Source organism: Piliocolobus tephrosceles, chromosome 5 (genome assembly GCF_002776525.5).
Source record: "Piliocolobus tephrosceles isolate RC106 chromosome 5, ASM277652v3, whole genome shotgun sequence".
Taxonomy (NCBI): Eukaryota; Metazoa; Chordata; class Mammalia; order Primates; family Cercopithecidae; genus Piliocolobus; species Piliocolobus tephrosceles.
Window position 1 is genome coordinate 62,961,697 of NC_045438.1, and position 286,621 is coordinate 63,248,317.

A 286,621-nucleotide genomic window follows, 5' to 3' on the forward strand; every position below is an offset into this window, starting at 1 on the left:
TATTGGTTGTAAAACTGTCTGAAGCACCCACAGAGCAAATTTCTTTCCTAATCATAAGACTCATGCTTGGTTAGATTTTACCCAGAGGTAGAATAATGAGGTCATTTTGTTATGGGATTCATATTGAATGTATTTATTTGCCCACATTAAAAAAGCAATATTTCTCTAATGTAAGTTGGCTAGTGTTTGAAACTTGAATTATATAGACCAGGAAATGCAAATAGTATTGATTAAAATGAGACTTGTTATCTGTAAAACACATGAAACAGATATTTCTGGGATAAACAATAGATTGGCACATCCATAAGAGGGGACTTGGGAGTATTCCTATTTTAAATTGGCTATTCCACTTTTCTCCACATCCTTCAAATTCATTCTCCCTGAATACTTATTAAGAGCCAACTTTTTCTTCCCACCAAAAAATTTAGGGCTACATTAAAAATAACAACCCAGTACTCACAAAGTTTCACAAAACATTAGCTACCTTAATTTTGTGTGATGCACTCTGACCTTTTTTTTTTTTGCTGATGGGAGTCTCACGCTGTCGCCCAGGCTGGAGTGCAGTGGCACGATCTCAGCTCACTGCAACCTCCGCCTCCATGGTTCAAGCAATCCTCCGGCCTCAGCCTCCCAAGTACCCGGGATTATAGGCACATACCACCATGCCAGGCTAATTTTTGTATTTTTAGTAGAGACAGGATTTCACCATGTTGCCCAGGGTGGTCTTGAACTCCTGAGCTCAGGCAATCTGCCTGCCTCAGCCCCCTAAAGTGTCAGGATTTTACAGGTGTGAGCCATCGCACCTGGCCACATTCTGGTATTTTCAATGCTATTTTATATCATTTTAAAAATGCTGGTGGCCAGGCGTGGTGGCTCATGCCTATAATCCCAGAACTTTGGGAGACTGAGGTGGGCAGATTGCCTGAGTTCAGGAGTTCATGACCAGCCTGGGCAACACGGTGAAACCCCATCTCTAATAATTAAATACAAAACATTAGCTGGGCATGGTGGTGCACGCCTGTAATCCCAGCTACTTGGGAGGCTGAGGCAGGAGAATTGCTTGAATCTGGGAGGCGGAGGTTGCAGTGAGATGAGATTGCACCACTGCACTCCAGCCTGGGCAAAGGAGCGAGACTCCAATTTCAAAAAAGAAACAACAAAACAAAACAAAAAAAAAATGGTAGTGACCCACTAAATTGATTTGACAATCCACCAGTAGGATATGACTGTATATAGTATGAAAAACACTGACTGGATCCAACCAATGAGGAGGCTGAAATATGTAGAAATTGAGGGGCTTAAGTTCATAAGGAAAGTGAATGGCAATCCTTTGCATAATTCTGTGCAAGTCAATAGTTGGCCTCTAGAATATAACCTTTCTGTATAATTCTTATTGTTCTGTTTTAGTCTAAGTCATTATTGCTTGATTTTCCCCCACTTCTCCATTTACCTCATTGTTTCATACCCACTTTTTCCACTCATGCCTTTGAATTTGATTACAGACTGGCTATGGCCAGCATATGTTTGAAATTACTAAAGGAACTGGTATTTTCAATCAAGAAGCTTAATAAAGAGTGAAAATCCTAGACCAATACTGCTACCAAGCAAAAAATTTAAAAAGGTGAAGGTATATAAATCAAGATAGTTAGAAAATGAAGAAATTACAAACAGGCCAACTTCTAAAGCACTTTATCAGTAGACGAGAACAAACATTTAGTAGGCAAATAAATATTTATTGAGCATCCGCTATGTGGTAGTCATTATGCCTTTCATGTCACTTACTGTTTTCTTCCTTTTAAATATATATGTCTTATCTCTCCTCAAGACTATAAGCAACTTGAAAATGAAATTCCATAGTAGCTAGTACAGTATTCTGAGATCAATAATTAGAGATAAATATGTACTGATGAACAAGTTTTATTTATTGGATACCAACATCCAAATAAAGGACTCTTGGCTCTCAAACCTTTTCCCCTTAGCATAGTATCAAAGCAAGCACCATTCTGGTGCCCACTGTTGGTGGAACCACACCCTGCCCCTCCCCAAACAAACAATACTGGGCTATTCCTTTTTTTTTTTTTTTTTTTGCTTTGAGGCAGAGTCTCACTCTGTTTCCCATGCTGGAGTACAGTGGCACAATCTCGGCTCACTGCAACCTCCGCCTCCCAGGTTCAAGCAATTATTCTGCCTCAGCCTCCCGAGTAGCTGGACTGCATGCCACCACGCCCAGCTAATTTTTTTTGTATTTTCAGTAGAGACAGGGTTTCACTACGTTGGCCAGGCTGGTGTTGAACTCCTGACCTCAGATGATCCGCCTGCCTCAGCCTCTCAAAGTGCTGGGATTACAGGCACAAGCCACAGAGCTCGGCCCCAAATGGGAACTGGATCCATCTATATCAATAAGGAGAACACTTTCAATAAACCTACCAGGAAAAAAAAAAAAATTCACCTAATTCCTTAAGAAAACAATCTACAGCAAAAGTAACAACAAACTCTGGCCCAGCCATTATTTTAAGGCTTAAATTTATAATTTTTCTATGTCTAATTCTCGTTACATGAAAAAAAACAAAAAACGAATTGAAAGAGAAAGTTACATGAAAACAAGTAGATGGAATATGAAGAAAAAGGCTGAGGCATTGATAAAGTCTATTTAATTACCAATAACTAAATTTATTTTCAGATGAGTGACAGTCAATATTACTTTTATTTATCCTCATCTCACTTTAATTAAAAGGTGCAATAGCACTAAAGAGTTTTTTAAAAATCTCAGTTGCTATTATGCCTTAGTGAGGATTGCCTTGTCATATGTCTGAGAGTCGGCTTGTACTTCTCTAAACATCACCTACAATTAAATGTTCTCAGTAGGTAAAGCTTTAGTTACAGCTGAATAGAGTTCCAGGAAACCCCATTAGGAGTTTCACTATTTACTCTACACCAATAATGGCAGCTGTTGCATTTCTGTCTGTAATGCACACTCTTTCCATTGTGCATAACCAAATGGCCTCTTCCCCCCTTAGATTGATTTCTCACATTACAAGTAAAATTTTAATTTAATTTTTGATGTCTTATCATGGATTAAGAATACATATTTAGGCTGGGTGTGGTGGCTCATGCCTGTAATCCCAGCACTTTGGGAGGCTGAGGCGGACAGATCACCTGAGGTCAGGAGATCGAGACCATCCTGGCTAACACGGTGAAACCCCGTCTCTACTAAAAACACAAAAATTAGTTGGGTGTAGTGGCAGGTGCCTGTAATCCCAGCTACTTGGGAGGTTGAGGCAGGAGAATCGCTTGAACCTGGGAGGTGGAGGTTGCAGTGAGCTGAAATCGTGTCACTACACTGCAGCCTGGGCGACAGAGCGAGACTCCATCCCCATCAAAAAAAAAAAAAAAAAAAGAAAGAAAGAAAGAAAAAAAGAATACACATTTATAGTTAAAATTACACTTTTAAAGTAAGACAGCTCTCACATCTACCTGCAGGTATAGAAAAAAAAAAAAAAGAAAAACGAATAAAGTAAGAAAGCTACCAAAAAAACTACATTGTCTACATTATCTCAGCCAGTTAGCTTACATGTACTAAGAATCTCCCACTTTAATCTTACATTGTTGAAAACTGAACATTTCCCTCTGACCCTCCTGTCTTTATCTACAACCTAATAAAAATAGCTGGGTTGCCAATGATCCACCCAAGTACAGCTAATTCAGGATTCCAACTCCCATTTCCAGTATCAGAATATAGTCACAATACCTGCTGCGTCAAACACTAGAACTTTCTGGCTTCAGTTTCATCAAAATTGAGACCTGCCTTGGCTAGAAAATTCCAATTCCATTATTTCAATTTCTAATTACATAAAAACCAAACAACTCTATTTTTTACTTAAGTGAACAAAATCTGTGAAATCATACCAAGTTTCTGCTAGACAGAGCACAGCTGTGAGGTTGCTATAGCAACTCTTATACACTGACCACAGACAGACTGCTCCACCCAGGAAAGAAATCTTTTGCTCCACCCGGAGGAGTCAAATGCTCTGGCAAGCAGGCAGTCTGTGAGTTCAGTAGATATGATGAAGCAACAAGACACCATTCTTCATTGCCTCTCAATAATCAATTTCACCTCAACAACCACACCATACTCCAAACCAATTTGCTGTGTGTGGTTATATATTTCAGCACCATGATAGGACTGTGTTCTTTACCCCCTCCCATTAGAAACCTGGGCTAGGAAAGATGCCAAAGCCATTTCCCTTCAGGCACACAGAAAGAGACAAAAACCAAAATAATGAGACTATTCCCACATTTACCAACAATATATTTAGGTGTTTGCTTTTAGGCTTCAACCCATGCAAACATGTATTCTACATTTTTTTTTTTTTTGCCACTCAGATTCAAAAAATATTTATTGAATTTTTAATAAGTGCCAACTCTTCTGCTGGGTGCTTTCCCATGTTATTTCATTAACTCCTCACAACAAATTAGTATAGTCCTGTGAGGGAGATAATAGTATAATCCTCACTTTATAGATGAGAAACTGAGGCTCCAGAAAGTTATTTGACTTGTCCAAGCTATTAAATGTTGGAGTCCCAGAATTTGAAACCAAGTTTCCCAGCTCTGAAGTTGTGGTTTTTTCCTACTACACTGGACTAATTTTTAAGAAAATTGTCAATTGAAATATTCCATGTTCCTAAAATGTTTTTGTTTTGTTTTGTTTTGTTTTCTCAGATGGAGTCTTGCTCTGTCACCAGGCTGGAGTACAGTTGTGAGATCTCAGCTCACTGCAACCTCCACCTCCCGGGTTCAAGCGATTCTCCTGCCTCAGCCTCCCAAGTAGCTGGGATTACAGGCGTGTGCCACCACACTTGGCTAATTTTTGTATTTTAGTAGAGATGGGGTTTCACATGTTGGTCCAGATGGTCTCGATCTCCTGACCTTGTGATCTGCCTGCCTCAGCCTCCCAGAGTACTGGGATTATAGGTGTCAGCCACCGTGCCCGGCCGGTTTTTAAATTTTTAGTGATAATTTTTAAAGCAATACATATCTTCACAGGTAATGACTTTATTAATAACTAAATATATTCAGCCACCTTCCTAAATGTATAGAAAACAAAGGCACAGAACTATAGGTCTGCATTATGGTCCTGGTGGATAGCAGAAAGCTAAGAAGTTTAGCACAAAGCCAAGCTTAAACTATAAAACTCATATCCTCAAGGAGGAAAGGCAAAGTAGAAAAACAGGTAAGGTGATACAACCTAGTTTAGATCAAACACCCCATGGAACATCTCCAGGGCTGAGGAGCTAAGGATGTGAATGAGGAGGGTGAAAGTTGGCAAAGAGCACATGCACTATTTATACCAGGAGGAAATTTTGATCTCTGCCATTAACTGCTTTCAAGGACAATTCCAAGTATCAACGTGCCCATCTTCAGTCACCTCCCCACTTCCAGGTGTGGAAGGTCTTCTAACATGGTATCTCTTCTCACCATTAGAATGAATTATAGTTCTCTTCCTCCCCAAAAGATCCATAATTACCAACTTCTTCCTACACAAGTTTCTTGGGAATTACCTAGGAAAACAGAAAAACTGTCTTGTAAAAATTGCTCTCCTTAGCTTCCCAAGAACCTGACCTAAAAATTCTTTCACATCCATAGCTTGAACACTCCATCAGCTGTGGATTCAAAGAATTCAGTAAATACGTACTTCCAACTCTGTCCCTTAGGAATCACCATCTCTTAAACTGCTACCCTATATTTGAGCTCCTCCATTCCATTACACCTTTTCTGTCTGTCCTCTATTTCTACTTCAGTTCACGACTCCAGTCCCACAGCTGCTTCAGAGGATTTGAGTGAGAAACCAAGAGTTCAGGAGAGTCATACTAGCTCCCCTAGGCACCCAGAAAAACGATCAAGTGCAAATTTATTACAAAGCATGCATACACAATGACATTTTTTGACATTATTGATTTTAAAATATAAAAAATTAAAATATACCATACTACTCTGAATTTCTGCTGGATGAGGTAATTTAATGTCCAGCTTCCTCTTCCTCCATACTCTCTTGTAAAAAAAAATACCACTTTTGTGGGTCCTAGAAATTCAGTCTCAATTTATACTGATGGACATTACATACAATGCAAAGAACAGAAGTCAGCAAAAGTTATAAAGTAGTAAGATAAAATGGATCATTATTTTTTTTAAAAAAACTAGTTTTGTAAAAGAGAATGGGAATAGCAGAGGAAAACTTCTGCAACTGAATTGCTGTCTCCTAAAAATTAAGTAGCTATGGGTTCCTATTGTCTCATAAAACTTGGATTAAAGGCTTCTTCATAAAACTGTCTAATTGTTAAGCTTTTCCTTTTCCAAAAGAGAAAAACATTTCACAGCTCTAAAACAAAATAGAAAGAAGGCACCAGGAAAGCTAAATGATCTTTCTGAACTCTGTTCATTTAACATTGGTTTTTAAGGTTACAAACCTATGAAAAGTGGAATGAATGGTACTTGTAGCTCAGATTTAACTCAATTTTGAATATTGTCAATCTAGTACAATTTCTTAAATTTAGTTTAAGATATCTGCAAAGCAAACAATGTTTCTAAGACAAGATGAGGTTATGGGCTTCAATCAATAAGAAAAACAAAAAAGCAATTAATTTATTATTTGGAACCCAGTAGGTCATTAGGCATTAATTTAAAAATACTGCAACTTCATGTCTTATAGAAGCTAGAAACATGATTCAAAATGTCACAAAGTTATATTAAATTAAAACCACTTTAGACAATTCAAGGTCTCATTGACAAAGTTCATTAAGGTGACAGTTTTGCTATTTTGTTACTGTTCCCACATGATATCATCTCTTCTCAATTTCATTTGAAGATTATGAACTCGTATTGGATGAAAGCTGCTGTTTTTCTGAAAAAGGTTAGTGTCAGTCAAACATTTTCTGGGGCTATGTTTTATGTTCTTTGATCCTTTAGGGTTGCTGTCTTCTTGCTGAATACCTGAAGCTTCACTCATCTTTGAGTTTTGAACTTTTTGCTGCAGTTTACAGACCTGGAGAGAAAAAAAATCTAACATTTTAGTCAAAAATATACTAAAAATATATTCCAAAATAGGTTGAATTGATGGTTTAAAGTTAAAAAGTTAAAATTGAACATTAAAAAGTTCAATTTGGTAAGTTTTTAATTTATTGAACATCTATTACATGTCTAACACTATGCTTATCAGGTAGAATTATAATGAAGAAAAAAGTTCTTACTTTCAAGGAGCTTACTGCTCCTATTAGTGAAAAAAAGCATATATGTGACAACTAGAGAATACAATGAACCAGGATAACTTTGAATAAGACAAAAAGTGTATATATAAGAAGGCCAAAGTAAGATAAGGTCAACATGGGCTGCAGAGATTGGGGGGAAAGGTTGTATGTAAGATAACTGGTAAAAACCAGAGAACAGAGAGCAGAGAGAAGAACCTTTCTGGTAACATTAACAGCAAATCTAATAATTGGTTCTAGGAATGAGTATCAAGTTTTGAAAATTATACATACACACACGTGTGTGTATGTATGTGTATATATATATGTATGGGTATAAATATGTGTGTTTTTTTTAACTGCCATTCAGGAGTACTTTAAATTCAGGAATACCTTTGTGTACAAATACTTTTGTATATTCCTGAATTTAAAGTACTCCTGAATGGCAGTTTAAAAAAAAGTCAAGGGAATAACTTTATCACCTTGAGTAGTATATGGTAATAGTGAAGGCAGACAGAATTAAACAAAAACAATACGTATCAACTTGCCAAAACCCATTTCTTCAAAGTCTAACCCATTACTTAATCTGTTTCACTTGAGCATAGGTCTAATTTGTAGAGCTGATCCAGACTTTGGGTGAGTACCTAGTTCTCTATTTGGTTAACAATCAATTTTTATTACAGATATTACATTTATCATAATAAAATGCTTAAAATTTATACTGGTATAGCTATTATGGAATATAAGCCATGTTTTTCAAAATACAGTATATATATACTAGCTGAGTTTTAAAAATGATCATTCTTCTATTCCTTTCAAGTTTCTCCTATGCAATTTGAAGAAAGTGTACAAGTTGTAAAATCTTCACTCCAAAACATACAGAAATTTTTATTTATTATAGCCTTAAAAGCCAGTAAAATAAAAATAAAAATATTTGTTTTAAAAATTTCACTTCTTTCTTTCTTCCTTTCTTTCTCACAATAAGAATAAAAGTAATAATATTCTGCATCTTTTATTACTTTCCTATAAAAGGCAGGGAGGCTTATTTGTGACATTCATATCTCGTTAACTTATATGAATGATGATTTTGTCCACAGGCAGATGGCTACATGAGGTGACTTGAGGGTTCCTGGGAAAGGCTCCCTCTGCCTTCTGCTCCAGCAGTGTAATAGTGCTGCAAGTTCAACCTACGGAGTCACTGTCTTGTAATTAAATATTATATTCCATGATTCTTCTGTTAAAATAATAAAACTGTTAGCTATTCTTAGTTATTACATCTTAACAGAAGTATAGAGTTTTCCTCACCATCCCTGTCCTACTCACTATAGCTAGCTGAGTACAGGTCCCCAGGGAATGGAACACAACACAGCCTGTTTTGGGAAAGGGGAAATCATGCTTTAAGGACTGGGGCACTGCTTGGGAGCCAAGTTTATGTCTGGTAGTGAATAAGAGACCTGCTGACATAAGGGGTATCATTAACGCATTAGAGGAGAGAAGGAAGAGGAAAAAGAATGCTAAAAGGGTAATTGGAGGGCTGCTAAGGCAAGTTTGGTTTACCTCACAATTTCCCCAAAGCAATTTCTGAATACATAACTGAACCTATTTGCTCACTTAAAAAATTTTAACTTGGAGAGTTAGATGGCTCTATTCTGTCATAGGCCTAAGTGACTACCATCCATCTTTTCACTAAATCCCATACACAGATCTCAAATTTGGAAAGTTGTACAGAGATACAACACTGAATCCACATGTTTTATCTTTTTATTAAAATCTCTTACTAAAGCCTTCTTACACTCTCTTGATGCTTCTTCAGTTTGGAGATTTGTTCTCCTTTAATTTCCATTTTCTTGACTAAACACTCTAGTTCACATTCTATGTCGTCACAGACTGAATGGCTTTCAGTTTCCTTCATTTGTTTCAGTAGTTCTTGGTGCTCCCTATGAAAGAATAGCAAATATTAAGCACTACTATAGTTTATTGCATATATGTCTTTGCCATAATTAAGCAATTTTCTGTTCAATCATAAATTTTAGTCAGACTTAAATATTAACCTTTAAAAACAGCCTCTTTCTTTAGGGTTGTTTAATTAAATCTATGGTAACTATAACCAGGCTCCTGTGATTTGAAATTAAATACCTTTAGAAATATCTTAAGACTGCTAGGCAAATTTAAAAAACATGTGAATTCCTGATACTCATAGCTCAATGTAGTGAAATGTGTGATGTCTTTAACAGAGGTATTAAAGGGCTTTCTTCCTCATTATTGATATAGGATCTTTGGAAGAATTCCAGCTGTGGAAGTATTTGCCTGAAAAATTTCTGGATTTGGAGTTAGCCTACTGAAATGCTGTTAACAGAAAGAGTTGTATCTTCTACAGATGTCTTAGGTCAACTAGCTGGTCAGCGAAATCCCATAGTTCTGGAATTTCTACTGAATATATATTTAAGCAAGTGGGCACAATATAATGTATCCCATATGGAAATCTTCCTTACTATAGATGCTTCAAAATTTGTAATGCAGACCAGCCAGAGTCTAAAACAAGGAATTACATTCCTACTTGCCTAATGAAATAATTCATTCAGCTAAAAGATTCTAAAACACAAAAGGAGAGCTTTTCTTATAAATGCTTTTGTGAGTTTTAATCTAAGGTCATCAGATCCTATATGTCAGAATGACAGTAGTAGCTATCAGTCCAGATCTTGGGAATACAGAAATACCTTAGAATGAAAAAGTAGTAGTTATAAAGAACTGAAATTTTAAATAGTAACAAATACAATGAAAAATAGTGACAACAGATCTGTCCAAATGGCTAAGTAAGGCCTTTAAGAATTTATAAGTGGTATTGTTCTTAAGACTAAGAGGAAAAAGTGATATGGTACTTCTCCTGATAAAGAATAAAAATTGCTGGCCAGGCACAGTGGCTCATGCTTGTAATCCCAGCACTTTGGGAGGCTGAGGCAGGAGGACTGCCTGAAACCATGAGTTCAAGACTAGCCTGGGCAACATAGCGAGACACTGTCTCTTAAAAAAAAAATAATATAAATACTTACATGCTCATTTGGTCCAGTTCATCTTGCATTGCCATCAAAAGTTCAGATAAATTGTCACAAATGGAAATGGACTTTTCTGAGTCAGGAGGAATAGCCTTACACCAGGAAGTTGTTCTAGAAGGCCTGGGGAGACATCTAGTCTCAGCCACGTTAAAAGGTTTCTGAAGGATAGGTGGGCCACGATGTTGCCTCCTCTGCAAAAGGTTTTGCATACTTGCATTCACAGAACAGTTTGCACTGGTGGACTTATGGGAAAAGAAACAACTGAGAATAATTTTAAATGACTGAAGATATTTTAATAGCACTTACAATGAAACAGGAGTTTTTTTGAACAACTATCTTCATTTTATCCCCTCTCACCTTTTCAGCCACAAAAGGCAGTGCTCCAAACTTTGAACAAATTTGCCAAGGTGGTCCTCTCTTTATACATTTAGTTTTCTAGAGATTGACAAGAAAAAAACATAAATAAGAAATTATTTTGGGCGAGGTGGCGGACGCCTGTAGTCCCAGCTACTCGGGAGGCTGAGGCAGGAGAATGGCGTGCACCTGGGAGGCGGAGCTTGCAGTGAACTGAGATCCAGCCACTGCACTGCAGCCTGGGCGACAGAGCGAGACTCTGTCTCAAAAAACAAAAAAGAAATTATTTTAAAAGTTATTTATGATATGAAGAACTCTCTCAAAACTCAACAGAAAACAATGCAACTGGAAAATGGGCAAAAAAACATAAACAGAAATTTCACTGACAAAGACATACGTATGGCAAACATATGAAAAGATATTCAACATCATTAATTATGGAAATGAAAGTTAAAATTACAGTGAAATATCACTGCACATCCATCAGAATGGCCAAAATAAAAAATAGTGACAATACCAAATGTTGGCAAGCATGCAGAGAAAATAAAACCACTCACATATTGTTGGTGGGAATACAAAATGGCACAGCCATTTTGGAAGACAGTTTGGCAGTTTCTTATAAAACTAAAAATGTCCTTATTACATGACCCAACAATTACTCTCTTAGGCATTTATCCTAGAAAAATGAAAACTTACATTCACATAAAAACATGTATACAAATGTTCACATCAGCTTTATCTGTAATAGCTAAAAAATTGGAAACAATCGAAATATTTTTTTTTTTTTGAGACAGGGTCTCATTCTGTCACCCATACTGGAGTGCAATGGTATGATCTTGGCTCCCCGCAACCTCTGTCTCCCAGGCTCAAGCGATTATCCTGCCTTAGTCTCCCAAGTAGCTGGGATTACAGGTGTGTGCCACTACTGCCCGGCAAATTTTTGTATTTTTAGTAGAGACGAGGTTTCACCATATTGCCCAGGCTGGTCTTGAACTCCTGACCTCAAATGATGCACTCGCCTTGGCCTCCCAAACTGTTGGGATTACAGGCATAAGCCACCATGCCGGACTCCAGATATCCTTTAACAGATGAATGGTTAAATTGTGGTACATCTGTAATGCGGAATATCACGCAGAAATAAAAAGGATGTATTGATACACACAACAACTTGGATGGACCTCAAGGGAAAAAAGCCAATCTCAAAAAGTTACATACTGTATAATTCCATTTATATAATAATCTTGAAAGAATAAAATATACAGATGGTGAACAGATTAGAGGTTGCCAATGTTCAGGGAAGGGGATGTGTAGCTATAGAGGGATTGCATGAAGGAGTCTTTAAGTGGTGGAAGAGTTCTGTATCTTGATTGTTGTGATGGTGACATGAATCTACGCATATGATTCTCATAAAATCTACACATGTGATTTCTCTCTATGTAAAACTCTCCTACTGCTGTGAGTTACCATCTAAAATTACAACTCTAATCATGTCCCTGCTTTTCTCAGAAGCCTTCAGTAGTTCCTGTGTGTAGAATAAAACTTTAAACTCTTAACATGGCATTCAAGATCAGCCATTAGCTCACCCCAAGCTGTATTTTCCATTTTAACTTCCTCTATGATTTCATCTCACCCCCACTACTGGACTATTACTTATAGGTCCCTGGAAAAACCAACAATTCCTTCAGACTGTAATATATTTTTCCTTATCTCAGTCTGTCAATATTTAATTCTTCAAGGCTTCAATATTGCTTTCTGCATTACCTTTCACATATTCCTTTGTCTACATAGCACCACAACACTTTGTTTAAACCTCTATTAATCTTCTATTATACTGTTTCATACTTATATATTTATCTGTTTCTCACAAATTCCTGTCTTATTTTTTTATCACCTAGAGATACCAGTCTATGTACATCAAAATGTAAGAGTTGAATGAACTATGTCCAGGACATGGAGAAACAGTGTGATAGGAAGCAGGTCTCTCACAGAGGCTTCCTGAAATCTGATCCTACTTTCAGCAACTTTAGCACTCCCTCCATCTTTAAAAAGAGACACCACTATTTGCATATCCTGTGAACTTGGGATTTGAACTAAGTACTTCCATGAAATGATTCTGCTGTTAATTACTGTCTTCTCTTCCAGGAGTTACCTTTTCTTTCCTTCATTTCTTTTATCTTCTTCCTGTACCTTCACTATTTTTATAATAAATAGGTAAACTGAAAAAAAGTTCCATTAACTCATCAGAGAAAGGATGCCATAAAACATACATATTGGGCAGTATGTGTTCCACTGGCAAATTACTTACAGTGATTTTTCTATTTGGCTTTGTAGCTGTGAATCTCATTGCACAAACAAGACACAAAACAAATATTTAGGAAAGGAAACAGGCAAAATAAGTCATATTGGGAAAATATTGTTCGTTATTATAGTTTGAAAATTCTTTAAAATGAAAAAATTATGAAAAATACAGCCCAAGTATTGAACATTAATTTTTACTTATGTAATAAAAGAGTAGCCAAAGTTAAGTATAATGTTCTCTCCATTATTTTATCCACAAGCTAAGCATATGGCAGTGCCCAGAATTCCCAAATAGCATCTCCTGTCTCCCACAGCAAATGATACAGAGCAACACTCACTCCATTCACATCTGAATAAATAGTAATAATGGCCATCAAAACCATAATTCTAGAATCATAAGATTAAAAGGGATTAAAAACTTTTTTCATACCATTATATATAATTAAGAAGGGTTACTTGAATAGAACACATTCAAAACATCAATTCATCTAAACAAAATACTGGTCTATAAAGTACTAACTCTCCAATCCTTACTTTTAGGCAAATTCACAAGAAATAAGCATAGAAATTACATATAACAATAAATTCCCTATATAAATGACTTTACAGACTTAACAGGTGTGTAAGAAAAACCCTTATTTTTTTATTGTGTACATATTACATAAAACTGCTTTCAGGATCTATTATTTTTTCAATATCTACTGTGTTGTTTAGTGCCTCTTTTATAAAGTATCACAAAATATATTTCTCCAGAAGTTTAGAAAAATATTAATCTTTCTAGAAAAACTGGAGTGCTTCCTGTTATTTCACAAAGATAGCGATACTGTCCATTATATGTTCCTTTTTGGTTTGGTTGTCAAGCAAACTCAGAGCTAAATTTTGTACATGACTGCTGCTACTTTTTAAAATCTGAATATTATGAAATTTTCTGTCCTTATATCCCAAACCATCATCCATTACTTGGCACGCACTATTGCATGTCTTTTATTATATATCTTCAAATCCTTTTGGGAAAGGGGTAGGTATAAGCATTAAGAGGGTGTATAAATAAGTATTAGCAAATAAAAGTATAGTTTGGGAGAAAGTTTTATATGCACACCTTTGAAGATGTCTTCTTTTCCTTGGAGTGCTTTAGATTTGAAACTGAAGACATTATAATTTTACTGATTTCAAGTCCAGTTTGAAGCTGTAATTTTTTTAAAAAAAGTTATAACATTGATTTGTAACATGCAAAAACATTGTAATGAGCTATCAGGTCTAAGCTTATAAATATAAAAATGCTTTTTGAAGAAGAAAAGAAGAAAAGAAAATTCAAGATACTGTTTTTGTACGTGTGAAGGTCACTAAGTCTATTGGTAATTACAATACTTTTCTGTTTATAAAAGAATAAATTATTTAATATACATATAGAGATCAAACTGAAAACAATCTCTCCTAGGAGTTGCTTCAACTGAGAATATGTGTATTTGTCAGAATTTCAAAAGATTAAAAGACCTCTTGGTAATACATCCACGTATCATACTGGCTGACTGAGAATTTCATTATTATAATGAAAAGACAATTTAGGAAGCAGAAATTAGAATCTAGAACATAGGTTTCAGTTAATGAAAATAAAAATATAATAAAACATATATGGTTTACTGTGATAGATTATATAGTGCCATATTTACCTCAGAAGCTTTGTCTTGAAACAGCTTACGCTGATGTTCTTCTTCCTTCAGTTTTTCTTCTAAATGTTTAATCTTGTCCTGCAAAAGAGTAAAAACTAAGATTGTTATATAAAAACTAGAGCCAAATATCCTTTGTTTCTTTTCCAAATAGAGTGCTAGGGGGTCCTGATTCTTAAGAGTTTGGCAAATTAAGGCAGAAAATAAGAAAAAGGAATGGCACAAGATGTTAAGATTTTTCTTGGCTTTCTTCCCACTTCTTTCTTTGTTCCTTTACCTTCTATTACACACAAGGAGAAGACAAAGGGAAAGCAAAGAATATACACACACATAGGCTTTATTAACTTCCAGCAACAAAATCATTATGATGAAACTTTTAAGGGTACTAATGGTGTAGAAGGTCAAACCATTATAGTCTTGGGTCTCAATGTTTCATTCAAAACATAAAAAAAATAAGTTTCTACTATTTGCATATATATGATAAGAGTGTAATTTGGGGAGAAGAGTGAAAATACATAATAGAAATATACAATGTGGTCCTTGTTACTTAAGAGCTTATACAGATTGAGGATCCTTTATCTTAAGTGTTTGGAACCAGAGATACTTTGGATTTTGGAATATTTTCATTACTAGTTCGGTATCCCTAATCCAAAAATTCAAAATCCTATATGCTCCAGTGAACATTTCCTCTTAACATTATATTACTGTTCAGAAAGTTTTGGACTTTGGAGTACATCAGATTTTGGATTTTTGGATTAGGGACACCCAACCTGTATTGTATGAAAAGAAAAAAAGAGTAATATTCACGGAACAATAAAACAACAAAGCAAGGAAATAACTTGACAAGGACTATATATATGTAACTTTATATACGTAAGTATTATATCTTTTATCTGTGGTGTGGTTCAGAATAGGAGGACAGTACTATTTCAAAGTGAGAACTTCCTGAGTGTTGGAGAGTTCAAGGAGGACTTCCTAGAGGAAGTACAACTCTGAGAAAACCCTATAAAATGGAAAGGATTTGGAGGGAAAAAGGATGAAGAGGGGAACTGGTATAGGCTTAAGTTGACTACAAGTGGTGAAAGACAATTTTTTAATACTCTTTAGGTAAAGTATCTGACAAATAAAAATATCCTGCCGTATTAGAAGTCAAAATTACAATTTCACATCAAAAGACAGCTAGCTCATTCATACTGTGACAGAACACATTAACTTTTCATGCTATAGGTGAGAATTCATATCTGGATTATAAAAAGCTGTAAATGAAGTTTTATAAATCTGAGAGTTACTCTACATTCACATAAAATATCAATTATGCTTAACACTAAAGATTTATTCCTGTTGTCATCACTTCAAAGAAAATTTACCTCAGCAGTTTTCTGAGTTGTTGTAAGTCTAAAACACTCTTTTTCTAAGACATCAAGCTTTTCAAGTTTTGCATACAGCTTCATCTGATCTTGTTCTTTTTCCCTCTGAAGCTGGGCCTAGAAAGGATACAAATAAAATAACAACCCTGAATTTGGCAAGTAATGCCAATGGAACAAGAATAATACAATTTCTGAGAATTCAAAACACAATGTAAATATCATAAGAAACATGTACATAAATGCACATACTTTAGGTGCTTACAAGCAAAAAACAAGAATATCAAACATGTTTTGTTATTTATTGTTTTCAATCTTAAAGTCATAATTTTTTAAATTTAAATTTAAATTTTTTTTTTTCTGAAAATCAAACACTTTTAAGGAGCAAATATAACATGAAAAAAGGCCAGGCGTGGTGGCTCATATTTGTAATTCAAGCACTTTGGGAGGCTGAAGTGGGAGGATTGCTTGAACCCTGGAGTTTGAGACCAGCCTAGGCAACATAGTGGGACTCCTCCTCTACAAAAAACTTAAAAATCAGCCGGACATGGTGGTGCATGCACACCTGTAGTCTCAGCTGCTTGGGCTGCTGAGATGAGAAGATTGCTTGAGCCTGGGAAGTCAAGGTTATGGTAAGCAGTGACTGTGCCACTGTACTCCAGTCTGGGCAACAGAGTGAGACCTTGTCTCAAAAAAAAAAAAAAAAAAAAAAAAAAAAAGTGCAGATTAGATGTATTATATTAGCATCAGTGAAACAAACTTGTTTATGCATCTTTATATAGAATATAAATTAATTCTACTACGGAAAACTTTTCTTTTTTTGAGAGAGTCTTGCTGTTGCCCAGGCCAGAGTACAGCAGCACGATCTTGGCTCACTGCAACCTCTGTCTCCTGGGTTCAAGCGATTCTCCCTCCTCAGCCTCCCAAGTAGCTGGGATTACAGGCCCCTGCCACCACGCCCTACACCAGGTTTTGTATTTTTAGTAGAGATGTGGTTTCATCATGTTGCTTAGGTTGGTCTTGAACTCCTGACCTCAAGTCAACCACCCTCCTTGGCCTCCCAAAGTGCTGGGATTACAGGTATGACCTACCAATTCTGGCCTAAGAAAACCATTATTAACAAAACCTGTATTAAATAGTGCTATTTACAAGGTGACCAAACATCCTCATTAACTTACCCTCTCTCTAACAAAGAAAAGCAGCTATCAGAGGAATAAAACATAAAAATAACATGGAGAAAAGGAAAGTTATATATATATATACATACACACACACACATGCACATCTATATGCTATTTTGTAATGGCATTTATAACCATACTAATGTAAGGTATTAGTAATAGGGGCAACTGTGAGGGAGCAAGAACTCTTTCTATACTATCTACTCAATTTTCTATAAATCTAAAATGGCTGTAAAAGATAAAGTCTAGGCCGGGCACAGTGGCTCATGCCTGTAATCCCAGCACTTTGGGAGGCCGAGGTGGGTGGATCACCTCAGGTCAGGAGTTTGAGACCAGCCTGCCCAACATGGTGAAACCCTGTCTCTACTAAAAATACCAAAAGTCAGCTGGGTGTGGTGGCGGGTGCCTGTAATCCCAGCTACTTGGGAGGCTGAGGCAGGAGAATCATTTGAACCAGGGAGGCGGAGGTTGCAGTGAGCCAAGATTGCGCCACTGCACTCCAGCCTGTGAGACAACACTGAAACTCTGACTCCAAAAAATAAAAATAAAAAAGATAAAGTCTATTAATTAAAACAAAATCAAAAACAATACCAATAAACAGAGTCTTGGTAACCTGTGGTTTAATAACATTTAGGTGAAGTCCCAGAGAAGAAGAGAGAGAGGTGGGACAGAATAATTATTTGAAGGATAATGGTTGAAAATGTTCTAATTTAATGAAAAATACTGACAGATTCAAGAATCTCAAAAGGTTCAAGCATTAAAAAACCACTTAGCAACATATTGTTGAAAACCAGTGATAAATGGGAAAATCTTAACAGCAGTCTGAGAAATGATAACACATTCTGCATAGAGGAATAAAGAGAACTCTGATTAGTAACTATGAGATCCAGAAGGCAACAGAAATATAATCTTCAATGTGCTGAAAGAAGAAAAGATGCCACCTAGAATTCCATATCCAGCCAAAATATCTTTCACAAATGACAAAGAAATAGACTTTTCCAGATAAATAAATGATAAGAATTGTCAATTCTTAGCATTTCTGATATTTTCCTTCAGATGGAAGGAAAATGATATCAAATGGAAAACAAAATCTACACAAAAATAAAAAGCACAGAAAATGGCAAAAAATACATATTCTTGTTTCCTAATTTTCCTGAAAGGATAATTGACCATTTGAAGCAAAAATAATAATGTATTGTGGGTTGTATGACATAATGCAGAAATAAAATGTATGAAAACTATAGCACAAAGGGGAATCAGAGGACGCATACTGAAAGAGGATCCTACATTATATGTGAAATATTTTAATACAGATTTATGGCAGACTGTGGTTAGTTAAGAATACGTATTTCAGTTCACAGAGCAGCTATTAAAAAGGATCATCATTTGTTTCAATATCAACTAGAGAAAGACCCTCATCTTATTCTTCTTCAGAATAGTTTGGCTGTTCTTGGACCTTGGCGTTTCCATATAAATGTTAGAATTAAATTCCCTGGTTCCTTAAAAATCTGTTATGTATTTGACCCATCAAAATCCAGTATTGATTGGTACTTTTACCCTTCTGCCAAGAAAATGCAAGGATATTAGAACACTTTAAACTACTTTACTTCTTCCTAATATATAAGCCATTGTTCTGATGAATTTTAATTCTTTATATTTAAACCATATAAATCTTAATTATTGTTGCCTTATATAATATTCATTTAGATTTATCCACATATTTACCATCTTCATTACTCTTCATTCCTTCATGCATCTCTGACCTTCCACCAAAGGTCATTTTCCTTCTGTCTGATGTCCTTTAGTGTTCTCTTTAGAGTGGACCTACTAGTAACAAACTATCTCAGTCTTTTTAGTCTTAAAATGTCTTTATTTCTGAAGGATACTTCCCCCAAGCATAGAATTCTAGACCAGTATTTATTTTCTTTTAACACCTTAACTCTATCAGTCCCTTGTCTTCTGGGTTCAGTACTTTCAGTTGAGAAGTCAGCTATCACTTTAATTGTCGTCTCTTTGAATGTAATATTTTTTTTTCTGGATGCTTTTAAGATTTTACTTTTTTTTTTTTTTTTTGAGACAGAGTCTTGCTCTGTTGTCCAGGCTGAACTGCAATGGCACGATCTCAGCTCACTGCAACCTCCGCCTCCTGGGTTCAAGCGATTCTCCTGCCTCAGCCTCCTGAGTAGCTAGGATTACAGGTGCCTGCCACCAAGCCTGGCTAATTTTTGTATTTTTAGTAGAGATGGGGTTTCACCATGTTGGCCAGGTTAGTAATTTTACTTTTTAATACATGTTGTAACATTCTTAGCCATTATCTCTTCAAATACTGCTTTTCCTCTATTTTCCTATTCCTTTCGAAACTCCAATGACACATAAGTTAGACCTCATTCTAACATTATGCCTCTTTTGCCCTTGAATTTTCCCATGACATTAAAATATTCTTCAAAAAGATACAAAATTATATTATCATTCCTTATAGAAAATATGCTCACCTGTTGTTCTAGGATCATGTTCTTTTCTCGCTCTACATTGAGAACCATTCTCTTTGTATATTCTAGTTGCTTCTCTAGAAGAGTACAACGGGACTGGGCTGAGCTTAACTGTATACTTATATCTACGAAAAAGACAAAATAATAACCAGTCAATTACTTGATTATCACATAGATCAGAGATTTGGTTATCACAAGAAATGTATTATGTGAATTCAATCAAGAGCTAAAAGTTCAGGGTCTCTTTTATCTCTGAGTATTGACTCTCCCAGAGTTATGAAAATACATTTGTAAATAGCTCATTAATTACATAGAACTGGTTTAATATTGTCTCCTCCTAAAAATCCAGAGGGCACACTTCTGAAAGAGGAGGATGTCAGTAACTTGTGGGGTGATAAATATCCTGGTTGTTAATGAAAATAACATCATCTGGAAAAACAGAGGCTGATAGCTTCTTACCTATCAATATATTTCTTCTCTTTCAGGAAACGCAAGTATATGCATCTACCACTCTCATTTTCCCCTGTTCTTGACTGCTGGCAGAACAGCTAATTCCACAGCAGAAAGCAACCTAGTTCTAATCCTTTAACTCTTTACTTTCCTTACCCCTTTCTTCTACTTTTGTCCAATTACCTCAGAAATATTTTTCTCCCCATTTCTTCATTCTACTTCTAAGTTGAACAAAAACTTGAGCCTTGTTTATAAGGATGAGTGTAGTGTAAAAATGAAAAAGAAAGTCTTAAGTTTTGAAGTGAAATTATGTAAAAGACTTATGTTCTAAATTTCTAAAATTTTTCCTAATTTCCACAGAAGCTCCCCCATTTGCCTATGTCTTCTAATTAACTTTGCTTTCCTCTCAAGTTAAATAAAATTCTTTTGTATTCATTTTTATTGGTTTTTATATTGTTTAATTGCTAGTGTTGTTCTGTATTTCAAATTCTAAAGTTTAGTGTTAACTGCAAATACAAATAAATAAAAAATAAATATTCAATTACGGGTTAAATTGGATTTTGTTGGTTATTCTGAAAATATTCTAATTTTTAAACACAACTTGTCTAAAATCTTAATTTTTCCTTTAATTTCTAGAATTTATGAATTATGCTAAGTTAGATATGATAGAGGTAAGTTCAAAACTGTATCTTTTTCTCACAAATATCAAAAGGTCTGAGAACAAAGTCATAAAGTTTGAATATATATAAGAACAAAGATATCTGAGTACATTGGCTTAGACTAGGTTTATTATTTTTGAACTGTAAACTCTGGTAACTCCTGGTTTCTGAGAACTACTGCATTTCTTACCTTTTTTCTGCTTTATCAGCTCCTGGTGTGCCAGATTTCTCTCATTTGTTTCATTCTCTAAGGCCTTCTTATACTGCGCTGCTTCTCTGGAAAGAATGTTCAGGTTATCTTCAGCCTGTGTTCTCTCCAGTTCTAAACGATGAATTTTTTCCTGAAGAGTTTTTAAGGCTAAAATAAGAGCTGTTGAAAAAAAAATTTTGTTGATATTTTTCAGTGAAAGTTTCTGAACACTTACAATCAAAGTAACATGAGAAAAATAAGCAGCATATTTTTGTTAGTGAGCCAGAAAAATGTACAAGTAATGCATATTCTTCCAAAAATAAAAAATAATGAATAACACTTTAAAGAGGGGCACATTTTCTCTAATATATCTTGTAAACAATATATCTATGATTGTATTTAGTTATTTCTAAGACTGAGAAAGGTAATAACCATGATTTTAATTTAATAAAATAAATATTTTCAAATGAAAGGACTTAAAGAAGACAATGTAGTCTAGGGAGCATAAGAGTCTGCATATGGATAAGGAACATTAAAATATAATTTCTACTAATTAACGTGGCAATTTAGGTTTAAAGTTAAAGGTTTTTTCCTCAGTTCTTGATGTATTCCATTTTAGTCAAATCACACATATTTATTGTTTCTTTGTCCATGATGCAGTATTAAGAAACAGGATAATTATAACCTAATGGTTTACCTGATGTCAGACCTGAAAGATAATAGTACACTATACCACTGTGACTTGTATTCAACTATATTAATATCTTCATGATTCAGATAAGTTCAGAGTTTTAACTGTCATATACTTTATATCAAATTAGAAAGATGCTTGCTAGAGATTACCATTTGATTTTTATAAATGAGATAAATAAATTATATTTATTCCTCTTTACATGGTATCTGTAGCTGGCACATTGATTTGCATTATTATTTCCTATAGTTTATTCCACAAAACTAGTTTATTTATTAACAGCAACCATTATTATAGAATATTTTAAAAGTAGGTGATAACAGAATCTTAGAAAGCAATCTGCACAGCTTAAAATATGCCTGGAGTAATAAAATGTTTTCCTAATTCAACTTTAAGATCCTCCTACATTTCTATTTTAAACATTAAAATACTAGTATTTTGTATTTACTCTGATATACTGGCTTCCTAAAATATTTTCAAGAATAATTTTGGATGTATGCAATTTCTGAATCTAATTCTTGAATAAGATGTAATTCCATTTAATTCACTAACATTCTAATCATCTGGTTTAGAAGGATTCCAAATCTGACCTTTTATTCTTCAAAGAGTATTTTCCTGTTTTCAAATGATGTTTTTATGATAACCCTGTGACATGTGTCCAGCTGGTTATATTAATCTTCATTTTATGGCTGTAGAAGCCAAAATAAAAAATGTCAAGTAATTTGTCTAAGTTCATAGAAACTTTTAGCAACAGAATCAAAATTAGGAGTTTTGTTAAGATTAAATATACAATCATATTGTATTCCACATAAATACAAAAGGTTTTTTATAGCAAGCTTTTTACCATTCTTCAAATTCTATATCAGCATTACCTTGGCTATTTGGGCTATGAAGTATCTTAGGAGAGGTAACCTCTAAGTTCGCAGGATGGCAATTCTGAGATGGTTCATTCTGGGTGAATGAGGGAACAAATACTCTTTCTGGAGGTTTATGATAACTTCCCACTATACTATGCATTAACTCAGAATCCATTATCTGTAGAGAATAAAGGAATGATATAATATAGTATCATTCTTTCTTATTTTAAGGGTGAACGCATCATATAAAAATTCAGGTGAAACTTTAACATAACAACATAATCATATACTGTGGAGTTGTATCTTTATGAACTTAATTATAAATTCAACTCTAATAAGCCTGGCAATAAAAGAAAGAAAAATTACTATTTCTTGTGTAAGTAGTATCGACAATTCTGCCTGACTTTCAATAATCATATACCCTGGAGTAAGCATGACATGAGTGCCGTGAATTTACTGGTTTCTCAGTTACTCACAAATCCCATATATCTATCATAGTCTGAGCATTGCTCTACAAGCAGTGTGACTCTAGGATTTAAAGAGAAAGTACATATTCTAAAAGACAACAGAGCTTTTAAAAACAAGCCAATAATATATACTGATTCTCTAATACTGATTATTGAATTCTAATGTATGGCTTCCTAAAGGATTTTCAAGGGTGATTTTGGATATATAAAATATTGGAATCTAACCTTTGAATAAGACACATCTCTGCTTAGTGTATTAGCATTTTAGTCATCTAGATTAGAAAGTTCCCAAATCTGAAGAATCGAGACTACTTAGTTTTGTTAGTCTGGTTTTTATTTTGTTGTTGTTTTTGTTTTGGTAAGAGAGCCCTTTTAACCATTTTAGCAGGTAATTTTTGGTCTAAAATTTCCAAATCATTTTATTATCCTTTCTGCAATTTAAATATTTTAGAAATGTATTCTATTTTTTAATAGATTCTAGTCAATGTTAATTAAATTAATTCATAATCACATAAGGTGATAACTGCTCACAAAAAAATAACTCACTGGCAGAATTTTAAGAAAGCTTGCTTCAAAATGTAAATCCAAGAATTACACTATAACATTAGCTTATTTTGATTTTTGAGAGTTGTACATTTTCCATGATCTCACCACCGCCTCAATTCACAAGGCAAGAAAGGCAGGCACTTCTCAGGATTATATTTTCTGGAAGAGCAGAAGGCACACTTCACTTCCTAGAATATTCTACTTTAGCCATTGCCATGATTGGCTATCTCCTAGAAAATTAGAGGCTGTAAAGCCTAAAGTTTGCTAAGATACTTGATGTTTTTGTTCTTGCAAGGCAACCATATTTTGCTATTGTTATTAGTACCAGCTATCTCAGACGCTGTCTGCTCCCCATGGGATACCGCATCTGTCTAAGTTGTTCCCTCAAAAAACAAGAGATCAACATTAGTCACAGCTGGCTCACTATAAAGGGGAGGTAAGGCCCTAAAGTACGTAAGTCCTGAAGATGGTTGTACGTCTTCAGAGAGAGGTAAGTGGTTAAAGCTATCCCAAGAACACTGGAGCTACTCAAGATATCTGACTCAGTTTTCAGCTCCAGGTGGGTTTCTCCAATGATAGAAAGAATGAAATTTTGCTATTCGTCACTACACACTGAAGTTCTTGGGAGAACTCTGCTTCCTCTCACCTAAGTACAATATTATTTCACAAACTGGATTTTGTACCAATTAAAAAACTGGTCCAAATTTGAGGTTTTTAATGTATATGAAATAATGACTAGTTAGAAGGTTGCCAGCAAGTTAAAAATTAAACTACAGTTTATTTAAATTAAATGTGTAGACACATATTAAAGTGGGCACAAGCAGAATAACCCACTGATAGGATAAAAACAAGATGAAGAAAAAGAAAACAGTAAAGAAACGAGAGGACAAGTGATGTTGTGACACAGAGTTCAGAGATTCTCATTGTAATGGGATCTCAGCTTAACCCTTATAATCTGGTCCTGCGTTGTAAATAAGTGCATAAGCCTACTAGAAGCTTATTTATATAAAGCACTGAACCATCCTGGGAGACAAATTCACTCTGAAAGAAGGTGAAATAACTACAAAAGGCCTTACATGGCTAAGGAGAGGAGGAGTGATTCTGAGTAGACTATGGTGGTGGTCATTCTAATTTATCTCTGACCTAGTGCCATGGACCCAAATGTGGGTTCTAAAAAGAAAGAGAGTTTAAATAAAAACTGAGAAATGTTTCATCAATATCTCTATGAAATATCAAGGCATTAGCTTCCCTGCTTTGTGTAAGATGTTATACGACAATGGAGGGGGAGTCAGATTGTTAGCAGATTTGGCCCCTTTCTGGTGCATCGGTTAGTAGTATTCAGCAAAAGAGAGAGAGAGCGAGAGAGACAGTGAACAAGAGTGAGAAAGCAAGAGAGCAAGAGAGAAACAGAGAGAGAGCACAGATGGAAGGGACACATTCATGGGCGTGTATGAGAAATATTTCTAGGGAAAAATTTCTGAAAATACAGAGAAGTACTTAAATCCCAATCTCTAGAATTCTGGTATTTCTGATACCAGACTTAGCTAGCTGTTGGTAACTGAAAAGACCTCAGGAATTCTTATGGAACATTTTATTGGTGTCTGAAAGTAAGGGCAAAAGGCTATAAAATGTGAACCTCATTTGTATCAAGTCTGGGAAACTCAGGTTGTACCTGGAACCATTCTTTTTTTTTGGTTAAAATTTTTATTTACTTTTTATTTAGTCTAAACACAAACAAACAAAAAAACGGAATACATGTGCAGAATGTGCAGGTTTGTTACATAGGTATACATGTGCCATAGTAGTTTGCTGCACCTACTGACTCACCCTCTAAGTTCCCTTCCCTTACCACCCACAGGCCCTGGTGTGTGTTGTTCCTCTCTCTGTATCCAGGTGTTCTCAATGTTCAACTCCCACTTACGAGTGAGAACATGCAGTGTTTGGTTTTCTGTTCTTATGTTAGGCTGCCAAGGATGATGGCTTCCAGTTTCATCCATGTCTCTGCAAAGGACATGAGCTTATTCCTTTTTATGGCTGCATAGTATTCCATGGTATATATGTACCACATTTTCTTTATCTAGTCTATCATTGATGGGCATTTGGGTTGGTTCACCTGAAACCACTCTTGACAGCTTGTGAACAACCAGGGAAATTACTCCCTGTCTTTATGGTCCATAAAATAAAGATACCCTAATTGGCCGCCACTAAGATCCCATTGCATAAAAAAACTATCCCCCTAAAAAGAATGCTCTAGACACACACACTTTACTGCAAAGTATTTTTACTTTTTATAGAGGAAAACACTTATTCCACAGGACTACTAGGGAGATGACATTCCTTTATTTCAAAAGTCTTCTATAGTATCTCTGACCATTCACCCAGAATGAACCATCTCAAGAAGCTGAGGCAGGAGAATCACTTGAACCTGGGAGGTAGAGGCTGCAGTGAGCTGAGATTGCACCACTGCACTCCAGCCTGGGCGACAGAGTGAAAGACTCTCTCTCTCAAAAAAAATAAATAAATAAAATAAAATAAAATAAAATAAAATAAAATAAAAGTTTCAGAGCAGACTTCTTTGGTTCAAACTGAAGCACTGCTGTGTGACCTTGATCAAATGTTTCATTTCTCTGTGCCTCAAATTCCTCGTTTGCAAAATAAAGATTAAAATGGTATCTTAACCCAGGGGTTCCCAACCTCTGGCCTGCAGACTAGTATCCATTCTTGGCCTGTTAGGAACCAGGCTGCCCAGCTGGAGGTGAGTGAAGGTGAGCAAGCATTACCACCCAAGCTCCGCTTCCTGTCAGATCAGGGCAGCATTAGATTCTCATAGGAGCGCGAACCCTATTGTGAACTGTGCATATCAGGGATCTAGGCTGCACACTCCTAATGAGAATCAAACTAATGTCTGATGATCTGGAATGATCTGGGGTGAAACTGTTTCATCCCCAAACCATCCCCCTACCCCTGCCGCATCTGTGGAAAAATTGTCTTCCACAAAAGCGGTCCCTCCTGCCTTAACATATAAGACTGCTTTAAGGATTAAATGAGACAACATAAGTAAGGTACTCAGAAAGATGTCTGATACATAGTAAATGTTGATTCATGTTAGCAATGATTTTCTTTAAGGGATAAAGGAGAAGAACAATTCAAAGATAATTCTCAGATGATCTAACTTGGCTACTGTGTAGATATTAATTTAATTAATTTACCAAGGACTAGTACTCAAAGTATCTGAAGAACTATAAATCAGAAAGAAACACAAAACCCAATAGAAAAAATAAGCATAAGGGACACTTCAAAAAGAGGAAACATAAGTGGTTTATAAATACAGGAAAAGATGCTCAACCTCAGTAGTAGTCACGGAAATGCAACTTAAAACCACAAATTAGCATTTCATATCCAACAGTTAGGCAAAATGTAAAACTGATAATATAAAATTTTAGAAATGATGTAGAACTATGAGAACAGTAGTAAGTGTTGGCACATAAACTGGTACCAATTTTCAAACAATTTAGTATTATGAAATAAAATTGAATATATATTTCTTTACATATACATATATGCATACTGATAGATATTACAATCTAGTGAATAAATCTTAGAGAAACTTTTACATATCATCACCAGGAAAGACATTATTAAGAATATTTGTAGCAGCACTATCTGTAATAGCAAAAACTAGAAACAGCCGAAATGGATAAACAGATAAACTGTGGTATATTTATACAAAATGTCCTAACAAAGACAATGAATAATGTGTGGTAAAGATTTCAATAAGGATGAATCTTAGAAAACTGTTGGGTGAAAAATGCAAGTTACTGAAGAAGAGTATCATAAAATTTTTTGTTATTGTTGCTGCTGTTTTGTGTTTTTTAGAGATGGTGGTCTCACCATGTTGCCCAGGCTGGTCTTATTCATACATTTAGAGTTCTAATTTTAAACTCACATTTCTTAGATCTGTAACTGTAGGAATTCTTCGAAGTCAATGTTTAAAGCACCTTTCTTCAGAGAAAACTTCTATTTTTCTGCTAGGATCCTGAGGCACCCCAAACCAAAAGCATCATTAAACTAAACCTTTAGATTCAGATTATTTTTGCAAGGCTAATTTCAACTTCAGACTCACATGAGCATACGATTGTGATGAGGAATTCTCAGGAAAGATTCTTTTTGTGTATTCCAATCAAAACCAAGGATGAGATAGGCAGTGTCATTCTAAAGAGCAGGCTATTTTCCTTAAATTATCCACAGGGGATGATTCACACTTTGGGGATCTCAGCTTTATGTTGCAGTGTCCAAACTTATAACTCACAATGCCTAGGCTCAGATTTCCTCTGTCCCATGCAAGCAGGAGTATCTCCTTAAAGCCCAGGTTCTGGGCCATAAGGTATCAGAAGGCAATTTTAGAGGTAAAGAGTTTCTATGGCTCACTTATCTCCATGGAATTTGGCCTTCTCATTATTTACAGCCTTGTATTTTCACCTTACTTCGCTACCAACTCAAGCAGACTTAAAAAAATTTTTTTAAGTATTTTATCCAGCATTTAAAAATGTGTTCTTTATCAGAAATTTCTCTAAACATCTAGTCTGCCATATTGCTTGAAATAAAATACTGCAATAGCTTTAGACATACTTTAGAGATACTAACTGCTTTAGACAAACCAGTTTTCGTTGCATACACAGAATGATACTTAGGCTTCAAAAAAGGAAAAGGAGTTTATATCTTTTGATTCCAGCTACAATTCTCAAAAGTATTCCATACTGTAAAGTTTGTTCTTCTTCAGTTATAGCAAAGTGAATATTATCTGGTTAGTTATTAACTAAATAGAGAGTTCACTAGCAGGATTCAGATAACAGAACAAATAGTAAACAATCTATAGGCTGAGAATAAGAAAAAGTATCAGAACCTAATTCACGTCTTAGGCACACTATATATTCAACATTAAAAATATGCAATGACTTTATAGGAATACTATAGTAACCATCAAATTCCAGAAATTTACAAGCACTTTAAGTATTATTACACTTCAATGACATTCATGTATAATATATTTACAGTAGCAGCAAATCTTACATTTAATATACTGATCTTTTGACATTCGAATTGATCTACTTAATGTAATTTATAATTAACAAGAAAATCCCTCGATAGATATGAAAAAATCATTATTTTGTAACCATCACAATAAAGGCTGATTGAGGCAAGAAGCATCAATAACTGCTAAATCAAGGGGATACATTTTAATGAGGAGCAGGATATTTGCATGGTCCTAAAGTGTATTTCCCATAGAATGCTTATAAAATGCAAGAAAAAACTAGTAACTGAATAGTAGAAAGACAAACAACACTCTGATAGGATGATTAAAATTAACATCACCTATGAGAGGTAGAAGGCCATTGTGTGCCTTGGATATGAAACCCGGAAAAGGACACAACATCACTTATGCAGTACTCTGTCCAGAACGCATAACCTGAATCTCAACGTAAGCAAATACCACATAAACAACAAATGAAAAACATTCTATTTTTCTTTTTTCTTTTTTTTTGTAAAAAAAAGCCAGCAGAGAGGTGGTTGTTTTCTTAAAAAATGTCAGTTTCATAAAAGACAACCACACTTCTGTATATGTATGCAGAAGAACTGAAAGCAGGGTCTCAAAGAGGTATTTGTATACCTATGTTCATAGCAGCACAATTCACAATAACCAAAAGGCAGAAGCAAACCAAATGCCCATTGATAGGTAAACAAAATGTGATATATACAAGCAATGGAATATTAATCAGCCTTAAAAAGGAAGGAAACTCTGACAGAGGCTTCAATTTTGATGAACCTTGAAGATATGATGCTAAGTGAAATAAACCAATCAGAGAAAGTTTGTCATATATGTGTTTCCACTTATATAGAAGTATCTAAAGTAGATGAACTTACAGAAACAGAAGGTAGAATGGTGGTTGCTGGGGAGGAGTGAAATGAGTTATAGAGTTTCAGTTTTGCCAGATGAAAAAGTTTTAGAGATTGGTTGCATAACAATGCGTGGTAGAGGAGACAAATATGATAAAAACAATCTTTGATTCAATGGGCTTGGTTCCATAACAAAAGCATATGCAGAAAGCCATGGGAACACAAAGGAGAGGTTAACACTCTCTGACTGATGGAGAGATAACTAACACCAGAAATAATCTGAAATTATGAAGAGTTTTGAAAGAGAAGTTTAGGTTAATATGGCAGAGTGAACATATATACTTACTTTTGCTTCCACTTGGAAACTCACTAAAATAATATTTAAAAAAAAGAAAGATATAAACCTGCAAAGAGAAGGATCAGTAGAGGTGACAACAAAACTTTGGAAAATGGAAAACAGATGTATGAGTAGTAACAGGCTTAGTTAATGCAAAAAGGCAGACTCCAAATCCAAGTAAGAAATGTGACTTTTTAAATTTTACCCAGCAGGATCCTGGAATGGCTCAGGAATTAGCCACACCTCTGTAAGCAGTAGGTAAGATAGAGCTGGAAACTAGAGAACAGGTTGAAAGTTTAATGTAGAAGTAAATTATATGCCCAAATACCCTCTGCCTTTCCATGCAGCCATAAGAGTATTCTACCTTCATCTGGGAAGATCAGAATGTTGTTTTGTTTCTTTCTGAAGAGGAAATTATAGAATATCTCTGGACTGGGGGACACTCAGAACAACTGAGGGAGGGGCACCAGACTGGAAGCTGGAAGACTAATCAGTTCCCAGAATGTCGGCAGTCTATATCATTATATCCAAGTGAAGAACTGAGGATCCATTTTCTAGGAAATACGAATAGCTTAAGTTAATAAAGACACTAAAGACAATAAAATGAATGGATTGGATAGATTTGGAGTTTCCAATTAGTTTTTTTGCTTTTTGTTTTGAGACGGAGTCTCCCTCTGTTGTCCAGGCTGGAGTGCAGTGGTGCGATATCGGCTCACTGCAACCTCTGCCTCGCAGGTTCAAGCGATTCTCCTGCCTCAGCCTCCCGAGTAGCTGGGATTACAGGCGCCCACCACCACACCCAGCTAATTTTTTGTATTTTTAGTAGAGACGGAGTTTCACCATGTTGGCCAGGCTGGTCTCAAACTCCTGACCTCAGGTGATCCACCTGCCTTGGCCTCCCAAAGTGCTGGGATTACAGGCACGAGCCACTGTGCCCGGCCTTCAGTTAGTTTTTCAGTGCTCCAATCTTACATATAAGCTATCTAACCAAGGCTTATCAAACATTAGGAAAGACAGAGACCAAAGCAAACAAACAATAAGAGGTTTAGCAGGAACACAAAAACTGGCAATATACCATTAGTGAAGATAGAATGTATAATCATTGAGGACAATGATAGATCCTAGTGAATTTGTTTGGAGTACAGTGAATAAATGTTGGCAGTAAAAAACAGGCTAAAAACATATAAGGGCCAAGCCATAAAGGATTTTGTATATCACATCAAGGAGTTTGATTAGACCATAGGGAAGTAATTAAGGACATAAAAGGGAATAACATGACCAGGTTTGCATTTTGACAAGTTCATTCAGATGGTCTTAAGGTGAACAGACAAAAGAAGGAAGAAATTATAGGCAGATGGACAAATTAAGAGGTTACTAAAGTAATTCAAACAAGAAAAATATAGGTCTAAAATAGGACCAGAGTAGATGAGATAAATATGAAAGATGCTGAGAAGATATAATCAGAAGGACTTAGGAATCTGCTACAAATATGTAATAGGAGAGAGGAAAGACTCAGAAATACTCCTCAAAATTTTTGGTTGGGCAAATGGATAGATAGTGGTGAATTAATGGAAATATGCAATAATATAAAAGGGGCTACAAGTCTTAGGGAAATAATGAATTCTGTTTCAGACATGTGGAATTTGAAGTGCTTACAGACACAGAACTGCCCAGCAAGCAGACTGAAATATGAATCTGGAGGTTAGTGAGCATTTAGGCTGGATCTAGAGATAGAGATTTGGTTATCAATTAGATCACCCAAGGACAGTATAAAGAACAGCAATTTTCAGTGTGTGCATGACAAAAGAGGTAGCTGAGACTCACTGCCTTTGCCCATTAGGGAACCACTGTGGGTCCTCCTCAGATGTGTTGAGACAAAATTTTATAAAAGGTTAAGAATCACAGATTTGGCTGGGCGCAGTGGCTCATGCCTATAATCCCAGCACTTTGAGAGGCCGAGGCGGGCAAATCATGAGGTCAGGAGATCAAGACCATCCTGGCCAACGTGGTGAAGCCTCATCTCTACTAAAAATTCAAAAAAAAAAAAAAAAAATTAGCCCAGCATAGTGGCACGCGCCTGTAATCCCAGCTACTCAGGAGGCTGAGGCAGGAGAATCAGTTGAACCTGATTCTCCAGGGAGGCAGAGGTTGCAGTGAGCCGAGATTGTGCCATTGCACTCCAGCCTGGGTGACAGAGGAGACTTGGTCTCCAAAAAACAAAACCAACCAAACAAAAAAAGATTAAGAATCACAGATTTGGGAGACAAGTGAAGGGAAAAAAAAAACTCTCAAAGGAGATTTAAAAAAAAAAAGCAATAAGAGAAGTAGGGAAAAGCAGGAGAAAGTGATAACAAAGGAGTAAAAGTGAGAACAAGTACTTACTATTTATATCTAATACACTATGCCTCCCTGAAATAAAAAGAACACAGGACATGGCTTCTGCTATCTGACTGAGTCTGCAATTACACTGTTGAAAAAAGACTGACACAAGACAATGAGAGTGAGAAAAAAGAAAAAGGGAGGGGGTAGTCAACAGTGTATCAAGTAAAATTGGTTTGTTTATTTCATAACTACTAATAAATTTTACTGAGCAGCCTCCAAACTCATTAAATAGTCTGAATATAAGAAAGACATTATTACATGAGTAGAACAGCCAGTTTTTGTGTTTTTTGTTTTGTTTTGTTTTGTTTTGAGATGGAGTCTAGCTCTTTTGCCAGGCTGGAGTGCAGTGGCGCGATCTCGGCTCACTGCAAGCTCTGCCTCCCGAGTTCATGTCATTCTCCTGCCTCAGACTCTGGAGTAGCTGGGACTACAGGGGCCCGCCACCACGCCCGGCTGATTTTTTGTATTTTTAGTAGAGATGGCGTTTCACCACGTTGGCCAGGATAGGCTCGATCTCTTGACCTCGTGATTCGCCCGCCTCGGCCTCCCAAAGTGCTGGGATTACAGGCGTGAGGCACCGTGCCTGGCCAATAGCCAGTTTTTTAAGAGTACAAAGTAATGCCAATCTTTTACAAATATTTTATAAATTATAATATAGCATCTAATTGTTCATGTGCAGTTAATTCAACTCAATACATGCAATAAGAGCTATCTAATTTTCAAGTAAACTCATCAAGTGCTGAATTTAAAATAATCAGGCTTATGAATATTCTATCTAATAATTAGATTTCTCCTTATTGAACGTGTATCCATTTAGTTTAGAACATATAATGTCTAAGGTCACCATGATTAGACTCCCCATCATCTTTACCAAGATTTAGTTTATCTTGACTATTCAGTTCAAGAGAAAATGTTCCTAATTTAATACAAAGTAAATGAGGAACAATATAAAACTGTATAATTATAGCCTATTTTTAAAGGACAAAGATAGATACAAAAAACAGATTTAAGTAATTAAATGTTAATAGACGGACAACAGATTTTCATGTTCTTACTTCCACCTTCTAAAACATTCTCCACAATGAACACATATTACTTTTATAATGAGAAACAGAAATCTAATAAAATATTTTCTCAATTAGATTTCCAAAGAGGTAGAAAGCAGCTGGAGATTTAGAGTATCAATTATTTATATGAATGTCTGTTGGAAGCACTTACATATTTTCATTTGTAAGGGTCTCATGTCTCTTATCTCAACATAAACTCAGAAAGCGCAATTATGTTTATTTTTTCTGTAAGTCTCCACAATCCAAATTCCTACACTCTGCAAAGGGGCATTGTATCTTCAGGGCCTAATCCAAAAAATTTTGTAAAAATAAATCCTCTGAAACTAATTTGTTAGGTCAACAACTTTTTCCTACCTCCCTATGCTAATGTTTATTATGGTTGAACCCAGCAAATCAGTAAATACTGTCCTCACTTAAAACACACACACACACACACACACACACACACATATTGTGCTTTGATATGTACTTTTACATACAGGTTTTAATTTAATGTCATTTTATTTAAGTAAACCATAATTCTTAGGATTTGAAAATATTACTGGTAATATTTCTTCAAAAAGTTCTAAGTTAAAAAATAAGTGATTTTGAAAGGGTTTCAACATTCTTACAATGTTTATTGTATTTGTAAGGATAAAAGTATACTATAGTTATTTTCGTTGAACTTTAACCATTTCTATCCATCTGTCTATCAATCAATCAATCAATCAATCAGTCAAGACAGGTTCTCACCATGTTGCCTAGACTAGCTTCAAACTCCTGGGTTCATGCAATCCTCCCACCTCAGCCTTCCGAGTAGCAGGTGTGTGCCACCACACCCTTTTCTCTTTAGAATGCTTGATGGTAAACTTAGTAAACACAAGAGTTCAGAAACTGGGTAATGGGCACTCAGATTAGTTGCTACAAATCCACTTTCTAGGCCTTTACATTTTTTTTCCCCCACAAGTTGAGCAGACTTCATAGTCAGAATTAATTGTGGGACTTCGCTGATTAGTCAGGCTGCCCAAGGAAGAATGAGCTATTGGACAACGATAAATAACTAAAGCTTGCCTAGTTCAGTACCAAAATTTATTTCGACTAGTTTTAAAAGAAAGATTTCTAAAGTGTTTAAACTGCTTTCCTTCCTTTTAGACAGAGTATATTCAACACAATTTAACCTTTATGATGACTTAAGGATAGCATCATAGCATTTTAATTATGCACAATGATACTTAGGGACCCAGTGTGATACTTGTATTGTTTACCCCTTCACTGGAAAGTTCCAGACCATCCTAGACTCTGTTTTCTGGTTTTTCATCTCTTGCTACCTTTTCCCTTGCTGTCTACCTACTTGTTTCTAGCAGAAGACTCCTTTCTAATTGGTTTCCCAACCTATAGCAAATAAACAACAAAGCAATCAAGTTTCATTCATTAAACATTCAGAGATGAAAAATACAATCCCAGGCAGTCCCTGAAACATTCACAACTTAATTATGCTACATAGGATGCTATGGGAATCCAGAGGAGAAGCATCTGACCCAGAGTCTGAGTTCTTAAACTGAGAATGAAGGATGAATGAATAGCATTTCACAAGCAAAAGAAAGTGAGAGAATGGGCAGAAGAAAAGATCAAGTGCACAGACAGAAAATAAAAATAATGATATCTCACATTTATTAAAAACTTCTGTGAATTAACTTACTAAATCCACATACCAATGCTATGAAGCACAATTATTCCTATTTTACAGATGAGGAAACTGTGGCACAGAAAAAACTGTTTCATCCAAGGTCCATACCTAGTTAAGTGGCAAAGTCAAGATTTGGCAGTCTGGCTCTAAAGCTCACACTCTAAATCACCACACTATATAGCTTATCTATGCAAAATTATGAAAGCAAGAGAGAATCCAGTGTTTTGAACAATCTATTATGAGTGATTTACTAAAGCTGGAAGGCTGTATAGTGCCTAAATATTGCAGAAGATGAGGCAGAAACCAGACCTGAGGAGCCTTGTATGCCAGGTACAGGTATTTAGATTTTATCCTGTAGGTAGTAAAAGCCATCCAGCAGAGGAGTAGCAAGACCACATTGCCTTTGATAAAGTTTTTTATGAAGAATGGATAGAAACAACCAAAGGCTCAAAGTACAGGTAGGAGACTATTCCAGAGCTCTATGCGAGATGATAAAGACCTGAATCAAAGCAATAGAAGTGGTTCCTTTTTTTTTTTTTTTTTTTGAGACGGAGTCTCACTCTGTTACCTGGGCTGGGCTGGAGTGCAACAGAGTGATCTCAGTTCACTGCAATGTCCGCTTTCTGGGTTCAAGCGATTCTCCTGCCTCAGCCTCCCGAGTAGCTGGGATTACAGGTGCATGCCACCACGCCTGGCTAATTTTTGTATTTTTTTAGTAAAGATGGGGTTTCGCCATGTTGGCTAGGCTGGTCTCAAACTCCTGTCACCAGGTGATCCGCCCGCCTTTGCTTCCCAAAGTACTGAGATTATAGGCATGAGCCTGGCCATAGAAGTGGTTCTATTTAGGTACTTCCTGCTACTAATCCTATGGAAAGGAAGAGAAAAACTAGAGAAAATCAGGATGTCAAATTCGTAAAACTTATGACCAGAACAAGGAAAACTCATGATAGGGAAAAATGAAATAAAGTTGTAACCAAGGTAGAAAACAGATTTTGAAAGCAGTGGAGGTGGTATAAAAGATTTATTTTAGACATAATTGAGGGGCTTGTGAAATAACATTTTTAAAAAAACAGCTAAAATTTATATTGAGCTTGCTACATGTGAGGCACTGGTCAAAGAAGTTTACATGCATTGATCCACTGAATCATGAAGGCAACACTATGACATATTAACTTCTTTTTACATGAGGCATCTGAGAAGTTAAGTAACTTGCCCAGGGTCATGCAGCTATTAAGGGGCTGAGCTGGGATCTGAACCCAGGTATCCTGATTTGGAGTGTATTCTGTCTTTAATAGAGACATGCCAATTTTATAGATGAGTTTGACATTCAAGAATTGTTTAAAGTAAGGATTTGGCCCCAGCTAGCTCAGCTGGTAGGTAATAATAATAATAATAATAAAAACAAAGATAAGGGTTTGGAAGTCATCAATATACATAGACAGCAGTTGAAGCCATGAGTATTGAGTTAGATATAGAGTATGCCGTCTAAGTGTGGTCCTTCAACAACTTAGGTAAGAATACCCTGAGGATTTTTATTTTTAATAAACATGCAGATTCCTGGGCCTTACCAAAGTCCATGGAAACAAAAACTCTAGGGATAAGACCCATAAATATATCGTTTTGATAACTACCCAACTGATCCTTATATAAAGTTTGAAGATCACTAAAGGAATGAGCAAAGAAATGTGTAACAATGACATTGAGTTTACTAGAAGTGTGTCTACAATAAGAGTAAGCAAAGTCTGAAGAAGGATGTTAGTAGGGGCCTGGGCAAGTGTCTGATGAGTCTTTTTTTTTTTTGAGACAAAGTCTCACCCTGCAAGCAACCTACGCCTCCCGGGTTGGGTTCAAGCGATTCTCCTGCCTTAGCCTCCCAAGTAGCTGAGATTACAGGCACACACAACCATGCCTGGCTAATTTTTTGTATCTTTAATAGAGATGGGGTTTCACTATTTTGGCCAGGCTGGTCTTGAACCCCTGACCTCGTAATCCTCCTGCCTTGACCTCCCAAAGTACTGGGATTGCAGCCATGAGCCACAGAGCCTGGCCCTCTGATGAGTCTTTGATCAAATCTAAACCACAATAAATTATAAGATGTATTATTCTTTCATGCACCACCACCACCAAAACAACAACATACCCCAAATAAGAGACCTCCCATGTAAAGCTAGAACAACAAAAGGGGTACAAATGCAATATAAACAAATGAAAAATAAACCCAGCATTCAGAATGAGACAGCAAGGAAACCTGAAAGTCTCTATCTGTACACAAGATAGAAGCAATTTTATCTAAAAGCCAGTACTCACCTAGCTTTGCAGTCTGAATTCATATTACCAGTGGGGTCAAAAACAAAACACAGCAAAACCAACAAAGACAAAACAAAACAAAAAAAAATCTTTCAGGCAGAGAATTTAACTTAAAGTGGTCTCAGATTGGTAGTAGTGCAAATAACTGGAAGAGTGAAATGCAAATCCTTTCTGAAGTAATCTGACTTCGATTGAGGCCAATAGTGATTATAAGACATTTCCTTACCTTAGACTTTTTTTAATTTCTAAAATTTCTAAAAATATGTGTCTTAAAGCCACTGAAATACATTAGATGGAAAGCATACAAAGCTATATTCTGAACGCTCAGAATCTTTGACGGTGGGGTTATTTTTGGGTTCTCAGATGTACTTTATAATTTCATAGAGGTGTTGATTTGTTTTTAAAATAACTATAAAACAAAGACACTATTAACAATTATAAAATTGTTTCCCTTTCCATCACATTTAACCATATTTATAATTCCTCTAAATATAAAAAGTCTCATCCATTTTAAAACAAGAACCCCAAAGAGTGAGATCAGACCACTAATACCTGTACCCTAGAGTCTAATGCTCCCACACTCTGGGATTTTGATAATGAAATTGCAAAATGCACCACAGGCCCTGGTAACTGTCCAGACATAACAAGACAAACAGCAAACTTGGTTCCTGCCAAGGATGATGATTTACAGTCCTAGTGTGACATTTGGTATTCCCTCTTTTGCTCACAGGCCACAAACACTAACTATTTTCATTATATTCAGAGTATCCTGGCTCTTTTTAAGAAAAATTAATCCCTTCTCAACAATGCCACAGTGAAAAAAAATTCTTTTAGAACTTCTGTAAATTTCCAGAAAAGCAGTCTTTTCCTAATTCAAACATACATTTCCCATCTATTCCAAGAGTAGTACAAACACTGCACAAATTACACACTGTAGTTGCTCTGGGGTCTTTTAAAACTGCAAATTTCATTGTACAGCAAGCACATCATCCAAATGAGTTGCTAGATGACTAAATTGCTTTAGAATGAAAATAAACACCAACTGATCACTGTGGGGAGTATCATAATCCAAAAGTGTGACTTACAAATAAACCAGTTATACAACCAACCACTGCTAACTTCCCTGTTTTTAGTGGGTGAAGGTCCTCAGAGTCCTTCTCACAACACAGTCCTGTCTAGGGCAATTGATATAAAAATTCTAATCTGACTCTCATCCTTTCCACACCCCACTAGAGCACCTCTTTCACTCAGGAAAACTATTCTACCCCCAGAGCAAATGTTTGCCTATGAGTGAGTGACTGAGTGAGAGTGTGTGTATGTGTGTGTCTGTCTGTCTGTGTAAGTATAGGAATTTTCTAAGACTGTAGAAAGTGAAGTAACAGTTTCCACATCCACATCTATAATTGAAAATTCACTTTCCCATAGAAAAAAGGGAATAATGGTTTCATAGTGACACTACATTTCTAATCATTTTATAACAACATTGTTTCTATGTGGAACTGTGTAAAATCCACTGAATATGAATGTCAACCTACTTAGTAATTCTTCAGATGATATGTTAGTATAATTTGTGTGCTATAAATATTTAAAACATTTTAAGAGTAGCCCATAATCCCATTATACAGAACCCCCATTAACACATTTTTTAATATCCAGAGGTAACAAAACTTAAACAGTACAGAAAATCACAAAATGAAAACTCAAAATTTTTCTAATCCCGGACTGCTGATTCCCAACTACACCCACTACTTTCCCCTCCCTGGAGATAATCACCATCAATGGTTCTTGAGAACAGAAAGAAAACAATTATTTATAGACCTAAGCACTTTTCTTTTGGAAAAGAATATCATACGCATCAATTGGCGGGCAATGCAGAAAAAGGTTCATCAGATTCTAGTATATGGCAATCTTGTTAATGTCTAGAAATGCTACCTTCATATGAATTTTTGTTTGAATAATGCATTATCATGTTTTCATGTACCTGTAACCTAGATTATTTGATAATGAAGTATAGCATAGTGGTTAAGAGGTAGCCTCTGCAGCAAAACTCATTGGGGATAAATCCTGTGTGATCTGCAGTAGGTTTCTTAAACGTTCCTCCTATCTATAAAATGGGAATAATATGACTATCTATTTAAGATAATTATACGTAATGAATCAACATGAAGTACTAGAATAGAGCTTAGTGTGCAGTAAGCACTCAATAAATGCTGGCTATTATTGATATCCAGAAATCTTTATATGTTGGATATTTCATCCAAATTTTTGTCAGTAAAATCACTGATGTGCATAATGATACTGAGAAACAACAAAATCAAAAAATCTCTTTTGAACTATCAAAACCTACATTATATCCAGTGTTTCTTAACATCATACTATAATCCTAATGTCTCCAATAGGTAATCTATAAACAGTATATGACTTTTCAAGTGAAAAATCAGTATATCACTTTTCCAGTGAAATGCTTGATTCCCCACATAACCTACTTATAACTTTATACTGGTCCTGCACAAATCTAATTTTTACACGTAATGCCTTCTGTAGGCCCAGCCCTTCTTTTTTTTTTTTTCCCCCAAACATGGCAGGTTTTTTTTTTTTTTTTTCCAAACATGGCAGTTATTATTATTTTTTTTTTTAATTATACTTTAAGTTCTAGGGTACATGTGCACAATGTGCAGGTTTGTTACATATGTATACATGTGCCATGTTGGTGTGCTGCACCCATTAACTTGTCATTTACATTAGGTATATCTCCTAATGCTATCCCTCCCCCCTCCCCCCTTCCCACAATAGGACCCAGTGTGTGATGTTCCCCTTCCTGTGTCCAAGTGATCTCATTGTTCAATTCGCACCTATGAGTTAGAACATGCAGTATTTGGTTTTCTGTTCTTGGGATACTTTGCTCAGAATGATGGTTTCCAGCTGCATCCATGTCCCTACAAAGGACACGAACTCATCCTTTTTTATGGCTGCATAGTATTCCATGGTGTATATGTGCCACATTTTCTTAATTCAGTCTATCACTGATGGACATTTGGGTTGATTCCAAGTCTTTGCTATTGTGAATAGTGCTGCAATAAACATACGTGTGCATGTGTTTTTATAGCAGCATGACTTACAATCCCTTGGGTATATCCTCAGTAATGCGATGGCTGGGTCAAAAGGTATTTCTAGTTCTAGATCCTTGAGGAATTGCCACACTGTTTTACACAATGACTGAACTAGTTTACAGTCCCACCAACAGTGTAAAAGTGTTCCTATTTCTCCACATCCTCTCCAACATCTGTTGTTTCCTGATTTTTTAATGAGTGCCATTCTAACTGGTGTGAGATGGTATCTCATAGTGGTTTTGATTTGCATTTCTCTGATGGCCAGTGATGATGAGCATTTTTTCATGTGTCTGTTGGCTGTATGAATGTCTTCTTTTGAGAAATGTCTGTTCATATCCTTCACCCACTTTTTGATGGGGTTGTTTGTTTTTTTCTTGCAAATTTGATTGAGTTCTTTATAGGTTCTGGATATTAGCCCTTTGTCAGATGAGTAGATTGCAAAAATTTTCTCCCATTCTGTAGGTTGCCTGTTCACTCTGATGGTAGTTTCTTTTGCTGTGCAGAAGCTCTTTAGTTTAATTAGATCCCATTGGTCAATTTTGGCTTTTGTTGCCGTTGCTTTTGGAGTTTTAGACATGAAGTCCTTGCCCATGCCTATGTCCTGAATGGTATTACCTAGGTTTTCTTCTAGGGTTTTTATGGTTTTAGGTCTAACATTTAAGTCTCTAATCCATCTTGAATCAATTTTTGTATAAGGAGTAAGGAAAGGATCCAGTTTCAGCTTTCTACTTATGGCTAGTCAATTTTCCCAGCACCATTTATTAAATAGGGAATCCTTTCCCCATTTGTTGTTTTTGTCAGGTTTGTCAAAGATCAGATGGCTGTAGATGTGTGGTATTATTTCTGAGGGCTCTGTTCTGTTCCATTGGTCTATATCTCTGTTTTGGTACCAGTACCATGCTGTTTTGGTTACTGTAGCCTTGTAGTATAGTTTGAAGTCAGGTAGCATGATGCCTCCAGCTTTGTTCTTTTGGCTTAGGATTGTTTTGGCAATGCGGGGTCTTTTTTGGTTCCATATGAACTTTAAAGCAGTTTTTTCCAATTCTGTGAAGAAAGTCATTGGTAGATTAATGGGGATGGCATTGAATCTATAAATTACCTTGGGCAGTATGGCCATTTTCACAATATTGATTCTTCCTATCCATGAGCATGGTATCTTCTTCCATTTGTTTGTGTCCTCTTTTATTTCACTGAGCAGTGGTTTGTAGCTCTCCTTGAAGAGGTCCTTTACATCCCTTGTAAGTTGGATTCCTAGGTATTTTGTTCTGTTTGAAGCTATTGTGAATGGGAGTTCATTCATGGTTTAGCTCTCTCTTTGTCTGTTACTGGTGTATAAGAATGCTTGTGATTTTTGCACATTGATTTTGTATCCTGAGACTTTGCTGAAGTTGCTTATCAGCTTAAGGAGATTTTGGGCTGAGATGATGGGGTTTTCTAAATATACAATCATGTCCTCTGCAAACAGGGACAATTTGACTTCTTGTTTTCCTAACTGAATACCCTTTCTTTCTTTCTCTTGCCTGATTGCCCTAGCCAGAACTTCCAACACTATGTTGAATAAGAGTGGTGAGAGAGGGCATCCTTGTCTCGTGCCAGTTTTCAAAGGGAATGCTTCCAGTTTTTGCCCATTCAGTATGATATTGGCTGTGGGTTTGTCATAAATAGCTCTTATTATTTTGAGATACATTCCATCAATACCGAATTTATTGAGAGTTTTTAGCATGAAGAGCTGTTGAATTTTGTCAAAGGCCTTTTCTGCATCTACTGAGATAATCACGTGGTTTTTTGGGGGTTCTGTTTATATGCTGGATTATGTTTATTGATTTGTGTATGTTGAACCAGCCTTGCATCCCAGGGATGAAGCCCACTTGATCATGGTGGATAAGTTTTTTGATGTGCTGCTGGATTCGGTTTGCCAGTATTTTATTGAGGATTTTTGCATCAATGTTCATCAAGGATATTGGTCTAAAATTCTCTTTTTTTGTTGTATCTCAGTCAGGCTTTGGTATCAGGATGATGTTGGCCTTGTAAAATGAGTTAGGGAGGATTCCCTCTTTTTCTATCGATTGGAATAATTTCAGAAGGAATGGTACCAACTCCTCCTTGTTCCTCTGGTAGAATTCGGCTGTGAATCTGTCTGGTCCTGGGCTTTTTTTGGTTGCTACGTTATTAATTATTGCCTCAATTTCAGAGCCTGCTATTGGTCTATTCAGGGATTCAACTTCTTCCTGGTTTCGTCTTGGGAGAGTGTAAGTGTCCAGGAAATTATGCATTTCTTCTAGGTTTTCTAGTTTATTTGCGTAGAGGTGTTTATAGTATTCTCTGATGGTAGTTTGTATTTCTGTGGGGTCGGTGGTGATATCCCCTTTATCATTTTTCATTGTGTCCATTTGATTCTTCTCTCTTTTCTTCTTTATTAGTCTTGCTAGCGGTCTATCAATTTTGTTGATCTTTTCAAAACACCAGCTCCTGGATTCATTGATTTCTTGAAGGCTTTTTTGTGTCTCTATCTCCTTCAGTTCTGCTTTGATCTTAGTTATTCCTTGCCTTCTGCTAGCTTTTGAATTTGTTTGCTTTTGCTGCTCTAGTTCTTTTAAATTGTGATGTTAGGGTGTCAATTTTAGATCTTTCCTGCTTTCTCTTGTGGGCATTTAGTGCTATAAATTTCCCTCTACACACGGCTTTAAATGTGTCCCAGAGATTCTGGTATGTTGTATCTTTGTTCTTATTGGTTTCAAAGAACATCTTTATTTCTGCCTTCATTTCGTTACGTACCCAGTAGTCATTCAGGAGCAGGTTGTTCAGTTTCCATGTAGTTGAGCGGTTTTGATTGAGTTTCTTAGTCCTGAGTTCTAGTTTGATTGCACTGTGGTCTGAGAGACAGTTTGTTACAATTTCTGTTCTTTTACATTTGCTGAGCAGCGCTTTACTTCCAACTATGTGGTCAATTTTGGAATAAGTGCGATGTGGTGCTGAGAAGAATGTATATTCTGTTGATTTGGGGTGGAGAGTTCTATAGATGTCTATTAGGTCCGCTTGGTGCAGAGTTTAGTTCAATTCCTGGATATCCTTGTTAACTTTCTGTCTCGTTGATCTGTCTAAGGTTGACAGAGGGGTGTTAAAGTCTCCTGTTATTATTCTATGGGAGTCTAAGTCTCTTTGTAAGTCTCTAAGGACTTGCTTTATGAATCTGGGTGCTCCTGTATTGGGAGCATATATATTTAGGATAGTTAGCTCTTCCTGATGAATTGAGAATTGATCCCTTCACCATTATGTTAGGGCCTTCTTTGTCTCTTGATCTTTGATGGTTTAATGTCCGTTTTATCAGAGAGATTGCTACCCCTGCTTTTTTTTTTTTTTTTTTCCATTTGCTTGGTAGATCTTCCTCCATCCCTTTATTTTGAGCCTATGTGTGTCTCTGCATGTGAGATGGGTCTCCTGAATACAGCAAACTGATGGGTCTTGACTCTTTATCCAATTTTCCAGTCTGTGTCTTTTAATTGGACCATTTAGTCCATTTACATTTAAGGTTAATATTGTTATGTGTGAACTTGATGCTGTCATTATGATATTAGCTGGTTATTTTGCTCGCTAGTTGATGCAGTTTCTTCCTAGCATCCATGTAGAGCATCGGACTTTACATTTTGACATGTTTTTGCAATGGCTGGTACCTGTTGTTCCTTTCCGTGTTTAGTGCTTCCTTCAGGATCTCTTGTAGGGCAGGCCTGGTGGTGACAAAATCTCTAAGCATTTGCTTATCTGTAAAGGATTTTATTTCTCCTTCACTTATGAAATTTAGTTTGGCTGGATATGAAATTCTGGGTTGAAAATTCTTTTCTTTAAGAATGCTGAATATTGGCCCCCACCATCTTCTGGCTCGGAGAGTTTCTGCCAAGAGATCTGCTGTTAGTCTGATGGGCTTCCCTTTGTGTGTAACCTGACCTTTCTCTCTGTCTGCCCTTAACATTTCTTCCTTCCTTTCAACTTTGGTTGAATCTGACAATTATGTATCTTGGAGGTGCTCTTCTCGAGGAGTATCTTTGTGGCGTTCTCTGTATTTCCTGAATTTGAATGTTGGCCTGCCTTACTAGGTTGGGGAAGTTCTCCTGGATGATATCCTGCAGAGTGCTTTCCAACTTGGTTCCATTTTCCCCGTCACTTTCAGGCACACCAATCAGACGTAGATTTGGTCTTTTCACATAATCCCACATTTCTTGGAGGCTTTGTTCATTTCTTTTTACTCTTTTTTCTCTACACTTCTCTTCTCGCTTCATTTCATTCATTTGATCTTCAATCGCTGATACTGTTTCTTCCAGTTGATCAAGTTGGTTACTGAAGCTTGTGCATTTGTCACGTAGTTCTCATGTCACGGTTTTCATCTCAGTTCTTTTAAGGTCTTCTCTGCATTGATTATTCTAGTTATCCATTCATCCATTGTTTTTTCAAGGTTTTTAGTTTCTTTGCGCTGGTTATGTAGTTCCTCCTTTAGCTCTGAGAAGTTTGATAGACTGAAGCCTTCTTCTCTCAACTCATGAAAGTCATTCTCCGTCCAGCTTTGTTCTGTTGCTGGCGATGAGCTGTGTTCCTTTGGGGGGAGAGATGCGCTCTCATTTTTTGAATTTCCAGCTTTTCTGCACTGCTTTTTCCCCATCTTTGTGGTTTTATCTGCCTTTGGTCTTTGATGTTGGTGACATACTGATGGGGTTTTGGTGTGGGTGTCCTTTCTGTTTGTTAGTTTTCCTTCTAACAGTCAGGACCCTCAGCTGTAGGTCTGCTGGAGTTTGCTTGAGGTCCACTCCAGACCCTGTTTGCTGGGTATCAGCAGTGGAGGCTGCAGAAGATAGAATCTTGCTGAACAGCGAGTGTTGCTGTCTGATTCTTGCTCTGGAAGCTTCGTCTCGGGGTGTACCCCGCCGTGTGAGGTGTGAGGTGTCAGTCACCTAGTGGGGGATGTCTCCCAGTTAGGCTACTCAGGGGTCAGGGACCCACTTGAGCAGGCAGTCTGTCCATTCTCAGATCTCAACCTCCGTGCTGGGAGATCCACTGCTCTCTTCAAAGCTGTCAGACAGTGGCATTTACCTCTGCCGAGGTTTCTGCTCCTTTTGTTTAGCTATGCCCTGTCCCCAGAGGAGCGGCCCAGCCCTTCTTAAGAGACGATATCACTTTGGAGTTTGTACTCATTTATTTGTTCTTTACTTCTGCCTAAGATAATAATTTTTTATCAAGTACAGACTACCATTTCTCTGCATTTTAACAGAGTTCATGTCTACTTGAATGTCCTAAAGGCACCTGAAATGTATATCCAAAACTTAAAACACTATCTTTGCCTCAAAACAGTTTTTCTTCCTATATTTGTAATTTCACTTTAACAGGATCATCCTCCTACTCCCCATTCTCAAGTCCTGAGGGGGTCAACACATAAAACACTTCTTGACTCACCTATCCTCTCCCATCCTTACCACCAGTGATTAGGTGTCCTAGCCTAGGCCCTCATCATTTATTGCAAAGGAAGACATCTATGCCATTCACATTAGAGAGAGTGCTAGCTACTGATTGTAGTGTCTGAGTTACTCTGTGACCAAGCAACACAAACACGGGTTTGTCATAACATTGGTTTCCTTGGTATTGAGAGCTCCAAAGTCATAATTCCAATTTTTATTCCTATTAGCAAGCTTCAGTATGTTAACTACAGTGACTTTTGACCCACATATCTGAGGTGAACAACTGTTTTGAAAGGCTGAAGTAATCTACTGACGCACAAAGATGTTGATAGGCTGCAGAGAGACACCATTAAGCCCTTACTTTTTTTTTCAGAACAGACTTGTTGGCACAGTTGTTAAGGTATTAACATGAGGAACACCATATGTTGTCAAATAGCCCAGAGGGCAAAAGGAGAAAATCTGATTTTCCTGGCTAGACAAGGTGGGAGTTTAATTGATAAAAATATATTTTACTGGCCGGGCGCAGTTGCTCATGCCTGTAATCCCAGTTCTTCGGGAGGCCAAGGCAGGTGTATTACCTGAGATCAGGAGTTTGAGACCAGCCTAGCCAATATGGTGAAATCCTATCTCTACTAAATATACAAAAATTAGCTGAACTTGGTGGTGGGCACCTATAATTCCAGCTACTAAGGAGGCTGAGGCAGGAGAATCGCTTGAACTCAGGAGGCAGACGTTGCAGTGAGCTGGGACCGTGCCACTGCACTACAGCCTGGGCGACAGAGTGAGACTCCGTCTCAAAAACAACAACAACTCTCTTTCTCTCTCTCTCTGTGTGTGTGTGTGTGTGTATAACTTAAAATGCACCTACAAAAATGTGTATTACTTTCCTCTTAAATGTTGCAATTTTTCTTCAGTTTCCAATGTGCTTACTTAACTTACAGCTCACTATGCCAAATGCTGAAAGTGCTGAGGGCCTTCCAATTACCACCAGCAGCCAAAATAGAGGAGCACAGAGAACAGACTATGATGTCGAAACATAAGAGATCATTATTGCTCCTATTGAACTTCCCTTGTATCCATATAGACATTGCCTATGACTATATCTGCATAATTCACTTCACTTAATATTGCAATGTCTATTTAGTAAAATTAATGTTGAGAATCTGCATAATTTTCCAATTCCTTTCCATTTCAATTCCAATACTGTTTGCTAAGCGTCTATCATGAGCCAAACTTTGTGCTTAGAGCTGGAAATGGAAAGAGGAAGAGGTCACAGTCTCAGGGGAAAATAAATGCAATGCCTCACCAACTCAGGACTTTGAACTTGCTCTAAACTAGTACAGATTTGGTGCCCACAAAGAGGGGGGTTAACCCTCCAATGTTGCTTTCATAATAGTAGTTGGTCCAGTTTCAGTCCAGCCCAGACAAGACCTGGCTAAGACAGCCCCAGCTTCCTTCAATATGATCACCTTTCATCCTTCAATTAAAAACTTCCTATCAGCTGCACATTACAGACCATCAAAAGATAGAGGAGGTTTGTAGAGCAGCAAAGCCAAAAGGCATAGCCAAAGGCATTCACAATCAGTTCAATCATAAGTAATATTCTCTTGTACACCTGAATATTGCCTACAACTTTTTATGCTTATGTTATATATAAATCCATGATCTCTTACCATAATAGCTGAGACTAGAATAACAGTGTTTGGAAAGAAGTTTGATACAAACTTACTATATATATATTTCTGATTATAAAAGTAATACATGCTCCTTATACAAAATTTTGAAATTATAGAAGAAAATAAAAATCACGGGAATTTTATCAATCTCAGATTATTAAAATATTGTTAACACACTCGGTATATATTCAATCAGTCTTTTATTATTTTAACCAAAGTTAGGACTCTACCATGTCTGTATAAATTATCTTTCTACTTAATATGTGATAAACGTTTTCTTGAATCATTTTTTTTGTATATCATTCTTCAGAAGTATGTTTTTTCTTAATGGCAGTACATAAATGTTTTTGTAAATTACCAATTTTTTCATTAAGAAAGTCTATAAATTGTATTGTTAGGTCAAAGACAGTTTTAAATGCTTCTGGTACATATTATCAAATTGTCTGGGCCTGTTTTGAATTAAGGCATTACTGGAGTTTTTTAGAACTTAGAAAAAATTCCTAAAGTTCACAGTTCTCACCATATCTTGAAATTATTTCTCTAGTCAGTAATACTATACTTTAGACAAAATTTCTCTTGGATAACCTCGTATCAAAAGCTTTATGACAATGAGAACCCAGAAAAAGATTGAAACTGTACCTATATAAATAGAGTAACATATATATCAATTAGCCTACTCTACAGTGAATAAAAGTATCTCTAAGGCCGGGCGGGGTGGCTCAAGCCTGTAATCCCAGCACTTTGGGAGGCCGAGACGGGCGGATCACGAGGTCAGGAGATCGAGACCATCCTGGCTAACCCGGTGAAACCCCGTCTCTACTAAAAAATACAAAAAAACTAGCCGGGCGAGGTGGCAGGCGCCTGTAGTCCCAGCTACTCGGGAGGCTGAGGCAGGAGAATGGCGTAAACCCGGGAGGCGGAGCTTGCAGTGAGCAGAGATCCCGCCACTGCACTCCAGCCTGGGTGACAAAGCAAGACTCTGTCTCAAAAATAAATAAATAAATAAATAAATAAAAGTATCTCTAAAATGCTTACGGGGGCTGGGCACGGTGGCTCACTCCTTTAATCCCAGCACTTTGAGAGGCCGAGTTGGGCATATCACCTGAGGTAAGGAGTTTGCGACCAGCCTGAACAACATGGAGAAACCACCTCTCTACTAAAAATACAAAATTAGGCAGGCGTGGTGGCATATGCCTGTAATCCCAGCTACACAGGAGGCTGAGGCAGGAAAATCGCTTGAAGTTGGGAGGTAGAGGTTGCAGTGAGCCAAGATTGTGCCATTGCACTCCAGCCTGGCCAACAAGAGTGAAACCTTATCTCAATAAAACATAAAATAAAATAAAATAAAATAAAATAAAATAAAATAAAAGCTTAATAGGGAGGAAATAGAATTCCAGGCAACACCTAAAACAAATTTACTTTCCCTTTTTTGACCAAAACTCATACAAATACAGATAAAACTGTTGAACTCAATTCTATAAAATGTATGTAGTCATACTTACATAGTATATTCTTCATATCTGTACTAAAAGGCAAAATCTAAAAATATCATCTCAACATTTGAAAAGTATTATTACTTACAAGCCTTTACATGCCATATTTAGTCTTAACAACCTTAAAGAATGTTATTACTATTATTACAGTCATTTTTTAACACATTAGGAAACAGATGAAAAGATTAGGTGACTTGGCTAATTGAATATGTATAATAAATGAATAGCAAAGCCAGAATTCAAACCTAGGTCTCTGGACTCTAAATGTGGATCCTTTTTGTTTCTGTACTGTTTTCTATAAATCATAAATAATCAAATTTTTCTTTATACTTGGCTTCAGGTTTTTTTTTTTTTTTTAAATAACAGATTTATTTCTTAATGTTTAAATAATTTATTTAAGCCAAAATTAAAATAAGTTTGCATTCCCTGAGTGCACACATTGATAGTGGGGGGGCCAACTAATAAAACTACTGATAGCACACAGATGCCAGCTTAAAGTTAACATTTTTCCATTGTATAAATCCACAAACAGAGAAACATGTTTGGCTGAGCATAATCTAATTTGTAAATTTCCCAAAGAAAACAAACATTACAACTACTAGAATTGTTTTCCCTATAAATAGAGTAGTGTGGAGATCACAACTGAGAACAACACGAAATTCCTTTAAAATGATATGCTGAAGGAAGCCCTATTCTCCCCTTTAAAGAAAAAATACATATATACTCATAAATAAATATTTCCTTCCATTTCTCCCTTTTATCCACTACCACCCTAACTTTTTCTAACAATGAAAGAATAAAAAATTAACAACAGAAGATTTTTGAAATTAATTTATAACTTTTACAAAATCATCAACTATCATTAATTTAGCAATATTTTAATGTATTTATTAATCATGGTTTATCTGATTTAATTTAGTTGCTTTAACAAATATAGCTTTACATTTTGTATTTTTATTAGTTTTATTTTAATCAGCAAATAGTAACTGTATATATTTATGGGGTATAAGGTGATATTTCAATACATGTGTACTTTGTGGAATTATCCTATCAGAGTAATTAGTATATCCATCACCTCAAACATTTACCATCTCTTTGTAGTGAGACATTTAAAATTATGTTTTAGCTATTTTGAAATATAATAACTATAGTCACCTTGCAGTGTAACAGAACACCAGAACTTATTTCTAGTAACTTAACTTTGTACCCTGTTGATCGGCATCTTCCCTTTCCCTGTCCACTCCCTACAACTCTCCTACCCCTCTTCCCATCCCCTGCCACTTGCCTCTGGAACCACTATTCTACTCTCTACTTCTATGATTTTGACTTTTCTAGATTCCAAATATAAGTGAGATTACACATTATTTGTTTCTCTGTGCCTGGCTTATTTCCCTTAATATGATGTCCTCTAGGTTCATCCATGTTGTTGAAAATGAAGAAATTTCCTGTTTGTTTTTTTTTAAAGCTTAAATAGTATTCTGTTGTTTCTACATACATGAGGGGCTAACACCCAAAATAAACAAAAAACTCAAACTATGAAATAACAAGAAAACAACCCTATTAAAAAATGGGCAAAGGACTTAAATAGACTTTCCTCAAAAGAAGGCATATAAATGGCCAACAGATATATACTTTAAAATGTTCAACATCTCTAATCATCAAAGAAATGAAAATTAAAACCACAACGAGATATCAGCTCATACCTGTCAGATTGGCTACTATTAAAAAGATGAATGACAACACAAGTTGGCAAGGATGTAGAGAAAAAGAAACCCTTATACACTGTAGGTGGTATTGTAAATTGACACAGTTATTTTGGAAAACAGTATGGAGGTTCCTCAGAAAACTAAAAATAGCATTACCATATAATCCAGCAATCCCACTGCTGGGTATATATCCAAAGCAAAAAAAATAAGTACGGAAAGGGGTGTCTGCACTCCCATGTTCACTGCAGCATTATTCACAATAGCCAAGAAATATATACAAATAACCTAAGTGTCCATTACAGATGAATGGATTTTAAAAATATGGCAAACGTAGCTTTATTCTAGCAATGTCTGTACCCATTTGCCTTCCTTTATACTTCCTTAAGAGCAGGGACAATATCTTATTCATTATTCTATTACATTGGACTTTTTAACATGGCAGTCATTTAATAAGCATTTGGTACACTAAATTCAATTAATGTAACAAATACGTAAAAAAATACATCTAATATTTAATAAACATTTACTACTGTATGTTAATACATGTATTTTTCACATTTAATACCTCCAAAATCAAGTTTCACATTTAAACTATATTTGACAGCATTTTTTTCTTTGTGATACATAAAATAATACTGTGACTTATAATCTTTGGCATTTTAGATTTAATGAAAGAAGTCTTTACAAAAATATATATTGAGAGCATTTTTCTCATGCTATTAAATAGGTAAATGCAAAGTCATGATGAGTAAAGATGTGAGGGGGTATCCTGTATAGGTGACTTCCCTTCCCCATCAAATCAGTGTATTAGATCTTCAAGAGAGAGAACTGTATTTTATTCATCCTGTATTTCTCAGATGTGTTCACAGGGGCTCAATAAAGATGAGGTAAATGAGTAAATGAATACAAAAGTTTTGATCTGAGGAGGACATGGGCTTTTCTCCGGAAGAGGGGAAAAGTTAGGGGAAGGGGACAATCCATGTTACAAAAAAAATTATGAAGATAAATTGGCTTAAAGAAATAAAAACACCTAAATATATATGCCCCCAATACAGGAGCACCCAGATTCATAAAGCAAGTTCTTAGAGACCTACAAAGAGACTGACTCCCACACAATAACAGTGGGAGACTTTAACACCCCACTGTCAATATTAGATCAATGAGGTAGAAAATTAACAAGGATATTCAGGACTTGAACTCAGCTCTGGACCAAGCGGACCTAATAGACATCTACAGAACTCTCCACTCCACATCAACAGAATATATATTCTTCTCAGCACCACATTGCACTTATTCTAAAATTGACCACATAATTGGAAGTAAAACACCCCTCAGCAAATGCAAAAGAATGGAAATCATAACAAACAGTCTCTCAGACCACAGTGCAATCAAATCAGAACTCAGGATTAAGAAACTCACTCAGAACTGCACAACTACATGGAAACTGAACAACGTACTCCTGAATGACTACTGGATAAAAAAATATTTCTGCCAGAAATAAAGATGTTCTTTGAAACCAATGAGAACAAAGACACAACGTACCAGAATCTCTGAGACATATTTAAAGCAGCGTGTAGGGGGAAATGTACAGCACTAAATACCCACAAGAGAAAGCAGGAAAGATCAAAATTCGACATCTAACATCACAATTAAAAGAACTAGAGAAGCCACAGCAAACAAACTCAAAAGCTAGTAGAAGACAAGAAATAATCAGAGCAGAACTGAAGGAGATAGAGACACGAAAAACCCTTCAAAAAAAAAAAAAAAAAAAAATCAATGAATCGAGGAGCTGCTTTTTTGAAAAGATCAACAAAACAGACCACTAGCCAGACTAATAAAAGAGAAAACAGACAAGAATCAAACAGACACAATAAAAAATGATAAAGGGGATATCACCACCAATCCCATAGAAATACAAACTACCATCAGAGAATACTATAAACACCTCTATGCAAATAAACTAGAAAATCTAGAAGAAATGGATAAATTCCTGGACACATACACCCTCCCAAGACTAAACCAGGAAGAAGTCGAATCCCAGAATAGACCAATAACAAGTTCTGAAATTGAGGCAGCAATTAATAGCCTTCCAACCAAAAAAGCCCAGGACCAGACGGATTCACAGTCGAATTCTACCAGAGGTACAAAGAGGAACTGGTACCATTCCTTTTGAAACTATTCCAAACAATAGAAAAAAAGGGACTCCTCCTTAACTCATTTTATGAGGCCAGCATCATCCTGATACCAAAACCTGGCAGAGACACAACAACAACAACAACAACAAAAAAAAAAAAAAAAAAGAAAATTTCAGGCCAATATCCCTGATGAACATCAATGCGAAAATCCTCAATAAAATACTGGCAAGCCAAATCCAGCAGCACATCAAAAAGCTTATCCACCATGATCAAGTTGGCTTCATCCCTGGGATGCAAGGCTGGTTCAACCTATATAAATCAATAAACGTAATCCATCACATAAACAGAACCAATGACAAAAAAAAAACACATGATTATCTCAATAGATGCAGAAAAGGCCTTTGACAAAATTCAACAGCCCTTCATGATAAAAACTCTCAATAAAGCAGGTATTGATGGAACGCATCTCAAAATAATAAGAGCTATTTATGACAAACCCACAGCCAATATCATACTGAATGGGCAAAAACTGGAAGCATTCCCTTTGAAAACTGGCACGAGACAAGGATGCCCTCTCTCACCACTCTTATTCAACATAGTGTTGGAAGTTCTGGCTAGGGCAATCAGGCAAGAGAAAGAAAGAAAGGGTATTCAGTTAGGAAAACAAGAAGTCAAATTGTCCCTGTTTGCAGAGGACATGATTGTATATTTAGAAAACCCCATCATCTCAGCCCAAAATCTCCTTAAGCTGATAAGCAACTTCAGCAAAGTCTCAGGATACAAAATCAATGTGCAAAAATCACAAGTATTCTTACAAACCAGTAACAGACAGAGAGTCAAATTGTGAGTGAACTCCCATTTACAATTGCTACAAAGTGAAAAAAAGTACCTAGGAATCCAACTTACAAGGGATGTAAAGGACTTCTTCAAGAAGAACTACAAACCACTGCTCAAGGAAATAAGAGAGGACACAAACAAATGGAAAAACATTTCATGCTCATAGATAGGAAGAATCAGTATCGTCAAAATGGCCATACTGCCCAAAGTAATTTATAGATTTAATGCTATCCTGATCAAGCTACCATTGACTTTCTTCATGGAACTGGAAAAAACTACTTTAAATTTCATATTGAACCAAAAACGAGCCTGCATAGCCAAGACAATCCTAAGCAAAAAGAACAAAGCTGGTGGTATCATGCTACCTGACTTCAAACTATACTACAAGGCTACAGTAACCAAAACAGCATGGTACTGGTACCAAAACAGATATATAGACCAATGGAACAGAACAGAGGCCTCAGAAATAACGCCACACACCTACAACTGTCTGATCTTTGACAAAGCTGACAAAAACAAGCAATAGGGAAAGGATTCCCTATTTCATAAATGGTGTTGGGAAAACTGGCTAGCCATATGCAGAAAGCTGAAACTGGATTCTTCCCTTACGCCTTATACAAAAATTAACTCAAGATGGATTAAAGACTTAAACATAAGACCTAAAATCATAAAAACCTTAGAAGAAAACCTAGGCGATACCACTCAGGACATTGGCATGGGCAAAGACTTCATGACTAAAACACCAAAAGCAATGGCAACGTAAGCCAAAATTGACGAAATGGATCTGATTAAACTAAAGAGCTTCTGCACAGCAAAAGAAACTATCATCCGAGTGAACAGGCAACCTACAAAATGGGAGTAAATTTTTGCAGTCTATCCATCTGACAAAGGGCTAATATCCAAAATCTACAAAGAACTTACACAGATTTACAGGCAACCTACAAAATGGGAGTAAATTTTTGCAGTCTATCCATCTGACAAAGGGCTAATATCCAGAATCTACAAAGAACTTAAACAGATTTACAAGAAAAAAATCAAACAACCCCATTAAAAAGTGGGTGAAGGATATGGACACTTCTCAAAAGAAGACATTTATGCAGCCAACAAACATATGAAAAACAGCTCATCATCACTGGTCATTAGAGAAATGCAAATCAAAACCACAATGAGATACCACCTCATGCCAGTTAGAATGGTGATCATTAAAAAGTCAGGAAACAACAGATGCTGGAGAGGATGTGGAGAAATAGAAATGTTTTTACTCTGTTGGTGGGAGTGTAAATTAATTCAACCATTGTAGAAGACAGTGTGGTGATTCCTCAAGGATCTAGAACTAGAAATACCATTTGACCCAGCGATCCCATTACTGGGTATATACCCAAAGGATTATAAATCATTCTACTATAAAGACACATGCACATGTATGTTTATTGTGGCACTCTTCACAATAGCAAAGACTTGGAACCAACCCAAATGTCCATCAATGACAGACTGGATTAAGAAAATGTGGCACATACACACCATGGAACACTATGCAGCCATAAAAAAAAAATGAGTTCATGTCCTTTACAGGGACATGGATGATGCTGGAAACCATCATTCTCAGCAAACTATCTCAAGAACAGAAAACCAAACACCGTATGTTCTCACTCATAAGTGGGAGCTGAACAATTAGAATGCATGGCCACAGGAAGGGGAATATTACTCAGGGGCTGGGGTGCTAGGGGAGGGATAGCATTAGGAGAAATACCTAACATAAATGATGAGTTGATGGGTGCAGCAAACCACCATGGCACATGTATACCTATGTAACAAACCTGCACGTTCTGCACATGTATCCCAGAACTTAAAGTATAATAAAAAAAAAAATATATATATATATACTTTTCATCCTAATATTTAAATGTTATAGATCACTAAAGGTTCATACTTTTCACCAAGACTTGCTCTAGGGAACACTGATTTCACAGGATGTTAATTGAAGTTACTCCCTAAATTAAATGTATTTCCTGGCAAATAACTTTCAGGAAATTGGTAAAACAAAATTAACTTTCTTTGCCTGCAAGTCTTATCAGTGTCTTTAATATGCTACTATCATATTAAACAAAGATGAAGCATGCATTTCCCAAATTTATGTACAACAGAAACCTTTTTGGTGAATACTCTTTAAAAGATTAGCATTCCACAGAACAGAACTTGAGGTAAGTTCTATAATGTTTATATACAGAATCATCAAAGGAGCTCTACACAGAAGACTACTATCGAGATATTATGAGATATGTAATTGACAACAAGAAATAACAACTGATAATAGAAATAACAAAGAGCAAATTGTCTACAACATCCTTGTTAGAAATTTGTATTTCTACTGTAGGAGAGTAAAGGAAGAGAAAGAGATTCTCCTATTAAAAACGAGTTACAAATTCTAGCGTTTGTGTATTTAAGCTCACTTGATTTAGTAAATAATCAGTCTGGTATATCTGATGGAATGGCACATAAAAATTGCTAAGTTAATGTACCTTCAAAAGTACTTAACAGAATCATTATATAGCCAAATCATTCAGTAGATGCTATAACATCTTCTTGTTAATATAATCCATGAAACAATGCTCTGGTTTCTCTTCAGAGCATATAAATCTTTCACCTTTTTAAATTCAAGAAATAAGGAGGGCTCATAAATGAGATGGGAAAATTGAGTAACAGAATTCAAACAATTTGCATGAATTTATTTTGGAACAAGAAATAGAATTTGTCTCTCGTATTTTCTAAATTAATAAAGGCCAAAAAAATCACAGCACAAGGTCTCACAGGTATCATCTACCCCGTTTTGAACAAAGGAATGTAGGAAAATGCAATTAAGTCAAACAAAATAAGAAAAATGGGGCTGGCTGTGGTGTCTCACGCCTGTAATCCCAGCACTTTGGGAGGCCGAGGTAGGTGGATCACTGGAGTTCAGGAGTTTGAGACCAGCCTGGCCAAAATAGTGAAACCCTGTCTCTATTAAAGATACAAAATTAGCAGGGCATGGTGGCAGGTGAGACAGGAGAATCACTTGAACCCTGGAGGCAGAGGTTGCAGTGAGCTGAGATCACGCCACTGTACTCCAGCCTGGGTGATGAGAGTGAAACTCTGCCTCAAAAAAAAATAAAAAATAAAAAAGAGAGAAATGTAGAACATAAATTGTAGTCTTCATAAGCTTTGGTGTCAGAGACTCCTCCAAAGCACTACTGCTTACTGGTGGGGCATTACATTTAGATTTACTGGTGTGGACAACACTAGTTTCTAACTAGTTTTGGGATCTTGTCCTAATTAGTAGCTTAACTTCTCCATAACTTTATATATTTATGAATTAAATAAAATGAATAACTTAATCTTGAAGTTTCCATCCATTTCTAAAATTCTATTAAAAGAGAGTTGTACTTACAAATATGAACTTATCTTTTTTTTTTTTTTTGATACAGAGTCTCTCTGTGTAGCCCAAGCTAGAGTGCAGTGGCGTGATCTTGTCTCACTGCAACCTCCGTCTCCCAGGTTCAAGTGATTCTCCTGCCCCAGCCTCCCAAGTAGCTGGGATTACAGGCATGTGCCACCATGCCAAGCTAATTTTTGGATTTTTATTAGAGACGGGGTTTCACCATGTTGGCCAAGCTGGTCTCGAACTCCTGACCTCAGGTGATCCACCCGCCTTGACCTCCCAAAGTGCTGGGATTACAGGTGTAAGTCACTGTGTCCAGCCACAAATATGAACTTTTACTGAAGCTTTTGCCAAATTCCTTAGTTCTAAACCTGGGGTAACAATTAAGTTTTGTCTTCATTGTGAATTCCCTTATGAATACCTTAATGCTCTTATCTAGACAACCATTAAGTCTAGATTTTTAAAAATAAAAAGAATCCATAATTTGCATTAACAGGCATTTGAAACACGTGTTTTTAAGGCTTTAGAATGACTTTTAAGCAACTTATAAAATTATATGTAATAAAAGAAGGAAAATATAAAAAGTTCTGATTAATATGAAAGAAAAAACTCTCCTCTAACCTATACATAAAAATATTAGATGATATATAACTTTAAAATTATATATAGCCAAGCTCAAAAGAAAAAGGGGAAATGCCCAGATGCTAAAAACAAAGAGAAAATTCAAGCCAGAACTGGTGAATCATGGCTGGATTTTTTAAAATGTTTAAAATGATTATGAAAATCAGATTTATTAAAAAATATAATTCTAATTTATTAGGTTCACAAAAGTTGCTTACTTAGGAAGATACTGCTTATTAGAATTGAAGGTCTGTTTTGATAATAGCTTAAGTATTTGATAAAATGATAGGCTAAATTGAAAATTGTAGTTTGAAACATAAGAAATTTGTTTGTAAATACTATTATATATTTAAAGAAAATTTTATCTTTTATACTTACAGGTTAACCAAACATTAATTTTATTTTGTTAGTTTTTTGAGATAGAGTCTCACTCTGTCACCTAAGCTGGAGTGAAGTGGTGCAATTTCAGCTCACTGCAACCTTTATCTCCTGAGTTCAAGCAATTTTCCTGCCTCAAGGGAGCTGAGATTACAGGTGTGAGCCACCATGCCATGCTAATTTTCTTTTTTTGTATTTTTAGTAGAGACTGGTGGTGGTGGTGGTGGGGGGGGGGGTTGTTTCACTATGTTGGACAGGCTGGTCTTGAACTCCTGACCTCAAGTGATCCGCCAGCCTCAGCTTCCCAAAGTGCTGGGATTACAGACATGAGCTATCATGCCCGGTCTTGAACATTCATTTTAAAAAAGCCAAAATCCTTATTTCCTTGCAAAAACTACTATACTTAAAAATAGATGTAGTACAACTTATAAGTTAAATTCAAAGTCTTAGTGAAAATTACATATAAAAAATAAAAAAATTACAACTTTAATAAATTGCATACTAATTAAAATAAATGAAATGTATTGAGTTTCAAGAAAAAAAGTCCACCTCTGACAATAAAAACACTGACAACAAGGATACCCACTATCAGTAGTATTGTTTAATAATAAATTGGAGATCGTGACAAAGGGACAAAACAGAAAAAGAAAATATGATGTATAAGAGTATAAAAATTGTTATCTGCAGGAAATATGATTTTCTATATAGAACCCACAATAATCTAGATCAGTGGTCCCCAATCTTTTTGGTACCAGGGACCGGTTTCATGGAAGACACTTTTTCCATGGACCTGGGTTAGGCGTGGGGATGGGATGGTTTCAGGATGATTCAAGCTCATTGCATTTATTGTAAACTTTATTTCTATTATTATTACATTGTAACACATAACAAAATAATTATACAACTCACCATAAAGTAGAATCAGTAGGAGCCCTGAGCTTATTTTTGCAACCAGACAGTCCCATCTGGGGGTAATGAGAGACAGTGACAAATCATTAGGCTTTAGAGTCTCATAAGGAGCGTGCAACCTAGATCTCTCACATCCGCAGTTCCGAGAGCATTTGTGCTCCTGTAAGAATGCTACTGCTGATCTGACAGGAGGCGGAGATCTGGGGTAATGCAAGCAATGGGGAGCAGCTGTAGATACAGATGAAGCTTCGTTTGTTCACCTGTTGCTCAGTCCCTGTTGTGTGGTCTGGTTTGTAACAGGCCACGAACTGGTACCAGTCTGTGGCCCGAGGGTTGGGGATCCCCAATCTAGATAACCTATCTAGAAAATGTAATTTCAAAACATACATTTGCACAATAGCATCAGAAACTATATATGAATCATAGGGATAATGGCAAATAAAATTTTGTAATGGCATTGTGAAAAAGAACAAAAAGATAGGACTGTTTTTCTAGTTATTAAGATTGATTACGGCACTTTAGTCATTAAAATAGTAGTATAAGACTGAGGTGAGACAAAAGGGATACAAAAGAAAAGAGAGTAAATAAACTTTTACTTAGGTGGGAATTTGGTATATGAAAAAGAGGGCATTTCCATGGAGAAAGGATTGGCTATTCAATATTCACTATGCCAATATTCACTATACAGTGCTAGCCACACTGTAAAATATAGACATATAATCTCTACTCCATGCCAAACACAAAAATAAATTCCAGCTAGACTGAATATCTATATGTGAACAACAAACCTTTGTTTTAGAAGAAAATACAGAGTATGTTTCAGACTTTGGGTAAGAAGAGATTTCTTAAAACAAGAAAATTTATAAATAAAAAAAGAAAAAATGATAAAACTATATTAAAATTAAGATTTCTGTACAACAAAAAACATCATTGATGATATCTTTAAAAAAGCAACATATATAACATAAAAGATTAGTATCTGAAATACAGAAAAAAGTTCTATAAATCATTTAGAAAAACACAAAGCTCAATTAACAAAGGAAAAAAAGGTACAGTGGAAGTTAAAAGACAAGAAAACATGAATAGCCAAAAGGACAAAAACATTCTACTTCATTGATCAGGAAATGCAAAATCAAACAATACAGAAATTATTTTACACCCATTAGCTTGACAAAAATTTTAAAAGAAGCCTATCAGGACCCAATGCAGTGGCTCATGTCTGTAATCTTAGCACTTAGGGAGGCTGAGGTTGGAGGATTGCTTGAGCCCAGGTGTTCAAGATCAGCCTGGGCAATACTGTGAGACCCCATTTCTACAAAGAAAAATTTTTTAATTAGCTGAGTGTGGTGGCACACACATGTATTCCCAGCTACTTGTAGGGCAGAGGTGGGAAGATTGCTTGAGCCTGGGAGGTTGAGGCGTGCCACTGCACTCTGGTCTGGGCAACAGAGTGGGATTCTGTCTCACAAAACAAAACAAACAAACAAAAAAACCACACCTATCAATATTAAGTTTTGTCAAGGACGTGGGGAAATGAAAATTCCCATGAACTGCCAGTGGGAGTGTAAACTGGTAAAATACAACATTTTAGAGAACAACTTGAAAAATGTGATCCTGTGTATATCCTATGACTCAGCAATTCCACTTCTCTGAATTTATGAGTGAACCCTAAAGAAAATGGCACATATCTGGAGATACATATAATGATGCTCACTGTTGCACTGCTTGCCAACAAAAAAAAAAAATTAAAAAAATACATAAATATACGTTGACAGGGACTGGATAAATAAGTTGTATCATATTCATACAATGAAACACTATACACCAGCTAAAATTTAAAACAAGATCTACATTTAGCAACATAGATAAGCTCTGAAAATATATTGAATAAAATAGAAAGCAAGTTACAGATAGTAAGATATCTTCAATGTAACATTTTTTTAAAAGGCAAAGACAAGATATGACTGTGGCAAGAACATTTTCACAACCTATGTGATATTTTATTTCATTGAAAAAGAAAAAAACTAAAGCAAATTAGGTAAAATGTTAACATTTGTTCATTCCAAGGGGTAGTTAAAAAGGGTATTTATTTTGTTACTCTTATTTTTTGTTTGAAATTTGTAATGTTTTTTAAAATGACACGTAATTTTAATATCTTACCCCATATATGTATATATTCATGTAAAATATGGATAAGGAAAATAAGTAGAAAAATAAGAATAAAGTCAGTAGTGAGACCAGTTTATAAAATTCATATTGTATATTGCGTATATTTGCTAGAGTTGGCTCACAAATCTTTCAAGAAGAGCAAAATGAATATAGATTCAGCAATTATTGGTTTTTAAAAATCTATCTATTAATATATGTCAGAAATACTAGAGATTTAGTCATTCAAAGCATACTACAGTAAATTTGGAGACACCAAAAACAGAAAAACTGGAGAAAATACTGAAGAGTAAACTTGATTTAAGTGGTTTACTCATTTATTCCTGAAAGATGGAAGCAATAACATAGAAAAAAGGGTGATGGTATTTTGAGAATAGTATGTATGACAGTGTTTCAGAAAATACGTTTTTGAAAGGTTGAAAAGAGTATCATTCAAATCAATCTTGTTAAGGAATTCAAATGACCTTGTTAAGGAAAGCTTAAAAATAAAACATACAGATTCAAATTTAAGAGCTTTCATGATTCATATGGGCAATACACATACACCACACACATAAAAGTACACACATATAGTACTTGGTTGACAAGACATTTTTCAACAAGCCAAAAGAAAAACTAAGGAAGCATTTAGAGGTAAAACTGCTTATGTTACTATGTAGTAAATAATTAGTATAATTTCCTTTAAAAACTTAAGTTGAAGTCAGTTATCACAGAAAGAGATATTTTAAGTTTCCATGGCTTCAGTGTTTCGTTGTAGAGAAGGGTCAAACTATTGTGGAAAAATCACAGGTAGATTTTTGCAACCTTGTAAGACTAGGCAAAAAAGTAGCAAAAAACAAAAACAAACAGAAAAAACAGAAAACCAGCAATGTAGACAAATAACAAGGTAATTCAATTGGAGAATAATATTCTTAATTGTAGGAAGTCTTCCTAACAGTTTGCACTTACAGCACTCAGCCAATTGCACATGCTGACAACAGATAACTAAAATGGAACTGTTAGTCCGGTTTCCTGATACGTTCCAGATAAAAGTTCTCCCTGGCCTCATCTTTAGGCTGACTTCAGGTCTCTCTCAAGGAACAGTTTTGAAGAATGGTACCAATATAGTTGTACGGATTCAGTACAATGGTCTTTAAAAAAAAGTTTTTTACCTTTTAATATTATTGATCAAAATAATTTCAGATCCAGCAGAAACTTTATTAATAAAAATATAAATGTAAGCACAGACCTTTTACAAAAAAATGACTAAAAAATGGATCATAAACCTATACACAAAACACAAAGCTATAAAAGCTCTGGAAGACAGGAGAAAATCTAAATGACCTTGGGTATGGCAATGACTTTTTAGCTGCAACACGAAAAGCATGATACATGAAAGCTGGACTTCACTAAAATTAAAATTTTCTGCTTTGCAAAAGACACTATTAAGAGAATGAAAAGACAAGCCACAGACTTGCAGAAAATATTTGCAAAATGCAGATCTGATATAGGACTTGTGTGTCCAAAATATACAAAGCGCTCTTAAAACTCAACAGTAAGCTGGGCATGGAGGTGCATGCCTGTAGTTCCAGCTACTTTGGAGGCTGAGGCAGGACTGCTTGAGCCAAGGGGTTTGAGGTTACAGTGAGCTATGATATCACCACTGCTCTCCAACCTGGGTGACACAGCGAGACCCTGCCTCTATAAAACAAAAACACTCAACAGTAATAATAATTTTTAAATGGACAAAAAATCTGAACAGACACCTCACCAGACATGATATACAGGCAGCAAATAGGCACATGAAAAGATGCTCAACATATGTCATTGGGGAATCACCAATTAAAACAATAATGAGATACCATTACATACCTATCAGAGCAGCTAAAATCCAAAATACTAACACCACCAAATCCTGGCAAAGATGGGGCACAACAGGAACTCTCATTCATTGGTGGGAAATAGAAAATGGTACTGCTGCTTTGAAAAACAGCTGTGAGTTTCTTACAAAGCTAAACATAGGGTTACCAGCAATCATATTCCTAGATGAGTTAAAAACTTATGCCCAGAAAAAGCCTGCACATAAATTTTTAGGACACTTTATTCATAATTGATGAAAACTGGAAGCAACTAAGATGTCCTTCAAAAGGTGAATAAGCAAACTGTAATACAATGGATTATTTTTCAGTGATAAAAACAAATGAGTTCTCAAGCCATACATATAAAGACATAAAATAACTATAAATGCACATTGCTAAGTAAAGGCGCCAGTCTAAAAGGCAACATACTGCATGATTCCATGGTCCATGGCCAAAGTTAGCAAAACCTCTCAATATCTGTTTCCTAATTAATTACTGTTCTAAAATGTAACTTGAATATTTACTGATCTAAAGAAGTTCTTCTAAATTCCATAACATCTATTTATACATTGCAGCCAAAAAAGGCAGACTTTCTTTTTTTTTTTTTTTTCCTGAGACAGAGTCATACTCTGTCGCCCAGTCTGCAGTGCAGTGGTGCGATCTTGGCTCACTGCAACCTCCTGCCCCTCCGCCTCCCAGGCTCAGGCGATTCTCCTGCCTCAGCATCCCGAGTAGTTGGGATTACAGGCATGCGCCATCATGCCCGGCTAATTTTTGTACTTTTAGTAGAGACGGAGTTTCACCTTTACTCCACCAAAAGTTTCTTATCAAGATCCCAATGACCTCCATGTTGCTAAATGTAGTGGTCAATTATGAATCCTCATCTCATTAGACCTACAGCAACATTTAACATAACTTATTTTTCCTTCCTCCTTAATCACTTTCTTCATTTCGCTTCTAGGACACCTACTGAACAGTGGGTTTTCCTCTGTTCACTGGCTGCTCCTTCACAGTCACCTTTGCATAGAACTCCAAATCCACCCAAACTCCATGGAATATCTCTTTTGGTGATATCAACAACTGCTATCAAACCGCTACTATAAAACCCAAAATTATATCTATTGCCAGCTCTTTCTCCTCACTTCTGGACTCATTTATTCAACTGCCTCCTCCACCTCCACATCTCAATGTGAATTTCTTAGAGGCATCTCAAACTTAACATGGCCAAGCTAAAATACCAACCTTTCCTCTCTCTCCCATTCATAAATCTGCAGACTTTCCCGTAACAGTAAATGGCACTTCCTCCGTTCTAGTTGCTCAGGTTAGAAACTTTGAAGTCATTTTTGACTCTTACTGTCACACAATCTGTCAGCAAAATCTGTTGGTTATACTATCAAAACGTATCCAGATTCTCTCACCTGGATTATTACTTTAGTTTCCAACCAGCCTCTCTGTTTCTACTCTTGCTTCCCCATGGTCTATGCTCAACACAATTTAAAAGAAATATTCATTTCAGGCCAGTTGCAGTGGTGTCTGCCTCTAACCCCAGCACTTTGGGAGGCAGAGGCAGGAGGATCGCTTGAGGCAATCACTTGAGGAGTTCAAGACCAGCCTGGGCAACACAGTGAGACCCCGTCTCTATAAAAAGACAAAAATTATCTCCACTTTTATGTAATTTCAGTTAAAAAAAAAAAAAAAACAGGAAAAAATACAAAATTAGCTGGGCATGTTGGTACATGCCTATAGTCCCAACTACCTGGGCGACTGAGTTGGGAGGATTACTTGAGCCCAGGAGTTCAAGGAGGAAGTGAGCTATGACTTCACTCCAGCCTGGGTGACACAGTGAGACTCTGCCTCAGGCAAAAAGAAAGAGGCCAGGCACGGTGGCTCATGTCTGTAATCCAGCACTTTGCAAGGCTGAGGTGGGTGGATCACTTGAGGTCAGGAATTCGAGACCAGCCTGACCAACATGGTGAAACTCTGTCTCTACTAAAAATACAGAATTAGCCAGGTATGGTGGTGCATGCCTGTAATCCCAGCTACTTGGGAGGCCGAGGATGAAGAATTGCTTAAACTTGGGAGGTGGAGGTTGCAGTGAGCCAAGATTGTGCCATTGCACTCCAGCCTGGGCAACAAGAGCAAAACTCCATCAAAGAGAGAGAGAGAAAGAGAGAGAGAGAAAGAAAAGTAGTCATTTTTAAAAAGTCACATCATGCCCTCATCTGCACAAAACTCTCCAATGCTTTCCCAACTCAATTAAAAATGTTAATCCTTTCAGTCACGTACATGTTCTCCCACCATTACTTCCTTTCTCTGTGACCTCATGTTATTCTCTTTGTACTCATTGTGCTCCAGCCACACTACCCTTCTTGCTATTTCTCAAATGTGCACTCAGGCTCCTGCCCAAGGCCTTTGCACTAACTCTCTTCATTAGAATGCTATTTGCCCAGGCATCTATATGGTTTATTCCCTCCCCTACTTCATATCTCCTCAATTGTCCCTTTCTGGATTAGGTCTTTTCTGACCACCTTATTTAAAAGTAAACCTAGCCCCTCACATCCTGACACTCCCCATTCCCCTTCCCAGTTGTTTTATTCTCCACTGCGTCTTCATTTCATTTACTAAATGTTTTACATATTTATTTACTATCTCTTCTCAGTAGAATGCAAGCTCTATGACAGTAGGAATTTTTATATATTGTGGTCAGTGCTGTATCCTGAATGCCCTGTTATATAAAAGGGACTCAACAGAGATTTGTTGAGTAAATGCGTGGGTGAAATGGAATATGAGAACCAATGACTGAAAAATGGTCTGTATGGTTGATCTGGAGAGCAGTATATGAAGTGAGTCTGAAAGAGTACCAGATGATGTCAGGCTTTATAAAGGAGTTTTGCCTTTATTTTAACAGTAGCAGGACACCATTGAATAGTTTTAACCAAGAGAAAATCTGATCAGATCTGCAGTTTCAAAAAAATCATTCTGGTAGCTATAATGGAGAACTAATGGAGGAGGGTCATTGTGAATAATTGCTACTGTAGTGGTCTTGAGAGATTACCGCAGTTTGAAGACAGGTGGAGAGAAAAATATATTTGAAGGATATTTTGGGAGATAAGATTGGCAGAACTTGGTAATAATTTAGCCATAGAAGTATGAAGGGCAAGAAGAAATAAAGAATAATGTTCAGCTTTCAAATTTTCACAAGTAGATGGATGGTAGTGTCCTTTGCTGAAATAAGGAACACTGAAAAAGAATCAGATTCGTAAGAGATAACTATGCATTTGATTTTAGGAATGTTGAGTTTGAGATGCTTTTGAGATATCCAAGAAGAAATATCCAAGAGATAGATATGTGAAAGCTGAGAAGTGAAGCTGAATGGAGCTATTCATTTGAAAGTCATAAGTATTGGTGAAGCCATGGGTACACATGAGATCATATTTAACTACGGCATAAAAAGGCACCCAGCCTTAAGAAACTACCCTACCCTTTCTGGGCTGGATAGAGGATGATCATCCCAAAAAGGAGATAAAAACGGAATGGTTTTATTTTGTTTTCTCAATCACACTCATAAGTTATTCCCTTTTTAAAATTCTGATTCAAACTAGAAGTGTTAGAATGTAACAGGCTTTTGAAATTCGACCAATTCATCAGAACTATGCATCTATTCAAAAATAGTTCACTTACAGAAACAATGTAAAGAATTCACAGTATCTGTCTCTTTGTAGCTTCAAAGTACATCAATACACAAAAAGCACCCTTCCCTTCCCACCCCACACCGCCAAGTATGTATGATTTGGCTTACTGACGTTTCCTATCTCTCCCTCTGGGCCTTAGCATATGCTGTTCTTTTGATCTTCATTTCCCCTGGGATGAAGATTTCCCTGGCTTTCCAAGACTGGGCTAAGAGATCTCCTTCTAGGCATCCCAGTGATATCATATAGTATTGTAACTGTATGTCTAACAACTGGTTCCTCTTAACTGGATAAGACTGTCTTTCTCATTGTTGTATATTCAGTGCCTAGCAAGATGAAATTTTTAGAATTTAATGTAATGCAATTCTGCAACATAAAGAATTAAAATCTACACCGATTATCAGTCCACTGATGGCCGTTCAAACCTCGACTTTTATCAAATAATGACTTTTTAAAAGCAAATAAAGCCCAGAACATCCCTAAGCAAAGGCAAACAAAGGTGCAAAAGCGCAGAGATCCCAAATCCACCCTGCGCCTGTCCACAGAAAAGGGTGGAAGCAGAAGCAGCAGCCCGAAGCTCCAGTTTCCACAGTATCCTTCCTTCTTGGCCTTAGGCCGCTCCCTGCGATCCTCGGGATCAGGATCCCTAAATCCTCGCCTCACCCACCACACCCCGCGCTTGGGCAGCTGGACTAGTCCTTCCCACGCAAGTCACTGGAAAAATCCTTGGACTAAGGGAGGCCACCCTAGATGGCTTCGTCTCCAAAATCCCAGAGGAAATGGAGGAAGAAAAAACCCTGTCAAGGAAAGGTGACAACCCAGCCTACAGTGCTTACCAAGCAGACGCTCTCAGTCAGCCCCTGCCACCGCTAACCGTTGGTTCGCGGGCAGCCACAGGCGACGTCGCGGTGGCCTCTGGGGATTGTAGTTTCTGTCGCAAACAAAACGCGCCGGCAGCATCAAAACTACATTCCCCACAAGTCAACGCGAAGACGTCCCACCGACTTAAATCTGGGGTTTGGAGTAATAAAGAGGCCGTCACTACTTTTACGGTGATCTTAAATGTAGACTCAATTTCGTCCAGAAGTCCCTTCGCGCCCTTTTTCTTTGTCGTGCTTGTTTTGTGTGTGACGAAGTCTCAGTGTACTTCTACGCCTTACTTTTTCTTTCCCCTTCACTCCAAACATCCGGGAACAGAAACCGCCCCAGGGCGCAAGCTTAGAGCCTCCGGAGGCGCTTGTGCCTTGTTCTAAGTCACGCATGCGTAGCAGCCGGCAGCGCTTGGCAGCCGCGCGCGGCGCACTGGGGGTCCGGAGGTAGCCTGCCAGAGGGCGGGGCTTTTTCCAATGGCTTTGCCTCGGCGGGTCGCGTCTGCCTGGGCGGGGAAGAAGGCGCTGGGGCCGGGGTGGCTCCCGGTTTGTGCCGGGCGGAGAAAAGGGAGGGGCTGGGGGTGAGGACCCCGTCTCCCCTCCCTGCTCCCGCCCTCTGGGCTGATCCCCACCGATGGGGCTGGGCGAAGGGCGGGCTTTGCGCCTTGGGCCCCGCCAGCTCCGCGGCCCAGCCCTGCGCTCGAGGATTGCCAGGGCTGCCCTATGCCCTCTGGCTCGGTGGTGGTGGGCGAGGGTGCAGGGATCGGAGAAGTAGCGTCTTCCCGGGGATCCGGAATTGGCGGGGGGACGCCTTTTTTCACCGCCGCCCGCCGGGACAGCGGCTGCCCGAGACTGCCGCCCTCCAGCAGCGCCCAAGCCTCCGGCCGCTGCGGCCAGTGGGCCAGGGTTCGGCGAGCCTTCCCTGCCGGCGCCCGGCCGGCTGCTGAGGCGCTGGGAGGAGCTGCGGAGGGCGGGGACTGGTGTCGGAGGAGGGGCGGGGTGGGATAGCTCGAGAGAACCCGGTGGCTGCACAGACAAAAAAGCCCCGAATGGCTGGAGGGCGTTCAACTGTTACCAGCCTTTTGGGGCAGAGCACGGATTTGACAGCTCCACAACGTGAGGATATCCGCTGACCCTGCGAGACGGAGGAGAACGCTTCCCCGAAATTCTCTGTCCACCAAAGCCAGCGCTGCAAGGTTGCAACTTTCCAACTTTGTTTTCCAGAAAGAAGACTGCCCTTTAGTGTACAAGGAGAGGGTGAGAGGGTGATCTAGCTTGTAGATCGGCTGAAGACACCAGTGGTTCCAAATGTTACCCATATGTGTGTTTTCATGACGATTTGATTTCTCTGATTTTATTTTTACATTTTTCATTTTAAAAACACAGAGTGATTTTGGGGGGCATGCTGAAAGGTAACTGAAGACCGCAAAGGAAAAACTATTGTCATGGCTGAAGGAGAGAATGAAGTGAGATGGGATGGACTGTGCAGTAGAGATTCAACTACTAGAGAGACAGCACTGGAAAACATTAGGCAAACCATTTTGAGGAAAAGCGAGTGTCTTCGTTCGGTGAAAGAAACACCTCATCATCCATCAGACGGGCTTTCAAATACCGAGTCTTCGGATGGGTTGAATAAGCTACTTGCTCATCTACTTATGCTTTCTAAGAGGTGTCCCTTCAAAGATGTGAGAGAGAAAAGTGAGTTTATTCTGAAGAGCATCCAGGTAAGGAAGAGCATTTTAAATACAACTGTCTCCCTAGTACAGTGAAATTTTATTTGCAATTATTCACGTTGTGTTTGTTTCTATTAGGTGATTATGTAAACTTTGATTATGAGTTTACATCTTTAAATTAGAGTGTTCCGTAAGTAAACAAGTAGCGTTTTTCTAGAGTTTTAGGCAGAAACTGCTTTGCTCCTGGAAGAATATATGAAAACTACAGTTAATTCCAAGTAAATACTTGTTTTTCCTTATATTTCTTTTTACATGTTGTTGGGAAATGTAGCCAGTGTGTTTTTTCACATTGTCACAGTGTTCTGAGTGGAAAGGCTCACATTTAAAAGCCTCTAAAATGATAAAAGATATTAAATGTTTCCTAGTCAGCCTGTTCAATATAATTGGTGGAACAATTTTCTCTTATTTTTAAAAACAAAACAAACCAGGATGTGTTCTCTAAATGCAACCTCTCTTTTTTCAAGAAGAGAATTATATAAATAATAAAAAGCTCTCTTAAAAAAGCTAACATCTTCATGTTGAAAAGGTGGACCCAGATGGGGTATTTGATAGAAACACTTTTATGGCAAATTGCTCAACCAGCTTTCTCTGTGTTTGCCTGAATTGTTTCTTTTTCACATGTGTAGCTATTTAAGATATGAGTGCCACAGGTTAAAAATATTATAGTTTTTCCTCCATTTTGTTCATAATTTATCCTGTTTTATTACAAGGTGTGTTAGAAGACTTTTTTTAAAAGAAGTTTTTAGATATTGAGAATATTCAGTAACACCTTATATATGCTTGTCAATCTTTACATTTCTCAATGCACGTGTGTTGTCCAAAGTCATGTATGAGAGGTTTTTAAAATTTAAAAGGTACTTGGGTAACTATGTAAGTTAAAATTGACAGGTTTTATATACTGGCTTGAATTTAGTTTAAAGCAACAGAAAAATAATATCCACAAAATGAAGACTGTTTAAGATCTTGGGATATTCCTTCTCACTAACACTTTGGAAACAATTGTTATAATTCAGAGTTACCAGAGAGGAATTAATATACTAGGTAACTGAAGTTTACCCTTTGAAACACAAAAAGTTATTTCTCTGTCTTCTAGACTGTAGTGGCTATAACAACCATTTTTGTCCATAATGGGGTCATCATTAAGCATATCAAGTATTGTTGTGCAGCAAAGGGTGGAGGACTGACTATATGATCCATTGGTTTTTATATTTTTTGTGTGTAATTTTTATAGTTTTTCTCTTGTGTCCTTTGCCATCAGGATACTTGACTTTGGTCTCTTCCTGATCTTTCATTTTGCTGCTTAATTTATATTAGAATGGGAAACCAGATAACCGATTTTGTTAAGAGTTATATTGAAAATAAAAGTGAGCAGGCTCTGGGGAGTATAGTATCAAAGGATTTCAATATGATGATAAATAAATGGATACTGGAGTCAGAGTTGGGCTCAAATTCCGCTCCTTTACTAATGTCCTTGCCTGTAACCTTGGGCAAATTCCTTGACCTTTCTTAGCTTGAATTTCCACGTCTGTAAAATGGGAATAACAACACAGAGCTCTTGTGAGAATCAAATGAGACGTAAAGTGCTCTGGTATATATAGTAGATGCTCCTCTGCTTTTCATAAGTGAAATACATAGACTATACGATATATATTTCAAGACTCATTCATCCTGCAAAAGGACTCAAGAATTTCCTTTCCTGGGAAGGTTCCCTATAGACATACTCTTTTTTTGCATCTCTGCATCTATTGTATAATTATAACAGGCACTTTACTTATATTGTGTTATAAGCACATGCTTATGTGTCTGTCTCCCATAGGAAGGCTGTGAGTTCTTAAGAGTATTGGCTGGGACCTGGAAGCTACTAAATAAATATCCAGTGGATGAACAAATTTATACTTTCCTTCTTTCTGTTTTTCATCAGTAGTCTGAATAGCTGAAGTTTTCAGTTTAGGGAGTTTCCACCCAGCATCATTCATTTATGCATGCAGTTATGCAACAAATGTTTATTGAACCCCTGCTGAATGTCATTCTGAGAACTGAGGACCAGTGGTAACAATTTTGACATTATACCAAAGGTAAACAGACCATAAAGAAGTAAACAAATAAAAAATTTAATTTTAGATGGTAAGGGAAAGCTTTCCTGAGGCAATGACATTTAAGCAAAGACATAATGAATGAATAAATATTATCCATGTAAAGGTGAGATTTGTGAGGGGACATTCCAGACATAGGGAACAGTATGTATGGAGGCCTCATGACAAGGAGAGCAAATGAGTTCTAGGAGCTGAAAGTAATGCAATATGGCTGAGGCGGACAGTTTGAGGGTGGCATGAATAGCTTAAGAGGACATACTCTGGAGTTTGGCAGAACTGGCTCCGATACTGTCATGTGTCACTTAATGATGTTGATACACTGAGAAATGCATCATTAGGTGGTATCATATTTGTGTGACTATTGTAGGGTGAAATAACACAAACCTAGATGGTATAGCCTACTACACACCTAGGCTATGTGGTATATAGCCTGTTGTTTCTAGGCTCAAACCTGTACAGCATGTCACTGAACTGAATACACTTTAGCAATTATAATACAATGGTAAGTATTTGTGTATCTAAACATAGAAAAGATAGAGTAATAATATAACATTACAATTGACCCTTGAACAGCATAGGTTTGAATTGCATGAGTACACTTATAGGAAGATTGTTTTTTCAATAGAAGTTATACTAAGTTGGGTGGGGTGGCTCACACCTGTAATCCCAGCACTTTGGAAGGCTGAGGTAGAAAGATCTCCTGAGGTTAGGAGTTGGAGACCAGCTTTAACAACATAGCAAGACCCATCTCTACAAAAAGTTAAGAAAAAAAAATTAGCTGGGTGCAGTGGAGCACACCTGTAGTACCAGCTACTCAGGAGGCTGAGGCAGGAGGATCTCTTGAGCCCAAGAGTTCAAGGTTGCAGTGAGCTATGATTGTGTCATTGCCCTCCAGCCCTCTGGTGACAGAGCAAAACCCTGTTTCAAATAAACAAACAAAAGTTACACTTGAGTGTGCCTGCCTTTTCTGCCTCTCCTTCTGCCTATTCCACCTCTATCACACGTGAGATAACATGACCAACCCCTCCTCTTGATCCTCCTCAGCAGTGTACTCACACTGAAGACTGTAAGAATGAAGATCTTTATGATTATCTATGTCCACTTAATGAATGGTAAATATGTGATCTCTTCATTATGATTTTCTTCATAACATTTTCTTTTCTCTAGCTTATTGTATTGTAAGAATACAGTATATAATATGTATAACATACAAAATATGTGTTAATGGACTATTTATATTATCAGTAAGGTTTCCAGTCAACAGTAGGCTATTGTTGGCTAAGTTTGGAGGTAGTCAAAAGTTATACACAGATTTTCAACTGTGGGGAGGGTTGGTCCCCTAACCCCCTTGATGTTTAAGGGTCAAGTGTGTAATCTTATGAGACCACTGTTGTATATGGGGGGTCCGTCATCAGCTGAAATGTTACGCAGTGTGGGACTGCTTTATTAGCTCTACAACTTTGCACAAGTTACATAATCTCTCCTTGATTCAGTTTCCTCATCTGCAAAATGAGCATGATGCGTATGATTCCTGCCTCACAATGTTGCTGTGAGAATAAAATAAATGATGTTTGCAAACCATAGCACAGTGCCTAGCATATAAGGAATGCTCAGTTAATGTTAGGTATGCCTACTATTACTAGGCAGAAACCAGACCCCAGAGGGGCTTGTAGGCTATGTTAAGGGTTGTGGACTTTATCATAGAAATAATGGAAGCCACTGGGGGATTTTGAGCAAGGTAGTGTAGTGATTGATAGTGTGTCAGAAGGATCACTCTAGAGAATGGATTTCCGTGGTCAAAAGTGGATGTGTGACATCATTTGGGAGGTTGTCCTAGTAGCCTATGACAAAAGTGATAGCCGACTAGGATATGAGGTAGGGCAGGAGGGAGTGGAAAAAATTAAAATGGGTCTGGTAGATATCAAGGAGTTAGAAACCACAGGATATAGTATTTAGTTGGATTTAGAAGATGAGGAAAATAACAAAATTAAGCATGGCTCTAAAGTTTCTGGCTTGAGGTACTTGGTGAATTGTGCAATTGTTTTCTGAGACAAAAGAGGGGCAGGGGGTCAGTTTAGGGGAAAAATGAATGCTCTTTTAGACATGTTGAGTTTAAGTTGTCTATGAGACATCCAAGTAGAAATAGCTCCTAAATGAATTTCTGCCCCCGATACCACTCTTCTAGTTCTGTCATTGCTATCTCTCACTTCTCCAGATTAAACTCACCCTCCACTTTTATATCTCTCCTCCACATAGCTGTAGAGCCATTTATCTAAAATGAAAATCTATGTAACTTTACTGGCAAAAGCCCTTTAGAATAGAATTGAATTTAAACTTCTTAATGTCACATAGTACCCAGCATTATCTGGCTTTCACTTACCTCTCCAGCTTCACTGCCTACCATTTTAGCTTCAGCCTCTCATGAGAACGCAAATATAATTCAAATGTAGCACTCCATAATGCTTTCTGTTATTCATTAGTAAAGCAGCAAAAGCTGCGGTGCATATGCAATTTCTGCAGCTGCTCCTCAAGGCCCTGAATTGCTGTGGGTCAGCTCGGAGGGCTATAGTTGGCAGGTGAGAAATGGTGACAAGGTGGTAGAATGGATTCAATTCCAAGGAGCTAAATCTATTTAAAAAAAAAAAAAAAAAGTTGGGAGATAGCATCTTTTGTTTATACCCCAGTTCTCGATTTATTGATTCCACATCAACATGTTTAAATATATTGACATTTTTGAGAAATATTCTGGGCCAGACAGGCACTGTTCTTGGGACTTGAAGATCAGTAAGTGTTGTTTCCTGCTTTTGAAGAAGGTTTTCTATTCTCATCCAAGGCTTTATTTATATTGGGTTTTTAAAGAAACTTAAGAAGAATTACACCTTTTGATACCCTGGATTCTCTAAATAAGGGAATGGTAGTATTAATACTGGCCCACTTTACTAATAGAGTCTACTGGTGAACTATAGTCTTGATGATACATGTAATTAAGGAGAAAAATGTGAGAGCACATATGTATCAAAAGATTTTGAGGCGTATCCAGAATAGCCAAGTACTTTTCCAAGAATGGTCATTTGATCATATTTTCATAAGTTTGCCAGCAATCAATACTGTCTGAAAGTAAATTGGCTTAAGATAGAAAATTTAGAATAAGCAACAAAATACTTATCTTTGGTAAGTTGGGTAGAGGAGGCTTTCATTTAGTAAAGTGATTATTACACCCCCCACCTCCAGGAGAAATGAAACTTTCATTGTTGGGTATGAGGCACATTTGTAGCTGTTAGAGCTACAGTTGGAGTTGCAGTATCTAGTTGGTATCCAATTGAGTAATAAATAGATTGAAGATCTAACAATAAGTTTATTATTTCACATAATAAATCTGGAGGTTGGCAGTCCCAAGCTTGATTGATTCATTGGCTCAACTACATTACTTGTCTGCTTTCTTTTTTTCTTCTCCTTTCCTCAGCATAGCAAGTGATGTCTCCATTCCTACAGCATGCTATTCCAGGCAGCATGTGCAGACATGACTATCTGCAGCTAGGAAAAGAGTTTCTTCCCAGTGTCTCTCTCTCAGGAAAGAAAAGCTTTCCCAGAAGCCCTCTAGCAGACTTCCTCTCAGTTTCTATTGACTGGGATTGGGTCACATGCCCTTTTTTAAGCCAGTCATTGATGAGTAAATTGGGCATTTCTATTTTTGGTTTGGACTAATCAGCATTCAGCCCCTAAGGACCAGGAGACCACCACCCCCACCCCCAACCCCATCACTTGAACAGAAAATTTCTCGATGAGTAGAAGCAGAATAGAAGGCAGTCACGCCTAATTACAGGCTTCCATTAAAACTGCATGTGTATCTAACTAGATAATATATCACTTGGTCTATTTATAATTTGGATCTGATTAGATTAGAAGCATACTTAATTCATTTATAGTGGGGCTATAAAATATAACAGATTGGAGACATTCTAGAAGCAGATTTGGTCTTTTTAAATGATTGTTTTGTTTTGATTTTTTTTTTAAACTGCCATTTAGTGAGAGCCAAAAGTCTAAGGTAGTGCTTGTCAAACATTCACTGCTGACTCTTAGATATCACAGCAAATATGAGAGTCCTCTTTCAATATTTACACTAAGCTTCTCTCTCCCATACCACTATTTTCTGGCCTTTCTTATTTTATTGATACATTGAGAACTCGGTCCCTTTCCCTCAGAAAGCCTTGTGGCTTACTTCTCAGTGCCTCCTCTCATTCCTGTCTTTGACCGCTTTCCTTCCTTGCTTTTGAGGCTCAGAGAATATTCTTTATTCTCAGGTTTTTTGTCCTTCTTTGGATAAAGAATGTGAAGAAATTGAAGGCAAATCTTTAACTTTTTTTTTCTAAATTGTTTAAAGACAGAGCCAATCTTTCTTAACTTTCTGACTTACAGTAGGAATCATATCTGTACTATCTATACTCAGTGTCTTCTTTATAATATATAAATACATCTTGTCCTATGTTTTGACTCTTCAGAAAGATCAAAATTAACAACAATACTCTTATGTTTTCAGATTTCATCTATTTTATTTTATTTTATTTTTTGAGATGCATTCTCAGTCTGTTGCCCATGTAGTGCAGTGGCGCGATCTTGGCTCACTGCAACCTCTGCCTCCGGGGTTCAAGCGATTCTCCTGCCTCAGCCTCCTGAGTAGCTGGGATTACAGGTGGGCACCACCACACCTGGCTAGTTTTTAGTAGAGATGGGGTTACACCATGTTGGACAGGCTGGTCTTGGACTCCTGACCTTGCGATCCACCCACCTCCGCCTCTGAAAGTACTAGGATTACGGGCATGAACCACTGTGTCCGGCCCAATTTTATCTATTTTATTCCTGTTGCAGTGCCCCCAGTGACCTCTAACATGAAAAAAACTGATTCATTTAAAAAATATTTTTCTAACATAGTTATTTTGTTTACAAATGAGATATAGTATTTTGTACAAAGATGTTAAACACTTGCATAGTAAATTTTACTTTAAGGTCATGGGTTGTTCATGACATCATGAAGGATCCTCTAAAACAATGGCTTAATTAGAATTTTTTTCTCATTTTCAACACTTTGTGTCCTTAAAGTGCTGTATATGCAGACCATTCATGAAGTAAAAGAATTAGAAAATAGGTGTGCTGTTGTCTTTGTTTAGAGTTACATTTATTTTTATTTTGATAAGCCATTAGAAATTTGCAAAATATCTTTTTACCATTTGAATAGGTAATAAATAAGTAATTCAAACTGCTAACTTAAGGATTGTTGAAACTTTGGTCTGACAGAAAGTAGCTGTGGAATCGTGGGTATAATAAAAGATTTTTTTTTTTTTTTGAAATGGAGTCTTACTGTGTTGCCCGCGCTGGAGTGCAGTGGCATTATCTTGGCTCACTGCAACTTCCACCTCCCAGGTTCAAGCAATTCTCCCTGCCTCAGCCTCCCGAGGAGCTGGGATTACAGGCATGTAATTACACTAAAAACTACACTAAAATTACACTAAAAATTACACTAAAAACCACTAAATTACAAAAAATGTAGACTAAATTACACTAAGTTACAAAAAAATTTAAAAATTACACTAAAAACTACACTAAAACTAAAAATTACACTGAAAACTAGCCACACCCGGCTAGTTTTTAGTAGAGATGGGGTTTCACCGTGTTGGCAAGGCTGGTCTTGAACTCCTGACCTTAAGTGATCTGCCTGCCTCGGCTTCCTAAAGTGCTGGGATTACAGGTGTGAGCCGTCGCGCCCAGCCTAATACAGGATTCTTAATCACTTAAAATTTTAATAAAATGGGCACTACTTCAGGTTATGTGTTAATCATGAAGAATTTTCTAATTTAAAAATAGGCAGTGTTTATATTGTAGCAAATTAGCATCGACTGGAAGGAACCATAGACATGAGAAAAATCTTAGAATTTGTGGAAGAACAGAGTTGATGCTGGTCAGGGAGGGCAGCATGCTTAAAATGCTTAGAAGGATGAAAGTGCTGCTGGAAGTACATTAGTACCAAGCAAGCTTTGCCACCAATTCTAATGTCTACTTTGTCAGAATCTCTCAAATCAGTTTATTTTTTCACACCATGGTAAAATATCTAAAATTTTAAATAGAAGTTAGCGGAAAATAGGGTTTACTTTGACACATTGTTTCCAGCTCACATTTACTACATTAAGGGAGAAAGATTTCAAATGACCTTAAGGAATTACCTAGTACTTTAACTAGGCTGGCACAGTATACTCAGGAAATCAGATTTCAAGGATTCTTCAGAATAGTTGGTGATTGCATTTCTGTGTGTGTGTGTGTGTGTGTGTGTGTGTCTGCGTGTGTGTGTGTGTGACGGAGTCTCGCTCTGTCTCCCAGGCTGGAGTGCAGTGGCGCGATCTCGGCTCACTGGAAGCTCCGCCTCCCGGGTTCACGCCATTCTCCTGCCTCAGCCTCCTGAGTAGCTGGGATTACAGGCGCCCGCCACCTCGCCCGGTTAATTTTTTGTATTTTTAATAGAGACGGGGTTTCACCACGATAGCCAGGATCGTCTGGATCTCCTCACCTTGTGATCCACCTGCCTCGGCCTCCCAAAGTTCTGGGATTACAGGCATGAGCCACCGCAACCGGCCGGTGATTGTGTTTCTAGGGGCATTGACAGACTAGAAATTTAGGTATGAAAACCTTCGCTAGATAGTCACACTTTGGGAACATTATTTTTATGCTTGTTTTTTTTTTCCTGTTGGTTGCTACACCAAGTTAAGCCAGTGTCAATAAACATACATGTACCATAAAGTTAGTGTGTGGAAGAAAAAAAAAAAAAAAACTTTAAAAGATGCATGTTTTTCTAAAAGTACGTTTTTCACTGGAGATACTTTGAGAGTTTCTGTAGAATGACTATTAGGAGCATTTATTAGATTTTCCCAGTTGGTATTATTAAAATCTGTCTATTACGAGTAGACTCACAGTTTGTGGCACACTTTTCAAATAAATAGATTAAAAACAACCTTGAGTTTGTAACAAAAAAAATTCATGTTAAATTTGGCAACACAATAATTATCTGCCTTCTCATGTAAAGAAGATTGTAATGAAATAGGGAATTACCTTGGAAAAACTAGATAATTTTAGCTTTATATTTTACATAAATATTACTTTATTTTTAATTTTAAAAGTTAGAGAAGGTCTTCCTTCCTAGAATTATAAATTCTTTTATTTATTATAAAATCACCTTAGGACAATTCCTAAGCTTTTATTTATTTTTTATTTGTGTGTTTTATTTTCTTTTTTTGTTTTGTTTTTTTGAGACTTTTGCTCTTGTTGCCCAGGCTGGATTGCAGTGGCGTGATTTCAGCTCACTGCAGCCTCCACCTCAAGGTTCAAGTGATTCTCCTGCCTCAGCCTCCCAAGTGGCTGGGATTACAGGCGCCTGCCACGACGCCCGGCTATATTTTTAGTAGAGATGGGATTTCACCATGTTGGCCAGGCTGGTTTCCAACCCCTGACCTCAAGTGACCCACCTGTCTCGGCCTCCCAAAGTGCTAGGATTACAGGCATGAGCCACCGTGCCCGGCCTAATTCCTAAGCTTTTAAACAATACTAAAGGGAAAAAAAATTTATGACGTGAGCTTTGTGGTTTATATTACCCAAATAAACTTTAATATGTATATGTAATCATTTATTGAATGTACATTGGTGAATATACATTAGTGAATTGAATATTCATTTAGTGAACAGTATTCATTTGGTATTTTAACTTAAAAGTTGTTTAAATTGACAAGCTGACAAATATATATGCCTTAAAATATTAACCATATGGCTAGAGTAATTTATGTGTAATATTTAGTAAAGTCTAACTAGAATCTTAGTTTACCTTACTAAAAGTGAGCATTTACTGTTTTGATACCTCTGTGTTTGACAAGCACTGCACACTTGTCTTTAAATTCTACATGATTTCATTTTCTAGCTAGTTGGCAGGTGTTAGCGGTCTATAATTATAACTGAGTAATTTTTCAAATGCTATTCATAGCCTAAACACAGCAAGAAATTCTTCCAATCATATGATAAAGACTGAGCCTTGCAAAATAGTGGTAGAGTGATACGTTCAATGGTACTGAAGGACATATTTAAGAAAAGCCTTTCAAAAGTAAAAAGTGATTTAAATGTTAGGGAGACAGGTTTTCTCACACTGTAAGATCTCTCAAAGTCATTGATAGTGATTATACCTCAAATTAAGATGTATCTACTTTCTCATTTAACAAATTAATGTATACATTGACTGACTTAAATTATAACATGTGACCTTTGTTGATGACAGACATTCTGAGTATGAAAAATTGAAATTTTATTGAGACAATGTAAATTTTACTATTGAACCTAATGAATCATTTCTTCTCATTTCATTCATTAGATTTGTATATGTGTGTTTATCTACTATCTGCCAAACTCTATGCTTATCTATTTTTTGACATGGGAAAGAAAAGGCTATATATACTTCACTTGAGTTTAATAAAGGTCATACTTTAAAAAACAAAAGAAACTTTTTATTTCTGGTTTACTTTATTTCCTGACCATCTATTCTAAATATCCAGAGTCTCACTTTGAGTAGAGTTCTTACTTCAGAATGGTATAAAGATCGTGTTGAATTTTCTTACCAGCCATGTGCTCATGAATAAATTAACGTCTACAGTCTCAGGTTCCTCATCTAGTAATTGACATTTTATTATCTCCCTTGTGGTATGGTTCTAAAAATTAAGAGATGACATTGGTAAAGCATTTTGTAAACTTTAGTATACTGTACAAATTTAACTATGAATAAACTCTTTGAACCTTTGTTTACTTATCTGTAAAATGAGAATAATAATACTTCATACAGTAGGTTTGAGAATTATTTGAACATGTAAAGCATGTGGAAGTAAGCCTAACACATAGTAAATGCACAACAAATATTGATGATGGTGATGATGATGGTGATGATGATGATGATAATGATGAATTTGATCTAGGTCTTCCATCTAATGAGTCAAACTTGAAACTGCCATTAGTTTAGAAATGGACTTGATTTTTATATAATTGACTTTCATACATCCCGCACTTTGTATCCACATGTATTGAAAATCCCTAATTGCCTTTTGTACATTAAATTCTATTTTAATACATTGTGTCATAGAGTACCACTGCCCCAGTGTAAGCGTTAGTAGTTGCCCAAAGTGACAGCAGATCTGGAGCAACCAGCCCTTCATTGGAGGCCAGCATCATTCTGGTATGCCAGCATGGCACCAGCTGGGAGAGGTTGCAGGGAGGCAGCTGCATGGGTCATCCGGGTAATCAAGTACAAATGGAGAGGCCCACAGCCAAAGCTTGTGCTTCAGTACCTGGACAGCATTGGAGGATAATGGTCAAGACCATGGGCTGTGAAGTTAGTCAGACTGGGTTTAAGTCCTGCTCTGCCAAACTGTGTGACTAGGCAAGTTACATAACCTCCTTAAGCCTCAGTTCCCTTACAGAGTTATGAGCAATGCTTACTGGAACCCAGTAAGCGCTCAGTGAATGTGAGTACTTAGTATTCTATTCTGCCTCCTTCCTCTAGGGGAGGAGATAGGAAGTTGAGCCCTCTAGCACTATATGCCCTTAGAGTCCCCCAAGTCTCTAGGCAACTGAGAAAGTTTTAAGCTACTTTGAAGGTTCATTGGTCCTAGGGGAAATAATGCCTCTAGGAACTATAAGGATTTTATAAATATTGTTTTAGCTCTCTGGGAACTGGATTTCCCTTACACTGTGTTAGTCTCTTATTCCACTTATAAACATTTAACTTTCAACATGTCTTCAGGGGCACATAATATAGAAAAGTAAGTGATTGTTTGTATGCCGGCGTTGCCAGTAAGCAACCGAATACTCTGCTCCTGGTTGATTCATGTCTAGTACTCCAAGCAAGTTATCTACTACAGAAGTTTCTTTCCTTGAGGGTCTAATGAGGACATTAGAGATGCCCTATCAGTGTTTCTACTGTGCTTCCCCCAATGGGAGCTTGACATATTAAGCAGAAAGTCTTCAAAACAGTGCTTTCTCTATCAGACAGTTTGATATAATTTAGAAGAAAGTAACTAAACAAGAGTTGAATTTGCTTGGTAATATGTGGCAGGTGTCTTTGGGGCTCCTTCTGAGCTCCCGTGCCTGCCTCTTTTATCTTCTGTGAGTTGGGGTGGATGGGAGGAGAGGGGCAGAGGTGGCACCAGACTTTCCTGTCTGCTTTAAAATGTGCCATGGGATTGGAATCAAGTTGTCTTAAAACGCCATTAGCAGTCTGTATGCTTTTGAAAATAAGAAGAAAAGGCATTCTGTATGCCACACCTAACCCTTAGCTCTTTTCATGTAATAATTCATTCAACCTTCACAACATTGTATGGGTAGATATTTTTATTTCCATTTTATCTGTCAAGAAAAAACAAGGCCCAGATGGGTTAAAAACTTGCCCAAGTTATCATAGCTAATACAAGTTGAATATGTCTTATCCAAAATGCTTAAGACCAGACTGGGCATCACGGCTCACACTTGTGTTCCCAGGAGTTTGGTGGATTGCTTGAGCCCAGCATTCAACACCTGCTTGGGCAACATAGTGAGACCTAATCTCTACAAAAAATATAAACATTAGCTGGGCATTGTGGTGCATGCCTGTGGTCCCAGCTACTTGGGAGGCTAAGGTGGGAGTATTGCTTGAGCCCAAGAGGTCAAGGCTGCAGTAAGTCAAGATTGCACCACTGCACTCCAGCCTGGGCAACAGAGGGAGGCCCTGTTTCAAAACAAAACAAAACAAAATGCTTGGGACCAGAAGTGTTTCACATTTCTAATTTTTTTTGTTTTGTTTTGGAATATTTGCTTATGTATAATGAGATATCTTGGGGATGTAACCCAAATCTAAACACAAAATGTATCTGTTTCATATATACCTTATCACATAATCTGAAGGTAATTTTTATGCAATATTTTGAATAATTTTGTGCATGAAATAGTTTGTATTAAGTACTTGTATGTGGAATTTTTCTACTTGGGGTGTCGTGTCAGTTCTCAAAATGTTTCAGACTTTGGAACATTTGGGATTTGGGATTTTTGGATTAGGGATGCTCAATCTGTAAGAGGAGGAGTCAGGTTTAAAACCCAGGCTGTGAGACTCAAGAGTCTGTGCTTTCCAACATTATACCTGATTATCTGAATTAAAAATTTAATGTTAAGATTCCTAACAGTGAAAATATATTACTTTCTTTCCCAAATTATTTTCCTTCAAGGTAAAACTTAAAAGTTTGTTGTTTCTGGGGGAAATCACATTCTCAGATGTTACTAAGTTGCATATCAAATCCTTATTTAAACCTTGACCCGTGTTTAAATTGCATTTGAGCCCTACTGAATCTTCATGTTTCACTGTGGTGTATACTTTTCATTATGTTGTCATTATAAAAGTTGCCTGATCACAAGGAGTCTGTGGACTCTGATCCTGGAAATATGGTGTATAAAAGGCTTATTTTTATATTAAGTGATTCCTAGTAAGATGATTTCTTTAATGCACTACCTAAAAGAAAATTTGGTATATTTCCATGAGCAATAGACTCAAGATTAGCTTTGAATGTTAAAAGAGCATTCTCCTAGCTAGTTCATTGTTGCCATGACAGTGCTGGCAGTGCAAGTGTTGTAGTGACTCCTTGCAATGATCTTATTTTAGACCCTAACGTTTGCAGTGCTGAACGTCCCCTTCCCCACCCCACAAGTAACTCTAGTGGAAAAGTACTGGTTTTATAACTGGCTTCTGGCTTTATAGCTGAAAGACTGCACTATTGTGGGCTTAAAAAAATAGTGTAGGCGTGTTGAGTATTTTTCCTGTGGATTATAAATGTTTGAAATCTCCCAAAATACAGTTTTGCATTACTTGTCATACAGCAAGTTGTTTATAGCTAAAAAGAAAAGGGGCCGCAATTGTCTAGAAATCAAGCCTAGGTTGTATAATTACATTGTGCTTATACAGAAATCATTCTCCCATTTGTATGCCCATACATACTTCATATTCAACTTATTCTTTTATTCAGTTGTTATGGAAAATTATTAGAATCATAAAGGATTGTGTTTAAACAATGTAGAAAACTACATTTTTGCATCCCTTTCATAATTCAGCATTTATCTACTTAAATTGTAACATTTTAATCTTGATTTCTTAAAAAGCGAACTTACCTAAGTTATATAATGTTCAGCAATTACTCAATTTGAACTGGGTACCTGAACCAACATAATTGTTGAGGCATTTTTAACTTTGTTGCTTATATGTTTTAAATTAGATTTTAAAATACTTCATTGATACTTTCTAATTGTAAGTCCTATTATAACAGTACCATTAAGCATAAAATATTTGCAAATTCATCAGAGTAAATGCCATTTTTATCCTTTTGCATACCATTTGTTAGGTCAGATTTTGATATGTGCACTAAAAATCTATTATAATATGATGAAACAAAATGATTTTGGCAACTGGCCTTGTCAAGGAAGATGTAAAGTCTAAATATACCTCATTAGTGACAACTACTTTTTTCTTAAATACTACATTAAAGCTTAGTTCATCTTCCCTAGGTGTTAAAGATTTAAACGTATCTTGCATGATTGGGCCTGTATTGAATATTAAAGTATGAATATCAGACAATCCCTTTTGTTTCTTTTTGTTCAGTTTAACACAGAAAAATAACTTTATAAGCAAAAGTTTGTCCCCAGGCTAGAACTGCGTTTGGCCTTTCCACCAGGCAATGAGAATTTATCAGAAGTGTGTTTATTTTTATTCTCTTAGTGGTAATTATTCAGATAAAGAAGTATCTAATTCCAGTCTATGGTGGTCTTTGATGGCTCCCTCTTTGAATTTGGAAGTAGATGTACAGTAGTAATATATGAAGATTCAAACCTTGAGATAAATATTCTTTCATTACATACAACATATTCATATTATTATTTTAATTGGTCAGAATGAGACTAAATTATGATTAGTTCCTTTCTCTTGTTAAAATACAGAATTACAGGGCTGTTTTTTTTTTCCTGAACCCCACAGCACCTCTATAGCAGACCTCCCTCTCCATCTAAGACTGAAATAAATGTGCTTTTCAAAGATAAGGTTAGAATTCATTTAAAATATTTCTTTATGTCTGACACCGTTTTGGCATTGTGGGGGATATAAAAACAAAATAAAACAACTACTGCCCTTAAGAATTTTGTAGTGAAAACTGAAGAACAAATTAAGACTGCTAAAAATGTAAAATTTTATGGTACTATGTTGACAACAGTGCAGCTGTTGGTGGGAGAGTGCATCATACAGCCAGACTTTCTAGAGAGCAGTTTGAATATTAGTCCAAACCTTAGAAGTGTGTATATGTTAATATATTTATGATATAAATGTATTATCTATATGTCTTTTATATACAAGTGGGTAATTAAATATCAAACAAGTGGTATTATAAAGGATTATTATTCTTATTTATATTTTATTTTGAGACCATGTCTCACTCCATCACCCAGGCCAGAGCACAGTGATGTGACTTGCTCACTGCAGCTTCAATCTCCTGGGTTCAAGTAATCCTCCCACCTCAGCCTCTTGAGTAGCTGGGACTACAGGTGCACACCACTGCACCCAGCCAATTTTTAAGTTTTTTGTAGAGACAGGGTCTCATTATGTTGCCTAGACTGGTCACAAACTTATTATAATTATTGAAAATTGTTTTAAAATGCATGTATAGGAAAAGACATATACAAATTTAAATGGAAAGGACAGCTTTAAGATAGTATGTAAAATATATATTTTTATGGAGAAGAGGGAAAAGTCAGGAAACTCTCATGTACCAAAATATTAACCATAGTTCTCTTTTAGAAATAGTTATTGGTGATTTAAATTTTTCTTTGAATAATGGTAATCATTAGTAATTAATTTTTGATATGACTTATTTAATGAATTTAAAAAATTAAAATTACTGAAATTTATTGAGTGCTTACTATATGGCATTGTGGTAAGCATTTTACATGTAACATTTGCAGTGTTTCCATGGGTTACAGGTTTTGAGAAAGAGATCTTTCCCAAACAAAAGAAGTACACAAATATGCATGAACCCACTCACTATAATATTAGATTAAGTTTCTGATTTATTTAGTCAAGGAAACAGGAACCTTCTAGGCATTCTCATTGAGAAGTACTTGCAAGGCCGGGCGCGGTGGCTCAAGCCCATAATCCCAGCACTTTGGGAGGCCGAGACGGGCGGATCACGAGGTCAGGAGATCGAGACCATCCTGGCTAACAAGGTGAAACCCCGTCTCTACTAAAAAATACAAAAAACTAGCCAGGCGAGGTGGTGGGCGCCTGTAGTCCCAGCTACTTGGGAGGCTGAGGCAGGAGAATGGCGTAAACCCGGGAGGCGGAGCTTGCAGTGAGCTGAGATCCGGCCACTGCACTCCAGCCTGGGCGACAGAGTGAGACTCCGTCTCAAAAAAAAAGAGAAGTACTTGCAGCCACCTTAGTGCTCTTTCCTTGGACCCCAGGGTTCCCAAAGGTGGGGTGCAGTTGCTGGTGACACTGTCTGATCATGTGGGTCACACCAGATCTTCAAAACTCAATTCATGCCATACTATTGCCTTGTTATATTTGGGGTTTACATTCATATTCTGGATGAGTTTACACAACTATCTGTGCACTTTCTCTGAAGTATCATTTCCCTGCAGTCTCCAATTTTATACCTACAATTCTGGGAGGTGAGTTTTAGGTTTTATAGATGAGGAAACAGGCTCAAAAAGATGAACTGAAATAGTGAGTACTGGAGTCAAGAGAAGGCATGTCTGATTTCTAAGTCTCTGTTCTTAATCACTAGTCTATTTTCCTATAGTTTTTTTGTTTTTTTTTGTTTTTGCTGTTTATGGTGAGCATGTATTATTTTTACATTGGAAAGCAAAATCAATGGGAAAAAAAGTATGTGAAATATAGAGTGGTACAGTACAGTCATGTGTCACATAATGACATTTCAGTGAACAACAGACTGCATATACAATAGTGGTCCCATAAGATTATAATATATTTTTACTATACTTTTTCTATGTTTAGATATGTTTAGATACACAAATACTTATCGTGGTGTTAGAACTGCCTACAGTATTCAGTCCAGCGACATGCTGTAGAAGTTCGTAGCCTAGGAGCAATAGACTAACATAAAGCCTAGGTGTTAGTCTGAGTTTTTCTCTAGGTTTGTGTAAACACACACTGTGATTTTCACACAAAGATTAGATCACATAACAACACATTTCTCAGAATATATTTGTGTCATTAAGCGAAGCATGACTGTAATTCAGAGCAAGGAAAGATCAGGATGAGTTGGGATAATAAAGACAGCTTAATAGAGCAAATACATTTTACTGTAATAATTAACTTTTTTTCTCAATTTGTCGTTTACACAAGTATACACTGCCTCTATCCCCAACATGCGTAAACCAAATCTCGGATGACTGGCTGGAAGTAATTAATGCTCTGTTGTTGTTTCCTGCAGACTAAGTTTTGGCCTCATTTTTGTTTCCTTTTTGTGGCCCCCTTTTATCTTCCTTGTGCCATCTGTCAGTGCCTATATGAACATGTAACTATAACTTGTGTCAAAGCTCCTCACTACATTGATGGGCATTATAAATAAAACAATTCCAATAAAACAAGTTTCCATAAAGTAATACCCTCATAATTTAAAGACTGAGATGGCCAAAAGAAGTTGTAAAAGTTACGTTAAATAATTGAAATTTCCCTAGAATGTTACTATGCTTGACATTCAAACTCATACACTTATACTGTATTGAAAACTTATTGAAAGAAAGTAGAACTAAGATCTTGATTCTTGTCAAGCAAATTAAACTTACAGCATAAACTAGGACTGATATTCAGCCAGTATGCATTGGCACAGCATACTTGTTAAAATACTGAACTATTTTCATACTAGTTGGTAAATAGTAAATAGAAGCTGCAAACCACAGTACAATTAATGATACATAATAGAGATGGATGATTTCTCTTAGAAACCACACATACACTTAGATTCCAAGCTGGTCTGGTCACTGAAGCATGGAACTAGGAAATTTGCTTAAACATCGTATTATTTATTTCAGATGTTGGGGAAAGTGCAGAAGCCCTTGGATGACAGAGAAGACTATGCAGTGGACTGTAGAGGACCTAATCTGTAAAAGTGTCAGTCATGCCAAAGGGAGGAGCAGGGTCCAGGCTTAGGTGGTGACTGCAGAGGCTGCCACAAGCCAAGGATAAAGACCCTCAGAGTCATTCCCTCTGGGGGTGGGGAGGGAGTGTTGAGGAGCTTTCCTTTTTTTAACAACTGAATTACTTTTTTATAGCCTCGTTACAAATTTGGTGGTTTAAAACAACAAAGAAGTATTATTTCACAATTTCTGTGAATTAGGAATCTGCTTACACCTTACCTGGGATCTCTGTTTCAGGGTCTCCCATAAAGCTGCAATTACAGTATCTACCAGGGCCATGGTCTCATCTGAAGGCTCAAAGTAGGAAGGGTTTTCATCCAAGTTCATTCAGATGATGTAAGATTCAGTTCCTTGCAGGCTAGTGGATTGAGGGCCTCAAGTTCTTGGTGATGTTAGCTGGAGGCCACCCTCAGTTCTTTGCCACATGGGCCTTTCCATTTGCTTCTTCAAAGGAAACGTGAGGAGCTAGAGAGAGTACTAGCCTGAGAAAGAGTGCCAGCAAGACAGAAATCACAGTCTTTTATAACCTAATCTTGGAAGAAACATCCCATCACTTTTACCTTCATCACTTCATTAGAAACCAGCCAACTAGGTTTAGTCCATACTCAAGAGGAACAGATGACAGAAAAGAGTGAATACCAGGAGGATCATTAGGAACCATTTTAAAAGCCATTGGGAACCATTACCCTAACAACCTATCTCCTGAAGCTAGGAGTTAGGAAAAGAGTCCTTCCTGCATACTATGAAGAGAGCTGTGATTTAGGGTATATGCTTAGGAACCTGCTTAATGTCAGAATAGAGTGTGCTTCAGCTAGTGATAGTATGAGCCCAATCTTGACTTCTTCCTACCTTTGCAGCCATTCTCCAGATAAAGGAGCCTCACACCAGCCTGAACAATAGATGCCCTACCCCAGTGTCTGCCCCCTCACTAGGTGGGGTCCACCAAGCCTCAGTGGGAGAGGCCTGCCTGACTCTAGCAGTTTCTTCATCTTCCTCGTTCTTCTTCCTTTCCTTCATGACTCTTGTCCCCCATTATTCCTATGCAACCTTAGGAAATGTTTTACTTCCCATTCTTGGTACTAAAAGCAAAACAGCATTTGTCCAAAAGGTAGGAAATGGCAGTCAGCTTTCTTTTCATCATTTGATAATTCTCTAGAGAGCTGTGAGTCAAATCTCTTCTGTGTCTATGATTTGGGGGTAAAGGGAATTAAAAGCAAATCCCAAAACTTTAATGAGCATTCTCAAATGAATAAGGAGTGAGATTAAATATTAAGCAACCCAAATTTTATTCAGATCACCCAAACTCAAGTTGGTGTGCTTTACTATCCACTTTGTGTTATCTATAAGGAACAGATGAAATAATTTTATCTTTTTTCACTTTATAAACCATAATTCTTACGTATTTTGGCTATTGTAGAGCTACCCACAAATGATGACGTAATTTATAGCAATTTATTTAAAAAATTTAACCCACTGAATACAATGTTGAGACGAGAGCTTTCCAATGACAGAGAAAGCTCTTGATTTTAGTAAAGAATTATCAATATTTATAATTTTCTTATTTCATTTTTAGCATCTTGGCCAAATGTTTTATTAAAATTAAACTATTTTTAATGTATATTTTAAATCTAGAAGGGGTATATACATACATATATACACACATATATACAGTTATGTGTTGCTTAACAACAGAGATATATTCTGAGAAATGCATTGTTAGGCAATTACGTAGTTGTGCAAACATCATAGAATGTACTTACACAAACATAGATGGTGTATAGCCTACTACACATTGAGGCTATTGCTCTTAGGCTACAAACCTCAATAACATGTTACTGTACTGAATAGGCAATTGTAACACAATGGTGTTTGTGTTATCTAAACATAGAAAAGGCACAGTAAAAATGTGGTATGATAATTTTATGGTCCATTGTTGACCAAAATGTTATGTGACACATGACTGTATGTCCCAATACTAATAGCGGTTATCTCTCTTGGCAGTGGTTTATGCGTCTCTTAATTTTTCCAAAATTTCTATAATTGGTTAATCTATTATAATGAGACCAAACACATGTCATTAAAAAGAAAATAAGTCAAAACACCACTTTCTATTCATAGAAGAATGGCTTTTAAGGTAAGTAGAACTTCAGTAAACTATACTCTCTGAAATGTCTCTTCTAATATGGTATATACCAACTTTTAAAGCTGAGATTCTTTTATTTAGAAGTAACATTCTTTCAAACATCTTGGCTGTTAATGAAGAATATTTTTTCCTAATGAGTTTTGCATTTGTGGGTTTTTTCCCCTTTGTGTTTACAATGAATAAAAATTTACTCCTAATTCTCAGCTTGCAGCTTTTATGAGCACTAGATGGCACTCTTGCTCAACTAAAATCTGGTTTATCGCCCATGTTTTGGTGCTGTGGGTCTTAGAAGACGGGTTTGCAATGTCACAACACTTATGTTTTTAAAGGGGGGGTTGGAGAAAAGAGAGCAAAGTTTCCAAGTTTAAATAGCTGAGCTTAACTGATTTAGTTTTTCCGTCTATCGCGCAAATAACCGTATAATAACAATGATATCAGTCATTCATTTCACAAATATTTTCTGAGCACCTACTATCTTTAGTACTGTTCTAGGTACTCATATGCACTAATGGGAAAAATAGATAAAAATCACTACCCTCATAGAGCTTACATTCTAATGTTTGGATTTTTTTTTTTTTGCAGGTGCCACTTTAAACTCTGTACATGCATTCACCCATGTAACTCACCCACTTAATAAGAGGAGGCTGAGACACAAAGAGGTTATATAATTTGCTCCTGTTCACCTAGCTAGTGCAGATGGCAACACAAGGATTCAAACTCAGACATTTGGTTGCTCCTGTTCACCTAGCTAGTGCAGATGGCAACACAAGGATTCAAACTCAGACATTTGGTCTCCAGAGTTTATTTTGTTTAATTTCAATACTATATGGCCTCTTGAAACTTTAAAAAAAAAAACAAACTTTATTTTTTATTCTATTGAATGCAAATAATAAAAGTTTACCTATTTATAATTTTTTCTAAATCTGCTTAATTCAAATATCCTTGCCATTTTATTTTTAAAAAATTGACTAGATAAAATGTCTGTATTTTTTGGTGATTCTGTAGTCAACTATCATGTTGCCTTAGCTCTCTTTCAAGTCACAAACACAGCTGGCCTTAAGTATATATTTAAGCATCTTTATATTCCTATTTACTTTGAACTCCTTGAATTAGCCATGCAGTAATTTGGATATGTTGTATTAAGAGCTCTACCACATTGTGATTCAGTCATTGTATAATTAAACATGGGGCATCAAGTATGAAAAGTTACTGTTTTATTTGCCTGCTCTCTCCATTGTGTCATTTTACATTTTAGTAGTACTATATTTTGTTTATTAAAAAATTTAAAGTCAACAATATACTATGAAGCTGAAAAATGATACAGAAGCCTAAATCATTTCTTAGTCTAGAGATGCATTTCATGATTTTTAAAGGGCAGAAGGAACAAATTTACCTTTCTCTAAAAACATGTGACTTAGGGAAATTATAGTTGTGTTTCTCAAGGACCAGAGTTGCATTCAACAACATACTTGTTGTAAACTACTGACTATAGAAGGGAAATCACCCACTATACAATAAAAATATTTATGGCTAATTCACACATAGATAACCTATAATTGAAACTTGCCTTTCAGGAAGCTGAAATAACTAATTCTTAACAGCTAGCTAGGTCCTTTTTCTTTTTTGCTGAACTGTGTTAGAGGACAAAGCTATGTTTTTGAAATGCTAATAATTAGAGTTAACTATGTCTTAATTAAATTAAGTAATTAGTAAAAGAGGATCACTCCCTTCACCAGGGAGAAGAAAGTTTTCAGAGCAGAGATTTATTTTGGAAGATGCTACAATGTAAGCATTCTCAAATTGAGGATTATTGCTATTTTAGGTGTCTGAGCCCCTTAAGTTGCATGCAAAACTGTGTACTCACTTGCATTTTTCCTGGGAGAGAGCCCGTGTTTTATCAGATTTTCAAAGGGATTGTAATCTTAAAAGGTTAAGAACCATTGCTAAAACTAGAGTGTCCTGTTGCATGTTAAACTTGTTTTCCTTAGAGAAAAATTGAAGTGCCTGAAATTGGGGAGTTTTAAACCAACAAAGGGAAAATTTTGTTGACTAAATGTTAGCTCATCCCTCTGAGTCTGCTGAGTGAGTGCAAGACACACTCTTGCAGTGTGTCTGGTGAATCTGGTGAATATTTGAGCTTGAGTTTCTTGTGATGCTGGTCTTAAACTGGCAGGCCCACACCTGGCAGTTTACAGGTTAAAAGTTTAAGTCTGGCTTCCAGAATATGAAAACACAGGGAGCTCAGCTGAGCACAGCAGAGCTGCAGCCCTCGTGTAACATGAATAAGAAATACATATTAACACAGAAATTGACCCTAGACTGCCAGGGTCCATATCCTGATTCTGCCTGTCTAACCTCAAGGAGGTTACTTAACATCTCTGAGCTTCGGTTTTCAGCAAAATGAAGTAAAAGGACCTTCATCTCTTTAAGATACTTAGCACTGTGCCTGTCAGAGAACTTAGTATGGTAAAAAACAAACAAACAAACAAAAACTATCTTTGTATACGCCTTAGTTATCTAAAATAGCACCTCTTCTTACCCTCTAGATCCTTATCTTGATTTATTTTTCTTCTTTGCCCCAAACACGACCTGAACTTGTTATTTATTTATATATTCATTCTGTCTGCCCTAGTAGGTTATACGCTTCAGGAAGATTGAGACTTTTTCTTGTTCATTGCTGGATCCTCTAGGCCAATGCTATCACATACATTGTCCAATAAATGTTTGTTGAATGAATGAATAATGTTAACTATTATTATTACTTGGCAATTTCTACCCACCCTCCCTCCCATCTGCCTGGACTGGCTATAGCTTTTTCTCTTTAAATGAGATGGGTAAACCAGGAGGAAAGCCTCCTTCCCTACCTGGGTAGCTGAAATCATAGCTTCAAAAGGAATATTAATTTCTTATATGCTCTTACTACTCAAGGTGTGGTCTGTGGGTCAGCAGCATCTGTATCACTTAGGAAAGATATTGAAAATGCAGAATCTCAAGCCTCACCCCAGTTCTACTGGAACAGACTTGAATCCTCAAATGATTCTAATGAATGTTATATAGTTCGAAAAGTGGTATGTTGACCACTTTAAGAATGTTGGATTTTATCTTAATATTAATAAGAGAACCACTAAAATACTTTAGGTTGGAGATTACATTTTCAGGTTTTTGAAGTGATTAATTTGTGTTAGAAACAGTAATTGTCTTTGGAAAAGGTAGTCATTGGCTGGGGACAGGAATGGGTCCAGGACTTTTCACTGTATAAGCCTATTTTCATAAGCCTATTTCAACGTGGTGGCATAGCAGGTGGCCTGTCTATGCTGTTCTCCCACCCAGATCCCATGCTCCGTCCTACACTATGAAGGATAGACACCCTGCTCTCACATCAGCTGCTGCACACCCCACATACAGCTGCTGCCTGTCCACTTTCTGAGCCTAAGGTTGTGCACATGGGCCTTGTGTTCAGCCATAGGGAGGACAACCCATGTGTAGGCCCAGAGAGCAGGCTCAGCCCATTTGAGAAGAGATTCGTAGGGTTCCAGGTACCTGAAGCAGAATCTGGGGGGGCACATGCCCTAGTCCTGTGGGCTTCATCTCTCAGAGGGGTACAGCTGGAGGAGGTCCACAGCAGGCCCTCTAAAGTGTAGGGTCCCCGCTGTCTGGGTCTCAGGGACTTAACACTCTTTTGCACTTCCTATATTCAATCATGTGAAAGTATTTTGTTCAATGTAACTCTGTTACCTACATTTAAAAAAATAAAATGGAACATTAAAATGGTGGTTCTTGTGTGGGGCATGGATAGGTAAAACAAAGGAAGCATGAAGACCAATTAAAAGGCTGTTGTAGTGTTTCAGCAGTAGGTGATATAATGTTTGGACTAGCGTGATAATAATGAAGATATGGTTTCATCACATTTTTAAAGTAATTCATTGCTATGTTATTTAAGTTTCATAGGCTCAGTATTAATTTTCTTAAGAGTTTGTGGAGGCTGGGTGCAATGGCTCACACCTGTAATGCCAGCACTTTAGAAGGCTGAAGCAGGAGGATTTCTTGAGGCCAGGAGTTTGAGACCAGCCTGGGAAACATAGTGAGACCCCCATCTCAACAAAAAAAAATAAAAAGTAAAAATTAGCTGTGTGTCGTGGTGCACAGCTGTGGTCCTAGCTACTTGGGATGCTGAGGTGGGAGGATCATTTGAACCCAGGAGTCCCAGGTAACAGTGAGCTGTGACTGCATCACTGCACTCCAGTCTGGGTGACAGAGCAAGACCCTGTCTTAAAAAAAAAATTAATTAAAGTTTGTGGGAATTAAGCTTTCTGGCCCATGAAAATTGGAACATGTTTTTACTTTTACCTCAGATTTTGTTACAGTTGATTCAAATATTAGGTTAAAATCATTTTCTCTCATAACTGTGAAGGCATGGTTCCATTATTTTCTACCATCTGGTATTTATTATGAGAAGTCTTATGCCAGCCTCATTCTTATTCTTTTAGTATGGAACTTGTTTTTTGTTTGTTTGTTTTATTTTACCCCTCTCTAGGAGGCTTATTTTTCTTTTTTCCCAGCTTTTTTTTAAACCTATCAAATAGTTTAAAAAAATAGTATGGAAAATACCATATAACCTTCACCTAGGATCACGTATTATTAACTTTTTGCCGCGATGACCTTCTCTGTTTTTTTCTCTCCTTTTGCTCGACCTCTTGAAAGTTACAAACACTTCACCCCAAAGTACTTTACCATGTTTTTCCTAAGAAGAAGGACATTCTGGAAACGTAAGATGCTCTTATTTATCTTTAGAGTTTGAAATTTCAGCTGGGCATGGCGGCTCACACCTGTAATCCCAGCACTTTGGGAGGCTGAGGCAGGTGGATCACCTGAGGTCAGGAGTTCCAGACCAGCCTGGCCAACATGATGAAACCCCATCTGTACTAAAAATACAAAAAATTAGCTAGGCATGGTTGCTGGAGCCTGTAATCATCCCAGCTACTCGGGAGGTGGAGGCAGGAGAACTGCTTGAACCCAGGAGGTGGAGGTTGCAGTGAGCCAGGATCGCACCACTGCACTTCAGCCTGGGCAACAAGAGTGAAGCTCTGCCTCAAAAAAAAAAAAAAGAAAGAAAAGAAAGAAATTTCACGGTGTATGTCAGAATATGTTTCTCTCCCCTATACTTGGGTCTTTTCAACATAAAGATTGAATCTCAAATTACTCTTCTATCATTTCTTTTGTTACTTCTTCCCTATTATCTCTTATGTCTGTCCTTTTTTTGACCGGTAGTTAAGTGTTAGGCCTTCATCTTAACCTTTTTTCATATACCCTTTCTTTTTTGGTCTTTTTACTTTATATCTTGGAGAGTTCCCTGAACTTATCTTCCAAATAACAAATTTGCCCTTCAGCCCAGTTCTGTTATTCAGTTCTTCTATTGACATGTTTGTTTAGCAGCCATGTTTTTAACTTTCAATAACCCTTTTGTATTCTCAGATTGTTACTTTATCTGAGCAACCGGTTCTTACATTATGAGTATTTTATTCTCTGAGGATGTCAATTAAATTTTTAATTAGTTTATTTTCCTCCCTTCTGAATCAGCCATGATCCTAGCAGAAAACGGATGGCACACTCAGATGGGGTGACTAAAGACAAAAAGGACTGTCTACAAAGGTGCATGCAGGATTAAGAGAAACCAATAAGGGATGATGGGCATTCTGAACTAGTGATGTCTGGAAGTCACTGTCCCCCCCAAACTTCAGGGGCAAGGGTTGAGTGTAGCTACTGGAACTCAATGAGGTCTGCAGCTGTAAGAGAAGCTTGCCTGCCTAACAGGAACTGTGGCCTTCATTAGAGGAATATACGCACTTCTGCCTTCAGAATATTTGTTAGTGCCTCTCTATCATAAACCAAACAGTAAGGGAACCGTAATGATACAGTCCGTAATGGTGAGCATTTGAAACACTAAACAGTGTAGAGTAGGGCAGGTACATAATTTGCAAGGGCAAGTAGAGCATATCCAGCATACCTGTATTGTGTCTGTTTCATGCTGTTTAGGAAGACATCTTGATGAGTGGATTGAGACTGTGAAAAGAATAGTACTTGGGGCTGATCTGGTAGGATAAGGCAGCAGCAAAAATAAACTGCTGTCGTGAATAGTCAAGGTGAGTGCAGTTGAGAGTCCTGAGGAAGTATGTATAGGATTTGAGTACTCAAAACTAAGAGATGGAAGAGGAAAGACCGGAGAGAAGGAGAGGTAATAACACAAAGCTATAGCCATAGAAACGAGGCTCTGCCAATGAAATGGCTCCCTTTGAAGAGCTTACGTTCCTTTTTTGTTTTCTTTGAATGTAGAGGACAGTCATCATATTTAGCATTCAGTTTTGGGGAATTTTCTCTCCTATTTTTACTATCTTTTACCTCCAAAATGTCCATAAAAGACGTCTACCCTTGATGACTGCACATTAGTGATGCTCTGTGGAGTGACAGCAGGGTGGGCACTGTGCAGGAGGGTGCTATGGGAGCTCAGGGAAATTGGTCATGGTGTGGAGGAGCTGCAGTGACAGTGATACAATCCCTTTGTGCCCAAATAGACTGGAGACCTGCAGATGGGGAGGGGAAGTTGTGGTGCGTGAGGGGGCATTGGGATTCAAGCTGTTTTTTTGAACAGCAAGGGCTGGAGGATGGTGGGACATCCAGACTACAGGCTCTTGGAGTTATATACTCTTTCCCTCTTCAGAAAAGCAACCAGATTAAATTGTATTAGAATGGGCCAGGCACGGTGGCTCATGACTGTAATCCCCAGCACTTTGGGAGGCCAAGGCAGGTGGATCACGAGATCAGGAGATCAAGGCCATCCTGGCTAACATGCTGAAACCCCATCTCTACTAAAAATACAAAAAATTAGCTGGGTGTGGTGGCGGGCACCTGTAGTCCCAGGTACTTGGGAGACTGAGGCAGGAGAATGGCGTGAACCCAGGGGGCAAAGCTTGCAGTGAGCCAACATCATGCCACTGCACTCCAGCCTGGGCGACACAGCAAGACTCCGTCTCAAACAAACAAACAAAAAATTGTATTAGAATGAAAGGTGAATAGTATACATTTTGAAAGTAGGCCTGTCTGAGGAAACATAAGTGGTTTTGCGAATATTGCACCAGAAGAACCAGGGCCAAGGAGATAATAAGATGATGATGGCTTTCTGCTTTTTTCTGCCAGATCTGAGAGTTTCTTTTGTATTCTGGCATCTGTTTGCTACTTCAAGTGTGACTTACATTTGCTCTACTGTAAGTCTTCATTGACACTTGACCCAGGCAAATCCATTTTTCTCTACATAGTCTCTCTGAAACTTTTAAGCTTAGCACTGTCTTTCACTATTGGGGCATGTTTCTTTTTGGAATGGTCATTATTTCTTCTCTTTTAAAAATAATATCCATTTATATCTGTTGGTTATTCAAGTGGTATGGGTGTGTCCTCCATTTGAGGTATCTTCATGAGCCTCTTTTTTCTGCTTCATATCACACATACCTGAAAACAGAAGACTATAGTTGACTTGTTTAGTTTCATCTTATTTTTATTAAAATTTAAATGCCATCACATGATCTCAGTGCTATGATACATGTCTGGATCTTCGTTACTTGAATTGGTCAATATTTCCTAAGGGAAATAGAGTAGACCCACATATAATTCCCATCTACTTTCGTTTTCATTTTATCCCAGAGGGATCCACATTCCTTCCTTACCCTAACTCACTGCAGGGAGACAGAGAGAAATAATAGCCCTCTTCCCCTACTGCTCCAATAAAAATCACAACAAATCATAGTGACTTAAAAAAAAAAAAAAAAAAAAAAGAAACAGCAAACCTTCGTGATTTAAAAATAAGCAAGCTTATGTTTTGCTTCTTCCCCTGTGAGGAAGCTACAACAAAGGCTCTAGGGAGAGAGAGTTTGGTAGAAATCACAAGTGTGTGTATTTTTGTTTTAGTTTAGGGACATATTATTAAGCCAGAAATCAAGATACAGGATCTAACAAAGGCTTTGTATTACCTGTCAATATATGTGTTAGTTGGAAATAATTAATTTGAATGTAGAACCAGGAACTATTGTATTAGTTTCATAATTTTACCTTTCACTGAGTATGGATAGTAGTGATTCTTTTATTCCTCTTAAATTTGCCTCTTTTAAGATTTAAGGGGTGATCTTACTCTTAGTTTAGGTTCCTACATTAGACAAAAAGGAGTTCTAAATTTGTAAAATACCTTCAGTGTATTGGTTTTAGATTCTAATTATAGATAGTATCTTCTATTATAGAGAAAAGGTACAGTAATAATTTCAATATTTTAAAGTAATATCAAAGTAATTAATATTTTAAAGAAATTTTTTTTTGTATTTTAATAAGAGGTCAATATTTTAAGACACCAAGAATATTACAATCACATATGTCAGAAAGACGAATGTGTGATCCAGAGTCTTTTCTACACCTGAACACACATTTATTTTATTTTTTGGCCTGCAACCTTCTCCTTATTACAGTGGCCCAATATCTTGCTTTTCTTTGTTTTTTAGTCCTCTAGTCATCTTGTTATACATTTGAAGCTATTTAAGAAAGAAAAATGACTCTGCTTCAGAGTTTCCTCCCTATGTCTTCATGATCAAATAGAAAGGAATGTGTGAGAGGGACAATTGGGTGATTTTTAAAAACCAAGTGATTTTATATTTTAGTTATTTCAATCACAGTGAATTGTTACTTCTTTCAAAATTGGAAAAATAAAAAGAAATCTCTGAAAATTGAATGAGTAAATGGAAATAGGAAAAGAAGAAACTAAATAACAATAGTTATTCTTAATCTGAGAAGCATCATAATAAATAATAGTATTAGGGGAAAATAATATTTTTTATAAACCTGTAAGAACACTGATAGTGATAATGATTCTCAAGTATGCCTATAGTTAAGGAAAATATATGCTTATAAAGGTTATGAAAATAGATGTAAAAATGGGAAATAATAGGAATAGAGAACTGAAAAAGAGTTAATGGGCTATTCAGTTTGGGAACTTAGAGAGGGATTGAAAATAAGTGCAAAATTTTGCAATTCAAATGGCACAATTTCTTATGTGACAGGTAACCTATGTTACAAACTTGATGAAACAAGAGGACACAGTACTATTCTTGATAACTATTTTTAAATTGTCACAGTATGTAATATGAAGACATGCAGGCAACTAGAGAGTGTAGAAAGTAAAACAGAGGACTGGTTATTGTTGCTGTTGTTGCTGTTTTGCCTGTTACATATGTAGAGATTGCTAAATTGTTACTAGTTTATCACCACACAGATTTTGCCAACATGAAAGTATACTGTTAGCCATATAGACTTGTTTATACTTCATATACTCGATGCTTGCTATTCCTTCCTTCCTTCCTTCCTTTCTTCTTTTCCCTCTCTCTCTCCCTCCCGTCTCTCTCTGCCTCTCTCTCCCTCGCTCCATCTTTCTCTCTCCCTCACCTCACCTCTCTCTTCTCTTCTCTTCTTTCAGTTGATATTTTTTTATGTCCCATGTTTTGATTTGGTGATGGATGATGAACTGTGGCTTTCAGATTTTCCTTTTGTTCTAAAGTACATACTGTCCTAAATCATTTTCTATTTTGGTGTTAATTAGTACATCATTGGGCAGAGTATTGTCTAGGTAGCTAAATCCGTGATGCTTTGGGGCTAAATACACTATTTTCCATTATAGCCTGATATGTGGACTAGGTCACCTTTAGGTTTATTGACTCTGAGCTAACTCTGGAGTCATCTATAAACTTTTATTTATCGTCTTGGCATATAATCAAGAACATAAGGGTATAGCTGTTTGAGGATTTGAATGATCATAGCCTGCAGGAAAATAGGGGGCCGTGGGGGAAACTCTAGAAGTTGACAGGTATCAGTCAAGCCAGTTTAGTGACAAGGCTAAATACTAGTTCACTAAGATTCTAAGACTATTTCATGATGATTTTACCATTCATTGTTAATTTCCATGTCATGAATTTCAGTTCTTTAGATCCAAAATCTATACATGGCTTAATTTTATTTTTTCTATTTAATTCAGCATCGATATGGGTAAAGTAAAAGGCTACAAGTTGGGGTAAAATAAATGAAAATCTAATTTTTTTAGTTTTTTTGGCTTTTTTCTTCTTTTTTAAAAGGATAACTATTTTCAGACATTTTTGGGTGCCAGACAACTTGTAGAAGGTATTTTTCTTCTTTTGAAATGCATTAACTTCACAATATATAATGAACAGCTTTGTATGTAAGTGGTTAAAACTCCCCTGGTGAGGAATTTATAGATTGAGTAGAAAGACAATCAAATTAAAAGATGGTAACACAAGACATCATCAAAAGTTTAAAAGCAAAAGGATCAGCAAGGGTACATAGGAAAATGCAAAGGGGAAACAGCAGTAATCACAGCAGTAATCTCAGAGAAGACCTCAGGATTCAAGGATTAGGCAAAACTCATCATCACTGGCAAGATAGTGAGTTCTCAGTCGGGATGAGCAGACAGTTCCCCAGCTGTGGTTCCCTAAATTTTGATTGCTGTGTCTCCATGAACATTTCCATATCATCTGTATCCCCTCTGGTCCCATCACTGTAATTGAGTTGCCTATTGGGTATGGCTCATGGAAAATTTGGGGCAAGTCGTTGGTCTTTGCAGCCTGCTGGCCTTCCCGCTAACCCCCTGCCCAAGGGCAGACTTCCTCTCTTTTCTCGTGTGCTCCCTCCCACCACCCCACCCTCCTACTTATTTCTCTTCAAACATTTATTCGTGAGCCTATCTTGGCAGTTTCCTTCTCCTCTTCTCTCTAATATAGAGGTATGTCTCTACCCTGGCTGACAGACATATTCATGCTCCCCTCTCAGGCCAGAAGCCTGCCCGACCTCTGCAAGGTGATTTTCTAGGACTCAGACAGGGAGGGCAGTGACCAAGGGCTGTTTCTCTCTGCAGGAAGGCTTTATTACCCATTCATTTGGTATAATGTCAGACATCTTGTTCTCCCTGAGACCAACTATGAAGTGTGTTTCAAACTTTGCAGATGAAGTTGTATATTTACCTTCATACAGCAGTCCCACCTTATCTGTGATTTCACTTTCCTCGCTTTCGCTTACCAGCAGTACAGTATAATAAGGTATTTTGAGAGAGAGAGAGAGACCACATTCACATAATCTTTATTACAGTATATTCCTATAATTATTCTATTTTATTGTTACTTAATGTTTTTAATTTCTTACTGGGCCTAATTTCTAAATTAAGCTTTATCATAGCCATATATGTATAAGAGAAAACATAGTACATAGGGGGTTCAGTACTACCTGTGGTTTCACACATTTATGGGGGTCTTGGAATGTGTACCCCACAGATACCAGGGGACTACTGTGTATTAATTCATGTTGTAATACACCTTTTTCTCTGTCGCTCTCACACGCACACACCACCTTAAAATTTTTATATATGACTTCTCATAGTGTTTTGGTTAAAGATAAGTGTGTTTACATGGCCTCACATAATTTATCATCCAAACTGGGACACTGTGAGAGAAGGGATTACGCCAAGTCAACAGGGGTAAGCCAAGATGAATAGTCAGCCTCCCTGCAGGGCCCTCCGTGGTCTGGCTGCTGACCTCAGCAGCCTCGTCTTGCGATGTGCTCTTCCTCGCTCTGTGCGCCCCAGACTTACAGGCCCTCTTTGTTTGCTGCTTACGTTTGCTCAAAAGCCTTTGACATGCTTTTTCCTCTACCTGGACAGAGCTTCACCTCTGCTCTCTTATTCATCTAATAAACTCCCCCTGTTCATTTTTCAGATTTCTTTCAATGCTAACTTCCTCAAGAATGCCTTCTAGGCTGGGCGTGGTGGCTCATGGCTGTAGTCCCAGCTACCTGGGAGGCTGAGGCAGGAGGATCGCTTGAGAGTAGGAGTTCAAGGCTGCAGTGAGCCGTGACTACCCCGCTGCACTCCAGTCTGGGTGACAGGGTAAGACCCTGTCTCTTAAAAAGAAAGCCTTCTAGAGCTTCCCTAACTTGATCGTTCTCTCTCATTATTTCTCAGAGCACCATATTTTATCATGCTTACATAATTCTTGGATTAATTGAATGGACTTTTTAGTTTTATTGAAATCTTACATGAACAAGAAATTGGAAATACAATCACATCAAAGAACAAATTGTCACGGCTTTTGACGTTTAAGCCAAACAAATTTTGTAGGGCAGATTTCAAAAAGGTGTGAAGTTATAACAATTTAAAAACACAGTTAACCTACTTCTAGGAATGCAAAACATACAATCATAGGTTATTTTCAATACAAGAAAACTTACATTTGTTTGCTTTAATTTCTTAAAACTACTAAGACAAAGCACTAGCTTGTATTTTTATTTACAGCATACTCCATACTCCTATGTAATCTATCCCAAATCCAAAAAAATGAAACTGTCCAAAACCAAAGGTTCTGCAAAATCATGATTTAACAGTGTGCCCAGCTTGTTTTGAAGCTAAAATGAAGCCTGAAACGATAAAAGCATTGTAATCCCCAGAATAAGGGAACTCTGCAAGCCCAATAATGTCCAAGAGCATTTATGAAAAGAGGAAAAATAAAAAGACTTGAGTATATACACAATAGTGATTTCTTCAGCCCAATACAAATGGCAGCAAAATGCTACTTAAAGATGAAACAGTTAAGCCAATTTTTTTTTTTTTGAAGAATGTAGATCTAGAGCCAATCGTATCTTGCCAGTATCATTTTCAAGCCCTTACTTGTCTACTTCCACTGTTGCCCATAAGTATCCTGATAAAATTCCTGGTTGTCATTATTGTAACCATAGTTACCAGAATAGTCACCACCTTGCTGAAGCGGCTGCTGAGCGATGGGTTGGGAACCCCAGTTCTGTTGGTTGTTGGACTGACGACGCTTGGAATCAGGTTGGTTGTACCCATCTGCCTTTCTCTTGCCTCCTACATTGCCCCCACAATTGCCCCGAGATCCACGGGAACCACGGCCTCTCTGCTGTTGAGCAGGACCCCCTCTGCCACCCCTAGAGCCTTTTGGTGGTCCCAAAGGTGCCCCCCTCTGTGAATAGCCAGCTCTACCTCTTGGAGGTGGTGCTCCCCTCCCCCTTGGTGGTGGTGGAGCACCTCGCCCTCCCCTTCCTCCTCCTCTTCCTCTTACTGCATAGCCATCATCATAGCCGTAGTAGGGATCTTCATAGCCTCCACGATAGTCGTGATAATCATAACCATAGTAATCATCATAGTAATCTTCATAGCCATAGTAATCTGGAGGGTAGCCATATCCACCTCTCCCCCCCACCAGGACCCCGACCTCTAATTGGAGGTGGCATGCGAGGAGAAGGGTGGTAGTAATAATCTTCTGGAGGCCTGTCTAGCAGCTTGGCGCTCTTTTCCTTTTCTTGTCTGGTGGCTTGGCTAAGACTATTTCAATTTCTTCCCCTTCTATTTCTTTGCCATTCATTTCACCCATAGCCTTAACAGCTGCTCCTCTGTCTTCAAAATGAACAAATGCATAATCTTTCAACTTCTTTACTTTTTCGAGTTTTCCAAATTCAGAAAATGACTTTTCCAATATTTCTTCTGTCACTGTAGTAGCCAAGTTTCTCACAAACAAAACTTTTACCTTAGCCATGACTTCTGGATCTGGTTCTTCCACAGGGTCAGCCCATTTAACTGTAACTACATTTTCCCACACTTTTACTTTTCCACTCATCAGCCGGCGTCTGGCTTGTGCTGCTGACTTGTGATCCTCATATTCAAGGAAGCAGAACCCCCGATTCTTCTTTTTGTCATCGGGTTGATGATAGAGAATAACGTCCACCAAACCCTCTGTGACTTTACTGAATTCTTCCAAAATGTTTTCTTTAGTCTTATTCTTCGGAATGGATCCAACAAAAAGTCTGTTGTTTGCCACAGAAATGCACACTCCAAGGTGTTTACCAGGGCGAATTTCATAGCTGTCACACAGTTTCACGGCTTCCTGTGCAGCTTCCTTTCCACAGAAGGTGATAAATGCATACCCTCTATTCTGACCAGACAGTGGATCCATCATAAGACGTAGATCCCAAATGGGTCCGGCCTTCTCAAAAAGGGGCACCAACTCATCCTCATATAAATCTCTTGGTATTTTGCCTACAAACACCTCCGTTCCAATTCCAGGTTGCACGCCAGAGTACACACTGTCTGGTGGAGGACCACCATACTTCCTCTGTCCTGTGGTTACATCCAGAGTATAACCAGTTCTCTCAAGCAAGGCCTTGATCTTTGCTTCATCAGGTCCCTTTGTGGACTCTTGCACCTTGCTCCCCTGTTTCTCTCTCTGCCTGTAGGTCTTCATAACTCCACATAAAAATGCACTTTTGTTCTGAACATGTGATAAGTCACTTTCCTTGAACTGCTGTAGTACAGACAGAGCTCCTTCTTCATTAAATTCCCTGAGAGCATCAATTGCTCTTTCATCAAGATCGACATAAGCTCCCAATCCAGGGCAGAGCGGGGGCCGGCGGCCGGGCCCGTGAGAATCAGCGCGAGGCGCTTTGAAAACGACTAGAAATGGCGCGCGCCATCATTTATTTTTTCATCACTCATTAGGCACATAGTAAAAACAAATATTTGTTAGATTAATTAATTTTTTTTTTGAGACAGGATCTTGCTCTGTTGCCCAGGCTGGAGTGCAGTGGTGCATTCTCAGCTCACTGCAACCTCTGCCTCCTGGGCTCAAGCCATCTTCCCACCTCAGCCTCCCGAAGAGCTAGGACTACAGGTGTATGCCACTATGCATGGCTAATTTTTGTATTTTTAGTAGAGATGAGGTTTCACCATGTTGCCCAGGCTGGTCGCGAACTCCTGACCTCAAGCAATCTACCTGCTACCATATCCCAGAGTGCTGGGATTACAGGTGTGAGCCACCTCACCCAGCAGGTTAATTAATTTAAAAGAGGAAGATGAATATCAAGTTTGCTGCATATCCCGAAATATTCAGGTAGAATTAATTCTGATGCATCCCCTTTAATTTTTGCTTAAAATACATAGTACATTTTTCGTTTATAACAAAGTGTTCAAAGCTTAACATTTTTATTTTACATGTTATACACAAATATAAAATTTCTACACATTAAATTCGTTGAAAAAAGTTTTTGGTCAAGGCTGTTTTTTTCTTAGATAGCATGCCTGTCTATTATTTAGGTTTAATACATGGAATCAGATGTGGTTTCACAGGTATCTATATTAGTACATTGTTCTTTTTTCCTAAGGGAAATGTAAAATTAGGAATAACTTATTGTTGCTTTAATTTCAGATTATGTACATTTTAAAGTCAGATATACAACCGAGTTATGAATAAAATGTGTGAGATATTTCAAAAAGTAAAATGCATTTTTAAAGAAATTGTTAACTTTCTGAGTAGCAGTTTAATCACAAATTAAATCAGGGTTTATATACATGTATTGATTTAACCATTTAAATGTATTTGACTTGAAATTGGTCTGTCCTGATGCAAGGACTGGGAGGGGAGGATAGAAAGAGCAGTGGATACTTTTCCTGGAGACATTGAAAGTTGCCTGGCATAAATTTAACACAGAGAGAAGGAAGATTATGTCATTATTCCTGATTCCCTTGGTCATTCATCTTGTGGAGGACAATTGCTACATTCCAGTAACAAGTTTTCTGAAGCTTACTAATAGCTGCATGACACATTAAGTACTGATCTCATTTAATTATAATTTAAGTGAGATTAAATTATTCTATGTAGTTAAAGTAGAATTGAGCATCCTACAGATGCTGCACTAATTATAGTTATTGATGGCCTACTTTTTGTGACCTAAAAAGGTAAATGAGGGAGGGAATTGTCTTTGCCTTTGAGGAATTTTCCCTCTAAAATAGATTAGTTCACTGTCATTGCTGTTTATTTTCACCTAACACTTTTCTAGACTCTTCATAAAACACAGTACTGAACTAATCAATAGAAAAGGCAGATGAATATTCTCCCAAAGGAAAAAAGACTTGGCAGGTCAAATCAAGCATGTCAGATCTCTCTTCCTACTCCAATTAGAAATTGTAAAGTTTGGCCGGGCGCGGTGGCTCAAGCCTGTAATCCCAGCACTTTGGGAGGCCGAGACGGGCGGATCACGAGGTCAGGAGATCAAGACCATCCTGGCTAACACGGTGAAACCCCGTCTCTACTAAAAAATACAAAAAAAACTACCTGGGCGAGGTGGCAGGCGCCTGTAGTCCTGGCTACTTGGGAGGCTGAGGCAGGAGAATGGCGTAAACCCAGGAGACAGAGCTTGCAGTGAGCTGAGATCTGGCCACTGCATCCAGCCTGGGCGACACAGTGAGACTCTGTCTCAAAAAAAAAAAAAAAAAAAAGAAATTGTAAAGTTTTATAAACAGGTGCTTCAAGCAAAAGATGGGATCTATGGATCAGGATACATATACAAGACACTAATTTTAAAAGCTATTACATTTCTTAAAATATTGCTCTAAAAATTCTCCTTTTAAATTTTTTAGAATCTATTCTAGAAAAAAAATTGTCCTTTGTTAATGTTTTATTTAGTGGTGTGGCTTTTCCCACAGATTAGATTGTTTACTCCTTAATCTAAAGTGTGTGTGTGTGTGTGTGTACACGTATGTGTATTTCTCTTTTTTGTTGTTTGTTATTGTTTGTTAATCTGTGATTAACAGAGGCCTAGCTTTGGTGCTTTCAGGCTGAGAACTAAAGGGATGATTTGTAGAAAACCAAAGTAGGTCAAAGAGTACCATGGTGTAGCAAAGGGGAAGTCCCTGAGTTTAGTCACATTGTCTTGCCTCTGGTGGAGTTCACTTTCATTGTTACAGTCTAGGCCTGTCTTCCTGTGAGTGGAAGAAATCGTCAAATTGCAGAAAAGTCTCGGGAATATTATCATAAGTAACTTTTTAAAACAATATGTTATTGTAAGTTATTTGAAGAGACAGTAGGAGCAGCAAAGGAAAAATAAAAAAGTAGAACTGAATTTATCCCTAAATTAATTTCATAGATCAAAAGCAAAAATATGCATGAATATGACAGCTTCTCTAAGTATGATATAAGGAGTACTGTGTGGGTCTCTGCTGGATGGGCACTAGCATTTCAAATTTTGCCCACCTTGTGCTTGCTTCAGCAGCACATATGCCAAAGTTGGAATGATACAGAGAAAATTAACATGCCCCTGCACAAGAATGACATGCAAATGTGTAAGCATTCCATATTTTAAAAATAAAAATACAAACAAAATTTTGCCCTCTTATTCTGCTTTTTTATATATAGCCGTTATGGAAGTGACCATGTTTTGAAATCAAGGAGCTGTTCCAGGCTTTAACAATCCATGTCAGGTTCTGAATATATGCAACTGAATAAACATTAAAAGCAAACCTACTGATCATTGCAGTAGCAACTATCACACTTTTATGAAACACCATTTTGTGTCTGCTTGGCTATGATTAAGCAGTACTATTAGAATCCAGGAATGTACTCTGGCTAGCTTCAAAGATCTTAGACTGTTTTTTAAATCTCAAAGTTAAAATAAATTTATCTTAAAATTAAATTTTAAGAAATAGCTTCCTTAGGTTGGTTAAATGTTAAGAAGTTATTATCTGTAAATTATATGTGTGTGTGTGTGTGTGTATATATGAAGTGATATATATGGAGTTACATAAATTTTGAAAAACTTCGTTTTAAATTTGGTGTTTCCTCAAATATAGTATACTTGATATTTTGGATTATGTTATCTCTTACAGCAGAAGGTTTATTCTCTGACTAAATTTCCTTTCTTTAGGTACCCTCCCACCCACCCACCCTTTATAAGGGCAAGACACCCATGAGAATATTAAGCCTTTTAGCTCAGAGTTTTACTGAAGTTATTTTCTACTCTTGTATTTGCCAAGAATTGCTGACAACTTAAAAAACTGTCATACAAGTGAACACCAGTTGCCTAGATTGTTTGATGATTTTGGTCAAGTGTGGGTCGGGATTTCCTGTCATTTTTCTTCCTCTTCTGGGGATGCATTGCTTCTATCTCTGAGCAATTGTTCACTTGGAAAGAAAAAACAAAGCAAGGTCACTAGATCCAAATTACTTTTACTTCTGTGCCAAATGAAACTTTTCTTCTGTTATGTGTTACAATGTTTGGCATCTAGAAAGAGATAAGCAGTTAGGAGGAGAATGTGGGATTATTTAAGAGAGATTTTTCTAAGCTGAATTCTCACTCTTTCTGTACAGTCACACATCTCCTAATGATGGACATACGTTCTAAGAAATGTCATTAGGCAATTTTGTCATTGGGCAAACATCACAGAGTGTACTTACACAAACCTAGATGGTATAGCCTACTGCACACCTAGGCTATGTGGTGTAACCTAGTGTTCCCAGGCTACAAACCTGTATAGCATGTTACTGTACTGAATACACACTGGCAGTTGTAACACAATGGTAATTATTTGTGTATCTAAATATATCTAAGCCTGGGCAACATGGTGAAACCCCATCTCTACAAAAATACAAAAATTAGTCCTGTGTGGTGGTGTGTGTCTGTAGTTCCAGCTACTTGGGAGGCTGAGGTGGGAGGATCACTTGAACTCAGGAGGTCAAGGCTGCAGTGAGCTGTGATCATGCTATTACGCTCCAGCCTAGACAACAGAGCGAGGCCCTGCCTCAAAAAATTAATTAATTAATATATCTAAACATAGGAAAGGTATAGTTATAAAAAAAGGTACCGTATAATATTAGGGGACCCTGTTGCATATGCAGTACATCATTGACTGAAACATCATGTGTTACATGATTGAACCTCATCTGGAGACAGCCAGTTCCTTCTCTTGGGCTGAAACATGTTCCTGGAATTCATATGATATAGCAGATTATCATCAAAAGAAACTCATTTTCCTACGGATTATATGATCTAGCCAGCTTGGAATACATTTCTGAACTCTTTGTGTTTCGGGGTGTAGCTGAATGAAGTTTTTAGTATGTCAAAGGGAGACATGTTTTAAGAAGTAGGCATTCTACTAAAAGTATTGTAATTGCTTGCTGAATGAAGGGGATAATCCTTGCCACTGCCTTTAAATACTAGGAGTTCCTGCAGGACAGCCTGAATATTTTTTCTGGATCATGAAATGAACAACTGCATTCCAGAAGATAAGAGAAGTATGAACTTCTGAGCAGAGGCAGATCCTTCAATAAAAGGAACCTTTCTTTAGAAACAGTAATTGAGTTTTGGGAATTGTTGATGTCAGTCTGGAATGTGTTTGGCTGCAAATAACAAAAAGCCCTACTATGTAGTAGAAACAGATAGGGGTCTGCCTCCACAAGAAGTCTTAATTAGGCAGTCCAGAGCTGATGTGATATTCAACTACATTAATAAAAGCCCACTGCCATCCTTAGAATGTGATTTGTATCAAGGTTGTAAAAAGGCTGTTGTACCTTCAGGCATCACTGTATTTCTGGCATCTATTGTTGTGTAACAAAATTTCCCTAAAACATATCAGATTAAAACAATAAATATTAATTATCTCACATAGTTTCTGAGGGTTGAAAATTCAGGAATGGCTTAGCTGGGAGGTTCTGGCTCAGGGTCCCTTATGACGTTGCAGTCAAGATACCAGCTGGGGCTGCAGTCCTCTGAAGGCTTGTTTGAGCTGGAGATCTGCTTTCTAAACTAACTCACATGACTGTCAGCAGGAGGATTCAGTTCCTTACCATAGGGATCTCTCTACAGGGTTCAAGGCATGGCAGTGGGCTTCTCTCAGAGCAAATGATCTGAGAGAGCGGGGAGGGTCTAGAGTGTGTGTGTCAGGGGAGGGAGAGGACAGATGGAGATAAGAACAAGATGGAAGTTGCAATGTCTTTTATAACCTAATCTTGGAAGTGAGCTATCACTCCGGCCATATTCTTTTTTCACAGAACCCTGATACAGTATGGGAAGGGACTATACGAGGAAGTAGTCCCTTCAGTAGGCAGGCATCATTGGGAGCCATCTTGGAAGCTGCCTCCTACACATCACAAATATGTGCTACACAGTGAGAAGGAAAGGAGTGCTAGCAGACTTCTGTTTGTATCTCATTGGTGATAACTGTGTAACATAGCTTCTCAAGGGAGGCTGGGAAGTCAGGTGTTTAACTTTCATAGCCTCTGTAGTAGAGACAGACAGAAGGAAGCTGGAAATGGAACTTGGGTTAGCCTACTGTCCATTTTCTGCCACTACCAGGGCATTTGATGACAGTGACTACTTTTAATTTGCCTGTATTGCCTGTTAGAGTTAATGATGCATCTTGTAGGAGATTAGAAGTAGCCCAGAAAATTGCTTTTTGTTGTTGTTGTCTTTCCAATACAAGGTCTTGCTCTGTCACCCAGGCTGGAGTGCAGCAGCACGATCATGGCTCACAGCAGCCTCAACCTCCTGGGCACAGGTTATCCTCCTGTCTCAGCCTTTCCAAGTAGCTGGGAAAGATGTAGGCTGCCATGCCTCACTAATTTTTAAATTACTTGTAAAGATGAGGTCTCCCTGTGTTGCTCAGGCTGGTCTCAAACTCCTGAGTTCAAGCAGTCTTCCTGCCTGGGCCTCCCAAAGTGTTGGGATTACAGGCATGAACCACTGCACCCAGTGAAAATTACCTTTTTAAAAGTGTGGTGGTTTCTCTAGTTGTTTTAGAAATAAAGTTCTCACTGGCACCTACCTAACAGAAATAACTAAAGGTTACTAAATTGTGAATCATAAGTAGTTTGTTGTGAGGAAATTGTAGGTTACTTTCTCCTTTGTATTCTTCTACATTTGTTGGCATAAAATATTTTGGCAGTAAAAATTCTGAAATCTAAAACTATACCCAATGCCTGTGTTTTCAGATCTAAAAAGAAAAATTCTTCCCAACCACAAACATATTGAGTACCTACCATATATCATGGACAATTAGTATAGATCTTACACAATTTTTGGAAATTTAAAAATAATCTCTGTTAGGCACTATCTTACTTAGTGATAATTTTTTTGTAATGGTTATTAGACTTTTGTGAACCATATTGTTGATTGAAATAACCATTCTGGTTTCCTTTCTTTCTGTTTTTTTTTTTTTTTTTGAGATGGAGTCTCACTCTGTTGCCCCCAGGCTGGAGTGCAGTGGCGTGATCTAGGCTCACTGCAGCCTCCACCTCCCGCCCCCAGGCTGGAGTGCAGTGGCGTGATCTAGGCTCACTGCAACCTCCACCTCCCAGGTTCAAGCAGTTCTCTGCCTCAGCCTCCCGAGTAGCTGGGATTACAGGTGTCTGCCACCACACCTGGCTGATTTATTTGTATTTTTAGTAGAGACAAGGTTTCACCATCTTGGCCGGGCTGGTCTTGAACTCCTGGCCTCGTGATCCACCTGCCTTAGCCCCCCAAAGTGCTGGGATTACAGACATGAGCCACTGCGCCCGGCTACCATTATGTTTATTATATATTCTTTCATTAGTTAATATCAAATTACATTTCTGAAAAATACCACACAACTTGAAAACAAGAAAGTAGAGTCTGAAAAACTAGGGACCCAAGAAGGATTGGAGAGGAAAGTGAAGAGAGTTAGATGCAAAAAATAAATTGAAGGGAGATGAGGACCAGGATTATCCTACTCTCCCTTTCCTCTTTTCACCCAGGGACCAGGTAGAAAGAGGATTCTCTCTTCAGGAAGGAGAAGCATGTGGCTATTAGCAGGTAGAGGTGAGGATTAGAACCTTGTGTGGGTAGATGTCATGCCTTGAAAACGTATCCATATGTTCTGGACAAAAGGCTGGTTCCATAGATATACTGGAACAACTGTCACCTTCTTGAAGAAAAATACGAAGTTTGGACCTACCTCATACTAACAAATAGAACTGCTATTTAATTTGACCTTCAGTTAGGGAAGGTCTTTTAAAGCATAAAAACAAGGGAAGAAAGCTTTAATGGAAAAGATAGTTTTGATTGCATAAAAATTAAGTACATCAAAAAGTACCTTAAATTTAAAATATAAACCACAAGTTGGAAAAATTAGTTGTATCATGTATGAAAAAGGTTAATATTCTTAATGTATAAAGAAGCTTATAAAATCAATAAGAAAAAGCAAAAAACAAAAATAGAAAAATGGATGTTATAAATAAAAATTTTGAACAAGTGTGCCAAAAAGCTCAGCTTCACAATGACAGAAGAAATGTTTTGAGGGACTATTATTTCTTTTGTGCCTACTATCTTAGTAGATTGTCTTTCAGGAGATAATCCTCATGTAGGTCAGGATGTTATAAAACAAGCTTTCTTATACACTGTTTATAGACACGTAAATTGGTATAACATAATTTTATCTTTTTATCAGTAATTCCACTTAGGGCAAAAATAATACTTCTTCACAATAGAGCTCTAAAGGAATTCTTTACTGTATTTTTTAAGGATTATAAAAAATGAGGTATAAAAATATCTTTTGAAACTGTGTGTTTCACCTTTAGACGGTATCACTCTCTTCTGTTAAACTGAGAAAATTAATGAACTTGTTTTTTCCTTCCTCTTACCTCCTATTTTTGTTAGGTTATTATTTTAATATTCTTAAGATTTATGACGTTTAAGTTCTATTCCATCATCCTAACTTCCAGAGTTAGTCTTAGTTTCTATATTTAAGTAAATTTGTTGTTCATCATTGGTATGAATAATCAGCAGAAAATTAAATTGACAATTACTTAGATCTGTATTCAGGGAATTTTTCCCAGATTCCCCCCAAAAAAATTAAGAAAAAAGGAAAGGAAATGTCTTGCCAATAATATTAAAAATATAAAAAAAATTGACAAAGGTAAAACTGGGACAAGAAGTAATTCCAAAATAAAGATGAAAACTACTAAAATTGCACAAAGTAAATGTAATTACCCAGACCCAGAAGGAAAACCCAAACCTCTGTTAAATTTGTATACATTTGGTTTATTTTAAAGGGTATTTAAAAGCTACCACTTTTTAAATTCCTGAAGTATGCATATTTATTAGTACAGATATGATAGGTCCTAGAAAATATTTTCAAAACTGAGCGAGTATTCGTCCTTCTAGTTCTTGATTCATGAAATCCACCCTTTATTAATTTTCTTTCCCTTGAGTGTTTGAATTTCAAACAAAAGCAGTGAAAGCATCTAAGGCCTTCTCATTGCATTTAGGAATGCCTTCATGTGGCCCATGAGGGCTCTCACTGGCCCAGCCTCATCTTCCAGTCTCGTCTCCGTATTTCCCATTGCTCTCTGTGTTCTTACTTAGTTCACTGGCTTTGTTACTGCTGTTGTTCCCACTTTAATTTATAGCAGTCTCTCCTATCTTGGGGCTTTCTCATGTTTCTCAGTCTGCATAGAATGTTCTGTCTTCCCCTCCCCCACACCATGCTTTATTAACACCAGCTTATCCTTTATATCTTAGTATAATTGTCAGTTACGCAGGGAAGTGGGATATGTGGCATAGGACTTAAGCGCTCTGCTGTCTTATTGTCTGGGTTTGCATCCCAGTTCATTATTTAGTGGCTGTATAATCTTAAGTAAGTTATTTGACTTATCTCTGAGTCCGAATTTCTTTTTTTTTGAGACGGAGTCTTGCTCTGTCGCCCGGGCTGGAGTGCAGTGGCGCGATCTCCGCTCACTGCAAGCTCCGCCTCCCGGGTTTACGTCATTCTCCTGCCTCAGCCTCCCGAGTAGCTGGGACTACAGGCACCCGCCACCTCGCCCGGCTAGTTTTTTTTGTATTTTTTAGTAGAGACGGGGTTTCACCGTGTTAGCCAGGATGGTCTCGATCTCCTGACCTCGTGATCCGCCCGTCTCGGCCCCCCAAAGTGCTGGGATTACAGGCTTGAGCCACCGCGCCCGGCCCCGAATTTCTTTATCTGTAAGGTGAGGGAAGATAATTCTTACTCATAAGATACTGTGACTATTAAATAAGAAAATGAGAGAAGCCATATGTTTCCAATACAAGGCCTGACTAACACTGAATGAAGTACTTGTTGAATGTTAGACAAAATTGTTTCCAACCTACCTCCTACCCCCAATTCCCTGCTGTGCGCACACACACAACACACCCACACCCACACACACACACCCCAGTCCAGAACAACTCCTTTTATTGAATAGTGACGTATATGACCATATACCTCTTATTCCTAACATTTACAACTTTCAATTAATTTATTGATTGTTTGATTAATGTCTGTCTCCCTTGACTAGATTACGAACTCTGTGGGGTAGTAGCTGTGTAGTTTTGCTCATCGTATTCTCAGTACTTAGTCTGGATTAAGTCAACAATAAATATTTGTCAAGTGTAGAGACAAATGAATGAACTGAAGAAATATTCTCTCTCTTCTCAAAACTGCATACTTAATGGTTGAAATGTTTCCTGTAGTATAGTTTTGTCTTTAATCACAAATTAAATATCAATGACTAGAGAGTAATCTACTGCCAGTAACTTATATAAAACCTGTTTGTTGATAAAAATTGTTTTCAGGTCTTTTGGAATGTTTAAATACAACATTTAAAAAGTATATAATGAATACCCTCATTTTCAATAACATTGGGAAAGGATTACATTAAAACTTTAAGTGAACATTGAAGTCTAGATAAACTATTTTAAGTAATGTTTGATCTCAGCTGTCTAAAAATATACATAAGAAAGAGAACTGAAAGTAAATATACCAGTATGTTATAATAGTAGTGGCCTTCTCTGAGTAGTAGGACTATGATCAATTTTAATTATTTTGTATTTATGCTCATATATTTATATCAGTATAGTTTATACTTTCTTACAGTAAAACATCACTTTACATTAACAAAAATTATCTTTAAAATTTTCTCAAATATTTCTGGAATTTATAGAGGGAAACTTCATTCATTCATTTATCTAACAATTATTTACTGAGCAACTACAAAGTGCCAAGCACTGTTTTAGGCTAAGAGGATGAGATTATAATAAAGTAAGCAACAATTCCTGTCTTTGTTGAATTTTCATTTTGATGTATTTGCAGCTACCTGTCTGACTTTGGTTTGAAACTTATCTTCTACATCTGCCCTATTAAAAGTAATGGCAAAAACCACAATTACTTTTGCACCAACCTAATAAAAAGCTATTGATGTCTGCTGTGGTTTGAATGTGTCCCTACAAAATTTAGGTGTTGTCAATGTGATAGTATTAAGAGGTGAAAGAGGTGGGGTCTTTAAGAGGTGAGTAGGCCAGAGGACTGCTCCTTCATTAATGGAATTAAGGTCCTTATAAAACAGGCTTCACCCAGGGTTTGGCTAACTTGCCTTTGTTCTTCTGTCTTCTGCCATGTAAGGAGATAGCAAGAAGACCCTTATCAGACCAAATGCCAGCATCTTGACCCTGGACTTTCCAGCCTCCAGAACTGTAATAGAAAACAAAACAAAACAAAAGATTTTTTAAATAAATTGCCCAGTCTCAGGTATTCTGTTACAGTGGCACAAAATGGAGTAAGACAATGTCACATTAATGTTTTATCATTTTTATCTTGTATTCAATTACAGAAAAAAAGAAAACCAGTGACCACAATTTCCAAACTCTTTGTAGGGATTCTACAAGCTTTTAAATGTTTTTCATGCTTTAGAACCCCATCTTTGACCTCTAATGGTAAGCAAAAATGTAATAAGAGGACCCTATTTAAACATTCCTTGAACGGTTACATTTTCTCCTTCAAAGAGTCCATTCATGTAGTATTACTTACTAGTATATAGTGTTGCAGTTTGTTCAACTCCTTTTATGTTAAAAATACACAACTGATGTGTTACATTTTTCACCGAAGTAGCACCATTATTGTCTGACTCAGTTTCAATGTTTGGTAAATAAACAATTTTTTAAAAATCTTTATAATATTCTGATCCTCAGTGAAATTTCATGGCACCCTGCTGTTTTATAAAACCAATTTTAAAGCTACTGATCCAAAAGAAGTTTTAAACTGTCGTGAAACTGATTTCTGAAATGAGTTGTTTTTTTCGTTTTTTTGTTTTTTGTTTTAAGAGATTTCCTGTTTGCTTCTGAAGTTGGTTTGCATATGAGTTGTTTAGGACTCAGGCTATATTTCTGTGTCTAAGCAGTATTAATACTTGGTGATTAGCTTAAGGAATCAGTTCAAAAAAGGTATTCAGCCCTTCTTACTTGAAGTCAGGCTAATTGAACAACTTGAACCATACATAACAAACTTCCACTTACAATATTATTTCTATGGAGGTGTGGCTGGGGACCACATTTCCCCTATCTAAGCAGTAGAAGCTGTGTTTGTTCCTTCTCGCCTTCCCTTCCTAGGCTGGAACCTGGAGACCAGAAAGTAAGAATGGAAAGGAAGTGATGCTAGTGGTAGATGAGTGTGATTGTCGGCAGCAGTATTTTTTTAATTCCTTTTGATTACTAAAAGAAGATAGTTCTCTTGGAGGGTTGTTCTTCCTATGGTCAGACTGGAAATCAGCTTTTGCCTTTAGGCTGAGAGACCTTAGTTAAGGATTGTGTTTAAGTCTGTATTGTGATTTGGGAATGGGAGGGAACTTCTGCTGCCTGCCCATTTGTATAGATAGGTTATTTCAAAGTTGGAGACTGCTTTGATGTTTGCCTGCCTCCCTTAGGAAGCTAATTTCATCAGTCTTTCAGACCAGTCTAACTAATTTTTCCTCCTTCAATCAGTTTTATATATTTAAAGTCTATTTTTAATATTTAAAGACTTGCCATACTGTCTCCTTAGCAAGATGGAAAGTCTATGATTCACTATAAAAGACATTAAAATGACTTTTTTTTTTAAACAAAATTTAAAAAACAGCATTCTGTGTGTCTTTTTCTAGGCTGGAGATGTGTTTTCTGCTTCTAACCCCTGAACGTTTTGACTGCTACTTAATGGCGCTGTTGCAGACAGACGCCACCTTCAGCTGTTGTAGCACAGTTGGTCAGTCTTTGAACAGCTCTGAGTTGGGCCCGTTATTGCTGTTTGGATGTGTTTAGATTTGAAGTTTCTCCCTTCCATTGTGAGTAGAGAAATGTTGTCTCATACCATAAACCTGTTGAAAAGTGAAAAAGTAGTTAAATCAGATGCCTATTCACCAGTTTGGCTTTTTCACCAAATTGACCAATATTTTTACTTCATATACAGAGTTTTAAAAATCAGTTGTTGTTCCTTCACTTGCAGGCTTTCCTTTGTTGTGTTTTACATTGTTTTATAAATCTTCATTTTAAAATTTCTTTTAAAGCTGTTGCCTATGTTTCAAGCCAAAGTCAGACATGTATAATTATTTACTTCCTCTTCTCTGGGTATTTGTTTTGACATTTAATTCTCATGATGCAACTTTCTTGAGAATTTTTTAAAGAGGGTTTTTTTGGTAAATTAATTTCCTTTCAGTTCTATGTTATTAAAAAATACATGTAAATATATATGTAATGATTTCAACATAATATATATTATACGTCAATATTAGTAGATAATATATTAATATAAATATATGTCCCCTCTCCTCCTTTTTATTTTTTATTTTTTAACTGACACATAATAATTGTACATAATTATGGGGCACATAGTAGTGTTTCAGTTACAATGTGCAGTGATCAGATCAGGATAATTAGCAAATCCGTCATCTCAAACAGTTATTTCTTTGTGTTGGAAACATTCAGTTTCCTCTCTTCTAGCTATTTGACAATATATGATATTGTTAACTATAATTTTACTACAGTGCTATGGAACGCTAGAACTTATTCTGCCTATCCAGCTATAATTTTGTATACTTTAGCAGATCTCTTCATATTCCCCCCTTTCTCCCTACTCTTCTCAGCCTTTAGTAACCTCTCTCCTAACTTTTACTTCTATGAGATCAGCTTTTTTTTTAGCTGCCACATATGAGTGAGAACATACGATTTTTAACCTTCTGTTCCTGGCTTATTTTACTTATCATAAATTCAGTTCCATCCATGTTGCTGTAAATGACAGGATTCCTTCTTTTTTATGGCTGGATAGTATTCCATTGTGTGTATATAACACATTTTAAAACTCCATTCATCCTCTTTTTTTTGATACAAACTTTTCCTACTCTTATGTGCCAAGATGTTCTCAAAGCCTTGTGGAAATCATAGCTGTCATTCATTCATACATAGGTTCTACAGGTGTTTGTTGAAAGCTAGGTCTGTGCAAAGAAGCGTGCTAAGCAAAAAGGACAAAGACACTAAGTCCTGGAGAGACTTGCTGTTTAGTGGAGGAAACAGAGAAGGAAGCCATTGTTATGTTTTCAGTATTCATCCCGTCACTTTTTATAGCTCTGAACTTCACACATTGGAGTATGATTACAGCCTGCGATATATGGCCATATCCCAGGGTATGCAGGAACACATAGAATAAATTGTGACATATCTTCCTGGAATTTAGAATCAGGGAAATGGGAGGCAGGGATGAGGAGGACATAGGTAATTTAGCTGGTAAGTAATGAAAAGCATTATTTTAGGTTAAAAATAAGCATAGCTCTATTAGGGAATAAGATTTTTAAATTTGACATAAAAAGTTCTCCTACTTGTGGCCATCTAGTCACAGGCTCGTCATCATATTATCCCCTATGGAAGAAGTTCACTCCTCTCAGGTTAGAGGTCCTCTGGGAAAGATTTTGTAGCAGCCCTTCTATCTGTTCTAATAAACCTGGTTGTGTGAGAAGGTGCCTGCCTTTTCAGAGCACAGCCTTGGTATTTCCTATGCAGTCACTACATTTTAACAGTAATCCTTTAAAAATACTTTCACTACTTTTGTTAACTAAACCCACCGTGCAATACTGTGGTGCAGATCTCAAGACAAGTAAACAAGGGAGGTGGAGGAATGAATGTCTCAGGAAGGTGGCTCAGATTATTCACCTGTGGTAAACTGCCTGCACCACATACAAGCAGGGTCAGTTGAAGGTAGCTGAATGTTTATTGAGGCCTTTGTGATCTTGGAACACAAAAGATTAAGGGAGGGCATTTGTGAAGGTCATTCTTGTCACTGTTTCAGTGAATGTTGACAGCAAAAATATTGCGTTAGATTTTTTTAAGCTTGTAAATGTAATATTTTTACTTATGTTCCAAAGTATATGAATTATTGAAGGTTGAGGCATTGGTTTTTCCTTTAGAGCAAAAGACAGAATATACTTTTTTCAGTCCATACAGGTTCAAAATCAAATTCTTATTTTCAATTAGAGTTCTTCCATATCGTGCCTTAGATTTATTTATTTCAGAAACATGTATTATCTACTCTCTGTAACATTCCATGCCAGACACTGGAGAAACAGATAAGGCAATGATCTCATTCTCAAGGAGCTTGCAGACAGGTGGGCAAGATAAACAAGCAGTTACGGTATATACTGATAAGTGCCATGCAAGAGAATGCTACAAAAGCTTTGGATGGTTGGGGATGAGGGGACACAGAAAGGGAGTAGTCGGGGTAGGCTCTGTAGAAGAGTAATGCCTCAGCTGGCTCCTGAAACCTGACTAAGGAGAGGCCAGTTGAAGAAGTGAGAGATAAGGTGCTCTGGTCAGAGAGATTAGCATGTGCAAAAGTACAGAATCATGAGATTTACTGTGTTTGAAGAACTGTAAGTAAGTTGAACTCACTATCATTGGAGACATAGATAGAGATGAAATCTGAAATGGCATTATATGCCATGTGAAGAATCTGGATTTTATTTTGAAAGTTAGGGGAACCTATCAAGGATTATATCATCATCAGATCTGCATTTTGGAAAGACTGCTCCAGTGTAGAGAATAGGCTAGAAGGTGGCAAAGGCATTGAGACAGAAACGAGGCTATTGTTCTAATCCGGGAGAGACATGGTGAGGGGCTGTTTTGATGGGGTTGGGAGTGAGGTTGAAGATAGGGGATAAATTTGACAGTTTCTAGGATGTAGAATATTAAGAACTTGACAAGAGGTTAGTAAGGGTGTCAGAGGAACCTAGCTAGGCACAGACTTGCAGGTGTCTGCACTGGACAACTGGAGATATAATAAGGCCTTTGTGGAGATAGGGAATATAAAAGGTGGTAGCGTAGTGCAGTAGGTTTGGGGAAGGTGATGAGTTCAGCCTTTTTTTTTTTTTTTTTTTTTTTGAGATGGAGTCTCACTCTTGTTGCCCAGGCTGGAGTGCAATGGCGCAATCTCGGCTCACTGCAACCTCTGCCTCCCAAGTTCAACCGATTCTCCTGCCTCAGCTGCCCGAGTAGCTGAGATTACAGGCATGCACCACCACGCTCAGCTAATTTTGTATTTTTAGTAGAGACTGGGTTTCTTCATGTTGGTCAGGCTTGTCTCAAACTCCTGACCTCAGGTGATCTACCCGCCTCAGGCGCCCAAAGTGCTGGGATTACAGATGTGAGCCACTGTGCCTGGTTGAGTTCAGCTTTTTAGTTTTTATTTTTTGATTCGAGATGTCTGTGTGACATCAAGATTAAATATTTTAAGCAGATAGAGAAATAGGCCTCAGATTCAGGAGAAAGGACTGAGATGTAATTACAGGTTTGGTCAGTGATGAAAGAATGAGATCATTCAGAGTGATCTAGATCTAGATACTCTCTTATGTTTTCTTCTAGATGTTTTTTAGTCTTGTATGTTAAATTTAGGTCTGTGATCCATTTTGAGTTACTTTTTGTTAAGGGTATGAGGTTTGTGTCTGGAGTCATTTTGTTTTCTTTCTTTTTTTTGCATATGGATGTCCTATTAGTTCATCATCACTTGGTGGAAAGACTATCCTTTCTCCATTGAATTGCCTGTGCTCCCCCCCTTTTTTTTTTAGGCAGGTTCTCACTCTGTCACCCAGGCTGAAGTGTGGTGGTGTAATCACGGCTCAGTGCCAGTATCCTTGGCTCAGACAGCCCTCCTGTCTTAGCCTCTCAAGTAGCTGGGATCACTGGCATGTGCCACTATGCCTGGATAATTTTTTTTTTTTTTTTTTTTTTTTTTTGTAGGAATGGAGTCTCCCTGTGTTGCTTGGGCTGGTCTTGAACTCCTGGGCTCAAGCAATCCTCTTGCCTTGGCCTCCCAGAGTGCTGGGATTACAGGTGTGAGCCACCATGCCTGGCCACTTCTTTGTTAACAATATGTTCACCATATTTTTATCAGTCTATTTCTAGGCTCTCTATTCTGTTCCATTGATATGTGTATCTGTCCTTTCACCAATATCATGCTGTATTGATTATGATAGCTTTATAGTAAGTCATGAAAACAGTATGACTGTTCTAGGTCTTTTGCCTTTCCATATAAAATTTTGAATCAGCTTGTTGATACTTACAAAATAGCTTTCCAGGATTCTAATTGGAATGTTGAACTTAACAGATGGGAAAAATTAATACCTTACTAGTGTTGAGTCTTCCAATCTATGAGCATTGAGTATTTCTCCAGTTATTTGGATCTTTGATTTCTTTGATCAGAGTTTTGTAGTTTTTGGTGTATAGAGTCTGTACATATTTTGTTGGATTTATACCTATTTTATTTTTTATTGTAATTTTTTAAATTTCAAATTCCAATTGTTCATTGATGGTCTATAGGAAAGCAATTCACTCTTGTATATTAACTTTGTATCCTGCAACCTGCTCAACTCTCTTATTAGTTCTAGGAGTTCATTGCTTTTTATAAATTCCTTGGGATTTTCTATGTACATCATTGTGTCATCTGTAAGTTTGGACAGTTGTATTTATTCCGTTTTTGTTTTTGTTTTTGTTTTAAATCTGTATGGCTTTTACTTTTCTTGCCTTATTGTCCTGACTAGAACTTCCAGGACTATGTTGAGTAAGAGTGATGAGAGTAAATATTCTTTCCTTCTTCCCAATCTTAAGAGGAAAGCATTCCATCTTTCACCATTAAGTATAAAAACAGCTGTAGGTTTTTGTAGAAGTTTTTCATTAAGCTGAGGTAACTCCCACTCTGTTCTTTTTTTTCTGAAAGTTTTTAAAAATCATAAATCAGTGTTAAATTTACTGATATGTTTTTCTGCATTAATTAATATGAACGTATGGTTTTTCTTCTTTAGCCTGTTAAAATGGTAGATTACATTGATTGATTTTCAGATGTTGAACCAGCCATGCATTCCTGGAATAAATCCCCCTAAATCATGATATATAATGCTTTTTATACATTATAGAATTCTGTTTGCTAATATTTTGCTTAGGATTTTTGCCTCCATTATCATGAGGACTGCATTTTTCTTTTTTTGTACTGTCTTTGGTTTTGGTATTAGGCTAATACTAGCTTCACAAAAATAATAGAAAAATTTTCCCTCCTTTCTTATTTTCTGGAAAATACTACGTAAAATTGGAATTAATTCTTTAGATGTTTGGTGGAGTTATCCAGTGAAAGAAACTGGATTTGGAAATTTATTTTGGGGGAGTTTTTAAAAATCACAAATTCAGTTTTCTTAATAGTAATAGGACTATTCAAGTGATATATTTCATAGTAGGTGAGTTATGGAGTTATGGTGGGAATTGACCCATTTTGTCTAACTTGTCAAATGTATGAGTATAGAATGTTCACAGTATTCCATTATTATCTTTTGGTCGTTGCAGGGTTTTTTTTTTGCAATAATCCTCTGTTTCATTCCTAAAAAATATTGGTAATTTATGTCTTCTCTTATTTTCCATGTCAGTCTTGATAGAGGTTTTTCCATTTTTTTTCTTTTCAAAGAACAAGCACTTTGTTTCACTGATTTTCTTTTACTCTTTTGTTTTTCTGTTTTCAAATTCATTGATGTTCGTTCTTTATTATTTTCTTCCCTCTGCTTGATTCTCAGTTTATACTGCTCTTCTTTCCCTAGGCTCTTGAAGTAGAATTTTGGATCATTTATTTGAATTTTTTATTTTTTAATGTATGCATGCAGTGTTATAAATTTCCCTCTCAGCACTGCTTCAGCTGTGTTCCACAAATTTTGATATGTTGTATTTTCATTTTCATCCTATTCAATGTATTTTTTAAATCTCCCCGATACCTCCTCTTTTACTCATGAATTATTTCTGAGCGTGGTGTTTAGTTTGCAAATGTGTCCATACTTCCATTTTCCTATTATCTTTCTATTATTTATTTTTAGTGTGATTTTATTTTGATCAGAGAACACATACTTTGCATGATTTTTGTTCTTTTAAATATATTCAGATTTATTTTATGGCCATGATGTATTCTGTTTTGGTATATATTCCCTGAGCATGCTAAAAGGATATGTATTTTCTTATTAGGTGGAGTATTTTATAAATGTTGATTACATCCTGATGGTTTGTAATATTGTTGAGTTCCTCTACATCTTTGCTGATTTTCTGTCTAGTTGTTGTAGCAATTGTTGAGAGAGGAATGTTGAAGTCTCTTACTATAATTATGAATTTGTTTGTTTCTTCTTTCAATACTATCAGGTTTTCCTTCATATATTTTACAGCTCTGTTTGGTGGATGTGCATTTGGGATTGCTATATCTTGTTGGTGGTTTTAACTTTTTATCATGATATATAATGTCCCTCCTTGTCTCTGGTAATTTTCTTTGCTGTGACGTCTACTTTATTTGATATTAATGTAACAATTCCTGCTATTTCAAAAAATGTAGTAAAACAACAATTATGGTAAATAACTTCTACCACTTTTTCATTGTCCTCAAAATCCCTCCTTTGGCTTAATAGTTACTTGTTAGTGGCGTAAGTACTTCTACAAGTAGGTTTGGTAGATTTGCTGAGTTGTTGTTGGAGACGAGAAATAGCAAAAAGTCATCTGCTATTTTTATGTTGCAATTTTTTAAAAAATTATTATTTCTTTAGTTTTTGAGACAGGATCTCACTCTGCCACCCAGACTGGTACAATCACAACTCACTGCAGCCTTCTGTGCTCAAACAATCCTCCTGCCTAAGCCTCCCAAGTAGCTGGGACTATAGGTGCATGCCACCATGCCTGGCTAGTTTTTTTGTTTTTGTTTTTGTTTTTTTTAATAGAAACAAGGTCCCACTATGTTGCCCAGGCTAATCTCAAACTCCTGGGCTCACGCTAATCTCCTTCCTCAGCTTCCCAAAGTGCTGGGAGCATAGGCAGGAGCCACCATGCCCAGCCTGCAATTTGAAATGATGCACACTCTGTAAATTGAGGATATGTTATTTTAAAAATGTATGCTAGTTTGGGCTGAGTGCGGTGGCTCACGCCTGTAATCCCAGCACTTTGGGAGGCTAAGGTAGGCAGATCACGAGATCAGGAGATCAAGACCATCCTGGCTAACCCGGTGAAACCCTGTCTCTATTAAAAATACAAAAAATTAGCTGGACATGGTCACGGGCGCCTGTAGTCCCAGCTGCTCAGGAGACTGAGGCAGGAGAATCGCTTGAACCCGGGAGGCGGAGCTTGCAGTGAGCCGAGATTGCGCCACTGCACTCCAGCCTGGGCAACAGAGGGAGACTCCATCTTAAAAAAAAAAAAATCATGCTAGTTTGTCACATATATGGTTAACAGTTCATTTGTTTTTAAGTTAAAATCAAGGAAACGACACCAAGAATTCCTGTTTTAATTTAATCATTGTGGTGAAACACCTGATGTAATTTGCTGGCATTATCCCAAGAGTCCTTGGACAAGTATGTACACAAAGAATGAGAATGGCACAACTAAAATGATACATTCATAGTAACTTTCCCATATTTAACAACTAAATTGACAGAGAAATCAAAAGTCCAAACAATAAATGAAACCTTTTAATCCTTCCTCAACCCCAGTAATTTATTATTACTCCCCCTAAAAAATCCTCAGTCCTAATACTTTTCTGCCTAATTTATTCAAAAACGTGTATTTAAATATAAGAAAAAGGAATGTCATATAAAGGAGAAGAGACTTGCCAAACTAGATTATTTCTCTTGTGAAAGAAGGGAGAGTTGGGGGTTGTGGTGGGGGTCATTGTTGCTTAACATTTATTAGTGCTGTAGTTGAAGACTAGCAATTCAAATAATAATCTCTAATCTCATGATTGAAGTTTTCACGCTAAAGATAATACTGTACTTGATATCAGTAGGTCATCTCTTTCCAGGTAGTTGTTTTCCCAGTCGTGGTTCCTAAGTGAGCTCAGCCATCTACATTCTGTCACAGTCCTTCATTTGTCTGATGGTACATACACATTTGCGAAATCCCAGCCACAGCTGTGATGCAGTCTGTGGCCAGGAAATAATCCCCCTCAACTGTGCTTTCTCCTGTCTCCCATCCTGCTTCCTTTTCAGAGTTGAAGCCACAATAATTCACTTAACTTATTTTCTATGTCAACAAGACTCTAGTTAGGAAAACAGAAAAATCAACAAGGTAAAAAACTGAAGTGGTAGCTAAAAGAACTCTTACTAGAAAATTTGTAGTTTATGAAAATACTGGTTCTCATTTCTAGTAACTCATTTCGCTATTTGGGTTAGCAAGTTTAGAATCTACAAATGTTTAAGTCATTTTTATATATTTTGGTGACTTAGGGATTTTAATCCCAGTGATGGAACTATGACCCCTCCCCTTGAGATGTTTTAGCAGTGCTTATCAAGATAAAGATAGCCAGTACTTGCTGGCAGTACTCAGTAAGAAAAGACACTAGACAGGTCTGTGATTTGCAGATTTGATGTTCTTGCTTCCAAACTATCTTAAATTGGACCTTATCTTGAACTGAAAATCATGAAATACAATGATGACACTTGGACATTAATAGTTACTATTTGTAAAAGTAAAGGGAAATTACAGAAAATTCTCAGGTAATCATGTTTGAGAATGTAAGATGGTATGGTTAATAAGCTATTATGACTTAAATGTTTTATGCAGCATATACAATTTATATTCCAGACAAATTTGTGAAGTAGGCAAAATTTATCTTTGGTCATGGTCTTCCCTACCCTCTGTAGTATCTTTTCCTTGCCCTCAGGCACAGAGCCTCTTCTTTCTTCTGTCTTCTGTCTTCTTTCTTCTTCTTCTTCTTTCTTCTCCTCCTTCCTTCTCCTTCTCCTCCCTCCTTCTTCTTCCTCCTCTGTCTTCTTCTTTTTATTCTTATTTTCTTTCTCTTCTTCTTCTTCTTCTCCTTCTTCTCCTCATCTTCCTCCTCCTCCTCCTCCTTCTTCCTTCTTCGTCTCCTTCTTTCTTCTTTCTTCTTCCTCCTCCTCCTCCTTCTTCTTACCCACTTCTTTTCTTCTTCTCTTCTTCTTGTCCTCCTCCCCCTTCCTTCTTCTTTTCCTCTTCATTCTTCTTCTTCCTCCTCCTCTTGCTCTTCTTCTTCCTTTCTTTCTGCCCCAGTTGGCCATCAAAATCTGTTCTTAGGGAAGTAGCTGATCCCTACAATGGAGTTACCTCGTTCATACACTTATGCAAATTTAACTATTCTTGCTTATCAAAAATTTCTTAATATAGGGCAGAAAATATTTTAAATATAAATTGCATAGGCAATTCTGTCCCACATCCCACTTAGAAAGCATATGCCCCTAAGTGAGTGTGAAATGAGAAACAGAAATGTGTTGTATTCCCTTTGGCCTTGAATTCCTGCTTGCTTCTCTTAGAGTCAACATCTCATTGTGCTGTGGGTAATTCAAGTGCTAAAGACTTGTGTTTGTTGTTGTTGTTGTTTTGGTTTGTTTTTTGGTTTTTGGGTTTTTTTGAGACGAGTCTTGCTTTGTCTCGCCCAGGCTGGAGTGCAGTGGCACAATCTCAGCTCAGCTCACTGCAGCCTCCGACAACCGGGTTCAAGCAGTTCTCCTGCCTCAGCCTCCCAAGTATCTAGGACTATAGGTGTGTGCCACCACACCTGGCTAATTTTTTTTTGTTTTGTTTTGTTTGTTTGTTTGTTTTTGAGGTGGAGTCTCGCTCTGTCGCCAAGCTGGAGTGTAGTGGCACAATCTCGGCTCACTGCAACCTCTGCCTCCCAGGTTCAAGTGATTCTCCTGCCTCAGCTTCCCGAGTAGCTGGGACTACAGGCACATGCCACCATGCCCAGCTAATTTTTGTATTTTTTAGTAGAGATGGGGTTTCACCATGTTGGCCAGGATGGTCTCGATCTCTTGACCTTGTGATCCACCCACCTTGGCCTCCCAAAGTGCTGGGATTACAGGTGTGAGCCACCACGCCCGGCCACAGTTTTGTATTTTTAATAGAGACAAGGTTTCACTATTTTGGCCAAGCTGGTCTTGAACTCCTGACCTCAAGTGATCTGCCCGCCGCAGCCTCTTAAAGTGTTGGTATTATAGGCATTGAACCCGGGAGGCGGAGCTTGCAGTGAGCCGAGATTGCACCACTGCACTCCAGCCTGGGCAACAGAGGGAGACTCCATCTTAAAAAAAAAAATCATGCTAGTTTGTCACATATATATATGGTTAACAGTTCATTTGTTTTTAAGTTAAAATCAAGGAAGCGACACCAAGAATTCCTTGGCGCACACCTGTAATGCCCAGCTGACTTGTGCTTTTTTATACAAAGCCCCTAAATACAAACCAGTGACTCCAACTAGTGCTAGAAAATAAAGTCATCTATTCTAATGCTGCAGGACAAAATGTCTACTTTGGCCTTACTTAAGAAGTGGACTGTCAGTTCTAGCATGGAGCCATCCAGAAGAGATTTTCAAGAATACTCATATAGACATGATTTTGACCTTAAATGCCTACCTAAGGTTTGAATCTGTTATATTGCTTAATGATTTTTCTCTTTTTCAGGGTACTTGCATTTTAACAAAAGATAATGGAATTAGTCAGCTTATAGAATTATGGGCATCATTGAACATCAACTAAATATGTAAATGGAAGATGACTAGGGATCATTTTACTATTTTTATCTCAGGAAGAATTTGGGTGACAAGTTTCTATGCCTTTTTTTTTTTTTTTTATAATAGCGCTTCTGAAACCAAGCAAGCAGCCATATACTCTAGCAAATAAGGCCAGCCCTGATTTTATTGACGATTGTCCAAGTTTCTAAAAACTATCATATGATAAATATCTCAACATTAAAACCATATATTTTGCTTCTGGTTCTCTATTTCTTCATCTATAGAATGAAAGTATCAATACTTAGATGCTCCAAGTCTATTCTAGCTTCACCCAACTTATAGTTGTTTTAGCTCTGAAATTCTGTAATTATTACATCACATTGGACTAGACACAGAATATATTAATAATTGCATTGTTTAATGGAGGGAATTTTAACATCTTGGTATATTTCAGAATCATCCCCGTGAATTAAGGTTGCTTTAATTATTGCTATACAAAGATACTAATTAGTGGAGTATTATGGTTTCTATGGCCTGGTAATGTTTCCTAGGTGAAATAAAAACATACTTCTTTTCTGTGCCCTAAATTCCAATTTAAAAGGATAAGAGAAAAAACAAGATTTTTATAACCTTGATGGACATTTTAGCTAAGATTTTGATTTGAAAAGTACATTTTAATAGAAAATAGTAGTGCAATATTGTTGCATCACAGAGTCTTAAATAGCATGGTTCATAAGTGAGGTAACTTGTTTTTCTGGACTTATGGCCCATTGGAGAGGGAAAGATTGTCTTTACTACTTAGAATGTTTTCATGCCTTTTTACGCTGTATCAGGAATATAACAGCTATATTTTGGCAGCACATTATTGGCACAGGCCCTGTAGAAAAAGACAAGGGACCTTGATCGGTAAGTTTCCTAACTGAGGTGCTGAACCAAAGCCAAAGAAAGTTTTTAAGCATCTGTAAACCTTTTTGTTAGTACTGATGGGGCACTATGCCTATTTTTCTCTCTCAGATTTATGACTTTTATTATTTTACTGTAATTATTTTAAGAGCATTTTTTACTAGGCTAGAAAGAGAGCTGTAAGTGAACATATGATACTTTACTAATGGGGAACAGGTGAGAATAACAGCTCAACTGGAAACAAGAAAGCTAAAATTGTGGTAGCACTTCCTCCAGGTATTTAGCTTAGGCTTAAGCAGAGTTGTCTGAAAGTTAACAGGAAAAGAAACTACTGTGAAGTGTTAAAAACCACAACCTAAGAAAAAAAATTTTATCATATCATATTATAGTGTATTAAGAACTACCTGTCACAGTTAATCTGGTTTAGTAGTATTTGATAAATACACTTTCCCTCAAACCTCAGATAAAAACAAAAAGCACTAGATCCCAGCATCAGAAACTGGTTTGTTTCTTTTTCATTCTCCTGGAGCCAAGTGTGTAACAATAGTAGTGCCATGCCATCTTTCTATTCGGCAAAGAATGATGGTTAAGCTTTCCATTCCTCACAAAAGGACTACAGTCTAAAGTTAAAATTCATATTAATTATTTGAAACTCTGAACTTACTTTCTCACTCAGACAAATCCTAAAGCCAACCTACAAATGCTGATTTTAACTGCATAGGTTTGCTGAACTATAAAGCTGGAAGCAGAAATGACATTTAGATTCTACTTTAGCAATGTTTCTATGAAAAAAACTAAATTTTAACTGAGAATTCCAACAATACTCCCTCCCTCCCCATTCTGATGACTCCTCTCTTCCCTAAGTGTACAGTGGTAGGGAAAGGTCCTAATAAGAGGCTGGAAGAGGGTGGAAATTCTGAATGGGGCCTAGAATTGGAAAAGAATGGTGGGGAGTCTTGAGGGTTTCTGAAAGTCTTTGATTTTAACAATGCAAAGGGCAGATACGATAAGGAGGGCAATCACTATGCTCTAGAAGTTACAGAAGTTTAGTAATAAGCTTGTCCCTATTAATTATTAATATGTTACAGAGGGCCAGGTGCAGTGGTTCACTGTTCACGCCTGTAATCCCAGCACTTCAGGAGGCTGAGGCAGGAGGATCACTTGAGGCCAGGAGTTTGAGGCAGCAGTGCACCATGATTGAGCCTGGGCAACACAGTGAAACCCCTTTTCAAAAAAAATGACAGAAGTTCTAAGACTATATGAAGCCCAGTAAGAGTCAATGAATGTGTTCTTTTCCTTTTCCTTTTTTTCCCTCTGCTGAGTAGTCACATCTTTGCCTTTGTCCCCAAGAGTCCTCAACACCTTATTTCCTATATTTCTAGTACTAAGGTTCTTCCTACCACTCCATATGTCAGCTTTCTCCCAACCTTTTATACTCAGTCTTTTACTTCAATCCTGTAAGAAAATTTGGGACCACACAGGTGTAGTGTACAAATTAACAGAGGAAAATTTAATGTACATTTCTTAAAATGCCTGACTTAGCTCTCTGAAGTTAGGGGTCTGTTTTATTCAGCATCTAACACACACTAGATGCTCAGCAGGCATTTGTTGAGTGAGAAATGAACAAATGAATGCTGTTTTGGGGTCAGTTCTTTTTTGGAGTTGAACTTCTAGGATGAAGAGCAAAATGGACCCTAGAATGGGTGGGGGTAAAAGGTTAGGAATATGATGTGAACTCTAGCAGTGGTGGGGCAGCTGAATGAATCCTCTTGCCCCCTTTCTCACCATAAGTTGAGGAAAAAACCTATTAAGAAAATAAGTGAAATTGAAATTCAGATTTCATTTTCTCTGTATTATTTAGGATGAGATTAGGCTGCCAGTGACAGAAACCCTGATATAAAAGTTCTTAAATAGGAAAGTTTATTTTTCTTCCTTGTAAATAAAGGCCATGCAGGACTGGTTTAGCAGCTCCATAATCATCAGGAACTCAAATCCCTTCTCTGTTGTTCCAACAGCATCAAGATGTGGCTTCTGTCTCTAAGACAGCTCCAGCTCTGGCCATCACATCCACATTTCAGACAGAGGAAGAATTTACTGGGAGAATAAGCATATGCTTTCTCACTTTAGTGACATTCACTGTGCACACTCCCATTTCCTTTTATATCTCACTGGTCAGAACTTAGTAACTTAGTAACTCACACCCAGCTTCAAGGAAAGCTGGATAATATGGTCTTCATTCTGAGTGGTAATGTGCCCATCTAAAGATTTGAGCTGTTATTAACCATGGAAGAAGGAGAGAATAGATGCTAAGGACAACTACACATTTCTATGATGTTGATCAGTAAATTTTCTTGAAAATGTATCAATAATGAAAGATACTCAGAATTGATAAATAAGAGATAATATTCAATATTGTATTTAAAATGCAGATTCTATAATATGTAAAATCAGTGAGGGTAGATTGTACTTAATACTAAATTATTTACAGATACTTAGTAAATGTTTTACTATTTAGTAAAATTTTGGTATTTGTAATGGTATAATCACTTAAATAATTTAGTAAATACTAAATTATTTACAGATACTTAGTAAATGTTATAATTGAGAGAAGTAATTATACCATTACAAATGCCAAATTTTGGAAAATACATAAATACCTAATAATTTTTATCTTAAATACATATTATTCAAGTCCAAAACACAAAGAGGAGGAGTAAAATCAGGGGTGTTTCAAAAATGCTGTGCTAAATAATGAATTTATATTCCAAGTAAGACAGGACAGTTGGTTCAATGTACTGTAGCTCTTACTAGGTATGTCCCGCAACTAATATTTACTGACCACTTACTATTAACCACTCGCTGTGTTGGTTTCATGTAATCCTGTGGCTCTCTAAGACTGCTGTGTTATCATGCCCATTGTATGGGTGAGGACATCGAGGCCAAGAGAGATTTAATTTATCCTTGTAACCCAGGTTGTTAGGCTCTAATGCTGATGCTTTGAGCCTTGCCTCCGCTTCTTTACAAATGCTTAAGTCCATCTGATTGTCATCTTATCACTAATAGAAACATGGCTGGAATCAGTTATGAGAGGCACTGTTAACTAAAAGCTTGTTCTTAATTTATTATAAATATTTCTCCTGTCCAGATGGCAACCGGAATCCAGCATTTTGGCACTGTCATACAGTAACTTGCCTGTTTCTAGCAGTTTTCATATTATCAAATTTTGTTCTTAGAACTATCCTATGAAGTAGGGCCCCTCCCATTTTACAAATGAAAATCTAAGGCATGAGGAGATAAAATAATGTGCCGGCGTTGCAATCTAGATCTCAGTTTTACAAAGTTCAGATTCTTTCTACTTAATTGTGCTGCCTTAAGCGCTGAAGATAATTGCAGAGGGACATTATGGAATAAAAACAAGCATCCTGTCTAGAAGTGAACAGGTTTTAGATAAAAATAACCTTATCATCCTATTGATAAGCATCTCCATCAAAACCACCTCTGACAGTGCCACCTTTGCTTCTGTTTGGGTATAAAGTTAGAAGCAAGAGTCTTCTTGGGAAATAAATTTTTTTCTTCTAATTAATAATCAGTTTTTAACAGTCTGCCTTCTTACATTTACTTAAATTTACTTTATTTCATTTCCACCGGCATCACTGGTTTATATCCTTGTGCCTTCTTAACCAGACCACTGCACTTTCTTTGGCTTTAAGTCTGTCTTTAGCTTCTCCCTACAACTCAGACTATCCTAGAGGTTTCTCTTCATCTTCCAAAATCACAGCTCAGTCACCTCATGTCTCTGCTTGGAACAGTTTTAATAATCCCTTGACTTTTTCCCCTACTCTGAATCCATAGCATTGCCTGTACCTTTAACATAATTTTACCTCATGGGTTTTTTTAAAATTGGATTATAAGGTTCCTTAGGGCTGGAATTACGATTCATCTTTGTATACAATGAAATACCTGTGTGGGTTCTTGCAAAGCACTGTGCTCTCAAATGACAGTTGTTGAATTATTTGTTCCCTTTTAGCAGAAGAAAAGATTGTTTTTTAAAAAACTATAGCCTATTGTCCTCAAGTGAAGGTTATAAAAGGTATATCTTCCTATCTTAGCCCTGACCCTGATCCAGTCCTCCCCTTCATTAAGGGGCTTGGGTAGACAAAAGAAAAGAAGGCTTGGAATATCTCCATCACTGGGACAAGAGGTCATCGTCCAATTTATATTCTTCCATATTTTAGCATGGTTATATATGTATCTGTCTTCTTACCTTTTCTTCCCCCCCTGTCCCCGAGATGAAGTCTTGCTCTGTCACCCAGGCTGGAGTGCAGTGGCCCAATCTCGCTGGAGTGCAGTGGCCCAATCTCGGCTCACTGCAACCTCCGCCTCCTGGGTTCAAGCAATTCTCCTGCCTCAGCCTCCCCAGTAGCTGGGATTACAGGCATGCACCACCATACCCGGCTAATTTGTTGTGTTTTTAGTAGAGACAGGGTTTCACCATGTTGGCCAGGCTGGTCTTGAACTCCTGACCTTCTGATTTGCCTGCCTCAGCCTCCCAAAGTGCTGGGATTACAGGCGTGAGCCACTGCACCCAGCCTTACCTTTTCATATACAGGGTGAGCACCCCTAATCTGAAATGCTCCAAACTCTGAGACTTTCTTTTTTTTTTTTTTTTGAGGTGGAGTTTTGCTCTTGTTGCCCAGGCTGGGGTGCAATGGCATGATCTCGGCTCACCGCAACCTCCGCCTTCCAGGTTCTAGTGATTTTCCTGCCTCAGCCTCCTGAGTAGCTGGGATTACAGGCATGCACCACCACATCTGGCTAATTTTTTTGTATTTTTAGTAGAGATGAGGTTTCTCCATGTTGGTCAGGCTGGTCTCCAACTCCCGACCTCAGGTGATCCGTGGGAAATTCCACACATAAGTACTTAACACAAACTTTTATTTATGCACAAAATTATTTACAATATTGTATAAAATTAGCTTCAGGAGGCCGGGCACGGTGGCTCAAGCCTGTAATCCCAGCACTTTGGGAGGCCGAGACGAGCGGATCACGAGGTCAGGAGATCGAGACCATCCTGGCTAACCCAGTGAAACCCCGTCTCTACTAAAAAATACAAAAAACTAGCCAGGTGAGGTGGCGGGCACCTGTAGTCCCAGCTACTCGGAAGGCTGAGGCAGGAGAATGGCGTGAACCCGGGAGGCGGAGCTTGCAGTGAGCTGAGATCCAGCCACTGCACTCCAGCCTGGGCGACAGAGCGAGACTGCGTCTCAAAAAAAAAAAAAAAAAAATTACCTTCAGGATATGTGTATAAGGTGTATATGAAACATAAATGAATTTCATGTTTGGACTTGGGTTCCATCCATAATTTCATTATATATATGCAAATATTTCAAAACCTGAAATACTTCTGGTCCCAAGCATTTGGTATAGGGGATACTCAGCCTGTAATCTTAGGGGAAGTTAATCCCTAAATCTGTTTCCTGACTATGTACTTCTTTTTGCTTCCTCTGAATCACCCATTATGTACCAAGGGATTTCAATGCTGGAAAAAGATGGGCCATTTTCTACCCTGGGAGCTTTCATCCTAATAAGAGAGACTGGCTAGCTCACTTATCAGAGATAAGTGCTGCCACAGAGGAAATTTTCAAAGGAGGAGATCTAACTCAGACCAGGAGGGGTCAGGGAAGGGTTCTCCAAGGCAGTGACTTCTAACTTCAGGCCGAAGATGAGGGGTGGGCCATGATTAGAGGGAAAAGACTTGAACTCAGAGGGAAGAGCACATACACAAGTCTAGGAGTGATTCCAGCAGGTGGACTTTTGGTGGTGGTGTGAGGCTGGAGAGGAGGTGGAATGGTAACACTACCTCTTCCACTGAAGTGCACATATTTAATTTGCCTTGAGCTCCTCATGCACAGTCACTGCTTTCACTCCTTTATACCACTGCTGAGAAATCTTTTAGGGCTCCTTTATTACCCCTTGCAGTATCTAATCACTTCTACTGATTTTATAGACTACCTAAAACTGACTGTTTCCCACTACTAACTCACTTATCTCCTGCCAGAGCCAGGGAAATCTCTTAACTGTCTCATGAGTTCATCCAGTTTATTCTCTCCTCTATGTCATTCCCCTTTACCCATCTTTTAAGCCTTTGCTGACTCCCTACTTCTGGATATTTGCAGTTGGTGGTGTATAATTTAATACAAAATTACACGTTGCCTAGAAGTGTTCTCTAATTGTTTCTGAGTATTTTATGATCAACTGGATTGTAAGTGCCCTAAGAGTGGCTCTGAAGCTGCATTTTAAACTGTTGAGTGGTGGAAAGGAAAGGGCACTGGACCTGAAGTCAGAGCAGACCTGCATTTGACTTGTAGCTCTGCCACTTGTCAGTTGTATGACGTTTCTTCTTGGGTAATACAGGAATAATGAGATACATCTTACAAGGTTGTTGTAAGAAATTGTACAAGTCATTCTATGGGAAATTAATTTGTAGACCATAAAACCCTACATACATCTTACGTTTTATTCTATAGTCCCTATGTAGAACCATAATCATTTCTTAATGTGAGATTTTTATGGTTCCTTTCCAGACCTTAGAATCTTGAAGATTCCAGACTTATTTTTTTCCTTTGTGACATATTTTTCTCTAAGCCACATCCCAGCTATTTTTATTCTTCCTCTTCTTCGCCTATTCCCAGTGCATCCTTAAACTTATGGATAAAGTAACTTTAGGCAGCTGAGAATAGAATATTTTGAGACATGAGAAGTTCAGGGGCCTCATCTATTGATACACTGGAGAAATCTTCTACTGTCTTTTCCCCTTGGTATACTCTGCATGCATAGGAAGAAACTTACTACTAGCAATCTACACCTTTACATAAATGCTCTGGACATAGAGCCTTGATCATGCTTTTGTGGGCATTCACAGTCCTAAGAAATTTATTTGATATTCTTGCTTTTCCAGAACCATTCTTTTTTTTTTTTTTTTTGAGACGGAGTTTTACCGTGTTAGCCAGGATGGTCTCGATCTCCTGACCTCGTGATCCGCCCGTCTCGGCCTCCCAAAGTGCTGGGATTACAGGCTTGAGCCACCGCGCCCGGCCCCAGAACCATTCTTTTTATTCTTGATTGTCATATCTCTCCTTAGACCAGATTCTTAGATCAGGAGGATCCTAGCAATGGCTTTCTTGTTAGGTACAAAAGTGCTAATTCTGAGGGTTCAGAGCCAGGGATCTTGCTTATACTAATGCAGGACTAGAGAGGAGAGAATCAGAGGAAACAGACACATGTGTCTAAGACCCAAGTGTCTCCAAAAGCTATGGCCAAGTTAAAAGGCTGTTTTATTTTTACCTGCCACTTACATTGGGTGCAGAGATACTTAACATTTTGAGGGTTAGGTATCGTAATATCTCTGACCTTATGTTATCTGTCATTTTAATAATGTCTAAGAACCTTACTGAGGAGTTCTAAGAGCTTGAAGGAGCTCAGCAATTTTAATGTAATTAGATACAAACTTACATAGAAAAATAACTTGAACATGTCCTTCCTCACTAGGAAAAACAGCAGCTGGGTGTGATGGCTTATGCCTATAATCCCAGCACTTTGGGAGGCCAAAGTGGGAAGATCATCTGAGGCAAGGAGATAAAGTTATACCAGCTTGAGCGACATAGCAAGACTCTGTCGCTACAAAAATAAAAATAAAAAAAATAGCCGAGTGTGGTGGCATGCACCTGTAAAAGCCTACTTGGGAGGCTAAGACAGGAGGATCGCTTGAGCCCCAAGTTCAAAACTGCAGTGAGATATGACTGTGCCACTGCACTCCAGCCTAGGTGACAGAGCAAGAACCCATCTTAAAGAAAATAAAAGAGAAACAGAATAGACAAATCTGCTTGTTATTGGAGGAAAGGAGTGGATTGAGAAGGGAGAGGTCGTAGGAAGTGAGTGGCAACATTTAAAATTCAGTATTCACAGCATCTTAAGCAATAATTTACACTCAAGAAAAAGATTTAATAAAGCAAAATCATTCCTGCTTCTCATAAGAATTGTTCTGAATAGTACAATTGCCATAAATCAAGTGCGTTTAGTCTGAAGACCAACTTTTTGGTTCAATTACTGTGTTTTAACCCGTGGTTTCTATTGTTCCTAATAGTGTCCTTAGTCATCAGTGGCTGGGAAGAGTCTTTCTGGGACACAGAGCTCTATTATGCTTAGAAATTGTAGGTCTTTGAAATTCTTTGTAAAATTTAGGACCATTCCTCCTCTTTTAGTCTTTCATTTACTGCTTACTTTATTGCAGATCCTCCATAGTAAATAATTTCCTTAAGAAGAGAAGGTAGAAAAGTATCCTAAAACCATCTTCAAACACTAAATCTGTTTCAGAGTAGGCATGAAGCTATAAGAATTTTTTACTTATGAAGTGAACAATTTAGACCAAATCTCTATGAGACAGTTAATATACATAAAGGTAAATTTCAATCCCAATTCAGAGATACCCTCTCTCATGTCACCATATGCACCACTGTGCAATCCTATACCATTTTTTCATTTCTTCAGCTGCAGATTTATTGGAAAGTTTGGGGGGTTGTTCTTTTCTGATACTAGGAGGCTCTCTAAAATAGTCTCTTTTTCCAGTGCACTGCTTTCATGACCCAGTCTTTGTTCTGTGCCAGTTCTGAGATAGGGGCAATTATTTTTAAGTAGTAGATTCTCTTTGCTTCTGTGGTCTGTGTTGCCCAGTCTTCCATGTGGCATCAACTAATACTATTTTTAAGAGATGCTTTTTTATGACTCAAGGGTACTAAAAGTAGAACCATCTTGTTTAACCCTATCTTACCCCCCAGTATTGCCTGGAAGAAAGGCACTGGTCTCTGGAAGAAAGACCACTTTACTTTTTTGCTGCATGGAGTTAATGTAGTAGAAACTCATCAGACAGTACTTAATTTAACATACATACATGCAAATGTACCAGAAGACTTTAAGGTCAAATTTGGTCCCTGTGATAACAACAACAACAAATTAGCCCCATTAGATATAAACTTCTCATTCCCATTCTTCCCTTACTCTAAAAAGTTATTTGTACTATAGAATGTTTAATAATTATTGTCAGATACAACAGATGTATTTAAAAAGTGAATGCCATTCACCCATAATCCCATTCCCTGAAGAGAAACTTCAGCAGTTTTATTTTCAAATATCATAAAATTTATATGACCTATTAAATTAAAACCTAAAGTTATAAAACGCTCAGAGGAAAACAGATGGGAAAAAAAGTGTGTAACCTGGGGGGTAGGCAAAGGTTTCTTATCTAGAATACAAGCATGAGACATTAAAGAAAATATTGACAAATTGGATCATATCAAAATTAAAACATGATCTTCAAAAGACACCATTAGGAAAATGAAAGGCAAGCCACAGACTGAAATAAAATTTGTAACATGTATATCAAAGTACTTGTATTCAAAATATATAAAGAATACTTACAGCACAAGAAAATAACCAACCCAATAAAAAATGGACAAAAGGTTTGAACTGATACTTCACAAAAATATCTGTATGTATATAAATGACCAATAAGCACATTAAAACATGTTCAGTATCAAAAGTTATCAAGGAAATGCAAATTAAAATCACAATAAGATATTGCTACATTAGGCATCTTGGGCCAGATAATGCTTGGTTGTGGGAGGGGGAGCTGTCCTGTGCATTGTAGGATATTTAGCAGCCTCCTTAGTCTCTACCTGCTACATAGCAGTAACAACCTTCTCCTCACCAGTTGTGAAAATTGAAAGTATACGCAGAAATTTTCAGATGTCCCATGGGAGAAAAAAATCACTTGTTAAGAGCAACTGCACTACACCCATTAGATTGACTAAAATGTTTTAGATTGACAATGCTGAGCATTGGTAAAGATGTCTCTTTTTTTTTCGAAACAGAGTCTCCCTCTGTCGCCCAGGCTGGAGTGCAATGGCGTGATCTCAGCTCACTGAAGCCTCTACCTCCCTAGTTCAAGCAATATTCCTGCCCAGCCTCCTGAATAGCTAGGATTACAGACGCATGCCACCAAGCCTGGCTAATTTTTTTGTACTTCTAGTAGAGACGGGGTTTCACTGTGTTGGCCAGACTGGTCTCGAGCTCCTGACCTCGGGCAGTCCGCCCGCCTCAGCCACCCAAAGTGCTGGGATTATAGGCGTGAGCCACCGCACCCGGCCAAGATGTCTTTTATTGTTTTTTAGACGAAGTCTTTCTCTGTCACCCAGACTGGAGTGCAGTTGTGCAATCTCAGCCCACTGCAACCTGCACCTCCTGGATTCAAGCGATTCTCATGCCTCAGCCTCCTGAGTAGTTGGGATTACAGGTATGTGCCACCATGCCCAGCTAACTTTTGTATTTTTAGTAGAGACAGCGTTTCACTGTGTTGGCCAGGCTGGTCTTGACCTTTTGGCCTCAAGTGATCCACCCGCCTTGGGCTCCTGAAATGCTGGGATTACAGGTGTGAGCCACCATACCTGGCAGAAGATGTCTTATACACTGATGAGTGAGAATATAAAATGGTACAACTACTTTGGAAAACAGTTTGGCAGTTACTTAAAAAGTTAAACCTGGCTAGGCACAGTGGCTCACGCCTGTAATCCCAGCACTTTGGGAGGCCGAGGTGGGCGGATCGCGAGGTCAAGAGATCGAGACCATCCTGGCCAACATGGTGAAACCCCATCTCTACTAAAAATACAAAAATTAGCTGGACGTGATGATGCACGCCTGTAGTCCTAGCTACTCGGGAAGCTGAGGCAGGAGAATCGCTTGAACCAAACCCGGGAGGCAGAGGAGGTTGCAGTGAGCCGAGATTGTGCCACTGCACTCCAGCCTGGCAACAGAGTGAGACGCCGTCTCAAAAAAAAAAGTTAAACCTACACCTATTATATGATTTAGCCATTCCACTCCAAGCCAAGGGAAATTAAAGCATATGTTCACACAAAGCTATTCAGAATTCATACAGAATGTACTGTTCTGGGTAGGTGAGAATTTTACCCATGAAATGAAAATCTTAAGTACAAAGAACTTTTTCTTTGTTGACTGTTCTTTGGTCTTTTTCACACTTCCTTCTGAAATCTTCTTGCTTCTTCCTGAACTGACACTCCTTCAGCTGAGGATCTGTTGGTAGTAGATTCTTAGTTTTTGTCTCTTAAAATGTGTTTCATTCACTTTATGAAAGATAGTTTCATGTGTTAAATACAATTCAACAATGGTCATTTTCTCTCAGTATTTTGATCCTCTGGCTTCCATTCTTTAAAATTAGGCTGTCAGCTTAGTTTTCCTTTTGTAGATAATCTGACTTTTCCCTTTCATGGACTTTGAGATCTCTTTCCTTGAAATTGTTCAGTTTTACTGTAGGCCGAGGTATAATTTTTCTAAGTTATTCTGCGTGAGATTCATTGTGCTTCCTGGAAAAAAAAAAAAAAAAAGAGTATTGGTGTCTTTAATCTGTTCTGGATAATCCTTAACCATCATGTATTAGAATATTACCTTTGTCCTGTTCTTTCTGTTTTCTGCTTCCAATTAGATATGTATTAGACCTTCTATTTCATCTTCCATGTCTTTTCTCTCTCATAAATTTCATTTCTTTGCTGTATGTGCTATATTCTGGACTCTTCAGATTTACTTTCTAGTTTACTAATAATTTTTCATCTATACTGAATATGCTGTTTATCTATTGAATTTTAAGTTTTAATTATTATAAAAACTATTTCATTCATTTTCAAATCTGCCTGGTTATTTTTTGTAGTTTCCTGTTTCTCACCCATACTTTCCTATAAAGTTTTAAAAAACATATTGAACTGGTCTTCTGTATCTAGTATCCAAAGTCTTTACAGATGACTTCTGGCAGTCAGACTGCATCTGACTTTCTAGTCTTAGGTGATTATTGTTTCCTGTAGTCCTCATTAATGGCATCTTTTTGCATAGTACTTTTTATTATTGTAAGCTTATATTCATTGGAATTGTATCTCCTTCAGAGAAAATCTATATTGATTTCTAACTGGAACCTGGGGGACATAACCAGCCCGCTTTATACTAAATATTTGCCTTGCTTTTAAGAGCAGGTAGGTAATAAGGGAATTCATCCCCCAACTCCTCATGTGTGAGCCACCTTGTGTTTATGAATATTCAGGGGAGATTTTACCCCTTCCACCAAGAATAAACATTAAAACAGGCAAATCTTGTCTTCTTTTGTAAATGGGGTGTTTTTCTTTGTTTATGCTTTCATTGAGCGTTTAGCCCCTTGGGGTTTGGCTTTGTGATGGGGTCTCTGATCCCCCTCTTAATTTCCCAAGTCCTAGGATTTGCCTTCTGTTTTCTGTGCTGCTGCTTTAGGTCCCTAAGGATCCACAGCTGCCAGCCTCAGTGCTCACTGTCTCCCTGGACTCCTCCTGTTGTGGGTTTTGGTTTCTGAGGATTTCTGTTACTTTACCAGTTCAGCCATTTTAAGCAATATTTCTTACACACAGGTCTCCAATTTGGGATAGTTCCACTTAACAATTGTTTGACTTTACTAAGGTGGGTAAGCAACACACATTCAGTATAAAAATGCTATGGAAAGTAGTATGATACAATGCTGGGCAGTGGCAGCAAGTGACAGTTCTCAGCCACATAATCACAAAGGCAGACAACCAATACTCTACCACATTGCCAGATGATTTTGCCCAAATTTTGCCCACATTTTGACAAAGTAGGCTAATGTCAGCATTCTGAGCACATTTATGGTAGTCTAGGCTAGACTATAATGTAGAAGATTAGGTGTATTAAATGCATTTTTTACTTACGATATTTTCAACTTATTGAGTCATAATACCATTGTAAGTTGAGAAGTATCTATAGAAATATTTTTAGGTATTTTGTCCAACATGAGTAAGAAGCACTAATATTGAGGTCAGTTTTTAACCTCATCTGGGAGACAGCGATGCTCTCAGGGCTTTTTAAGGCTTATAGGACCATTACCCTTATAGAAAATGGCTTCCTGCTACTGTGCTATCCAAGTTCTTGTTTCTGCTTTATAGAATTTTTCTGGTTCTTCCTCTGTGATTAAGTGGACTTAGAAATTAGATAAAGAAGCTTCTTATAATTTTGTACCAAGTATAAAAGTAAATTGTCTCTGAGAGAGGCAGGCGAAGGGTTTTCCACTAAATACAGTACATATGCTGTGGTATTTAAATTTTGTGACATCTGTTTTACATCTTTTTTTTAACTTGTTCAAGATTCATGAGATTGTTTTTTAAAAAGTTAATTGAGATATAATGAAATGTTGCTATATCAATAGTCAACATCTATTTTGACAAAAATTACTGATTTTCAAATGTATGGGAAAACATTTTAAGGGGGTGTGTGTGTGTGATCATTGAATTTCATTCTACAAAAAAAAAAAATCACTCATTCTTTGAGTAGGCAGTAACATAATTAGCCACTAGGAACAATCTACAATATTCTCTTATGCTTTAAATATATGAAAGTGACTTTAATAATGATTATTTGACAATGTAAGTCTTCATTTATGTTTTTATATTTTTCCTTTTACATAAAATGTTACATTTTGTTTATGCTAAATGGTAATTTTACTCATTTTATTTTGTTAGATCCAAACCTGTTGCTTTCTCTTTAGTGTTCTATGTGCAAAGCCTGTAACATAATCAAAATGTAATTTAAGTACCTATTTGTATGTGATGTGCCAGTAGTTACAATTTCAAAGTAAGATAAACATATGTCCCCAAACATACTTCCCCAAATCCTTGCACCTGGGACAGAATGTACTCTTAACATCGACCAAAAGGGCTTATAAATACTCTGTGGTTGTGCCTTAAAACTGAACACAACATAGGCACATCCACTAACATTATTTATAAAAGTATCAAAAACATAGTGGATCATATTTTGGAGGTTAACAGTCACTGTTAACATGGTAGACTGTCAAGTGGTAGAAGATTTTCCTTATTTAGTATGATAAAATTTACAAACTTTTGTTCAGAAGATGAAATTTTAGAAGACTTTTGAAGGAAGTTATGATAATGTGTCTTAATGAAACTCTGAGAGAAGAATGTTTTCAAGTGTCGGGGAGAAATGTATAAGTTTCAAAGGGGAACCATAAGTAGGTAAATGGAATCAAGAAAGTTGGGATAGGATTAACATGTTATGAGGAGGGCAGTAATTAGGGAGAAGATATATTGAGAGATGTTATAAAACATTTTTATTTTGTCTCAGTGGGGAACCAGTTCAGATTTACTGGAGAGGCATAGTGTTCTACTTATTTGGGTGGTCACAGAGGGTGGAGTGAGCAGTCATACAGAGCAGATTGCAGGGAACATAGTGCAGCGGAAGACAGGAGAAGATGGTAGGAGTTAGCATCCCTTGGCCTCTTTCTGATGGGCACACCATCACTGGAATATTAACATTAACAAAACTAAAACATTATCAGGAGCATTGTGGTATAGTAGAAAGAATATGCTTGAGTTCTAACCTTTCCTCAGGCCCCTTACTGTGTGGCCTTGGGTTGAATACTTAACCTCTCTGAGTTTCCCATTTCTAAAATGAAGATAGCGTGTACCTAAGGTGTTATGAGAGTTAAATGAGTTAAAATGCTTTAGAACGGCCTGGCGTGGTGGCTCATGCCTGTAATCCCAGCACTTTGGGAGGCTGAGGCAGGCAGATCACGAGGTCAGGAGATTGAGACCATCCTGGCTACGGTGAAACCCCATCTCTACGAAAACAAAGTACAAAAAATTACCCGGGCGTGGTGGTGGGTGCCTGTAGTCCCAGCTACTGAGGAGGCTGAGGTAGGAGAATGGCATGAACCCAGGAGGCGGAGCTTGCAGTGAGCTGAAATCGTGCCACTGCACTCCAGCCTAGGCGACAGAACGAGACTCCGTCTCAAAAAAAAAAAAAAAAAAAGAAAAGAAAAAAAGCTTTAGAACAATGCCTGATGCATACCTGTTTTAGATGTTCTGTTAATATCAAATCGAAACTATGAAGTATAGCATTGCCCTGCTTCTGGAATCATATCTTAGATTAAAAATCTGAGTTACTAGATTAAAAGCTCTCCATCAATTGACATTCATTTACCTAACTGCTACAATAACAATTAGCTTTTCAGCATTACATGCATTTGTAGCTTAAGGCGTTCCTCAGTCCAGGTGCTCCTTTAGGAGTGAAAAGACTTCAAGTGGGTGCATCACTATAGGAAATTAAAAGAAGAAAGGAGAAAGGAAGAAGATATGGATGTTGTTCTCAAAAAAATATCTACTGGGAAGAAAAAAAAAATGCCTGGCACATAGTAGGGGCTTAATTAACACTGGTTGACTGAATGATGAATAAGTAAGACTAGTATATCCACATATATTAATTTTTATAAATTTAACCAATCCTTTATGTATAGTATACATGTATTAATGAAACTTTCAGTAATATTTGGATGGATACTGTTCTGAATTATTAGGGTTTAAAAGTCCCCCCAAAAACATGAGATTGATATAGAATTGATGTTTCTTCCCCAAATGATATATTAAAACTACCTTTTTCTCTGATTCAACATAGCTTAGTTATCTGTGACAACTGAAGATAAAGGAGAAGGATGAGGCTGGGTATGGTGGCTCATGCCTATAATCCCAGTAGGAGGCCAAGGCGGGAGGATCACTTGAGATCAGGAGTTCAAGACCAGCCTGGCCAACATAGTGAAAATCCCCATCTCTACTAAAAATACAAAAAAATTTAGCCAGGCTAGGTGGCAGGCATCCATAATCCCAGCTAATTGGGAGGCTGAGGCACGAGAATTGCTTGAATCCGGGAGGCAGAGGTTGCAGTGAACTGAGATTGTGCCATTGCACTCCAGTCTGGGTGCCAGAGCAAAACACCATCTCAAAAAAAAAAACAAAAGAGAGAGAAGGATGAGGCAAGATATGACTGATAAATAAAACCTAGAGCTAGTCTCTAAACTTTTCCCCTACTCTAGGGGTGTATGGAAAACAGTGAAATATTGAGGGAAATATACATCTGTACACTTTTTTTACAGCATCCTACAATGTTATTAGCAAACCTCCTTTGCTTTAAAGTACATGGTGGGCTGGGCAAGGTGGCTCACACCTGTAATCCCAACACTTTTGGAGGCTGAGGCGGGAGTTCACTTGAGTCCATATAGCATGGGCAACATAACAAGACCCATCTGTACAAAAATGTTAAAATATTAAGGCAGTCATGGTGGCATGCCTGTAGTCCTACCTACTCAAGAGGCTGAAGTGGGAGAACCACTTGAGCCTAAGAGTTCGAGGCTGCTGTGAGCCATGATCACCCCATTACTGCCTGGGTAACAGAGCAAAACCCTCTCTCTAAAAAATAAAAATGTCTCCTAAAATGGTGGTTGAAGGAGATTATTAATGATGATGACAAAGCAAATTGTTCTACTTTAAATAATTCCTTTTTTAGGGAACTAAAACCATCAAATGGTTTAAGTAGTATTTGAAGAGAAAAGAAATCTTGTTCATGAAGATAGTCACAGAAAATATTGGAAACTGCTTTAGAGTATAAATTTGGCAAACTGAAACAAAATGAAGAAAACCGTTAACTGTTGTTTCACAACGTTTTTGTGTCTGTATTGCAGGTAATGCTTTGTCAGTTTGAGCAAATCTGAGGTCTGTGCTAAATATAATAGTGATGAAATCTGCAACTCTTGAAAATCCCTTCTAAATCCTCTGAAAACCTTCTTCTCTCCAAGAAGAAGGATATGTATTGAGTGATAGAAATAAAGAGGAAAAAATTGTATAGAATTGCACTGTCAATTTGTTCAGTTTGCTTGATCCTGTGTTTGTTTTGAAAGTTCTATTTGTGGTATGGTTGTTTTTACTAGTATTTTATATTTTTGGATTTGGGCTGTAGCATTTCACCATCAGTGTTTCTCCCCCTATGTTTTTTGGAAATTGGATGCTAGAGAATTTAAAAAGAGAATAATAATTTTTAATAGATATTTCTACCCACAGCAAGAAAGAATATTTCCCACAAAATTCTGTTTTTTTTTTTTCCTACTAAAAATACCCTATTATTTTAATGGTAACTTGATGTATACGGTATCTGGCATAATAAAGATGAAACAAATAATCACTACAATACTAAAATCTAATCTGTTTGCCAAGGGTTGGTGAGAAGATTTTATCAGTTACTTTTAACCTAGGACAATATATCCTGTTTTATAATTTGTTGTTTTCTCTTGTGACACTATATAATTTTAAAAAAAAAGAGAGAGAGAGAGAAGCTTAGGCCTCATTGGTATCTGGAGCAGTTGAGTCCTTACCTGTTTGTCTGCTTTGTGATTGGCTAAAAGCTGTTGCTAAGCTTGTGTTTTTGTTCTTAGGGAAAGTTAAAAGTTGAGTGTGACCTATTTGAACTGCATCCTGCTGCTTTTGACTCTGCTTTGCTCTTTCCTCTGATCCACATACTTTTTTCTGGCATCTTTTGAAGTTTAGATTTTTAAAAACCCACTTATGTATAAATTCAGTGTGCAATATTTGAAGATTGTAACATTTTAATGTGTATTTATGATCTACAAACTACTGTAGTTTAATTTTTAAAATCTAATTGAATACTTGAAAGTTGAATTTATTGACATAAAGCAAGTTCTAATTGTAGAAAGCAAATGCATTTTAAAACCTGCCTATTATAAATACTAAAAATTATCTGGATATCAATAATATCTTTGTTAATAAGAACAAATCCAAATTATTTCACTTAATTTTTTTCAATTGAAATGTAATATGAAAATAGTTATTAGGTCAAATTTTTATGATTTAGGATAAAGACTGTTGCTCATACTGGCATGTATATCACTAAAGGATAAGAGTGACTTTATTTATGTTTTCTTGAAGAGGGCTGAAAAGATTGATAATGCTTTCGGTTATAGACCAGATCCAGGACAGGCTAAATGAAAGTTATATTGTGAAAGTGAGTTTGGTCTGTAAATTCAGTAGACAAACATGAACTGTTGTAGTTCCAACAGCTTTTTCTCTTTAAGGCTTTATTTGGCATTGATGAGAATAAGACTTTGAACTAGATTCCCCCAAGTACTCTGCTGGAACCGGTAGAAATGATTGGAGCTTTCTCTGAACCTTAAAGCCTGACCCAAGTCTTGGGTGAGTGATGTAGAGAGCCACAGACTAGCTTGGATCCTCCAAACCTAATGTGAGTTCCAGGATACAGATCATGAGAGGGTGTGTGTGTGTGTGTGTGTGTGTGTGTAAAAAATGTGTTTTGTCAGTTTAGTCTTTAATAAAACAATATTACCAGAATTCTGATGTATATAGTATCTAAAACTGTAAAAGTGTTTTATCAATAAATTATTTAAGTTCAAATAAGAAAATTAATTATCAAATCAATTAGTGAAAATACTGGGGCTATTTTATATTTTCAGAAAATTTGAAATTAAGGGGTTATGAATGATGGTTGCAGTATTTCTATATTTTCTTGTATGCATAATATCAAGAAAATCTAGATTCACACAGTTAAGTGCTTTTCTGGGTTTTTGAAAATATCTTTATACTTTCATTTTTTATTCTGCTCTACATGTTCAGAGAAACTTCTCTAGTAATGAACTATAGAAGTCATCCCTGAAATTATAGACTTAGATAAATGGTTTTGAATGAAAACTTTTTAAATAGTTCACCTTGCATTCTCAAGACACTCTGCAGTTAAACTGATCCAGAAGCTTGAACAAAAAAGTGAAAAGAATGGTTGATTTCAAACAGCTACTTGCATTCTTTATTATAAATATAAAAGTTAAAACAATAAGCACCAAAATGTACAATATCCACTAAAACTAAGGGATCATGATGGGATGTGCAATCTATTCCTTCGACCTTACAAAATTTGACAGTTACACCCTTTCAGGAGCATGTACCAAGCAAATGTGCCTGAGCTTCTCCTGGCATCTTTAAAGCCAAATATCCACTTGCTGTAGCAGTTCACTCACTACTATAGTTTTACTTGAGCTGATGTACACAGGCATGAGTATTTTAAGAGACTGGAGCACATAAACTATACCCCTCCTAATCACTGACACATTTATACATGTGTGAGAATGTTCAAATGTGCTCACACAGATGGTGGGAGAGAAATTAATAACTGAATTATTAGTGGCAACAAATGTTGTGGCAGTCCTCCAATGAATTTAATGTTGATATACATTTGTAGGTTACTTTGAAAAAGAAAGTTCAAATCTAATATTTTATAATATCTCTAAAGTATGTGTAAGGAATGGATTTTAAGAAATATAATTTGAAAACTGATAATATACAAGAAAGTCCAGAGCAGGAAGGGGCCAGGTTCTAGTTAGCTGAAAGCATGTAACTGGATAAAATCAGGAATTATATTTTTGCTATTTCTTCTTCTTATTTTTTTTCTATAGAAAGAGACAGGGTTCTCGCTATGTTGCCCAGGCTTGTCTCAAACTCCTGGCCTCAAATGATCCTCCCATCTCAGCCTCCCCAAGTGCTGAGATTACAGGCATTGAGCCACTGTGCCTAGCCAGGAATTATATTAAAAGATTAGAACTTTAGAGTTGAAATAAAGTTTGAGAGATCATTAAGTTCAGTTGCCCTTCATTTTAAATTTAAAGGGATTACAACTAGAGAGGTTTTCAGGCTTTTTTTTTTCTTTGCAAAGATAATAAACTAGATGACCCTCCATTTAATGCTTCCTAACAGAATCCCAAGCTATCTGCTAATCTGTATGATTTATGTAAGTGGTTAAGTCTAACCTTAAATCCCAATCTCAAATTAAGAGATTTCTGCTTGTTCATATGATTTAAGAAATGCATATATTTGGGCCGGGCACGGTGGCTCACACCTGTAATCCCAGCACTTTGGGAGGCCAAGGCGGGCAGATCACAAGGTCAGGAGATTGAGACCATCCTGGCTAACACGGTGAAACCCCATCTCTACTAAAAGTACAAAAAATTAGTGGTGTGTGGTGGCAGGCGCCTGTAGTCCCAGCTGCTCGGGAGGCTGAGGCAGGAAAATGGCATGAACTCGGGAAGCGGAGCTTGCAGTGAACCAAGATCGTGCCACTGCACTCCAGCCTGGGTGACAGAGCTAGACTCCATCTCAAAAAAATAAATAAATAAAACAAAAATTTAAAAAAGAAAAAAGAAATGCATATATTTGACATTTAGTAAATATTTACAAATAATGATTGAATGCTAAATGGTTACATAGTATCAAGTTTTCTGTTAATTGGTAAAGTAATAGTATTATTGTATCAATGTAAACTTATACGAACATATATTTTAAAAATTAGACTCATAACAAATTAAGAATGTTACGGTCTCCAATTTGTATCATCTCAAAAAAATACTATTTTAGTATTTCTGAGTTATTTGCCAGAAAATAAAAACGCAAAAATTAAGAAGATCATATTCTCTATTATTATAAGCAAAATGATCTTGAATTCCATTCAAATCTGAATTCCTGTAAAAAGCATACATTTTTAAGTGGTATTATATCTTTTATTTTTTGAGAGTATGTTTTAGCAAAACAGAAAGCTAGAATGGATAAGCAAATATAAACTTTTTATTTGATGAACTATAGTCCCCTAAATCTATGCCTTTTGGGTAAAGGGGAAAATGGCCCACAGAGTGAGAATTTGGGAGAGCAGAAGAACAGACAGGAAAGTTCAGTGAACAGCATTTTATTTTTAAAATACATAATAACCTCCTACAGATGTGCTCAGGTTAAGAATCTACAACTTGATACTCTCTTGGAAAGCAAGAGACCTCCGAAGAAGGCAGAAAAAGAAGGTGGTTTAAAGGATTATAGGACCTACAACTAAAGATCATCAAAAAGGAACTGAGTAGGGGTTCTTCAAACTGCATGAAAAGCACACATTGCAGAATTCTATTCACCATTTGGTAGTAAAAATCATAGGGTAGGGAGGCTTGGATAGGGAAGGCGAGATAGCTGTTATAAACAAAAAACAACTGGATTTTAAAACTTTAGAATATTGTCATTTGTTTCTTTGAATAAAAATTATCTTTAGTATAAACAAAGCATTTAAAATTCAGTCATGATTAAGCTAATGACTCATGAATATGCATTCAGCCCAAACATTTTGACCACGGGTAAAAATCCTATGGTTAAATGGGATTAGTTCAGTTCCATCAAGTCTGTGGGTTCAGGATAAGTTAAATGTATTAGGTTTGGTTTTAATCTATTTTGAATGGATAATTTTTAATATTATGCCTGGCTAATTCCATGTATTTAAAATTATAGGTTACATACTAAACCAGTTCTTGGCCTGTGCCCACAAATAGAAGCACTATGATCATTTCATGTGCTCACATTGTTTAGGTACAGATGAAATCCAGCCCCTCAGAAACTGTTAGAAAAATTATACGACACAGAGTATATTCAGTCTGAGAAATATTTTCTACTTGCATATATTTAGTATATTTTGTTGCCTTTGTTTGTATATTTCCTTCTCCTTTTTTAAAACCTTCAGTAGCACCTAGTAACATATAGCTTCAAGTCCTAACTGTCCATTTCCCCCTCACATTCACCTTTTTCGTAGACCTCATAGTATTCTAAATTAAACCCATTCCTTCTTTCTTAACTCAGTGATGATGCTGAAAAGTAGCCTCTAAACATTGTAATATGTCTGCATGAATTCTCCCACTTAATTTTTATATTTCAACAGACACTTTCTTTTCCATCACTTCACCTTGGATAGACCTAAGGATTATTTAAAGCCAAACTTGGTTACAAAATGTTCCATAATCTTGTCAAACAATGGTATCTTGTCAGACACAGGAAGTTTCTGACTTGTAAGTACATGCCTGACTTAACAAGTGATCCACAGATGCCTCTGTCAGACCCTGTATAGCTGCTTACCTGGTAGTGCAGGAGAGCAGTCACAGAAATATCAAAGAAAAATCAAAGCTTGGATATCACAAGATTTAAGAAATGCATATATTTGGGCCGGGCACGGTGACTCACACCTGTAATCCCAAGGAGTTCCAAGGAGATATCTGTGAGTTCCAAGGAGAAGTAGAGAGATTCTGAAAGACAGTGCTTAGCAGAGCTGAACCCAGTAAAAGCTGATTCCCTCACAGAGCCAGCCTGCCTGCCTATAAACAGGCAGGATTTGTGGCCCCTAAGCCTCAAAAATGTTTACCTGAAGAGTGAACTTGAAATTCATTATTAGGCTTTCAATTAAGCTTAAATAATTGTTTTAATGGAAACATCTCCTCAAAGTTCCTTCATTCGATACATAATGTTTGAGGGTCTGTGTGCAGGGCACTAGGACATTGGAAATATAGCAGTAGGGCCGGGCGCGGTGGCTCAAGCCTGTAATCCCAGCACTTTGGGAGGCCGAGACGGGCGGATCACGAGGTCAGGAGATCGAGACCATCCTGGCTAACACTGTGAAACCCCGTCTCTACTAAAAAATACAAAAAACTAGCCGGGCGAGGTGGCGGGCGCCTGTAGTCCCAGCTACTCCGGAGGCTGAGGCAGGAGAATGGCGAAAATCCGGGAGGCGGAGCTTGCAGTGAGCTGAGATCTGGCCACTGCACTCCAGCCCGGGCGACAGAGCAAGACTCCGTCTCAAAAAAAAAAAAAAAAAAAGAAAAAGAAATATAGCAGTAAACAAAAAAGACAAACATTCTGATTTTAGGGCGCTTACATCCTATTGAGACTAAACAAATAAATGGGAGATATCAGTAACTTACAAAATTAGTGTGATTAGTTTGAGAAGCCTGCTTTCTTCCTAAAACCTACCACTTTTCCAGAAATGGGGGTCATGTGAGGAACATGTAGGAGGTTGGATAGATTCAGATGAGATATGTAGTGAAGAGGCTTTGGGTAGCACGAGGCCACCACAGGCCCAGAAAGAGACAGGAGTGAAGAGAGAAATATGGAGGAGAGAAGCTCTCAAAACCCAAGATCACCCATTCCATGATTTCTTAAAAACAAAACAAAACAAAAAAAAACTCACCCTGAGTAAAAGTAAGGAAGATAAATTTTTCTTTCTTCCTACCCTCTTTTATTGCCCCCAGAATCAAGAACTTAGGTGAATACACAGTTATCAAAATTTTAAATATATATTCAGTAAAAGCAGCAACCTCATATAGTGACTGCTGCTTTGGATTCTGACAGACCTGAGTTCCAGGTCCAGGCTGAATTTTACAAGTTTTGTAACTGGTCAAATTGCCCATACTTTTAGTTTCTATGTCACAAATTTGTAAAATAAAAATAATTACATCTGCTTTATACATGTAAAATGTTAAGTGTCTGATACACAGGAGTTAACAAATTAGTGGTCTTATTATTACCAGCCTGGAAAACCTGACCATTATTTAACACATTGTTTCTTTAGGGGTAAAAGCAACAAGTGCTTTTTTAATTTAAAAGCACTGACACTTCTTGGAATAATAACTATTTACAAATATTGGTGATGCCTCATATTTCTAAATAGCTATGTAGAAAGTTAAAACACTGTGCATTTCTAAAAGAAGAAACCCTAAATGAGAGGAAAATACCAAAGACTTGTCAACATTCTTGCTCCTTTAAAGTGATATAATTCTAAAAATTGAAGAACTGAAAAAAAAAAAAAGTATAGAGCAAATAAGAGGACCAGTTTAAAGTTCAGTGCTAAAAGGATCTTAATGTACCCAAAACATGATGTTGAAAAGGGAAAAAGTGCTTAGCAGACAAGCTATGTAGATAAAAACAGGAAGATATGAGCTGGAGGAGAAAAATCTAGACAAAATTAGTAAGCAGAAGTAGTCTTATAAACCAGCATTTGTTCTAAATGAAACGTTTTAAATGACAATAGGGGATTTTTCAAGAATGCTTAAACCACATAAATCTAACAAATCCCACTCCCACTCTTAAAGGAGTTCTTTGGTTTAATGGCTAAAACCATCACTCTATGTTTTCTAACCAATTACTGCATTAAGTATAATTCTGATTCCAATGAGGAGATGTGCAAATCTATATAGTACAGGGTTTAACATGTGGTCCATAAAAGTATGATTATGCCTTTTAGCCTAATTACTGCTTTTTCTGCTAAAATATATCTATTCCTTGTCATGAATTGATCATAGTTTCTAAAGACCTAATGAGTTCAGGGAAGCCACTTGATCAGGAAAGCAGATGATTTGAGATTTATCTCCTAAATTTCAAAAACAAGAGTTTGAGGCATGATTGCCTTCCTCAAGGAACTTACTACCATATTGGAGAGACAAAATCCACTGTCATCTTCTACACTTCTCTCCCTTCCCATTGTTCCAAAGACTGCCCTCTTGCCTTGCCAAGATTGCCTCAGCAGCCTTTCTAACTGACTCATCTCCTTGCTCCCAGTTTTGCCCCTTCCAATATATTTTTCTAAACCTTAGCTGACATGCAAATCTGATGTCACTCTACAGTTTAGAACTTTTAGTAACTCCACAGTACCCTTGAGAATGAAATCCATATTCTTTAATGAAGCTTAACAATCTCTTGTTTAGTGTTTATCTTTTCTTTTTTTTTTTTTTTTCCTTTCCTGTTGCCAGGCTGGAGTGCAATGGTGCAATCTCGGCTCATCACAACCTCTGCCTCCCAGGTTCAAGCAATTCTCCTGCCCCAGCCTCCCGAGTAGCCGGGACTACAGGTGCGTGCCACCACGCCCAGCTAATTTTTTTGTATTTTTAGTAGAGACGGAGTTGCACCATGTTGGCCAGGATGGTTTCGATCTCCTGACCTTGTGATCCGCCCGCCTTGGCCTCCCAAAGTGCTGGAATTACAGGCGTAGGCCACCACGCCCGGCCTACTGTTTATCTTTTACCTAAACTCCTTCTGTTAAGTCTCCTTACCCTCTTTTCCAGACCCATTGAGCTTCCTGTATTCTGCTTCCCTAATGGATCACTCTCTCCTTTTTCTGGGCCTCTGCATATGCTAGATCTTTTACTTAGAACTTTGTGTCTATTCTCCCAAACTCTCCCCCAAATTTTCTTTCCGAGGCCTCCCTACTAATACTCTTAAGCTGTAGCTCAGGTATCTTTTTCCTTCAGGAAGCCTATCTTGAACTACCATTCCAAGTGCAGACTCCCTAATGTTTCATAGTTCTCTGTTAAAATCAAGTCATTTTACACTACTCTGCTTTTACACAGATTATCAGCTTGCTCTTGAGAAAAATAAGGTTGAGTGCATTACTGCTAAGGACAGATGTAGAGGCCATGAACCTCACTTTGATACAGTTCAGTAAGTTGACCAAAATCTTTTTAAAAGAAAGGAAATATTTCAGAATTACTATTACTTCTTGGATTAAATGTCAGGATTCTTCCTAAAAGAAATATCAAAATGAAATGTTTAAATAGCAGACTTTGTAAGGTAGCTCTGGCCTATACTGACAACCTGTAGTAAATATCAAAAACACAGCCCTCTGTAATCACTGTTCTGTGTTCAGGATGTTCATCTTTTCAGCAGATGGTTTATTGCATTCCTGTATGTGCTCAGCCCTAGAGGTTGAGAGGAGAAGCACCTTCAGGACATCTGGCCTACCTTCGAAATCCTTAGAAAATACTTTTTATTGAGTGGTTTAAAACAAAACATTTCAAAAGTTAAATCTGCACAATGATAGTTGCAGGTTAATTAGTACATTTGTTGGACTGGGTGTGGTGGCTCACACCTGTAATCCCAGCACTTTGGGAGGCAAAGGCAGGAAAATTGCTTGAGTCCAGGAATTTGAGACCAGCCTGGACAACATAATGAGACCCTATCTCTACAAAAAAAATTTAAAAAGTAGCCGGGTGTGGTGGCCTGTGTCTGTAGTGCCAGCTACTCAGGAGGCAAGGTGGGAGGATCACTTGAGCCCTGGAACTCAAGGCTGCAGTGAACGTGAACCAGGATAATGCCACTGCACTCATCCTGGCTGACAGAGTGAGACTTTGTCTTGAAAAAAAATTCTAAAAATACATTTGTTGGAACTCTTGGTTACTGTAAATTTATTTGGAGGCAACCTTTTTATGTTGGAGAATAGAGTGACTAATTCACTCTAGTGCTCTACAGCAGAGAACAAGAAATTAGTACTCTTTGAGGAATTTAGGTCAGTCTTTATAGAGACCATAAAGGAACCCTGACATTTAATGGCTTGAAGGTTCTCCGTAAACCACTAAATTAGAATATTAAATTAAAATTATTTTTCTTTTCTTTTTAGTTTCAAAAAATAATTTGAAACTATCTGGGGAAAAAGGGAATCCTAACTGGAGCTTCCTATACAATTTCAGTATATCTGAAATATTTCTTCAATAAATATCAAGCACTAAGTATCAGACTACTGTATGTATGCAGTTTGCAGTTTTCACTTGCATTTACTTATTTTAAGCCACTTTTAACTGAATGCATGCTTTTCCCTTGCCTCTCATTAGAAAATGGAAAGATAAGCATTCCTCATTTTACAAATGTCATAACTAAGATTATGCCCTACTAGACAACTAAAACTGTGATTCCTTCAGAAATAAAATCATATCTCAACTCTTCTAGAACCAGAGTCATCATTTTTCACATACTTCTACCTAACTAGCTTTTGTAGCTCACAATCCCATACATCAAGTGCGTTTATGTTTCCAAGTCATTCATTTACAACCCATTTATTTCACAGCGTATGTCATATTGCTGCAAATTGGATGATGTACTGGGTTTGTTTTGGTTTTGTATTTGCTTACAGCTGAGTGGGCATTTGATCATACTGTTTATTTTTGTGGCTGTGCTCAGTGGATGAGAGTTTGGAAGCCTCTGTAGCCTTTTCTTCTATATCGACATTAACTCAACATTGCTTCTTTTGACCAGTAAAAAATATTTTGGGTGCTTTAGCTATTTTTTAAAAGCAGTATAGAGAACATGTATCATTTATCTCATTATTAGGAGATAAATAAAAAATAACCATTTTGACATGCCACTTTAAACATGATAAAGAGCTAAAAGAGTAACTTAGTCTTCACTGAGACACTGTAGCGTCACTTCTAAGACTGAAACTTATTTTCATTTATGAGTCCTGTTCTGTGGCCATCACTACTGCTATGAATTCCACTTGTTTCCTTGTCAGAATGTTCCAACTTTTTTTGTTTTTAACCTGAGCACTTAAGCTTTGAAAACAGCATAAACATGCAAAAAGAGATCTAATTTAGGAATTTATTTATTTTAAAGAGAGAGAATAGAGTTATGTAAAGAAATAGTACTGACATAGGACCGTAGGGATCTGGATTCTGGGCCCAACAATGTTGTTTTTCTCCTTTGTAACCTATATTTTCCCAAGTTCCTCATCCGATTTCAGAGATTGAAATTCTGTCTTTATAACCCAGGGAGGGCGCTTATGAAGGAACACTAGAAATTTTAAAGCCTTTGAATATACTTGAGAGGAAAAAGGCAATTCAAAGATAGGCTGCCAAGGTTTATTATCTCTGTAGGAGAGTGATATTTATAGCTTTTACGTAGCTTACCAAAATGAACTTTGCATTGATTATAAGCCAAGGTCCCGTACATGTTGCTGCATTCTGCCGCCCATTCAGCGTCGTTTGGGCATAATGGGAAAGGAAGAAGGGAAATTTCAATAGTTTATCGAATTTACAGAGAACTTCACTACTCCTGGTGCTGTCAGGGTCAGTCTCGAGGTTGGCTGCTGTTTGGCTCTAGGTAAATGGCCGAGCGGGGGTGTAGCGGGCAGGTTCCCCTGTCCCTGAAGCCCGAAGACTCGTGCTGCACCTTCCTGACAGTGCACGCTCACCTCGCTGCCTTCCAGAGCCCATTCCGTACCTGAGAATTAGCCGTTGGTGGGGGACCTGGGCCCCCGAGGTGATTTTTCACCTCGTCGCCTGAGACAGCCAGCTCCTCGCCTCCGCGCCGTGGGGGCGGGGCTTTGCGGAGTCGTGAGCCCGCATTGGCTTGCGTGGCCGCCAGGGTGGTGAAGTGACGGGCGCGGGGCGGGGCCGCGCGGCTTGTTTGTCGGCGCCGCCCCGCCCCCCGCCGTCCGTGCTGACTGAGGCGCTGCAGCCCAGAGCCGCGGCCGGCTTCCCAGCGCTCGCCGCCTGCGTGCGTCCGCAGCCGTCCCCGCGCCGACATGCGCCTGGCCACCGCCGCGAACGAGGCGTACACGGCCCCGCTGGCGGTCTCGGAGCTGCTGGGCTGCAAGCAGTGCGGCGGGGGCCGCGACCACGACGAGGTACCTGGGCGAGGGGCTGAGCGGGTGGCTGGGTACCTGGGCGGGTGAGCACCCGGCCGAACTGCCCTGTGCAACACGGAGGTCACGTCACCTCCTCACAGTCGCTGCCGGTCAGCATCCGAAAACGCTCCCCAGGTAGGGTGGGCGGGCGCCTGGGGAGCAGCGTCCCGGCCCTGCCGCGCCCTTCGGGGAAGGGGTTGCCTGCGGTGGGTGGGAGACCGGCGCACCGTGTGTCGTCCCTGGGCAAGAAGATGCTAAGCTGGGAGAGACTGCGACCCCGGTCATGTAAATGAAAGTCTCCAAAACGTAAATAATAATGTCGTCTGGACAAGTCTCCACAAGTCAGAAACCCAACAGACCTCAGTCTGAGGGTGAAACAGCCTGTGGATATGACCCCTCGACGTCTTGTCAAAACAGATTCTTTAGCCACATTCACCCCCTTTGCCTCCTACTTAAAACACACACACACACAGAAAAAAAAAACACATTTGACTCTGGGAAGAGCTGATGTTGCCTGAAATAAGTGTGTCCTGCAAGCTCTATGACGTTATGCACAGGGTCTACTCTTGTATTAAGCCATCCCTTTTCTGAATTGGCCTTCAGAAAGAGGTACTTAATTGTAACATTTTGTGTTTTTTCTAAGTGGTTGCAAATAGGAAACCATTTGAAAGTTACTAATGTAACCTTAGGTAAAACTCGAACCTTAAATTTGAATTGAAATCAGATGCTGTGAGAGTATTGCCTTAGTTCAAGAAATCTAAATGTTAATTCTTCTCTCTGCAGCTTTGCCCATTAAAATGACATAGTTTCGTAATTTCTTTAATGGAGTCTATTATCAGTATACTATGTATATTCATAGAAACTTAAATGAAGACACTTTGTCATGAAGGTTGTAAAGCACTAAATATTTTTTCGAGATTTTAACATTTATGGACATATTACATGTTACTTGTTTACAGATGATAAAACAATCTTTGAAAGTCTCTTACAATATTGCTTTGGAAATTTTACCAAAAGTGAAAACAGTATGAAAGTGTTGAATTAACATTTACAGTTTCTGTTTGCGGGTCATAATAGATCTTTTCTCTTTTTGAGTAGAAGTGAGCCCTAATCATCATGCTTGAATAGATCTGTTATTTCTGCTGATGTTTGTGTGCAGAGTCCTGGTTCTTGCCCAGATCTGGAATTTCTAAAGATAGCCATGTAAACTAAAAGATAAAGAAATAGATTTTGGCTTGCATATTGTTACAGCACTTATGGGATTGTGTTCAGGAAACCAGGAAACTTTGTATAGTTGTATTTCATTTTTAACACATCCCAACATGTGGGAAGATAAATTAAGAAGGAATGCTTTATAGGAAAACTATTCACTTTACAAAAAGAATAACGCAATTCTTTCAAATAGCTAGCTTCCATAATGCTTTTAAATTAAACACTTTCCAGAAACGGAACTCCTGAGCAAAGTGTAGGGCACAAATATGGCCTAAGTATTACAAATGCAGTAACTTAAAGTAAGTAAGTTTTTTTCTAAAATACAGTTCATAGAAGGCAAAAAAAAAAGTACCTGGACTTTCAGTATTTCTAAATTACCTGTTAGTATTAATGACAATATTAACAATTATTAGTACACTTTGCTATAGTAGGCATATTTCTTTCTAACACTTCTAGATCTCTCAATTTCTATTTAACATTTTTGAATGTCAAAAGCCCAGCACCCAGCTATAGGCAATCTCTCAGAGAAGGGAGAGTGGGATGGGAACTTTCACTTTTTATATAACATATCTTTACCTTGTTGAAATGTTTTTCAAAAAACACATGCTGGTTTTGAATTTAAAAAATAAAATTACTGTTGTGATTATCACAACAGTGATAGTGTAGTGAGGAAAACAATATGATTCAAATTATTTGTGTATTTTTACTTCTCAACTAATTTTGCAGGTGGGTAGATACTGTAAGCCAACAATGCTTTCATTTTGCACTTGTCATTCGTTATTTCACTTAAGGATATTGGTATAGATGCATAAATGTATCTCACAAATTTGAAACATCTGACTGGAACAGTTCTTTTCAGTACACAAACATTGATTCATACAATGATACAATAAATACATAGTCTTTCTGTGGTACTACTGTCAACATTCACTAAGAATTTTCACTCTGAAAATTAGTGTTTTGCATTATACACTGAGGCAACATATCAGAAGTAATATTGTGATGGTGGAAACTGTTGTTGTCTCTTTCAAATATGGTTATTAGGTTGTTGAGGGGAAAAGACTGTTAGTTCTCATGTTAGTTTTCCAGCCACACCTTCACATAGAGCCTGTGAGGTTAGTGCTGTGATTAGTGTCTACATCTGCTTTTCAACAAGGCCATTTGTTGGTGGCAGCTCTGCCTCCTAGAATCTGGATTAGCCAAAATTTGTTCAAAGTCTGTAGTTAAGTTTCTTACAGCTACAGATAAAGGAATAATTGAATTAACCTAAATTGGAAGTTATGAAATGTATTTAGTTTGGCTTATGATGACCCCATCGAACACCTGCAGTGCCTTTTTTGATCAGCATCTACTAGAAAAGAGTTGTAACCAATTTAACATGTGACCAAGAAGTGTTTCAAAAGTGAGTTTTCTAGAAAATGGAAACTTTTTATAAACCAAAAATACTACTGTATAATAACAGTGGTATCTATAAGAATCTCCAGGGTATCAAGAAGTCTTAAAGAGGCTCAAAAGAGTAATAATGAAAGATACCAACTCTAGAACCAGATGTCATGGATTCAGCCCCCATCTCCACCACTTACTAGTACTGACTAAGCCAGAATATTTGAGTTCAAATCTCAGGGCTTTCCTTGGACACAGGGTGGGGAACATCACACACCGGGGCCTGTCGTGGGGTGGGGGGAGGGATAGCATTAGGAGATATACCTAATGTAAATGACAAGTTAATGGGTGCAGCACACCAACATGGCACATGTATACATATGTAACAAACCTGCACTTTGTGCACATGTACCCTAGAACTTAAAGTATAATTAAAAAAAAAGTAAAAATAAGTTAAAAAAAAATCTCAGGACTTTCATCAGTTAGTTATGCTAAATGGAGATAATAATAGTACCTGCTTCATAGATTAAGGTAAGGATTAATCTAAGACTCAACTTTTTCATGTATATTGTAGAACACCAAATACTGTTTCTGAACTTTAGTATCATAGACACATGGTCTTTGTTTACAGGTAATATAATTTAAAACAGTGCTCAGCTCATAAATACTTTGTGCTAGCTGCTGCTGCTGCTGCTATTGCTATTTATTATTATGAGCCCTATTTGCTTTTTCAATGTTATTCAAGAAATAAGCAGAAAACTAAAAGGCAATTTGGTTCTCAGATATCACTGACTAGTGTTAGGGTACCAGCCACAGTCTAGAAACCCCACTTTACCCTCTCTTCCTGTGCTACTTCTGAGAAATTAAACAGCCAAATCTGTTAGACCTTATACCTAAAATAAGACTAGAATCTATAATAAAAGACTCACTTTTGTATAATTTGTAAAATTTTCTATAGTTTATGATATGATGTAGTTGGGATTGATGGTATTATTATTTTGTCATCATCCCTATTTTACAGATTAGGACTCTTCAATTTGGAGGCTAAAGAAGAAGGGAGACAGTGTTATCAATATGCTCACTAAATTTAGCAATAGGATGGACTTATAAAGACAAGAATTACATAGAACTCTTGCCATAAATATAGGAAGTATTCTGTTTCTCAAGCATTCATAGCCACCTTCTTGGAGTTGTAAACCTATGGTTTTATAATAATTTGGCATATAAACTATATATTTGGTAGAGAAATAAAACCAGAATAATATAATTTGTATACCTCTTTGTTTCTAAACCTATGTGCTGTCAATCTGGTCACATTTTTAAAAAGATGACTACCTTTCATGCTGCTAATGTATTTGTAAGATAAAGGCCTAGCAATTGAATCGGTGAGGTTTTTTTTCCTGCTTACAGATAACATTTTACATATTATGCACTTTGCTTCTCCTCCCCTTCCCTATTATCATAATATAACTTGAAGAGCTTTTAAAATCAACTCATGTAGAAGTGCTTCATTCTTTTCTAAAGACTGCATGCTACTCTATTATGGTCATGCTGAACTTTATTGAAACAGCCTTCTATTGATGAACACTGAGATTGTTTTCAGCCTTGTACTATTAGAAACAGTGTTGCAGTGATTATACTTTTACATATGGCATTTCACAAATGTGAGCACATCTATAGGTTAACACACTTAGGATGGAATTGTTGATTCAAAGGCTATAGGACTTTTTAATTTTGATCAGTATTGCAAATTGCCCTTCCTAGAGGTTGTAGTAATATATACTCTATACTCTTTTTTCTCATACTTCAAAACACTCTCATCAGCAATATACAAACAATTAATGACTATTTCTCTACCCTCTCTCCAATACAGCCTGTGATCGAACTTTTTGATCCTAAGCAATCTTTTTGGAGGAAGATGGTATCTCAGCATAGTTAACTTGCAGTTGTTTTATCTTTGAGTGTGAGGCATTTTATTTTCTTTTCCTTGAACTGTCCATGTTGTTTGCTCATTTTTAAAATAAGATTGTTGGTCGGGCGCGGTGGCTCACACCTGTAATCCCAGCACTTTGGGAGGTCGAGGCAGACAGATCACGAGGTCAGGAGATCAGGACCATCCTGGCTAACATGGTGAAACCTCATCTCTACTAAAAATACAAAAAATTAGCCGAGTGTGGTGGCACATGCCTGTGGTCCTAGCTACTGGGGAGACCGGAGAATCGCTTGAACCCAGGAGGAGGAGGCTGCAGTGAGCCGAGATCACACCACTGCACTCCATCCTGGGCGACAGAGCGAGACTCCGTCTCAAAAAAAAAAAAGATAGTTGGGGATTTTCTTATTGATTTATAGTAGTCTTTCTTTAAAATTTAGCCCTTTGTTATTTGAGTGGCAAATATAATTCCTAGCTTTCTGTTTACTTTTGACTTTGTATATATTTATTTTTCCCATGTGAAAGTCTTTCTTTTTATGTCATTAAATTTATCAATCTTATATTTTATGACTTTTGGCTTTTGTGGCATTCTTAGGCCTGCTGCACTCCATGAGTGTTTTCTTCTAGTACTGTAATGTTTTTTTGCTTTCTTTCTAAGTTTTCATTTTTTTCTTATATTTAACTCTGATTTATTGTGGGGTAAAGCATGTTATAGTGTTCCAGCTTCACTTTTTTTCTGAATGGCTATCCAGTTGTCCCAAGATCATTTGTTGAATAATTCATTTTTCCCCATTTGAAATGACACCTTTTCGTACACTAAAGTCCCGAGTCTCTTAGTTATAAAACAGTAATAAACCCTTGAAACAGGCATTTTCCTAAAATACATTTTGTTTAAATAACACAGTTTTCAAGATTAAAGAAATTAGAGGGGATAAATGTTAATTTTAGCCTTAGTTTTATCCAACAGGTGTTGTTTCAAATGTATGTAATTGGATCAGAAATTCAGCAATTAGAAAAGCTAAGAGTCATCATTGTATATAAATGGCTGCTATTGGTGCCAAAATTATATATTGAATAACAGGGATGTCCTCTGGCATTTATTACAGAATATTAAAATTGAAACAAATACGTGGCCAGACCAGTGAATTAAGTGCCTCCTCTAATGAAGGGTATAATGTTATAGCATTACTATCTTCAGTGTAAGGATAGAATAACCAAGGAGAAATCACCAACCTCCAGTATAAGATTATTTGATTTAAATATTATTTTATGAATTCTGTTGGCAAATATAGACTACTTTGAATCTTGATTTCTGCTAATAAAGATTATCTTCACTTTTGTCCTTCCTGCTTAATTTTTAAAAGTCTATTCTGCTTTAAAGATTTTCATTTGCTGGGACCAGATTTCTTGGATTGCTGCCACATGTCCTTCTCTCTGTGAATCCACCCCCACCCCATCCCCACTTTTTTCTTTAAAAGGCAGATACCTGGTTTATATCATGAAGAACTTTTAAAAGCAGTAAGGAGAGAGTAGAATTATATGAGTATTTAATTATATATATATAATATATATGAGTGAAGGGGTTAATCTTTAATTGTATAAATTCTAAAAAAAATTTTAAATGACACTAGATAGGACATACCTCAAAACAACAACAGAAAGTTGAAATATATTATTTTGGTTTTGTTTCTGTAAGCACACTATATGGGGAGGGTGAGGGAGGGAAAGGAAACCCTAACAGATTTTCAGTTCTTGTTAACCATACTATACCATCACATAAGGTACAGGATTCTAGAGTCACTGTGTCAAATGTCAGAAAACTATTTCTCAATTATTTGAGCTTCTCTAAAATATAATATGGGCAAGGTTGATGACATCCTATACATAAAAAAAAACTTAAGGCAAACTTACAAACAAAATGAGTTTCTCTAAAATTATTTAACTACAGAGAAAACATGCCCTGTAATGCTGTCTCTTGTGAATTTAGTTTTTATTTTTTGTAAATTTACATTCTGTGAGGTGTTGTTTTAGATGTAATAATAGTTACACTTCTTCTAGTTCAAGACGCCTAGGTGGAAGTACTGCTTTTTCATTTTCTGACGACACACAGGGATTGATATTTGGGTTGGTTGAGTTTTAGATGTACAAACACACTGGTCTTATTTTGTATCACTGATGATCCACAGGGTTGGTTGGCTGCTATGTGCTGAACTTTCTGTTCTAGAGTTTCTGCCAAGTACTTTATGCAAAACTCTGGTTTTAGTGAAACAGGTTTTATTGTTTTTAGTCAGAGTTGTATTATAAGCTGTTGTTAACTATGCAATGCTAACAGAAGAGTTGATATGTATATACAGCCATGAAAACAAACCACCAAAACAAGCCTGTCTCTGTTCAACTGGTGGTTTTTCCCTCCCATTCCTTTAGCCTCAGTTCATTTTGTTTACTGCCAAAGGCCTGAGATGGTGTAATTTTCTTTTCTAGGAACTTGGCATTAGAATTCCTCGACCACTAGGACAGGGACCAAGCAGATTCATCCCAGAAAAGGAGGTATGTTGTTTGTGAAAGTACATAGTGAACTGTATGCTTTTAAGGAAGAGCTTTCATGACCCACATCGTGGCATCTGAAGAACTGTTGGTCAACAACATGTTTTAGTCAGAGTTGGTTGCAGTTAATCATGCTTTGGCAGTGAATGTGTGGGAATAAAAAGCTGTTGTACTTGTGTTGATTTCTAGTATTTCATGATGTATTTTTAACACCCATATTTAATCAAGTAAAGCCAAGATTGGTTTTTGACCAGTGATACTCCATCTGCTTATATTTAGATGTTGTTTAGGTGTGCCCATAACCTGAGTTACTTAGTCTTGACCATCTCCACAGGCTGATATCAATGCTAGATTGGATCTTTAATTCTATATATGTGTAAAAGCATCTATGCTTTATTTTTGTAAGGATTGTATGCTATTAGTTAATTTTAGTTCTCCTTAAATTGAGTGAGAATAGGCAGTTTTGTAAAGAAAGGCTTTAGTGTTTGCAAGCTCTGCAAGTTTCATAATCTAAATCTGCTTCTTTATCTGGATTCTGGCCAACTCTGCAAGCAGCCTATCTAGATGGCCTTTAATGTTCAGCCTTTGTTGTTTATCCCCTACTATATAATATGTAACTGTTTATTCTTCTGTATCTTTCAACCCGTTGAGTTTAAATCTGTAACCCCTCTTTCTTAAGCCAAATTTAATCTGCTTCTAAATGATACTTAGAGTACAGCCCATGTATATTTTCTTCCCTTAACACCAATTGACAATTTCAGTAACCATGGTTTTTCTCTCATTACAGATCCTCCAAGTGGGGAGTGAAGACGCACAGATGCATGCTTTATTTGCAGATTCTTTTGCTGCTTTGGGCCGTTTGGATAACATTACGTTAGTGATGGTTTTCCACCCACAATATTTAGAAAGTTTCTTAAAAACTCAACACTATCTACTGCAAATGGATGGGCCGTTACCCCTACATTATCGGCACTACATTGGAATAATGGTTTGTAAACATTCAGTGAAAAATTCTTTTTGCTATTTTTATTAATATCTTTAAGAGACAGTTAATGCTTTAAACACAGGGATAAATACTTAGATTATGATGTATAATATGATTCCTGTTACATAGTCTCTGTTTTTCCTATTTTTAAATAAGTATGCTCTCAATTATAACAGAAAGAGAAACAAGTATTTCTACTTGTTCTTTTTCTCATTGCTGAGAACCATTCTTCATTAAATAAGTAGAACAAAAGTTGTTTCATCATTATAAATAGTTCACATTGGCATAAGTGGTGCTTCCTGTTCAATTTGTAAATAATATTCCATTATTTTATGATTGGCACCTTAATTGAAGTTTCTTCTTAATCGGAAGTTCTGAAAGTATATAGATAAAATGTCTAAAGTTCAAATACTTCTATCAGATATTTTGTTTGTTCTTGGAATATTTATAAGGTTCTTACTGTATTTGAATTTTTAAAATATTTATATAAAAACTGCATTTCTGTAGTTTACGGAAAATTTGAAAACATACTAATAAACTTAATTAGCTCTTTTGCATGTTGTAAATAAAAAGAATAGTTAGTTCAAGGTTTTAATATTTATAATTAGAATAATCTTTTTGTTTTCTCTGAAGGCTGCGGCAAGACATCAGTGCTCCTACTTAGTGAACTTGCATGTAAATGATTTCCTTCATGTTGGTGGGGACCCCAAGTGGCTCAATGGTTTAGAGAATGCTCCTCAAAAACTACAGAATTTAGGAGAACTTAACAAAGTGTTAGCCCATAGACCTTGGCTTATTACCAAAGAACACATTGAGGTAAGCAGTGGGGTAATCTATCTTGGGAGTCATTTCATACTTTTTTAGAGCAGTTTTAGGATTACAGAAAAATTGTGCAGAAAGTACAGAGAGTTCCTATTTTCTACCCCCTGAGCCTCTTCCCACAGGCACACATTTTCTTCTGCTTCAGCATTTCTGTAGTACATTTGCTGTAATTGATATATTACTAGTAACTCTATAGTTCACATTAGGGTTCAGTCTTTGCATTGTATGGTTCTACACCATACAATGGTGTATTTCAACAAATAATGTCACACATCCATTACAGTATCATATGGAATAGTTAGTACCCTAAAAATGCCCTGGGTTCCACCTGTTCATCCCTTTCCCCTTCCCCTAAACCCCTGCTACCACTCATCTTTTTATTGTTTCTGTATAGTTTTGCCTTTTCCAGAATGCCATACAGTTGGAATCATATAAAAGTATGTAGCTTTTCAGACTGGCTTCTTTCATCTAGTAACATCCATTTAAGGCTTCTTCATGCTTTTTCATGACTTGATAGTTCATTTCTTTTTATCACTGGATAATTCTCTATTGTATGGTTATACCATAATTTGTTCATCTATTCATGTATTGAAGGATATCTTGGTTGCTGCCAGTTTTGGACAATTACAGATAAAGCTGCTATAAACATTCATGTATAGGTTTTTTTTTTTTTTTTTTTGGTCGACAAAAGTTTTCACCTTATTTGGGTAAATAACTAGGAGTGCAATTTGTGGGTAATGTGGTAAGCATACATTTACCTTTGTAAGAAACCGTGAAACTGTCTTCCAAAGTGGTATCAGTTTGCGTTCCCACCAGCAGTGAAGCAGCATTCCTGTTGGCCCACATCTTTGCCAGCGTTGGTGTCAGTGTTTTGGATTTCAGCCATTCTGATAAGTGTGAAGTGGCATCTCATTGTTACGCACCATTATGTTATGTTTTAAATGCCATGTTAAACTAGTTTGTTCTGGTTCTATTTATTAATAGACGTAATAGAGTAAAAGTAGATTGATGTTCTCTAAAATTGTCTACCATGCACTATAAATTCTTAAAGATGCATCTTTTGGTCTTATCTATTTTATAGAATAGATACTATTAGATAATTAAAGATATTATCAAGAAGATAAAGATTTGAATATATTAATACAATGCCTATTATATATTGTCAAGTAAGGAAAAATTATACAAGATTACAAAATAGATAATGAAGCAGAAGTGACAGAATTGAATAGAAGAATTATAGAATTTATGTATAACTTTTTGATGAGTTAGGAGTATTTAATCAAGTTGTTCAAGCCACTATCTTAAAAATTCCTTGAGGCCTTATAATAAAGCACAGGTATTTCAAACAGCAGCTTCTACTTATAAACACAAATTTATTACATTTGCTTTGAGATTTTGAACTAACAACACAGTAATTCATTCATAATCCAGCATCTGAAATACAGCAACCACTTTTAAGCAAAATGCATTCTCTTATATTTTAAGTCAATATTTCAGAAAATCAAAATAATAGTGAATGTCTTAACAGATTATGTTAAGTTGTATTTGTGAATGCATATTCATAAAAACTAGCAAATTCTGGGTTCTACATATTTCAAATGATAATTTTATACTAGACTTTGTATGGTGACTCATGTTTTCAATAAATTAAATACTGAAATGAACTGTATACTTTTATCACACCCCACTACAAAAAATTTTTTTTTTCCCCCCTAAGGGACTTTTAAAAGCTGAAGAGCACAGCTGGTCCCTTGCGGAATTGGTACATGCAGTAGTTTTACTCACACACTATCATTCTCTTGCCTCGTTCACATTTGGCTGTGGAATCAGTCCAGAAATTCATTGTGATGGTGGCCACACATTCAGACCTCCTTCTGTTAGCAACTACTGCATCTGTGACATTACAAATGGCAATCACAGTGTGGATGAGATGCCGGTCAACTCAGCAGAAAATGTTTCTGTAAGTATTATTTGTCATGAGATTGTCATAAAACTAATCACAATAATTGCTGTTATATTATTTCTTCAATTGGCTTCTTAGAAAAACCCACCCTGTTAAGACTATGGTGATATTGGGCCCCTATATCAATTCATTCAGTAAGGTTTTATTGACTGCCTCACATGCTCATCACTAGTCTAGGTGATATACAAAATTACACAAAAGTGATGTACAAAACTCTAAGACCCTCTAGGAGTTTACACTTAGATAATTTTAGGATCAGGAGCCAACAGCATGTGTCCCATCAGGGCCAAATAATATTGACTGGCTACTACAGTGACATGAGGGAAGGCTGAAAATAGTGTGGCCTGGTGGTGAAGACTTTTTGTGCCAATCACATTCTTCTCTTTTGCACAAAATAAACAGTCTGGCTTCTTAATTTTTTATCTTTCAGAAGATTTAATCAACTTTGATATAGAAATTTCTCTCTTTAAAATTCTTTTTCATGTTTAACTTTGCACCAATATAGAGGGTGATATCAGGTGAATGTAAATGTGTTAAAATGCTTTCACCTCTATTCCTTATCTTCTTGGCTTTTATATATTCTCAGTTTTGTTACTCCTTTGAAACAGAGCAAGTTCAGTTTTCTATAAGCAAATTTTAATTCCTATATATGATGAATCAAAATCCTCTCCTACATTCTTTTGCTGTAGCAAAAAAGGTGTTTATTTTATGCTTCAAAAATAAATTTTAGAAGCAGTACCACAGCCATCTGAATGCTTTGCATGCATTTTCTGAGTTATATTATCCCTTTGAAATAGATTTGACAGGTTGAATTGCCTTTAACTTACATATTTAACTTCGGGCAAGTTATTGAATCTCAGTTATTTCATATCTAAATAAAAGTAAAACACAAAGTTATTGTGAGGTTTAAATGAAACGTCTCTGAAGAAGTAAAATGCCGGCCGGGCGCGGTGGCTCAAGCCTGTAATCCCAGCACTTTGGGAGGCCGAGACGGGCGGATCACGAGGTCAGGAGATCGAGACCATCCTGGCTAACATGGTGAAACCCCGTCTCTACTAAAAAAAAATACAAAAAACTAGCCGGGCGACGTGGCGGGCGCCTGTAGTCCCAGCTACTCGGGAGGCTGAGGCAGGAGAATGGCTTAAACCCAAGAGGCGGGGCTTGCAGTGAGCTGAGATCCGGCCATTGCACTCCAGCCTGGGCGGCAGAGCGAGACTCCGTCTCAAAAAAAGAAGTAAAATGCCAAATACAGCACTGAGCATTTATGAGGTGCTAAATAAGAGGTAGCATTTACATATGGTGAAATTAGCACAAGAAAGAATAACTTTCCCAAGGTTGATCATAGCACTGTCCTGACACTGCCAAAGACCATCAGTTTCACCATCCTTTGAGCTGCCTAGATTCATGTTATAGGCCTGCATATGGCCACTGATTATTTATCAAAGCTTGGCAGTCAGAAGAGGATCCAAGAGAGAGTATTCAGTTGCTAGAATGCTAGGAGATGGATTCTTGTCCGTGCTACCAATCATTTAGTACAAGGCTAAAGAAAAAAGTACTTGATTGTTTCTAGTTCTCCTTCTATTAAAAGAGTGAATAGTGAAAGAAGATGATTTTTATTTCTCTAATAGATAAGCTTCCTATTCCCAGGTAAGTTGGATACTTTTAGAAGGTTTATGGCCCACATTGATGACGGTGAGCTGATATGGCTTGTGTTTTAGGTACATATCCAGTATCTGACTCAGCTCTTCAGATACAAATGGTAACAAACAAACAAGAATTTTCCATCCCTCCCAACCCTGGCTAACAAACAAACAAGAATTTTCCATCCCTCCCAACCCTGGCAACTACTTACTTCTTTTTTTACTGTCTCCATAGTTTTGCCTTTTCCAGAATGTTATATAGTTGGAATCATACAGTATGTAGCCTTTTCAGACTGGCTTCTTTCACTTAGTAATATGCATTTAAACTTCTTCCATGTCTGTTCATGGCTTGATACCTAATTTCTTTTTAGCACTGAATAATTTTTTATTTTCTGGATGTACCAATGTTTCTTTATTCCAGTAGCTACTGAAGGACACATTGGTTGCTTCTAAGTATTGGTGTATTATTCTGTTCTCATGCTGCTAATAAAGACATACCCAAGACTGGGTAATTTATAAAGGGGAAAAAAAAATTCTTACACAGTTTTAACATTTTAATATTAAAATGAAATACCGTAATTTTTTTAATCCTAACAACTTTGGCAGATCAGTCAAGGAACAAAGAAACCTACTTTGTTTCGTTTCCCTCTTATTTCAATATAATATCAAGAATTATCTTTCCTAAGAATACTTAAAATTTGGGCTCTTTAAGAGGAGAATGGGTAAACAAAATAAATTAGTGAGAGATAATGTGAGTTGATGGAGACCTTTTTTAAACTTTGAGTCATCCTATCATGAAACCTAATCCTTTTCAGCTCATTTTTTATTTGGTTACTGACCATGTGTCAGGAATAATTAGGGGGAAAATGCATGCATGCACCAGAAGAATCTTCAGTACCATCGCAGAAACACTTCCCATCGTGAAAGTCTTAGAGAAAGGGCTTAATACTGGGCATTTCAGCATAACTGTTTGGATCAAAAGAAAATGTAAAGCACATATGATATAGATTGTCTCTTAATGTAGAATTATCCTGACAGTCATTCTCCAACAAGTATTTCTTGAATATCTACTATGTACCAGGTACTATGCTAGGCTTGGGATATATACAAGTAAACCAAACAGATCTCCTACCTTTATGAAGGTTTGGTCTGGGAAGGGAGCCAGCATTAAATCAATATCATGCAAATAACAATTATAAATTATGATTGGTCCTCTGAAAGAAAGAGGAGAGGGTTGTGTTAGAATCTAATTTGATAGTGGGGTAAATGATAGTGTTTAGAAGGATGTAAGCTGCTACCTGAAGGATCAATGGGTGGAAGCCAGGAAGAATGGGAGATAGAGGTCTTAAAAACATTCCTGGCAAAATCATTTCATAAAAGGGGAAACAGTAATTTTGTATATATACATTGAGATTTGAGATTAAGACTTTTTTTTTTTGTTTTTCCTTTTTGAGACAAAGTCTCTCTCTGTTGTCCAGGCTGGAGTACAGTGGCACAATCACAGCTCACTGCAGCCTTGAACTCCTCCTGGGCTCAAGTGATTCTCCTGCCTTGGTCTCCCAAAATGCTGGGATTACAGGCATGAGCCACTAGCCCAACCCAGACTTCTTAATATATTCATTTTATTTATAAGAAAGATATAAATTGTATAGATTTGATCTAGCTTTTGTAGCAAGAATGCAGCAGGGTATAGAAGTATAACTGGTTTGACTAGTGCAAAACAACTTGGCCAGTCCTTTGTCAGACCCATTACTCTATGTGTGACACTGCTCTAGTCATCCCAGCAAGTGACAGCTGCCAGATCCATTGCAGAGGTCAGGTGGCCAACTCCAGCCATGTAAAGACATCTTTCATGTTTAATTGGTAAATTGTATAAATAGAGCTATTAAAGATGACAGACACATTGACAATATGTATGCCCAGTGTACACAGTTGATGCAAAGTCACTTATACTTTGTGTATCTTATTTATTTAAAGATTAAGCAAGTAGAAGTTAATTTATGCAGTTGTTTTAAATTGACAAGTAGTGTTTAGTTTTTAAAACAGCATAAATAGTAATGACATTATTGCTAATCTTGTAAGGTAAAAGCATTAGAATGTGTTCTTAAAATCATGTTTTTCTTATATTTTAAAATCTGCATGTCTATATTCCTAATAGGCCAAAATAGTTTTTTATTCATTAATGTACATTAAAATTATAAGAATATTTTCCCTATATTCTATTAAGACATAAATTCTGGCCAGGCACGGTGGCTTACACCTGTAGTCCCAGCACTTTGGGAGGCCGAGGCGGACAGATCACAAGGTCAGGAGATCGAGACCATCCTGGCTAACACAGTGAAACTCCATCTCTACTAAAAAACACAAAAAATTAGCCGGGCATGGCGGCAGGCACCTGTAGTCCCAGCTACTCAGGAGGCTGAGGCAGGAGAATGGCATAAACCCGGGAGGCGGAGCTTGCAATGAGCCGAGATCTCACCACTGCACTCCAGCTTGGGCGATAGAGCAAGACTCTGTCTCAAAAAAAGAAATAAAAGATATAAATTCTTATGAGACAGACTTAAAAGATAATTCATATATATTCTGTGTCTGCCACGTGTAACATTAATTGTATTTTTTCTTCAGGTGAGTGATTCTTTCTTTGAGGTTGAAGCCCTCATGGAAAAGATGAGGCAGTTACAGGAATGTCGAGATGAAGAAGAGGCAAGTCAGGAAGAGATGGCTTCACGTTTTGAAATAGAAAAAAGAGAGAGCATGTTTGTCTTCTCTTCAGGTAAGAACAACCATTGCATAGTCAATATAATTATTGCAAACTCAACTTTTTGTTTAAGGAATTTAAATGACTTTTAAAGCATCAATCTAAATATGTCCTTCCTTTTAGAGAGGCTATTGCATAGATATTCCTATTTACAAATAATTCTTAAAGCAAGCAACTAAGAAAAGGCCATAAGTGAAAACAGCCTAGACTAAGACAGAGGACTGGTACTAAAATTACTTCTAATAACCTTTGTGAACTTGGCTAAGTCACTTAACATATGAGTGCCCTCTTTTTTCTCATTTTTTTTTTTTTTTTTTTAAGAAACAGCGTCTTGCTTTGTTGCCAGGCTGGAGTGCAGTGGCATGACTATAGCTCCTAGGCTCAAGCGATCATCCTGCCTCAGCTTCCTGAGTAGCTAGGACTACAAACATATGCCACCACGCCTAGTTAATTTTTAAATTTTTTTTGTAGAGATGGAAGTCTTGCTATATTGCCCATGCTTCTCTTCTTTAACATGAGGAAATAGTCCCAAGACTGCTTCCAGCATTAAAATTCTGTGATTTTTTGGGGGCATGGTAGTTTGTACCTGTGGTACCAGCCACTCAAGAAGCTGAGGTGGGAGGATCGCCTTGAAGCCAGTCATTCCAGACTAGTTTGGGCAACATAGCAAGACTCTCGTCTCTAAAAAAACAAAAAACAACAACAAAAAGCATCATTTGTGAAAAGGAGATATTTATTAACCAACAACAACCTAAATCCTCTATGTTTAACCTTTATCTATATGCAGGCTACAGGAGACAATATATAAACCAGGTAATTTAAAGGAGAAACAGTTTATAAAATGTCTCCAGATGTATTTTGACAATAATAGAGTGGGAGAAAGAGCACCAAGCTTCTTAATAGCAAAGAAACAATCAAATTTATTTAAATGGAGGTTGGACGTTAGCTTGTTTTTCTTCCAGGAAAAATTTTTGTTTCCATGCCTAAAGATGTAGAGTTGTCATCTAATGCTACATTTACATGAAACTATAATCTCATCAACTCCTAAACATGATGATAGTTCAGAAAGTCCTAGGCACAGTGCAGGCAGCACTGTAAAAATGTTAACTCATGGGATTTCTTTCTTTGATCATGTTACGTATTATATGTCATTAATATTCAACAAAAAAAATCTAAATGCTAAATTTTGAAGCATAGCTGATTTTTATAGTTATCTTAAAAATTATCCAAAAGTATGTTCATACTTTGAATAAGTAGAATCTAATACATATAAATTGGAATGGGAGGAGAGAGAGGGTCTATGAAAGAGGCAATAAAAGGCATAGAGAATTCGACTATGAGTTTTCATTCTATAACAGAGAATCTCCTTTAACTACATTCTATTTACTAGCAAGTAAACTAGTTTGTATAATTGTAAGACTATTTTGGTTGATAATTGGTTACTCAGTAACAGAGAAAGGGTTATGCCATTTTTACTTGCTTTGGGTAAAGTCAATTTTAACTAGCATCCTATTTTTTAAAACCTTTCAATGGTCTTTTTCCCCAGATGATGATGAAGTTACACCAGCAAGAGATGTATCTCGTCATTTTGAGGATACTAGTTATGGCTATAAAGATTTCTCTAGACATGGGATGCATGTTCCAACATTTCGTGTCCAGGTAAAATTGCAACTTGTATGCACATGATTGACTAGAAACATCTCAGTCTGACTTAAAATACAAAAGAGCCACTTAGATTTAAGAACTATGCTAAGTGCTTTGCAGGCAGTATCTCTTCTTGTTTCAGAATAAAAGCTGAAAAACTGTTTCTAATCCATCCATGGAATCATACTGTAGTTTCAGTGTATGTGTATCTTAAAATTTTTATTGTGTATTTAATTCAGATGAGTTGATACTCCCAGCATTCCCAAATATTGTTAGGGGCCAGTGTTAAATAATAACTGTTTTACCAGAATTATGAAAATATTTGAGAACCATAAGATTTTGTTTCTTTGCTCAAGAAACTAACGGGCCTCATACTGGCTCCCACCTGTAACCCAGCACCTTGGGAGGCTGAGGCAGGTGGATTGCCTGAGTCGAGGCATTCCAAGACCAGCCTGGCCAACAAGGGGAAACCTTGTCTCCACACAAAAATAAAATAAAATAAAATTAGCCAGGTGTGGTGGCATGTACCTGTGGTCCCATCTACTTAGGAGGCTGAGGTGGGAAGATCACTTGAGCCTGGAAGGTTGAGGCTGCGGTGAGCCCTGATGGAGCCACTGCACTCCAGCCTGGGTGATAGAGTGGGATCCTGTCTCAAAAAATAAAAATAAACTAAGGGACAAAATTTAGGCACAAGGAAGAGCTATAGAATAATTATACAATAGATTAGAAATTGAAGACATCATGTGGGTTGGAAATTTTATGGAGAGACATTAGGATTTGAAGAATTTGGATGGTAAAAAGGGTATTGTAAGAAGAAGAGAATAGACAATAATTAAGCTTAGGTTGAGGGATAGAGTGAAGGAAGGAATTACAAAGAGATTGGCTGGCTGCTGTGAGCTTCAAGCTAAAGATTCCTACTTCTGATTAGTGGTGTATGTTTAAAATTGGTTAGGTGTGCCTTACATGTGAAAGCAGTTTACAGTAGATTATGCGGGGTTTGTAGGCTTTGACCAGAATGATGGCATAATATCAAAGAGGTGTTTTTAGGAAAGCAACAAAGAAGTAGGGGCTTATTAAGTCTTATTTCAGGTGGAAAGAAAGGAGGCAAGGAGATTTAATATAGGAAAACTAATTAGGAGACTCAGTTAATAGGGCTAAAAGGCAGAAGTGGGGGTAGGAGAAGGAATGGGTGATGGATGTGTTGAATTAAAAATTCACAAAATTTGGCCAGATCTGGTGGCTCCCACGTGTAATCCCAGCACTTTGAGAGACCAAGATGGGAAAATCACTGAGGCCAAGCATTCAAGACTAGCATGGGCAGCCAAACAAGACCCTACCTCTACAAATAATTTTAAACAGTATCCAAGCAAGGTGGCCTGTGCCTGTAGTTCCAGTTACTCAGGAGGCTGAGGCAGGGAGGATCATTTGATCCCAGGAGTTGGAGGCTGCAGTGAGCTGTGATCACACCATTGCACTCCAGCCTGGGCAACAGAGTGAGACCTTGTCTCTTAAAACACACTTACTCATTATTTGGAATAATGGAAAAGGAGAGGGGACTCCCAAGATGGTCACATCTGGGGGCTGAGTGGAGAGAGAGTGAGAGAGAAAGGCCGATGTGTAAGGGGAGGAGACTACTAGTTTTTTTTTTTTTGAGATGAGACTATTAGTTTTTAAACTCACTGAGTTATAAAACACAACCTTTTGCATGTTGCAGTATAGAAATTGAAAAAAGATTGGAGTGCAAGAAGCTAGGAGTTAGGGATGAAAGCCAGTTAGTTGGTCAGCCAAATAACAATCATTTTTACCATACTACAGAGCTGTAGATACAGAACTGTACTTGACCACATTTTAATTATTCACATTTGTTCTATTCCCTGTATTTAGGACTATTGCTGGGAAGATCATGGTTATTCTTTGGTAAATCGCCTTTATCCAGATGTGGGACAGTTGATTGATGAAAAATTTCACATTGCCTACAATCTTACTTATAATACAATGGCAATGCACAAAGATGTTGATACCTCAATGCTTAGGCGGGCAATATGGAACTATATTCACTGCATGTTTGGAATAAGGTTAGTCTTCTTTCTGTGTTTATAAAGAGATGTTTTCCTCTGGGCCAAATTATTCAAGTGCTTTGAGTGCATGTGCACATGGACACACACATAATCAAAACCCATCCCCTCCCCTCTAACTTATTTTTATGCTATTTATGCTTCAAAGAACCACTTTATTGCAACCTAGTTTTTTCTCCTCTTTTCTAGCTAGGCAGGAGGGAGAGTTAGGGACTTTGACAAGAGTTGAATGACAGCTGCCTCCAGGAAAGGGAGGACAAGCAAGCTGGTCCTAGAACAAAGTTTGTCACTGAACACCTTTAGTATCTTCTCTTCATATCATCTGTCTCCTGATACATTTATGTTTCTACCTCCTTGGAAATTAGTACCCTTATATTGCCCCTCTGGCTGTTCTTAGGCTCCCTCTGAGGATTATTTGCTCTCATAATACCTAATCAAAATGCAAAACTTTCATGTCCTTGCTGTTAGGTTTTTATTATGTTATAATGAAAATGCAGTCATCGTATACCACCTTCTCACACATGCACACAAACTCCTAGCTACAGTGCTTACTAGTTAACTATTTTCACTGTAAAATCAGGCTTTCTATTCATTTTATTAGAGACTCTGGTCAAAACCTACAAACCCTAGTTAATCTACTCTAAACCGATCTGGCATTTGAGGTACATCTGACCAACTTTAAACTAATTTCCCACTAATCAGTAGCCAGACTATTGACTTTAGCCTCCTGAATGGTTGTAGAACCAGCTTTGCAAGACCTTTCTCCCCTTTCCACTGAAAACTCAATAGGAGACTTCAGTACCTATGTCATCAGGAATCCATTACCCAGTGCAGCAAAGCAGACAACTGGTACATGCAGCCATCTTGGCTTAAAGCAGGATAGGCTCTCCTAAGTACAGACCATCCTTCTCCCCGCAGCCCCTGCCTTTTTTCTCATTTGACCCCAGAAACTCCTAGAAACATGAGTAAAGTAATTCTAATTATTTTTTTTACACAAGTGAATTTCTCTATATGTATATATAGAGAATGTACTAGTACCAATAACAAACATAATTATTTTATTTAATTTTGATAATACGCAAAATCTGTTTTCAGAATTTGTTCAGCCAGGCGCAGTGGGTCACGCCCATAATCCCAGTACTTTGGGAAGCCAAGGCGGGCGGATCACTTGAGGTCAGGAGTTTTAGACTAGCCTGGCCAATATGGTGATACCCTGTCTCTACTAAAAATACAAAAATTAGCTGGGCATGGTGGCACACACCTGTAATCCTAGCTTCTCAGGAGGCTGAGGTGAGAGAATCGCTTGAACCCAGGAAGCGGAAGTTGCAGTAAGCCAAGATAGCACCACTGCACTCCAGCCTGGGCGACAGGGCAAGACTCCATCTCAATAATAGTTTGTTCCTCAGTGTGGTTGCATATTCATGATTGCAGATGTATACTACTGCTTGGTACCCAGTGCTACGTTAATATTGTCAGCTTTCAGGAATGATTTACTTGGGTAGTAGAAAATGTTCTGTGACTCTCCCTAAGTACTCTGTTTCTTATCCCTTTATACTCACTCATCCACCTGCAGTTGTAAAGCTCTATCATTTTTGGGGACAGCTGCCTACACAAAGAGGGAAAAAATACAGCATTAATTATTGATGTGTATACTTTTGTAACATGAAAACAGGTTATACACTGAAAATATCATAATTCTCCTTATGTCTTTCAACAGATACGATGATTATGACTATGGTGAAATTAACCAGCTATTGGATCGTAGCTTTAAAGTTTATATCAAAACTGTTGTTTGTACTCCTGAAAAGGTTACCAAAAGAATGTATGAAAGCTTCTGGAGGCAATTCAAGCACTCTGAGAAGGTATGTGCCTATTGTGGCTTGTTTACTCTGTAACTTAGCAATGATTCGTAGTCTCCTTCACCTAACCTAATTGGTCTGAAACCCTTTCCATCACCCCTCCCAACCCAAAGAAAAACATTCCAGGACAGCTGTCTCAGGTACCCCTTCAGAAGGGAACTTCATTATGGTGATAGAGTAAAAGAATAAAGATAGGGAGCACAGGTGGGCTGGCCCATCTTCAGAAGTGCTGGCATGGCTGTAAGCATGTAGAAGAAAGACTGTTTTATAAAAGCTGTATATATGTAGAAGTGTCTGTTCTCTTTGAAACATCTTTATAGAAATTACTGAATAATGATTTGGCAGGGGAAGTTGTTATTCCGATAAAACAGTGTCTAGATTTTCTGACATATAACAAACCTCCAGGAAATATGGTAAAGTATAAATGAAAGCTCAAACCATCTATCCAAAAAGAATGTTAGGGTGGGCATGGTGGCTCACACCTGTAATCCCAGCACTTTGGGAGGCCAAGGCAGGCAGAACACTTCAGCTCAGGAGTTCAAGACCAGCCTGTCCAACATGGTGATACTAAAAATACCAAAAAATTAGTTGGGCATGGTGGCATGCGCCTATAGTCCCAGCTACTTGGGAGGCTGAGGCATGAGAATTGCCTGAACCCAGGAGGTGGAGGTTGCAGTGAGCCAAGATCATGCCACTGCACTCGAGCCTGGGAAAGAGTGAAACTGTGTATCAGAAAAAAAAAAAAAAGCTGTTTTGAGAAATTGATAATCTGTTCAACAAACCCAAGGATAAGTTATTCTGTACTACATAGGAAGTGTAGGACGTGTACTTATTTTATGTGTTCATTAGATTCACTGAAAAACTGATTGTGAATGTTTGTAACCCTTCCTTATATGATGTTGTATTTTATATTCAGGTTCATGTTAATCTGCTTCTTATAGAAGCTAGGATGCAAGCAGAACTCCTTTATGCTCTGAGAGCCATTACCCGCTATATGACTTGATGCCTTTCCTTCATTAAAGATGATTCTGGAATGATCAGCAGATACAGTCTACAAGGGGAAGGTACTAAACCCCAGGACCAATGGTAGACAAAATAATTCAGAAATCCATTGTGCCATGATTCCTTTAGTTTCTGCTATTTTTCTGTGGAAAACCCACTGCTGGCACAAGCAGTGACTGTTTGGCAGCTTCAAGTTTAGAGCTGTGAAGACAGGCTGCCATTCAAGTATTTTGCTTTTTGACAGTACAAGATGCTGTGTAACTGTTTTAATACAGCAAATAGTAACTCTCCAAATCCTGTTGCTTTTATGTTAAATAAGATAACAAGAATTGGAGCATGCAAAGATGGGACTTGGATAATGACTTAAGCTTTATATGTAAAGAATTTTAGAAGATCTTGGTGCTGCTATTCCTGCTGGAGGAATGAATAGATGGCTGTTTCAGTTAAGCTATTAGTAATAAAAGTGAACATTGCTACTATCTGAGCCTACATACATAACTTGTGTGATTTCAAATTAAACTTGCATTATGTGTTAATTTTCTTGCATCTAAAAAAGCATAGAATTCCTACTCACACAGCTCAGCAACAACCATTTTGATGGTAACAGTTAATTTCTTTCATTAGTTTTTTAAATTCAGGGTTCTGGATATTAAATTACAATGGCATTCTTAAAGATTTTCTTCAAAAAGCAATCCTAAATGAAAGTGTGTAAATTACAAGAAGCTGGCGATCTTTTGATATGCTGTTTCACAGGATCCTGACACTGGAGGGCAGCTGTCTTGTGCAGTAGTTGTGTTTCCAGCATCAAAGTTGTGGGATATGTTGCTGTAGACTGCTGCGCAGTCCTGGGTGCATTCTATGTCTCTGCCTGCCTCCTGGTCCCCCCTTTAAAGGTTGTGCAGCTCCTTAAATAATAAAGCTGGAAAACATTTTTAGTCGGGTTATCACATTTGATTTACAAAAACGCTAACTTTGTTTGAAATGCAAATAGGTTTGAAAATATGTATTAAGTACTTTGTATTCTGGAAGCGTGAATTGCTTTTGAAGTCTGTCAGTATTACTGGTATTTTTCAATAAAGAAGAATTTTTCTCCAATTTTATGTGCTGTCTCAATCTCTTAAAAAGTCATGACTTCACTATTAGTAATAATTTTGAGTTTCTACCTACTTTCATAAGCCAATTAAATAATGCTGTAATCAGATGAGACTACTTTTAAATGGCAAAACACTTGAAGCCATTTTGAAAGATACAAAGAAGAGTGGACTTTCTTTAGAATCTTACGTAAGACCATTTTTATCTTGGAAATGACTGGTATGGCTCTATGCCTGCTCTCTTTTGAACTGTTTTAGAGTTCCAATAGAATGTTAAGAATTACTAGAAAGAAGGATTCATTAGGGAGAGACTGCAGAACAAAAAATGACACTTTATCAGACAAGTAGAAATAGCTGTAAGTTTAACTGAAGCTGTTGTGATAACTCTGTTACTCCTCAAAACATTTATTGAGCTCAATCTAGTGCCTGCCTCCAAATGTATGGGGTAGTGTGGAAGTGAGGGTTGGGAGCAATCAATTTTGAATAGAGGTGGTACCTGTCGTCAAGGATATTTACTCTTGTGAGAAGACAAGACTATAACCTTAGCTAGAAATAGAGTATTATCTTCAATATGTTTTATATTTAAAGAAACTTATAAGTGCATTACTCATCGAATACGCATGACGCCTTTGTCCTCTTCTGCCTGTTACGGAGTTCTCTCACTATAGCAATACAATTGAACCCAAGAAGATAGTTAAAATTTTACTTATCCCGTTTCTGCTCTTTGTTCCTCCTCTTGAAAATACAAAATTTCTAGTAGAGATTCTAATCAGCAGTAGAGTGATCACAAAACAAGATCAACTAGAATGCATTTAGTCCACTGGAACTTATAATCACTTAGAAATTGAAATCAAAATTTCAATGAGTTAAAAAATATGTTACCTAAAGTAATAAAAGTGCATGTGATACAAAGTTAATGTTTCAATGCCTCCCATTTAACAGGTGCTTCCTGTTTGAGTGTTTTCTCAAAACTAAACACAGGATTTCTAATGTTACTATAGTAGTTTTCAAAATAATTAGGGAAGGTACATTACACTGGGGATATCAAAACCTTCCCCAACCAGAGGAAAATTTTTTTCTAAAATAATCATGAGAAAATTTCTGGTTGAGGTTCCCAGGATTCAAGAGTTAAAATCTGAGTTTTTTTGGCCATATTTGGGAAAATTTTGTATTAAGCCAAACTTAATCATCTCTAAGAATGAGGTTGATTTTGATACAGACCACCGGGAGATAAGCAGGTAAGTAAAACTTGTTGGATAAGCATTTTTTATCAATATACTCTTGAAATTTTATTAGCATATTCATATACATGAATATCATATATGAATCAGAAATTTTATTAGCATATTTGTATATGTAAATATCATATACGAATCATACTCGTTTTTTTGCTAATGCTAGTAGATGGGAGTAATGTCAGCAAGATGATGGACTTGGGAATTCCATGTCCTCATTCTCCCAGAGACACTAAGTTAACAATATATGGGCCAGAATACCTTTGTGAGAACTCTAGAAACCAACTGGGAAACTGCAGCACTAAGGCAAATGCAAAGCCAGGAAAAGGCTGCACCTAAAGGCTAGGAAAGTTGGGGATTTTGCTCACCCTAGCTCTTCCCTAGCAGAGGATAGTGTGATCAAGAGGAAGCATAAATTCAGCAAAGCTGCAGGATACAAAATCAGCACACAAAAATCAGTCGTATTTCTATACAGTAGCAATGAATGATCCAAAAAAATTAAACAATTCCATTTACAATAGCATCAAAAAGAATAAAATACTCAGGAATAAACTTAACCAAGGAGATATGCGATGGTGTGAATGTGTCTCCCCCTACATTTGTATGTTGATGTATGTTGTATGTTGAAATGTAATCCTCAATGTGGTGGTATTAAGAAGTAGGCCTTTGGGAGGTGATAAGGTCAAGAGGGCTCTTCCCTCATGAATGGGATTAGTGCCCTTTAATAGAGGTCTGGGAAGCTCCTCTTCTACCATGTGAGGACAGAGCTCGAGTGTGCCATCTGTGAGGAAGAAGACACTCACTAGGCACCAAATCCTTGATATTGGACTTTCCAGCCTCCAAAACTGGTGAGCAATAAATTTCTGTTACCTATAAATTACCCAGTCTAAGGTATTTTGTTACAGCAGTCTGAACAGACTAAGACAAAAGACTTACACATTGAAAACTGTAAGGCAGCAGTCCCCAACCTTTTTGGCACCAGGGACTGGTTTCATGGAAGACAGTTTTTCCATGGACCCAGGGTGGACAGTGCAGTGGGGGATGGTTTCAGGATAAAACTGTTCCACCTCAGATCATCAAGTATTAGATTCTTATAAGGAGTGCACAGTTCACAATAGGGTCAAACTCCTGTGAAAATCCAATGCTGCAGCTGATCAGACAGGAAGCAGAGCTCAGGCAGTAATGCTTGCTTGCCCACAACTCACCTCCTGCTATGCAGTCAATTCCTAACAGGCCACAGACCACTACTGGTCCATGGGTTGGGGACCCCTGCAAGCATTACTAAGAAATTAAAGACACGTCCGGGCGCGGTGGCTCAAGCCTGTAATCCCAGCACTTTGGGAGGCTGAGACGGGCGGATCACGAGGTCAGGAGATCGAGACCATCCTGGCGAACATGGTGAAACCCCGTCTCTACTAAAAACTACAAAAAAAAACTAGCCGGGCGTGGTGGCGGTGCCTGTAGTCCCAGCTACTCAGGAGGCTGAGGCAGGAGAATGGCGTGAACCCGGGAGGCGGAGCTTGCAGTGAGCTGAGATCCAGCCACAGCACTCCAGCCTGGGTGACAGAGCGAGACTCCGTCTCAAAAAAAAAAAAAAAAAAAAAAGAAATTAAAGACACAAATAAATGGAAAGACATCTCATGGTCACCCAGAGTGACCTGTAGATTCAATGCAATCTCTTTCAAAATCCCAATGGCATTTTTCACAGAAGTAGAGAATTCCATGCTAAAAATCATCTAGAATCTTCAGCAGACTCTGAATAGCCAAAACAATCTTGAAAAAGAACAAAGTTGGAGGTCTCACACTCCCTGATGTCAAAACATATTGCAAAGCAACAGTAATCAAAATAATGTGGAACTGGCACAAAGTCAAACATATAGGCCAATGGAATAAGGTCCAGAAATAAATTCTCACATATATGGCCAAATGATCTTTAGCAAAGGTACCAAGACCACTCAGTAGGGACAGGACAGTCTCTTTAACAAATGATGCTAGGAAAACTGGATACACACATGCAAAAGAATGAAGTTGGACCCTTATATATTAAAAAACCCAAAGACATAAATGACAACTGTAAAACTAGATGAAAACACGGGGAAAGTTTCACAATATTGGATTTGGCAATGATTTCTTAGATATGACACAAAGTATGGGCAGCAAAAGACAAAAAATGGAATTACATCAGACTTAAAAATGTTTGTTCATCAAAGGACAATCAACAGAGTGAAAAGGCAACCTATGGGATAGGAGAAAATATTTACAAATTATATATTTGATAAGAGGTTAATAACCAGAATATGTGAAGAATTCCTACAACTCAAAAAATCAAATAACTAAAAAATGGGGCTGGGAGTGGTGGCTCATGCCTGTAATCCCAGCAGTTTGGGAGGCTGAGGCAGGCAGATCATGAGGTCAGGAGATCGAGACCATTCTGGCCAACATAGTGAAACCCCTGTCTCTACACAAAAATTAGCTGGGTGTGGTGGTGTGCACCTGTAACCCACTGGGATTATTCAGGAGGCTGAGGCAGGAGAATGGTTTGAACCTGAGAAGTGGAAGATTGCAGTGAGCTGAGATTGCACAACTGCACTCCATGCACTTCAGCCTGGTGACAGAGCAAGACTTCATCTCAAAAAAAAAAAAAAACAGGCCAAAGACTTGAATAGACATTTCTCCAAAGATGATATACAAATGACCAACAAACAAAAATTATGAAAAGGTGCTCAGCATGACTAATTATAAGAAATGTAAATCAATATTACAAAGACACATTACCTCACACCCATCAGGATGGCTACTATTTTTAAAAATCCCAAAATAAGTGTTGGTGAGGATGTGGGGAAGTCGGAATGCTTATGTGGTATTGGTAAGAATGTAAAATGATAATCACCACTTAAACACGATGTAGGTTCCTCAAAAAATTAAAAATAGAATTCCCATATGACACAGCAATTCCACTTGCTGTGGACTGAATATTTGTGTTCCCCCAAAATTCACAGGTTGAAGCCCTACAGTCTTCGGGAAGTGATTCGGTTATGAAGGTGAAGCCCTCATGAGTGGCAGTAAACCCTTACAAGGAGAGACAGATGAGAGATGATCTCTCACCATCATATGAGGATAGAGCAAAAAGGCAGCCCTCTGCAAACCAGGAAGAGGGCCTTGACCACAAACTGAACTGGCCAGCACCTTGACTTTGGACTTCCTAGTCTTAAGAACTGTGAAGAATGAACTTTTGTTAAGTCACCCAAACTGTATTTTTTGTTATGTCAGCTTGAACGGAGACATCACTTCTGAGTATATACACAAAGGAACTGAAAACAAGATCTTAAAGAGAGATTTGCACACCTATATTCATGGCAACATTATTCACAATAGCCATGATATGGAGGCAACCCAAATGTTCACTGACAGATGAATGGATAAACAAAATGTGGTATATACATAGAATGGAATATTATTCAGTCTTGGAAAGAAAGCAGCAGGGCACAGGTGGCTCACACCTATAATCCCAGCACTTTGGGAGGCTGAGGCAGGTGGATCACTTGAGGCCCAGAGTTCAAGACCAGCCCTGGCCAACATGGTGAAACCCCATCTCCACTAAAAATACAAAAATTGCCGGGCACGGTGGCTCAAGCCTGTAATCCCAGCACTTTGGGAGGCCGAGACGGGCGGATCAGGAGGTCAGGAGATCGAGACCATCCTGGCGAACACGGTGAAACACCGTCTCTACTAAAAAACACAAAAAACTAGCCGGACGAGGTGGTGGGCGCCTGTAGTCCCAGCTACTCGGGAGGCTGAGGCAGGAGAATGGCGTAAACCCGGGAGGCGGAGCTTGCAGTGAGCTGAGATCCGGCCACTGCACTCCAGCCTGGGGGACAGACCGAGACTGTCTCAAAAAAAAAAAAAAAAAAATGCAAAAATTAACCAGGCATGGTGGTGCATGCCTGTAATCCCAGCTACTTGGAAGGCTGAGCAGGAGAATCACTTGAACCTGGGAAGCGGAGGTTGCAGTGAGCCAAGATCATGCCATTGCACTCCAGCCTGAGCAACAGAGACTGTTCTGAGACTCTGTCTCAGGGAAGAAAAAAAAAAAAAAAAAGGAAGGAAATCCTATCACAGGCAACAACATGGATGAACCTTGATAATACTATGCTAAGTGAAATAAACCAGTCACATACATACACAAATATTGTATGGCTCCACTTATATGAGATATCAAGTAGTCAAAGTCATAGAAACTGAAAGTATTAACAGAATGATGGTTGCCAGGAGCTGGTGGGGGTGAAAATGGGGAGTTGTTTGGTGCATACAGCTTTAGTGTACAAGATGAAAGAGTTCTAGAGATCTGTTGCAGAACAATGTGAATATACTTAAACTACTGAACTGTACACTTAAAATAGTTAAAATGGTAGATTTTATGTGTTTATTTAACCACAGGTTTTGTTTAAGTAGATGGTTCCAAATGGTCCAGCTTGTATGTGGGCCTAAGGGGAGCAGTTAAGTATGGAAGAGAATAGGTATAATGGGATCCCACCATGAGTTACTATATTAGTCATAAATATGAAGGGGGCCGTTTAGGGAGGGGAGAGTTTGATTTTTTTTTTTCCCTAAAAGTAGAATAAATAGCTTGCTATGGATGAAATACATTATATCTGTGAATGTTTTAGATAAATTAGCCCCTGTGACTTAAACTGATTTCATCTATTGGAGTGAATCTACCAGCATATACTTACATTATGGACTACAATAAGGTGAGTGTCCCTAGAGGATTTTGCTGAGCCACATTAGGTATGAGCCCCAGACTAGAACCATTCTTTGAAAGTCTATTTGTTCCTAGAAATGTAGGTTCTTTCTTTTTTTTTTAGACAATGTCTTGTGCTGTTGCCCAGGCTATAGTGCAGTGGCACAATCTTAGCTCACTGTAACCTCCACATCCCAGGTTCAAGAGATTTTCATGAAACAAAGTCACTGGGAAGTTTGAACTGGGCAGAGCCCACCGCAGCTCAGCAAGGCTGCTGTGGCCAGACTGCCTCTCTAGATTCCTCCTCTCTGGGCAGGGCATCTCTGAAAAAAAGGCAGCAGCCCCAGTCAGGGACTAATAGATAAAACCCCCATCTCCCTGGGACAGAGCACCTGGGGGAAGGGGCGGCTGTGGGTACAGCTTCAGCAGACTGCCTGCTGGCTCTGAAGAGAGCAGCAGATCTCCCAGCACAGTGTTCCAGCTCTGATAAGGGACAGACTGCCTCCTCAAGTGGGTCCCTGACACCCCGTGTATCCTGACTGGGAAACACCTCCCAGTAGGAGCCAACAGACACTTCATACAGGAGAGCTCTGGCTGGCATCTGGCAGGTACCCCTCTGGGACAAAGCTTCCAGAAGAAGGAATAGACGGCAATCTTTGCTGTTCTGCAGCCTCTGCTGGTGATACCCAGGCAAACAGGGTCTGGATGGACCTCCAGCAAACTCCAGCAGCACTGCAGCAGAGGGGCCTGACTGTTAGAAAGAAAGCTAACAAACAGGAAGGAATAGTATCAATATCAACAAAAAGGATGTCCACTCAGAGACCCCACCTGAATGTCACCAACATCAAAGACCAAAGGTAGATAAATCCACAAAGATGGGGAGAAACCAGCACAAAAAGACTGAAAATTCCAAAAACAAGAATGCCTCTTCTCCAAAAGATCACAACTCCTTGCCAGCAAGGAACAAAACTGGACAGAGAATGAGTTTGACTAATTGACAGAAATAGGCTTCAGAAGGTGGGTAATAATAACATACTCTTCCGAGCTAAAGGGGCGTGTTGTAATCCAATGCAAGGAAGCTAAGAACCTTGAAAAAAGGTTAGACAAATTGCTAACTAGAATAACCAGTTTATAAAAGAACATAAATGACCTGACGGAGCTGAAAAACACAGCACAAGAACTTCTGAAGCATACACAAGTATCAATAGCCAAATCTATCAAGCAGAAGAAAGGATACCAGTGATTGAGGATCAACTCAATGAAATAAAGCAAGAAAACAAGACTAGGAAAAAAAGAATGAAAAGAAATGAACAAAGCCTGAGAGAAGTATGGGACCATGTGAAAAGACGAAATCTATGTCGATTGGTGTACCTGAAAGTGACGGGGAGAATGGAACCAAGCTGGAAAATACTCTTCAGGATATTATCCAGGAGAACTTCCCCAATCTAGCAAGACAGGCCAACATTCAAATTCAGGAAATACAGAGAATGCCACAAAGATACTCCTTGAGAAGAGCAACCCAAGACACATAATCGTCAGATTCACCAAGGTTGAAATGAAGGAAAAAATGTTAAGGGCAGCCAGAGAGAAAGGTCGGGTTATCCATAAAGGGAAGCCCATCAGACTAACAGTGGATCTCTTGACAGAAAGCCTACAAGCCAGAAGAGAGTGGGGACCAATATTCAACATTCTTAAAGAATTTTCAACCCAGAATTTCATATCCAGCCAAACTTAGCTTCATAAGTGAATGAGAAATAAAATCCTTTACAGACAAACAAATGCTGAGAGATTTTGTCACCACCAGGCCTGCCTTACAAGAGCTCCTGAAGGAAGCACTAAACATGGAAAGGAACAACCAGTACCAGCCACTGCAAAAACATAGCAAATTGTAAAGACCATCGATGCTATGAAGAAACTGCAACAGGCAAAATAATCAGCTAGCATCATAATGACAGGATCAAATTCACATATAACAATATTAACCTTAAATGTAAACAGGCTAAATGTCCCTATTAAAAGATACAGACTGGCAAATTGGATAAAGAGTCAAGACCCATTGGTGTGCTGTATTCAGGAGACCCATCTCATGTGCAAAGACACACACAGGCTCAAAATAAAGGAATGGAAGAATATTTACCAATCAAATGGAAAGCAAAAAAAAAAAAAAAAGCAGGGACTGCAATTCTACCCTCTCATAAAACAGACTTTAAACCAATACAGATCAAAAGAGACAAAGAAGGGCATTACATAATAGTAAAGGGATCAATGCAACAAGAAGAGCTAACTGTCCTAAATATATATGCACCAATACAGGAGTACCCAGATTCATAAAGCAAATTCTCAGAGACCTACAAAGAGACTTAGACTCCCACACAATAATAGTCGGAGACTTTAACACCCCACTGTCAATATTAGAAAGATCAATGAGACAGAAACTTAACAAGGATATCTACCAGGACTTGAACTTAGCTCTGGACCAAGTGGACCTAATAGACATCTACAGAACTCTCCACCCCAAATCAACAGAATATACATTCTTCTCAGCACCACATCGCACTTATTCCAAAATTGACCACATAATTGGAAGTAAAATACTCCTCAGCAGATGCAAAAGAACAGAAATCATAAAAAACAGTCTCTCAGACCACAGTGAAATCAAATTAGAACTCAAGATTAAGAAACTCACTCAAAACTGCACAACTATATGGAAACTGAACAACCTGCTCCTGAATGACTACTGGGTACATAACGAAATGAAGGCAGAAATAAAGATGTTCTTTGAAACCAATGAGAACAAAGATACAACATACCAAAATCTCTGGGACATATTTAAAGCAGTGTGTAGAGGAAAATTTATAGCACTAAAGGTCCACAAGAGAAAACAGGAAAGATCTAAATTCAACACACTAACATCACAATTAAAGTAACTAGAGAAGCAAGAGCAAACAAATTCAAAAGCTAGCAGAAGACAAGAAATAACTAAGATCAGAGCAGAACTGAAAGTGATAGAGACACAAAAAACCCTTCAAAAGATCAATGAATCCAGGACCTGGCTTTTTGAAAAAATCAACAAAATAGACCACTAGCGAGACTAATGAAGAAAAATTAGAAGAATCAAATAGACACAATAAAAAATGGATAAAGGGGGTATCACCACTGATCCTACAGAAATACAGACTACCATCAGAGAATACTATAAACACCTCTATGCAAATAAACTAGAAAATCTGGAAGAAATGGATAAATTCCTGGACACATACACCCTCCCAAATCTAAACCAGGAAAAAGTTGAATCCCAGAATAGACCAATAACAAGTTCTGAAATTAAGGGAGCAATGAATAACCTACCAACTAAAAAAAGCCCAGGACCAGACGGATTCACAGCCTAATTCTACCAGAGGTACAAAGAGGAGCTGGTACCATTCCTTCTGAAACTATTCCAAACAATAGAAAAAGAGGGAATCCCCCCTAACTCATTTTATGAGGCCAGCATCATCCTGATACCAAAACCTGGCAGAGATACAACAAAAAAAGAAAATTTCAGGCCAACATCCCTGATGAAAATCAATGGGAAAATCCTCAATAAAATACTGGCAAGCTGAAACCAGCAGCACATCAAAAAGCTTATCCACCATGATCGAGTTGGCTTCACCTCTGGGATGCAAGGCTGATTCAACAAACATAAATCAATAAAGATAATCCATCACATAAACAGAACCAAAGACAAAAAACACACGATTATCTTAATAGATGAAGAAAAGGCCTTCGACAAAACTCAACAGCCCTTCATGCTAAAAACTCTCAATAAACTAGGTATTGATGGAATGTATCTCAAAATAATAAGAGCTATTTATGACAAACCTACAGCCAATATCATACTGAATGGGCAAAAGCTGGAAGCATTCCCTTTGAAAACCGGCACAAGACAAGGATGCCCTCTCTCACCATTCCTATTCAACATAGTGTTGGAAGTTCTGGCCAGGGCAGTCAGGCCAGAGAAATAAATAAAGCATATTCAGTTAGGAAAAGAGGAAGTCAAATTGTCTCTGTTTGCAGATGACATGACTGTATATTTAGAAAACCCCATTGTCTCAGCCCAAAATCTTCTTAAGCTGATGAGCAATTTCAGCAAAGTCTCAAGATACAAAATCAATGTGCAAAAATCACAAGCATTCTTATAAACCAGTAAAAGACAGAGAGTCAAATCGTGAGTGAACTCCCATTCACAAATGCTACAAAGGGAACAAAATACCTAGGAATACAACTTACAAGGGATGTGAAGGACCTCTTCAAGGAGAACTACAAACCACTGCTCAAGGAAGTAAGAGAGGACACAAATGAAAAAACATTCCATGCTCATGGATATGAAGAATCAATATCGTGAAAATGGCCATACTGCCCAAAGTATTTTATAGATTCAATGCTATCCCCATCAAGCTACCACTTAATTTCTTCACAGAATTGGAGAAAACTACTTTAAATTTCATTTGGAACCAAAAAAGAGCCCACATAGCCAAGACAATCCTAAGCAAAAAGAACAAAGCTGGAGGCATCACGCTACCTAACTTCAAACTATACTACAAGGCTACAGTAACAAAAAACAGCATGGTACCAAAACAGACATATAGACCAATGGAACAGAACAGAGGCCTCAGAAATAATACCACACATCTACAACCATCTGATCTTTGACAAACCTGACAAAAACAAGCAACAGGGAAAGGATTCCCTATTTAATAAATGGTGTTGGGAAAACTGGCTAGCCATAAGTAGAAAGCTGAAACTGGATCCCTTCCTTACACTTCATACAAAAATTAACTGAAGATAGATTAAAGACTTAAATGTAAGACCTAAAACCATAAAACACTAGAAGAAAACCTAGGCAATAATACCATTCAGGACACTGGCATGGGCAAAAACTTCATGTCTAAGACACCAAAAGCAATGGCAACAAAAGCCAAAATTGACAAATGGGATCTAGTTAAAGAGCTTCTGCACAGCAAAAGAAACTCATCAGAGTGAACAGGCAACCTACAGAATGGGAGGAAATTTTTGCAGTCTATCCATCTGACAAAGGGCTAATATCCAGAATCTACAAGGAACTTAAACAAATTTATAAGAAAAAAACAAACAACCCCATCAAAAAGTGGGCAAAGGATGTGAACAGACACTTCTCAAAAGAAGACATTTATGCAGCCAACAAACATGAAAAAAAGCTCATCATCATTGGTCATTAGAGAAATGCAAATCAAAACCACAATGAGATACCATCTCACACCAGTTAGAATGGCAATCATTAAAAAGTCAGGAAACAACAGATGCTGGAGAGGATATGGAGAAATTGGAATGCTTTTACACTGTTGGTGGGAGTATAAATTAGTTCAACCATTGGGAAGACAGTGTGGCAATTCCTCAAGGGCCTAGAAACAGAAATACCATTTAACCCAGCAATCCCATTACTGGATATATGCCCAAAGGATTATAAATCATTCTACTATAAAGACACATGCACATGTATGTTTACTGCAGCACTGTTCACAATAGCAAAGACTTGGAATCAACCCAAATGCCCATCAATGATAGACTGGATAAAGAAAATGTGGCACATACACACCATGGAATACTATGCAGCCATAAAAAGGGATGAGTTCATCTCCTTTGCAGGGACATGGATGAATGTGGAAACCATCATTCTCAACAAATTAACACAGGAACAGAAAACCAAATAACACATGTTCTCACTCATAAGTGGGAGCTGAACAATAAGATCACATGGACACAGGGAGGGGAACATCACACACTGGGGCCCATCAGGGAGTGGGGAGCTAGGGGAGGGGTAGCATTAGAAGAAATACCTAATGTAGATGATGGGTTATGGGTACAACAAACCACACCATGGCCCATATATACCCATGTAACAAACCTGCACGTTCTGCACATGTACCCCGGAACTTAAATAATAAAAAAAAAAAAAGAGAGAGAGATTATCATGCCTCAGCCTCCCAAGTAGCTGAGATTACAGGTATGTGCCATCATGCCTGGCTAATTTTTGTATTTTCAGTAGAGATGGGGTTTCACCATGTTGGCCGGACTGGTCTCGAACTCACAACCTCAGGTGATATGCCTGCCGCAGCCTCCCAGAGTGTTGGGATTACAAGTGTAAGCCACCATGCCCAGCTGGTTTATTATAATAGGCTTCAAGAACCCATTCAGTCTGGGACGCCTGCTCTCATCCCATGAGTTTTGGTGTTTTGTAGGGTGAGAAATGAGCTGTTAATAAAATCCTTTCTCTAAGCAGAGTAGTAAATTTACTTTTTGTTGTTGTTGAGATGAGGTCTCACTTTGTTGCCCAGGCTGATCTTGAAATCCTAGCCTCATGGGATCCTCCCCTCTCAGCCTTCCAAAGTGCTGAATTACAGGTGTGAGTCAGCAAATTTATTTTTATTTCCAACTCATCTTCATTTGGCTAGTATAGGATAACAATAGTAATCTCAATCTTTTGTTTTTTAATCATTTATTCAAAGGCCGAACTCATCCTACAAAGAATGGCAAGCTAAGAAAGTGCTTGGTGTTTTGAGCACCCACTCCGCATCATACACTGGACTGGGCCATTTGCCCATTTAATGGTTTGTTCCAAATTACACTACAGTAAAATAGATATTATTCCCATTTTACAGTTGAAGCTCTAGAAATTAAGTTACTTGCTCCAAAGGTAGCAGGGGAGAGTGTGGATTCAGATTCAGGTCTACCATTCACCTAAGCCTGCATTCTTTCTAATACATTACATCACCTGTCAAACACGGAGAGTTACAATTAGAAGGACTGTCTTAGTCCAGTCATTTTATTTCAAATGAAAAGATAACTCTCATTTTAATCTATTTTACTTATTTAATAAAGAACAAATGGCCCAAAGCAGTTTTCTTTAAGTTTTTCTGCTTACTCCTTCTCTTAATATGAGGACCAAAAAGGTACTGGTACCAAATGAGAACCCTTATTATTTGACGTAGTAAGAATTAGTATAGATCCTATGTTGTAACATGTTCCACTCATGTTGACTACCCTTCTTTCTATATAATCTAACAGCCTTCATTGCACAGTTCATTTAACTCATGAACACTTTAATTCCAAAATTGCTAAATCAAGATTTTAAGACTAGAACTAAATTGTTTAATAGAGAATAGAAGAAAAAGTCATTTACTTAAAAATGCATATATTTTCATCTTACATTTCTCATAACAGGAAATATAACATGTATATACATTTTTCCATAATACCTAACAAGAAGAAATGCTTATTTTTAAAAAATACTTCAGCTACTCACTAAAACCAGTTCTTGAAAAACTTTCCACGTTTGTTAATGCTGAAAAAAATGTTCACATTTGTTACCAGTTCTTAAGAATGAGGGAGACGTGACTTCCTGTTTCTACTGTTCATCTGCATCATGTTAGAAAGAGGGAAGGGGCAGGGGTTCTAGGAAGGTGTGATGTCTCTGAATTCGGTTGAGAAGCTGCTGTGCCACAGGTTTGAATTCTGTTTCCCAGTGGAGTTTGTGATAGTTTTTTAGGTCTGGATCAAAACTGCCATCCAGTGCTAGTTCTTCATCTGTATTAGAAAAATTTAAATTACAGCATTATTTAGAAATGTAATCCTATTGAATATCGTTTAATTTTGATGATATGAGTTAAACTCACCCTGGGTCACCCTTTAATACCAACGTAACACAAGATAGGATTTCAGAGAAGTTCTTTACTCTCTTCTGTTCTTTATGAATACATCATTTTATTTTATTTTTTATTTATTTTATTTTATCTTATCTTATCTTATTTTATTTTATTTTATTTTATTTGGAGAGGCAGGGTCTCCATGTATTGCCCAGGCTGGTCTCCAACTCCTGACCTCAAGCAATCCTCCCACTTTGACCTCCCTAAGTGCCAAAGTGCTGGGATTACAGGTGTGAGCTACCTTGCCAAGCCCATTACTTTACAATTAGTATATTTTGGTATCTTAATTTAAATGGGCAATATTTTTTTCAAAAGAAATCTGGCCAGGTGTGGTGGCTCATGCCTGTAATGCCAACACATTGGGAGCCTGAGGTAGGAGAATTGCTTGAGCCCAAGAGTTCAAGATTGGCCTGAGCAACACAGTGATAGCTCAGGAAAAAAAAAAAAAAATCAGAAGATTATCTGGGCATGGGGGCATGTGCCTGTGGTCCCAGCTACTCAAGAGGCTGAGGCCAGGAGGATTGCTTAAGCACGGGAGATTGAGGCTGCAGTGGGGCATGACTGTGCCACTGCCCTCCAGCCTAAGCGACCCAGCAAGACCCTGTCTCAAAAAATAAAAAATCCGAGATTGAACTGAACCTTTATTTCAACTAATTCCTTAGTTTTTTATATGTAAGTTTGTATCTAAAAGTTCGATCACAATTTCTCAGAATTACTTCCTTATGTGTACATAGAAAAGTTAATTACTTCAAAGGTTAGATACAAAAGGAATCAGCAAATCTTTTAGGAAAGTAGTTCAGTTAAATTTGACACTTTAAACTTTACTGAAACTCAGAATTTTGCTGGCTTCACAGCAGCAGGAAAGCAGTACTTTGGAAAGACAACCTTCCTCCCCGCTGCTCTCTCCGTAACTGACAACTAGGAGGCCCTGGGAATCCTAAGGAATATTAGAATCCCAGGTGAGCCCATGGATAATGCAGAAAAGGACTTGTAAGAATAAAATGCAAAAGTACAACTTTGATTTCTCATCCACGGGCATCCTGAATTCTGGGAACACCATATATTCAATCCAAGTAGGAAGATGAGGTTTCTGTGCTTATTGCCACAGCAATAAGGCCACTGTGGTTTCTGTGCTTATTGCCACAGCAATTTTATGCGTTGATGTTGAGCCTCACACCCTGTGTGACAGACTTCAGAAAAGTGCACTGACCTGCCAGTCAGATTAGCTCTGCCACTTCCTACATCTGTGACATGAGGCCAACTTCTTAAACGGTAACCACTAAATCCTAAGACAACCACAGATGTTGTCACTTACATTGCCAACTTTTTTTTTTTTTTTTTTTTTTTTGTGAGATGGAGTCACGCTGTGTCAGCCAGGCTGGAGTGCAGTGGTGCAATCTCGGCTCACTGTAACCTCTGAATCCCAGGTTCAAGCAATTCTTCTGCCTCAGCCTCTTAGAGCAGCTAGGATTACAGGCATGTGCCTCCACACCCGGCTAATTTTTGTCTTTTTAGTAGAGACAGAGTTTTACCATGTTGGCCCAGCTGGTCTCCAACTCCTGACCTCAAGTGATCCGCCCGCCTTGGCCTCCCAAAGTGCTGGGATTACAGGCTTGAGCCACTGCACCCAGCTGCCAACACTTTTTTATAAGGCCAATTAAAATCCTATTATAAAATGCTTCATGACTCTGTTGATACCAGATTTTCTATACTGAATATCTGTGTACATTCACTGTGTCCTTTGGCACTAGGGGTGTTAGTGTCACTACCCAAAATAAGATAAGGGAGTCTGGAATCCCAGTTTGTACCTTCCTCTCATCACAACCAAGTGGTCAACTATGCAGTTCTGAGATAAACTCTAGGCAGACACAAACACTTCGGCAAGGAGCTCCATAGAGACCCTGTAAGCAAACCTGGATCTCCCCACCCATGAGATAACTGGGCCCCGAGGGGAGGAGAATGCAGGCAGTGTTTGGTGCCTTCAAAGCTCTTCCTGTTTGGCTACTTCTGGACAAAAAGAGTCAGGTAGTCCCAGTGATTTCAGATTTCATTTCGTTTTTTTGAGACAGAGTCTACTCGGGAGTGCAATGGCGTGATCTCGGCTCATTGCAACCTCCATGTCCCAGATTCAAGTGATCCTTGTTTCTCAGCCTCCCAAGTAGCTGGGACTACAGGCATGTGCCACCAGGCCAAGCTAATTTTTTGTGTTTTTAGTAGAGATGGGGTTTTGCCATGTTGCCCAGGCTGGTCTCGAACTTCTGACCTCAGGTGATCCACCCACCTTGGCCTCCCAAAGTGCTGGGATTACAGGTGTGAGCCACCGCGCCCAGCCAGTGATTTCAGATTTCTAGACCATCTTCCTACTCACTGTTTTCCAGATTTTCTGAACATTAAACTTTTGTTGAAAAGTGAATTCTGCAATACAAAAATAAAATTCTGTTGTATAGAAAATGAATTCTGTTATATAGAAAATAAATTATGGGCTGGGTACAGTGGTTCACACCTATAATCCCATCACTTTGGGAGGCTGAGGCAGGTGGATCACCTGAGGTCAGGAGTGCGAGATCAGCCTCGCCAACATGATGAAACCCCATCTCTACTAAAAATACAAAAAATTAGCCAGGCATGGTGCTGGGCACCTGTAGTCCCGGCTACTTGGAAGGCTGAGGCAGGAGAATCACTTGAATCTAGGAGGCGGAGGTTACAGTGAGCCATGGTCATGCCACTGCACTCCAGCCTAGGCAACAGAGAGAGACTCTGTCTCAAAAAAATAATAATAATAAAAAAAGAAGGAAAGAAAGAAAATGAATTCTGTTGTAGAAGTCCTTCTTTCCCAAGCTGCTGGCGGCTGAGCAGTATGGCCTGGGCGTGTCATAGTCCCTTCTTCCTCCCAGGGCTTTGGTTGGATTTAGTGGCTTTAGCAAAATCTCTGTTGGGTGTGTGGCTTTTTAAAATCTAATGTCAAGACCATGTTACTTGTCTTGAGGTCCAGCCTATAGTTAATCCACCCACAAACCATATTAATTCTAAATTGGGTTAGACAAGATAACAAGAATAGCCAAACAGCTACAGGTAAGAGAAATGAGGTCTAAAGTTTCAAAGTAAATACAGTGACATACATTAAAAGTGCCATATCACATGGGGTATTAAATTTTGGAACTTGTACTGCAAAGAGTAGCAGAGGCTGATTGAGTAAAAATTTAGATCTATAGTTCAATGTTTTTTTTTTAAGAGACAGAGTCTCATTCTGTCACCCAGGCTGGAATGCAGTGGTGCAATCATAGCTCACTGTAGCCTAGAATTCCTGGGCTCAAGTGATCCTCCCACGTCAGTTGAGTGGCCAAGACTACAAACACAAACATCCAGCTAATTTTTTTACTTTTAGTCGAGATGGGGTCTTACTACGTCGCCCAAGCTGGTCTCAAACTCCTAGCCCCAAGTGATTCTCCCACCTCGGTCTCCCAAAGTGCTGGGATTACAGGCACGAGCCATTGTACTCAGTCTTTAATTCTTTTTAAGATTTGAATCATCATAAGTTAGAAACTGTGCTTCATAGTTAGTATTTTGCATCATGACTCTGTACACATATACCTACTTATATACAAATAAATGTTTCAAGTACAATATTTGTCCTTACTACATGTAATATATTGTGATATTTTCTTTCTTTGTTAATTCATTTTTTAAAGATGCTGGCCACAACCAACTAAATTGATTTCCTAACCTGCAGTGTGAAAAGTGCTTATTTAGATAACCAATCATTCTTAAGCTTTCTTTAGGCACAGCATGCTTCCAAATACTAAAATTTGGGGCAAAGTATTAGAAAGGATTAAAAGACCTTACAATAATCAATGATCATTACAACACAATCATCATTAGAAGTTTTTGTCCTGTAGCATCTATAAAAGCTTTCTTTACTCACTACACTATTTCCTAGCTAGCTGTTCAGCAGCAGGTGGCTGTTTAAGGGATTTATCATTGCCCTGACCATTCTCTTATAAGGTAAAGTTGTCGAATGTTCTTGAAGCACCTGATAGCTCTTCAGCATAGGTTGACATGAGCCTCCAACTTGAACGTGGGGCCCCACTCTACCCTTGTCACAAAACCTAAGTGCCCACTGCCACATAACTTATGATGAACATACCACAGCCTAGCGTACTTCCCATTTGCAACAATAAACTGCACACATGGTCATCAGGTGCCAGCTCCCCGCAGAGGGGCTCACGGTAGACTGCAGTGCTCAGTATACCACTAAGAACTTCAGCATCAACACACTGCTTATGAGCTCATAAGACATGACTGGAATATAGTGGGAAGTTTCAGACCACATTCTTTTAAAGCCACTTTCCAGAAAGACTGTCAACATTCCAACGATGTTGAGACATTACTTCTCCCTTTTTTCTAGTCACTTGGCAAGAAAAAGTTAGGTAACTTACATTACTATAGAAATTGCCATACCAGTATTTCCAAAAACAGTGCTCATACTTCAACATGGGCCTCGGTAATTTAATAGCTCATCCTGTTTCCAAAATGACCTGTTTTTTGTTTTTTGTTGTTGTTTTGTGTTTTTTAGCTATCTTTGTAAAAGATTTGAAATGCAAATATACTCTCACCCACATGCCCATTTCACTTGCAGCAGTCCCACTGCCCAGACACAACCACGACCCTGTCAGAAGTCAGGCTCTGAGTGTCCACTGCCAAGAGAAAAGCACAGCCTAGCACCCAGCCCATGAGGCCCAGTCCCCATGGTTCGTGAAGAGGAGCTCTCGATCACGTGAGAAACCTGGGATGCATTGCACAGTGACTTGGCTCCCTGAGTGAGCTGTTTATTTGCTGTTATCCATGCCACAGTCTCCCAGCAAGGGTGGGGAGGAGTAAGGGTGTTCTAGGTAACACAGGGCTAGTTGGTTGTTTTCGGATGGAAAGTCCTGCCTTTGCTACAGTATGACTTCAGGCAAGCCACTTAACTGTCCTAAAACCTACTTTCCTTATCTGTCACCTAGCTGATGGCCTCAGAGAGATCTTTCAAAAATAAAATAAACATGCTTTTAAAGGGATATAGCACTATTGAAACAAGGTACTACCATTGGTAGCCAATCCACATGCTGCTATCAAGTACCTTCTTTGTATGAGGCAATACCGTTTCCCTAAGGTGGTTCAGTTGGAAAGGGGAAATACAACTCAAAAAATAATAATACAGGATAATTACAGGACAAGTTACACAATTCATGATTGATTGCTATATAAGAAGTCTAGATTTCCTATGACTAGACTACGACTGTGGGCTTGAGAAGCTATGTGGGAAGGGCCTGCACCTGGATAGGCAGATTGGGATGGGCAGGTAGGAAATGAAAGAGAACATGTGCAAAGGCACAGAGGCAGGAGAAGCACGACCAGAAGCCCAATTTGGCTACAGAAAAGTTGGGAATAGACCACAGTCAGCCCTTCGCATCCACGGGCCACACGTCCACAGGTTCAACCAACCACAGATAGAGAATATTTGAAACAACAACAATAAAAAGAATACAAATAAAAATCACATTACGACAACCATTTACATAGCGTTCACATTGTAGGTATTATAAGTAGTCTAGAGATGGCTTAACATGTGCAGGAAGATGTGTGTAGGTGAAATGCCGATTCTATGCCATTTTATATCAGACACTTGGGCATCTGTGTTGGTATCCGAGGGAGGCCCTGAAACCAATCCCCCCCAGATACCAAGAGGTGACTGTAACAGGCAGCAGGGCCCACTGAAATGAAGTGCCTTCCAGGTACACTGCCCCTGCTGAGAAGCCAGCCATGCCCACACCTCCTTCTGATCCATCTTTGTGCCACACGGCCCCACAGTCCCACCATCCTTGTTATTTATGGCTGATTGCCGCAGACTTGGGTAACAAAGGAAACCACACATAGCCTGTCACCGGGTAGCTGCTGCCTACGCAGGAAAGCCCTGGGCCACAGGACAGTGACTCACTGAGCCAATCCTATCTTCTCCCTGAGTGGGTGACATAGGAAAGTGCCCTGGCAACAGACACACACAGGCAGGGCAGCAAGTGGAAGCCTGGAGGTAGCTGAAGCCATGATCTAGAAGGAGCCTAGAGGGAGTAAGTGGGGAGAAAATTCTTTCCCTAACAGCGGACACAATACAGCTGCGTCTCCAGAATGGTGGAGCCCAGGGGGCGGAGCTCATGACGCCAGCAGCTGAGGGGTCACCTGGGACTCCCGGCTCCTGACTGGCTGTCTGGGAGGCTTTGAGCAGTGTCTTGTTTCCTGGCTTCTTTCTTGTCTGTACACTCTTCCCTTAAGCTCCTTTGCTAACGAGAGCTAGGGCTCTCAATCCTAGCTATTATCAGACTCACCTGTGGAACTCTGAACACAGATTCTCAGCCTCATCCCAGAGCTTCTGAATCAGAATTCCTAGGGCTGGGGCCAGGAAGCTGTTTCCGGTTTTTTGGGGTTTTTAACTCCACAGCTGATTTCAATGCTCTACCACCATCGAGAACTGAATTAAGGCAAGCAACCTGAACGTGCACTTCTGCTTCCTACAACCTGAGACAGTTTAATGCTCATGGAGCCAACTGTGAAGCTCAATGATTAAAAGAAGATGCTCAATTTTTTTCCTTATTGTGTTTTAAAACACATATACAAAATTATATTTACCTGGAAAAACCAAATTTCACATCGACCTAGCACACCCAATTCTTTCAAACAACTCCTGAGTTCCAGTTCCCGTTTAGTAGCATAGTGTTACAACACTTAAGAGTTTCCAGAGCACGTCAGCCACCTTCTGAGGACTTGCTATGTGGCAGGCACTGTGTTAGGCTCTTTGTACACATCTGCTCATTTATCACCCTGCAAGCTGGACATTAATTATCCTCATCTTGGAGATGATAAAATATCATTTTGGAGCAGCTGAGAATCTGTTTTTAAAAGTTCCACAAGTGAGTCTGCTATGCAGCTAGGATTGGGAGCCTCTGCTCTGGTTGGTGAAGGAGTGTAAACGAAAGGTGTCAAGCTTTCTCAGGTTGAGGAGAAGTTGAACTCAAACTTTAAAAACGCAGCACCTATGGCTTCTGAGTGACCTTGAGCCTTTCCACATGGCCTCCCAGATCCAGTATGGTGGCTGGGCAGTGATGGGTACATCTCCTCTATTTGGGAAAAAGGATTATTAAAAACACTCATTTACTGACCCAAATCACTGTTTTTAGAATTAACCCAGGATGAAAAAAAAATTATTCTAAAATTATAAAAAATTTTTAAATGTAAAAAATGATCCTGGCCAGGCAAGGTGGTTCCCACCAGCAATCCCAGCACTTCGGGAGGCTGAGGTGGGAGCATCGCTTGAGCCCAGGAGTTTGACACCAGCCTGGGTAACATAGTAAGACCTCATCTCTACAAAAAAAATTTTATTTTAATTATCTGCGCATGGTGGTGTGTGTCTGTAGTCCCAGCTACTTGGGAGGCAGAGGCAGGAGGATCACTTGAGCCCAGGAGTTTAGGGCTGCAGAAAGCAGTGATCGCGCCACTGCATTCCATCCTGGGTGACAGAGCAACAAGAAAAGAAAGAAACAATCTTCTTTCCTTTGATTTGTATCAGTGATTTCCTTCCTTTCAAGGATATAAACCCCATTGTAATGCCAAATAGTCTCACAGGCCCTCACCCACATGACAATTAATGTAGCTAATTAAAATGTACAGCTTTCATTTAAAAGCATGACTTAATTGAGTAGCTTTTAGCCATTTTTAGCCCTATTTTCTCAATTACAACAGTGTCTATATGCTTTTGAACAAGAGAAATACATTTATGCTGAGGTCTTATATTTATGCACTTTAGAGAAAATGCAAAAAAAAAAAAAAAAAAAAGCCACAGAAGAAATCATGATTGTATCTAATGAGTTGAAAGTCCTTCTGTCCCCATCGTAAATAGCATTCAGCCTCTTCAGATAGTTCCAAATTATAATAATCTTTAACATACTCTTGTTGCTTATAGAAGTACAGTCACCCAAATGCATACTAATATTTATCTGAACAGGTCACAGAAAAAAACTATCTCACACTCTGATAAAACTCACAGACTCATCATAGTCAAGAGCCTTACCTAAAAATGATGAGAGCAGGAGTAAGAGTGTGTTGGTGTCTTCATTTCCAAAACATGACGAAGCATTAGTGATGTTTTCACTGAAGTTCCATAGAGTTTTACAAACCAAGCAGGCCAGCTGCCAATCAGTAGGACCAAAATCTCTTAAACAATCCACTAACCTAGTAAAGTTCAAAGTGAGAAGTTATTAGGTCAGAATCTGTCTTTAATATTGTTAGCATGATTATCCTTCTGTGATACGTAAGTATAATCCAGAGATCACTTAAAATAATTCCTTATCTATAAAATTAAGTGGTTACAAAGTAGCAATAATCTACTTCTGCACCTTTTTTTTTTTTTTTTTTTTTTTTTTTGAGACAGTCTCACTCTGTTGCCCAGGCTGAAGTGCAGTGGCACGATCTCAGCTCACTGCAACCTCCACTTACTGCAACCTCCGCCTCCCGGATTCAAGCAATTCTCGTGCCTCAGCCTCCCAAGTAGCTGGGATTACAGGCATGCGCTACCACGCCCGGCTAATTTTTGTCTTTTCAGTAGAGACGGGATTTCACCATGTTGGCCAGGCTGCTCTCGAACTCCCGGCCTCAAGTGATTCGCCCACCTCGACCTCCCAAAATGCTGGGATTACAGGCGTGAGCCACCACGCCCGGCCTATTTCTACACCATTTTAAGTATCCAGTGGAATCTAAACTCCCTCTTCAGCCTCAGCTTAGGGGCTTCCCAATGTTGAAATCCCTTTGCCCCACAGGAATGATGAGAGGACCCAAGCTCCCGAGAACACAATGTCCTTCAAATCCCAAGTCAGTACCCTACACCTGGAAACTTACTTCTTAATGCCACCTCCTTCTTTCAGGATGACACGCTTGTCTTTATCCACAGTGAGATTGAGGAGAACACCACAGGCAGAAAAGCAGATATCCTGATGCTGAGCATCCAGCAGCGCCATCATGAACCTGTGGACTACGAGGGAAGAGTGCAAATGCAGCCCAGTAAAAGCCCAGGGTTCCCAGCTGTCTCTTGTTTTACAGATGGTACCGGGGAAATGGGGAGTGGTTTGCAAACCCAGAATCCCTGTTAAGGGACTTAACTCATTCTTCCTAAGGCTTTATCCATCACCCGGCAGTGGGTTCTCCAATACCCACCATTCCCAGAGCCGGCTCCCCCAATCCCCAGATACTGCAACACCTGACCCAGGCAGCAGCTGCTTCTCCACGGCAGTAAAAGAGTCCCTGCTGGTGGACGCGAGGGAGCACAGGTGACACTCATCTAACTGCCAGTTGTTCTCAAGGGCTTTCCTGAACCTCCAGCAGCAACTGTCTTTAAATACACAGTCCTGGAGCGGGGAGCTGGCTTCTTGTAGGATCATTCCTGAAGTCTCCCAGGGCCATGTGTAAGACTCAGACTGCTGAAAACCAACCTGTGGCAAGGCAGGCCTTCCAGTGTAGGGACATCTCAGGGCAGCACAGGCTCCCGCCTCCGGGGAATCATTTTCCCTTACTCCTAGGAAATGCAACTGGGAACCAATTGTCCTGTTTTCTCATCCCTCAGCAGATGCTGAGCAAAGGGTTGGGGAAGAGTGAGTAAAGTGTGCATTCTGCCTCCTCCCACGGTGCATGCACCTGAGAGGGGCTGCCCTTTTCTAGCCCCGGCCCTGTCGACTGGGTTGGGCAGTGAGCTTGGCAGAGGCAACATCACATACATATGTGCTCTTAAGAAGCTAAAGACTGCCCAGCAAAATGTGCAGTTATCTGTAGGTAGTGAGAGATGGGCATGGTTTGCTGCTGCTGCTTTTTGTATCTGTATTATTGAAATTTTCCATTATGAACATGGAAGTTATGTTTTTAAAATTATTATTAATACATGAAATATTTGAGACAAAGAGTCAAAGTATACTAATATTTGAGACATGCAAAAATATTAGAGACATACAAAGGGTATAAACATGTGGGTACTTGCCACTCAGTTTAAGAAATAAAACATTACATTCCAAACAACATGGACATAATAAATATAAACAATTCTTATTTGTTGATAATAAATAACATTATAGGTCTAATGATAATCTTTGGACATCCCTTTCCTTCCAAAGGTGAATGCTGTCCTTTTTTAATTTTTAATTTTTATCTTTTAGAGGTAGGTTCTTACTCTGTCTCCCAGCCTGGAGGGCAGTAGCACAATCATGGCTCACTGCAGCCTCAAACTTCTGGGCTCAACTGATCCTCCTGCCTCAGCCTCCCAAGTAGCTGGGACTACAGGCATGTGCCACCATGTCTGGCTAATTTTTGATTTTTGCAGAGACAGTATCTCACTATGTTACCCAGGTTTATCTCAAACTCGTGCCCTCGAGCAATCCTCCCACCTTAGCCTCCCAAGGTGCTGGTATTGTAGGGTTGAACCACTGGACCCAGCCTGAACTCTGTCTTAAACTGGAGTTTACTATTTCCAATTACTATTTATACTGTATAGCATCACTACATGAATAGCTATGCAGAAGCAATACCCAAGATAGTTTTGTACGTTTTAAAACTTATATTCATGGCATTCCTCTGTATATATCCTCCTATTGTTTTTGAATGCTAGAGAACATTTTATTGTGTGAATATACCATAATGAATTTGTCCTCTTGTCTGTTGAGGGACATTTAGGTTGTTTCTACTTTTTGCTATTATAAGCAAAATGTAATAGACATTCTAGTACATAAAAGAGAATGTCTTCTTGAGAATATGCCCCCAGACAGAAGTGATGACTCAAAATTCACTGTTTCTGTTAGACATACACACACCCCATCTTGGAGCACAGAAGGCCATTCACAAGGGAGAGAGGAATACTGCCTAGGTCCATCTTGGCATCCTGAGCCAGGAGCCTTAAACAAGGAGCTCTACAAATCTCAAAGCAGAAACAAGTATAACACTGTAATGACTCAAGCTCCAAAACCACTCCGCTGATTATTGGCAAGAAGTGAATGTTTATGAATTCTAGTGTCATTAACTCACCATTGTTCTGCACAATGAAATCGCAGACATCACGGTCCTGGGAGAGATTGCCGAAAACACGTACAGCCTCCAGGATTCCATCCATGTTGTTACTGACAAGAAGCTTTAAGAGCACTGGATTTGGTGACCAGAGAAATTAAATCAGTGAATTTAAGTTTTAACTTAAACGTTAATGGAAATCAACATCATACTAAATACTGATAATTTTAAAATAATAAAATACAAACTGTAAGGGACTTTAGTAAGAACTAAGAAACTAATTTTTTCCATTTCTAGTTTCCCCATATTCTAATTTCTTAGAATTATCAGGTTCTAAGTAAGACATTTTTGTACCAGAAGGCAGAAGATAGTCATGTCTCCAGCTCTGTGTTTAGTTAATAAAATCGAAACCTCAAATGAGCACTCATTTATCCAAATCCAACTCTGAACCTTACATTCAGCAATATATAGCTTTTTGTCTTGAATTATGGAATTCTTCACTTGGTAGTAAGATAAATTGTTGATTGTCGCTGTAGCATTGATCACCAGCTCCTCACAATCATCAAGTGACTTGTATTCTGAAATGAAGTGAGGATAAGGGAGTCAAAGACCCATTGCAGGAGTAGACCCAAGCACATTGTAACTACAGCAACAGCAGGGCCAGGAGCAGGCTGCTGTCACGGCAGGGTCCCTACAAAGGCCCTGGAGAGGCAGCTTTACCACTTGATTTCCCCCGACTCTTCCTGCACGGAAATGCCCCAAATACAAGGGCCAGCTCCTGGCCAGAGCGGAGAGCATACTGTCAACTCAATCCTTGCAGCCAGGAGGTTTGGAAAAGCCCGGCTGATATGGGCTCTGTGTCTGAAGTAAAGCAAAGGGGCCAACATGGCAGTGAGCGGAGCCATCTCTATTCCCGCCTGTTTTCTGGGTTTTCGGGCTCTCCCAGGGGCTCCTCCCTGGAGTCTTTGCCCTACTTCCCACACCGCCTCCTAACGGAATGGCCCTGAGGTCATGATCTGTTAGTGACTATGAACTCTAGAAGACACCTCTGGCCTCGTCTACCATCCCCCTAATTCATCTCTCAGCACTTGCTGGCTTCCCTTCTTCCACTTTTGCCTCCCTAAATCTATTCTCAACACAGTTATCCTTTAAAAGCAAGTCAGTTAATGCCACCCACCTCATAACCCATGAAGAGTCCACGTTGTCTGGTCTACAAGACCTACCTGGCAGCTCCAGGCCTTACCTCTCTGGCCTCATTTGCTCCTCCTACTCCCAGACCCCCAGGGTCAACCACAGCAGCTTCTGGCCTCTTGGAATATGCCAGCATGCCCCTGCCTGAGAATCCGTGCACTGCTGAACTTTCTTCTGGAACATACTCTCCTCCCAGTTAGCCACTTGGCTCACTCCTTACGTCCTCCCAGCAGTCACTTAAAGGCCGCCTTGTTGGACATACTTTCCGTAACCTCCCTATTTAAAATAGCACCTGTTCTCTTTTCTCTCACCCTGCTTTAATTTTCTCCATAGCACATATGACCACCTGATGTTATATACGTGTTTAATGTTTGTCTTTCAGCCCTAAAATGTCAGCTCCCTGAGGCCTAGGGATGTGTCTGTTTTATTCATGGCTGCATTCCCAGCTTCTAGAACAGTGCCTAGCACATAGTGAGTGCTGGATGCAAGAATAATTAATCCTCTAGCTTAGCACATAAGGCCCTTAGTGGTTTTTGTCTCTGCCTCCCACTCAGTCTCCAGACTCATCTGTTGACGTTTCTGGCCACAGTGTGGGGAGGAGCAGAGGCAGGGCTGCAGCTGGGAGTGGTCCCAGTGACCTCAACATAGCATGGACATGGGCGATGGCAGAGATGTGGCAGAGTAGAGACTGTGCTTGGCAGAGACTGGATGGGGTGTGAGGGGGAGGAATCACCTGGGTGCACATAACTGGGTAGATGCCTGAATTAAGGGCACAGGAAGAGGGCCAAGTTCAGGGACAGGTCATGAGTTCAGCTTCAGATATGCTGAGGTGCTTCTGAAGCACCCCCAGGAGAGGAGGGGTAGGCAGTTGGATATAAGACTCGGGCAATCAGACTGGCCTGAGCAACACTGCAAAATCCTGTCTTTACAAAAAATTAGCCAGGCGTGGTGGCACGCGCTTGTAATTCCAGCACTTTGGGAGGCCGAGGTGGGCGGATCACTTGAGGTCAGGAGTATGAGAGCAGCCTGGCCAATATGGTGAAACCTCATCTCCACTAAAAAGACAACAATTAGCCCGGCGTGATGGCGCAAGCCTGTAATCCCAGGTACTTGGGAGGCTGAGGCAGAGAATTGCTTGAACCTGGGAGACAGAGGTTGCAGTGAGCCAAGATTGCACCACTGCACTGCAGCCTGAGTGACAGACGGAGACCCCATCTCCTGTATGAAACCGAAGTTTTTCCTCGGGGAGCAAGCAGGGCGGCTATGAGCTGAGGAAGAGGACTGTGCTTATTCTTAAATTCTCTGACTTAAGTACCACCCCCTTTGGCTGTCTTTCCCTGTTCATTAAAGAGAACAGCCTTTTTATAAATTACTATGTTGAAAGGAAAGCTCAGTCATTTGTAGGCTGCGGAAGACATAGACTGTTCCTTCCGCCAGGGGCCCCTCCCGCTAGAGCAGCCAGCATAGGCCCAGTACCTGGTAGACACTTAATGGATACTTGGAAAAAGAATAAATAAAGACCTGACTTCCTGTGTTTTAGTTTAAGTATATAAAAAGGGAATAAGGAACTGAATTGTTTTGGTTATCAATATGGATTCTACTGTAAGGAAACATCCTAGGTATGGTAAAAGAAGGGACACAAGACCTCCAAAATTCTTCCCTCTTGCTTTGGCCATGACTCTGAAGCCAGAACCCTGTGCTTCCACTCACTGGCCGTGTGACCTTATTTAAGTTATTTAACCTCCCTGGGCCTCAGTTTCCTTGACTGTAAAGTGAGCATGATCATTGCACCTTCATTATAGAGTTGTTACAAAGTTTAAATGCATTCGAGGGTTTAAATGAATGCATGGCACATAGTGGGTGCTAAGTAGGTGCTTATTAAATGAACAGATGGGCCATCCAGAATGACAGCTCATGGGGAGTGGCTCAGGTGAATATCTAACTCTTGGGCAAAGGGTCTACAGCCCTGGTTTCCTCCAGCCCCAGACTGATGACACTAGGTCTTGGGCAGTGTTTGGGGATCTGTTTTATTTCTGTTGCCTTGGTAGGAGAATTCGTTAGCTTGTCCAGAAAATGCAGGGTAGCTCTTATGTGTCTAACCTCCCAAAGGACCACACGTTTGAGAAGCAGGAATGGTGTCTGGTACCTGGAACTAGAGGGTAGGTCCTCACAGCTGCTAAGCATTTATCATGAACAGCACCAGGCCCTTTACATGCATGTAACCCCCAGAAGTCAGCTACTAATAAGTTTTACATGCACTTACAAGAATTCACACCCACAATAATTAATTCTCGAAAGGTGCATCTGTCTCAGTTACCTTGGCCTGTCATAATAAAATACCATAAACTGGGTGGTTTGAGCCAACAGAAATTTATTTTCTCACAGTTACGGAGGCTGGAAGTCCAAGATCAGGGAGACTGTGTGGTCAGGCTCTGGTGTCTCTTCTTATAAGGGACCTAACTCCAGCATGAGGGCCCCACATCATGGACTTATCTAAACCTAATTATCTCCCAAAGGCCCCATCTCCAAATACCATCACATGGGGGTTAGGACTTCAAAGATAAATTTAGGGGTCAGATGAGAACACTGAGGTTTAGAGAAGTTCAATACCTCGCCTGACTTCATAGAGCACACATCTGAATCCAGGTCTATTTGACCCTACTATCCTACTCTTTCCACAGAACCCTGCTGAAGTCAAGGACTCAGTGTTGCTGAGTTCACATTGAAGCTAGTTGGGGCAATAGACTGCTTCTAAAAAAGTATGACAGAACCATCCTACCCTCTATAATTGACTCACGAATACAAGAAAATCTGGAATTTGGACTTGCCACTAAGTCAGCAAATCTGAGTCTGGTGGCATACTGAGAGGGTCAGTTCTTACTAGAAAACATTATTGATTTTTAAAAGACCCTCTGCAATGAGGCTGACCTCTCTAGGCAAGTCCTGGAGTACAAGCAACTCCCTGTGAAGGGTGCAGGGCTAGAGGGAGGTAGGAAGAAAGAAACCCAAGGGATGCCCTTCCCACGTGACTGGGCAAGGGGGCCATGCCACAAGAGCCATCAGGCTGGGAGGAGTGCTCAGCTCTGAGGGTAAACAGGACAGCAGCAACTCTGACTTCCGTCGGCACAACCAAGCCCTGGGCAGGCCCTTTCAATAGTCACAGTCACAGCCCAGCACTGGCCCTGCATTGCTCTAAGCTGCCAGGCCTGTCAGAGGGGGCAGGAGGCCTCTTCTGGAATGTGATCACCACTCCACACCGATGCAGATAAAACAGGTAGGAAATCCCCAGAGACCAGTGTAGAAAGGGCTTTGCAGGGCTCAGAAACTCATCCAGGAGTCGAGTCATGTAAGGGGAAGGTAGAAGGGGGTGACCCCCTGTCAGGGGTGACTTTTGCCCTTCTATAAACTTTTATTTGGAGATAAAATCTTTCAGAAGAGAATAGAGAAGGGATCACCTGCTTGTCCAAACAACTGCCTAAGGCATAGTAGGCAAGAGGCCTGACCCATCATGGGAGAGCAGGGTTTCTTCACTTCTGCTCAACCTCATATGGTACCAAATGTTTACAGAGACTAAAACATTTCTCACAGGGAGGCCCTTGACCACCTGTATCAGGAGCAGCCAGGGAGCTTTAGAGAGAGTTTCACTCTGTCGTCCATGCTGGAGTGCAGCGGTATGATCTTGGCTCACTACAACCTCCACATCCTGGGTTCAAAAGATCTTCCTGCCTCAGCCTCCTGAGTAGCTAGGACTATAGGCGCGTGCCACTATGCCTGGCAAATTTTTGTATTTTTAGTAGAGATGGGGTTTTGCCATGTTGGCCAGGCTGGTCTTGAACTCCTGACCTCAAGTGATCCACTCACCTTGGCTTCCCAAAGTGCTAGGATTACAGGCATGAGCCACTGCTACCAGCCTTTTTTTTTTTTTTTTTTTTTAGACAGAGTTCTCGCACTGTCACCTGGGCTGGAGTGCAGTGGCACGATCTCAGCTCATTGCAATCTCTGCCCCCCAGGTTCAAGCGATTCTCCTTGCCTCAGTCTCCCAAGTAGCTGGGATTACAGGCACCTGCCACCACGCCTGGTTAATTTTTTTGTATTTTTAGTAGAGACGGGGTTTCATTATGTTGGCGAGGCTGATCTCGAACTCCTGACCTCATGATAACACCTGCCTTGGCCTCCCAAAGTGCTGGGATGACACGTGTGAGCCACCGCGCCTGGACCTTTTTTTTTTTGAGAAAGGGTCTCACTCTGTTGCCCAGGCCAGAGTGCAGTGGTGAATCATGGCTCACTGCAGCCTTGACTTCCTGGGCTCAGGTAATTCTCCCACCTCAGCCTCCTGAGCAGCTGAGATCACAGGCGTGTGCCACCACACTCAGCTAATTTTTTTTTTTAACAGAGACAGGGTTTTGCCATGTTGCCCAGTCTGGTCTAGAACCCCTGGCCTCAAGCAATCTGCCTGCCTTGGCTTCCCAAAGTGCTGGGATTATAGGCGTGAGCCACCATGCCTAGCCTCTTGCCTCTTTCTCCTACCCCAAAGCATCACTTTCTTTTGAGTCAAAAGCAAGTTATTCACTCTTCCTTTATAGGTAGAAATGTAATTTCTAAACTCATAAAATATTTATAAGATGAGGAGTTTTTTCACTTTATATGTGAATATTAACAATTGTGGGATAATGAATCATGCCTAACTCTACTCCTTGGCTATTCACAGCCATGTGCCCCCAGTCCAGGTGTTTGAGGTCTAGTCCTCAGGCCCTTCCTGGGCAGCCACAGTCAGGCAAAAGCATTAATTTCGCAACAGATGAGAACTCGCCCAGTGGGTTTCAGGCTTCTGCTAGATTCTGAGGAGCCAGAAAAACCAGCGTGGTTCCCTGAGGCACTGGGTCTCAACACTTAAGGGACAAAAGACTCACCTGGGGGCAGAGGAGGCATTAAAAGGCAGATTTCAAGACTCTAATGGCGTTTTATAGAGGCAGTTTCTGGGCAAGGGCCAGAAACCAAAAAGGGTATTTTAATGAGTCCCACAGCTAATTCTGCAGCAGTCACATCCCTGGTCCTGGGCTGAGAAGCCCTGCTCAGTGTGGTGAGTGGATCTCAGGAAGGGGAGAGGAGCATCAGCAGACACGAGCATGCTACAGAGCAAATGCTGAACATTTTGAGGTTGGAACAGAAACTGAATTTCTCTCACAGCTACGTGCATATTCTTCCACGCGGCTTAATGTGCAGTCAGCAGCTTGGAAAAGAGTTCAAGCCTAAACACAGAGATTGCTGAGTTATCTACATGGAAGTGGTAAGTCATGGTGCAGATTCCAGTCAGAATTGAAGAGTCCTTTCTCTAGACGGGTGACATGTGATGTGGGGCGCGGGGAAGCACAGGTCAGGGGCCCAGCGACTTTGCCACTTGCTCACTTTGTGACCTGTGAAAGTCACTATATCTCACGGAGCCTGTTTCCTCATCTGTGAAATGAAGAAAATAACAAAAACGTGCCCTCGCATTGTTGTGAGGTAACGGATATGAAAATGCATTTTCAACCGTAAAGCTCCATAGTGAAGCACGGCCTTGTCACTCACACGCCCACAGCCGGGTTCTGCCACCCATCCCTTAGCTGTGTGCACCTAGCTTCTTCCCTTCTCTTGAAACTGCGGTTCTTGTCTGTGCACCCGATGTCCCTCTACCATATATACTGAATTCCTTAAAAGCACATGCCAGCCTCCATTTTTAAAACCTTGTTCTAAACTGAATGTTGGTGTCCCCCAGAATGCACATGTAGAAGCCCTATCCCCTCAATGTGACTGTATTTGGAGCTAGGTCCTGTGGGGAAGTGATAAAGGTTAAACAAGGTCAGAAGGGTGGGGCCCTTATCCGGTAGAGCTGGTACCCTTACAAGAAGTAGAAGGGACCCCAGAGAGTGCTCTCTTCAGCACATGAGGACCCAGTGAGAGGGCAATCAACCACAGGCCAGGAAGGGGAGCCCACACCAGACCCTGACCCTGCTGGCATCTTGGTCTCGGACTTCTAGTTTCTAGAACTGTGAGAAAATACATGTCTGTTGAAGCTCCCCAGTTTATGAGATTTTGTTATGGCAGCCTGAGCAGAATAAACGAAACTGAATGCATAGCACAGAACTCATTACCCAGAAAGAGCTCAGGAAATGGCTCTTGAGTTGAATAGTGGAGGCGAGGGGGAGCAGGGAGTTCACAGTTTGCTCCTCCAAAACATCATTTGTGTCAGGCATTAAGCTTCCTTCCAAAACAACAACATTTTTCACAAGTATGGTTAGTAGTAGTTAATTTTTTTTTTTCTTTTTTTGGAGACAGCGTCTCAGTGTGTCACCTAGGCTGGAGTGCAGTGGCACGATCTCAGCCCACTGAGGCCTCTGCCTCCTGATTTCAAATGATTCTTCTGCCTCAGCCTCCTGAGTAGCTGGGATTATACGTGCACGCCACCATGCCCAGCTAATTTTTGTATTTTAGTAGAGAAGGGGGTTTCACCATGTTGGCCAGGCTGGTCTCAAACCCCTGACCTTGTGATCCACCCACCTCAGCCTCTCAAAGTGCTGGGATTACAGGCCTGAGCCAGCAGGCCCAGCTAGTAGTGGCAAAATTGATTACCTTAGATTGCAGTTAATTTCCCTACACACTAGCAGGCAGAAGTGCCTATGGGAGATGACAGGCCTAAAAAGTGTAGGGGTTGCCATGGACTGAATTGTGTGCCCAACAAAATTCATATGTTGAAGCCCTACTCCCAATATGCTTGTATTTAGAGATAGGGTTTTGAAGAGATACAGCAGGTTACAGAGCCCATAAGGGTAGGGTCCTAATATGATAGGATTGGTGACTTTATAAAAAGAGGAAGGGGGAGAAAGACTGTCGCCTACTCTACAAGTGCTTGCACCAAGGAATAGCCATGTGAGCACACAGTGAGTAGGTGGCTGTCTGCAGGCCAGGAGGAAGAGCCCTCACCAGGAGCTGAACTGTCTGGCACCTTACTCTTGAATTTCTCTGCCTCCAGAAGCATGAGAAACAAATTTCTGACAAAGTTGCCCAATCTGTGGTATTTTGTTATGGCAATCTGAGCTAATACAAGGGGAATTAATAGGACTTGAATGACTGGGGACTGTAATTACAAATAATGTAAGAACCTGAAGAGGAAAAAAAAAGGAATTAATTTTAATCATGTGGATTGCCCACAATATTTGGGATGTGGGATTTTAAACTCAAATATTTGGAATTTTAAACTTTTTGTGGTTAGTTTAGCCAAGTTTTCTTCATTTGCTAAGTAAAATTTTTAAAAAATTGCAATGTAATTCACAAACCATAAAATTCACCCTTTTAAAGTGTACAATTTGGTGGGTTTTAGTAATAATCTCTGTTACTATGTTTTCTTTTCCTTTTCTAAAAATCTGGATTACTTTTAAGACAGTTCTGAACAGAAGAGGGAATTTCCTTCATACGGCTAAGACTTTTGCATAGGGAGCCACTTGTGCTAATAAAATCCTCATCACACCCCAGACACAGAACTGTCTTTGGGCTGCGGGAAAGTCGGTTGTGCCTGCTGCAGCCAGTGGGCCGCGGTTCTCACCCAGCGTGGTCAGGAGCAGGCCCACTATTCCCGGGTTGGCGGCCAGTACCGGGCCCACGCCCGGGTGGATGGCAATGTTGGCCAGCACGCGGGTCAGCTTGATGAGCACGTCCTCTGCCTCTGACGGCGGCCTCTGCGCCCTGTGCTGCTCGCCTCGTTGGCCCAACGGCTTCTGGGAATGCAGATCCAGCTGATGGAACGTCTGGAATAATGACAGCAGAGTTTGGATGCTCCCTTTCTCTTTGGAAAATTGTTCACGAGCCTGGTTATTTTTCGCCGTCAGGTTGCCAAGAATAAAAACAACACGGACGACCAAATCCTGCAATAAACAAAAGACAGAGTCAAAAGTGCAAAGGGGGCTGGAACACATTGTGGGGCAGAAGATAGTATTTAATTTATTCACAATTGCATTAATAGTAAAATGGAACACATCTGGCTTCGACTCGCTTGTACAGTATTTGATTCCCAAGAGCAGTGCAAAGTGACAGAGGAGATAATAAGCACCTGGCAGCAATGAAAGAATACAAACTGATTGATGCGATCAGCAGCGCCTATTACCTTCAGATCCTTCATCTGAAATTCTGGCTCGCCTTTCTTTTTCTCCTTCGGAGAACAATTAGTTGAGTGGGACGGCATTACTAAAAATGTGTCATGGAAATCTAAGTTTTGACAATAGCCGGTTTCTTGAAATTCCAAATCTTTCCTTAAAATTTCATCTCCGGCTGAAGCATGGTGTTTTTGAGTTTGGGCAGGATTGACACTTGGGACTGGATAATTCTTTGCTGTGGGGAGGTGTCCTGTGCATTGTAGAGCATTCAGCAGCATCCCTGGCCTCCACCCACTAGATGACAATACCTCTCCAGATGTGCCAGCCAAAACTGCCCCTCCACAGCGTGGAGCAGCGCTGTGTTACGTAGCTACACTACTTTAAGGCAGTCAGTACCTACCAATTCTTGCCCAGGGTGGTGGTTACATGAGTGACATCTTTATAATTACTTGCTGAATTGTGCATACCCGTTTTATGCACTTTTCTGTATATAGGTTATATTTCACAATTTTAAAATGTTTTTACAAACCCTTAGCTGAGAACATTTTAAAATTAAACAAGATACAAAAATCACTGTGCTTTTAGTTTGACAACAATGTCCATATATGAGTCCAGATCAGCCTTCCCCATGGGTGTCAACGAAGGTGACCTGGGAGGAGGAGATTTTAAATGAATACTCATTGGAGGGCTACAACTGGCCTGGATGGTATTATATCTATATCTATATATACAGTGCCAGGCACTGTGCCATTTTATAGACAAGAAACTAGGGCCTGGAGAAGCCGCCCAGGTCCCATGGCTGGTGAGGGTTAAGGTCAGGATTTGATTCTAGGGTTACCCAGACTCTAGAGTCCTTTCTACACCAACATCTGCCTCCCATACAGGGTGTCATGTACTTTTTCTCCTCCTTTGCCTTCTTGCAGAACAGTTAAAGAATTATCTCCTTTTAAAATGCACATATGTCACCAGAAGGGACGACTATAAACCTGACTTTGTTGATCGGGTCAGTAATTAGCAGCAGCCTTAAGAAAAGGGGACAAAGGGGCAAGGGCTGGGCACATTTTCATCGAGGAGCACATGTCCAGGTGCGATGCCAGGGTGTCAGGTGTGGCCGGGAAATTGGGGAAGATTGGGGGCAAAGTACAACTTTTGGATTTACCTAGGCCTTCTCTGCCAATACCAACTTGTTCCTGCTTGTTCTTGCTAAAAGAACCAAAAGTTTTCCCTAACACTCACTGCAGAGAAGCAAGGCTGCTGCTTGCACAACCGGACACCATTTGCCAAACATTAAGGACCGCGGCTCATGCTACAGCAAAAACTGGAGATGGTCCAGGAGAGAGTTCATTTTCAGAGACATTTCAACTCACAGCATTCAACCAACCACAGTGGTCATCCAGTTAGGAGACCCTGCTCCTGACTCCACCCCAGGAAATAGAATGTTAGTCCTCAGATAAGTTCTTAATGCCAGGGGCCTAGGAATACACACACACATAGCCAAGTCTGAGAGTCAGTGTTCTGAAGAGCTTCTCACCTACTGAGAAGACAAAGCTAACATATGTGGGGAAACAGCAAAGACTAAAACGGCAAACGAAGAAGCGAGATGTGGAAGCGGATTATGAGTCCCAGGTCCAGAGCCAGGCAGGCTGGGCTCACACAGGTGCTTGGCCTCTCTGTGCATCCATTAACTTATTTGCAAAATGGAGATACAATTCGTACTGTGAGATCACATGAGATACAACAGGCAAAGCACAAATTGTATTGACCAATGATTAGGGCACTGCTGTGAACTCTTTTTATGTCCTAGCAATAAAATGCTAACTAATAGCAATAAACTCAGTGGTGCAGGCCTAGTAGTCTTACAAGAGTTTCGAAAAGAGGATGCTCCGGGAACAGTGTCAGGTTCAGCAGAGTTATCATGAAAGAATTTGAGTTCAACTCTGGAAGCTGTGAGATGCAGAGAGATGTGGAGGGGAGCATGGGGTTGGGTGGGCAGCAGAAAAGTCTCTTTTTTTTTTTTTTAACTTTTTAGGCTCAGGGGTACATGAGCAGGTTTGTTACATGGGCAATCTTGGGTCATGGGGCTGTGGTATGCAGATTATTTCATCGCCCAGGTACTAAGCTTACTACCCAATAGTTATTTTTCCTGATCCTCTTCCTTCTCCCACCCTCCACCCTCAAGTAGGCCCCAGTGTCTGTTGTTCCCTTCTTTGTGTCCATGAGTTCTTATTATTTAGCTCCCACTTATAAGTGAGAACTTGTGGTATTTGGTTTTCTGTTCTTGCGTTAGTTTGCTAAGGATAATGGCCTCCTGCTCTATCCATGTTTCTGCAAAGGACATGATCTTATTCTTTTTATGGCTGCATAGTATTCCATGATGTATATGTACTACATGGTCTTTATCCAATCCACCACTGATAGACATTTACGTTGATTCCGTGTCTTTGCTATTGTGAATAGTGCTACAATGAACAAATGTGTGCATGTGTCTTTATGGTAGAATGATTTATTTATATTCCTTTGGGTATATACCCAATAATGGGATTTTTTTTGAGACACAGTGTTGCCCTGTTGCTGGAGTGTAGTGGTGCAATCTCAGCTCACAGCAACCTCCGCATCCTGCGTTCAAGTGATTCTCCTGTCTCAGCCTCCCAGGTAGCTGGGATTACAGGCATGCACCATCAAACTTGGCTAATTTTTGTACTTTTAGTAGAGACACGGTTTCACCATGTTGGCTAGGCTGGTCTCAAACTCCTGACCTCAAGTGATCCATCTGCCTTGGCCTCCCAAAGTGCTGGAATTACAGGCGTGAGCCAGTGTGCCCAGCCTGTTTTTAGTTTGAAGAGGATTAGTTTGAGAGAGTATCTGGGACTATCTCCTTCCTGGGCCAGGGGTCATCTTCTCATTCTTCAATTACCTGACTGTTCCCTAAAGAAGCTGACATTTATGGGCCTTAAGTCTAAAACAAGCACACACAATCTGATTATAATACTTGAATCCCACTTCACATAAAATAGAGGGTTACTTCAAATAATGCCTGGTGGCAAAGGCCCTGCCCTGGGCTCTGAGTTGGTGGCTTCTCCTCCACCCTGATCAGACCCAACAGAGAAGCAGAAAATCAGTTTTCCAACCACGACAGAGGGTATTTCCAAGAAAGAAGAACTTCATCTGATATTCTCTAAGCTGAGGACTATAAATAAAATTTTTGTGTGAACTTTGATACATGTTTTCTGCTTAAAGACTATATGAGTTCTAGTTCTGAAAATCCTAATAATTAATAACAATAGCAGCACAGTAGTAGCAGCAACTAACACATAGTACTTATTAGTACTTATGATGTGCCAGGCATTGTCCTAAGCATTTACATATACAAATTAACAAATTCACTGACAATGATAACTTCCACTTCTTTCATCTGAACAAAGCTATTCACAGTATCTTTTCCAATCTAAACCACAGTCTCCCTCGTACACTTGACAGTGATGTTTATAAGTTTTGGACTTCACCATGTTCCTGGAATTGGGCTCTCTTCTCTCATTTCCATAAAAGCACGTTAAACAAGACAGGAAATGCATTATAAGTGATTTTAAGTGATTGCTTAAGTAACTTAATAGCTGCATTCTACACCCTAAATTGTTACCAGGACTAAACAATTTACCTCCTGAAATGTCATGGCATCTTCTAAGGGTGCTGGATTGTTTTTTTTTTTTTTTTCTCTTCCTAGGCCTTGCCATTTCACCTCCATCTACCTGTCTTGCTTTTCTCTTAGTCCAGCTCAGTAGGCTTCTCCAGCCCTGTCCCACCTCCCGCTGTTAGTGTGGATTTGCCAGGATTTAGATCAGATCCCCGGTAAAAACAGTTCTCCTCAGTGGACATCATTCTTCAAAATTCAAATGACCTCTCCCCACTGTCACATGCAGTCTAATCTGGGAAGACTAAGTGCTGCTTTTCTTTTTCTAAAAATTCCCTCAGGCCCCTTACTCTTCTAAAATTCTTCCATTCTGTCATCTCTGTAGGTACTAATGTGGCCAAGATTATGAAGCCTCCAGTGCAGAAGAAACAGCTCTAGGCTGTAGGGCAGGAAGAGTTAACACTGTTATAATACTGCTTTTCCTGCTTCAGATGGAAAAGGAGGGGGTGGTTCCTGGCAGCCGTGGTGCCAACTGAAGCATGGCATGCGAGATCAACAAATGGGATGGCAGATTGCACCGTCTGCAGCACCAAACTTCCAGCAACTGCTATCTCTGCTTACTGTTTTTGTCCTGTTTTTCAGGGTTGGCTATGGTACTTCTTCTTTTTTTTCCCCCCCCACCTTTCTTAAATATATTCTACATGGATCTAGGGAGCATGGAAGAGGCCAAAATAGAAGCCGACTCACAGGAGGTCAGCAGAGGTAGTGTTTTCTTATCTCCATGCAAGGGCTTGTCTTGACTCGTCTGGAATCCTGAAGGAGGCTGAGCCAGACAGCTTTCCAGGGCCCCTCTCCTCACCATGGGTGGCCTCTGCTCCCAAACTGTGCACTCCAAGGTCCTCCCAACTGAACCAAGGTCTGCGTTGGGCAGGATCATGAAGAGATTATCTACTGTTCCACAGCCCGAGCCATCTCAAGTCTATAAAATATTACTTAATATTCTATAAAGATCTGTAAAAATTAAACCAAGGCCAAAATCATCTATTTAGAGAGAGCACCAATTCCACAGCAGAAAACGATTTCATCAATATGCAGCTCTCCTTTGAGGCACAGATTCTCTCCTTTATTCTTAGACAATATCTGAGAAACATCTATAAATTAACACTCCACTTTTATAGCATTTTTATTAAATTTAACACAATGTTGCATATTCATATCATAACTATGTGGTTTTGAAATAGCAAAATGAAGATGAATCAAGAGAGATCTTTTTTTTTCCTAAAGAAGGCAGTCTAGTATAACCAGTTCATATCGACTTTCTAATTTTACTTAAAACAGAATCAGCCTAGCAACAGCTACAGCCAACCAGAGCTTAGACAAACAGGTACACCTAGAGGAAGAAGACTGACCTCAACAGAGCTTTCGGGTTAGAGCCTGAGGGATATTGTCATTAGTTTCGCAGATGTTGTGCCCCAGTGAGCAAGCAAGTTACTCAACCTGAATGGGCCCCACAAGCCTGTGAATGAAATTACTTTAACTGGAATGAAACCAGGAACAGGGCACTGCTCACCAGGATGGTCTATGTTGAGTTCCAATGGTGGCAGCATTGGCAGCAGCTGTTGCATGTTACTTTCCATGGGAGAGACATTGGCCTAAAGCCAATGAAAGACATTTTTACCCCTATTTGGAGATGTTGGAACTGAGGCTTCAGGAGACTCATTAAGTAAGTCCAAAGTCAAACACTGGTGAAGAGAAGAGGCAGGATCTGTACACACAGATGGTTTCCAAAACCACCTTCAGCCCAACTCCTCATTGCTCATCATCATCATCTTCCCCGTTCCCCAGCCCCAGCATCTCTGATTCCTCTCTGTCTCATCCCCTCACCAAGCAGTCACCAAGTCTCCTCGAACCTGTCGTCTCAAAATGACCCCCAGCTCCCTCCTGCCCGTGGACCTAATCTGCCTGTAGACTGTTGTCAGAGGCCCTTTCCAGGCTCCTCCCTCTGCCGTCAACCCTAACACAACTTCTTGAAGCACAGCTCTTCCCTTTGCTCAAAAACATCTACTGCCTATTAAATGAATGTCAAAGCCAGCATCTAATGCACCATCTGGCCCCGTGCGACCACTTCTGTGCTACCTCACATTACTCTCTGCCCACGGCCAGCCAAAGTGAACACATTCCTCCCCGACTCCCACACCCTTCCTACCGTACCTTAAAATAACTCATGTGCATAATGTTGACTGTGGGGAAGAAACAATATCAAGCTGTCACAGAAAGAATAAACTATGTTCAGCAGACTCCACTTAGGAGGGAACTGCTTCCACTCAGTAAAGGAAAACATTTTAGGAAGATTTGTAAGAATGGGTTGAAATGGAAGGGGATGTAAATATGCTTAAAATCTGAACCCTCTATTAACCAGAAAATTAATCAAAATGCCCTGTTTAAAATATGGTTACAAACTTCTCGTGCCTGAGAGCTGAATCAGGATTTACAATTTGCTTTGCTTATCCAACTTCCCACCCTCAAACAAAACCCAAACATTAAGTGAGCTTGCAGGTGGCTTGAAGAACAGATAAATTTTAGCAAAGTGGAAGACAGACTGTGCACTACCGCAAAAATGCTAACTGACCATAGGGCACCGAAAGTGGGTCAAGAGTTTGCCTATGTGTTTAACTACATAAAATAGAAGAATCTGAAATGTTGGAGACTCAAAGCCAAGAATCTAAGTAGAAAATCATTTTAAAACCAGAAGAGATTATGCTTGATTCCCCCATCCATCTATCCATTCTATCGGCAATCATTTATTGAGCACCCACGATATGCCTTTGAATGTCACTCAAAAGTACCAGGGCAATGCTACCATTTCACTGTGCTCGGTTCTTTTTCAAGCCAGCAGACATAAATCAGGCATTTGGGTTCCGTGCTGAGCAAGGAAAGAGCCAGTTCCACAAGGGCAAAGCCAGCAGGAGCTGGAAAGAATGAACAAGCTAAGGGCGTATTGTGCAGCCTGCCCGGTCAGGGGCGCAGACCAAGGCCAAGGCTGAAAAAAGGAGCAAGCTCAGTCAAATGCTCTCGGCACCCACTGGGAATGTGCCTGCAGAGGGGCTGGGAAGACAGCCATAGGGCGTGCTCCTGTCAGGGAGGAGGCAGAGGGCAAGCTGGGAGCCAAGTCGCCTTACAAAGGCACCAGGGGAAGGAGTGGAGGCACCTTCCTAACCAATCCTCGATGGCCCAAAGAGGATGGAGGGAAAGAGAAGGCACCTTCTCTCTGGAATGCTGAAAGGCTGTGGTTACATTCAAGATGAACAGCTAGAAAAATGGCAGTTGGTTTTGCTTTCAGCCCACACTGTTCAGACATTCCAGCTCTCATTTCTGACACCACGATGGCTAAGCATTCCAAATCAGTGTTCACTGTGCATGCATACATGGCTGAAGACAGCAGCTTATGCCTATAGCAGTCTAAACAGAATGAGAGGTGGGACTTTAAGAGCAGCACAACCAAGAATGAGTCTGGCAGTTCCCAGGGTTTGCAAAGACTCTGACAACAGTCCTGCTGCATCTGGAAGCTCTGTGGTAAAAGAAACAAGAAATTAACCATATCTACACATGGAGAGAGTTAAACAGACAGTGGGTCAATGGATACACGTGATAGGAATGTAGACAAAGATTGTTCTTTTTGATCAAGACCTTTCAAAAATATTGCCAGTCTTTTGAAAGTCTTATTTGAGGCATTTTACCAGATCTCTTGCCCAGCAGATATTTACAGAAGAAATGGGGAAAATCCCTTCATGTTCTTCCAAAAAACAAACCCAAACGTATTTTCCTGAGATGCTAAATGTAGCAACACTGACGTCAGAGGCACCTCCTGAGGCAGGCTCTGCCTCCCAAAGGCTGATAGCAACCCCACTCCCTCCTTCGTTATTAAGCCCATCTGTTTGCACATTTGTTTTGTACCAAATGCAGTTTACACCATAAAGCAGACAATATGTGCACATTTCTTAAGTGAGATTTGTCATTTAATTGAATTTTGGCCAGTGTTTTTAATAGATATTTTACCTAACTCTAAAGTTTAGCTTTCATACAGCCTCAAGCCGACCGAGAGGCTGTTTCATCTCAGTGTGTGTGTGTGTGTGGGAACTGGAGTTACTAGTTGCATCACGGATCTTGGACAAATTAACTACATAGATAAGAGCCAAAGAAGTTTCCCTTGCTCTCCCTGTGGAAGTCATTTATAGGAGCTGGGAGGAGTAGATGCCTTTTCGTTGAGACTGTTGGTGAGCCAGAAACCCAGGCCATGCACACAACCATCACATACAGATGGAAAAGGAGGCCCACTTCAATGAGGGCCATTGTGCAAACAGAGGCAGTGTAAAGCAGACCATATTCTAAGTGAACTCATCACTCTCAATTTAATGTTGCAAACTACAACACTTAGATATGGGTATATACTGCACTGTCTCAAAACAGGACATCTGCAGGAATAGTAATTATTTTAAAGATGAAATTTGGTGCTTGTTTAACCTAACAAATGAACCAACAACTCGCAGCTTGTCTAGCCAACTGAACTGAAGGCGCCCTCCCTTGCACAGGCGGCTCTAAGGGTCCTGAGGAGTAGAGCCTGTGCTCCTCTCTCCTGGGGGAGCCACTCTGGCCAGTGCTTAAAGCCTCGTCAGCGTGATGGGCACCTTCAAACTAGGTTTGGTCCCAGGACTTATTTTGACACAAGTCTGGCAGTGAAAATTTGTGGAAAAGACTAATGTACCATCCTGTGTTCTCCAGCTAAGAAATCATTCCTCAGCTGCCTGTGCAAAAGGCAAAGGGCCAGTGGTTCTTACCACTTACTGGGAAGCCTACATCAGCACCTGGTGGGTCTTGTCAACTTGGTTCCTACTTTGTCAGGAAGAGCCATTGTCAGCTGTGCTCCTGTGGAGAAAGACTGACCCTGTGTGGCTGATTTGATTAATCACTTTAAAATTTTTTGAGGTTTTATGGGAACCCCTCTGCTGTCAATACTGGAGAAAATGGTTTTAAAGAACCACCTTAGTAAGTTATACCATAGGTCTCAAAACCTGCTGCTCATTTGAGTCACTTGAGAAGTCTCTTAAAAGTAGGTTATTGGGCCCCATCCCAGACGTGAATCAGAATCTCTCTGGGTGGGGCTTGAGCACCTGTATTTCTATTTTTAAATTAAAACAAAATTTTTAATTAAACCCAAATTTTAAAGTGGAAAATAGGCTTAAGGGTTCTTCTTGTTTTGTCGTGTTTTGTTTTTGGGAGAAAGGGTTTCATGGTGTAACTAGGTTGCAGTGCAGTGACTCGATTTCAGCTCACTGCAACCTCCATCTCCCAGGCTCAAGTGATTCTCCTGCCTCTTCCTCCCAGGTAGCTGGGATTACAGGCATGGGCCACCAAACCCAGCTAATTTTTGCAGCGTTTTTTTTTTTTTTTTTTAATGTTCTTGTAAAGACAGAGGTTTACCATGTTGCTCAGGCTGGTCTCGAACTCCTGAGTTCAGACAATCCACCTGCCACAGCCTCCCAAAGCACTGGGATTACAGGCCAACCTGAGCCACCTGTGCCCAGCTGAGCACCTGTATTTTTAAAGCTCCCCAGGTGAATGTGACGATAAGCCAAATTGGGGAGCCACTCTGATTTAAATCAAGAAAAAATCAGAACTCTCACCACTTGAATATCCATTATTTGTCTTTGTAATAATGCTTTTTAAAAAATAATATGAATACTTGTAAATATAAATCCTTGTTCCTCAATAATCCTCACAGCATAGATGTGTAGAAAATAAAAGTGAAACCACTCCACAACCCCTCCTGTCGATGGACTTGATTTAGACTTTATATACTTGAATATGTAAAGTATATTCAGACTTCTCATATGTTGAAATCAGACTTTACCTTGACAAGAGAAAAAGAATGTAAAAATAATGGAAAATTTTGTGACTTTTGGTATCTTCTCATGTAATTCTAATTTTTTTCCCCTTTGATGGAAAACAACAGCAGATGGAGAGGAAATATTCTACTTTCTTCCAACAGCAACCAGCCCTGGTGCTACCTGGTTCAAAACAGGATTTCCCCCTTGGTGGACGGCAGCAGCGACCGGCAGCTTCCTGTGAAGCTCCCCATCCGCTGATAAGATCAGTTCAAGAGGCGTGTGTAGGTGACATTTCATTTATCACTATAAAGGGTTTTTTTCCTTTTCTTTCTTGTTCTTTTTAGATTTCTGTTTCTACGTTTTTTGAAAACGCAATTAGCCATAAACATGATTTGATTTAAAAGTGCATCTTAGAAAAATGAAACCTATGCTGATTCTAAATGTAGTCCTCAGGCTTTCAAGACAGAAGCAATATTAACCTCCCAGAACAAAAACAGGGAAAGTCTACTGACTCTGATTGTCTAATCATTTGGCAATGGCTATGTATATTAAGAGACTACAAAGCTTCCAAAGTATTTCTCTACAACCCAAGTTAGTCTTGCAGGGATGTTTCCTAGAGCTGAAAAAAAAATAATTATAGGAAGTAATAATTCTGTTTAATTAAGCTGCTGGAAGGCTGGTTCACGTTTCCATGATCAGTTCTAAGCCTCAACATTCAAGTAAATCCCAGGTGCGGCAAAGTGTCTAACCACTGCAGATCAATACACTCACATCAGAACTTTAAGAGGAAAAACAAATCGTATTTGATCAGCCACCTGGGCCACGGGAAACATGAAACTAAGATGCCATGCTGTTCTGAAGGAATTCTGTTTTGCTGTTTATGGCAGTCCACCCATGTGAAAATTGTGGGAAAAAATTCTTATTATATCCTCCTCCAAACTAGGAAGAAGAAAGTACATATTTAAGGAGGAAGCACTTGAGTATTAGAAAAAAATATTTTTTAACACCTTACAGGTGGTAAAGCATTTCACATACTCAAAATTCTTTCTTTCAGCACTTATGAGCTTACTTTGCCAAGCATCATCTCGGTCTATCAGGACAAAGTCTGTGTCGTTTAGGAACTCGCAGGAGTGGGTAGGACAGCTACATAATAATAACCATTTGGAGAACCACTAAAGAAATGTTTTTGAAGACTAACGGGAACTTCTGGTTAATGATTTTAGGAAGTAGTTGGGACACACAGCTACTTCCTTGTAGCCTAAACTCTTTCCTTGCTCTTCTAAAATATTTTGGTTTTGAGGAAAATATAAGTTATGTATTTTTCTTACTAGAAAAAAATCAAAGTAATGAGTCAAAACCACAACATTTCAACAGTTATTATAAGTAAAAGTATTGAGTCAAAGTATAATTTTTTAAAAATTAAAAACATGACTCTCATAGGCTCATAAAATGAACACACTTAAAGAGTATTTAACTCATTAATGAGGAGGCCAATACCACAGTAAAGTTTGTTCCAAGCACAACTGAAGATCTGGGAATTTACAAGCACTCAAGATTTCTAGGTTATATACAAACCTGACAAATGCCTACAAAGTAATAAAACCGTAACTTTCGAGGTGATCCTGTCTACCAGACTGAAACCTATGAATTAATGTATAACTTTATTGTGTCTGGGATCTAACCAAATAGTAAACAGCAAGTCCAAACACCAATATGTTGGCCTAGAGAATTAATCCCTGATTGGGCCATTAAACAATGCCCTGGCATGCCTTTGTCAGGACATGCCTCCACCTATTCCACACCTTATCTCTAAGATTTGTATAGTTTTTCTTAATAATAGTGAAGTGGTTAAGGCCATACACATACTGCTTGGGTTCTTAGCTCTGAGTGTACTAGCTGGGATACTAGCTGTGTTAAAGTCTTAAAAATGTTGCACTGATGAGGGAGAAATTGACTTGTCTTGCTTGGGAGTCCTCACAGAGGAGCAGACAAGAGAGTTACAACTTGAAATATGGAATTGACTTTGAAGAGGAGAAGTCACAGAGAAGTTTTATCAGAGCCCCTTAGGCTCTTCTCATTAAGTCTGTTCATATTCAATTTTATTTTAGGGTTTTTAGTCTACAATATCTGTCTGTCTAGCTAGCTAGTGATCAATGACTCACTGCAGCCCGGGCTCAAGCAATCCTCCCACCTTAGCCTTCCAAGTAGCTGGGACTACAGGCATGTGCCACCACGCACAGCTAATTTTTTGTTTATAGAGATGGGGTCTATGTTGCCAGTCTTTTCTCTCTCTCTCTCTCTCTCTCTCTCTCTCTGAGATAGGATTTCATCTTGTTGCCCAAGCTGGACAACTGGTTTCACTAGAGACTCACACCACCACGCCTGGCTTATGTGTTGATACTGGAGTTAAAAAAGAAATTATTTAGGCAAATAGTGAGGGTAAGGAGGGCCTCAGTAAGGTTTTCCTTTTAATGAAAAGCAGCCCCCAAATAATTTCAAGCTGCAGATATAGAAAGGCAGGCTAGAAGCTTGCACAGCTGAATGTTGCCAGCTGTGCCAATAGGAAAAAGGGTACCTGGGACTAGGCATGTCCACTATGGCAGCTCCATCTTCCCTTCTCTTTGCCAGCCACATGTGCAGTAAACAGCAGGTAACATGGTGCCAGCCAAGCAAAAATCCCATTTGTATAATAAGAACACTAGGGTTGGGTGGCCAGCTTCTCTGCGTACTATGTAAACATCACACCTGGTCCAACCAATCTTTGGGCCCTGTGTAGATCAGACATGGCCTCCTCGAGCCTGTCTATAAAACCCTGTGCACAGGCCAGAAGTCCCACTCGGGTGCTTCTCGTGCACAGGAGAGAGGGCTATTCTCCTCTCTCTTTCTTTTGCCTATTAAACCTCTGCAATTAACTTCACTCCACGTGTGTCCATGTCCTTGATTTCCTTGGAATGAGGCAACGAACCTCAGGTGTCACCCCCGACAATGATGCCACTTCAGTGTTACTTTTTTTTTTTTTTTTTTTTTTTTGAGATAGAGTCTCCCTCTGTCGCCCAGGCTGGATTGCAGTGGCACAATCTTGGCTCACTGCAGCCTCCACCTCCCGGGTTCAAGCGATTCTCCTGTGTCAGCCTCCTGAGTAGTTGGGACTACAGGCTAATTTTAATAAGCTTGGTTATGAGGTTCCCCTGCTAATTGCAAACAAATAATTGCAAAAAAGCAAGTAAAGATTACTAAAGGCAGAGGTAGCAACCAATAGAAAAAGAAGAGAGAGAAAATCTACAAAGATGCAGACATTTAAAGAACCTCATCAACAGACTCAGGTTTCCCATGTGGGACAAATAGCCTCTAGAGCAATAATTAATGCTTACAATAATGACCTTTGCTACCAAGAGGTTAAGTTAGTTTTAATATCTTCTAAGAAGGAAGAGAAACATGTAATATACTTGAATATGATTTTTGCCACAATGATTTAAGTTTAGTGATTAAAGTGATAATATGCATTTCTTTGATGGTCCTGAATAAACATGTTACTGTACATGGTTTACAAGGTGCTCTCTATTCCTCTTTGGAAACTAAAATAATTTTAATAGGTGTTTTAGTCTGTTCTCGCATTGCTCCAAATAAATACTTCAGATTAGATAATTTATCAAGAAAAGAGATTTAATTGGCTCATGGTTCCGTAGGCTGTACAGGAAGCATGCTGCTGGCATCTGCTCAGCTTCTGGGGAGGCGTCAGGAAACTTTCAATCATGGTGGAAGGTGAAAGGGAAGCAGGCACATCTTACATGGCCGGAGCAGGAGGAAGAGACAGAGCAGGGGGAGGTGCTACACACTTTTAAACAAGCAGATCTCATGAAAACTCACTCACTCACTATCATGAGAACAGCACCAGGGGGATGGTGCTAATCCATCCATGAGAACTCCACCTGCATGATCCAATCACCTCCCACCAGGCCCCACCTCCAATACAGGGGATTACAATTCAACATGAGATTTAGGCTGGGACACAGATCCAAACCACATCAATAGGAACATAAAATGGTAATTAACATCAATAGAGAAAAATGTGGTTTCTTAAACATGAGTTTTGCTTTTCAGATAACCATTGGTCTAATGTGAAAAGTAGTTTAGTAAAAAGTATAGTAAAATTCTATGCCAATTTAAACTTTAGGACATTTAGGCTGGGTGCAGTGGCTCATATCTGTAATCCCAGCACTTTGGGAGGCTGAAGTGGTAGGATTGCTTGAGCCCAAGAGTTCCAGGCCAGCCTGGGCAACATAGTGAGACTCCCATCTTTATTTTAAAAAACAAAAACAAAAAACAAAAAAACTTTAGGACATTTAGTTACTCAAACTAGAAACAGCATACTCTTAGCCATACTGATCTCTCTAGTCTCTCATATTGGGGAGATCCCAAGATTTTTGTTGGTTCATTCCATATGGCCATCATCTAAGCTCCAATCAGAGAAATAAACAGTATCTACTAGTAATGCTAGAAAACAATAGCACTATTTGTGAGTACTCAATTAATGAATTTTCTTCCTTAAAAAAATTACAGATTATAACATAACTCGAAATCAAACTGTTAAACAAAAGCATTTTCTTTTGTCCATATTTGAAAATTCTAGTGGCAAGGCAAATAAATCTTCTCTAATTAAAGACATCTACATCACCCAAGATCAAAGCACCAAAGCAAAAAAAAAAAAAAAAAGTGATGGGAAAATAAAATTGTAATTAAAATTCATAACATTAAATTACAAAACAAAATGTATAAATAGATCTCTTTTGAGTATAATATGAAAAATAATTCTTCTGGGCTGGGCACAGTGGCTCACACCTGTAATCCCAGCACACGGCAAAACCCTGTGTCTATCAAAAAAAAAAAAAAAATTAGCCAGGTGTGGCATCACATGCCTGTAATCCCTACTTGGGAGGCTAAAGCTGGGGTAAAACCTGACAAATTTAACAATTCTCAGCAGAAGTCTTTGGCTGGGTAAAAATAAGTTCAATGCTAGTGAGTAACAAACAGAGATTATGTTTTGAGGTGGTCTTAATATGGTTAATAAAACAAACACAAAGCTTTAGATTAAAATATTGTTAGTATATACATAAATTATTTGGTCCATAAACTGGTAAAACTTACTATAGGATGTTGAAAATGTACCACATTTAAAATGAATACTTATTGTATAAATGGACAAAATATCTCACTAAGTTGATGTCACTTTAATAATTTATGAAAGTGAATAAAAGTCGACTTTGCTTTAACGAACACTTAAAAACTTATAATAAAAATTAATGTTTGTGGCTGTGTGTGGTGGCTCACACCTGTAAACCCAGCACTTTGGGAGGCCGAGGCAGGCGGATCATGAGGTCAGGAGATTGAGACCATTCTGACTAACACGGTGAAACCTCGTCTCTACTAAAAATACAAAAACAAAATTAGCCAGGCATGGTGGCGGGCACCTGTAGTCCCAGCTACTCGGGAGGCTGAGGCGGGAGAATGACGTGAACCCGGGAGGCAGAGCTTGCAGTGAGCCAAGATCGCGCCACTGCACTCCAGCCTGGGCGACAGAGCGAGATTCTGTCTCCAAAAAAAAAAAAAAATTAATGTCTGTATGAAGTATTATGATTTGATTAATGAGAAATCATTTGTGAGTTCTTTCTTTTTTAAACAACTATATACATTTTTGCCTTGATTCATTAAAACTAAAATATTTCATTTAAGCACTTTACCTAGAAATGTTACCTTTTAAATAAAACAGTGGGGTCAAAGAATTAGAGAACTTAAGGGCTAGAAGAATCTTCAGGGAATATCCAGTGCAGAGGAACTGCAAACCTTTATTTGCATCAGAAGTCCCTGTGGTTCTTGTTAAAATGCAGATGGCCAGATAGGTCCTACCCTACCCATCTGACTCAGTAGCCTGGGATGAAACCTGGAAGAAATAACCATTACGGAAATAACCCTTGGGGTGGGGTTATACCCCTACCCCCACCCCAAAGTGACTCCCATGTAGGTTGTCTACAGATCAGTGGGAGGAAAAATATTGTTACAATCTACTACCTTCCTTCCCAAATCGGGACACTTCCTAGAACATCAACATTCCATTTCTGACTCAAACCACTCCTTCAACTCCTTTACATAACTTACTGCCACCTGGGGCAGCCCATTATACATTTATTGGAAGTTTCTTATAGAAACCTATACATTCAAAACATAATGACATTCAACATGGGCTTACACAAATACATTAGTGTAAAGACTCACTGAAGAATTCAATGAATGAAGAACTGACCTGCTTCTTCTGGTATTTGTTAATTAGATTCAGAAATAAGGCATAACATCTGGAATAGCTGGCCAAGGCTGCACAGCAGTCACGGTAAGAAGTAAGTTTGCTGCAGAAATGCCAAATGGGAAAATAAAGGTAAACGTCGTTTTTCTGTAAAATTCAAGTACACATAGTATCACTTTAAATGCAGACCTTCAAAACATTGCCCAGTTCAAGAAAAGGAGTCTAAAAATACTCTACATATCAGTTCAGGGAAGCTGCAAGGAGGCTTGCTATCTGCTATAAACTCTAGAGAGATGGATCCAGAGAAATTTAAAAGGTAACTTATATGTATGTGGTATGAATTTACACTATCCATGTAGTTCAGAAAACACAAACTTACATGAAATTTATATGAAATCTGGTTGGATACCAGTGAGTCTCCTGGCACCACATCAGAAGCAAATGTAAAACTACTTTAGTAGGCCAGGCACGGTGTGCCTCATGCCTGTAATCCCAGCACTTTGGAAGGCTGAGGCAGGTGGGTTACTTGAGGTCAGGAGCTTGCGACCAGCCTAGCCAACATAGTGAAACCCCATCTCTACAGAAATACAAAAATTAGCTGGGCGTGGTGGCATGTGCCTGTAATCCCAGCTACTCTGGAGGCGGAGGCAGGAGAACTGCTTGAACCCAGGAGGCAGAGGTTGTAGTGAGCTGAGATTGCACCACTGCACTCCAGACTGGGCAATGGGGAGAGACTCTGCCTCAAAACAAACAAACAAACAAACAAACAAAGCTATACATTCAAAACAAACAAACAAAAAAACCTGCTTTAATACAGTAGATTGGTAGTGCTATATTAATATTAGGCAAAATAGACCGACCTTAAGGCAGGAAGCCTTGAAAACAGCTTCAGAATTTCTAAAGCAAGTAAGCAAGCAAGCAAACAAAACCCATAAGGCAATATTGACAAACCCACAACAAATCAGGAGATGTTCATATATTTCTTCCTAACTGATGAATCAATAGGTAAAATATCATTAATATGTTAAAAACTTGACCACATACGAGGCCATAAATAAGCCTCAGTAAATTCTCAGAGAACTGGTATCTCAAAGACCACATTCTCTGGTCAAAGTGCAATTAAATTACACACCATTTAAAAAATAAATTTAAAAAAAAATTTTTTTGGGAAATGTAAGAACACCTAATTTATAGGTCAAAGAAGCATGAAAATTACAAAAGAAATACTTAAATACAAGTAATAAAAATATTACAAATCAAAACTCATAAGATGGGCCAGGCACAGTGGCTCACATCTGTAATTCCAGCACTTTGGGAGGCCGAGACAGGAGGATAACTCGAGGCCAGGAGTTCAAGACCAGCCTGGCCAACATGGTGAAACCCCGTCTCTACTAAAACATACAAAAATTAGCTGGGCGTGGTGGCACATGCCACCGGAGTAGTCCCAGCTGCCTCTGGAGTAGTCCCAGCTACTGCAGAGGTTGAGGCAGGAGAATCGCTTGAACCTGGGAGGCGAAAGTTGCAGTGAGCCCAGATCACAACACTGCACTCCAGCCTGGGCAACAGAGTAATACCTTTTCTCAAAAAACAAAAAAAACAAAAAAAACAAAAAAAAACAAAAAAGGCTGGGCGCGGTGGCTCAAGCCTGTAATCCCAGCACTTTGGGAGGCCGAGATGGGCGGATCACGAGGTCAGGAGATCGAGACCATCCTGGCTAACACGGTGAAACCCCGCCTCTACTAAAAAATACAAAAAACTAGCCAGGTGAGGTGGTGGGCGCCTGTAGTCCCAGCTACTCGGGAGGCTGAGGCAGAAGAATGGCGTAAACCCGGGAGGCGGAGCTTGCAGTGAGCTGAGATCCGGCCACTGCACTCCAGCCTGGGCGACAGAGCGAGGCTCCGTCTCAAAAACAAACAAACAAACAAAAAAAAAACTTGTAAATACTAAATTCCTCTAATTAGTATTTAGAGGAAATTTTATAGGTTTAAGGAGGCTGAAAAGAAAGGAATTATGTTTTTTACTAAAATAATTAGAAGAAAAATATGATATATTCAAAAAGTAGAAGAAAATGATTCATAAGGATAAGAGCAGAAGAAATAAGACATGAAGCAAACATACAATACAGTGGGTCAATAAATATATTTGTTCTTGGTAAAAGCTAATAAAATAGGAAAGATTTTGCAAGACTAAGAGAAAAGAGAAACAGCATGAACAATCAAAATTAGGAAAGAAAGTCAATATTAACAATGAAGAAGCAGGGTAACATAGTGGTTCAAAGTATGAATTCCAGAGCCAGACTATGGTTTGAACTGCAGCTCTATGACATACTAGTTGTGTGATCTCAGGAAAATAACTAAACTTCTCTATGCCTCAATTTCCTCATATGTAAAAAGATAATGACAATAATAACACATATCTTAAAAAGTTGTTATAAGGATGAAATGAATTCATATTAGGAAAATATTCTGAATATTGCCTAGCATGTTGTAAGTGCTATACAAATATCTGTTAAATAGGTAAAATAAATAAAAGGGGACATAATTAGAGATACAACAGAGATTAGAATAATAGTAAGAGAATAGTTGGAGCAACTTTTATATTGTTTGAAAACTTAGAGAAATTTATCAAATTCCTACAAAAACTTAACTTTCTAAAACTGAACCAAGTAGAAATAAGAAACATATAACCATGTAGGAAGAAACTGAATCAGTAGTCAACAATATTCACATACACATACACACATATATACCCTGGATAAAAATAGCATTTTGGGCAAGTTTTTAAAACTTTTCAAGAAGCAGATCAGCTTTTTACAGATTCTTCTAGGAAAGAGAAAAAAATTGGATTACCTCCCAACCCATTTTATGAGCTGGTATAAACTTAACACTAAACCCAGACAAGGACAATATGAGAAAGGAAAAATATAGGTCAGTGTAACTCATGACCACCAATGACAAATCCTAAACAAAATATTAGTTAACCAAACCCAGCAACATATAATGGCTTAACTTGAGAAACTTTATTAACGTAATTTACTATATTAACAGATTTAAAAAAGAAAATCCATAATCAAAAGCAATTCAGGTAAATGTGATTTATCACACACAACTAAAGACAAAAACCACATGATTATCTCAATAGACACAGAAAAGGCTTTCAGTAAAATTCAACACTCCTTCATGTTAAAAACTCAATAAACTAGGTACTGATGCTGGGTGAGGTGGCTCACGCCTGTAATCCAGCACTTTGGGAGGCTGAGGCAGGTGGATCACCTGAGGTCAGGAGTTTGAGACCAGCCTGGACAGCATAGTGAAACTCCATCTCTACTAAAAATACAAAAATTAGCTGGGTGTGGTGGCACGTGCCTGTAATCCCAGCTACTCTGGAGGCTGAGGCAGGAGAATCGCTTGAACCTGGGAGGCAGAGGTTGTAGTGAGCCAAGATCACGCCACTGCACTCCAGCCTGGATGACAAAGCGAGACTCCGTTTCAAAAAACAAATCAAAACAAAACAAAAAACTAGGTATTGAAGGAACAGACCTCAAAACAGTAAGTGCCATCTATGACAAACCCACAGACAATATGATACTAAATGGGCAAAAGCTGGAAGCATGCCCCATGAAAACCAGCACAAGACAAGGATGCCCTCTCTCACCATTCCTATGCAACGTAGTATTGGAAGTCCTAGCCAAAGCAATCAGTCAAGAGAAAGAAATAAAGGGCATCCAAACAGAAAGGGAGGAAGTTAAACTATCTCTGCTTGCAGAACGGTACTTAAGAAAACCTACAACAAATATTATTTTCAGCTGGTGTAACCATGAAAATATTTCCTTTAGAGTCAGAAGAAAGACAACAGGCCCAACACTTACAGATGATTCTACTTCTAGAAAATCCCATCGTCTCAGCCCAAAACCTCCTTCAGCTGATAAACTTCGGCAGTTTCAGGATACAAAATCAATGTACAAAAATCACTAGCATTCCTATACATCAACAACAGCCAAGCAGACAGCCGAATCAGAAAGGCCATTCCATTCACAATCACCACAAAAAGAATAATATACCTGAGAACACAGCTAACCAGGGAGGTGAAAGATCTCGACAATGAGAATTACAAAACACTACTCAAAGAAATCAGAGAAGACAAAAACAAATGGGAAAACATCCCATGCTTATGGATAGGAAGAATTCATACCATTAAAATGGCCATACTGCCCAAAGCAATTTACAGATTCAATGCTGTTCCTGTCAAACTACCAATGACACTCTTCACAGAACTAGAAAAAAAAAAAAAAAACAAACTATTTTAAAATTTACATGGAACTGAAAAAGAGCCCAAAAAGCCAAGGAATCCTACGGAAAAAGAACAAAGCTAGAGGCATCACATTGCCTAATTCAAACTGTACTACAGGGCTATGGTAACCAAAACAGCATGGTACTGGTACAAAAACAGGCACATGGACCAAGGGAACAGAACAGAGAGCCCAAAAATAAGGCTGCACACCTACAACCACATGATCTTCAACAAAGCTGACAAAAACAAGCAATGGAGAAAAGACTACCTATTTAATAAATAATCATGGGGTAACAGGCTAGTCATATGCAGAAGACTGAAGCCAGACCCCTTCCTTTCACTATATACAAAAATCAACTCAGGATGGATCAAAGACTAAATGTAGCCAGGCGTGGTGGCTCACGCCTGTAATCCCAACACTTTGGGAGGCTGAGATGGGCAGATCACGAGGTCAGGAGATCGAGACCATCCTGGCAAACACGTGAAACCCTGTCTCTACTAAAAATACAAAAAAATTAGCTGGGTGTAGTGACAGGCGCCTGTAGTCCCAGCTACTCGGGAGGCTGAGGCAGGAGAATGGTGTGAACCCAGGAGGCGGAGCTTGCAGTGAGCAGAGATCGCGCCACTGCACTCCAGCCTGGGCGACTGAGCTAGGCTCTGTCTCCAAAGAAAAAAAAAGACTAAATGTAAAACCCAAAACTATAAAGACCCTGGAAGATAACCTAGGCAATACTATCCTGGACATAGGAATGAGCAAAGATTTCATGACAAAGACACTAAAAGCAAATGCAACAAAAGCAAAAATTGACAAATGGCATCTAATTAAATTTAAGAGCTTCCTCACAGCAAAAGAAACTATCAACCTACAGAATTGGAGAAAATATTTGCAAACTATGCATCTATCAAAGGTTTAATATCCAGGACATATAAGGAACTTAAACAAATTTACAAGAGAAAACAACTCCACCAAAAAGTGGGCAAAGGGCCGGGTGCAGTGGCTCATGCCTGTCATCCCAGTACTTTGAGAGGCTGAGGTGGGTGGATCACCTCAGGTCAGGCGTTCGAGACCAGCCTGAGCAACATGGAGAAACCCTGTCTCTACAAAAAATACAAAAAATCAGCTGGGTGTGGTGGTGCATGCCTGTAATCCCAGCTACTTGGGAGGCTGAGGCAGGAGAATCACTTGAACCTGGGAGGCAGAGGTTACAGTGAGCTGAGATCACCCCATTGCACTCCAGCCTGGGCAACAAGAATGAAACTCTGTCTCCAAAAAAAAAAAAAAAAAAAAAAAAGTGGGCAAAGGACACGAATACTTTTCAAAAGAAGACACACATGTGGCCAACGAGCATATGAAAAAAAGTTCAATATCACAGATCATTAGAGCAATACAAATCAAAACTACAATGAGATACCATCTCATACCAGTCAGAATGGTTATTATTAAAAAGTCAAAAAATAACAGTTGCTGGTAAGGTTGCAGAAAAAAGAGAACACTCATACACTGTTGGTAGGAGTATAAATTAGTTCAATCATTGTGTAGAGCAGTACGGTGATTCCTCAATGAGCTAAAAGCAGAACTACCATTTAATCCAGCAATCCTATTACTGGGTATATACCCAGAGGAAAATAAATCATTCTACCATAAAGATACATGCACACTCATGTTCATTGCAGCACTATTCACAATAGCGAAGACATGAAATCAACCTAAATGCCCATCATGACAGATTGGATAAAGAAAACGTGGTACCTATACACCATGAAATACTATACAGCTGTAAAAAAGAATGAGATCATGTCTTGTGCGTGAACATGGATGGACCTGGAGGCTATTAGCTCAGCAAACTAGCGCAGGAAAAGAAAAGCAAATGCCACATGTTCTCACTTATAAGTGGGAGCTAAATGATGAGAACTTATGAACACAAAGAAGAAAACAACAGATGTTGGGGTCTACTTGAGGGTGCAGGGTGTGAGGAGGGAGTGGAGCAGTAAAGTCTTTTAACTATCGGATACTGGGTTTAATTCCTGGGTGATGAAATAACCTGTACCACAAACCCCTGTGACATGAGTTTACCTATGTAACAAACCTTCACATGTACCCCTGAACCTAAAATAAAAGTTAAAAAAAAAAGAAGATTCAGGGCAAGCATTTGACAAAACTTAATACCCATTAATAAGAAAAAAATCATGAATCTTCTAAAGGGTCGTTATGAAAACCTACAACAAATATTATTTTCAACTAGTAAAACCATGAAAATATTTCCTTTAAAGTCAGAAGAAAGACAACAGGCCCAACACTCACAATGTTGTACTGAACTCCTAAACGATGCACTAAAGAAGAGATGAGGATGGGGACAGAGTTACAGTAATTGAAAAAAAATTTATATGCAGATAATTTGCATAGAAAATCCAAGAGCATCTATAGACAAACTCCTAGTCTTAATGTTCATCAAGATTCTTGGATATCCTTCCTGTAGGAGACAGCTAAAATATATAAATAAATAAGTAAATATTTTTAAAGAGATATCAATACAAAATAATAAGTTCATAAGGAAGGGAAAAGAACAAGAAGAGTTTGGGTTCTCTTTTTTTTTTTTTTTTAGATAGGGTCTTGCTCTGTTGCCCAGGCTGGAGTGCAAGTGGCACTATCTTGGCTTACAGCAACATCCACCTTCCAGACTCAAGCAATCCTCCCACCTCAGCCTCTCAAGTGGCTGGGACTACAGTCACACACCATCATGCCTGGCTAATTTTTTGGCAGGGGTTGGGGGGGGCGCTAGAGATGGGGTTTCGCCATGTTGCCCAGGCTGGTCCCAGATTATTGGACTCAACTGATCCCCCACCTTGGCCTCCCAAAGTTCTGGGATTACAGGTATGAGCCACTGTGCCTGACCAAGAGTTTGGATCTTAAGGGAGAAAAAGAGTGAGAGATTTGAAGGCCAGGCAGGGTATCCAGAACAAAGCTCAGGGAAGTGCAGTAGAAAAAGATCAGATCTGGAGGGAAGGAGGGGGCTGCGGCTGAAGTACCACCTGTTGGGTACTATGCTTACTGCCCGGGTAACGTGATTGTTGAGACCCCAATCCTCCACGTCATACAATTTACCCACATGACAAACCTGTGTACCATTTAATCTACAATTCAAGTTGACATTCGTTTAAAAAAATCAGATTTGGACTCACATCCTCCTACAGGGGTCCGGGGGTCAAGTACCAATTCAGTCTTCAGGAAAGTTTGCTTTTCTTTACAACTACAACGTTATAGTTCAAGAAAAGCCCCAGGCTCCCGAGAAGAATCATTATGTAAAAACACTGACAAAGAGCAGCATGGGAGGAAACAGAAATGCATAAAGACAGCTCTGAAATTTAACAACATCTTGCTTTGAGGCAACCTGGATTCAAATGATCATTATTTCTGGAAGAAATAAAGTAAGTGTAGACATGACCAGTGAAAGCCTGAGCCAAAGTTCAAATAGCTGAAATAGAATAACCTTCTATTACAAAGTCAGATCAGACTTTCTAAGCATTGATCCCCTTCTTTGAGTTAAAACTCTTATTTATTTCCTAGCAAACTGGAACGTTTGCTGTGTTTTGTATACAGTTTTTTTAATCTCAAATAAACTGAGAGGAAGATTAAACATACACACGGAGCTCACCACTTACCAAAGAACTAAAACGACTTAACAACCAATGAGTTTAGAATCACAATAGAATCACAGAGACAATGGAGTCATTTGTTTGAATTGTTCATTTTTAACTTGGACCACTAGATTTACCCTTTCTGGCAGGTGAAGTAAAAAGAAGAAAAAGGATTTCTTGCCAGTCACACAAGCACATATTAAAGATAACCCAAAATCTAAGCATTAGCATTTTTGTAAGGCTACTTCACGTCTTAGTCTACCTACCTGAATATTCTGGCAATATTGGTACAGACGTCCTTGTCACCCATGTACTGTTCCATCGCCGTGCAGAGCTGGGGAAGGGCACTGATGCTTAGGAACTTAGTTCTTACTAATGGTGAATCAACCAAGTTTCTCAACGTAGCAGTCACCTAGGATAAAAGCATGCTTGTGCCATTTTTTTTTTAAACTGAAAAAATATAACCACAAGAAGCAGCAGAGTACAATTCATCTCATAAATTTCCTTATATCAGTAGCTAAGTGAAGCTCCCGCTATGCCTCTCCCACCAGCACAAGTAGCAACAAATGAAAACAAAGAAAGCCTAATTTGGTTGAAAAGTAAAGAATGAAATATTAATCTTTGTAAGCAATTGGTATACCCCAAACCCAGGGTTAAACAAATCATCATGTAGGTTTAACAGTCCTAAGATCTTCAGCTGGCCCTGTGATAGCCATGTCAGTTCTGCAGATTAGAAACTTTTTGTTCTGTTTTTCTTTCTTTTTTTTTTTTTTTAATTTTATAGGTATTCTTGTCTGATTGTTCTATGCTTTTATAAATAGCATCAGATAGCCGGGCGCAGTGGCTCAAGCCTGTAATCCCAGCACTTTGGGAGGCCGAGACGGGCGGATCACAAGGTCAGGAGATCGAGACCATCCTGGCTAACACAGTGAAACCCCATCTCTACTAAAAATACAAAAAAAAAAACTAGCCGGGCGAGGTGGCGGGTGCCTGTAGTCCCAGCTACTCGGGAGGCTGAGGCAGGAGAATGGCGTAAACCCGGGAGGCGGAGCTTGCAGTGAGCTGAGATCCGGCCACTGCACTCCATTCCAGGCGACAGAGCGAGACTCCGCCTCAAAAAAAAAAAAAAAAAAAAAAAATAGCATCAGATAATGATGTGGCCAAGGAATATTTAAGATCTTTACTCTCATTCTCTCCCAAGAGGCAAGTATTAAGATCTCACAAATTTGTCTTATTTTGTTAAAAAAAAAAAAAAAAAAAATTCAAGAAAGCATCTACTTTACCTTTGCCAAAGAGTCAAGAAGAGTTCAGTAAATCATAAAATGAATGTTGTTATGTAATAATTTTAATATGCAGTGTGCTCCTTCCTTGTGGGACACTGCAGGCAAGCTACTGGTTAAGAGCCAGTTCAGCCCCACCGCCCATCAGCCTGGGTTAGTTACTTAACCTCCCAGAGTCATTTTTCTCATTCAGTAAAGCAGAGGTGATGATACTTGCCTAGTAGTTGTAAGGATTCAATGAGATGAGATGTGTGAATGGCATTGCTGCCATCACGTTAGAGTCAAATGACAGGGATTCAAGTCCCATATCTCTTCCTAGTGAAGTGCCTAGGGGCAGCCACTCCTTCCTCCACTTCCCCATTTCCTCATCTGTGAAAAGCGGGTGACAAGCACTGCTCACCTCTGGGGGTGGGGGGGTTGTGTGTAGCAAATGGAACCATGTAGCACTGTTTTTATTATTATCTAATACTGTAAAGGATCATGTAAACATAAAGCATCATTATAGCCATAGTATATAAACTTCTAAAAACAATTAAGATGACGTGATTAGTTTTTCCTTATAACAACGGCAACAAAAAGACACATTAAAATATAACTGACTACCCTGAAAACACAGAAAATGTTAAAAAAAAAAAATGCTTCAAATAAATGTGTACAAGTCTTTTGCAATCAATTCAATTATACAATGATTCTGTAAATTCTTCCCTGAAAGTTTCAGATATCCCAAACACTGGAGGTGAAACAAACTACTTGAGTATTCCACTTAACTCCACAGATCTGCACAATATAACAATGTAGTCGTCTAAGCTAAGGAATTGACTTTTTTTTTTTTCTTTTTTTTTTTTTGGAGACAGAGTCACCCTTTGTCATCCAGGCTGGAGTGCAGTGACAGGATCTTGGCTCACTGCAACCTCTGCCTCCCCCATTCAAGCAATTCTAGTGCCTCAGCCTCCCAAGTAGCTGGAATTACAGGCGCATGCCACCACGCCTGGCTAATTTTTGTATTTTTAGTAGAGATAAGGTTTCACCATGTTGGCCAGGCTGGTCTCGAACTTCTGGCCTCAAGTGATCCAACCACCTCAGCCTCCCAAACCTCTGGGATCACAGGGGTGAGCCACTGCGCCCAGCCAGGAATCGATCTTTTGTGAAGACTAATGAACCATTCTAGGAATTCCATTGCTGTCATAAAATGGAAAAGTCTCATCATCTGACCCCCTTTCTACCTCTTCTCCTGAGACAGCCTAGGCACTGGAGCACTACTGGTTTACATTAATTCAGAGGATGCGTCAAAACTCTCTTCCATGGAGACCGAAGAGTACAGATGCCTGTGTGACCCCCAGGCAGACGGACACCATAGGAAACCATGAAATACCCATTCCAGTCCCTGCACACCAACAGTTCCTTTTCCCTGGCCCCCAAGGCATCAAAGATGGGGCATCCCAGTCCATAGTCATCCTCACGCTCCCCACATCTAACCGCTGGCAAGGGACACTGCCAGCAGAATGGACCATAGTTTCCTTAGAGCTTTTATTTTTTTGTTTCAATCTCAATTTTTTCTCCTTCTCAGGCCTTATTCTCACCTCATTAGCAAAAGTTTAGACAGTGCAAGGTTCTTCTGCCCCACATACATAACTTTCATAAATAACCCAAGTCAGGAGAGAAAGCCCACATTTATATGTGACATGTCATCTGACTGAAATCCCTACCTGCACGTGATACACACAGTTGAGTTGATACAATACCTCACATATTTCCAAATTTGTCATTTGCGGTGCTGGTAGAAATAACGTGCATGAAACACACACCATGTATTTGAAAAATACACAGCAATAGCACAATAGATTACACCATCAACCTTGTTGCTCAAGCAGAGACATCCCAGAATCCTAGGAGCCCTTCTGCTTTCTGTTACCCCAAGCCATATTGGCTTTTTGTCCATAGCTCCCAGGATAATATTCAGTTCCCTGACCATGGTCTACAAGGATCAATAGATCTGGTCCTTCTCAAACCATCAAGCTTCATCCCATACCATATATGCCACCATAAACTCTACTTAATGCTAGGTTATTTAATCTTATGTTTTACTATCTGTCTACTCCTCCGGACTAGAAGCTTCAGTAAGGGCATAAACCTTGTTCATCCTTTTCACCACTGTGCATCCAGCTCCAAGTCCAGTGCCTGGTACATGGTGGGCACTCAATAGGCTTTATTAATGGAATGAATGAAGGGGATAACATCTACAAAGGAAAGACTGGGATATCAGAACACTATGGGCTAAGCAGACAATATATCTGAGGTAGACAGATTTTAAGATTTGTTTTAAAGCAGAGGAGTGAAAAATAATGGATGAAAGAAAAATGAACTCTCTGGAAGGGGACCGGCCTCTGTGTATTTGTTCTCTAGCCTATCTCATTTCTGACAGCAGCCCCTTCCCAGGCTCCTAAACTCCCTCCCAGGCCCTACCCCTTTCCCCACCTTACTGGTCACATGTTCACCCCTTCTCTGCATCACCAGCGTCACTGGTTCAGTTTAAGCTTACTTTATCTCTTACCCAAACTCTACAGCCTCCTGGAGGGGCTCCTTCCACAGTTCGCCCCCACAGCTGCTCACTGCTACCAGAGGGGGCATCTGAAAGCCACGCCTTCCTCCTGTGACTTTCAGCCCAGCCAGTAGCACCCATAGCCTAACGGTCTCCCAGTCTCTGAAGTGCAGTTCATCCCTCCAAACTCATCTCCTTTGCCTCCGCACCACCCTGGCCATCCTTCAGACTGCACCACACGAGGTCTTCATCCCATCATGACGCCATGCCTTTGAATAGGCGGCTTCTTCCGTCCAGAGTGTCCTCAATTACACTCTGCCACCCCTTCTCCCCCGGCCAGCTCCTGCTCATTTTTCTTTTTTCTTTTTCGAGACGGAGTCTCAATCTCAGCTCACTGCAACCTCCGCCTCCCGGGTTCAAGTGATTCTCCTGCCTCAGCCTCCCGAGTAGCTGGGATTACAGGCAAGCACCACCACACCCCGCTAATTTTTGTATTTTTAGTAGAGACACGCTTTTGCATGTTGGCCAGGCTGGTCCTGAACTCCTGACCTCAAGTGATCTGCCCACCTCGGCCTCCCAAAGTGCTGGGATCACAGGCATGAGCCACTGCGCCTGGCCTCCTGCTCATTTTTCAAAACCCAGTTCAAGATAACTTCTCTATGAAGTCCTTTCTGAGGCTGATCAGTCGCTTCCTCTTCCAGTTACCAAAGCATCCTGTTCCTGCCTCTACAACCCCCATCACAGAAGCATTGTCACTTGTCTTCAGGCATCTTCTCTCCCATGGTGAGCTCCTCTAGGGTACAAACCACTTCTTACTCCTCTTTCTACTCAGAGGACAACAAATGTGCTCATAAAAAGCTCTTAAATGTTCAGCTGCCAGAGGGCTGGGTGAGTGAATGAGAAGGTGGAGGAAGAGGGGAATGAGGAGGGGGAAGAAAGAAAGAAAGGACAGGAGCGACAAAAGGGAGGTTTTTCCCTTTAAGACACCTCTGGCAAGAAAGTGCAGGAGCTTAGCAGAGGCCTGGGTGAACCAGGGCCTAAAGCCCTGAGGGGGAAGGATCAGGAAGAGGCCACCACTCAGACGTAGCTCTGAAGGCCCTCTATCTTGAGAGACTTGTCACCAACCTCTGAGAGCCACCAGTCTCACTGTGGGGTGATGGTGGGGCCCTGAATGCTCAGACCAGTGGCCTTTTCTGGAAAAAAAAGCAAAAAAAAAAAAAAGGGGGGGGGGGTGGTGTGGGGAGGAGAGTCTAGCTAAATCATGTGGTCACAGTAAAGGCAAGTTCCAAGCCAACCCATTTAACTCTGAATTTTGCTCCAACTTTTGAATTCATTACATACAAGTCAAAATTAAAAAAAAAAAAAAAAAAAAAAAAAACACAAGAACTCTCAGTTGAACAGAGATAAGTCTGTGAGAATTATCGATGAGTTCTGTGCGCTACAGCAGCGTCTTTATTTCCCGCCCCCAAGGAAAGCCCACCCACTGGGCCTGCCCCCAAAGCAGGAGTTAACCAAAGCCCAAGCTTTTTATGCTCGGAAGTGTGCATCCACTTCTTTCTTAACTTTCTATTCTAATTTGTATTATTTATAAATGCACAAACTTGAACACATATTTTTCTTTTTTATTGTATATCATCTTTCAAACCACCTCAAATCCCTTACTTTAAAAAAGTCTAAGTTAAATGAACACCTAGATACTTGTTTAGTCTCTAAAGGACTTAGTAGAGAAATTCCCAACCTCTTAAGTAGCATTTCACCAAGAAATAGCACACTGAAAAACACAAGCTCTAATTCCTATCTTTTTCCCCATCTCCTAACTTGCAATCCTGTGGGACTTGCAATCCTGAAGGCAGCCAGTAGGAAGAAGAAAAAAGAGAAGAAAATGACACTGATAATCCACAAAGAGGACTAATACAAATGTAAGTTTCCTTGCTTATGAGCAATTGTTAGGTGATGTTTAGGGCAAAAGGGAAACTAAGGTTTTAGCAAATACCCAGGAAGAAACACTCCATTTTGCTTCTGGTTACTAATCTACTGCTGAAAAATGACTGAGCTACACTCGACAACTTTCTGGTGCTCACTTTTCTGAGGCAGCTTCTTTCCACATTCCCCAAATTCTTTGATCATAACTGAGGTACCACCCTCAGTCAGGTAAAACACCCGGAAAGTTGGCAAAGCTACCCAGCTCACACTGAATTATGTAAGCCTCAACGTTTTCATTGTGCGGTCAGTATTGGGAGACCCATTTTAAAGAGAAAAAATGTACTAAGAAGAAATTAGATCATTCATAAATGCACAACTACATTTTAATACAGTAAAATGAGAACTCAAAAGCTTTAGCTTCTTTTTTTTCAAGTTGACTATAGGTACTTAATTATCAATTTCAAATTGTGTTTTCAACTATTAATTAGTTGAGAAACCTTAGCAAACACAAGAAATCTTTGTCTTAAAATATGGGGCTGGGTCCAGTGGCTCAGGTCTGTAATCCCAGCGACTCTCATGGCTGAGGCAGGAGAATCACCTGAACCCCAGAGGCTGAGGCTGCAGTGAGCCATGCCTTTGATCGCACCACTGTGCTCCAACCTGAGTGACACAGTCAGACTCTGTCTCAAGGAAAAAAAAAAAAAAAAAGCGGAGGCGTGGGTCTCCTGACTTGGATCACTGGACTTGAGGACACAACACAGGCCCAGCAGCTGTGGTCTCATTCCTGCGTTCTCCACTGCAGTGGGTGGGTGCAAGGTGGGGCAACCTCCACACACACTGATCATGTCCAGAGTAGATGGCCCTCTCTTTCCCCTCTGTGCCCTTCCTCCATCAGAGTACTCCATCCTCAAGGAACTCACCAGATTCTGCTCTAGAAGGCAACCCGCCATCAGAGCTGCCCCAGATCAGAGGAGCCTGTGACTCACTGCAGCTCAGAAGTCTATCAGCTCCCAGGTAGGCTAGTGCCCTGGCCTCCGTTTCTTGGTCTATTGCCTCCCTACTCTATTTGGCACTGGTCTCTAAAAACATTTTGCAATCATCTGGAATATCCACAACTGAAATCCCTCGAGCTTTGTCTCAACTTAAGTGCCAACTGCAAAATGGTTGACTTCCCACTGATGATGTAAAAGAATAAACGCAGCCGCCAGAGACCACAAACAGTGTGAAATGATTTATGACCAAAGCCACTATTTTCCAACCTCAGCTAAACCATCTCCCTCTATTAATAAAAGCACATCATTTCTTTGAATTTGTGCCCAATTGAGGCCACATATATGCCAAAACCAGAGCCTGTGTGGTAACCCAAGAAGTTTCATATTGTCTCATATATGATTGTACAGTTCTGGCTGAGACAAAAGAAACCAATGACAAGATGCTGCTAGACATGTGAAATCACTGGTAACAAGCATTTCTAAGCTTTTATTTGAATTCATTAAGATATATGCATATGAAGGTAATATTAATTAAGAATCCTTGATAACACTCAGTGCCTGGCTACACAGGCCTACTTGGCACATCCCTACCATGGGTGTCCGACTTAGCAGGAAATGCTTCTGTCCTCCTTAAACCCTTTGGCTCTGTTTATTGTTGTTTCTGCATTTACTGCCTCTATGTCAGTTACCTCACTAAAATGAGTAGGTATCTGATTCTTCCAGCTGTGGCTATGTATGTATCAATACAGGAGAAATTTTGAATATCATACAAAAAATTTAGAATGGCAATGCAGCAAAACAAGAAAAAGGAGTCTGAAAAAGATAGTGCGTTAAGACCTACCAAGTGATGAAACCACTATTCACAATTAAATGCTAAAGTTAGTGACATTTCCTTACTGCCACAACTAATATATCTACAGTGAAGAAAGGAGGCTGAGCAGGCAGAGCACTAATGGAGAGCAAATGGCTCTCCTCAGACACAGTAGGAGCCTCATTTTCCACCCTTGATCTGTCTTTTAGCATAACACTCCTGGCCATCCACTACCCTCACTTCCTGATTGGTGAGCTTGGGAGAGGAATCGGACACTCCCAGTCCAGCCCCTACCTGGTCCCTCTTTTCTCTTCCTCTTTTAGAAGTGAGCTGCCATCAGAACACAGGTGTTCTGCTCCTCCAGGGACAGACGAGGTCTGTGACTGGGTGAGTAAATCTAATTCTAGGGCTCAGGATTAGAAAGCATGCCTGCCTCAGCTATAAGCCACACCCTCCAACCACGGTGATAACTTTCTCCCCATCCCCATCCTCCTTAGTCTCTTATTTCCAAGTAAAAAACCCAAGGCATTACATGTTTAGGTCTCTGAGTCTTCTCAGATCTTCAGATCTGCTGTCCCTGGAAAATCAGAGAACATGAATTGCCTATAGATAGCTCCTTCCTAGGAAAGGGAAGAGAAGGGAAGAGGAAGAACCTGGGCCCCGAATGCCTACTCTCTCGTGGCAACTGTGCACGTGAGTGGTTAGTTATGCTGCTGGCAGTTCTTTTATAGGAAGGAAACCCCGTAAGTAGAAAATAGCTGTCCCCTTCTTATTAACAAATACATCATTGAAAAAGTGGCAGCATGCGCCTGTAATCCCATCTACTCAGGAGGCTGAGGCAGAACTGCTTGAACCTGGGAGGGGGAGGTTGCAGTGAGCCGAGATCACACCACTGCACTCCAGCCTGGGCGACAGAGCAAGACTCCATCTCTAAAAACAAAAACAAAATAAAAATAAGCCAGTATAGTGATCAATACCAAAGACTAACCCCTAAAAATGCTCCATCGAATCTCAAAAACAATATGCTAAGCAAAATAAGCCAGATACAGTACTCTAGGTAACTACGGCATATCCATATCAATTTCCTGGGTTTGATAATGTACAATAGTTATGTAAGATATCACCACTGGGAGGAGCCGGGTGATGGGTACACAGGACCTCTCGGTACTATTTTTGCAAACTCTTGTGAATTTATACTTAGTTCAAAATAAAAGTTTAAAAAGGTACCAGACACAAAAGGGTACATGCTGTATATTCCATTTATATAAAGTTTTAGAACAGGCAGAGCTTATCTATGGTGAAAGAGATCAGAAAAATGGTTCACTCTGGGAGGAGGGTAGAAGAAGGAGGATTAATGAGAAGAGGTGGGAGGAAATTTCTGAGGTGACAGAAACCTTCTGTATCTTGATAAGGGTAGGGGCTATGTGGCTTTCTACTTTTGTCAAACTCATCAAACATATAAGATCTAAGCATGTCACTGGATATAGATTATACCTTAATTAAAACAATAAGAAAATTAAAAACCTCATCTGCTGCTTGCTATTCAAGCAAAACCTTCAAAATGAATGCTTTAAATTTGATTTAAATTATCAAATCTCCAAAAATATTATCTGTAAGAACTTAGGAAATAAATCATGGGGCCATTTGCTGCCATTTTATAGGTATGCAGTTTACTTCCTCCAATAATCAAAGTTCTACTGGTAGACACTGCTACCTTGCTTCTGATTCCACAGTCTGAAGAGGCAGGCTTCCAACAGGCGGGGTTGCGCAACAGAAAGAATTAACATAATTTCCAGCATAAGTATGCATACTTATAATTATCTAAACACCTAAATACAAATGCATTAATCTCTACATTTAAAACTACTGAACATAACTAAAGCAAGATTTAAAAGACCCCAGCCACCTTGATACACTCCTTAATTACTAATAATAACTTAAGTCACTGCTTGGTCAAATCCCCAGACTTCAGTTGAAGGCCTCTCTTAAATCCCCCAAATCTTGAAGCAGAGAATAGCAGGCTCTGAGAATTGGGGTCCATCATTTACCCAGAATCTCATACATTACTCTAACACCCTCGTCCAAGTGTAGTTTCTCTTTGGCGCTCTTCTCCACATTGCTTATCAAAGCCCAAACAACAAAAAGATTAAAGATTTGAAATCCATCCTGGACTCTGTCTTCTTAATTTCTTGTGATTACGTTTTTATCCTATCGGAAGGAATTGCTCTTTGAAGCTTCAGGTTTGGGTAATTCTCATCTTATTTTTATTGAATGGCTTTCTAGTGAGTGCCTACTATGTGCCTTGCCCTGTTAAGGGCGCTTTACTGGATCATCTCATTTCATTTCCCAGCTGCCCTTTAAGGCAGGCATAGTCAGCACTTTAGAGACAGGAAAGTGAGGCTCAGAGGGTAAGCCGGGCTCAGTGTCCCAGCTGAGTGGCCAGCTCAGGCTGGGGGCTCCAGTGCAGTGCTCTCCTCACTGGACCATGCAGGGCGGCGGCACGGGGCCTGCCCCAACACAGTCCAGGGTTGAATGAACCATCAGGGTTCCTGATGGCAAACACTGAATACAGGATTGAGCTCAGCTCAGCCAAAGTGGGGAGCTCACTCTAGGGCTCAGAAATTTAAAAAAAAAAAAAAAAAAAATCAAGTATATCAAAACATCTTTTAATTTAAAAATACAGAGATAAAGAATTATGTAAGATTGAGAGAGAGCAAGAGAGCACACTGTTGCCCTAGGAGACGGCCCCCTCACAGCCCTCACTCGCCTATTCACACTGCTCCAAAGAGGCGGGATTCCTCTTCCCCTACACGCTCTCTGCAGCATTTGCCAAAACTGACCTATCCTTTCGGAGAAAATCTCTACTCTTGTACATTGCCCTTCATTTCCTGGTCACTTCCTTTTCTCTTTCCATTCCACAAATGAGGCCATTTCACACAATCTGTCGTTAGTCCCTCTGCTCTTTCTCTACTCTCTCCTTGGGTAATTTCATTGTCTTTTTTGCCTTCAACCATCACCTCCATGTAGATGACCCTGAATCTGTATTTTTGGTCTTACCTTCCCTTCTAAGCCTCAGCTCGTACCTCCTACTTCCTACTCGACAGGCCTGCATGGCTATTCTGCTGGCATCTGAAAGTTTTATATTAAAGCTAATTTCAGCCAGGAGCAGTAGCTCACACCTGTAATCCCAGCACTTTGGAAGGCTGAGGCGGGTGAATCACTTGAGGTCAGGAGTTCGAGACCAGTCTGGCCAACATGGTGAAACCCTGTTTCTACTAGAGACCTACTAAACAAGTTTAGTTTTGTACTAAAAATACAAAATGTAATCGGGTATGGTGGCACGTGCCTGTAATCTTAGCTACTCTGGAGGCAGAGACAGGAGAATCACTTGAACTCGAGAGGCAGAGGTTGCAGTGAGCCGAGATTGCACCACTGCACTCCAGCCTGAGCGACAGAGTGAGACTCTATCTCAAAAACAAAAAAAAAAAAAAAAAAAAAAAAAAAATCAAAAATTAAAAAATAAAAATAAAGCTAATTACACAATTTTCTTCCCATAATTTTCTTTCCTCCTCTCACCAAATCCATTCCTGTCTATAACTCTCTAATTCTATTCATGATACTATCATTTATCATGTTCTGAACTATCCAGGCTCAAATTTTCTGAGTCAGCTCTCTTTGTTCAATACATTTTCCTATACCCTAAACCCTAAAAACAAAAGGAAGGAACCGAGTGAAGGAAGGAAAGGACTGATGAGGTGGGAGGACCGACCTTCCTGAGAGACTTCCACTTAGAAAAAGGAAGAACATGACAGTGGTATGGTACTGAGCAAGGGGGAGAGGATCTGGATTTGTGGGAGCCGCTAGGGAGGTGTCTGCAGGCTTAAGGGCCAGAGAAGTAGGGGTGGGGGCTGCAGGGAGGAAAAGCAAACCATGTTACCTGGGGTGCTGCAGAACAGTTTTAACTTCAAAAATAGTATATCTAAAGCAGGGAAAGAATACATTTCTCTAAGAATTGAATTCAAAATCAAGTGGGTCAGACTGTAAAGAAAAAACAGATTGGAAGTACAAGTGAATCCAAAAAACAGGCATGAAAGTTCAAGTCAATCTGAGCTTTAATAGTTACATTGTCCACCTATAAATTACCTAGCTGTTAACATAAGTACATTGAGATTTCCTTCAATTACAGCAAAGCAGCTTTGTACATGATGTTCTCAAGACACAGAGGACAAAGGAGACACTGGGAGAATTTGGGCTTGGTTGTGATTGTGACATAGACAGAAGACTCTTCTCTGTTCTCCAGGAAAGGGCACAAGGGAGACCAAAATAGACTTTCAGATGGAAGTGACTCCAGGATTTTCCTTCAGCTCCTGTGTCATGCCTGCTCAACTGCTGCTTTTCATGCCTGCTCAACTGCTGCTTTTCAAAGGCCACAGATGAACCCTAACACCTCCTGATAATCCATTCTAGAGCGACACTGACAAGCTCCTCTTTCCATCTGTGCCACCTCCTTAGTGGTGCAATTTACTACTGGCATTTAGGGGCCCTGCCTGTTAGTTGGCCTATATTTCTCTTTTTCCAAGTTCCAGGGAGCTCCCCCTAAATTCTAGGGTTCTGGAGTTCAGTGAACATGCACAGTTTAACCTGCTTTACTCTTATGACTTTACAGACAAACTCGCATCTCCAGTTCTGCCAGCCTGGGACTATTCACACTTTGACTTGATGCACAGGTGGCAGCACCCAGTTTCTCTGAGTATCTTGTCCTTCTCAAAATGCTATTACATGTCTGACATGCAGAACTGAATGCAATGTTGGCCATGTGGAAGTACCATAACTTTGCAGAAGAATAAGCATTGGAATACTATTATCTGGATACAGGGATCATCAAAAAGTAGGTGCCTACTGGCAGCTCTCCTGTCTTACCACCCAGAACATGCCTGGCACAGAGCAGCCACACCACAAAACTTGTGCAATGAGTGTCTCTTGATTTCAGCCACCAGGTGATAAACATATATTAATGCATACAGCCATACAGATACATACATGTAAGAAACAACACAAAGAAGACCTTCCGAAGTTCAGCACTGATTTTTTTTTCCCTCTAAGCAACATTAGCCCATGTGCTTTGAAGGAGCTTTTCCTTTATACCCATTCCTTTATCTCCATTCTAATCAGTCTAAGATCTAACTGTAGCAATGCCTGTTAACTAGGGCTGCTGTGCTTGAGATCTTAGCCCTCCAATCTGTCATGTGCCACGGATACGTTCTCCTCCCATCACTTTTCAGCTCTTGGGTCTTTATCAGTTTCACATTTTGTGCACATTCATCTTTCTACCACTCTGATCTCATCTCGTCCCCCCTTGCACTCACCTCCAACTGCTCCTTCTTGCCCCAAGCCCACTCTTGGCAGCTGGTATTCAAGACTCATGGCTGTACCTTCTGAATCTCACCTTCCAAGATGCCCACACAAAATCTCTACTCTAGACAGCCCTACCTCTTCAGTACCTCCCAAACACACCTTATTTATTTCCCACTTGAGTGTTCAACATCCTTTCCCCTTTATTCTAGTTTCCCAAATCCTGCACAATCTTCAACGTCCAGCTTTGGAAGATGTTTTCCACTCTTTCCATGCGTCCAATGGAACTGCTTTTGGAAAACAAGATGACTCTAATGCTGTGCCAGATGTTAAAGCAAGCGAAGTTTTGTAATATGAGGTCCCCAGAAAGTGTTCCAAAGCTACTGAGGTTCTTGGGGTTGAAAGTTGTAGAATAAAAGCAGTCACGCCACTAGATGTGGCCTGCTTGTATCTTTTTTGCCCTCGTCATGTTCTCTCTGGCTGGCAGACATTATTTTATTCTTACTACAGCCATAAGTAATTTATTTATCTTTTCTTTTTTTTTTGAGAAGGAGTCTTGCTCTGTCACCCAGGCTGGAGTACAGTGAGCTGAGGCCGCCACCATGCCTGGCTAGGTTTTTGTATTTTTTTTTAGTAGAGACGGGGTTTCACCGTGTTAGCCAGGATGGTCTCAAACTCCTGACCTCGTGATCCGCTCGGCCTCCCAAAGTGCTGGGATTACAGGTTTGAGCCACCGCGCCCGGCCTATTTATCTTTTCAATTGAAAAAAGCCGCTTTTAAAAATGCCTCCTGGCCAGGCACAGTAACTCATACCTATAATCCCAGCACTTTGGGAGGCCAAGGTGGGTAGATCACCTGAGGTCAGGAATTTGAGACTAGCCTGGCCAGCATGGCGAAACGCTGTCTCTACTAAAAATACAAAAAAAAAAAAATTAGCCGGGTGTGGTGGTGGGCGCCTGTAATCTCAGCTATTCAGGAGGCTGAGGCAGGAGGACCGCTTGAACCTGGGAGGTGGAGGTTGCAGTGAGCCGAGGTCACACCATTGCATTCCAGCCTGGGTGACAGGCTTTTTGTCTCAAAAATTAAAAAAAATAAAAAAATAAAGCCTCCTGAGCTGGAGTTACCAGGTTCTCAAAGCTGGTGTAAACAGACACTTCTGCTTGTGGCCAGATCTGTCTGGCTGAATTTGCACATGAACCGGCTGGTGAAAAGTCAGTCAGTGTTACACATTCACAAAAGCAGAGGCTTTCGGCCAGGCGCGGTGGTTCACGCCTGTAATCCCAGCACTTCAGGAGGCCGAGGCGGGCAGACCACAAGGTCAGGAGATCAAGACCATCCTGGCTAACACGGTGAAACCCCATCTCTACTAAAAATACAAAAAATTAGCCAGGTGTGGTGGCGGCCTCAGCTCGCTGCACTCCAGCCTGGGTGACAGAGTGAGACTCCTCAGCTACTCGGGGGCTGAGGCAGGAGAATGGTGTGAAACCCGGAAGGTGGAGCTTGCAGTGAGCCGAGACTGCGCCACTGCACTCCAGCCTGGGCACAGAGCAAGACTCCATCTCAAAAAAAAAAAAAGCAGAGACTTTCATCTGCTCTTCAAGTCTTGTTGTTTACATTTTATCATTCGTATGATACAAAACAGTTTTTGTTTTCACTAAATATGAGGAAGTGTCCCATTCAGGGAATTCTGCAAATGATAAAGACTAAAACAATGTCTCCTTCCTCCCCAAATCTGTAAACACACAGTGATACAGTTGATACAAATGGCATTTGGTGACCACAGCTGGAGTAAGTTCAGGTGGATGCCATCATGGGCTCCATTTTCTCCTGCTAAACAGGGGTATGGGCCACACATGCCAGGCCTTAGGCTGGTTTCAAGGAAGGCTTTGGAGACAATGACAGAGCCCACTGCCATCAGGTGGTGGCAAGTGGTGGTGGGCAGTGAGGAGGAACTTCTACAGTGCCCCCTAGAGGTAGGGGACGCAAATGTCAGGAAAGGAGGGGGGATCTGACCTGTTGAATCAGGTTGCACCTGAGGATGCTGAATCCAGGGAAAACGGAAATAAAAGAGTAACACAGGCAGCAATATATTGTATGTGCACACCAGAGGTCCCCTTTCTTGATTTGATATATTTTTGGTCACAGTAACACTCAACTGTGCACACATGCGCGCGCACGCGCGCGCACACACACACACACACACCGTGACATAGTTGATGCAAACAGCAAACATTTTTATGTGTATAAGATGGGGTTGGAAAGAGATTAACTAGACAAGAATCCCATAAGCTGTTACATAAAAATTTAAAACAGAGTGAATATCTCAATATGGGAATGGTTGAGAATTTGAGATATATCCTAATCACAGAATATTATGCAATTGTTAAGAAAAATTAAATAAGTTTTTAGGGTTTTTTACTCAAGGGATTTTTACTACGTATTGTTAAATGAGGAGAGAGAAGGGCATAGAATATTCCATTTATTAAATCCTGTGTGTGTATTAAAAGGTGCTGAACACATCAGTGTGAACAATGTTAAGGAGAAACAAGGAGGGAAAAGAATGACAGAAAACAAAAAAAAGTGACTATTAAAAGTAACAGGTTATTTAAAAGGTGAGAATTCGCCGGGCGTGGTGGCTCATGCCTGTAATCCCAGCACTTTGGGAGGCCAAGGCGGGCGGATCACCTGAGGTCAGGAGTTCGAGACCAGCCTGACCAACATGGAGAAACCCTGTCTCTACTAAAAATACAAAATTAGCCAGGCATGGTGGCGCATGCCTGTAATCCCAGCTACTAGGGAGGCTGAGGCAGGAGATTCGCTTGAACCTGGGAGGTGGAGGTTGCGGTGAGCCGAGATCGTGCCATTGCACTCCAGCCTGGGCAACAAGAGCAAAACTCTGTCTCAAAAAAAAAAAAAAAAAAAAAAGTGAGAATTCTATTAAATTATGTACATGTATATAAATGACCACCAAAATGCTGGAGGTGTTATCTCAGGGTGAAACCACTGCAGGTGATTTTTATATTCTTTCTTATACTTTTCAGCATTTTAACAGGAAATATAATTATTCTATAATCAGAAATTACTATTTTCATTGAGGGAAAAAAAGTTGAATGATTCAATAACACTGGGAGCATGGAAAATGTTTCTGAAGTCTTCCTAGCCAAAACAGGGCATACAGAAAAATTGTGCACATTTATGACTCAAAGAGGTTTTCACAATCTTCTTCAAAATGGAGACAGATCACAAAGTCCAAAATTAATAATCATCTAAATACTTTAAGCATCTTGAAGACAGGGCCTAAATCTAATTTTTAACAGTTTCCTAATAGCTTAGAGTGCTCAATCCTCATTAATTGACAAGCACATTTCAAATCCTATGAATTATTACATCAAAGATGCTATTATTTGACATACAAATGCTATTAAAGATAAAATCTCATCTGAAAAAGAGTATCCAAGCCAGGGCAGCTCCAGTGAAAATAATTTAACTATGAAATTTAATCTGCTACAACGTAAGCAATAAAACCCTAACACATAACAAAACTGGTCTACCTGCTCTGTTTATGTTCAGTGCATCCAGTTTTGTTCCCTGCATTCCTACAGTCTTAGAGCTGCCTGGTATCTACATACCCACCTCAATGACTGTCCACTCAATCCCATTACCTTCTGTTTCTTACTGAAGATACAAGAGTAATGACATTAGCTACCAATCATCATAAATCATCTCCGGGCCAGGCCCATCTTCAACACTAAACAGCCTGCTAAAATTTGACTCTAACATGCAATTGCTTTGCAGAGAGGTACAGCTTTTCCCTTCTTCCAGGCCTGCTTTCTCTGCAGGGCAGTGAAAGTGCATGCTGTGTAGAGAGCTGCTCTGGCAGCCAAGGAATAGCCCGTCCAGGACAACAGGCACCAGGTCCTCATGGGGTGGAGGTGGGCTGTGGCTGCTACCCTTGGAGGCCGGGCACCCACACCTGGCTATAGGGGCCTCTTGCATGCCATTCTTTTAAAACTGGCATTAGGCAATGTGAAAACTAATTTTACACGTCTAATCTTTTCAAGTAAAATACTTACCTGGACTAGCAAGTGGCCCGAATTAGGCAAACATGTACCACATTTCTCGGTGTTCTCATTTATTTGGTTTATCAAATTTATCAGTATTTCCACAGCATCTTTGCTGATCATTTCATTAAGAAATCCTGGATTTCCAGAAATGAACTTTATAGACCCCATACAGTATAAAAAAGCTTCCATGTTAGTTTGCAGGTCTTCACTTCTTAGTACCTCCAACAATGATTCTGTCAAAGAGATGAATTATTATAAATGTCTGAGTATAACAGCAGGAGACAAATATATTAAATAAGCTGTGTGTGAACATAAAATACACTTTGTAAAATATGTTTACCAAAATCTACATTCAAGTGCTTGTTAAGAGTTATGTCGTATAAAGAGAAAAACTTACTTTTAGCTAAGACAAATCTCTGTAATAGTAATTTCAGCAAAAGGATAGGATTATTAATAAATAACAGAAAGTATTATTTTAATTAATGTCATTCCTTGCCTCTTATTAATTATTTATTGGCCTTTATTTTTTGTTACAAAAATTTTGAGTCATAGAATACTAATAATTTAACAAATTTAAGAGTTAAATTTCAATAAGTCTTTAAGAATATATTTGTTGCTGTATTATTAGTGGGAAATCCATGATAGAAGCTTAAAAAAATCTCAATCACCCTAGAAAAGGATAACTTGAATACAACACCTATCCTTTTCCCAAGACAACTTAAGAACACATTTGTTCAATAACATACCACTACTTGATTTTATGAGTAATCCAGGCAAATCCAATAAGGTTAATAATGCATATCTCACATTTAATTATATTAATGCCCATGTAATAATTTGAGATGATTGTTTTCAGTCTACAATTCTTAATTAGTTGATTCAACATTAGACATTTCTTTCAGTACTGGTTTTGTCCCTGTCTGCCAGGGGCAAAGAAAGATGAAAAGATAATTTATCCTATGTTGCAAAAAGAGAACTCAAAATATTTTCCATGTTGCTGCATGGGAGATATTTTGTATCTTCTCTTCTCGTATCAGCAATATTAATTCATAAAAACATTTCCATTTAGGTAACTAGGTATCTTAATTTTTTAGAAGTACAACAAAAAAATTAGGCATGAGCTAGATAAGGTGTAATAAAACTTCTTCCCTATAAATGTGAAACATTGTGATGTCAGGTTTCTATAACAGTGATAGATATCTTTCAACTTTTAGTCATTCCTAGTATATTAAAGACTAAAATTTTCAATTATGCCAAATACTATTACATGCATTTTTCTATATATTAAATCCAAGTCCAGGAAATGAATGCTTAAATGGGGAACACTTTGTAAGTCACACAATGTTACTACAGGTGTTGAAAGAAAAGAGCAAACTACCACAGGATGCATTCAACTGAATGTGGAAAACAGAGAAGGACAAAGTAAAAATGAGCATCGCAAAACTTCTGCATGTTTCTAGAAAACAAAATATTCCTGCTATCATTGATGATACATTTTCTCTCCAGACATCTAGTTTTTACTCAAGTACATTTGCTCAATAGTAGCACTGAATGACACTCACCCAGAATGCTGTCATTCTGAATCAAAGAATCATTCTTCTCATTCCTGCTAATTTTAAATATAAGTTTGCAGACATTAAGAAGATTCTTTCTACTCACTTTAAGCTGCAGAGAAAGAAACACATCTCTATTGCAGAAGGAAATAAAGACATGCTGTATTTTAAAAAAATAAACCACAAACATCTATTTTTAAAGTGCAGCAAGAGTATTTTTAAGCATGAAGAAAAGTTCTAAAGAAATCAACTTTGAAAAATTTAGACCACATATTTGCTAACTGTGGTATCTAATTAACTCAATTATAGTAAATACAATATAAATGATCTTTAGAATAAACATTGTAATGACAGATCTTGGCAATTGTAAACAGTGTGGAATAAACATAGGAGTGCAGATATCTCTTCGATATATTGATTTTTCTTCTGAGTATATACCTAGCCAGTGGGGTTGCCAGATCATACAGCAGCTCTATTTTTAGTTTCTTGAGGAACCTCCAATCTGTTCTCCTTATTTATTTCCTACTTCATAAAGTCTCCCTCTCTCTCTTTTCTTTTTTTCAGAGACAGGGTCTCACTCTTTCACCCAGGCTGGAGTGCCGTGATGCCGCCATCACAGCTCACTGCAGCCTTGAACTCGTGGGCTCAATCAATCCTCTTGCCTCTGCCGCCAAAGCAGCTGGGACTATAGGCATGTGCCACCATGCCTGGCTAACTTTTTCAACTTTTTTTGGTAGAGATGTTGCCCAGGCTGGTCTCAAACTAGCAGGCTCAAACAATCCTCTCACCTCAGCCTCCCAGTGTTGAGATTACAAGTGTGAGCTAACACGCCCAGCCAAGTCTCATATTTATATGTGTGATTATTAGTTACTTTTAAAGGAGTATACGAGGAAGAAAGGGGTGCAGTACACTGCTAATACATTTAATTAGAGTAATTGCGTTAAAACACAAAAGTAGAGAAAGATGAATACCAAAATTTCACATTAATTTAGAAAAGAATACATAGTGGAGACGAAGGAAAGAAAAGAAAGGGGGAAACTTTTGGTTTTATCATTTGTATAAAAGAAAACTTAATACTGTTTAATTTGATAATACACATATATTTCTTTTTAAGGTCTATTTCTGGAATGCTTTGAGATAATCACAAGTAACATCTAAAGTTGAAAATTACCTTCTAGGCTGGATGCAGTGGTTCACTTCTGTAATTCTGGCACTTTGGGAGGCTGAGGCAAGTGGATCATGAGGTCAGGAGTTCAAGACCAGCCTGACCAACATGGTGAAACCCCATCTCTACTAAAAATACAAAAATTAGCTGGGTGTGGTGGCACGCGCCTGTAATCCCAGCTACTCAGGAGGCTGAGGTAGGAGAATCACTTGAAACCGGGAGGCGGAGGTTGCAGTGAGCCAAGATCGCGCCACTGCACACCAGCCTGAGTGACAGAGCGAGAATCCATCTCAAAAAAAAAAGAAAGAAAAAAGAAAAGAAAATTGTCTTCTAAATCATACAAAAAGATCTAAGTAAACTAAACACAGGGTGATAAGGAAATACAGTTTTGTTTTTTTTTTAAAAAAAAGCAAAGTATAGGATGATTGACTGAATCAAACGGTCTAAATTAGCTGTGTGTTTAAAGTAGTAAAAAATAAAAATAAAAAACACCCTAAATATCCAATATTAGGGAATAGTTTAATAAACTGTGGGACATCAATACTATTCATATTAAGCAGTCACAAAAAAGCATAACTGTGAACACTATGTTTAAAAACGGAAGCATTTATAACCTACTGTTAGATGGAAATACTATGTGCCCTCATTGAAAAGGTGTAAAAATGTGTTTGTAGGAATAAAGTCATCTGAACAAAAAATTATTTGTGTGTGAAAAGGATGGCATATAGGTGATTAGTTTATTATTAAAAACCATCTTTAAAGTTATTTATTTTTTGAGACAGAGTTTCGCTCTTCTCCCCCAGCTTAGTGTGCAATGGCATGATCTTGGCTCACTGCAACCTCCAGTTCCCGGGCTCAAGTGAATCTCCTGCCTCAGCCTCCCAAGTGGCTGGGATTACAGGTACGTGCCACCATGCCTGGCTAATTTTTGTATTTTTAGTAAAGATGGGGTTTTGCCACGTGGGCCAGGCTGGTCTCGAACTCCTGAGCTCAAGTGATCCACCCACCTTGGCCTCCCAAAGTGCTAGGATTACAGGCGTGAGCCACCACGCCCAGCCTAAAGTTATTTTTAATAATATTTATTAATGAGTTTTCAGTTACTTAAAAAAATATAATAGAATCTGTCAGGCATATTTGTTAAGTATTTGTTCTGTGTTTGATCCACAAATATTTACCGGGCACCTGATGTGTACCAGGCACTGTGCTGCTCACTGCAGAAGACACCAAGACGGCCATGGTCAGCCCCCAGCTGGAGGGGTCCTGGGAGGCGAGCACTGCCTGTGGTGCAGCTTCTGCATGCCCTCCTGCACAAGGCCACTTACAAAAGTTATTCCAGAGCAACCCTGCAAATTTGGTGGTGTTGTTCCCATTTTGCACTTGAGGAGTGCGTGCCTCAGAGAGGTCACAGAATGACCTCGGCATCACCTGGGCATGCATTAGGAATGCAGAATCTCAGGCCCCACCCGGCAGTACCGCCTCAGAGTCTGCATTTTACAAGATCCCCAGGAGATGCATGTGCACACTGAAGTCTGGGAAACACTGTTATGGAAGCTTCAGAAACTGTAACACATGGCAGAATGGAGATTCCTTCTGTTCCCAGGAGGAAAATAGGAAATGGGAACCTTAATGAACGTTTAATGATTAGGTATTTAAAATAATATTGTTTAAAACCCCAGAAAATAAGCGGGCTTAAGAAAACAGAAGAACATTTCTATATTGATGGAAATATATATTATTCCTAATATTTGGGAATATATTTGAATCGGCTGACTATCTTCTACTAGATTGTGAGTCCTTGAGGTCAAAACCACAATTTATTACTCTTTCTACATGTAATATGTAGGATGTGTTCCATACTTAATACAACTTCATGGAAAAAAATGAATAAAACTCACTTTCCTTTCCCTCACTAAATCTTACATTTTTAGTAAAAAGTGGCAAAGGAAAACAAAACAAAAAAACCCCCTTGTATCAGAGTTTTCATTAAAACAACAAGAAGAAAAAAGAAAAAAGAAAACAAAGAAAAGAAAAAAGACAACCACAATTTCCAGGCCTGCTGTAATGTCAATTTACACTCAGAGCAAATTTGTATGGCTTCTCCATTGTTGACTGTAAAATTATGACTTTAAGACATAAAAAGATAATAAAATCTTACATTTATGCAAGGGGTATAGATTATCTTATTTTAAAAATTCCCTGTTACTCTCCCTTTCCTTTGCTCTGCTTTATTTTTCTCCCTTAGTTCTCATTATTTCCTTTGGTATCTGCCGTGTTTGCTGTCTGTCTGCCCTGCTACAGTGGCAACCCCAGAGGCAGGAGCTAGTTTATTCACTTGTGTTCCTAGTGTCAAGAAGAGTCTCTGGCCAGGTGTGTGACTCACACCTGTAATCCCAGCACTTTGGGAGGCCAAAGTGGGAGAACTGCTCGAGGCCAGGAGTCTGAGACTAGCCTGGGCATCATAGCGAGATCCCATTTCTATAAAACATTTTTAAAAAATCAGCCAGGTGTGGCGGTGCATGCCTGTGGTCCTAAGCTCCTCGGGAGGCTGAGGCAGAAGGATCACTTGAGCCCAGAAGTTTGAGACTGCAGTGAGCTGTGATCTTGCCACTGTACTCTAGCCCTGGGTGACAGAGCAAGATCTTGTCTTTAAGAAAGAAAACAAAAAAGAGTTTTGGCACAAAGTAGGTTCTTGTGGTAGGGTAGTTTTCTTCTTATGTTAAAAATAGTAGTTTATTCTATTTAAAGTAAATTTGGCAAATTAAAGTAAGAGAAGTTTAAAAATCACTCATAATAGTGCCACTGTGTATAATCACACTTGCTATTGGTATTTCTTTTCTTTTTTTACCCTGTACAAAGGGCGCTAGATTTTTTTCCCTCCTAAATATAGTCACATTCATACTGTATATATTTGTCTGTACTCTTTTAAAAAAACTTAATACAGTAAGATTTAAGCTTATATATTTTTGTATATTATTTTGTAAGAGCTTTTGACACAAAGATTAAAATTAAGATGACAGTCTGGAAAACTTTCATTTGCCAGTATTTGCCAATAAATAGGCAGAGAGACATTGTGAAAAACTTCTTAGTCCCATATAGCTTTAGTTTTTGCTGATTTTTTTCGTCTTCAACAGTTCTTACGATGTAGTCTTTTCAAATTTTACATAGAACCCCATCACCAAGGCCTAACCTGAATAAAACCTTGCCTGGAATGTTACAGGAGATCCAGGCAGTAGATGGGAAGTTGGTGTTGATGGATTTGAAGGTCCTTTCTGAACTGCTGGTTCTGCAGCTAGTCAGAAGGCAAACCCACCCAGCTCTGCACTCTGGAGTTTTAGCTCAGCATCTTGCTCCTGATTCAGCAAGGCCATCAATGTCACCGAGAGGGCTTTATCTAATCATATGTTTAGCTCAAAACATGTTCACTGCCTGGCAGATAATTTAGCCTTTTGCCCTAAAATAGTAAAATTTGTGCCATATATAGATAATTAATTTGAATGACACCATTAATAACCAAAATAATATTTTCTCTGCAAAGCATTAAAAGAATTCATGTTCCTTCCTTCCTCCTTCCTTTCCTTCTTGCTCTTTCTTTCTTTTTTTTTTTTCCTCACTCTGTCTTTCTTTCTTTGGCTTGGTATGGAACAAAATGTCTAGGATCCAGATTAAAACAGCAAAAGCAATCTTTCGGCAGCTGCTGCACCACCAGAGCCCTGGAGTGAAATCACTATTTCAAAGAAGTATTGCTTTCTTCACCACATATCACAATTTTTAAAAAGAGAGTTACTAGTTTGACAGCTAAATAAGAATGTAGCCTCCCCCGATATTACACAGATATATGCTCAGAAAATTCTGCTTTATGAAAGACTTCATTACCAGTATAAGAAAAGGTGGCATTCTTATTAACTAATAGTAAGTACGGCAACACTTACCTTCACTGTATACTATAAGATTTTAAATTCTATAAATTATGGGGTGTTAGCACAAAGCTTTTACTTGTATGAAACCAAGAAAACAAAGCTTCATTCATTTGTTTTCGCGGCTCTCTTAGAACATTCTATAATAATTGTGGCTTATCTTTTGGTTCCAACTGTTTATGGCTGTGACAACGAAGTGCTCCCCTCAAACAATGATATCATTTTGTTTGAGACAGAGTTTCTACAGACTTTTTTTTTGGTGTCTGGCCTTTTCGTCTCACACCTTGTGAGAGCCTTCTATGACCATTGAGGTACCTTCCTGTGACCACATGCAGCTGTTTTTCGGTTTCACACTGGTTCCTAAAGCACCTGGTTTATTATGACTGTGGCCTAAATTACTTAGTTATTTATTAAATCATATGACAGAATCAAACATCCAAGAGAAACCACAACCTGCACCATCTGCTACTGATCTCCAGTCAAGTTATTTGAGCAACCGTTTCAAATGTATTTGCCTACGGTTATTTCTTTTTCTTTCTTGCCTTTCTTTCCTTCCTTCTTTTCTTTCTTTTTTTTTTTTTTTAAACTTAGTTGCAGTCCAAAAATGTTAAGAGTTTCTTTGAACATTTTCTATGTACTCAGCTTTAGTTCCTTAGATAATACTTCCTGATCAAATTCTGAGATGTTAGTTTATTACTTTAATTTTTTCCAAGATTCTAAACAAATACACTACATTTTTAATATTCTTTGTAATATTTACAAATAAAGCATTAAACAAAGCTTTTATGTGATATAGTCTACTAGACCAGAGGAAAGAAAAACTTACTGCTAGAATTATTTTTGCAAGTTTAAGGCTGAGCAAGTCTGAACCAACATCAACTAGTTTACATAGGGTCTTCAGGAGAATACTTCTTCTCTTAAATTTATTTCCAAGCATGTTTCCTTCCTCTAAAGCATGATGAAGTTGTGTGCAAGCAGCACAAACCGTTTCAATGTTTTCTTCTGTCAGAGCAAAGAGAGTAAAGCAACACTTACTAATTAAGTTTTCAAGTGTGTCAAACACAGTGTGAGTAAAAACTCCGTCATTATTTCCTTGGATATCTTCAAATTCCTGAACTCTATTTTTTTCCTTATCTTATCACTTCCATCTACCTGATTTTTTTCATCCCTTTGATCCATCTCCTACCATGTTGACTTATTACTTATCAGTCATTAGCTTATCTAGAATACACAGTCTTTCAAAGAGGTATTGGAGAATGGGACTTCTACCTGCTTCAGTTGGCCTCCTTTACTCCAAACGCCCTCCACCTCAGCCCGTGCTCTGCTCAGTCTCACAGACGCATGCCACTTGCATCTTGACCTTCAACTCTTTTTTGCATAGTTCTATCGGCCTAAAGTGTTCTCCATAACCCTCATTCCTACTGTTTTTAGTCCTTTGAGGCTCTGTTTATGTTGTAGCTGCTTCAGAAAAGATGCACTGTTTCACATTCACAAACATTACCTTAGGTTACTTATTTTTCATGTACATATGTGTGTGTCGTGTTATATGACCAGTGCCATCAAACAGATGTCATGCTAAGTGAGCCAGTCTTACATATCTATCAACAGCACATGGTACAGTGAGAATACTGTATAGAATACTGTATACAGCATAACTTCATATTCATTTTTCTAATATATCTGTTGACAAAAACAATGATCAATATTTTCCTATGAGAATAATGCTCATCATCTAAGAAAAGAGGGCTCTAATAGAACAAAAGCCTGAAATGTCACAAAATCCACCATTATCTGGAGGTGGTTATTAGAAAACAGGAGAATAAAAAGATTTCTGGGGTTGCTCACGCCTGTAGTCCAGCACTTTGGGAGGCCGAGGTGGGAGGGTTGCTTGATGCCAGGTTCAATGCCAGCCTGGGCAATATAGCAAGATCCTACTTCCAAAATAAAATAAAATAAAAAATAAATTTAAAAAAGAAGAATATTTTAGTTAGGAAACAGGGAGATCTAGAACCTTTCATTTTATAATTATGATTGTGAGGAAAGTAATTTTTTTTTTTTTTTTGAGATGGGAGTTTCACTCTGTCACCCAGACTGGAGTGCAGTGGCGCATTCTTGGCTCACTGCAAGCTCCACCTCTCGGGCTCAAGCAATCCTCCTGCCTCAGTCTCCTGAGTAGCTGAGACTCCAGACACGTGTCACCACACCTGGCTAATTTTTGTATTTTTGGTAGAGATGGGGTTTTGCCATTTTGCCCAGGCTGGTCTCAAACTCCTAATCTCAAGTGATCCACCTGCCTCAGCCTCCCAAAGTCCTGGGATTACAGGTGTGAGCCACCACACCCAGCCTAGGAAAGTAATTTTTGAAAGTGGTAGCCACACTAATTGGCATACAAAGAAGAAAAATAGCACAAAAAATGGAACATGAGGGGAAATAAAATAATCTAACGTATTCTGTTGAATAATATTATCTCTGATAGATTCCTTCATGAAATGTAAAAGTAGGAAACCAATCTTAAATAAATACCATAATGTGCTCTTAGAAGCCCACATAGAGGAAGTGTGTGCCTGCAGAAGGAAGTGACTCAGGCCATTTTTAGCTCTTTTCAACAATAACATCTAAGAAAAAATTTTAAACCTCAATAGCTAAGTAACCTTCAATGTCTTTCGGTTATGCACTTAAATGAATGAATTGATGGGAAATGACTTAGACTAACTTTAAATAAAGGGAAAAACCTGAACTCCTATTGTATGAAACACTTGTGTTTTGTTGTTTTATTCTTCTGTGACTGGCAGTTTCTTTACAAACCCTAAGTCCAGGCTCTGGGCCACTCATTGGCAGTGGGTGGTCCTCCAAGTATTTTTCTAACACTTCCTTCCACAAACTCTTCAGCCTGGTAGGTTCTATTCAAGAATACTTGTTTTTAGCTTTAAAAAAGAGGTTAGAAAGAAAGGCTCACGGGTCAAATTTTAAACTATTGATCAAATCAATCCTTTATACCAAATAGTTTGTTATAAATGCTCTACAGCTAAAAAAGACAACTTTAATCTACGAACTATCAAGATTTGCAAGGGGCTAAATCTAGTGGGTAAAAGTTTGATGTGTAACAGAGAGTAACATAATCTCAGAGTAACTTCTATCCTCCAATATATGTATTCATCACAAAAGAAAGAATAAAAACTTGACAGTGGGTACAGCTGTGGGACACCACCAGCAACAGAACGCAGCAGCATCGTGTACTCCTGGCAGGAGGTGCTGACAGGGACACAGCAGTACTCGTGCTCTGCCTGCCCAAGATGCTAACCTGGAGCTCATCACGGGAAAAACATCAGACAAACCCAATCTGCAGGACAGTCTGTAAAATATTCCTCAAATAGATCAAGATCACGAAAGAGATGTGGCAAATGATGAGAACTTGTGATCCAGGTTTTTATTTTTTCTATAAAGGAAAGTATTGGGACAAATTGGCAAAATTTGAGTAAGATTTGTATAGTATTGTATGGTAATTTCCAGATATATAAAAGAATGCTTTTGTTTCTAAAAAATATACACGCCAGCCAGGCTCAGTGGCTCACACCTATAATCCCAAAACTTTGGAAGGCCAAGGCAGGTGGATCACTTGAGGCCACAAGTTTGAGACCAGCCTGGCCAACATACCAAAATCCAGTCTCTACTAAAAATACAAAAAATTAGCAGGGTGTGGTGGTGTGCACTTATCATCCCAGCCACTCAGGAAGCAGAGGCACAAGAATTGCTTGAACCCAGGAGGTGGAGGTTGCAGTGAGCTGAGATCATGCCACTGCACTCCAGCCTGGGCAACAGAGTAAGACTCTGTCTCAAAAGAAAAAAAAAAAATTAGGCCAGGCATGGTGGCTCATGCCTGCAATCCCAGCACTTTGGGAGGCTGAGGTGGGTGGATCATAAGGTCAGGAGTTCAAGACCAGACTGGCCAATATGATGAAACCACGTCTCTACTAAAAAAAAAAAAAAAAAATTAGCCAAGCGTGGTGGTGGGCACCTGTAGTCCCAGCTACGCGGGAGGCTGAGGCAGGAGAACCGCTTGAACCTAGGAGGTGGGGGTTGCAGTGAGCTGAGATCATGCCACTGCACTCCAGCCTGGGTGACAAGAGCAAGACTCCATTTCAAAAAAAAAAAAGAAAAGAAAAGAAAAAGGAAAAGAAAAAAGAAAAAATTAAAATATGCATGCCAAAATACTTAGGAATATGGGACATTAGGTTGGCAACTTGTTCTCAAACGGTTAAAGAAAAAAAAAAAACTGTGTGGGGGTAGAGAAAAAGAGAGGGACGGGGAAAGGAGAGAATGAGAAAGCAAATGTGGCAAAGTGTTACTATTGGGGGGATCTGGATGAAGAATATACAGCATTTTTTGTGATACTCTTGCAACTTTTCTGTAAGTCTCAAATTATGTCAAAAGTTAAAAAAAGAAAAATAAAAAATTCTCAAGGGATCAAGTAATCCAGCCCTGCCACCATTCGCTGGTGTTTTGTTTTGTTTTGTTTTGTTTTTTGAGACAGGGTCTCTTTCTGTTACCCAAGCTGGAGTGCACTGGCACAATCACAGCTCACTGCAGCCTCGACCTCCCAGGCTCAAGTGACCCTCCAGCCTCAGCCTACCACGTAGCTGGGACTACAAGTGCATGCCACCATGCTCAGCTAATTTTTGTATTTTTTGTACACATGGGGTTTCTCCATGTTGCTCAGGCTGGTCTCAAACTCCTGAGCTCAAGTGATCCTCTTGCCTTAGCCTCCCAAAGTGCTGGGATTACAGGCGTGAGCCACCATGCCTGATCCATTTGCTGTTCTTAATGTTATCTAGGGAGAGAGATGCCATATTTCCGTGTTTAATAAGCCTTCTCCTGAGAAGGGAAATTCATTCACATTTCAATCCCCACTCCTGTTAAATTTTCTCTACTAGTGTGCATGGTAGGCAGAGCCCTTAGCACCCTCTTAAAATCCTTCCGGCTGAGCTGGACATGGTAGTGTGAGCCTGTAGTGTGAGAACCACTTCAGCCCAAGAGTTCAAGGCCAGCCTGGGCAGCATTAGTGAGACCCCTCTCTTTAAAAAAAATCCTGGTCAGGTGCGGTGGCTCACGCCTGTAATCCCAGCACTTTGGGAGGCCAAGGCAGGTGGATCATAAGGTCAGGAGTTTGAGACCAGCCTGGCCAATATGATGAAACCCCCATCTCTGCTAAAAATACAAAAAAATTAGCTAGGCGTGGTGGCAGGCGCCTGTAGTCCCAGCTACTCAGGAGGCTGAGGCAGAAGAATAGCTTGAACCCAGGAGGCGGAAGTTGCAGTGAGCCAAGATTGTGCCACTGCACTCCAGCCTGAGTGACAGAGTGACACTCTGTCTCAAAAAAAAAAAAAAAAAAAAAAATCCTTCTTTCCTTTAGGAAGACTTCCTACAAGAAAGGCCTTCACAATACTCACTCAGTGTCCCCATTCAATGTTCTGCAATATATTTTCTTGTGTAACCTTTACCCAGACTCATTGTTCTTCTCACTATTGTTTGCACATTATCTCCTTAGAAAAAGGGCCCAAAGCTAACCTGGCACACTAATATGAAGGGGAACGTAGTAACTCTAGAGGGGAAAAAGTCATCACATTCATATCCTTAGGACTTTGGGCTGCAGAACCCTTTTCAGATAACCGAGTCTCCACCTCGTCTGGCAGGTGAGGACACTATTGCACACAGAGTCTAGGTGACTCCTCATGGCCATATGCTTAGCGAGTAGCAGCACCGGGACCAGAAACCCTGTCCAGGGCTCCCACATTAACCATGAACACAGCCAAGCACCAATGGGGAGCAGGGAGGGGTGAGGTCATTTGAACCTTTCAGGAATCAGGTCTTTTGCAGCACGTCCCTGTTTGGTTGCTGGCGAGGATTCATTTACCCTGCTTCTCTTAGAGCATATTCCTGTGGCTGCCAAGCTGGTTTGCTCACCAACAACTCCTAGCAAAGGCTTACTGTGCACTGTGTGCCAGGCACTGGGCTCACCCTAGGGCTATGACCACTGCTCCAGAGGAGCCTGGTTCAACTTCAGAAAGAGAATCCTTGAGGGGCTGCAAAGAGGGAGAAAGTGGAGGGCCATCCCATGACACGCTTTCCCTCCCCTTGCAGGGACCCATCAATCGTGGGCCTTCACTTCTGGGGCAGTTCAGAGTGCAAGGGTGGGACACATCCCAGGCCATTTCCCATGCTGTGGGTGGCATTCCTGACAGATGTGCTCCCTCCAAGAGAGTAGGACATATACCAGTTGGACCAAGCAAACCACGGGCACACCTGTCAAGGACGCCAGTTTATGAAACTCAGCTTCCAAGCCTGAAATCTGTTTTAATCTTTTACTTTCTTGAGTGTGAACAGCCACCTGAGAGAGGTTAAACCAGCATTTCCTTGGGCAGAGGAAATGATAATTAATTCATATTACAAAGGAAATTTTAGAAATTGGCTCTCTTGGTGCATTTAAAGCATAATCTTTACTAAAAATTATGTGTGCATGTATTATTTAATACACACAGGGTAAATAAATAGATGACTTCATTTGTTTTTGAACATGTTCACAGAAATGATAGTGAAAACTTACTAAAAATATCAGGGCAATGGGGAACACATAAATAACTACAGGTATTGTTTTAAAGAAACAAAAACAGGTTTTTGTTTTGTTTTGTTTACCCTTTTCTAATTCACGCAAAATTGGTACAATCCTTGTATTCCAAAAGACTTCGTCTACTTCTATTTCTGCGTCCTTTTCTTGCAGGTCAGCTTTTGGGACTGCAAAAGAAATCCAGAACAGGAGAAAAGTTATGAAAAAGGAGTTGTCATGAAGCACAGTCAAAAGCCTTTACTATTCATCACTACAATTAATAAACTAGAGAATTAAATTACCCTTTGCTCCCCAAGCCTGACTATTTCTCATTAGAACTACAGGTCTTCTACTCAAATTACCCCAAATTAAACTCAGACTGGATAACGTAAAACAGTCAGAACTTTAAAATATGATCTGGTCACTTCATAAAGTAATCAGCTTTGTAAACACTGATGACTGTCAGTAAGACAAACAGTTCTGAGTTCATTTTTACTTAAACGTATCCCTCTGTAATGTAGAATAAATAACTATAGATATGTAAAGAATAAAGATTTTGAAAATGTGTAATGAAAAATTTTCTAAAAGGGAGACCTAAAATGACTTTCTTTTCTATACAAATAAAATGTCCACACTAACATGGGGCCAGTAGCATTAATGCCAAGTGATTTTGTGTTGTGCAGCAGATAAGCCGGGGCCTTGGGGGCTGACAAATCTCAATTCAAATCCCAACTCCATTAAGGACATGGTGAGTGACTGGGGTCCAGTTTCTTATCCTTTCTGAGTCTCTGTTTCCTCATCAGCAAAACAGAATATTTGCCTTCGAGGGTATGAGAATTAAAATACATGGTATAGGTAAAGCTCTGAGCTTAGTACCAAGCCTTTAGCAATATACAGTATATAATTAATTTCATTTCCCTGATTAAACAAGCACACAAACAGGTAATCACCCCTGCAGTATCTCATACCTGTGTGATACCAACAAGCCATCAAGAGTAGATGCTGTCTGTGAATATGGGTTGCAAGGAATAGCAACCAATGACTGTGTACTCTAGATGCAGGAGGCCTCCATTTCATTTTTGCAGTAACACTATGAGGAGGTTCCCAAACAATCCCCATTTTGCAGGTGAAGAAAGTGGAGCCCAGGTGTATTAAGTTATCTGCCCAGTGTCATATAGCTCCCCAGCCTCTGCACTTGACCTCAAAGCTATGCTGACTTGCAGCAAACTAGCCAACTAAAGGGTAACATTGGGAGGAAATCTAACTCATATTAGAAATTGCAAATTATGATTATATTTCACACAGGCAGTATCTCAAGATCTAAAACACTGACTGTAGCTGGAGGTGGCATTGCTGTGCTGAGGCATTACCGAACAGTGCTGGAGATGTATTCCTCAGTCTCCCTTCTCTGAAGACCACCCTTTAAATCCTTTATCTGGCACTTGGTCTACATCAAGTCAGGGAGTCCACGCCCTCTAGGGGCAGGGTGGACCTGGTACCAATTAAGTGTACACACAGAAGGTGCCTGGACCCTAAAAATGTCACATAAAGAGTTAAAAATCAGGAACAATCAGAAGGTGAGAGGTTGGAAGAGAGAGAGACAAGAGGCAGAGAAAGACAAAGAGACAGAGACAGAGAGAGGAGCAAAAGGGTATATGGCCCATATATTTTCAGGTTACTTTAAACAAAGGACAGACAAGTTGAGCAGGAGGCCTGTTAATAGCACAGCTTTGGAGTCACCACCTGAGTTTGAATCCTAGCTCTGCCACCTACTAGCTGCTTGACTATGGGCAAATTGCTTCACCTCTCTTCTGTAAAATGGGGTAACAATGGTTATCTCTAAATATTGAGATTAGGATTATTAATTTATTTGTGCTCTTCTGTATTTTCCAATGCCTCTAATGCATTCTTATTATTTTTGAAGAGAAAAATATATACAACACATATTAAATGTGTGTAATACCTTAGTACATATCCATATTAATATTTTTTAATATTAATATGGATTAAAATAAAATTCTCTGCATCAAGAAATCCAATAAAGTCCCTTGACGATTATCTGTACAAATAGCAGAGAGAAATCCATAGATAACACATAATGGCATGCATTAAAAAATTCATTTGAATTCAGAGATGTATTTGAATTCTGAACACTCACACCATCAAATGGTGCTGATGTCACCCAGGAGAAGCAGGGACGCTGTACAATCTACCTATCCTGCCCAACACAGAGGCCTTCCCCTGTTATACTACATGCTAGAAATGGCCACTCCCAGTTGCAGCAAGTCCAGGCTTGCCTTTTATCAACCCTTCCCACTGCCAAGAGCAGCTGACCCACACGGGGCATCCAAGATCACCTAAGCAGCAAAAGTAAATAGAAAGAGGTTGTCAACAAAGCTATTATTAAACATTTGCAGTGCAGTAAATAGCCTTAATAGCAAGGTTTCAGATAATCTATCTAACCCAGTGCAAGACTTCACTATAAAATACTAAATTGAATTGTCTTTAGGACAAATTAGTCCACATCAGTACAGATTCACGATCCCTTATCCAAAACCTTTGGAATTAGATATGGTTTGGGATTCAGAAACATATGGATTTTAGAAAGTCAATATGGTATACACATTGCACATTACAAGCCACCCCAATACCCTGTAGCAAAATATATGAATATTCATAGTAACAAAATGAAGACTCTAACTGACTTCCCATCAGGCTCAGGGATTTTGGAACTACAGATAGTTTGTAGACTACCATCTCAATCTTTTGGATCATTGTTTTTATGAATCTGCCTTAACTTTGATAATTTATGGATGTGGATTCTAAAACTAAACATGAATATTCAAGTAATACAAAAAACATAGTTTCTCTTATTTGTGGATAATTAACCTATTCAAAGTCCAAAGTATATAAAGAATAAAATAAAATAAACATTTATCAAGGCAAGTGAAAGCCAGAAAATAAGTCAGGCGAGTTATTTAATCCACACATATTTATGACACACTTAAATTTACTAGAAACTAGACTTTGAGTCCAATAAGTTCAAGTCTGCATTTTTTACCTCCTATGCAATATGCTGCTTAATACAGAAGTTCTATGAGAAACCATGACTATCAACTGTTTTTCAGGACAAATAAAATGGATAACTTATTCACCCCAGAAAGAGCTAAATTACAGGGGTGAGTTAGAAATCACAGAACAATTTATTTAACCCTCATGGGCCCTTATGAATGTTTCTGAGATTGGCTTCTTCTCAGAACCGAAGTTACTGAGTCACTGGTATGAGAGTTTCCTTCCAACCCTCTCCTAGGAATTTCAAAGTGCACAGTTGTGTCTGGCTACAGCCTTCTATCTCTTCATTCACCCTGGGCCTCCCCCTGCCTCCATTTTATACACAATCCCTGAGTTACTCTAGAAAATGAAGCATGGAATCATATGACTGCTTTTTAAGATACAGACACACAAATAACAAAAAGGTTGTCTCAATCTTGGACAACAATCTATATTTTAGAAAGCACTTTCATCTAGGTTCATAGTTTGCTAAATATAAACATTATGATTCAACAGGAAATTGGGTAAGTCAAGCAAAAATTTCAGCATGTTTTTGAAGATTTTGCTGTCTCAGTGGTTATAGTTGTTAACCACAGCTTCGAGTTCTGGACACAAAAACCTGACACAATGTTTGGATTGGCTGATGTTTTTAGCACGTAAATGTAAAATCCTTAGCAACTATGCTGGCTCGAAAATTACTATATCTAAGATTTTCCTGAGTAAAGAAATTCCCAATGGCACAAAAGTCATTTTATTGATAAAAAATTAAGTTTTGAAGATAACAATTTTTAAAATCTAGTATTTAGTATTGTAAAATCTCATGTGTACAAAAATATATGAAGAGTATAACAGACACCAGTGTACCCCATACTAGTTTGGTCAGATATTAACATTTTGCCAAATTTTTATCCTTTCCCTTATTTTAAAGAAATGAAACATTACAGATGTGTGGCTCCCTGCATCCATTCCCCTCCTCCCTCTCCCTCTAGGGGTTACCACCATCCTAAATCCACTGGTTACTATGATTACACTTGACTTCACATGCTTACCACATGGCTGTGTATCCGCAAACAATATATGTCTTTGCTTTTGCAACTTGTTTCATCTCATATTATGTTTATACTGATTTTACTCAATATTACAATATACAAAAGCCCATGAGTTCACTTTTCTAACAACTATATTCTATTGCATGAATACATTTTGTATCATTTCTAGACTGTGGTTTATATTGTTACATATTTTCTCAATTAAACAGTTTAAAGGCCCAAAGGACAGTCTTAGTAAAGTTAATATAGTTTCATTTAAGTGAGCAATGTTTTTTTTTTGTCTTTTTTTTTTTTGAGACAAGTCTCATTCTGTGGCCCAGACTGGAGTGCAGTGGTGTGATCTAGGCTCACTGCAAGCTCCATCTCCCAGGTTCAAGTGATTCTCCTGCCTCAGCCTCCCAAGTAGTTGGGATTACAGGTACCCCACTCCCTCACACCATGCCTAGCTAATTTTTGTTGTTTTTTTTTTTTTTTTTTTTTTGGTAGAGATGGGGTTTCACAATGTTGGCCAGGTTGGTCTTGAACTTCTGACCTCAAGTGATCCACCTGCCTCCAAAGTGCTGGGATTGTAGGTGTGAGCCACCATGTCCAGTCAAGCAATGCCTTGAACTCAAGTTTTTAACCAATAACTATATTAATGTCAAGTTTTGCAACTTTCCAAATGCTTTTACAAAATGATTTCTACAAAACCATTAAGACTGTCATCTAGGCTGGGCACGGTGGCTCACCCCTGTAATTCCAGCATTTTGGGAGGCTGAGGCAGGTGGATCACGAGGTCAGGAGATCGAGACCATCCTGGCTAACACGGTGAAACCCCATCTCTACTAAAAATACAAAAAATTAGCCAAGCGTGGTGGCGGGTGCCTGCAGTCCCAGCTACTCGGGAGGCTGGGGCAGAAGGATGGTGTGAACCCAGGAGGTGGAGCTTGCAGTGAGCCGAGATCACGCCACTGCACTCCAGCCTGGGCGACAGAGCAAGAAACTCTGTCTCAAAAAAAAAAAAAAAAAAGATTGTCATCTACAGATGTTCGAGGCATCAGAGTTGGGTAGTGGTAAGAAAGATGGTAAGATTGTATGAATATAATAAAAATGTATAAAAATAAATGTTGATTTGTGATCAAACTGGACAAACTTCCTGAAGTTTTCAGTGAGCCAACATAGATATCTTCAGTGCAAACATTTTTCCTTTAAGTGGAGATGCTGCAGATGAAGGAGTGTGGGGATCCCTCACCTGCTTTGGTTTGCAGCCTGCTCAGGTCTGAGCTACTGGGGCGTGATGAGGCCCTCGCATGTCTCTTCCCCTGATCCCTAGGAGAAATACATAAAACACTCAGCACAAACGTCAAAATACTTCTAATTTTGTAAATGACAAGAGTCTGCTATATACAATTTCTTCTTTATTATTTTGAGATAGGTCTCACTCTGTCACCCAGGCTAGAGTACAGTGGTGCTGCGATCACAGCTCACTGCAGCGTCGAACTCCTTTGAGCAAGTGATCCTCCCACCCCAGGCTCCCGAGTAGCCAGGACTACAGGCACATGCCACCATGTCTGGTTACTTTTTTAAAAATATTTTGTAGAGACAGGGTCTCACTATGTCGTACAGGCTGGTGATTCTGGGTGTCAAGTGATCTTCCTGCCTCAGCCTCCCAAAATGCTAGTATTATAGGAGTGAGCCACTGCACCCAGCCAATATACAGTTTCTGAAGAAACCATCGAGAATTGTTTATAAGGTGGGGTTTGGTGCTCTATATGCTGTTTTGTTTTTGTTTTTGTTTTTATGAGATGAAGTCTTGCTCTGTTGCTCAGGCTGGAGTGCAGTGGCGCAATCTCTGCCCACTGCAACCTGCCTTAGCCTCCCCAGTAGCTGGGATTACAGGCACATGCCACCATGCCCGGATAATTTTTGTATTTTTAGTAGAGCCGGGGTTTCAGCATGTTGGCCAGGCTGTTCTCAAACTCCTGACCGCAGGTGATCTGCTCATCTCGGCCTCCCAAAGTGTTGGGATTATAGGCATGAGCCACCACCCTGGCCTCGATATGCTGCTTTAATTTACTTTTGATTTCCAAGAAAGATTTATCTTTTTAAAACAAGTCATATTTGCCTAACAACATGAAATACAGTTACTAGAAAGAACAAAAAATCCAGTTTACCTTGCAAATCAAAACAAAATTGGTTAAGGATATATACCACAAGGGGTCACTGTTATAGTAAGAAAGAACTCTGGGATGCTTGGATTACAAAAGCCTAGCCTTTGGGAGCTGGGAAAGACCTCTGTCTCTTTTTCTCTCTTCCTCCCTCCCCTCAACCCTGCAGACAAAGAAATTGTGTTCCAGCTGGCCAGATGTGCCCAAGGTCACACAGTAAAGACACATTTGGAACCTAGGTCTCATAATTAATAAATTTACTTCTCTTTCCACTACATAAAAATGTGCCCTGGTTCCATTTTTAAAATTAAATTAATATTATCTGAAAATATTTATTTTTAGAAATATTTTAAATGTTAAAAAACTGAAAATAAATTTGGACAGTCCCCAGATGACAAATATTTTGTATTCCAAACAAAAGAGCAGTGGCTGGCCAATAGCAGGATTATATGGTCCGGTTTTTAAAAAGTTTTATTTAATGTAGAGAACATCTCTGAAGGATACAGCTTCTCTTTAGCCAGAGCTGACACTTAGAAGTACTGACTTTTAAATACCTGCACAAAATTCCAAAGTAAAAAAACACCAGGAGAAGAAGAGTGCAAGTCGTATATCAAAATGTCTTTTTAGCCATCAAATATAATAGTTGTTCCAAAAAGCTCACAGAGAAGGGCTATACATGTGATAGTCCCGTGGACATCTGTATCTCCCGTGGCTTCTGCTTCCTGTGCAGCGAGCCCCCCAGTGACTATGCTGTGTTGCAGCTTAGCCCTTGGCCTTTCCTACCGCCCTGAAGATTAGCTTCTCCAAATACCATTTTTTACCTCATAAACATGTTCCCCCCACTTTTTTTTTTTTCTTTTTTTTTTTTTGAGATAGAGTTTCAGTCTTGTTGCCCAGGCTGGAGTACAATGGCGTGATCTCGGCTCACCCCAACTTCCACCTCCCAAGTCCAAGGGATTCTCCTGCCTCAGCCTCCTGAGTGGCTGGGATTGCAGGCGTGCGCCACCACGCCTGGCAAATTTTGTATTTTTAGTGGAGACGGGGTTTTCCATGTTGGTCAGGCTGGTCTTGAACTCCCAACCTCAGGTGATCTGCCTGCCTCGGCCTCCTAAAGTGCTGGGATAACAGGTGTGAGCCACAGCGCCCATCAGCCACCCCCAACCTTTTTTTTAAAAAAAACCAAAAAACAAAAAACACTTAACACATCCTTTAATCATAAAATAGGAAAAAGATGAAGCCAATTTTCTAAAAATTATCTAATTAATATTCAGAAACAACTGCTTTATTTGTACATAGTAAAAATACATGATAGCAAATGTCCCAAGCCAATCAAAATTGGCTATGGGGACTGGGACCTCTCAAAGAAGGCAGAAAGAAAAGAATCAACCCTGCGAAAAGTAAAATACCAAAAGTTTGTCAGGCTGTGGAGCCAAGGAAGTTCTCATATTTATGACTCCTAGAAATAATGAGAAGGTTTGAGACTAGGGAAAATGCCTTCCTTTCAATATATACACCTGCCCTATACAACTATTAAAATCAAGCAAGATACTTTTCAACTAATGGGCTTCCAAAGTCAATGGTCCACTCTCCCTAGGTCATGGTCAGTGATGAGGTTGCCTACATAAATACCACACGTATGTATCCCCACTTCTAGGGGAAAAAACAAAGTGTCCTTATATGCAAAAGCTCAGCAGTGCTGAGTCTCCCAGTTCTCAAGAAGAGCACAGAACTAATTAACTCAAGATGGATTAAAGACGTAAACCTAAGACCTAAAACCATAAAAACCCTAGAAGAAAACCTAGGCAATACCATTCAGAACATAGGCATGGGCGAAGACTTCACAACTAAAACACCAAAAGCAATGGCAACAAAAGCCAAAATTGACAAATGGGATCTAATTAAACTAAAGAGCTTCTGCATAGCAAAAGAAACTATCATCAGAGTGAACAGGCAACCTACAGAATGGGAGAAAATTTTTGCAATTTATTCATCTGACAAAGGGCTAATATCCAGAATCTACAAAGAACTTAAAGAAATTTACAAGAAAAAACAAACAACCTCATCAAAAAATGGGTGAAGGATATGAACAGACACTTCTCAAAAGAAGACATTTATGCGGCCAACAAATATATTTTAAAAAGCTCATCATCACTGGTCATTAGAGAAATGCAAATCAAAACCACAATGAGATATCATCTCACGCCTGTTAGAATGGCAATCATTAAAAAGTCGGGAAACAACAGATGCTGGAGAGGATGTGGAGAAATTTAGGAACACTTGTACACTGTTGGTGGGAGTGTAAATTAGTTCAACCATTGTGGAAGACAGTGTGGCGATTCCTCAAGGATCTAGAACCAGAAATACCATTTGACCCAGCAATCCCATTACTGGGCATATACCCAAAGGATTATAAATCATTCTACTATAAAGACACATGTACATATGTATGTTTATTGTGGCACTGTTCACAATAGCAAAAACATGGAACCAACCCAAATGTCCATCAATGATAGACTGGATAAAGAAAATGTAGCACATATACACCATGGAATACAATGCGACCATAAAAAAGGAGGAGTTCATGTCCTTTGAAGGGACATGGATGAAGCTGGAAACCATCATTCTCAGCAAACTAACACAAGAACAGAAAACCAAACACTGCATGTTCTCACTCATAAGTGGGAGTTGAACAATGAGAACACATGGACACAGGGAGGGGAACACCACACACTGGGGCCTGTTGGGGGGTGGGGAGCTAGGGGAGGGATAGCATTAGGAGAAATACCTAATGTAGATGACGGGCTGATGTGCGCAGGAAACCACCATGGCACGCGTATACCTATGTAACAAAACTGCACGTTCTGCACATGTATCCCAGAACTTAAAGTATAATTGTAAAAAGGTAATAATAATGTTAGAAAAAAAAAAAGAGCACAGGACTGGGATTAACTGCTGTTCTATGTGATCCTTATGGTGTGGAGGGTATGTGTAGGCTCTGAACCCAAGCTGCCTGAGTTTGGGTCCTGGGTCTAACTTTTATTGGCACTGTGACCTTGGGCAAATTACTTGGCTTTGGTGTCTTCATCATTAAAAAAAAAAAAAAAAAAAAATTGTTTCAACCAGAGATGGGGGCCTTGCTATGTTGACCAGGCTGGTCTAAAACTCCTGGTCTCAAGCAATCCTCCCATCTTGGCCTCTCAAAGTACTAGGATTGCCCGGTGTGAGCCACTGTGCTGAGCCTGGTTTCCTCATCTTAAATCGAATGCAGTGACTCTGCTTAGTACAGTGACTGATGTTGGAAGAACTTAATAAACTGAGATTAATTTTCTCTTTCCTTATGAGTCAATAATCACTAATCTAAGCAGTCCAGAGCCAAATCTTATTGAGTTAAAGAATGTGCATGTCATTGCCCCAATGAAGTTTAAAATCTACTCTGAGGAATTAAGGAACCACTGTTTTTTAATGGAAAAGTCCAATAGAGTTGTTAATAAAGTGCTAGAATGTGAAATTAAACAGATTACAAGAACTAGAGGGTGCTAAGAAGGAAGTGATTAGTGAGTGGGAGAAGTGGACCACAAAATGGGCCTTTAAAGAGTAAAAGTTGGCCAGCATGGTGGCCCAGGACTGTAATGCCACCACTTTGGGAGGCCTAGGTGAGATGATCACTTGCACCTAGGAATTCAAGGAGCTCAAGACCAGCCTGGGCAATATGGCAAGACCTCCCTCTAAAATTTTTTTTTATACTATCTAGCATAGTGGCACACAACTATAGCCCCAGGCACTTTGGAAGCTGAGGCAGGAGGACCGCTTGAGCCTAGAAGGTCGAGGCTGCAGTGAGCTGTGATTGTGCCACTGCATTCCAGTTTGGTGACAGAGTGAGACCCTGTCTCAAAAATAATAATAGGCAGGGTGCAGTGGCTCACACCTGTAATCCCAGCACTTTGGGAGGCTGAGGCAGGCGGATCACTTGAGGTCAGGAGTTCAAGACTAGCCTGACCAACATGGTGAAACCCCGTCTCTACTAAAAATACAAAAATTAGCCAGGCCTGGTGGCAGGTGCCTGTAATTCCAGCTACTCAGGAGGCTGAGGCAGGAGAATCGCTTGAACCCAGGGGGGCGGAAGTTGCAATGAGCCGAGATTGCATCACTTCACTCCAGCCTGGATGAAAGAGCAAGATTCTGCCTCAAAAAATAATAATAATAAGATAATAATAAAAGTTAAACCAGCAAATGACAACACTACTCCCAGAAGGGGAATAGCACAAGTGAAAATAAAGACAGGTATAAGCAGCCTGATACTGAGGGCAGGGGATAAGTGCCCAGGGCAAGTAAGACAGTCATAGAAGGTTTCTACTGAGAAGTATTGGGAACAGTTGCCCCACACTATGGGTTGAGTAAATGAATCTGATTTGACAGGCAATAAGAAACTGTCATAGGTTCTTATACAAGGAAGTGATGGGATTTGGGGGTATGCGATGATGGGAGTATTTAGGAGACTTGGAGAGGACGAACAAGGACTAATGTGGAACTGGAGAAGAAGGAACACATTCAAGAGGTTCTACAAATCAAGGGTTGGCAGGATTTCAGGCAGAGGAAAGAACAGAATGTAGCCCTGGAGGAATAGGATAGCAGGGGAAGCCTACCAGGGTTTCCACATGGCCACAGAGCTGAAGTCCCATGGTAAGACTGAATGGGGAAGAGAAGCATCAAGAAAAGAAAATCACTCCGTTAAGGAGAAAAGGAAGAATAGATGGACTTATGTACTCAACAGAAATCTGTTTTCCTGTAAACTCTACTCATTGGTCTTGGTTCTACTAATTGGAACTGCATGAAACAAATCTTTGTTCTTTTCCTTCTTGATAATCCTGCACATATTTAAAGATGTTGCATTCCCCACATAAAGTCATCTCCTATGGTTTAAATCTCATGGTTCAACCACTTACAGCTGTGTGACCTCGGTAAGTTTTGTTTTCCTCATCTGTATAAGGGGGTGGTAAATAACACTATCCCCCAGTGTGAGACTGTTGTGAGGACTAAATGATAGGATGTGCAATTGGTTGGCACAGTTCCAGGCACAGGGTAAATAATCCATGTTTACTATTATGGTTGTGGTCATCGCTGATGTCATCAGCAAACTCCTCCAGTCCCTTCAACTGTTCCTCACATGATACCGTTTCAAATCTCTTCCAGGATACCCAGTTACTTGAAGTGAGTGAGTGCTTGTCTGGATTCCATTTAAAGTCTGGAACCCAGCACTCAGCCAAAGGTAGCATTGCTTGAGGACAGAGAGATGTTCTAAGTAACACTTCAGCCTAAAATGACATTAGCGGTTTGGTGTCTCTAATCTTTTCCTGCAGGTGCACTAAGGCAGATTTTCCCATCCAGGTTGGGCCTTTGCTCCTTCCTCCTAAATTCCACAGTGCTGCATTTGGCAAAGCATTCCTGCCTATCAGATGTTTTTGGATCTTGATTCAGTCATCCAGCAAAATTGTTCTTCCTAGTTTCCTGCTCCATATTATTAAAGACTGTAATTACATTTTTTTTGCAATGATTTTTCATGTACCAAAAATAATTTCAGAAATTATTTCTTAAAGCTCCTCTGTGAAATTCTTCATAGAGGCAGATCAGCACTGTTTTGTTCGTTAGGACATCTTAATCGACAAATAACAAAAACCTAATTTTAATGGATTTAAACAATAAACGGAACTTACTGACTCACATAACCCGAATGTGGACAGGTAGGGTGGGTTTTAGGCATGGTGCAATCAGACCTTTGGCTGCATCTTTCTACGATTCTCTTAGCCCTGCCTTTCCCTCAGTTCCAGCTGTAACCAGGGTGGAGTTCTGATGAAAGCAAAATGGGTAGAGCATTCCCAGGCCTCTCTTCCTCAGCCTACATGTTTAAGAGCAATAGCAAAGTCTTCTCTTGCAATCAGTGAGGAGGGTCCTACATTTCACTCTGAACAGCCAGAACCAATCTGTGGCTATGGCAATGCTATACACGGACTGACTTGAGTTACCACTGCCCATCCATGAGTCAACCATGTGGAAAATATCTACTTCTGGACCACCTGCACCCCAAAGAAATACAAGTATATTTCTTTAAAAATACTATAAAATTAGCCAGGGATGGTGGCTCATGCCTGTAACTACAGCACTTCGGGAGGCTGAGGTGGGCGAATCATTTGAGGTCAGGAGTTCAAGACCAGCCTAGCCAACATGACGAAACCACATCTCTACTAAAAATACAAAAGTTAGCTGGGTGTGGTGGCGTGCACCTGTAATTCCAGCTACTCGGGAGGCTGAGGCAGGAGAATCGCTTGAGTCTGGGAGGCGGAGGTTGCAGTGAGCCAAGATTGCACCACTGCACTCTAGCCTGGGCAAGAGAGCGAGACTCTGTCTCAAAAAAAAAAAAAAAAAAAAACTAAAAAATTCAGATTTTGCTGTAATTCTGACAGTTGTTCTAATTATTATGACTAAGGTTCTTTAGTCAGAGGTTAGCAAGCTTTTTCCCTAAAGAGCTCGATAATATATGCTGCATACTTTGTGGGCCAAGCGGGAAAATCCAGGTACTATGTGGCTACATTTGCAACCATTAAAAATGTAATGATTTTTAAAAGTATATAAACCATTCTTAGCTCAAAGGCTGTAAAAAAGAAAAACAAAACAAACAAACAAAAACCAGATGGATGGCCAGATTTCGCTCCTGGGCTGTAGTTTGTCTGTCTGTTTGTTTGTTTTGAGACAGTCTTGCTCTGTAGCCCAGGCTGTAGTGCAGTGGTGTGATCTCTGCTCACTGCAACCTCTACCTCCCAGGCTCAAATGATTCTCCTGCCACAGCCTCGCAAGTAGCTGGGATTACAGGCATGTGCCACCACACCTGGCTAATTTTTGGATTTTTAGTAGAGATGGGGCTTCACCACGTTGGCCAAGTGGGTCTAGAACTTCCAACCACACGTGATTGGCCCACCTTGACCTCCCAATGTGCTGGGATTACAGGCGTGAGCCACCAGACCTGGCTGGCTGTAGTTTATTCCTACTTTTGAGGAATAAACAAATATTAAGAAGTAGATTAAATAGAAGGATTTGGAATGTTTAAAAAGTCAATAAATTTATTTCTACTTTGGAAAAAATGGCATGCAAGGAAATTGTAAAGGATGCTTATGGGTAAGAGAAAATTTAGCAACTTTTGAACTAAACTTATCCTTGCCATAAGAAAAAGACACTTCATTTTTCAAACTAGATTCAAGTTGTGTAGGTTCAAGGTAGTAAATGTTTTAGGCTTTGTGGCCACACAGTTTCTGTCATAAGTACTCAACTCTTGCTGGAAGATGGCCATGGACAATAGGTAAATGATGAGTGTGGTTGTGTTCCAATACAGTTGTATTTACAAAAACAGGTAATGGGCTGGATTCAGCTCATGGGCCTTGGTTTGCTGATCCTGCTTTATAGTCTCTTCAATACTTCAACTGCAATTTGGTAATACCAACGGAGGGGTGGACAATGGAGGGAGGGTCCCCTCAGCATGTTTCATAGCCTAAAGCACCAGATATATAGTTTCCAGACAGATTATCACTTTTTCTTTTCTTTTTCTGTGTGTGATGGAGTCTCACTCTGTCACCCAGGCTGGAGTGCAGGGGTGCGATCTCAGCTTACTGCGACCTCTGCCTCCTGGGTTCAAGCAATTCTCCTGCCTCAGCCTCTCAAGTAGCTGGGACTACACCGGCTAATTTTTTTGCATTTTTGGTAGAAATGGGATTTCACCATGTTGGACAGGCTGGTCTTGAATTCCTAACCTCGGCCTCCCAAAGGTCTGAGATCACAGGTGTGAGTCACTTTTTCCTAATTACTAAACTTAAACACTCTACTTAAACAGCTATACAGAAACACTTGAAATTAAAGGATATGGTTTTAAAGGGATGTCTGTAAGATCAAAATTTTAAGAAAGTCCTCCAAGGTACTCAATAGTGTTGGCTTGGGCACAAGACTAAAATACACACACACACACACACACACACAACCTTGGCACCTTTTTCAATAATCACTAACTGGTTATTACTAAAGTTATATATATATATATATATATATATACACACACACACACACACAATTACATATATTGCTTTGTCGCTATCCACGTTAGCTTAACTTAGTTAACCTTAAATTCCCTTAGCTTAAGAGTAAAGGCTCATGGTTTCATACTCCCCTTAACATTCAAAGCCCCACAGTTTCAAGGCACTGCATGTGAAAAGCCCTTGTAACTTGTCAGTGCTGCATCTGGGAAGACTTCGTTCAGTAGAGGGAGCTATGGCTGTGACTGGCCTCTTCTGCAGCATGCTACTGTGGTAACCAGTGCAATGCAGGGTTCCATCTCTGCTTTCCATTCTGAATGCCTGGTGCCATGCTCCCCTCACCTTATGCTAGAACTGCTGCAACCGCTTCCCAATGGCTTCCTTTGTCCCAGGCTCTCCTCTCCCCATTCGTCCTTCACATAACTGACAGCGAAAGTCACCTCTCAGCGGTGCACCTTTATTTAAACAATGGACCCACATGCCTGGGAGTGGCATTGAAGGCCATCTGTCATGTGTCCCTAACTTCCCTTCCAGACACGCTGCTCAGTGCTCTGGCTTGCAGCCTCAGGATGCCTCTTGCCACGTCAAATCCCACCTCTGGCTTATGCTCCTCCTTTAGCCAAGAACACAGTGCTCCATCCCTCACGAAAAGCAGCCTTCAAAATGTACCCCCAAATCCCAACTACTCTAGGAATTTTCCCTTGATCCTCAAGTCAGAATTAGCTGCTCTGACCTCTAAACTCTCAGGATACCTTCTTTCAGTTCCCCTTTCATTCCTCCAGCATTCGAGTTCATCTTTGAACAGTGCTTCGAGACCTCGTGTGTGCATTCAAAGCACTTGGAGTTCTTATAAAAATGCAGATTCTAATTTGGTAAGTCTCGGGACCGAGGTTCTGCATTTCTAACAGGCTCCCAGAGGATGCTGATGCTGCTGGTCCAGGGAACATACTTGAGAAGCAAGGCCTGACATGCTGGTAAGCTCCTCATGGACAGGGTCAACTCCTCTATCTTCCAAACCCTCAGCACAGGGCACTGCTTACCAGGAAATGCTTATCGGACAGAAACAACAAGGGCCTCTACAAAATCAGGCCAATGTCTTGTCTTTTCCAAATGGAAAGTTTCTCAGCCACATTGCTCTTAATTTCTTAAAAGAATAATGACTTCATTGTTTTTGAAAAAATGATATATTTGGCCGGGCACAGTGGCTCAAGCCTGTAATCCCAGCACTTTGGGAGGCCGAGATGGGCGGATCACGAGGTCAGGAGATCGAGACCATCCTGGCTAACACGGTGAAACCCCGTCTCTACTAAAAATACAAAAAACTAGCCAGGTGAGGTGACAGGCGCCTGTAGTCCCAGCTACTCCAGAGGCTCAGGCAGGAGAATGGCGTAAACCCGGGAGGCGGAGCTTGCAGTGAGCTGAGATCGGGCCACTGCACTCCAGTCCGGGCGACAGAGCGAGACTCCGCCTCAAAAAAAAAAAGAAAAGAAAGAAAAAATGATATATTTATTATTTTTAAAGGCCAGGCAATATAATAAAGTACAAAGAAGAGTTTTAAAAAGTTATCCAGGATCCCACCACCCAGAAATAAACATCATAATATGTGGTCAGCATCATTCCAGACATATTTCTGCATATGTTCAAAGGAAAAGATAGAAGAATGAAAGAACAGAAGGGCAGGAGGGAGGGCAGGTAAATGTATACCTATAAATGGAATCATACCATACATGTTACTGTAGTGAGAAAGCATTAAGTATAAATTTTGCTTGAACTTAACAGAGAAACAGAAATTGAGGTGAAACTGAAGGAACTGTAGAACTTCAGATGAATGGGTCTTCACAAAGAAATAATAGTTTCTAAAAGATCTCTCTAAAGTTAAGAAAAAAGTAATGAAAAACATTAGGATGCTGAAATCTTTATTTTTTCAAGTATATATTTCAATTTCAGACTTTAGCTATTGACAGATCTATTCCCCATTATGAAAATAAAGAAATCAGTACTCACACTTCCTCCAAAGTACTGGTTTTGGTTATTTATATTACTACCACATCATCAAGGTTTCTTTTCCATAACCAGAGTTGTTTAGTTTTAATCCAATACAAAAACAAAATCATTACTGTACTCACCATGAATGCTTTTACCATAGCTTCTTCATTTCTAGGTTTTGAATTCTGACTCATCACTTTGTTGTCTACAAGTTTTCTGGAAAGTGCATGAGTAGTATATTCCCTCAGTTCATTCATATTGAAAGTGTCTATCTGTTGCCTCTGTACAATTTGACTGGCAATACAATTCTTCAGTTACCCCTTATTATACTCAGGACTTCATAGACATTACTGCCTTCTGGCACTGAGTGATTCTTTAAGAAAACCAGGGGCCAGCCTGCCGCCTTCTCCTTTTATGTGACTTGTTCGTTCAGCCAGGAAGGCCATAGGAAACTTTCTTCATTTGCCCGCCCAATCAACAATTATTCACTGAGTGTGTACTATGTACTCGGTAGTGTTCTAGTGCTGAGCACTGGTGGAAATGTCTTAGTGTGGATTATTCCATATCAAATTTTCTTAGAATACCATGTGTCCATTTGAGTTTCAGATTTAAGTATTTGTTCCAGAAAGTTTTCTTCTATTATATCTTAATATTTTTCTTCTTTCTGCTCTGATCTCTTCCATTCTTCATGAGTTGTTGTGAATATTAAATGACTTAATATATGTAAAGCACTTAGAAAAGTGTCTGACAATTCACAGTAAGATAGTGTTACCAGAGGAAGTGAAGGAAGAGAATTATCTTCTCCAGGAAAACAAGTTTCATTCTTCCATATCTATCTCAACAATCATTTTCATAGCTGTATTATTACTCATTTCTTTTTGTATAATTTCTTCTAGCCAGTCCACCATGTCCTATTGTATTTTCAGCTGTTTTATTCTAATTTTTTATTCCTAATGTGGCTTTCCTCTTGATATATTTTTCTTTCATTTTGTTTTTGCGTACTGTAAACTTATTTTTCATCTCCTTATGTGGGCTCATAATCTACAATTTAAATTCTTATAACCCAAAGAACAGTGTTTTTTTTCTTTTTTTTTTTTTGAGATGGAGTCTCACTCTGTCACCCAGGCTGGAGTGCAGTGGCATGATCTCGGCTCACTGCAAGCTTTGCCTCCAGGGTTCACACCATTCTCCTGCCTCAACCTCCCGAGTAGCTGGGACTACAGGCGCCCGTCACTATGCTCGGCTAATTTTTTTTGTATTTTTGGTAGAGACGGGGTTTCACTGTGTTAGCCAGGATGGTCTCGATTTCTCGACCTCATGATCCACCCGCCTCGGCCTCCCAAAGTGTTGGGATTACAGGTGTGAGCCACCACACCTGGACCTTTTTTTAAGAGAATGATCACGTTATCTATAATTTCTCTGAGACTATGGAAAATTGTTTGTTTTTGGAGGGTAATACCTTTTGTGATCTACTTCCTTCATTTGTCTTTTGCTACGTTCCTTATACATCTAAGCTTGAGTGCCATGCTGATTCCTGTCTTAATAGTATTTATCTTTAAACAGAGCCATTTATTTATTGACACTGAATAGGATCCATAGAGCGCGCGAACGACGGTATTCTGTAGCTTAAACTTTAGTTCGTTTTCTTAAACTTGCAATCACCAAATCCATTACCTTTGCTGACCTGGGAGTGTATGTTCCCTTGGTTTGTGTGGAGCAGGTCATTGTGATGCACAGAAAAGCCCTTTCACATGCTGGGCTCCTTAAATTCTAATGTATCAAGCCCCTCCCCCCAAACACACACACACACACACACACACACACACACACACACACAAACTAGCTGGCTCACATGTAACCAGGAGTGTCTGTCATCCTCAGCTCCATCCTACCCCTCATTTCATGATCTGGATCTTGAATGGAGTCCTTACACAGGGCATATTCCCTGCTCCCACAGCCTGCCCACATCGTTAGATCTCATCTCTTTAATTAAATATTGAGTACACCTTTCTAAATTAAGAGACTCACTTTTAGTGAAATCTGTTTCTTGCTCAAGGTCTGAGAAGGTATGTGTCCACTTTCAAATTACCCGTTGTTATCATCTAGATTTCTTGGGGTCTGGAAGGCTAACTAGATTCTTATGAATGCAATGGTCCAAGTAACAAAACCTAATCTAAAGTATCACAAACTCTCCCGGAAGGAAGGAAGGAAGGAAGGAAGGAAGGAAGGCAGGCAGGCAGGCAGTAAGGAAGGCAGGCAGTAAGGAAGGGGTGAGGGAGGGAGGGGAGAATAGAGAGAGAAGAAAAGAAAGAAGAAAGAAAAAGAAAGAGAAAGGAGAGAGAGGGCAAGAGAGAGAAAGAGAAAAAGAAAAGAAAGAAAGGAAGGAAGGAAGGAGGGAAGGAAGGAAAGAGGAAGGAAGGAAGGAAGGAAGGAAGGAAGGAAGGAAGGAAGGAAGGAAGGAAGGAGAAAAGAAAGAAAAGAAAGAAAGGAAAGACAGGAAAGAAAGAAGGAAGGAAGGAAGGAAAGAAGGAAGGAAGGAAGGAAAGAAGGAAGGAAGGAAGGAAGGGGAAAGGAAAGGAAAGGAAAGGAAAGGAAAGGAAAGGAAAGGAAAGGAAAGGAAAGAAGGAAGAAAGAAAGAAAGCCAGCCAGCCACTGTGGCTCATGCCTGTAATCGCAGCACTTTGGGAGGCTGAGGTGGGCAGATCACGAGGTCAGGAGATCAAGACCATCCTGGCCAACATGGTGAAACCCCATCTCTACTAAAAATACAAAAATTAGCTTGGCGTGGTGGTGCATGCCTGTAATCCCATCTACTCGGCAGGCTGAGGCAGGAGAATCACCTGAACCAGGGAGGCGGAGGTTGCAGTGAGCCAAGATCGTGGCACTGCACGCCATCCTGGCAACAGAGCTAGACTCCATAAAAAAAAAAAAAAAAAAAAAAAAAAAAAAAAAAAAAA

At 38.9% G+C, this 286,621-nt stretch overlaps 3 protein-coding genes, 1 non-coding gene and 1 pseudogene across 16 annotated transcripts in view; 2 read left to right on the forward strand and 3 right to left on the reverse strand.

Annotated features, from left to right (window-relative positions):
* Window positions 1–5,884: 5,884 nt before the first annotated feature.
* Window positions 5,885–68,339, reverse strand: CEP57L1 (centrosomal protein 57 like 1). Of its 7 annotated transcripts, none has more exons than XM_026454408.2 (13): window positions 67,409–67,592; window positions 58,880–58,935; window positions 22,507–22,669; window positions 20,944–21,123; window positions 19,648–19,769; window positions 15,978–16,094; window positions 14,614–14,691; window positions 14,043–14,129; window positions 11,647–11,724; window positions 10,649–10,726; window positions 10,289–10,533; window positions 9,031–9,175; window positions 5,885–7,039 (listed from the first exon to the last, which is right to left on the reverse strand). In XM_026454408.2, exons 2-13 carry the CDS (start codon window positions 58,880–58,882, stop codon window positions 6,818–6,820), a joined length of 1,518 nt encoding a protein of 505 aa, XP_026310193.1. In that variant the 5' UTR covers window positions 58,883–58,935; window positions 67,409–67,592; the 3' UTR covers window positions 5,885–6,817. The 7 variants fall into 7 exon arrangements, with proteins under 7 accessions (XP_026310193.1, XP_023061747.1, XP_023061748.1 ...); XM_026454410.2 differs by having other exon boundaries at window positions 6,626–7,039; window positions 10,289–10,482; XM_023205979.3 differs by lacking the exon at window positions 11,647–11,724 and having other exon boundaries at window positions 10,289–10,482.
* On the forward strand, window positions 68,120–179,356 carry SESN1 (sestrin 1). Of its 2 annotated transcripts, none has more exons than XM_023205975.2 (10): window positions 68,120–69,165; window positions 163,446–163,511; window positions 164,296–164,496; window positions 165,127–165,309; window positions 167,033–167,275; window positions 171,544–171,691; window positions 173,223–173,335; window positions 175,205–175,395; window positions 177,113–177,257; window positions 178,171–179,356. In XM_023205975.2, the coding sequence occupies exons 1-10, from the start codon at window positions 68,887–68,889 to the stop codon at window positions 178,255–178,257; spliced, it is 1,656 nt and encodes a 551-aa protein (XP_023061743.1). In that variant the 5' UTR covers window positions 68,120–68,886; the 3' UTR covers window positions 178,258–179,356. The 2 variants fall into 2 exon arrangements, with proteins under 2 accessions (XP_023061743.1, XP_023061744.1); XM_023205976.1 differs by lacking the exon at window positions 68,120–69,165 and adding an exon at window positions 156,233–156,439.
* Window positions 102,334–104,214, reverse strand: LOC111538550 (annotated as a pseudogene). Its single transcript, XR_002730381.2, has one exon. The product of XR_002730381.2 is annotated as a heterogeneous nuclear ribonucleoprotein R pseudogene (transcript).
* On the forward strand, window positions 106,782–106,886 carry LOC111538653. Its single transcript, XR_002730407.1, has one exon. It is a non-coding gene; the product is annotated as a U6 spliceosomal RNA (small nuclear RNA).
* Window positions 179,357–192,298: 12,942 nt separating the features above from the next.
* The window catches only part of ARMC2 (armadillo repeat containing 2), a 126,710-nt gene continuing 32,387 nt past the window's right edge, over window positions 192,299–286,621 (reverse strand). For 2 of the 5 annotated variants that reach the window (XM_023205973.2, XM_023205970.2), the window contains 13 exons: window positions 272,691–272,767; window positions 267,449–267,547; window positions 261,585–261,760; window positions 255,689–255,791; window positions 254,136–254,359; window positions 237,432–237,577; window positions 229,243–229,342; window positions 212,885–213,203; window positions 204,570–204,692; window positions 204,136–204,249; window positions 201,970–202,102; window positions 201,146–201,306; window positions 192,299–192,925 (listed from right to left, as the gene is read on the reverse strand). In XM_023205973.2, coding sequence (XP_023061741.2) covers window positions 192,768–192,925; window positions 201,146–201,306; window positions 201,970–202,102; window positions 204,136–204,249; window positions 204,570–204,692; window positions 212,885–213,203; window positions 229,243–229,342; window positions 237,432–237,577; window positions 254,136–254,359; window positions 255,689–255,791; window positions 261,585–261,760; window positions 267,449–267,547; window positions 272,691–272,767 — 1,933 coding nt within the window. In that variant the 3' untranslated portion in view covers window positions 192,299–192,767. Of the gene's footprint in view, window positions 192,926–201,145; window positions 201,307–201,969; window positions 202,103–204,135; window positions 204,250–204,569; window positions 204,693–212,884; window positions 213,204–229,242; window positions 229,343–237,431; window positions 237,578–254,135; window positions 254,360–255,688; window positions 255,792–261,584; window positions 261,761–267,448; window positions 267,548–272,690; window positions 272,768–286,621 lie in introns of those variants that run through there. The other 3 variants (XM_023205971.2, XM_023205972.2, XR_002730380.2) reach the window with 3 other exon arrangements.

Excerpts from the sequence above, each read along its gene's own strand:
- SESN1 (XM_023205975.2), top strand. The coding sequence starts at position 68,887 with ATGGCTGAAGGAGAGAATGAAGTGAGATGGGATGGACTGTGCAGTAGA. Across the intron at positions 163,512-164,295 it reads GATTCATCCCAGAAAAGGAG|ATCCTCCAAGTGGGGAGTGA; the intron begins GTATGTTGTTTG and ends CTCTCATTACAG. Across the intron at positions 165,310-167,032 it reads TTACCAAAGAACACATTGAG|GGACTTTTAAAAGCTGAAGA; the intron begins GTAAGCAGTGGG and ends TTCCCCCCTAAG.
- CEP57L1 (XM_026454408.2), bottom strand. Across the intron at positions 19,770-20,943 it reads GCTGATAAAGCAGAAAAAAG|ATATAAGTATACAGTTAAGC; the intron begins GTAAGAAATGCA and ends TCTTTTTCGTAG. Across the intron at positions 14,130-14,613 it reads TTCAAGACAAAGCTTCTGAG|CTTCAAACTGGACTTGAAAT; the intron begins GTAAATATGGCA and ends AAAAAATTACAG.